This window comes from Mesoplodon mirus, assembly GCF_964341445.2.
Source record: "Mesoplodon mirus genome assembly, chromosome: 10".
Classification (NCBI taxonomy): domain Eukaryota; kingdom Metazoa; phylum Chordata; class Mammalia; order Artiodactyla; family Ziphiidae; genus Mesoplodon; species Mesoplodon mirus.
In genome coordinates, this window is record NC_138986.1 from 43,080,946 (window position 1) to 43,369,303 (window position 288,358).

At 39.2% G+C, this 288,358-nt stretch overlaps 2 protein-coding genes and 1 long non-coding RNA gene across 5 annotated transcripts; 2 read left to right on the forward strand and 1 right to left on the reverse strand.

The window, feature by feature from the left end:
- The first annotated feature begins 349 nt into the window (after window positions 1-349).
- On the forward strand, window positions 350-123,235 carry ROS1 (ROS proto-oncogene 1, receptor tyrosine kinase). Of its 2 annotated transcripts, none has more exons than XM_082633991.1 (44): window positions 350-550; window positions 9,747-9,791; window positions 11,880-11,939; window positions 14,017-14,043; window positions 18,771-18,831; window positions 25,660-25,808; window positions 26,475-26,613; window positions 29,298-29,499; window positions 30,470-30,546; window positions 32,239-32,361; window positions 32,527-32,711; window positions 33,458-33,555; window positions 36,674-37,170; window positions 38,545-38,757; window positions 39,504-39,614; window positions 40,759-40,937; window positions 43,109-43,300; window positions 53,596-53,696; window positions 58,665-58,882; window positions 59,209-59,369; window positions 59,751-59,895; window positions 62,385-62,647; window positions 64,823-64,886; window positions 65,200-65,402; window positions 67,187-67,392; window positions 68,266-68,552; window positions 72,409-72,585; window positions 73,971-74,173; window positions 75,665-75,809; window positions 76,966-77,198; window positions 77,286-77,462; window positions 81,336-81,504; window positions 82,236-82,353; window positions 85,255-85,445; window positions 89,023-89,106; window positions 92,079-92,214; window positions 93,454-93,616; window positions 95,664-95,728; window positions 96,662-96,791; window positions 102,827-102,924; window positions 103,141-103,344; window positions 104,386-104,520; window positions 112,918-113,081; window positions 120,690-123,235. In XM_082633991.1, exons 1-44 carry the CDS (start codon window positions 428-430, stop codon window positions 120,998-121,000), a joined length of 7,032 nt encoding a protein of 2,343 aa, XP_082490117.1. In that variant the 5' UTR covers window positions 350-427; the 3' UTR covers window positions 121,001-123,235. The 2 variants fall into 2 exon arrangements, with proteins under 2 accessions (XP_082490117.1, XP_082490118.1); XM_082633992.1 differs by having other exon boundaries at window positions 58,668-58,882.
- Window positions 123,236-138,314: 15,079 nt separating this feature from the next.
- On the reverse strand, window positions 138,315-145,866 carry VGLL2 (vestigial like family member 2). Of its 2 annotated transcripts, XM_082633994.1 has the most exons (4): window positions 145,773-145,866; window positions 143,240-143,552; window positions 140,650-141,171; window positions 138,315-139,379 (listed from the first exon to the last, which is right to left on the reverse strand). In XM_082633994.1, the coding sequence occupies exons 1-4, from the start codon at window positions 145,851-145,853 to the stop codon at window positions 139,339-139,341; spliced, it is 957 nt and encodes a 318-aa protein (XP_082490120.1). In that variant the 5' UTR covers window positions 145,854-145,866; the 3' UTR covers window positions 138,315-139,338. The 2 variants fall into 2 exon arrangements, with proteins under 2 accessions (XP_082490120.1, XP_082490119.1); XM_082633993.1 differs by lacking the exon at window positions 138,315-139,379 and having other exon boundaries at window positions 140,198-141,171.
- Window positions 145,867-146,225: 359 nt separating this feature from the next.
- Window positions 146,226-147,786, forward strand: LOC309811350. Its single transcript, XR_014295137.1, has 3 exons — window positions 146,226-146,296; window positions 147,064-147,263; window positions 147,504-147,786. It is a non-coding gene; the product is annotated as an uncharacterized lncRNA (long non-coding RNA).
- The last annotated feature ends 140,572 nt before the right edge of the window (window positions 147,787-288,358 follow it).

Sequence of the window (288,358 nt, forward strand, 5' to 3'; positions counted from 1 at the left end):
ACCCAATTTCCTGCGTAGCTGAACAAACCTCAAAGAAGTGAAGTGGTGGAGGATCCACCGAATCTGATCCCGTCTCAGGCTGCACGTGTCACATGCTTGCTGAAATGCAATTTGCGGTCTCTACTTTGTTTACTTTCCATGTGAAGCACTCTCCTAAGACCTAACCTTTACGCAGTGGGTGACTTTCTTTATGGGAGTAAAAGGAAGCTACGTTATGAAATAGCTATTATGGGAATGATACAAGCTATCTAGGATTAAAAGGTCTAAACACTATTTTAAAAGGCAAAGATATTCCAACACATCAAAACAAACCCAAAAAATCCACCGGCCACTCTTTCAACGGAAGTGATGAAACCCAAAGAATTCAGATAGCTAAATGGAGAAAATGAGAAGAAAGTTCATCTAAGAATCCGCCATTGGTGAAGTGATGAAGAACATTTACTGGCTTGTTCTGAAACTTGTCAATTTTATGACTCTTGGCTGCATATGGATTTCTGTGGTACAGTGTACAATTTTAAACAGCTGCCTAAAGTCATGTGTAACTAACCTGGTAAGTTTTCCTGGTCTAATATTTGTCTTTGTAGAAACTAGAACATGTAGAATTCAGCTTGTTACAAATGCTTGAATTATTTTATCTTTATGAGAAGTTTTCTCATGAGAAGTTGGTAGCAAGGCAAGAAAGATTCTTTTTTCCAGAATAAGTTAGGAACATTAGTCGTTACAGAAGGTAGGGCAGAGCTACTTTATTTCTTTAAGTTATCTGTTCATAGATCTTTTTTTTTTTTTTTTGCAGGGGGGGCATGGGTTTCGGGTAAATGAGGCTTAAATAAAATCAATTTTGCACACCTTAAAAAATATCAGTTAAACTCGTTTATTACAAAATCATTTATATTTGTCTTGAAGCATGAAATAGGTTCAGCCACAGGGCAATGCCTTCTAATTGCAGGCAGCAGTACTATTTATATTGTGGATGGATGACTGTATCGGGAGGTGGATGATGAGGGAAGCAGATGTAGGTGCCACAGAGAACATTTTATCTTACTATTAGTTATTATATATTTATATATTATTTTATGTATTATATATTTATATATAATAATTATTATTAAAAGACAGAATTGTTTGTAAATTCCTTTCTATCTGTGCATTTGTAATTCTTTTGGTGAGTTTTGTGGGACATTTATGATTTCCTTCTCATTTCTGGGTGTCATTCCTCCTATATATAGTTTCATGTCTTTTCAGTTATTTTGACTTAGTTGTGCTTAAAACAGTCACTGAATCAACTTTAAAAACCAAATACATTCTAGCCAGGGAAAGATACACTCTTCTTATCTAAAGACAAAGGAAATAGCATGATAGCTTACATGTGACAATACTTATAGTCATACTTTTAAAAATAATAAAAGTACTAAATACAATATTCACTATTATGCTGAGGTATTGGAGATAGAAGTCTATGGTAGAATAAAAAAGAAACATTTGTGTTACACTCTTGGCTTAATTTAAACTATAGTTTAAAACACTACTTAGGCTTACTATGGTTAATAGCACATTTTTTTAAAAGTTTGGTATTTTATATAAATCTTTGCTGAAGACTTCACTGCTACAAATGTAGAATTGTGTGCTTTAGGTTTTTACAGTTGTAATCTAATTTTAAACATGGAAAAATGGGACTATTAAATGTTTTCTTTATTAAAAAATTAAAAAATTTTCTCTGATTATAACAGAACATATTAATTGTAAAATATTTATAAGAGAAGAGCTAGAGAAGAATAAAAGAAAAAAATCCTATAATTCCACCACTATTAACCTATGATTGTATTTTCTTTCAGTGTTTTCCCTCAAATATGTATATAATTTTTCACACAGTTGTGTACCCAGCTTTTTCACTGAGCATTACATGGTGGGTTTTCTCCTATACCCTGAAGTTTTTATGGAAACAGGACCCTTAATATATTTAGAATATTCCATCATATGAATGTACCACTGTAATTTGTTTATTAATTTCCCTACTATCAAAACTGATGTTGGTTGTTTCTCTTATTCTATTTGTTTTATTTTTTAGCTAAGCTTAGTTCTGTCTTATTTTGTGTGTGGGCTCCTTGATTTCAGGGCTTGGCAGGAGGAGTAGACAGTCTGTCCTTTGCCGAGTTGCCTTCCGTTCACCACCTACAGAGAAAGGCACAGCTGATGCGGCAGTGGCAGAAGACCCAGTCTGCCAATCTGACAGTAATCATGTCCTCCATCTGGGCCCCCCACACGGGGCTGGGGGGACAAAACCTCGGTGCAAGAACAGTGAACGGAGCCATGGGTCAGAGGAAAGATATAGAAAAGTGCTTGAGTTTATTTCACTGTTTGAATTTTTTTCTGTGCTATCCTTTTTAGCCTGGATTTTCGCTATGAAGGTCATCTTCGATTTCACTGAGTGGTCCTTTTTTTTTTTTAATTAAAATTTTTTTGCTTTATCATGCTGGGTATACAACATACTTCCTATAACTGCTAATTCATGTATTTCAAAATTTCTAGAAAATTATTAGTCATCATTTCTCATAAGGTTGTCTCTACTATATCCTTTTCTTGCCTTCTGAGACTCTAATTGGATGTATATTATATTATTCTCACTGGGTGGTTCTTGATATTGAGGCATCTTTGTCTTTTAAAAAGAAACAAAAGAGTCTTGTACAAAGGAATGTTAGAATTGCTGCCCAAAATGCACAAATCAGCGTTCTATGCTTGAGCATGGGTTTTACATTAATGGAGGAATCTGTATGTATTAGTTGAGTGTATTAACTGACCTGATATTTTAAAATTACATATGCCATGTGCTGCAGAGAACAAAAAATAATGTTCTTCAGAACACTAGTATTGTGAGATCCTTTATAAAAAAGAAACAGGGCTTCCCTGGTGGCGCAGTGGTTGAGAGTCCGCCTGCCGATGCAGGGGACACGGGTTCGTGCCCCGGTCCAGGAAGATCCCACATGCCGCAGAGCGGCTGGGCCTGTGAGCCATGGCCGCTGAGCCTGCGCGTCCGGAGCCTGTGCTCCGCGACGGGAGAGGCCACAACAGTGAGAGGCCCGTGTACCACAAAAAAAAAAAAAAAAAAGAAACAAAAGAGATTCATGGTCAAATAATTTATGGAAAGGCTTTTTGCTATACCCTCTTTTTGTAGACCTACAGGACACAACCGCATATTAATGGTTTTGTTTAATCACAATTTTCTGATCTTCTTTGGCAACAAAACTCTTTTTTTGAGTAACAAATCTGAACAGCTGAGGGACTAGTGTTCAGAAGTGCTCTTTTACAAGTATCAACTCAATTCAAAAACAGACTATTAGAAACTATAGGATTCAGAAGGTTGTCCTGTTTAAAAAAATGTACTAACATCAATACCTTTCCTGTATATCAATATGTAACTGTATAACAAGAAAATGGAACAAAACCATAATCTAAAAATTCCATAAAATATCCAGAAATTAGCAAATTTGTACTGGTATAGGAATAGGCAAGCCAGTAAAACAGAATATACTCCAGAAACAATACCATGTACATAAGGGAGTGTGGAATATGATAAAGATGATCCTTCAAACCAAAGTGGGGCCATCCATTTAGAATGAAAAATAACTCCTTCCTTCAGCAGGCGAAAGAATAAGTAAACTGCGGCAATCCAGGAAATGGAATATTATTCTAAGCTAAAAAGAAACGAGCTATCAAGCCATGAAAGACATGGAGGAAACTTAAATGCATATTACTAAGTGAAAGAAGCCAATCTGAAAAGGCTGCATACTGTATGATTCCAACTGTATGACATTCTGGAAAAGGCAAAACTATGGAGATACTGGAAAGATCGGGGTTGAGAGGGATGGCGTTGGGCTAGGGGGAGATGAACAGGTAGAACACAGAGGATTATTAGAGCAGTGAAAATACTCTGTATGGTATTGATATCATAATGAGGGATATATCTCATTATACTTTTGTCCAAACACCAAGAGTGAAGGTAAGGTAAAATGTGGACTTCGGGTGATTATGGTTATGCAAATGTAGGTTCGTCCTTACTAAAAAATGTACTAGTCTGGTGAGTGGTGTTGATAATGGGGGAAGCTATGCATGTGTGGGGAAAGGGAGTTTATGGGAAATCTCTGTACCTTAATAATCTCAATTCTGCTGTAAACCTAAAGCTGCTTAAAAAACAAAAGTTTTAAAAAAGGATTAAAAAAATCCAACTCCTACATCACTACCAGATTCAAATAAATTCCAGGAGGCATTTAAAAAAAGATATGATTTAAATACAAACAGACAAATAGCAAAACCAAAACAAGACCTCATCCTATAAAAATATTAGAATAAATTAGGGATGAATATTTCTATAATCTTGGAATGGGAATGCCTTAAGAAGCCTGCTTCAAAAATCCAGGATCACTAAAAGAAATTATTAATAAATTCAACTGCTAGAAACTAACTATATGACAATAAACGGGAGACAATAAAAACAAAGCCAAAGAATGGAAAAAAGTATGATAAACACAATTTTACCAACTCATATATATATATATATATATATATATATATATAGGAGTATTTAAATTAAGTTTAGAACATGAAGACTTTAAAAAAGAAGAACTATGAATGGTTAAAAACATGTGAAAAATGTTCAACCTCACAGCAACCATAGAATTGCACAGAAAGAATGAATTATCAATTTTCTTCTACCAGATTGGCAGAGATAAAAAATTTTACAGTTGGCCAAGTTTGGATAAGCTGGGACTTTCATGTGCTGTTGGCTAGGATGTAAGTTGATAGATTTCTAGAAAACAGTGGGTTAATAAATGTCAAAATTAAAAGAGAAAATATACTTTTAACACTGAACATCAAGAAATTTATCTGAAGAGATTATTGCATAACTAACGATATGTCTGCAAAAGGCTGTTTATAGCAAATTTGCACATAATATTAATATTAGATTCCTAAGCACCTGGCACTGTACTATAATAATGAATATATGATTTAATTGAATCCTCACAGAACTTTATGTTTATTAATATTATCCTACTTATGTTTCAGATGAGAATACTAAGTTTAAACAGCATAGGTAACTTTCAAAATATGACATCAGGAGCAAATATCATATGTGGGATTAAAATACAGATCATTCTGCTCTGTTTCATTATTAGGGTAGGAAGTAAAGAATGAAATTAGTTCCGGCTGAGGCGGGCAAGATAGAAAAGCTTATGCCAAGAAGTAGGTGTTGGGTTGAGTTTTTAAGATCCGGGACTGGGATTGTGTCTTTCAAGCAGGTAATTGGAGCAGGTGGAACTAAGTTAAACGACGAGGATCCTAAGTCCAACGTGAGGAATTTGGTGCAGACTACAGGCAGCATCTGTGCTTTGGTTAAGAGCACAGGCTCTGGAGGCTCTGGAGCACAGGTACGGAGGCTCTGTGCCGTATTCAAATCCTAACTCTTGGACAATTTACAAAACTTCCCTGGTTATCAGCTGCACAATGGAATTAGCAATAGTACCTGTTGAATAGGGTTGTTGGGACGTTAAATAAGACAGTGTAAAACACCAAGAAGAGTGGCTGGAATGTGGGAATCACTCACTAATGTTAGCTGTGGTAATGAGGGGGAAGGGGATGGAGAGGGAGTGGAGATCAGGAAAGAGGGTTGACAAATCTGCTTCATCAGAACCCCCTAGACCCAACTCAGGAAGCTACCTTGCCCAAGACCATTTATGGGCACGCCATTCAACCTGTTAAATTTAATTTTGAGAGCTGCCAACAGAAGGACTTAATACTGTTACAGTGTGACTTTATGGTCATCAAGAAACATCTGTTGCTTTATTGTTTAAAAACTACCCAGCATCTACCTTTTTGGTTTTATGAGCTAACCCTGATTTTTTTTGAAGGGGTAGGAAAAAATTCAATTGCAAATTCACCATCTTACACTTGGTTGTATATGGTTGTGTTTCAGTCACACAAAGGGGAATCAAAGGCTTCATTTTGAACAAAATTATGAAAACAAAGAACTGTGAATATGTGCTTGCACAATTAATCTAAAAGATACAGTTTTTTGGGTTTTTTTTTGCGGTACGCGGGCCTCTCACTGTTGTGGCCTCTGCTGTTGCAGAGCACAGGCTCCGGAAGTGCAGGCTCAGAGGCCATGGCTCACGGGCCCAGCCGCTCCGTGGCATGTGGGATCTTCCCGGACCAGGGCACAAACCCGAGTCCCCTGCATCGGCAGGTGAACTCTCAACCACTGCGCCACCAGGGAAGCCCTAGAGGAATCTCTACTTACACATCAAATGAGAGGGAAAAATTCAACATTTGTCCTTTGGTTCCTGTGTCTGATTACTTCTCAAGTAAACCCCCATGACGCTAGGTCACTGGATGATGTTTCCAAGAGACATGACTTCTGGACCATTCCTGAGTAGTAGGCCATGTTGAATTCATGGATTTATTCCTTCAGCTTATAGTTATTTAACACTCATTATCCCTCTGGCACCGTTCTAGATGCTGGAGAGAGTGGAGAGCAAAATGGATGGTGCTTACGTGGAAGGGAGAGAGAGGGCTCCACAAACTCAGTAATGGACCCTTTTCTCTTCCCTCTGAAAAGCACAGACTGTTTGGAAGGCCACAACAGATGCTTAAGCCACCTCCCAAGCCCCTATAGATTTTCGATTGTCTCTTGGAACGTATCTTGCTTGTAGTGCTGGGTCAGCCCAGGACAGATAGCATGCTCCTTGCTGAATTAATCACCTCTCCAATTCAATGGTTCGAATTCAGCAACTTTTAAGGGGAGGTTCTGCTCAGTACCAATTAGAGTTACTAAAAATATTCACTTACTTTTCCTCTGCCTATAATTCTAAGTCAATGAGTGAGGCAGGTTGACAATTAGATCATATCCATGTAAGGCTATTCGGGTGCATATCTGATTATCATAGACTCAGCATTGCCATCCTTTGTAAGTCCTTCTGCTCATGAAGGTCTCCACTCAAAAATGACCAGGGACAGGATGGACAATTTATAGACTTTTCCCACCTTAGTTTCCATTTCTTTTATTTTCCTCCAGCACAAAAAAGTTCTTAAAATTTGTGAAAATGTGAGAAATAAACAGAGTAATCTGTTGTTTTACTATAAGAAAAATTCTGAATTTGTATTTTTCCTCTGTTCTTAATAAGACTGCTTTTAAAACAGAAAGATGCCATGTGCCATCAGGCAGGGCTAGAAGGCCTGATCCCCATTTTGACACATGGCAGCTGCTGTACTTGCTTGCACACATGTGTACATACACACTGCCTCTGTGTAAAGCCTAGAATGTGTCTGCAAATTGGGCTTTTAAAAATTAATATCAATCTCATATCTATCTATGAGAAAAATGGGACTTTAGTTTTGGTTTGTTTTAAGAAAAAAAAAACACCCTGACTTCAATGAACTATTGGCAAAAAAAGATGATGCCATGACTGTGTGAATGAAGAGAGGATGGTCTTCAACTGAAATGCTGTTAAACATTCACCACGCTTGACCTATTGGGCATTTGTGAACAATCTAGAAATTTCTGGGTTGTGACTGTACATTTAACTTGGTGATTCATGAGAAAGCCAGAGGGGAATCTAGTAACTCTTGATGACAATGGGTGGTTTTCTGTTTCATTTTACAGTAGCAGGCTCTAGTAGTCACCTACAAGTTGTTTCATTTGTGAGATCCAAGAGTAGAGCAGGAAGATGGATACGGATACTTAAAAGCACAACAGCTCTGTAACCATGAACAGATACGGTTACTTCCCTGCTTAGTGAAAATTGCACACCCAACCCCCTAACACCCCGCCCCTGCCCCAAAGGAAAAAACAACCTGTTTCAGCAGTGGCTTCCTTTAGGCATATGTAAATCCCTTCATGGAAAGTTACGAAACCCCCGTTAATCCCACCTGTGAATGATTGTAGTATTTAACCCAGAGGTTAGTTCCTATAATGCTCATTTCATGAAAAGCCCCCCACCCCCATTTTTAGTGGTTAGTTTGTATAAAGCAAGCTCCAGACTGTAAGCCTGAAAAACCACAGTATTCCCAAACAGGCAGGATTTCCAGCGAAATAGTGTGAAGGCGACAGGGTTAACAGTCTTAAAGTCATTATTCAGACAAACTGAAAGTCTCTAAGTATGATGGTATAGGCCACCATAACCTTGGAGTCCTTTGAATGAGTTTTTGCACATGACACATATAATTGTATACGTGATTAGCATAGTCATCAATCTGTTTCGGGTATGCATATCCTATATTTATGTTTTAAAGCCCCCAGTACCACCTTTGTCTCTGCATGAGACAATTTAAGTGAGTTGCTGGTATCAGGACATTGTGGCATTCTCCGGGTCATGTGGTTGGCAATTTACTCAAGAAAATTTGAACATAATGTTTTTTTCATTACCCTTATTGTTTTTTAAACCATAGTTTTATACAAAACTATTTCATCTGTCTTCTGGTGGTACAGTATTTACAACAGAATGGTTATATGTTAAATGGTCGACTTTTCAACCAACTCAAACACCTGGTTAGCATAAATCTTTTAATAGTAATGCCATTCCATTAACTCTTTTGTTACCAGAACTTCTGAAAATCCCTTTGCTAAAGAGTTGGAGACTGACTGGCTATATAAACCCCAAATACTGCATAGCCATGAGAATTAAGATGTACTATTCATATTAGTACATGAGACTTTATAAGGAACAAAATCAAGTTGCTTCTGGGCTTCAGGTTATTAATCTCATGATCAAATAGTCTGTTTAGCTTATGACTTCATTTTCCCACTTCTGAATTTCATATCCAAGCTCACTAATGATTTCTATATTGGGAGCAATTTCTTGGATGGAGGAAAATAGTTTTTCCATTATCAAAAAAAAATCCAAAATAATAAATACGGAAACACAAGAAAGAGATACACCTTGAAAACTCTTGCCTAGGGAAATGCCCACATTTTTACCTTGTGTGTAATGAATGCAAATGTATACAGAGTTAGGTTGGAATATGAATATTTTTTGTATAGTCTGTTATATAATGTTAATTAAATGCAGTCAATGGTTGTTTCAGTCTCTTAAAAAAATAAGAAAGAAAAATGCAAACATAATTCATCTCTAATCCAGCAGTCCTTGATTAATTGACTAATTCACAGACTTATTTAATACTATGTAGAACCTCTCCATTGTTCTTAACTACTCCTTTTGTCTACACCCCAACTCCCATCTTTATCATTTCTGCAGAGTCCTTAAGCATTACATCTTAGACAGGCATACTTCTTTTTACTGCAGTCTGCATATATTGCAGTTTTTTGCAAATTGAAGATTTGTGGTAACCTTGTGTTGTCTGATGATGGTTAGCATTTTTTAGGAATAAAGTATTTTAAATTAAGGTATGCACATTATGTTTTTTAAACATAGTGCTATTGCACACTTAATAGACTACTGTAGTGCAAATATAACTTTTATATGCACTGGGAAACCAAAAAATTTGTGTGATTCTATTTGTTTCGGTGGTCTGGAACTGAACTTGCGATATCTCCAAGGTATGCCTGTTAATTTGCACTGGCAATTTGTCTGGTTTTAAAAATGACTGATTTAACAACTTTGAAACAGTTGGCTCCTTACTTTACAGTTAGAAAACACTGAGGAGGCAACACTACTCCAGGAAGCTTTAAAAAAAAGGTGGGGTAGTTATACTGAACACAGGATTGATAGGGGTGTTCACTCCTTCCTTCTTCATTTCAGGGCAGACAGCTTGATGTCAGCACACCATACAATCTGAGTGAACCGGTGAGTAATCTCTTCCACCTCCTGGGACTTTATAGTGTTTGCATTGATAAAAAAGGGACAATGGTCAGTTTTGATCATCATAGAATAATTCCTAAATAAAAGCTCATTTATTTGTGCCTGATGGAGGAAGCTGGATGGAAAACAGAGAGAAGTCTGAATCACAGAGTATTCAAACATCAGTTCAGGAACAGTGTGTTGAAGTGTAAAGAGCACAGGACTAAGCCATGACCATGATTTTGATTCTACATTGCTATGTGACTTTGGGCAAATTCCTTAAAATTTCTGAGATGTAGTTAAAACTACTAAAGTATGTGTATTCTGAAAGGGTTGGATTAGATAATCTCCACTGGTTCTTCTAATAATTACATTTATGGTTTTATCACTATTCTGCACCTGTATCCATTTACTCAACAAGCATTTAGGGACTCCAAGTGTAAGACTAAACCAGACACTGTGCTGGGTAGTAGAGTAAAAATGAGTAAAATAGGGTCTCTGTTTTAAAGGACTCTCAACCTTGTGGGAGAGACAGACACACGGATAAAACCACAGCCAGACAGCCATGCGAGAGTCAGATCAGCAGTGTGTAGGAGGAGCAAAGAGAATACATAAGAGGAAAAGCACTTGCTTGCCTGCATGGCTAAAACTAGAAAGATGGACTAGAGGGGAGAGGTACACCGGTCAGAGGGAGCCTTCGTGCCAAGACACAACGGTTTCAGAGAGCTTGACTGGTGCAGGAGAAGAGGAGGATTTCAGCTTGCTTGGAGGACAGGGCGTGTGTGTAGAGATGGCAGGTAGAAGAGGTTGGCAAGCTAGGCAGGCCCACGTGGTGGAGAGCTGTGAGTACCATGTTGGTAATTTGGTTTCAGTGACACATAAGGTTTTAGGTAAGAGAAGGATATGATTAGGTTTTGTTTTAAAAAGATCACTCCAAGTGTGGAAACAAGAGAGGTCCCTCATGAGGCTGTTGGCAAGCGGTGGCAGGCACAGAAAAGCAAGGGTAGTGAGTGAGCGGGGAACCCAGATAGAATCCAGGTAACGAAGGAGTGAGTCAATAGGACTTGATGATGGATTGTCCATGGGGCAAGGGGATGGCAGAAAGAGAAGCCACCCCGGTTCCTGGCTCGGGCAGCTCAGAAGATTGAAGCATACTAATGGGAAACACAGGAGAGAGAGCAAATTAGAGGGTAGAAAGTGAGGAATCTGACGTTTCATTTGCTGAATTTGAGGTATTGTAGGGACTTAAATGGAGATATCTAATGAGCAATTGGAAATCTGTGTCTGGAGCTCCGGAAGGAGTCTCAGCTGAGGTTCACATGTGGGGGTTATTGACACCTTGCAAGGTTGAAGCTGAGGTGGGGGATGAGCTCACTTGGAGAACTTGAAGAGTGAGAAGAGAAAAAGTTGAGGATAGGACACAAACACAGAAGGAGTAAGGAGAGGAAAAAAGAGATGGCAAAGTAGAAGGAACTGAGAAAAAGGTGGGATCTAGGTGTCATCATGGCCTGTGGACGGAAAGGTCAACACAATCACAGGCACAGACAAACCAGGTAAGGGAAGGAGGAACTGGCTGAATCTGTTCAGTAGGAGGCCAGGGCAGCTCTGCAAGCAGGTTTTCAGAGCAGCTAAGGGATGAAAGCCAGCTAGTGGGCAGCTGACTTCCCAAACTGTCCACCTACTTAGATTTTGATGGGCTGCCTTCTGTTTGAGTCCCCAGCTTTGCTTTTTGCTTGTTGTGTGAGAACACCCCATTGACCTATATAATATGCTTGATGCCACGCTGTCCTGAACTTAACCTGCTGCCAAGCACCCAATGGACAGTGCGTTCCCTGAAGGTCTGGTGCTCTCTGGGATCCAGGCCTGCCTGCCCCAGGCTGGACTCCACTCAGCAATGCTGAGCCACACCAAGCCCTGTCTGCCTGTAAATATGACAGCTCTGCTTAGAATTCCAAAGGTCCTGATCCTTGTGAGGCCACAGATCCCTTGGTAGATTTCTATTTCAGAAAAACTTCATGTCACTATTTGCACTTTCGGGTGACAAGAAAAAATCATCCTTCTTCAGTAATCATTGTCTCTTATTGTCTCTTGTAGTGCATCCAAGGATGTCATTTTTGGACCTCTGCAGATCAGGAAAACTGTACTTTAAAGTGTGTAAGTATTAATTATGTTTCTGTTTTGATACTAATGTTTCCCTTAAGAGAAATGTTCTCCAAGAGGATTCCCATTTCAGCTTCCATTGGCTTTCGATTAGTTTGCTTGACTCTAAAGCAAAAGTATGAGTAATACATAGTAATAGAAAAAATGAGATCAACATTATTAATGCAACTGGAGATAGAGGGAAGTTAATGCAAACCATGGAACCCAGAGATGACCAGTTGCTCCAAATTATAAAGGCCTTTCAGTAGAATGTTAGGTATTTGTTAAATTTCCTAGCCCTGCACTTCTCAAATTTTAATATGCAAATATCAGGGATCTTGCTAAAATGCAGACTCTGATTCAGTAGGTTTTGGGCAGGACCTGAAATTTTGCCCTTGTACCAAGCTCCCAGGTGATGCAATGCTTGTTGTTTCCAGACCACACTTTGGATAACAGGGTCCTGGGTCATGTTCAGTTTCTCTTCAGGGAACATGGTAGCAATCTCATCCAGAGGGCACAAACACCTGGGTTTACTCCACTTTGTATAGGAAATACATCCCCAGTACTTTATTTTTCATTTTTCATTTATCCTGCCTTTGCCAATTAGTGTGTGACTTTGTTAAGGTACTTCACCCTTGGTACTTTGCTTTCCTTATCGATAAATGAGGATAATAATCGAATCTCCCTGCTAGGGATAGTGCCTGTTACACTATAATTACTCCAATCTCATGGCTAAGAATTTTGTAATTTAAAAATGGGTTGCGGGGCTTCCCTGGTGGCACAGTGGTTGATAGTCTGCCTGCTGATGCAGGGGACACGGGTTCATGCCCCGGTCCAGGAAGATCCCACGTGCCGCGGAGCAACTAAGCCCGTGTGCCAAAACTACTGAGCCTGTGCTCCAGAGCCCGCAAGCCACAACTACTGAGCCCACGTGCCACAACTACTGAAGCCTGTGTGCCTAGAGCCTGTGCTGTGCAACAAGAGAAGCCACTGCAATGAGAAGCCCGCGCACCACAACAAAGAGCAGCCCTCGCTCGCCGCAACTAGAGAAAAGCCCATGCCCAGCAACAAAGACCCAATGCAGCCAAAAATAAATAAATAAATAAATTTATATAAAAAAAAGAAAAAACGGGTTTCTTTGTTCAAGTTGTTCAAGTCAGAGATTAATTCAGTTAGGATCATGATAACTTTAGGTAATATCATTTTCTATTAATGACTCAAATTATAGCATTGAGATTTAAATCCATCATTAACATCTCCTATGTACAGTCCTTATAGCTTTTCTTATATAGTGTGTCTTCACAGATCTCTGCTATGGGAGTCACTTAAAGCCCACTCTCATGCTTGTGGCTGTGTGCTTCATAGAATGGAATTTACCAAAAGATGGAGCAGATGCTGTCTGCACTTGGGAATTATTACACACTCTAAAAACACTTTTCCTTCTCCTTGGTAGCACTTTGTCCAAATGTCAATTTAAATCATTATTTGTCTCGTTACATGTTTAGTATCTTTTGCCGACATGTAAGCCCATCAAGGCAGGATCCTCTCTGTCTTGTTCATACTGTGTCCCTTGCACTGAACACAGTGAGGGGCTCGTAGCAGGTGCTCAGATCGCACTTGCTGAGTGAGTGAATGGGAAGTACCATTTGTTGCCAGTAACAGTCCAGGAAGCAGAGTGGACGCTGGAGCAGCCAGTCTGGGCAGAGGAACCCGCCGGCCTTTCCTAGCCAGAGCTGTTGGTGGTTTTCATTTTAGGTTCTGTCTCCCCGGGTACCTGCCAACACCCCTTCATTCTCTAGCCTGGCCCATGACAGATTACCTCTTAACTGACTGGGATTTTTTAGTAGACATCATGCATCCCTGTTTCTCCAATGATGCAAACAACATAATTTTTATAGCTATTTGTACAGCAGCCTTCCTGGATGGAAGGCCCATCTATGGGCTCCCTTGCTTCTGATATTTTTTAATTGATTATTTTGTCAGTGGTGGAGCAAGAAATTAATTTGGAAGAAATGCCTAGCTAAGTGTCATTAAAATTATTTACAACTTTAGAGATTTTCAATAATTTTACTTTCCTTTTCTTTCTATGCAGAATGATACCTATGCTGCTGTTTGTGAGGTGAGTGTCAGTCACTTACAGAAAACATGTAATTAAACCCCATGTCCTTCTCTCTTGTCCTTAAAAAGCTGTTAAAATAAGAATGAAGAAAATGGAGTCACTCTTAATGCGCAGAAATGTTCTTCCTGGGAGTGTTCTACTCTGGCTATAGAAATGACTGTATGATTCCATGTTGACAGAAGTATTTGCTGTGCTTTATATATCTGTGTGCCTACCTAAAATGCATATATGAATATATATAGATGTGTGTATGCACACACACGCATTCACATATGTACATGTATATGACTCTAATCTGGTTTGAAAGGTTCTGATTACTGAAGCCTGGGTGGGAGAGGGTGGCAGGAAGAGAGGAAAAGGCACATGGAGAACTATCCTCATCTCCGCTGATTTCATTTCTTCCCCATAAAGCCTATGCGCTATCATTAATACAGTGCATTAGAAGAGATCCCTTTACACAGGGAGATCAGCTCAGTGCTTTGTGACAACCTAGAGGGGTTGGATAGGGAGAGTGGGAGGGAGATGCAAAAGGGAAGAGATATGGGGACATATGTATATGTATAGCTGATTCACTTTGTTATAAAGCAGAAACTAACACACCATTGTAAAGCAATTATACTCCAATAAGGATGTTAAAAAAAAAAGGAGAGATCCCTTTAGTTACAATTTTCGTCCTTATTCAGCGAACTCTTTCAACAGCAATTTGAAACACAGCTTTTTAAAATTTTAATTTTAACTAATTAATTTACTTCCTGCTATGACAATAAGGGACCTTGTGCAGACTCTGGTGCCCAGGTCTCTTCTTATCAACGCCTCCCCGCTATCCCTGCCCCCAGTCTCCCTCCCTCTAGGAGCTCCCTCTCCTGCGCTTGACTTTCTTCTTCCTTCAGAAAGACCTTGGGATTTTGATCTTTTCTTACTCAGTCTCCTTCAACTAAACTTCCCTGTCCTGGATTCCATACCCTTCAGAATTCATTTTAGTTTATTTGACAATAAGTATTTATGATGAAACTGCATTATTTCTCACGTTAACATCTATGCTGTATTCTATTTAAAATGTCCTTGAAACCAGAGAACAGAACTATCCTATCTTGCCTGAGGAAGAAACAGAGATTGTCATTCATTAGTAAAATAGAAAAATTTCATTTGAGTGGAAAATAAAGTAAAAACAAAAAAGTAAATTGGAATATTTTCTCAATAGTCTGCGGCAACCCAGTACCTGAGTGATTTTTCCTTGGGGGTGGATGGTGATTGAGTTGGGTAAGAAGAGATAAAACAGAGAAGAAAATTTGCCCCGTATGTAAATAGATAATTAACGTTCTTTCCTGATTGACATTAAAAAAAAAAAAAAAAAAAGACTGCCTGAGAACTCTCTTATGTGACCAAAATAAAAGCAGCCAAAAAAACAGTACCTGGAGGATTGTGTTTAGAAGCCAGAGAGAGTTAAAGTGTCTCAAACGTTGAAGCAGCCCAGGACTGGGTTTCCAGTGTGGTAGTTCCCTGTTCCTCAGTATGCTGCCCAGTTGTCTGTGCTTATGTAATGTACATCTTTTCTCTCTATTGTAACATATAATTATTCTATTCTTTTCTATTATATTTTGCTATTTTATACGTTAAGTAATGTAGAACTGAACAGTAATACATGCTCAATAGAGGTGGAGGTAGAGATAAACATAGAGATATTTAATTAATTAATTAATTAATTAATTAGGTTGCACCGGGTCTTAGTTGCAACATGTGGGATCTAGTTCTCTGACCAGGGATCGAACGTGGTCCCCCTGCATTGGGAGCACATAGTCTTAGCCACTGGACCACCAGGGAAGTCCCGAGGGAGATATTTTAAACTCAGCTGCTCACACCTTTAGGAAATCAACTCCTCAACCATCAATGCTTCAACCTAGGAAGCTTGGAATCTGCCCACATGTTTCTTGGAGGGAATAGTTTTACAAGTGGTAGCTTAGCAAAATAAAACTTGGAAAATGATGTTAGCAAGTAAGGTGGCTTATCCCTGAAGAACACAAATTAGATTATCCTAATCTAAAAGGTTCTAAAAACCTTTTTATGGCTTCTTATTGCCATTTGAGAAAAAATACAGACTGCCGGTGTTTGCTGACGCCCCTGCCTCATCTTGCCCCCTCTTCCTTGTGCTCTGTACTGGCCACACTGGCCTTTCCCTCTTCTCTGAGTATATGTGGCACATTCCTGCCTCAGGGTGTTTGCCCTTGCCCAGATTTTTGCAAGGCCAGCTCCTTCTAATCACTCAGGTCTTGCCTTGAGGGTCACCTCTGCATGGTTCTTCCTGAGTCCCCTCACTAAAGTTAGTCTCCTTCCTGTCTGGTCATGCCGTCTGCCTTTGACTTGTTTTATTTTCCTCATAGCACTTTTCTTATTTGAGCATATTTTATTTTTTAAGTGTGTTACTCCATTACTGGCTCTTCCCTTCTAAGAGAGTGTAAATTCCATGAAGTCAGGGAACTTGCCTGTCTTATTCATTGCCATATCCTTAAAACCTAAAACAGTGCTTGGCATATAAAAGGTATTATAAATATTTTTTGATGCGTGAATGAATGATTTTTTAGGAGATGAAGCCACAATTGGCGTGGAGACTCTGCAGTAGAGGCATCCCAGGAGGATGGTCCTCCTTGTGCTACAGGAATAAGAAAAGGCACCGACAGCAGGTGTGCCAGTCTGGGAAACACAAGCATGGAGCCAGAGGGATGATGATAAAAATGGTCTTACTGCTGTGAGAACAGAGACAGCAAACTGGTGCAGCCCCTGGGAAGTATGAACTTGGCTTCTGCAGTGGGAATGGCAGCTCAGTAGCCTGGAATATGCTGTATAAATGCCCCATCCAGGGGCTGTGAGCTCAGATTCTGTGAATTTCTTAAATCTGAATTCCTTTAGATTCTCTCCAGGCAACTTGAGCTTGAGAAACAGTGGATAATTTCATTTGAAGTCTAATGTTAGATTAGAGAGAGAGAGAGGAAGGCACAGAGAGAGAGAGAGAGAGAGAGAGAGAGAGAGAGAGAGAGAGAGAGAAGGAAATCCTAATCAATAGCTTTTGCCTCCACTTGAAAAAACATTTAAAGTCCTTGGAGTACAAACTTCTAGTTATAAGATTAACAGGTTCTAGGGATCTAATGTACAGCATGGTGATTACAGCTAATAACACTGTATTATGTACTTGAATGCTGCTAAAGAGCTGATCTTAAATGTTCTTATCACAAAAAAGAAATGGTAATTATATGATGGGATGAAGGTGTTAGCTAATGCTTTGGTGGTAATCATTTATCTCAAAAAAGCTGGAAAAAAATACAAGCTTCACCAAAGTAAACACAATGAAACATTTAAACTCTTAGGTCAGGACTAGCTACATTTCCAGATAAACATTATTCCATCTCCTTTCTTCTTCCTCAGTTTTCTTTCTTGAAAAGAAAATCCTATGTTAATGATAATTTTGTTCCCACTTGGTATATTTATTCTCTGCAGTTAATGAATGTGTTGAATGTATTTTACTGAAACCTGCAAAGAAGATGTGAAAAGTATACTAAACCCTTAAGTTAAATAATCCTGAGCCCAAACTGAAGTATTTAAATTAATCCTTAACTAAGCAAACCTAGGCTTATCAGGCTCCACTTCCTTTGAGTGCACAGATCAAAGGTGGGACAGCTAAGTATTTGCAAATTACGGCCCTTCTCTACCTGGATGTTCAGAGTAAATGCATTGTGTCATGGTTTCCACTATTATCATGAGAAACAATAGCATGTTGTCCTAGGTATTGTAAACTGAGTGAGAGCAGGAAGATTGATCATGATTGTGTTGTAGTTTTACAATGTGTAACTTTTCTCCAAGTTTCCCCCACCCCACCCCATTAACTATTGTTAATGCACCTGCTAAAATTTGCAGGAAATTTATCTCTCAGTCACCAAAATGTTTTCTGTTAATGAGATAAACATGTTAATCATCATTAGGTTTTGGTAGACCTTAAAATTTAACGTTGGCATTAAGACAACCATTGAAATGTTTAGTTACTATAAAGTTTATAGTCCATTTTTAATTTTTCAAGGAAGACATGGATATATAAAATAAATAGGCATAACTTTAGGCTAGAGCTTTAGGTTATTAACTCACTAAAACTTTGACTAAGATGGCAAACATATAATTGCATTGTTGAGTTCAGTATTTTGTCACATTGTGGGGTGTCACCCATTAGAGGGTCATGAAATCAATTTACTGAATAAAGAGTCACAATAAAATGACATAGAATAGAACATATAAGATTGCATCACAGGTCAGGATTCCTTTTTGGGATGAAAATATTCTAAAATTAGATTGTAGTGATGATTGTACAAATCTTTGAATATACTAAAAACCACTGAACTATGTGCTTTAAATGGGCGAATTTTATGGTTATGTAAAATATATTTCAACAAAACTGTTAAAACAGGGAAAAAAAATACCATTTCAAGAATCTTTTTTTCCCAACATGTATGTGTGTACTAAGTTGTTTTGTTAAATGTATTTTGGAATTTGGGACACAGTCAAGAAAGATTGAGAAGTGTTGTTCTAATCCCACTAGCAAATGGGAACTTAAGTATTACAGCTGAAATACTTGATATACATGTATGCTTATATATCAGGCATTCATATTTCAAAATTTACTTGAAGCTTATCAGCAAAAGCAATACAAAGGCTGTGCTGACTGGCATGCTACCTGTCTTCCATAGCGAGAATCCTGTGAGGTCGGCTGCAGCAGCGGGGAAGGTGCATATGAAGAGGAAGTGCTAGGTAAGCAGACGCAACCAACTGTTATTGAAAATAATTTACACTACTCCAGGGACCTGTGCTAATGTAGGGGTAATGAGCCACCTCTTAAAATATCTAGACTTCTATGTCTCAGTATGATCTATTTATATATATATATTATTGAATATATGTATTATTGAATATATATATATTTCGATAACTTCAAATGTGGAAGCCATTTTGACAGACTCAGCAAAACTCTTCTTTCAGAGCAAAATAGAGGAAACAGCACATGACATGTTTAGAACTTGAGATTTTGCCCGCAGTTCAGTGGATGCAATTACTTCTGTCTTAACGAGAAAGACCAATGTGAATCCTGAGCAACTTGATGTCAGGAAATGCCACTGTTTTAATGAACTGAAAGTGTAGAAGTATTTTATTTAATGCACATTTCATTACTCAGCTAACAGTTATTCAATCGAGTACCTACTATAGTTATGGCTCCCTACAAGACATTGGGAAATTTGCACAATGTATGGAAGTTATCCTTCTCAGTGTTAAATTTTGAGTAAGTAGGGAACTTGGGTTTCCAGCTCCCTCTGACTTATTTCAGAGCAGGTTGGGTGTCTCTAAGTGACTTTGCCCAAGTGTGTTGATTCTCTAGTGGTTTCTGAAGGACCAACGTTTTGATAAATTATAGCCTATATGTTAGCAGCTAACTTTTCCAGAATTCCCCAGTGTTTCCTCCCACTGGGAGATAGTTCCTTCTAGAACAAGAGATGATTGGTTCTTCCATAAGTTGTAGTCTTTGTTTCAGTGGCTTGCTCCTTGCTCTCAGTGGCTGATGGAAATTGGAAGGTGGATCTTGCCTTCCTATCCTGATTTGCTTCTGCCCTTTAATGTCCCACAAAAGACCCTCCTTGACATTTCTGTGGAGGGGTAGTGGTATTACAGTTTTTACCTTCTGTGTAGTGGGAGTTAGTTGTGGATAAAATTTATATTCTGTGGTTTCCAAACTGTGCACTGAGATTCCCCAGGGCATCACATCTACCTTACAAGGAGGTGTGGGGCATTTTAAACATTGAGGGAAACACAAGGGTAGTCGATGTCTGTTGGACATCACAGGAACTACTAGCCAGAGGTAATTGATGGTATAAACAATGGATTGCACTACATTCCTTTCTATGCTATCATATCTTTACAATCCTGCTTTTTTGGTGTTGCTGTGATAAAAAGCAAATACCATGAGGAATACAACGAGGAACAGGAAATAAGGATGGAGGTGTCCAGTCTGATTAGAATATTTGAGAAGTTGTGCAGTAACCAGTAGGCACACAGATCCAAGTAGTATGCAATTATTTTTATTTAGGGATGAAATAAATATATTATTTTGTCTTTCAATTTATGTGTTTTTTCCCCAAACATCTACTAAGTTGATAGGACACGCATACTCAAGTTATAATACTTAATAAATGGAACTGTTTAGGTGATTCTTTTGTTCTAGTGGGTCATGAAGAAATTACTAATATATATATATATATATATATATATTTTTTTTTTTTTTTTTTTTTTTTTTGCGGTACGTGGGCCTCTCACTGCTGTGGCCTCTCCCGTTGCGGAGCACAGGCTCCGGACGCGCAGGCTCAGTGGCCATGGCTCACAGGCCCAGCCGCTCCACGGCATGTGGGATCTTCCCGGACCGGGGCACGAACCTGTGTCCCCTGCATCGGCAGGCAGACTCTCAACCACTGTGCCACCAGGGAAGCCCAAAAATTACTAATATATTAAAGATGCCAGAACTGAGAGAGTTTGGGAAACTTTGATTTATATCCTTTTCTTATATTCTAAAATTATACTACCAACTTAATTATACAATTCTGTTAGAGTACAAGTGTAATCAGTGCTTTATTTTATATTTTTTATATATTTTATATTTATATATAAATATTTATATTTATATTTTATATTTTTCATTTGGCTATCAATGTCTATGTACCACTAACTGAGATGTACCAAGTTTACATATATGGCATTTGTGCTTACAGACCTTATCTTTAGTTTGTTCTGATGAATCTTTTCACCCATGTACTTAAGACCCTGTTTGTCTTTAACACATCTGGTACTGGTCCATTTACCTGTGGATCTGCTACATTATTCTATTTTAGGTACCCTCCATCCTCACCTTTTCCTCATGGTTGGAATGATAACAGCTAATAATATAGTGAAATAAAAATAGCTATTATTTATTAGGCATTTATGAGTCAGGCACAGTTCTAAGTAATTTATAGGTTTTAGCTCTTTTTGTCCTCAGAGGTATAAACACTATTATCCTCCTTATTTTACAGATGAGAAAAATAAGGCATGAGTGTAAATACTTACTTGAGGCTGCATAGCCAGAGAAGGATATAACTTGAATTTTAACCCAGTTATCTCATTCCAGAGCCTATTCTTAGCCACTCTGCTATATATTGAAAATAGTATATAGCTCAGTTTAGCTTCTCTTCCTTTTTTTTTAAATTTTATTTTTATAAATTTATTCATTTATTTATCTATTTTTGGCTGCGTTGGGTGTTTGTTGCTGCACGTGGGCTTTCTTTAGTTGTGGCCAGCAGGGGCTACTCTTCATTGTGGTGCACAGGTTTCTCATTGTGGTGGCTTCTCTTGTTGCAGAGTACGGACTCCAGGTGCACAGGCTTCAGTAGCTGTGGCACACGGGCTCAGTAGTTGTGGCTCGCGGGCTCTAGAGCACAGGTTCAGTAGTTGTGGTGCAAGGGCTTAGTTGCTCCGCATCATGTGGGATCTTCCTGGGCCAGGGCTCAAACCCATGTCCCCTGCATTGGCAGGTGGATTCTTAACCACCGTGCCACCAGGGAAGTCCCTAGCTTCCTCTTTCTCATTTGGTTCACTCTTGTCTTGATATTTTAGAATAAACCTACCTTATCTCTACTTTTCCATATGCATCACCATGGCTTTGAAACATATGTCTGTATTTAGCTATGAAATTTACATTTACTTGTACTTATATAACTCTGGCCCCTTCTGCCCAGTTCTTAACTTACGTCTTTTCTGATGTCTCCTGGTTCTTCTTCCTTGCTCTGCTGACCACTCCATCACTGGACTCCTCTTCAAGGTATCCCACAGCTATCCAATCCCTGCTGATAAGCATCTCACCCTATAAAAAGGGAAAAATGGAACTGTGCTTTGCCTGTATAGTTATAGTATCCAAAAATGAACCCTAAATGGAAGAATAAGCAGAGAAGGGCTGTGTTAAGCCACTCTGTGGGCTAAACTCTCAGATGACAGTGGCTTTATTTTTTCTGGGTCACAGAGTATTTTTGTAGTATGGACTTTAATTAATTCAGATTCAGTATCTATAGTGATTAGAATTGTGTCAACTTTTCCTTTAACTGGAAATAGGTCATGGGAGTTTGTATTTAATCATTTTAAGCTCCTTAAAAAATTTACCATCTTTTCTGAACCAGAGTAGTGGTTCTTTTTCTATAAAAGAAAACTTATCCTCTAAGTTTAGCTAAAGATGCCTGCTTTTGCCACTTCTATATAGTACTGGATATACTAGCCAGAGCAATCAGGCAAGAAAAAGGCATCCAAATTTGATGGATCCAATAAAAGCCATCCAAATTTGAAAGGAAGAAGTAAAAATTCTCTTTGTTTGCAGATATTATGATCTTATATGCAGAAAACCCTAAAGATACCACAAAATACCATGTTAGAACTAATAAACAAATTTGGCAAAATAGCAGGATACAAAATTAACACTTGAAAATCAATTGCATTTCTATACACTAATAATGAACCATCTGATAAGGAAATTAAGAAAACAATTTCATTTACAATAGCATCAAAAAGAATAAAAACACTTAGAAGTTAACTTAACCAAGGAGGTGAATGACTTGTAAAGTGAAAACTACAAAACATTTCTGAAACAAATTAAAGAAGACAAATAAATGGAAAGACATCCTTATTCATTGCTTGAAAGACCTGGTATATTGTCAAGATGTCAATATTACCAAAACAGTCTACAGGTTTAATACAATCCGTATCAAAATTCCAAAGATGTTTTTGCAGATCTTTTGCATGAGATGGAAAGACCCATCCTACAATTTATATGGAATCTCAAAGCACCCCAAATCCTGAAAAGAAGAACAAAGCTGGAGGATTCATACTTCCTGGTTTCAAAACTTACTACAAACCTACAGTAATCAAAATACTGTGGTACTGGCATAAAGACAGACATATAGATCAGTGGACTAGAATAGAGAGTTCAGAGATAAATACTTATATATATGGTTAAATGATTTTTGACAAGGGTGCCAAGACCATTCAATGGGGGAGAAGGCAGTCTTTTCAGCAAATAGTCCTGATAAAACTGAATATCAACATACAAAAGAATTAAGTTGGATCCTTATAAAACATCATATACAAAAATTAACTCAAAATGGGGACTTCTCTGGTGGCACTGTGGTTACGAATCTGCCTGCCGATGCAGGGGACACGGGTTCAAGCCCTGGTCCAGGAAGATCCCACATGCCACGGAGCAACTAAGCCCACACACCACAACTACTGAACCTGTGCTCTAGAGCCCATGAGCCACAACTACTGAGCCCACGTGCCACAACTACTGAAGCCTGTGCACCTAGAGCCTGTGCTCCGCAACAAGAGAAGCCACCGCAATGAGAAGCCCACGCACCACAACGAAGAGTAGCCCCTGCTCGCTGCAACTAAAGAAAGCCCATGTGCAGCAACAAAGACCCAATGCAGCCCCCCTAAAATAAATAAATAACTCAAAATGGATCAATGTTCTAAATGTAAGACCTGAAACTATAAAAATCTTAGAAGAAAACATAGGACAAAAGCTTTACAACATTGAATTTGGCAATGATTATTTGGATATGACACAAAAGGCATAGGTAACAAAAGAAAAAATAGACAAATTGAACTTCATGAAAATTAAAAAAATTTAAGCACACTATCAACAGAGTAAAAAAAAGCAAACAATAGAATAGGAGAAAATATTTGCAAATCACATAACTGATAAGGGATTAATATCAAAATATATAGTAAACTCCTAAAACTCAACAACAAAACCCCCAAACAATCCAATTAAAAAATGGGCATGGGGCCTCCCTGGTGGCGCAGTGGTTGAGAGTCCGCCTGCCGATGCAGGGGATACGGGTTCGTGCCCCGGTCTGGGAGGATCCCATATGCCGCGGAGCGGCTGGGCCCGTGAGCCATGGCCGCTAAGCCTGTGCGTCCGGACCCTGTGCTCCGCAACGGGAGAGGCCACAACAGTGAGAGGCCCGCGTACAGCAAAAAAAAAAAAAAAAAAAAAAAATGGGCAAAGGACTTAGACATTTCTACAAAGAAGGTATACAAATGGCCAAAGAGCATATGAAAAGATGCTCAACATGACTAATCACTAGAGAAATGCAAATCAAACCTACAATGAAATACCACTTCAAGAAAAAAAAAAAAAAGCAAAAAATCCCAGAAAAGTAAAAGAGTTGACGAGGCTGTGGAGAAATTGGAATGCTGTGTACTGTTGATGGGGATGTAAAATGGTATAACTCCTGTGGAAAAAAACCAAAAAATTAAAGACAGAATTACTGCATGATCTGGCAATTCCACTTTGGGGTATATACTCAAAAGAATTGAAAGCAGAGTCTCAAAAAGATATTTATACACCCCTATTATACTCAAATATTGAATTCACAATAGCTAAAACATGGAAGCAGCCCAAATGTCCACTGACAGATGAATGGATTAGCAAAATGCAATATACACATACAATGGGATATTATTCAGACTTAAAAAGGAAGGAAATTCTGACATATGCCACAGCATGAATAAATTTTGAGGACATTATGCTAAGTGAAATAAGCCAGTCACAATAAGACAAATACTGTTTGATTCCACTTATATGAGGTATTTAGAGTACTTAAAATTATACAGACAGTAGATTGGTGGTTGCCTAGGGAAGGGGGAGGGAGAGGGGGAATGAGGAGTTATTATTTAATGGTTAGTTTCAGTTTTGCAAGATGAAAAGAGTTCTGGAGATGGACGGTCGTGATGGTTGTACGAGAATATAAATGTACTCAATACCACAGAACTGTACACTTAAAAATGGTTAAGATAGTAAATTTTATGCCATGTGTATTTTACCACAATAAAAAATTCTGGCGAAAAAGCAAGCTAATGCATTAAATTAGTCACAATTTTGGAAAATAGAAAAAGTAAAGTAAAATAATTTCATCCCAGTGGTACATACCATTCAGAATTCTAACCCCTCACACAGGGCCTGGGAAGTAGCACGAATAACTGTGTGTACCAATTGTAATGTTGCTACTGTTTAAAAGTTATGAAATATTTCACAATAAAAAACAGCAGAATATAGAATCCTTTGGAGTACAGACAACTACTTGCACATATAAAAATAATGTGTTGACAAAATGGGCAACAACTGTAGATATACAGTGTAAAATTAAAGTATATCTTGAGATACATGTCCTGGGGTAGTGGATGGTTCTGTTGCCCCAGACACACCCTTGGTACCCACCCTTTTAGCCTATATAGAAGTGGTATCACAAGAGAAAACTGGACAGTCTCAGAACACTCCATGTTGCTTGCTTGTAAAAAAACTATCGTCAAAGATAAGTGCGTTCTATGGGGGAAAAAAGCTGCCAGACCGACTGGCTCACTTAAAAAAATAAATCACTTGAATATGTGCATTAGTTATTGTTCAGGTGAATAATTGTGGCAAGAGGGTGCTGAGGGCACTAGATGAAGCAGGGACACTCTCTCCTGCTTTGACACACAGGCAACATGGTGAATGAAATCTTGTTTTCTCCCCAGAAAATACAGACTTCCTCACTGCACCATTTGCTTCTTCCATTGGAAGCCACAGTGTGACATTACGATGGAAATCGGCCAACATCTCTGGAGTAAAATACATCATTCAGTGGAAATATGCACAACTGCCTGGAAGCTGGACTTACACTGAGGTATGAACTGCTGCCCATGTGCCTAAACGGAGACTTTTTCTTCAAATTATTAAAAGTGCCAAATTACTACATATAATTATAGGTGTAAAGACATTCTAGAGAAGATTCAAACGTAAAATGAGTGGTTGGATTAGATGAACTTTAATCTCTGCTACTCTTTATGCTAAACCTTTTATTTTTAAGGAAGATATATTATTGGATGTATATATTATTCCTTCAGTACAGCATCACATAACCAACTACTTATATCATTGGTCATTATCTGCCCACCCCACTGAAAATGATTCCAACTAGGGTGGAGGGCAGGGAGGTCATCCAGGATGGTCCCTTTTAGGAAATCAAAAGCATGTTCAGAGTAAAATAATCCCAAGACACCAAGTATATTAACATGGAAAAGTAAAGTAAAGCCTTGAGGTAAATTCCATATAATTGAATCCATAATTTTGCAGTTTTGAAGAAGGAAAGAATTTTGGTGTGAATTATGTTGACTGATGTTGGGATGGCTCAGCTCTGAGCTCCAGGCCTCCATTTCAACAGGTCTGGCAGGCCTTGGGTCACTCCATATCAAGAAGGCCATCCATCATCTACAAACGAATCTGTGCTCTTGAGTTACAATATACAGTGGCTACTCCATAAATGCTGATTTTTGATCTCTTATTGATTTAGGCCGTGTCCAAGCTCTCCTATGTGGTAGAGCCCTTGCATCCCTTCACTGAATATATTTTTCGAGTGGTTTGGATCTTCACAGCCCAGCTGCAACTGTATTCCCCTCCAAGTCCCAGTTATAGGACTCATCCTTATGGAGGTATGGCATGCACACGTTGCTTAAGAAATCAGGGATTATTCCAAAGCTTTGGTTAGTTCATTTTATTTTAAACAATGAAATACATTTATTCCTTCATTAATAGACCCATCGAACAATGGAGTACCTAGCTAGGTGCCAAATTATGTTCTAGGTGCTCACCATACTTCTGTGATCAAAACAAAAATACCCATTCTGGTGGAGAAGAAATACTCTAAGCAGTAAACCTAATAAATAAGAAAAGTATATTGTAAGCAGGAAGATATGGGGTGCTATGGTAAGAGGAACGTTTTGAGCAGGGTCTGTCCTTTAGAAATGGGGAGTGTATTAAAGAAGGTGGTCAGAATAAGCCTCATTTAGCAGTCAGAAATTATGGAAGGTTTTAAAGAAGAGGAGTAGTTGCTTTGAGTACTCCTTGAAAAGATAATTTTGGCCACTACACATGGAATGGATTGAAGGAATGAGAGAGACTGGCGAGTACAGAGGTAGTGAGACCAGCTGGGAGGTTATTATAATACTTTAACATTTGATTAGAGATGATTTTAAAAACAGTATGCATATTGGGACATTTTCTGATTTCTTCTTTCAAAGATGTGACTTCCATACCAGGAAAAGGATTCAAGCCTAGAGCTTTTAGGGAGGTGAATGCCTGGGGCAGACACTCAGGGAGAGTTGTCTGGTGCTCTCACCCTTAGAGTTAGCTGAAGGGACTTGGGAGGACTTATTCCAAGCCAGATGTTATATGTCCCTACCCCTCGTTCTGGAGATTCAGCTGTGTGCAGAGACCCTCACTGTGAACTAGGCCGTGGACAGTGCACAGCTAGACAGCTGATGAAGCTGGTTGGGGCATTTTCCCTCTTCTCTGATTAGTGCTCTCTCTTGCTTATCAGATTTTAGGGTATGTGTGGCACCTCTGCTGATTATTCCCTGACTACCCTTGGGACCTCAGGTCAGACACTGGCCTAGGGTCATATTCGAAATGTTCCAGATCCGAGTAGAATACGTGGATCCTTCTTCATTCAAAGCAATTCCTCATGTACTCCAATAGTGTTGGAACATTTTCCAGTGCTGGAGACATACCGTGGTCCAGGGCCCAAGGCTAGTCAAATCAAAATAATGAAGAAGGCAAATTTGCTTTCCATTTCTGGGCCTTTCTCTGGATATGCAAGCCCACATACTCTCCAGGTGTTCCAGTCCTTGCACTGGGGGTCTTTTCCATGGATAGCATCTCATGCCTCAATTCTATGTCACTTTTTTTAGCCACATCAAAACTTATAAGGTTATCTGTTTCATGTTCCATCATTTCATGATTCTTTTCTTTTTTAGCTATGGGAAATATATGGTTTTTAGATGGTATTACTGCCTTTTAATTGGGGCCCTTATGAAGATAATTTCTTAATCAGGTGGAATGTTTACCTTGCCTAACTTGACCAGCCTTTTCAGGGACAATTTTTGTGGGGGAGATTTGGACAATAATCACAGTTCACCATGTGACATCTACATGCTTGAAGTGGAGCAGGTCATGTCTGTCTGGGCACTGACCCTAGAGAGTTAGTTTTTCTGACATCCTGATTCTCATTCACTGGGAGATGATTCCTACTCCCCTGTTCACCAGGGTGACTGAGTGCATGGAGCAGAGGAATGATGTGATGGTACTTGTGTTTGCTAAAGCTCTGTCTGAGAGGTGGGGAGGAACTGTATCAGAGAAAGGCTGAGAGATCAATTAAAAAGCCTTTTTAAAATGCAGCCATTGTGAGGGCTGAACTGTCTCTTTTCTCCCCACTCTAAAGGGTCAGGGGCGATGCAGAGCACCTGCCAAAATCGTTCCGAGGCAGAGAGACTACTGAAGAGCAAAGTGACATCAGTCTGTCTTTCTATGGAAAGAGGAAATAAAAGGGTGTGGTTTCAGGGCGTGGGGGGTATGGAAAGCAGGTGGAGACATGGATGGAAGATAGGCTGTTAGATCATTCGTTTTCCTTTCTGTTCTTTGTCACTTGGGTAGCTCCTAAAGTCTGTGGGTGAGTGCTTAATTAGTGAATGCATGCTCCTTTCATCCTTCACAAGGGAAGGGATGTTGCTAAGGCACAGAACGCCTGCATTCCAGGGGACCTTGGGAGCTGGGGGAGGAAAGTACAGTCTAGGTCAGCAGAGCTGATGCCAGCAAAAGTGAAGCAGACTGTTCTAATTCAGGCTTATCTAAATCCATATCTTTAGCTGGAACTAGTCCGGCCACAGCAGTCTAGTGAGGGAATAGGCCCCAGGACTTACTTCTTTTAACTTGTGTTAATCATTGACTGCAGTTTATTACAGATTCTCTTCTTCCTAACCTGGTTCCATACCACGTTTCAACTTATTTAGGTCTCTGGAGATTTTTGACCACTTTTTTTCTAGAACATTTATCCTATTTGCATACTTCCACATTTAATTTTATTGCATAAATTAGAAGTGAGGAAAATAACATTTGAAAGAGTCCCTTAGGAAAGTAGCTAACTGGTATCATTTAGGGATCAAGAATTGCAGCTCATAGATATATTGCTATCTTCTCTCTATCACTTCTGTGAATATTAACAAAAATACTTCATTTATGCTGTTTTCAAAAAAACAACACTTTTTTTCCTATCCTATTTACATTTTTACATTTTTCACTGTATATTTTCTGCTCACGATGTCACCATTATCTCTTCCAGTTCCTGAAACTGCTCCTCTCATTAGAAATATTGAAAGCTCCAGTCCCGACACGGTGGAAATCAGTTGGGCTCCACCTCAATTCCCAGGTGGACCTATTTTGGGTTATAACTTAAGGCTGATTAGTAAAAATCAAAAGTTAGATTCAGGGACACAGAGAACCAGTTTCCAGTTTTACTCCACTCTACCAAATACCACCTACAGGTAAGAATTAAGTGGTGCAGGAAAGATGTAACCAGCATGCAAAAGGGAAAGGTGGGGGGGGGGAGGGGAGGGGGGAGGGAGGAATAAATTAGGAGTTTGGGATTAACATATACACACTACTATATGTAAAATAGATAACCAACAAGGATCTACCATACAGCACAGGGAACTCTACTCGATACTATGTACTAACCTATATGGGAAAAGAATCTGCAAAAGAATAGATATATGTATATGTATAACTAAGTTGCTTTGCTGTAGACCTGAATCTAACACAATATTATAAATCAACTATACTCCAATATAAAATTTAAAAATAGTAACCAGCATGGGTACAGGCATGATAATTATTTAAGAAATGGGGCTAAAAAATAGTTTAAATGTATTCTGAGAAGTCACATTGGCTTTGTGCTGCTGGTTTAAGTTACTGTGGTTTTCCTCAAGTTTTTATGCTTATTAGATTACACCATCCTGAGCAAAAACATTTGTGAGTATTTCTATTATATTCAGAGATAAATATAAATGTGGGCTAATAAATATGGGCTTATAAATATGGGCTAAAAAAGACATTATAAGCACCATAAATATCATTTCTTCATTTAATCCAACATGAAAAGTAAGGAGGTAAAATTCTGTTAATGGTATTTTTGTATTAACTGTTAAGGGGATTATTTTATTATTGTTAGCTTTTCCAGCATTTACTAAGACCTCTTTAAATTAGGGCATGAATGGGGGTCATGCAGATAGCAGAGTTCAGTTTTTGACCTCTGTGACCCTGAACTATTCTATGGGGAATGCAAACAAGGATGTGATTGATGGTCATTTTAGTGCTAAGCAGTGGCACCAAGTAACTAGATACATGCATTGCCACATCGTCCTTTAAATAGAAATGTTATTGCTCCTTCTATTTTTATCTCATGTTCACACCATGCCATGTAAAATACATCTCTCCAAATTGTTTTTGGAATAGGTTTTCTGTTGCAGCAGTAAATGAAGTTGGTGAGGGGCCGGAAGCAGAATCTAGTATTACCACTTCATCCCCAGCAGGTAGAGACTGGGGAGGCACCTCCTGTTACACGGAACTGAGGGGGTGGCAAGGGTGGGTTCAGATCTTAGAGGTCCTGGGTCATCTGGTGCTCCCCAAGACCCTACTGTTCTGCGCAAATGGACACTGTCTTCTGAATACTTGGTAAGTTTTCAATTTTAAATGAGTCCCAGTATTTGACAAATAGGAGTAAGCTGTTTGATCAAAAGTTTCCACGTTGGAATTTAAAAATTTAAAAAAAATTAGGGATTAAAAAACTGGCTTCAAGCAAACCCTTGGTTTCAGTTAAAGTCACTAGTGATTATGACTCTCATTTACACACTTAGGGGATACATATATTGTTTCTGCCCTAACCTCCACCTTGTATTATGTATTATTATTTAACACAGATCAGATATCTTTTTCTTCCAGTTTCCTTAAGGTTTTTAAATATATCTAAACTTAATAAGTTACATTTTACCATTCTGAATATTCAGTCTACCAAATTAGCTTCTGTTATTATTTTGCAAGTACCATTTTTTTTTTACTTCAGCATTTTAACAATTGCCTTGAGAGATTGAATACTTTCTGCATGATGCCCACGTGAGCAAAATAATAAAAGAAAATGCTCTCTAAGAAGCACTGGAAATATTTTTGGGAAGCGAGTTAAAAGACTTTGGGGGCTTCCCTGGTGGCACAGTGGTTGAGAGTCCGCCTGCCAATGCAGGGGACATGGGTTCGTGTCCCAGTCCGGGAAGATCCCACATGCCGCAGAGCAGCTGGGCCCGTGAGCCATGGCCGCTGAGCCTGCGCGTCCGGAGCCTGTGCTCCGCAATGGGAGAGGCCGCAACAGTGAGAGGCCCGCGTACCGCAAAAAAAAAAAAAAAAAAAAAAGACTTTGGAATAACACACAAAGATTCAGAATTCTAGGAGTCTGCTCTCTGTTTTCATGGGAGCCCCATTTGCTGACTTGACTGCCCCTTCCTCTAATCTGCAGAGGCTTATGCCAGTGGGTAGTGAATGTCATCTATCACCAGCCTTTAGTTTATTTTTGGGGGCTGTTACTACACTCTAGGAAAGGAGAGGTAATTTTGTTATGCAAGAAGCATCCAAAGGGCGAGTTAAATATAGAGAAGGCTTAAGGTTGTTGTTACCGTGATTATTGCATAACATTTATTAATTACACTAAAAGTGTTCCTCAGTGCACACTTCATCAGTCTCTGGTTGAACAGGATGTCAAACAGAGTTCTGTAGTCCTCACATTTCATTACTACAGAACTTTCTCCTGCCTCAAAGGGAGATAATTAAAGACAAAACAGAGACAACCAAAGTTTGTCCATATGTGTGTGTTATGCAACAACCCGCTCCAGTCTGGGCTGGACCACCTCCACCAAGCAGTCAGATTCCTATGGTGGAGGATAAGCCAAGCTCCTATTTGGGCAAGGCTGTTGAGAACAGTGATACCGCATGTGACGTTATTTTGAGGGCATTTAGGGGCACATACCCAGAAATCCTACTTGACTGATACTGTACTTCTCATCCCAATCACAGAATGTCATTTATACCACAGTTGAAATACCCCAGTGCCTTCAGAGAAAATCTGACCAGCCTCTTTCACGTGCTAGTCCCCTCGTTTTGAAGGGTGGATTTGATCTTTTTTGTGTCAATGTGCATATGATTGGTCTGTCTGTCTAGAAACTGTGTTGTTGTTTTAGTTCAAGAAGAGGAACAGTGGCTCTTTTTATCCAGGAAAACTTCTCTACGAAAGAGATCTTTAAAACATTTAGTAGATGAAGCACATTGCCTTCAGTCAGGTGCTACACACCGTAATATTACAGGTCAGTGTAATAGATAAAAATGTTTCCTTAGTGTGAAAAGAAAGATCCAGGTTGACTTCAGTTTTAATCCCTTTATTAAGGATTAAAGAAATAAATTCTCTTTCATGGAAGTGTTTTGTCTGGTTGTTACCTAATAACACACATGTATTTGCATGGCTCTTCCAGGAATATCAGTTAATGTCCACCAGCAAGTTGTTTATTTCTCTGAAGGAACTCTCATATGGGTGAAGGGAACTGCCAACATGTCTGATGTGTCTGACCTAAGAATTTTTTACAGTGGTTCAGGATTAATTTCTTCCATCTCCATAGACTGGCTTTATCAGAGAATGTACTTCATCATGGATCAACTGGTTAGTCTGAGAATTTAAAGTAAACAACTTGATATTGATACCCTAATGCATATCTTGGTATATTTACAAATAAACATAATTCTTTCATTCAGTAATTAGTTACTGAGTGTTTACTATGTTTTAGACACTGGGTTAGCAACAAACCATAGATCTAGCCTATAGGAGGGTCTAGACTTTACCTAGTACTAGTCCTGACCTACCATTAAATCATCTTTATTGTGATTTTTCAGAGCTACGAGTTTATACTAATGATAATTCATCTTCCATAAGACAGTGGTGGTACCTGAATTATCACTAGATAAAACTGCCAATCATGATCAAAATCAGCTGCAAGCATTGTAAATTGTATAATAACCATGGGTAACTTTAGTAGGTCTCTGAAAATATTGTATTACCAAATCTTTGAGAAGACACAGTTTGCTGTGTTTCAAGTTTCCTTCTTTTAAAGGGACAGGCTGGTCACAATCACTATGGCTGGAAGCCCCTAAGCTTGGAAACAGCTTAAATATTAATAAAAATAGTTGAGTGCTTCTGTAAGCCAGGAAAATACGTACTTGTATTTCACGGATACCAAGAGGATATAAACTCGTTAGGATATAGGATATAACACTGTCTTTTAAGAGCTTTTTTATGTTTTCTAAAAGTGCTCTGTGACTAGTGAAATTCTAAACACAGAACAGTTGCTCAAGAAATACTTGTTGGCCAAATTGAATAGACACTAATTTTACTGATGTACTCTTCTCTAGGTATGGGTCTGTGATTTAGAAAACTGCTCAAACATTGAGGAAGTTACTCCTCCCTCAATTATTGCACCTCAAAAAATTGTGGCTGATTCATACAATGGGTGAGTGTTAGCCTTGTAAATGTGAATTCTCTTCCTTTGGCAAGAATCTTGGGGAAACTTGCTTGCTAATAACATTCTAGTACCAGATGAGCCAATCTATGTATCTGATTTCACATTTAATTAAATCCAGGCAAAGTTTTTTCATTCTTATAGAGCCAAGAGGAAATTTCATTCAAACTTGATCCACAACTTCTCTAGGTAAGTAGTTTTTCCTTTCTCCTTCACAGTAAAATATGGGCTTATGGGAAAGACTTCTTGTCTGGGACTCTGGGGCCTGGGTTCTCGTCTTGGGTATGTCACTATTTTATGCATGACTCAGGGTCTTATTCCCCCTCAATGCTCCCCATGAGAAGCCCTTTCTGCCTCTCTTTCCTCTTTTCATTGCACCGTTTTCTCTTGCTGAGCAATTCAGTACCTGTTTATTTTTCTGGTCTGGTTCTCACATCTATCAGGAGGCTGGTTTAGAAAGAACACTGCTACCATCCACTTTAGGAAACAGAAATTGATAGCTAATAACAAGTTAAAATTTGCCATTACAAATCACTATGTTTCCCCCTGCCACAAATGAAATGGGCACATTTTAGCTCAGTTGTGATGCTAAATTGCAGTAGGACTTCAAGAAAGTAACTTCGTGTCTATGACCTTTGCTTTATCCTTCCATATGGGGAAGACAATACTACTCAGTTGGGGTATTTTGAGGATGAATTGAGTTATTCACTGTGAATGTATTACATGATCTCCATGTGCTCAAATGTGAAGGATGAAAACATAGGAAGTTATTTTGGGGTTATTATTTCTTAAATGTAATCAGATAATTACAGGTTAGTAACCAATAAGCAAGGCCAACGTTTGTAAGACTAAACATTTTTCTTTCTTGTAGGGATAAAGTTGTTTTCATTTTGAGTGAAAAAAAATATAGCCCATAGCACTTTTTATCTTTCACGAATTGACTTTCTTACTCATTATTGATTTAAAATCAAGATTTTCTATTCATATTCTTCCATAATTTACCAGATATTTATTTTAATGTTTTAAGCTTGAGTGAATTACTGAATTACAGGATTTTTTCTTTTTCTTTTTTTTAAAACCCTGTGATGTAGGACAAATCCTTTGGACTCTTTGGATCTTATTTTCCTCATTTGTAAAAGTCTAAGATCCTATGATATGAACTTTGTTGCTGGCAGTTACACAAAATGACTCATTCTGAGGATAATGAACTTCACTCACTAAATCAGTCACTCAAAATACATCTCAAAGAGGTCTTTGGTGGCTCTTTTTTCCATTAGGATAAAACTTATTTGTGCTTAGATTTTGAAATATGACTAGAAATTATAATAATTATTCAATAATAGTTATCAGGCACTTAATATGTGCCTCTAAGCGCATTACTTCCAATAATTCATTTAATTTTTGTTCAGCCGTATGGGGTAGTACTTTTATTATCCCAGTTTTAAAGACAGGAGAGCATAGCACAAGTTGATTTATCAACCGCCCAAGACCATCAGCTGTTTTGCACTGGAATCAGTATTTGACTTCTTGCTCCAGGGCCTGTCTTCTAATCATCTCCTTATACAATGACAGAGTTTCTGTAAAAATCAAAACTTTTAGCAACCCTTTGTATGTAGTATTCCTGAAGAATTTCAGACAGATGAATAGTTTATTCTTCTGATTAAAAAAGGTTACCATTATGCTGTTATCTTGCACCACTGAATTATTCACTCACTGAGTTTGTACTTATTATAAAACTCTTCCCTCTCCCCCCATCCCTGCTGCTTCTCTCTCTCACTTCCGTCCTCTCCCCCCACACCCAGCTCTCCTCACCTTTCTTCTCGTTTTCTTTCCCCTCCAAAGTGACAGTGAGGGTTAAAGACCTGCCCTCTCCCCTGCTTCAGTAAAAGAACTGTAATCTTCTGAAATCCCTTCAAAGTCCCTTAACAATTTTGAATTTGGGAAACAAAAGAAGAAGTTAAGAGCCAAGTTATTTCTGCTCTTTGCCTGCCACAATGTTCTCTTAAGAAAAAGAACATAGCATGAAGTTTACATCTCGGAATGTTATTCGGGCACAGGAGTCTTGAGCATGTTGGTAAAGATTTGGAATAGTCATCAAGGAGAATAAAAGCGGGATTGAAGAGGACAAGAAAAATGATTTGACAGTGGTGATGATAGGTTGGAATCCTGCCAACCCACGGCATGGGCTCTTGATAAGAAAGATTTACTAAGCAAACATATGCGTGTGTTAACGTCTTTCTCCATGATCACAAATTCTAGATTAGCTACATGCGAATTAATAGTTTTATGTTTTAAAACTGTATTTATGAATTTGACTTATCAATGAAATATTTTGGCAGTGTTTTCTCTTTCATTATTAAAAATCAGCCTGTATCATTACCATGACATTTGGCTCCAAATTAGGTGTTTTATCCAACTTCTCCCACTGGCTCCTTTCTCCTGATTGTGGGGTGGTCCTTCCCAGCTGTGTTACTCAATTGTGGGGTATTTCTTCATGATTCTGTAAAATGGTAGCCCTACTGTCTCACTCAATTGTGAATATTAAAAAAAAAAAAGCTTAGTCTACTACAAATGCAGAGTAGTACTGCTAGATAACCGTGTAAAATAATAACCGTCCAGTTTAAGAAAATTGCTTAAATGTTTTTGCTTTCTTCCATTTTGTAATTCACAATGCATGGCAATATTTATTGACAGAATTAGACTAAGAATTTGTGTATATTGGAGAAAAATGTTTCATAATAAATAATATGTTCGGTCATGTAATTTTTATATAATATGCTTTCCTTTAAGAGTAGATTTTATTAGAAAACCTTTAAAGACCCTTGCTGTTCTTAAATTCTGATTCCTTAAAAAGTCACATTTAATAATTAGGAGATTATGCATTGTAAGGGAGGCTGAAATTTTCCAGTGTTCCAACTTCTAACTTAAATGACTAGAGCATATCTTTAATAAATACCTTTACTAGTTTGCACCTTGGGAAACCCTGTACTTATCCACTCTGGAGATATCTGGTTCTAATTGCCCAACAGGATAAAACAATGGGCTGAGACATTGTTGCTCCTTCACCCTTGCACTGAATCACACCAGGCTTCTTTTGCTCCTGTGTCAGGTATGTCTTTTATCTTCTGAGAGACGGCATTTATAGAGTCGATCTCCCTGTGGCTTCTGGTCGGGACTCGGAAGTTGTGCGTATTGTGCAGAGTGGCACATTAAAGGACTTTGTAATCAAGCCACGGTCCAAGCGAATCATTTACTTCAATGACACCGCCCAAGTCTTCATGTCAACCTTTCTGGATGGCTCCGCGTCCCACCTTGTCCTACCTCATGTCCCGTTTACTGATGTGAAGAGCTTTGCTTGTGAAAACAACGACTTCCTGGTCACAGATGGCAAGGCTGTTTTCCAAAAGGATTCTCTGTCTTTTAATGAGTTCATCGTGGGATGTGACCTGAGTCACATAGAAGAATTTGGGTTTGGCAACTTGGTCATCTTTGGCTTGTATACCCAGCCACACCCGCTGCCGGGCTGCCCACGGCGGCTCTCAGTGCTGTTCGGCTCACACCAGGCCCTGGTTCAGTGGAAGCCCCCTGTGCTCGCCATTGGAGCCAGTGAGTGCCCTGTCCCCAGCCTGGAGACTAGCCTTGCTGGAAGGAGAGGAAAGTTTGAATGGCTTGAGATGGCGACTCAACTTTGAGACCCCATATGTGATTATTTAGTCATCAACCCAAAGCACTACTTAGTGCTCTCTCTCTCTCTCTTTCACACACACACACACACACACACGTGTTTATACATTTGTTCTACATTTATCAGTTTTGCATTAAGAGAATCTCTATATTTTATCATATATGTCCCAACAGAATGGTTGGAGCATTTATTGAGTGTCTCCTTGGAGTCAGGCACTGACATTCTAGTCTGAGGGAATGCATTAGCCAGGGGGATGGAGCACTTGGGTTGAGATTATGTATCCAGGGAGATCTTGCATGAATTTGAGCCTAAAACTCTCTGGACTTGAATTTTCATCTCTGGAGAGGCAGCATGTGTGGTGGGTATGCAGGTGGGCTCTGGAGCCAGCCTGCATGGATTCAAAGGCTGGTCTTGCCCTTTTTTAGCAGAATGACTTGAGCAAGTTACTTAACCACTTCATGCATGTTTCCACTACTGGAATAAAAATATTAATTATATATTTCTATGGGATTGTCATACAGACCAAATTAAGATTCATAGGTAGAACACTTAGAACAGTGTCTAGCACAGCTGTTGGCAATTTTTTTCTATAAAGGAAGGACCAGATAGTAAATATTTTCAGCTTTGTGGGTCATGTGGCTTCTGGCATAGCGACTCAACTCTGTCCTTGTGGTGTGTAAACAGCCATAGATAAAATGTAAATGTATAGCTGTGGCTGTGTTCCAGTACAACTTTATTTACAAAAACAGGCAGTAGGCCAGATTTGGCCTGTGGGCTGCCATTTGCCAACCCCTGGTCCCCTAGAGTACCTAGCAAACATTAGCTATTTTTTACTTTAAGACTAAGTTAATTATGCCTGTTTGCTGTATATGACAAAGATGGCTGAAAATGAATTAGCAAAAAAAAAAATTCTTTTGTATTGTTTGGGCTTCTAGAAGGGAGATGCTCTACCAACACTGGGAATTGTATTAGAGATTCATCATTAAGCATTTGTTTATTAGGAGCTTGTATAGAAAACCCCTCCGACAGTTCTATGCAGCCAATCATACAGCACTGACAGGGGAACAGTGGCCTCTGATTTGCTGGGCATGATGTCTCCTTTGATGGAACAAAATGAGTGGGTGGGATGACCACTGCCCTAGTCATGTCACCAAGTTAACCCTGGTGATTATGGGGTAACAGGCCCAATTATCCTTTCACTCAAGGTGAAGCTGTAGATAAATTTACTGACAGTCCTTTGTTTGCCCTTGCTGATGTCATCCTCGTCAGTAATATTGTTTAACTCTTCCAATTAGGTCCTTCCGCCTGGCAGAACTGGACTTATGACGTGAAAGTATCAACCCAAGACTTTCCTGAAACCACTCACGTGTTCTCTAATATAAGTGGGACCATCCTTAACGTACACGACCTTCAGAGTGCTACGAAATACAAGGTTTTTGTGAGAGCAAGTTCTCCCAAGGGGCCAGGCCCTTGGTCAGAGCCCTCAGTGGGAACTACCCTGGTACCAGGTGAGAAAATATTCTTGATTTAGGGAATGATTCTGACAAAAAGCCTTTCTCCCTATGTCCTTTAAAATTTCTCACCTTCAATGTGGTAAAAAAATTAGAATGAGTGTGCGTTGACACCTTGAGGATGTGTTTATTATCTGAGATTAGGAAAGCAAATAAAGCATTCTGTGATATTTATGTTTCTAACCTGCTATTTTAAACGGTCCAAGATATTTTTTAACAAACAATATAATTCTCTTCTTCTTCATGGTTTTCTCCTTTCTCATGGTTTATTAAGCAGTAGCACTCCTTGAACTCTGAAGCTCTTGGCGAGAGAAGCTGAGGGGCTGTGAATTATGTTGAATTCTATCCTCTTGGTTGAAAAAAAATGGAAAGATAACTGACCCATTTATACTATTGTTGTTATCGCAATCGCTTCTGGGTGCTCTGAATAGGATCATGGCCACCAATAGCTAAAGCACACACACACACAAAAAATCTGCCATGACCGTGACATTGCTATAGAGGCAACATCACTACACATTTCTCTTCACATTCAATTACAACTATTTACACAAAAATCAGAAAGTATGTTTAATATGATAGATAATTCTTTTAAGCAGATACAATTACTCATATTATTCCAGAGTATTTTTCAAAATGCTGATTGACTTTATGAAGGAAATCTAAGGTATAAATGTGTACCTAAAAAAAGTGCGTTTTCTGTGATATTTCTTTCAATTTTTTTTTTTTTTAAAACCAAACAGCTGCAGAGCCACCATTTATCATGGCTGTGAAAGAAGAAGGGCTTTGGAGTAAACCATTAAATAGCTTTGGCCCAGGAGAATTCCTATCCTCTGATATGGGAAATGTATCAGGTAAACACCAAGTTCCCTGTTCACTTGGATGGCAGGTTTCTACTTGTAAGACTTCCTGAGATATTCAACCAATCAAAAGGATTGAGTATTTTAGTATTAGGTCAATAATGAAAGGAAAAAATATTGACTGAACTATACTGCCAGTGACACTATTAAGAAAATGTCTGTTCTCAAGGAGGAGGGCCATTCACTACTCCACAAAATGTAGTTATTTAATGATTTATGCCCATTTCAGGAAGGCTTTGATATACTTCTCATGTATTTTAATTTCTCAATGTTGTCTCACAGTAACAGCCTAACTTGTTCCATGAAGACAGCTATAGTTAAGTAATTTATTATGAGTTTGCTATAAGACTGGAGCACAGAACAGCTATGTGAAGTTCTAAATCAAGTATAAGAAAGAATTTCATGACAAAGAAGATTAAGTAATGGTATCTTACTTAAATGACATCTTCTATAATTTATTATTATTTATTTATTATTTAATGGCATCTTCTATAATTATCTAATTATTAGATCTCTTTGTTTGGCTATTAAAAGTAACCACAGCATTTCTGACCAAAATGAGTTGGACTTAGGAGGCAGTGTGGTACTAATAGAAAGAATGATGCTTTGAAGTTGACTTGAATCTGGGCTCCTCCTCTTTTCATCTGTGAGACCTCGGGCAGAATAGATAATTTCACGGAGTCTTGGGTTCGCCATGTCAAAAATGGGGATGGGGAGTTCCCTGGTGGCCTAATGGTTAGGGGTCTGGGCTTTCATTGCCATGGCCCTGCTTTAATCCCTGGTTGAGGAACTGAGATCTCGCAATCCTCGCAGCACAGCCAAAAAAAAAAAAAAAAAAAAAAAAATGGGGATGATTTCTACTTCATAGCTTTGTTTCAAGAGTTGAATGAAATAGGTAAAAGTGCCCAAGACAATGTTAGGCAAAGAGGAGACACTCAATGACTATTAGTTCCTCTCTCTAGTCCCAGGGGTTAAGATTTTGGGATAACATTCTTGACAGATCCTTGAAGTTCTAGTGAGTACCTATGTTAGTATATGCTTTAATGTTATGTTGAGGTGCATGTATGATTTGTTGACTCGCCATGTTTACACCAGCATGTATGAAAAAATAACTGCTACCAATTCACTTTGTTTTGAGACATGGATTGGTATAACAATAGCCTCTACTACAGCGACATGAAAGGTGATGTCTATGTGTGGCTGCTGAATGGGACAGACATCTCAGAGAATTATCACATACCCAACATTGCAGGAGCAGGGGCGTTAGCTTTTGAGTGGCTGGGTCACTTTCTCTACTGGGCTGGAAAGACATACGTGGTAAGTAGAAGGCCTGGCATTCTGGATGCTCTCGAACAATGCCCACCCATTTTGGTGACTGGAATGTAATTTTCATGATTTTTTTCATACTTGTGTACCACCTATGCTAATATTTACTGAGTATTTGTCTCTAAGCCTAATCACTTTTAAATTAAAACATATTTAGGTATAAAGGGAATTTTATATCACTATGTGGTGTATAGTCACATATTTTCAATAATATCTTAAAATAAATATATTAAAATGTTCACCAGTGGGTTAGTGTCCTAGGGAAGATGGCACACTCCAAAGGCATGATTAAAAGAAACTAAGTGAGGGGACTATTTTCAAAGGTATCTACAGGGCTAAGGAAAATGAACAAAGGATGGTGAAGCATGCCCTGGGCTAGCAAGTGCGGGAGGATATTACTGCCACCAGGCAGAAAGGGCAAGGGAAAGAAGGGAAAGAATGGTGAGGGCTGTAGCTTTAGGAGAGCTGCTGACATGAAAACCAGCCACTGTCAAAATGTATGGTCTAGCAAGGAGTGATACGGGGGTACATATGTACCCCTATCCCTCTTTTCTTCTGGCATCTGATCTTCTGCCATTGCTTCCATTGGCTGAAACTCTCTGGAAGCCAGAGAACAACAGAGCTAGGTTGATGTAGTCCATTGATACCAGGCTCAGGGGGCACCAGAGGAGGGTGGAGAGTGGATTTGGGGGCAAGATGAAGACATCCCGCGCATTGTGCACACTGAAGAAAAAGATGGTTGCTGATGAGAACACTGGTCTAACAGATGAAGAAATATGGTATGGAAATTGTTTTCTAATCAGGAAGGCAGGTGTCCATTCATTTATTTACTCATTATCTTTTACCAATATGTTTAGATTCTTGAGAATAGGCATAGTAGAGAATATGAAGAAAATAGACGACATGCCTCTGCTCTGTTAAAAAAATATATCAGCTTTGTTGAGATATAATTCATGTAACATAAAACTCACCCTTTGATTGTATAAAATGCAGTGGTTTTTAGTATGTTCAGTATTGTGCAACCATCACTACTTGCCCCTGCTCTTTTCATGACATAAAAATACATTCATGGGGGCTTCCCTGGTGGCACAGTGGTTAAGAATCCACCTGCCAATGCAGGGGACACGGGTTCAAGCCCTGGGCTGGGAAGATCCCACATGCTGTGGAGCAACCAAGCCCGTGTGCCACAACTACTGAAGCCTGCATGCCTAGAGTCCATGCTCTGCAACAAGAGAAGCCACCGCAGTGAGAAGCCTGAGCACTGCAACAAAGAGTAGGCCCTGCTCGCCACAACTAGAGAAAACCCACACCAGCAACAAAGACCCAACTCCGCCAAAAATAAATAAATAAATAAATTGATTAAAAAAAATACATTCATGAATTAATAGAAGAAGCATACAAAACAATGTATTTAGAAGCAAAGCAATATGGTATAGTCTGAATTCATAAGTGCCAATGACTTGTAGGCAGAATGGAGCTGACTGGGGTTAATCAGAGAATGCTCCCCAAAATGGGTTAGTTTGGAAATAGTTTTGAAGGAGGAAGTGGAAGAGTGGGATAAAAGCTGGTTTCAAGTATTTGCTCTGTCTTTTATAAAACAGTTCAACTCCTTGAAAAATTACTTAACTTCTTTGAACCCAGTTTACTTGTGAAAAAGTAGGAAATAGAAATCCTTTACAGGCTTAATGTGAGGGCTAATATTTTAAGGATTGAAAAAAAAGAAGTACAGTGCCTGGCACATAATAGGTACTCAATAATAATAGTAATTAATATTATGGAGATATACTGACAGGAGCAAGGAGAGAGACATCACCATTTATCAGGAGGATACATCTTCTTTGGGACCCTAATCAAATACATTTTTATGTGTTGATTGGATGTATGATTAGGAAGGGCAAGTATTTTAACTCAAAATAAATGTATCTCCTTTCTCTTTAGAGGCATGAAAAGGAGTAAACTTCCTTATAACCTCTAACTTTCTTATAACTTCTAACTGTTATGTTTCCAAGGCTAGACACACTACGCAGCACAGAGTGCCAATAAATACTTGTGGTTGAACAAATGAATGTATGAATGCAGTAATTTACTAACAATTGCAATAAACAATTCAGAAATCATGATGCCATTTGAAAATCACTAACTGACATGATTATGTTTTATAGATACAAAGGCAGTCTCTGTTGACAGGACACACAGATATTGTGACTCACGTGAAGTTGTTGGTGAATGACATGGTGGTGGACTCAGTTGGCGGATATCTCTATTGGACCACACTGTATTCAGTTGAAAGTACCAGGCTAAATGGGGAAAGTTCCCTTATACTACAGGCACAGCCTTGGTTTTCTGGGAAAAAGGTGAAAATTAAAAATAAGATCTGATCATTTAATAGTACTAAATAATGCTGTTTTATAGTTATGATAGTACTGTTTTATAGTTATGATAATACTGTTTCTGCTTATTGTGAGTTGTTCAGGTAGAATCTGAAAAGAAATACTGTTATGGTTAGATCTTGGTATAACCAAACTTTCTCTAAGTCTTATTGATTGTCATAATTGATTAAATAAATTAGAATATAATATGGAGATTTTTATAGTTTGCTTTATCTTGAATGGACTCACACTTTAAGAGCATTTTAATTTCCATCTGTTTTCACAGTCTTTAGGAATTCTTTGGATATTTTAGAGCTTCTTCTTGGGTGATGATTAGGTGTTTTATTATTTTCAATCAATTTCTTGTACTGACTGCTCTAAAAACTGTGTACCTCCTAGGAAAGTTGACTTCTCTGTGTCTGTTTCATTATCTGAAAAATGGGAATATTAACAATTGTCCTACCTCTTAGGGTTGTTGTGAAGATTAAATGAGATAATTCATGGGAAGTAGTGAGAATAGTTCCAGGCACATGGTAACCACTCAATAGTTAAGCTTGTATTTTGTAACTCAATCTAAAAAATACCCTGATATAGAAATGGTTCTAAAACAAATGATATTTTTACTTCCTCAACTTCTAGAAGCAATACCTATTTTTCTTGATCCTGTTTAGCTACCCTCTAGCAACCCATCTAAATTTCTGAATTTTGTTTTTTCTGATCATCATAATAATATATGTCTACTGTAGAAAATTTAGAAATTACAGAAAAGCATGAAGAAGAAATATATCATTTATACTATTTCTATCTAGGATATTTCTTAAAATTTTCTTATTTTTTTAAAGCCTTTTTTGTTGTCAGTAGAGATAATACAGATGTATCAGATCATTTATAGACAAACAAACGAATTGTTGAGTCACTGATCCTCAATTCCATAGGATGTATCAGTTATAATTCCTAAGATTGACACCTACAGATTATAACACAGATATTTAAAAGAAATAGAAATTTACACACCATATCCAGAGATTAATTATTCCTGTCAAATAATGAAATAATCCCTTAATTCTATTTTAGAGCCACTTGAGTCTGAATACAAAGAAAGTATATTTTTTATGTCTCAATAAAAAATGTTAGGGGAAAAACTTTTTCTGTGTAAAAGCATATTAAAGGTAACAGTATATCAGGAGTAACTACCTATTAATCCCTGAGACTTTGTCAGTAATCTCCCTGCTGTCCTGATCTTGTTGTTTGAGATTTTTGTACTCAGGATAGCTCGGTAGTGGCCCTGGGGACTTTTCTGTAAATGAGTGAATCATTAAATTTCTCAGCATGTTTGGGGAAATACACTTTCCTTTAAAATTCACTCCAAATACTCTCACAGGCTGGCTAATGTTGTTGCTACTTGTGCAAATCTGTGTTCTGGTTCCGTGGCTTGTTTTATTCATCTGCCTCCATTAATGCTAGTAGGTGTTTTGAAGGTAATATGTTTTGCACTGAGCAAAGTGCTCCATCTCACTGTCATTCCTTTCTGTGTTACTCATAGATTTATCACGGAGTATAAGATACTTTGCAATCAACAGTGTAATAAAATAGTTAGCCAATCATTTATAGAAAGACTCATTTGTGTGATGAAAAGGGAGAATGAAATGAGATATTCATTTAAAGTGAAAAGAGGGACTTCCGGGTAAGATGGCGGAAGAGTAAGACGCGGAGATCACCTTCCTCCCCACGGATACACCAGAAATACAGCTACACGTGGAACAACTCCTACAGAACACCTACTGAACGCTGGCAGAAGACCCCAGACCTCCCAAAAGGCAAGAAACTCCCCACATACCTGGGTAGGGCAAAACGGAGAGATCCGCACACAGAGGATCGGTGCCGAGCGGCACTCACCAGCCCGAAAGGCTTGTCTGCTCGCCCGCCGGGGCGTGCAGCGCTGGAAGCTGAGGCTCGGGCTTCGGTCAGAGCGCAGGGAGAGGACTGGGGCTGGCGGCGAGAACTCAGCCTGAAGGGGGCTAATGTGCCACAGCTAGCCGGGAGGGAGTCCGGGAAAACTCTGGAGCTGCCGAAGAGGCAAGAGACTTTTTCTTCCCTCTTGGTTTCCTGGTGCGCTAGGAGAGGGGATTAAGAGCGCTGCTTAAAGGGGCTCCACGGACGGGCGCGAGTCGCGATTGAAAGCGCGGAGCCCAGTGACAGGCGTGGGACGCTGGGCCTGCTGCTGCCGCCGCCAAGAAGCCTGTGTGCGAGCGCAGGTCACTGCCCACACCGCCCTTCCGGGAGCCTGTGCAGCCCGCCACTGCCGGGGTCCCGGGATCCAGGGGCGGCTTCCCTGGGAGAACGCACGGCGCGCCTCGGGCTGGTGCAACGTCACGCCGACCTCTGCCGCTGCAGGCTTGCCCCGCACTCCGCGCCCCTCCCTCCCTCCCGGCCTGAGTGAGCCAGAGTCCCCGAAGAGGCTGCTCCTTTAACCCTGTCCTATCTGAGCGAAGAACAGACGCCCTCCGGCGACCTACACGCAGAGGCGGGGCCAAATCCAAAGCTGAGACCCAGGAGCTGTGAGAACAAAGAAGAGAAAGGGAAACCTCTCCCAGCAGCCTCAGAAGCAGCGGATTAAAGCTCCACAATCAACTTGATGTACCCTGCATCTGCGGAATACATGAATAGACAACACATCATCCCAAATTGAGGAGCCCGGAGTCAGTGCTGTGCCTCTGAGGTGGGAGAGCCAACTTCAGGACACTGGTCCACAAGAGACCTCCCAGCTCCACATAATATCAAACGGCGAAAATCTTCCAGAGATCTCCATCTCAACACCAGCACCCAGCTTCACTCAACGACCAGCAGGCTACAGTGCTGGACACCCTGAGCCAAACAACTAGCAAGACAGGAACACAACGCCACCCATTAGCAGAGAGGTGGCCTAAAATCATAAAAAGTCCACAGACACCCCAAAACACACCACCAGACGTGGACCTGCCCACCAGAAAGACAAGATCCAGCCTCATCCACCAGAACACAGGCACTAGTCCCCTCCACCAGGAAGCCTACACAACCCACTAAACCAACCTTAGCCACTGGGGACAGACACCAAAAACAACAGGAACTACGAACCTGCAGCCTGCAAAAAGGAGACCCCAAACACAGTAACATAAGCAAAATGAGAAGACAGAAAAACACACAGCAGGAGAAGGAGCAAGATAAAAACCCACCAGACCTAACAAATGAAGAGGTAATAGGCAGTCTACCTGAAAAAGAATTCAGAATAATGATGGTAAAGATGATCCAAGATTCTATTTCCCAGATCCAAAATCTTGGAAATAGAATAGACAAAATGCAAGAAACAGTTAACAAGGACCTAGAAGAACTAAAGATGAATCAAGCATCGATTAAAAACACAATACATGGGCCTCCCTGGTGGCGCAGTGGTTGAGAGTCCGCCTGCCGATGCAGGGGATACGGGTTCGTGCCCCGGTCTGGGAGGATCCCATATGCCGCGGAGCGGCTGGGCCCGTGAGCCATGGCCGCTGGGCCTGCGCATCCGGAGCCTGTGCTCCGCAACGGGGGAGGCCACAACAGTGAGAGGCCTGCATACCGCAAAAAAAAAGAAAAAAAAAAAAAAAAAAAAAAAACACAATACATGAAATAAAAAATACTCTAGATGGGATCAATAGCAGAATAACTGAGGCAGAAGAACGGATAAGTGAGGTGGAAGATAAAATAGTGGAAATAACTGCTGCAGAGCAAAATAAAGAAAAAAGAATGAAAAGAACAGAGGACAGTCTCAGAGACCTCTGGGACAACATTAAACGCACCAACATTCGAATTATAGGGGTTCCAGAAGAAGAAGAGAAAAAGAAAGGGACTGAGAAAATATTTGAAGAGATTATAGTTGAAAACTTCCCTAATATGGGAAAGGAAATAGTTAATCAAGTCCAGGAGGCACAGAGAGTCCCATACAGAATAAATCCAAGGAGAAATACGCCAAGACACATATTAATCAAACTGTCAAAAATTAAACACAAAGAAATCCTATTAAAAGCAGCAAGGCAAAAACAACAAATAACACACAAGGGAATCCCCATCAGGATAACAGCTGATCTCTCAGCAGAAACTCTACAAGCCAGAAGGGAGTGGCAGGACATACTTAAAGTGATGAAGGAGAAAAACCTGCAACCAAGATTACTCTACCCAGCAAGGATCTCATTCAGATTTGATGGAGAAATTAAAACGTTTACAGACAAGCAAAAGCTGAGAGAGTTCAGCACCACCAAACCAGCTTTACAACAAATGCTAAAGGAACTTCTCTAGGCAAGAAACACAACAGAAGGAAAAGACCTACAATAACGAACCCAAAACAATTAAGAAGATGGGAATAGGAACATACATATCGATAATTACCTTAAATGTAAATGGATTAAATGCTCCCACCAAAAGACACAGAGTGGCTGAATGGATACAAAAACAAGACCCATCTATATGCTGTCTACAAGAGACCCACTTCAGACCTAGAGACACATACAGACTGAAAGTAAGGGGATGGAAAAAGATATTCCATGCAAATGGAAACCAAAAGAAAGCTGGAGTAGCAATTCTCATATCAGACAAAATAGACTTTAAAATAAGGACTACTAGAAGAGACAAAGAAGGACACTACATAATGATCAAGGGATCGATCCAAGAAGAAGATATAACAATTGTAAATATTTATGCACCAAACATAGGAGCACCTCAATACATAAGGCAAATACTAACAGCCATAAAAGGAGAAATCGACAGTAACACAATCATAGTAGGGGACTTTAACACCCCACTTTCACCAATGGACAGATCATCCAAAATGAAAATAAATAAGGAAACACAAGCTTTAAATGATACATTAAACAAGATGGACTTAATTGATATGTATAGGACATTCCATCCAAAAACAACAGAATACACATTTTTCTCAAGTGCTCATGGAACATTCTCCAGGATAGATCATATCTTGGGTCACAAATCAAGCCTTGGTAAATTTAAGAAAATTGAAATTGTATCAAGTATCTTTTCCGACCACAATGCTATGAGACTAGATATCAATTACAGGAAAAGAGCTGTAAAAAATACAAACACATGGAGGCTAAACAATACACTACTTAATAACGAAGTGATCACTGAAGAAATCAAAGAGGAAATTAAAAAATACCTAGAAACAAATGACAATGGAGACACGACGACCCAAAACCTATGGGATGCAGCAAAAGCAGTTCTAAGAGGGAAGTTTATAGCAATACAATCCCACCTTAAGAAACAGGAAACATCTCGAATAAACAACCTAACCTTGCACCTAAAGCAATTAGAGAAAGAAGAACAAAAACATCCCAAAGTTAGCAGAAGGAAAGAAATCATAAAAATCAGATCAGAAATAAATGAAAAAGAAATGAAGGAAACGATAGCAAAGATCAATAAAACTAAAAGCTGGTTCTTTGAGAAGATAAACAAAATTGATAAACCATTAGCCAGACTCATCAAGAAAAAAAGGGAGAAGACTCAAATCAATAGAATTAGAAATGAAAAAGGAGAAGTAACAACTGACACTACAGAAATACAAAAGATCATGAGAGATTACTATAAGCAACTCTATGCCAATAAAATGGACAACCTGGAAGAAATGGACAAATTCTTAGAAATGCACAACCTGCCAAGACTGAATCAGGAAGAAATAGAAAATATGAACAGACCAATCACAAGCACTGAAATTGAAACTGTGATAAAAAGTCTTCCAACAAACAAAAGCCCAGGACCAGATGGCTTCACAGGCGAATTCTATCAAGCATTTAGAGAAGAGCTAACACCTATCCTTCTGAAACTCTTCCAAAATATAGCAGAGGGAGGAACACTCCCAAACTCATTCTACGAGGCCACCATCACCTTGATACCAAAACCAGGCAAGGATATCACAAAGAAAGAAAACTACAGGCCAATATCACTGATGAACATAGATGCAAAAATCTTCAACAAAATACTAGCAAACAGAATCCAACAGCACATTAAAAGGATCATACACCATGATCAAGTGGGGTTTATTCCAGGAATGCAAGGATTCTTCAATATACGCAAATCAATCAACGTGATACACCATATTAACAAATTGAAGGAGAAAAACCATATGATCATCTCAATAGATGCAGAGAAAGCTTTCGACAAAATTCAACACCCATTTATGATAAAAACCCTGCAGAAAGTAGGCATAGAGGGAACTTTCCTCAACATAATAAAGGCCATATATGACAAACCCACAGCCAGCATCGTCCTCAATGGTGAAAAACTGAAACCATTTCCACTAAGATCAGGAACTAGACAAGGTTGCCCACTTTCACCACTCTTATTCAACCTAGTTTTGGAAGTTTTAGCCACAGCAATCAGAGAAGAAAAGGAAATAAAAGGAATCCAAATTGGAAAAGAAGAAGTAAAGCTGTCACTGTTTGCAGATGACATGATACTATACATAGAGAATCCTAAAGATGCTACCAGAAAACTACTAGAGTTAATCAATGAATTTGGTAAAGTTGCAGGATACAAAATTAATGCACAGAAATCTCTGGCATTCCTATATACTGATGATGAAAAATCTGAAAGTGAAATCAAGGAAACACTCCCATTTACCATTGCAACAAAAAGAATAAAATATCTAGGAATAAACCTACCTAAGGAGACAAAAGACCTGTATGCAGAAAATTATAAGACACTGATGAAAGAAATTAAAGATGATACAAATAGATGGAGAGATGTACCATGTTCTTGGATTGGAAGAATCAACATTGTGAAAATGACTCTACTACCCAAAGCAATCTACAGGTTCAATGCAATCCCTATCAAACTACCACTGGCATTTTTCACAGAACTAGAACAAAAAATTTCACAATTTGTATGGAAACACAAAAGACCCCGAATAGCCAAAGCAATCTTGAGAACGAAAAATGGAGCTGGAGGAATCAGGCTCCCTGACTTCAGACTATACTACAAAGCTACAGTAATCAAGACAGTATGGTACTGGCACAAAAACAGAAAGATAGATCAATGGAACAGGATAGAAAGCCCAGAGTTAAACCCACGGACATATGGTCACCTTATCTTTGATAAAGGAGGCAGGAATGTACAGTGGAGAAAGGACAGTCTCTTCAATAAGTGGTGCTGGGAAAACTGGATAGGGACATGTAAAAGTATGAGATTAGATCACTCCCTAACACCATACACAAAAATAAGCTCAAAATGGATTAAAGACCTAAATGTAAGGCCAGACACTATCAAACTCTTAGAGGAAAACATAGGCAGAACACTCTATGACATAAATCACAGCAAGATCCTTTTTGACCCACCTCCTAGAGAAATGGAAATAAAGACAAAAATAAACACATGGGACCTAATGAAACTTAAAAGCTTTTGCACAGCAAAGGAAACCATAAACAAGACCAAAAGACAACCCTCAGAATGGGAGAAAATATTTGCAAATGAAGCAACTGACAAAGGATTAATCTCCAAAATTTATAAGCAGCTCATGCAGCTCAATAACAAAAAAACAAACAACCCAATCCAAAAATGGGCAGAAGACCTAAATAGACATTTCTCCACAGAAGATATACAGACTGCCAACAAACACATGAAAGGATGCTCAACATCTTTACTCATTAGAGAAATGCAAATCAAAACTACAATGAGATATCATCTCACACCAGTCAGAATGGCCATCATCAAAAAATCTAGAAACAATAAATGCTGGAGAGGGTGTGGAAAAAAGGGAACACTCTTGCACTGCTGGTGGGAATGTGAATTGGTACAGCCGCTATGGAGAACGGTATGGAGGTTCCTTAAAAAACTACAAATAGAACTACCATATGACCCAGCAATCCCACTACTGGGCATATACCCTGAGAAAACCATAATTCAAAAAGAGACATGTACCAAAATGTTCATAGCAGCCCTATTTACAATAGCCCGGAGATGGAAACAACCTAAGTGTCCATCATCGGATGAATGGATAAAGAAGATGTGGCACATATATACAATGGAATATTACTCAGCCATAAAAAGAAATGAAATTGAGCTATTTGTAATGAGGTGGATAGACCTAGAGTCTGTCATACAGAGTGAAGTAAGTCAGAAAGAGAAAGACAAATACTGTATGCTAACACATATATATGGAATTTAAGAAAAAAAAATGTCATGAAGAACATAGGGGTAAGACAGGAATAAAGACACAGACCTACTAGAGAATGGACTTGAGGATATGGGGAGGGGGAAGGGTAAGCTGTGACAAAGTGAAAGAGCGGCATGGACATATATACACTACCAAACGTGAGGTAGATAGCTAGTGGGAAGCAGCCGCATAGCACAGGGAGATCAGCTCGGTACTTTGTGACCGCCTGGAGGGGTGGGATAGGGAGGGTGGGAGGGAGACGCAAAAGGGAGGGGATATGGAAACATATGTATATGTATAACTGATTAAATTTGTTATAAAGCAAAAAAATTAAAAAAAAAAAAAAAAAATAAAGTGAAAAGATACTTTTTGCCACATCTGATGTGTCAGGCTCATAGTATATAGTACATTTTACCAGAGGATTAAACTTTAAGGTTTTTGTTTAGATCAAAGGGATTATTTCCTAGGTATGGGAGTTACTAGACATAACAATGGTTACCAAAGACTTATGGAACACCCTCTGACACTGCTTAAATATGGGCCCAAATGGCTGGTGTAAAGGAATGGGGTAATGATCCAACACCTGAATTTCACTTATAGCTTGAACAGTTTGTTGTATTCCAGCAAAGGGAGTTGTAGAATCTCTTTTTTAAGAGATAAAATAGAGTTAATCTGTAATTTAGAAAACTCTAGTACATCTCATTATAGATAACCAAACAATATTAACCTGGTTTCGCTTTAACTGGAAAAATTATCAATAAATCTCTTTTAGCCTGAAGAAAGGACATAATTCAACTCCCGAAAGGCTAGTAATTGCTAGAATAGTTTTCTACCTTTTGGGAAAGGAGTAGGTTGAGTTTTCTTGAAGATTGAAGGCTGTGATTTACATGACTACTGAAGGTTCTTGCAGCCATGGGTCTTGAGATTATTTCTTTGTAGCAAGCCTTGGGTAACCTGCCAGCAAGTATTTTTAGTTGTTGGATACTTTATTGTATTCTTTTTACATTTTTCACTGGCTCACCTTTTTGTTTATATGCTGTTGTATCTTGCTAAAGATACAGTCATCAACTTTGATCCTATCTGATACCTCTCAGCCTCTAGGTCTGCTATAGAAAGACTCTGATATTCTGAGGTCAGACTCCTAGCAATCTCAATTCATTTGAAAAATACCTATAAAGCCAAGGAAAGCGAAAAAGGTCCTTTGGATTGTAACTTCTATCTCATGCACCTTATTTCATAGGAGAAACAGTCTTCCCTCAGGCCTCACATAGTCAACTGGATGTAAAATTAAGACATAGATTGTAAAAAGAAGACAAAGAAAGAGTAGTAAGAAGTGGTTGTAAGATGTCAGCTGGAAATAGGACTTTATATATACATGACTCTATCCAATTATATCACATAAAAACCCTGTTTGTGTTATATTTTAGAAAAATACCAGGATGTTTTTGGTTGTAATTAACAGGAGATATAATTTTAAATGGTTTGAACCACTGGTTCTCAAACTTGGAGACACATTGGAATTACCTGGGGAATATGAAGACATACTGGAGACTGGGTACCATCTCCTGAGATCAAAATTTAACAGGATGCAGACTGGGAATTGAGATATTTAAAGAATTTCACAGGTAATTCTAATGTGTAGCAATTGAGAACAACTGATTTAAACAACGATCAAATTCACTGGCTTATGTGGCTGAAGAGTCCAAAGTTATGGCTAGCTTTAGACAAGGCTTTACACAGTGGCTCAAAGTCCCTCATTCAGTAGGACCTGGAGTGTGGTTGAAAATTTATATTTGTAACAAGTTCCCAGATGATGCTGATGTTGCTGGTCCAAGAATCAAACTTTGAGAACCACTAGAGATAAGTATATAGAAGTGAATACTTCTTGCCATTTGGGGATTTTTAGGAAACCAGTGCTTATATCAAAATCACATAGTAATAGACATACTCATATAATATTTATATTCAGTGAAAGGCAAAAATCACTGAGTTTATTATTCCAAAGAGGATGTTAAAGAGAAATCTGTAGCTTAGGTGTGACATAATTACAAAGGTATCCTTAAACATGTATTTGATTTGTTTTCTTTCCATATTTTCTATTTAGGTAATTGCTCTCACTTTAGACCTTAGTGATGGGCTCCTGTATTGGTTGGTTCAAGACAGTCAGTGTATTCACCTGTACACAGCTGTTCTTAGGGGTCAGAGGTAAGTAAGATTGAAGGCAATTGGTTGAGAATAGAGAACAACTTGCTCCTCAGTTATAAATGATAGTGCATGAGAATTCATTTATTCTTCCAATAAACATTTACTAATTTTCCACTGTGTTGCAGGCATTGTGCTTGTAAGGAAATGTAAGTTTGTAAATAACTAATTACTGTAGGATATGGTGAATACTGTGACAAGGTGTAAAGAGAGTCCTGTAGAGGCACTGAGGAGAATGCCCCTCAAGAGCCCAGGAAATGGGTGGATGGGTTTTTCTCCTTCTTAATATAGTCTCCAACTATGATTATAGATTTGCCTATAACTCTTTAGTTGATGTATCTGCATGCTTTGTATTTAGTATTGTTATCTATATACTTGATTATATTGTATTTCCTTTTATTACTATAAAATATCCTCATTCATCTATGGTAATACTCTTCATCTTAAGACTATTTTGTCTGATAGTATTAGGAAAGTCATAGCAGCTTTCTTATGCTTAGTGTTTGCATGGTACAGCTCTTTATATCTCTTTACTTTCAATTTTCGTCTTTACATTCATTTGTGGTTTTTTTTTTTTTTTTTTTTTTTTTTTTGTGGTACGCGGGCCTCTCACTGTTGTGGCCTCTCCCGTTGCGGAGCACAGGCTCCGGACGCACAGGCTCAGCGGCCATGGCTCACAGGCCCAGCCGCTCCGGGCATGTGGGATCTTCCCGGACCAGGGCACGAACCCACATCCCCTGCACTGGTAGGCGGATTCCCAACCACTGCGCCACCAGGGAAGCCCTTCGTCTTTACATTTAAAATGTGTCTCTTGTAAATAGCATATAAGGTTTTGCTTTTTTATGCAGTCTGACAATTTCTGCCTTTTAATTGGGGTGTTTGGTTCATTTACATTTAATATCATTATTGATATGTTGGGATTTAAGTCTACCATCTTGGTGTTTGACTTCCATTTGTCTCATCGGCTGTTCATTCCTCTGTTCTACTTCTCTGCATTTTTGAGGGTAAATAAAATACTTTTTTGGTATTCCATTTTATCTCCTCTCATGACATTTTAATTATGTGTATTTATAATTTTCTTTAGGTTGTTTTAGAGAGTAAAATATGCATTTTTAACCTTAAATATCTTCAACTTACCACAGTCATATTCAAAATATTCTTACTTCATAAATGATTTTAAAACTTTATGGTGATATGTTTCCAATTATTACCCTTCACTCTTTGGGTTCTTGTTGTCATATATTTTACTTTCATCTACACTCTAAAATCCATGTTCATTACTATTTTTAGTTTAAACAGCCAATAGTTTTTAACTTCAAGGAAACAGTTACATATCTCAAATTAAAATACAGGACATAAACTCATTAAAGAACAGCAGTTAAAGGGAGAATATAGAGGTCATATTATTACTTAGATGAAGAAGCTGAAACCACAGATGTGTATAAATTTGCCGATTGTCACATGGTAAATTAGAGAGATAGGAAAAGGTTAAAGTAAAACAAAAGGTCCTGCTCTAGGGCAGAGATTTCTAATATTGGGTTCTTGGACCCCCTAGGGAGTTCATGGAGGGCTTCAGGTTGTGTGTGAGTGCTTGGAAATTGAGCATCCATTCATTTCATCAAATTTTCAAAAGAGTCTAATGTTACAAAGACCAAGAATTCGTGCTCTATGAAGACAATGTCAAAATTACTTTTAGATTAAAAAATATATATTTTTTGGTTTATGGAAAAACTCTTAATCATAGAGACTATAAAAAAGGAGTATATGTTTATAAACCTATAATGCATACAAGCATAAACACAGCAAATCTGATTAATCATTTATTTCATATCAGCTATAACATACAGCTCTCGTTCGTTTCCCAACTGTGAACCATAGAAAACTGGTTGTTCCCTTCCCTAGAAATGTAAGGTACTGGCGATCTGATTGTCAAAAGAATCTGTCTGTGAGATATAGATAGTGTTGAAAGTGACAGTGTCCTGAAGGATTACGGCTCACTCTCCCTGTCTGTACATTCCAGAGGACAGGCTAGCTGGCGTTGAGAGCCCAGCTCCTCAAGTGTCCAGAAAAATCAGTATTATTGGACTTACCAGATAGAGGAAGGAAGTTTCTCCTTTAAAAATGCATTTCCTTATCTCAAGGTTAATAATTTTCCTTGTCTGCATGCCCAGTGGAGTGCAGCAGATCTTGACAAGGTTACACAAAGGACAGGCACTTTTGCCCTCCACATAAGACTTGCCTTTTTATCACACTGGGGGAAAAAAAAAGCTGTACATAAAGACAGGGATTCCAGAGCCATCTTACAAGCAGAAATTTTTTCCTAGTGTATAATCAAGCTTCCTTCTTCTGCATTTTAAGTTCCTCACCTCTAGTCTAGATCAGCACTGCCCAATACAACTAATGTGAGCCATATATATAATTGTAAATTTCCTTCTGCCTCATTTTAAAAAGTAAAAGCATATAGGTAAATTATTAATGAGTTATTTGTATTCCTTTTTCATATTAATTCTTGGATAGCTTGGGTGTATTTTACATGTACTGCACATCTCATTTTGCACACTAAGTTTCCATAGGAAATACTTGATCTGCAGTTACATTTTATAAAATTTACAATTGAAAAAGTTGATTTACATACCCAAGTTTTTCCAAAATATTTTAAAGTTTTCCAGTAAATCATACATGTGATTCATAATATATAAATCAAATATTAGCTTAAAATTTTAACCTAAATTAATTAAGATTAAATAACATAAAAATTCAGCTCCTCAATTGTAGTAGCCACATGTCAAGGGCTCAGTAGTCACCTGTGGCCTAGTGGTTACATTACTGGACAGTGTAGTTCTAGCACAGAGTAGAGATGAGATTAGCTGTCTGCTGTCGTTCAGCATATTCTGAACTTGACAACTGTAAGCCGCCTTTCAAACTGCTCTTCCCTTTCCTATGTACAGCCATTCCCTTTGGTTTATTAAAGAATGAATCTATTACCAACACATATATATAATCTATAACAACATATCTGTCTTGGAGGTTGAAAAGGGTGCATGCATCTGTCATAAAAGTTCAGGCATATTTAGTCATGTCAGGACTGAGTATATTGCTCCAAAGGAGCCTACACCCTGCTGTTCCCTCTGCCTAAAATGGTCCCCAAACCCAGTTCTCTTGGTTACTTTGTGTTCAGATTGCATGGCTCAGCTTAAACATCGTTCTCTAAGAGTGGCTTTCTCTGACCAGACCCCATTAGGTCTCCTTGTTTAGGAGCCCACTCTACCTTTCCTTTTACAGTGCCATTCAATGGTGTAGTTATTTGCTCATTACCTGCCTATTCTGCTAGGCTGTATATTTTATGAGGGCAGGGATTGTATTTGTCTTATTTACCACTGTATTCCTAGTGGCCAACACAGAACTAGGCACCCAACATTTGCTGAATGAATGAATAAATGAGTAAACCCTCAGTAGAGTAACCTCAGCTGACCTCTATACACAGCTCATGCTTCATGGAAGGGTTTACCTTTTAATGATTTTTTTGTTGTTGAGCTTTGATTTAAATCCAGCTCTACCCGTTGCTGAGGACTGAAGGGTTTGAGGTACTCATCTCCTGTAAGTGAGGAGGTTGTGCTGAAATTGCAATGAACACCAGATGGCAAGAGATTTCCGATCAGCCCAGGAGATATTTACAGGAGAGGAGTCTTCAGCTGGAAATGAGGGGCAATCCAAGCCAGTGACAACTAAGGATCTCCAGTCTCACCCTGCAGGGAAATCTCTGTCCTGGGGACTGTTTTGGGAATGCTGAACAAACGACCTGTGAGCAAGGCTAACATGAACACATTCACAGGATCTAGGCTGCAGCAGCTCTGTGTGTGGTCCAGAAGGGCCAGCCTTCTCAGGCCAAGTGCATCCTGCTTGGTGAGCTTCTTTCCATATGGGATTAGGTTTTATATACCTCACCAAGGTTACTGGAAAGTTCTAATGAGAAGTGGAAATGACAAAGTGTAAAATTAGACAAGTGGGTGAAAGGCCAAAAGGCAAACCAGGTGCTGGCTTCACATCTGAGTAGGTATGAATAAAGACTATTTTATGAGAAAAAGGACCATGGGAATAGTACTAGTGAATATACTTTTTCTTTATAAGGCTGACACCTCTCAGGTCCTTGGAGGTAGTTTCAGTGTTCTCAAGGAAGTATTATGAAACTCTCAAAACAAAACTTTTATTTATTTTGATTTTAGGTGCCATACTTTTCTAAAGAGGGGAATGTCAACACTTCAAAAAAATTTAGAGAAATCATTTTAAAAAAGTGAAATAACTACTCCAAGAGACTGAGAATCATTGAGATAGTTATTGTGAGAACTAGACAACTGGTGTAATTTTAGAAACAACCAAGCAGATTTTTAAAATAAAAATCATTGTAAAATTCCTTGTCACTGAGAAAAAGACTTTAAAAGCAGTTTAAAACAATAGACTGTTTCCTTGAATTCCCTGGTCTGAAATGGAGCATTTGGACTAAGCTGTGGAAGTTGATAAGTATCGTTGAAGCAACAGACAGTTGTGAATAGTATAAAGTGAAGGACTAAACAACCTAGAATAAAGAATGGCGAGTAAATAAGATGACTAACCAAGAATAGGAGGAAGGCATGATGCAATGAGGAGAAACAAATCATGGGCTGTGCCTTTGATGTAGGGTGAAAAATTTTTTTGATAAAAATCACAAGGATTTATTAAAATCTGTGTAACACTCTTGCTATTGCAATATCACATTCATAAGAAAAACCCTAGGAAATTTGCTTTAGGTATACTTCATAAAAAATGTAAAAGTCAACTTAATATGGAATTAAGAATAATGACAATTATTGTTGCAAAGTATTTTCTCTTTGTTTTCAAACACACACACTCACAAACACACATTCTCTCCAGTACTGGAATGCACCAGCCCTTACCCCACTCCAGATAGACATACTAATTGATGTCCTGTTTCAGCAGTGCTGGGGACACCACCATCACAGAGTTCGCAGCCTGGAGTACTTCTGACATTTCCCAGAACGCACTGATGTACTACAGTGGTCGGCTCTTCTGGATCAATGGCTTTAGGATTATTACAGCTCAGGAAATAGATCAGAGAACTAGCGTCTCTGTTTTGGAACCAGCCAAATTTAATCAGTTCACAATTATTCAGACATCCCTCAAGCCTCTGCCAGGTATGATATTTTATTCCTGCATACCCTCTCTTCTCCATACTTTCTGTTAAATAAATGTTAAGGTTGGGTTTTTTTTTCTTTAGAATTATGTTTTAAGAGGAAAAAAGGCTGTAGTAGTTTCTGTTAATTTGCTTGCAGTCATTTTACTCTTTACCCAAATTTATAGCCTGAAACAGTCAGAAAAAGATGATTTTCAGGATATATAAAAGGAAAGAAAAATTTTGTTTTGGTTCTAATTATTAGTAATTTCTATTAATCTTCCATGTATCTGTGATAATTGATAATCCTAAATTCTTTCTTTCTCTATTGTTTCTTTCATCCCATAGGGAACTTTTCCTTTACCCCTAAGGTTATCCCAGATGCCATTCCAGAGTCTTCATTTATGATTGAAGGAAATGTTTCGAGTTTTCAAATCCTCTGGAATGCTTCCCCAGCAGTGGATTGGGGTGTCATTTTCTACAGTGTGGAATTTAGTGCTCATTCTAAGGTATGGCATTGGTTCTAGTAACTTCCATTTTTCAAACAGAGTGTACCATCTGTGTCAGCCCTGCCCACACTGATTTGCCACTTTCTTTACTTAGCCAAGCTCATCTCCCTCACTGTTCCTGTAGCATTTGATTATTAAGATTATTCCTGAGAACTCTTTTTTATAGCCAGTCTCTGATTGCTTTGTGGTTAGTGTTAACCATTGGTGTGTTAGATACACTGGTCCTTGTGGAACAACATGGAATTTACCAACATTAGCGTTTCCAAAATTGCAAGGTTTAACTTTACACGTGAACCAAAGTTTGAAGATTTTAGTTAATTAGGAATAAAAGATGTTATGATTCTCTCCCTAAGAAAATCATGTTTTGTGCTTATATTTTAGTTCCTGGCTAGTGAGCAACACTCTTTACCTGTATTTACTGTGGAAGGGCTGGAGCCCTATGCCTTATTTAATCTTTCTGTCACTCCTTATACCTACTGGGGAAAGGGCCCCAAAACATCTCTATCACTCCGAGCACCTGAAACAGGTACAGGGGTTAAAATCTCTTTTAAAAAAGACAGAATCTCACCTTCATAATCTAGAATGGATAGTTAATAATTTTTAAAAGTAACTTTCAGTTTTGTAGATGTGTTTAGATCCATACTCTATCAATGACTTTTTGGAGATTAGAATAGCACCATTAAAATAAATCTGCATAATTTATTCCAAAGGAATATCTCAAAGATTTCTTAAAGACTGTTTCACTTGACCGTAATGATATACAGTATGTATATAATGCAGAAACATGGTTCAGGTAATTTGTGAGATGCTTCATAAAGACAAAGGGGGTTTAAGAACAGTAAAAATGTCCTGGAAGGCAGGTTTACCAGGAGGTGTTCTCATAGATGGTAACTCAGAATCTTCTGTAGGTGAATATTGATGTCTAAATTTTTTTTTTAATGTATTTAATTTATTTATTTTTGGCTGTGTTAGGTCTTCGTTGCTGCGCGCGGGCTTTCTCTAGCTGCTGCGAGCAGGGGCTACTCTTCGTTGGGGTGAGGGGGCTTCTCACTGCGGAGGCTTCTCTTGTTGCAGAGCACGGGCTCTAGGCACGTGGGCTTCAGTAGTTGTAGCGCACGGGCTTAGTTGCTCTGCGGCATGTGGGATCTTCCCGGACCAGGGCTCGAACCCACGTCCCCTGCATTGGCAGGCGGATTCTTAACCACTGCGCCACCAGGGAAGTCCCTCTAAATTTTTTAAAAATGTTTTTCTTTGGAATATATTTTAAAAAAAGGAAATTAGCTATATCTTTACATGTGTATATCACTTTAAAGTGTATAAAGCACATTTATATATATCACTCCTTTATTAAACATTTATTACATCCCTATCATGTGTCAGAAACATCATTGTATCATTTCAGTGACCCTCAACATCATTGTATCATCTCTATGGTAGGTAAGACAGGTATTATTATCTTGGTTATGCTAAGAGAAAATGGAAGCCTAGGAGTTGCCCAATATAAATTAGCTAGTGAGTGGCAGGGCTGGGGCTTAATCTGGACTTTTCACTCTAGTTTCTTCAAATCTCCATTCAGTCATTTTTGCAGACACTGGTGAGTGATCTTATCATGTTGATTTAATTTATATAAACTTCCTAGCACGGGACCTGGCAGGCAGTAAGAGCTCAATAAACAGACATACGTTCACTGTTGCAATTTTTTTTAAACTGTTAAGATTTTATCAACAATATTTATCCATGAGTCTCATAACAGGAACATAGTGGAGCCTGGGCAGGTTGTGGAGCAGTTAACATTTGGATCCAGGTATGCTCTCTTTGAGATTGTCTTGGGATGTCAGCTTTGGTTGGCTTCTTCTGTGGAAATGGACTTGACTATCAGGGGATGCACTGGGGGCTAGGGGCCATCAGCACTTTGAAATAAGGAAAAAGGATAAGATCTGGCCCCTGCCTTTGGGGAATTTACAATATAGTTGGAAATTATTCAAACTGACAAATATTTATTAAGCACTTACTGTGTGCCAGTCCTTTACTAGAGTTGGGGGGATTTAATAAGGAATAAGAAAAGGTGCTTTCTCTCTGACGGAGCTCATAAAACAGTAGAGAGATAAACACAGACGCTGCTAATGATAATAGAAATAAGACAGTGACAACTGAGTAGCAGTGGCATAGAGTGAATAAGCAGGCTATGAAACCTTCACCTCTATCAAGCTGCCTCTCACGCAGACTGGTATGGCTGTGGAAGGCCTTTGGGGAGTGGAAACTTTAGCTGGGCTCTAAGGCATGAAGCAAGAAGAGGTTTATCCCATGTAAATACAAAGCAAGAAGGTCTGGGGATTGGATAACGATGTGAGTGTTGAACATTACGGAGCAATATGATTGGAGCGGCAGAGTGGGAGGGGACCTATGGAGGAATCCTAAGAAAGAAGAGGGATGTCTTGGATGGAATGACTTGGAAATCAGGCAGAGGAATTTCTCTTGATTGACAGAGAGAGAGAGAGAGAGAAATTAATTAAAGGATTGGGAGAGGCTAAACTTCTTGATGTGCCTCCAGAATAGATGGCAACAACTAAGCCATACTCTCAGAGAGGGTTCACGGTGAGAGGGCCTGGATCCTGGATATGCTGTATTTTACACCCGGAACTGGCTAAAGGCTGGATAGAGATAGTGTCTTCCTTCCTGGTGACTGCCATTTCCACCTCCAGAGTGAGAGTAAATACTGTATTTTATAAGGTGAACTAGCCAGCTTCCATGTATATGGACCACAGATGAGAAAGGTGTGCCTTAGTGGTAGTAAGCAGGATTTGGGTTGGAGAAAAGGAAGATTTGCAGAAATATCAGGATAGGTTCCTGAAGAAATTTATGGAATATTCTCTCCTGAAGATCTTTAAGAAGAAGATAGATATACCTTAACTGTCAGGAATGAGAAATATTTATTACTAAGTTGCTCTGCATCCTCATCATGAGTGGTAGAAGTTGACCTTGTATTGTTTTCTGCCCTGTGTCTCTGCTTTTCAGTTCCATCAGCACCAGAGAATCCCAGAATATTTATATTACCAAGTGAAAAATACCACAATAAGAATGAAGTTGTGGTGGAATTTAGGTGGAATAAGCCTAAGCACGAAAATGGTGTGTTAACAAGATTCGAAATTTTCTATCAAATATCCAACCAAAGCGACACAAACAAAACATTCAAAGACTGGATTGCTGTCAATGTCACTTCCTCAGTGATGTCTTTTCAACTTGAGGGTATGAGTCTTGGGTACAGTGTTGCCTTCCAGGTATGAGAGTGAAAACAGGGATACAGGGGTCTGAATAGTGTAGACAAAAGGTGGATTAAAGGACCAGGTTAAGAATTCTGCCACTCTGTCAATAATTTCATGTACGCTGTGATCACAGAGGTCAAGTGGACAGCAAAGGTACAGAAGGGAGAGGGGACAGCTAGGGTAAAGGACATCTTGACAATTTTCTTGCTTCCAGATTCAGAACAAACATTATTTTTTGGTTCCACCACTATAGGCCGTGTACCACACTAGGTGCTTTTATATTCATTATCTCATTTGATCCTCACATTGTGAAGAAAAAGCCATGTCCCTGGGTGTATCAGTGAGGTACCAAAGCTGCGTGGTTGGGAAGTGGTGTGCTACAGTCTAGCTTCTAGAGTCCTTTCCACTATATTACATCAACTGCTGGGAGTCATCTGGACACCCCCAACTGCAGCTCCTAAAGGAAATAAAAGCTGAGGGTCTGGGTAGTTGACATCTCACATTTATCACCTGGCTGCGGAGAGAGGAGAAAGTCGGAGAGAGTAGGAGTCAAAAGGAAAAACGACTGCCACCTATTTTGGCATTTTAAATATAATATGACATAGCTTTCCCCTTATGGTAGATAGCCTGATGATTTTCACATCGTCATTATATACCAGGTTGGTGACGAGGTTGTATATATTTAGAGTTATTTTCCATTTCATTTTGGGGAACAGAATGTTTTGGGGAGTGTTTTAGAGATTTGTGGTTTCCAGAGGATCTATTTTCTTTCTGTAAAATTCTAATTCAGTAATTATTTTGATAATATACTAGGTCTACATATACTAATCAAAAAAGTTGTACATAAAAGTTAAAGATAACACACATTCCTATTTGTTAAGAATTATGGGGCTTCCCTGGTGGCGCAGTGGTTGAGAGTCCGCCTGCCAATGCAGGGTACGCGGGTTCGTGCCCCGGTCTGGGAGGATCCCACATGCCGCGGAGTGGCTGGGCCCGTGAGCCATGGCCGCTGGGCCTGCGCGTCCGGAGCCTGTGCTCCGTAACGGGAGAGGCCACGGCAGTGAGAGGCCCGCATACCGCAAAAAAAAAAAAAAAAAAAAAAAGAATTATGTGTGTTCCAGTTAAATAAATAGTCTGGTTAAGTGTATTTGCCTATATGTTTATATTGGTTCAAATCTCAGTCACCACAGAGCTTTGCAAAGTGACCTGCATGTATAGGCATGAGTTTTACTTAACATGGTCCAGTGCAAAAGTGAAGACTGATTGATATATATATGCACCATGATAAACACACACACATGCATGCACACCATACACAGATAGTAATAAACAGAATATATTAAAATAGATTTAATCCTAGAAGTATAATAAAAATAATCCAATGTTTTGTTGATTGAGAGGGCACTTGAGGTTCTATCTTTCAAGGCCATCATTATGGATGGCAATTTTCTTTTAGGCTATAGAACACAGGCAAGTTTTGGAAGTGGAAATAATTATTATATAATAAGAAACATGTAATAAAAATTGTTTAAAAAGACTTTGCTGTTAGAACGCAGCTTGGCACAGTGGGAAGAAAAGCATACAGACCTCAGAAGACTTAGTTTTATGCCAGTTTCTACGTGTGTCATTGTGGATAGGTTACCTCCCCTAATTACGATCTTTGTCCAGTTTCTACTCTTAGTAGTTGTGAGGATCAAAAGAGATAATATACGTAAAAGTGGTTTGAAATGCACAACTCATTTTCAAATAAAAGGGTTAATTACTATTTTCTTTTTATAAATCTTCTTTTAAAAAAGTACAGTACATTTAGTTATTTGAAGCTTCTTGTTGATTTCATGATAAAGTGGAAGTTTACCATAATCTGTATGGTTTTGTTTCTGTTAAATGTTCCATATAATTTAATTTTGGAAATAGCTAAAGACCTTTTATAGAAATTCAGATCTTTTGCAATAGAGGTTTGTGCCATTACTTTGTACTTTTCTGGACAAAACAATCCTACCAAAAATTGGGACAATATTTTTCCTCTTAGTAATTTTTTGTTATATACTTAGATGTGAATAACTGAACCTATTCATAATATATCTCATAATTGTGAAATGAAACATTCAATAATTTATCAGTCTCAGAACTTAACTGTTGTCACTGAGGACACTTCTGAATGCACATTTTTGTATCCTTTTCTTTCTTTAGGTTCGAGTCTTCACATCCAAAGGACCTGGACCATTTTCTGACATAGTAAAGTCCAAAACATCAGGTATTTATTATCTAAAACCTGTGCAAATAACAACTAGTGATTTAAAAACATTTTTGACCCTTAGTATTCTCAGGGATACCCAAGTGCTATCTCTGAGCTGAAATTAAAGTCAAATAAAATAATCAATTTTCATCATCACCAAACACGCTTAAATAAACCTAGGCTTAGAGCACCCAGGCAGAATCCATTGAGACGGGTGTAGTAAATGAGCCCAAAGGAGACTCACGGATTTCAAAACGGCCTGATGTTGAATCAAGGGATTTTGCTAAAGTTCTTTTTCTCATACATATTATCTACTTGTTTTTGTTTTTAGAGATCAATGAATTTCCATACCTCATAACTTTTTTTGACAACAAGATAGTTTTGTTAGATATGGATCGAAATCAAGTTGTATGGACACTTTTGGCAGAAGGCGACGTTGGTGCCATGGGCTACACAGCTGATGACGCAGTGGCGTACTATGCTCAGGGAGACTCACTCTTCCTCCTCAACATGCACAATCAGTCCAGCTCTGAGGTATTTCGCTATGTAATTCTTCTGAAAGGAAGTGGAGTATTTGCATATCACACAACGCTGTGATGAAAATGATGAGCCAGTGGTTGAGCCATTAAGATTAGAATGGTTGAAAAGGACAGATGTTGTATAATTATTTAGTCACAAATGAATTCAGGTTATGTTTTGTGCAGATGTGATTCAGGCTTAATTTAGCAAACAGTTCTTGGGCTTAAGGCACTGTGTTACCTGAGATAGAGGTAAAACAGAATGTCACAGTCCTTGAACAAATCCAGTCCAGTATTAGTCTAACAAGAGTAAGACAGTATGGCATGGTGATTAAGAGGGTAAGCTTTAAAATCTGACAAACTAGAATTTAATTCTGACTTTACTACATGCTAGAACTGTGACCGTCAGCAACTTATTTAACCACTATGGTTGCATAGTCCCTCATCTTAGGGTGAAGATTAATGAGCTAATCCATGTAAGGCATTTAGCACAATGCCTGGAATGTGGTAGGTATTCACTGAGTGTTAGCTAGTGGAGAAGACAGGCAGAAGACTGTAAGTGCTATGCTGAGGGCAGGATGCAGTGGAATCACAGAGAAAGGATGCTTCATCCAGGATGGAGTGGTGGTGGTGGTGGTAGAGTGGAAAGACATCTTGGGTACAAATAAGATGAACCAGGTGAATGTGGGGAAAAGCTGAGGGAGCAGCAAAGTCCGGGAAACCATAGAGCCATAGCCTGTTCGGGGAGCTGTAAGTAGAAGGAGCTTGGAATGGAGGTGGGGTTCAGGGCAGAGTAAGAGGCAGGTGGTAAAGCTGAAGAGGTGGGCAAGAGCCTAAATATAAGGGACCTTCTTTACTGTGCCAAGGAGATGAGTGTCAATTTTGAAGCCAACATCAAGCCATTCAAGAAATTTAGTGGGGGCTTCCCTGGTGGCGCAGTGGTTGAGAGTCCGCCTGCCGATGCAGGGGACACGGGTTCGTGCCCCGATCCCGGAGGATCCCACATGCCGCGGAGCGGCTGGGCCCGCGAGCCATGGCCGCGGGGCCTGTGTGTCCGGAGCCTGTGCTCCGCAACGGGAGAGGCCACAGCAGTGAGAGGCCCGCGTACAGCAAAAAAAAAAAAAAAAAAAAAAAAAAAGAAATTTAGTGGGTCATTAACATGATCAAGTAGTGTTTTAGGAAGACCTCTCTGTTAGCAAAGAAGAGAAGGTTAAGTCTGAGGCAATCAGGAACTATCACAGGAATCCAGACAGGAAATGTTAGGCAGGAAGTGAGAGACACTGAGGTAAGAGAGGAGAGGAGAAACTCAGGAGATATTTAAAATGGGACTAATTCGCTATGGGTAGTAATGGGAGGAAGAGGTCAAGGGGGAACCACAGTTGTCAAGACTGCTCTTCAGGTGAGTGTTGGAAATCCATAAAAATATAAAATGCAGGAGAAAAGGAGGTTTGGGGGTGGGGTGATGAATTTTGTTTTCTGAGATAATTCATTTGGAGATGTTCAGTAGGCAGTTTGATATTTGAAGCAGTAACTCAATGAGAGATCTTGCCTGAAGATGTGAATTTGTAGCTCCTGTCTATGGATTACAGTTGAAGCCATGGCAGTTGAAATTAACCAGGGAAAATATACAATGTGAGAAGAGGACCAGTGTTACAGTGGCACACAGTCCAGAGTTACCGAGATTTTGGATTACAGAAGAGAAGTGCAGTAAATAAGAAATTGAGTGATTACAAAAAAAGTCCTCAGAGTTGAAGAAAATGAGCATTATCTTCTTGGCTGTGTTTTCTACCTGTTGTTAAGATTTTCCGAGATGCACTGGTTTTTGATATCAAAATTATTACAATTGACTGGATTTCGAGGCACCTCTACTTTGTGCAGAAAGAATCACAAAATGGAATGCAACTATTTGATGTAGATCTTGAAAACAAGGTGAAATATCCCAGGAAGCTGAAAATTTGCAACAGAAATTCAACAATAATCTCTTTTTCTGTATATCCTTTCTTAAGGTATGTGAAGTGTGAGTGTCTGTTTCTATTGTGATGAAATAGACATAGACATATTTAATGTAATATCTTTGGTTTAATATTAGAGTCAATGATGGGACAGTAAGATGCTTAATGTTCTTGATGTTAACTTATAGTAATTCTACATATAAATGATGAGCCTACAACCACCAACATATACAATTAATCCATACTGACAATTCCACTAACCTAAAGTTAGGTTAATTACCAGCGGGAAACCAAAGGATATTTTTATACCAGTGAATTTAATAATATCCCCAGTTGGTAAGGACAAGAAGGGGACTGAGACGGCAGCAGGAAATGAGCAGGAGGTAGACAGGAAGCATGTTTTCCATAGTAAATGCTACTCTGGGCTCATCCATCTTTAATTAATGTCCTTATGAGATTAATTTTAAGGCCTTCATTCAGCAACTGAATAGCAGTTTCTCTGGCTGAAGAGTTAATTTTGTTTGTGCCATAAGCATGGTTATAGTCTATCTTGAAACTAGATTGGTAACTAGTATTAAGAAACAGAAACAAACTTGAGAGGAAGGGAATGGAGATGGTGTTGATGAAAAGTATGCAAATATATTTCATACTTAAGAGCCAGTAATGAGTCATTTAATACAATGCCTAAGGTCATTATAGTCTAAGGCTTTCGTTGCAAACACATTTATTGAGAAATCATTGGAAAATGCTACAAACTAGACTTCTTGTGATCTCTTCCATCAGAAGGTTATTGAACACTGGGACATGTTCTTTCCAAAGGTGGCATCTGTCCCCACAATCATTAGAAATGATCGATCTTCATTAGAAACTGATATTTGCAATGATATGTTTTCCTCATTAAGTTGGAGTGTCCTTTTGTTCCTGTAGTCGCCTGTATTGGACAGAAGTTTCTGATTTTGGATCTCAGATGTTCTACTACAGTATTATCAACCAGACCTTGCACCGAATTCTGCAACCCCCAGCCATAAACCATCCAAATGGAAGAAGCCAATGTTCTTGCAGTGTGACTGAATTCGAGTTAAGTGGAGCAATGACTATTGATACCTCTGACCTAAAGAAACCACGGATATACTTTGTCAAAGGGCAAGAGATCTGGGCAATGGATCTGGAAGGATGTCAGTGTTGGCAAGTTATCATCATGCCTGCTCTGCTTGGTAAGACACTCGTGTGTGTACGTAGATCTTCACTAATAATGGCAGCCCCTCCTGTCCCATTAAAAAGGGGTTACATTCAACCTATACTCAAAGGAATATGTGTGTGTGTGTGTGTGTGTGTATATATATATATATATATATATATAGTATTTGCTCCAGACCGTGCCAAATGTTTTTGTAGAATTCATGTTGTTTTCAGGCAAATTGTACATAGGCATTCACATAATTTTCTGGATCTGTGGGGGGCTCTTTTTGTTGTTATTTTATAATTAACAGTAGAACTACAACTTACTGAGCTCAACTATGTGTTCTAAGCAGGCTACTAAATGTATTATCTCATTTGATCTTCAAAACACCTCAGTGAAGTAGATACTAGTATCCACATTTTACAGATGAGGAAATTGAGGCTGAGAAAGGTAATTTGTCCAAAGGGCCATAGTTAATAGAGGAGCTGGTATCTGAAACTGGGCCTAACTACAGCATCCCTGATCTTCCTACCAGTACTCCACCCCCATGCTGATCATCTCATTGCCTCCATGTTCAGCATGACTTGGTCAACTTGACAGGTCTATCTGCTGAAATTCACAATCTTGTGGAGGAAATATGTGAAAGTCTAAAGTCACTTGGAAGTCTTCTAATTAGGAGTAATTGCAAAAGAAAAAAAAACACTCTAAATACCCCCATATATTCTTAAGGGTCTAGTCCTCACTATCTAATCACTAATCACGTGTGGTGATTTAAGTTTAAATTAATTAAAATTTTAAAAAATTCAAAATTTAATTCCTCAGCCACACTAGTCACATTTTAAATGCTCAAACCCCACAGCGGCTAATGGTTACTGTATTGGGCAGCACAGATGTAAAATATTTCCATCATCAAAAGTGCTACTGGGGGGCCTTCCCTGATGGCGCAGTGGTTAAGAATCCACCTGCTAGTGCAGGGGACATGGGTTCGATCCTGGTCTGGTAAGATCTCACATGCCATGAAGCAACAAAGCTTGTGTGCCACAACTACTGAGCCCACGTGCCACAACTACTGAAGCCCACGTGCCTAGAGCCCATGCTCCGCAACAAGAGAAGCCACCACGGTGAAAAGTCTGAGCACCGCAGCAAGGAGTGGCCCCCCGCTCACCGCAGCTAGAGAAAGCCCACGTGCAGCAACGAAGACCCAATGCAGCCAAAAATAAATAAATAAATAAATAAATAAATTTATTTTAAAAAAGTGATATTGGGTATTGCTGGTTTATATAGTAAAGTTTTGAAATTGCAAATGTGCGTGTGTCTGTGTGTTGTAACTGCATGTATGGTTTTGTTGACATATCAGCCAGAGCCTTTTTTTTAAAATTTATGTATTTATTTTTGGTTGCATTGGGTCTTCCTTGCTGCGTGCGGGCTTCCTCTAGTTGCGGCGAGTTGGGGGGTCACTCTTCCTTGTGGTGCGCAGGCTTCTCATTGCTGTTCTCTCATTGTGGAGCACAGGCTCTAGGCACGCGGGCTTCAGTAGTTGTGGAACGTGGGTTCAGTAGTTGTGACGCACGGGCTTAGTTGCTCTGCGGCATATAGGATCCTCCTGGACCAGGGCTCAAACCCGTGTCCCCTGCATTGGCAGGTGGATTCTTAACCGCTGAGCCAACGGGGAAGCCCCCAGAGCCTTTTAGAAGCAATTCCAATGTACTTTCAATGGGCTTAAGAGTGGAGATAATGTTCTGAACTTCTCTTATTAGGAGAATAACTTGATTCTGTTGAATATGTGACAAAGACTCTTTCCTTGATCAAACTTTAATTGCTCTTTTTTTTTTTTAATTTTGGGCCACACCGAGTAGCTTGCTAGATCCTAGTTCCCCAACCAGGGATTAAATCTGTGCCTCCTGCAGTGGAAGCACGGAGTCCAGAGTCCTAACTATTGGACCGCCAGGGAATTCCCTGGTCAAACTTTAGTTACGCTCCTGTGAGCCCTTTTCTCAACTAGGCCTCAAGCTTGGTCTTCCCTGTCCATCCTTGCTGAGTCCAGTTTTAGCAAGAGTCTTGCCAAATCAGGCAGAATCCTGAATCCCTCATCTTGGTATCTGATAAAGTTCTTCACCCCCACCCTTGATGTTCTTGGCCAAAAATCCTATGAGGCCAGTTTAGCAAGAATCCCCCTCCCATTGATGTCTCCTCTTAGTAATTTTCTTGACTGCTCTCTCCCTCTGCTTGTTGGCTATAACCCCCAGTTGTCTTTGTTGTATTTGGAGTTGTGCACGTCTCCCTCCCCTACTACAATATTGCAACAGCCTTGATTAAAGTCTTCCTTACCATTTAAACAAGTGTCAGAATAATTTTTCTTTAACATCTGATACACAAGAATTATCTAATGGGCCATTATTTTATAGCTATAGAACTAGTCAGTCTTTCATGAAGCCACAATTGAAATCCATAATCCAAAAATTAGAAAATTAAAATGACTTTAGAGATCATTTAGCTGACGTAATATTGGAAGAAATCCCCTCTACCAAAACAGCCTTCTTTGAGCACCTGTTTATAAAACAATTTACTACCTTATAAGGAAGTCTGTTTAATTTTTGCACAATTCTAAACGCTAGATATTTTTCTTATGTTTAGCCATTTTCTCCCGATTCCTCTCATTCATTGGCCTGAGTTCTGACTTTTAAATTTACAAAGAATAAATCAATCACTTTCCACATGATAGCGACTCAACTATGTGGAAACAGCTGCCATAGCCCATGCTGAGCACTTCCTTTAGAGGAAAAAATTCAAGTATCTGTAAGTACCCCTTAGGTGGTATGGCTTCTAGATCCTTCTTTGCCCTATTCACCCTCCTGAGGTTTCGCTCTAGCTGCCTAGTTCTCTTAAATGTTGTCCCGTAATGACTCACTGTACTTTCAGTATGTTCTGGTCAGCAAAGAGGGCCTCTGACTTCCTAGGTCTTCTTTTACTGCAGCTAAAAGTAACATCAGGTCTTTGGGCTGCCTGCCATTTGAAGAACCCATAGTCTTTTTCATGTTAACTATTATTAAGCCAGAATTTCTTTCATTCCTTATTTACAGATTTAATTTTAACCTTGAATTTAGGATGTTATATTTGTTGCTATTAAATTTCAATCCATTTCACGATTCTGTTGTGAAATTTTTGAATAAGTCAAAGACAATGTACTAGTGACAGTAAGAATCATGTATTATCTGCAAATTTGGTATATATGTTTATTATGCATTCATTCTAAATCATTGATAAATATACTGAGCAAGGCACTGAGCCCTATGCCTCAGCTAATACCTCCCTTCAGTTGGTGTTGTTTGGGGTGGAATCACACAGGTAAGGTTTTTTTTTTTCTTGCGGTACGCGGCCTCTCACCACCGCGGCCTCTCCCGCTGCGGAGCACAGGCTCCGGACGCGCAGGCTCAGCAGCCATGGCTCACGGGCCCAGCCGCTCCGCAGCATGTGGGATCCTCCCGGCCCGGGGCACGAACCCGTGTCCCCTGCATTGGCAGGTGGACTCTCAACCACTGCGTCACCAGGGAAGCCCCACACAGGTAAGTTTTTAAATCCTGGCTCTGCCCTTGGCTAACTTTGTGGCCTTGAGGGGATTATTTAACCCCTCGAAGCCTCAGTTTCCACTTATACAAAATGAGGCTAATAATAATAGTATTTGCTTTGTTGGCTTGATATGGAGCTAAAATGAGAAAATATCTGTGAAATCCTTAGGCTAATGTCATAAAAGTATTATTTTTTCATATTGAAATAATAGATTCAAAATTTATCAGTTATGCTATAGAAAAAGGATTTCACATATTGCTTAGAGTAGAAAATGTCAGATATGTATTTTGTTCTTTATGTTCTTTTCTGTTTTTCATCAACAGGAAAAATGCTTGTTAGCTTGACTGTGGATGGACAATTTCTATACTGGATCTCTACAGCAGAGGACAGCACACAAATTTATCAGGCAAAGAAAAGCAATGGGGCCATCCTCTCCCAGGTGGAGGCCCTAAGTAGTAAGCATATCTTGGTTTACAGTTCAGTTCTGCAGCCTTTTCCAGGTAAGAAAGTCACATACTTAATCAGCTTGTTCTCCCAGTTTAGGGTCAGGAAAATTTCATAATGTTTCCTCCTCCAGGTCTGTCCCTCCAACTCTTTGTTGTGCTCTCAGCATTGTTCCAAATGGTCAGGGTTTGGTGCACGTTGTGATTGCTGTTTGCCCTGGGTCACAATTTATCTCTGTCTGTATACATGGCTTGGGCTGTGGCAGGCTACTTTAGACATGGGAAACCCTTGTCCTGTCATTCTCTCTGTCTATCCTCTTTGTTTTCTCAGTCCCATAATTTCCCTTCTTTTTGTCTTTTTTCTCCCCTGATGATATTTTAGACCTCCCAGTGGTGTCAAAAAGCTTTGCATAAAATTTCAGGTCTTTTTCAAGGTAAAATGCCTATGTATTATAGGATTAGATATGTCAACCATTTAACATGTGTACATTTGTGCTACCATTTTTATTAAGTTTCTCTCTTGTTTGTTTAATGCGTCACTCATGAAGTTTTTTAGTGTTGTGCCCCTCACTCTATTTTTCCCACACATCCTCTGGATTTTGTATGATGCAATGACTTTTAGGAATGCATGTATCACATTATGGCAGAACTGACTATATATTTTTTGCTGAGAGTCATAATAAAATAAATGTTTGAAATATAAAAACCAACCAACCAAAAACAAAAACAGCATTACATAGCCTCATGGGTGACATGCAAACCTAAAGTGGTCTCTGAGTTTTTTCACAAAATCTCTCTGCCATTAAAGTCACAATGTCATTCTAAATTCAGTATAATTCCCTCTTAGAGAGGGAGAGAAATGAGTAAAACAAACCCTCTTTGCTTAAATGTATTCAGTTATAAAATATGTAGGTTATACAATATGAAAACATGGGAGAACTTATAAATAAGCTGAGTGCATATTTGGGTGAAATAATTCATTTAAGAGATTTAAAAAATCCATGCAATATCTGTTTGAGTTTGAACACACACGCATATCCCTAGAAATAAAAGTCCTAAAGATAACATCAGTTTTCATAATCGGAATTCATTGAAAAATATGATTGATATAATGCTCTCATTACTTTCTTCAAAATAAAAAAGGGTCAACTTATTTTGCTATTCACTGTCTAGGTACATAATTAAGGGTAGTTTAGCCCCATCTGCTGGAAATTGTAAGCAATTACCAGTTATTTTGCACTCTTCCCCAGGCGTTTAACATGTTCAAAACACATGAAAAAAACGTGTCTTCCTGTCCTGAATAACATTTCCAACACTCCAATGTACCATACCTTGTCAGTTAACTAAAAAGAAAATATGATATTATCCTTGATGTTAGATAAATCTGCTGTTTCTCTTGTACGTACATGTGTATATATTTAATCTTTTTATTATTATTTTAGATAGAGCATTTCTGTCTCTAGCTTCAGATATTGCAGAGCCAACTATACTTAACACCACTAACACCAGCCTCACAATCAGATTACCACCTGTCCAGACAAACCTCACGTGGGATGGCATCACCAGTCCCACTCCCACATACCTGCTTTATTACAAAGAAGTAAATGACAGGAAGAACAGCTCTGAACTGAAAGATAGAATGCTGGTAAGGTTGGAGCCCATTGTCTTTGTCTTTTCACAAGATGCCTTTTTTTGATATAAAATCCTCAGCCATAGTATTTTCTGTATTATGTTCTGAAACACACTGTGATGCAAACTTTTACAGATGACTCATCAAAACATACTGTGTTCTATCTAGTCTCTTGTCTACGAGTAAGTTAAGCTTCAAGGAAGTATATTAACCCTAATCAGTCGGTAGATTGCCTTATAGTGACTGTTTCCTGAGTGTCCTAAAAGAGCTGGGTTTGTTTCCCTCCCTAATTATCTAATTATCCCCAGAAAGTGATAGAGACTTGTTTTTGTGGCCATTCCTGCAGATTGAGGGGTAAGAAATGAACTGGACCGAAAGAACATTTCTGTATACCTTTCCTCCATAGCATGTAGCTAATATAAAAATTGTACATTATATTTTTGTTTATTTTCTATATGTTGTGAAATGTGTTGTTACGCAGGGACTACGTTTTTATTCATCATTGTATTCCTAGCACCTAGCATACTACTTGGCACTGTATAGGCATTACTAGATATTTCTTGAATGAATGGAGACAATTCATTCCATCATTGGCCTGGGTGTTCCAGTTGTTTTTGTGATGGAATTGTATGTATCCAGTATTTTTCTTTGTGCTTATTTTTTAATCAAGTCAAAAGGTGAAACTGACCACCATCTATTGGAGGTTAAGCACTATATACGTTCTTTCTGATTCTTGTAACTTCCTTTATTTTGTCTATTTTTAAAAAATATATTTATTTTAAAATTTTGTCTATTTTAACCTTTCTTTACACATTTCTAACAGGAGTTGTTTCAGAGACAGATTGGATCATTTGGCTGACCAAGATTGGGTTTCTGGCATTGGACATTTCTCTTATTAGAGCTTATCTCTTATTGTCTTCATAATGATTAATATGGGCCAAAGACAGTGAGTGGTTCTCAAACTTGACAGCACATTGAAGCTTTTAAAATTTCGGAGTCCATGCTTCACCTCAGACCAATGCAATCAGAATCTTTAGGGGTGGGACCCAGGTATCACTATTTTCTTAAAACTTCCCAGATGATTCCAAAGTGTAACCAAAGTTGAGAACCATTAGTGTAAGGAAAGCCTTTTTAGTTTCTTAAACTTTATTTCTGAGAATGATTAGATCATGTAGCTTAATCTTTTATTGTATTCATTGATGTGTCACATCCTTACAATACCTTCCTGCTGAATTTCTAATGCAACGCTAATGAGATAGTGTGCTCTGGGAATTCAGCTTCCTAAGTGAAGTGATTGTGTCACAACTGACTGAGGCTGCCAATCATTCGGCATTTATTATTGGAGACATTCTGGGCAGACTAGGACAGTGAAGATTGTCACTCATGATCCAAGATTTAAAGATGAATTAAAAATTTTTGAGTCTTTTAGTTTTTTTCTCTTTGATTAAATAATTTCTCCCCGTTTGTACAAAAAATAAGACAATGATTTTTTAAAATTAATTACAGGAATTTCAGCAGAGTATAGCCCTTATTGAAGGTTTACAACCATTTTCAACATATATGATATGGACAGCTGTAAGGAATTATTATTCAGATCCTTTGGAACAATTACCTCTGGGAAAAGAGATTTGGGGAAAAACTAAAAGTGGAGGTGAGTTACGGGTGTGGTGTGGGATTTTCTAGAGTGGAATTTTGTGATATATGTGTTTGTATGTGCCTATATTTGTTTTTTTTTTTAATAAATTTATTTATTTTATTTATTTATTTTTGGCTGCATTGGGTCTTTGTTGCTGCGCATGGGCAGGCTTTCTCTAGTTGCTTCGAGCGGGGGCTACTCTTCGTTGTGGTGCACAGGTTTCTCATTGTGGTGGCTTCTCTTATTTCAGAGCATGTGCTCAGGGTGCGTGGGCTTCATTAGTTGTAGCATGCAGTCTCAGTAGTTGTGGCCCACAGGCTTTAGAGCGCAGGCTCAGTAGTTGTGGTGCATGGGCTTAGCTGCTCTGCAGCATGTGGGATCTTCCCGGGCCAGGGCTCGAACCCATGTCCCCTGCATTGGCAGGCGGATTCTTAACCACTGAGCCACCAGGGAAGCCCTATACTTGGTTTTTATCTGGATGCTAAGTTATCTTTATTATGTGAGTTTTTTTAAGCTTAATAAGAAAAATGTATTTTTAGGAGAATATTCTACTGACATGATCCTTACGCTAACACCAGAAGATGATGGGAAATATCCCATCAAAATGAAAAGCAACTACATGGCAAAACATCATAATCAATTCTATGTGTCTGGAAACACATTCTTTGGTCTCACCTCACAGTGTCACTCTCTTCCCATGTATTTACAGGTCTCTGTACATGTGGTGAAACCTAGGAAAGCCAAGCCTCTTCTCTATGCGAATTTTACCAAGGCTACTGAGTTGTAAAGTAATATAACATCGTTGCCTTAAAGAAAGTGGATTTAGAATCTGAAAAGGTGTTGTAAGAGGTGGCGATTATTATGAGGGGAGGCCATTTCTTTCACACATCTCTGATGCCATTCACAAAACTCACCCGAATTGGATTATTCATCATTGGCCATATCTTTGAGCTGCAGTCAGAGAATGATTTAGTCATTAGGCAAAAATAAGCGAGAGCCTTTCAGGCAGCCTGTTAACTTACCATTATGGAGGAGGCTGGCTTTCCTTTGGAACATCTGTCATTCATTCTGCTCACATGATATGCCTATCCCACAACCAAGACCCCATTACTTCTTTCCATCTTTCAGTGCTGTTGCAACATGCCTTATTGTGCACTGCTATTTATTTCAGTACCAGAGGCGGTTTGGCTCATTAACACAACCGTGCAGTCAGACACCAGCCTCGTTATATCCTGGAGAGAAACTCACAAGCCAAATGGACCGAAAGAGGCAGTCCGCTATCAGGTGGCAATCTCTCATCTGGCTCCCATTCCTGAGACTCCACTAAGGCAAAGTGAATATCCAAATGGGAGGCTCTCTCTCCTTGTTACTAGACTGTCTGGTGGAAAACTCTATGAGTTAAAAGTACGGCGAGTATATTGGGTACTTTTATTACCATTCTCAAGTGCAAGGTTCTAGAAAAGGTAAGCAATTGTTCTTTTCTACAAAAAGGTTCTGGCCTGCCACGCCGAGGAAATGTGGTGCACGGAGAGTCAACCTGTCACCGTGGAAACGTTTGACACGCCAGAGAAACCTCATGCCTTGGTTCCAGAGAACACTAGTTTGCAATTAGATTGGAAGGCTCCATCTAATGTTCACCTTATCAGATTTTGGGTTGAACTCCAAAAGGTACATCTCACTGTACACTTTTTTAAAAATTTTTATTTATTTATTTTTTTGGCTGCTTTGGGTCTTCGTTGCTGCACGTGGGCTCTCTCTAGTTGCGGCGAGTCAGGGCTACTCTTCATTGCGGTGCGCAGGTTTCTTATTGCGGTGGCTTCTCTAGTTGCGGAGCACGGGCTCTAGGACACGTGGGCTTCCACAGTTGTGGTGCGAGGGCTCAGTAGTTGTGGCTCACAGGCTCTAGAGCACAGGCTCAGTAGCTGTGGCGCACGGGCTTAGTTGCTCCACGGCATGTGGGATCTTCCCAGACCAGGGCTCGAACCCGTGTCCCCTGCATTGGCAGGCAGATTCCTAACCACTGTGCCACCAGGGAAGCCCTCACTGTACACTTTTAATGCTAATCTTTGTTTTATGCTATAGAATAAATCAAAAGGCCTTTAAAAAGATATCTCTAGGGCATCCAGTTGTATAAATGAGCAATATATTTGACAAGATTCATTGATTCAGGTTTGCCAGATAGAAGTGGTAAACTATCTAGACTAATTTCTGATGGAAAAAATTCCCAGTGAGATTAATTTGCTCTTATAAGGCTTCACATAAAAGGGTATAAATTATGGTTTACTGGTTTCATAATGTTTTACTTACTTTAGATGTTACCAGCATGGCTCTTCAGTTTAAAGTCCATAGCAATTTGCTGTTTTCTACGAAAAAAAAAGGAAAGAAATGAACAAACATAAATCTAAAACCTTGTTTAGAAATGTTCTTTCAGCCATTTCAGGGCTGAATAGCAACAGGAGAGAAGTAAACTATAAAACTAGTTTATTCTAAACTAGTTGGATCTTGGCTTGTAAACTAGTTTAAATGGCTCCTCATCCAAAAACCTTCACGCTTTAACCAATGTAAAAATGCCCACTGAATTTAAGCTTCAATTAATCTAATTAATTCACTGCTAGGGAAAGTCTACATTAATTTTTATACTGATATACTTAATAGATGATTAAGTTTTTATAACTGTGATGTTTCACTTTTCATTATTATATATTTGTGTGTCCGCATTTGTAAAGATTGGTTAGGAGTGTTTTGTTTAGTGGGAACTTAAAAACAAATCAGTATAGTCATGACCTCACTTTTCTTTAAAAATGGAGTTGCTTCCCAGAGGTTTAAAATTTTTCTATGTAAAATATTTTTTATAATCTTGTACTTTTAGATAAAAAGTATGAAAAATATGAAACAGCAGTGAATATTAAGTTGGTAAGACCAAAGACCATAGTTCAATCAGATCTCTTCCATTGAGCATGTTTATGATGATTTGTTGCCTATTTAAAAAATGGTCATTTCATAAAAATTCAGTTTTAAATTCGAGAAATTGAAGGATCATCTCTTTGGGGACATCTATTTACGTGAGCTTAATGTGGTTCAGTTTGAGGTCAAGGGGAGGGATGTAAAGTTCATTTCCCAGATCAAAGACGTGAACTGAGGAAGGACCTTAGAGGTGATGACTCCAGCCTCTCATTTTACTGATGAGAAGCCAGAGACCCAGTAAGGCGCCCTGATGAGTCAGATATCACAACCGTGCAGGGGAGGACCCTCAGGGCTGACTCATCCTTACAGAGGTTCTCCTTGGTTCATACATGGAAGGAACATGAGTCATCGTCACCCACCCAGCTTCGCAAAGTTTGGGAGAGGGACAGTAGACAGGGGCCACCTGGCTCAGTCCTCATGACTTTCATGTGATGCTTTTTCTTTCAAAACTTCCGCTACACTTGCTCAGCACAGGTTCCAGATAGATCACTTAAGAAATCATGAAGCTGAACATGTAAGATAGTAATTTCTACATGTGTGACCACCTACAAGTACTAACTGATGAGCACAGTAGAAGGCTGTGTTACATCTAGTCAGAAAGTTCTATTTCTTTTGAGCAAGTTGAATCTAACTCATAATGATAGGACAGCTAGCAATGGTCCTGTAACTCCACACTGAAACTCTGAGGGGTGAGTGATGAGGGTGAGTAAATATTTTAATGAACTTTTTTTTTTTCAGAAAGGAAAGGAGAAAAGGATAAACTTCCAGTCTTCATCTTTTCCTTACATGGAAAAATGAGGGAATTAGAGCACAAGGCTAAATTTTTATCTTGGTCTTAAATTTCATAGATTCTTTCTCACAACAGTGTATAGCAGAAGAACATATTCAATTTAAGATTGAGGAGAAACAAATAATTTTGCTTTGGTAAATTTTTTTCATGGAAATTCATTACAATTGTCTTTTTCTCAGCTGTCCAGGGGAATCCCTACCAGAACCAAACATTTCTGGTTTCAATCTCTGAAACTGAGACACTGAGTTTGCACCATAGTCTGCACCATTTCCCTCACACCCTTGCCCAGGAATTTGGAAATCCTCTGTGGTAGCCTTCCCCCCCTGCACCTGTTGGCCTCTGATGAATGGAAAATCCCAACTCCCTTGTGATTTACTGGGGTAGCCCGTGGTACCTCTCCAAGCTGATGGTCTGCCCAGAACATTCATTGCTGTAGTGAGGTCAATACTCCACAGTTTTCCAGCAAAGCCCCTGGTCAAACATCTCCCTGACATTCCAAGGAGCTCTGATAATTTCTGGATGGTGTGGAATGTTGGGCCATCTAGACTATTCACTGAAGGCTTCTATGACAGAGCATTAAGGAAGCAGAACCAAAACGGGCTAACATTTTTGAGCCAGGGCTCAGCATTTCTCTCGCTCTGTCTCTCTCAGAAAGTCCAGACTAAATATTAAGGACCCAGTGCATCTGTTTCATTAGGCTATATGTCTCAGTGGGATTGAGACATTTATGAGTTTAACAGGCAATGTCTCTGACATCAGCATTTCTGGTTTTTGGGTTTTTTTCATTCCTTCTGTTCCTCTTTCTTTCTGGAACCAGGTGGTCTACTTCCAGAAGGTGCTACAGAGAATCATTTCTAACTGAACAGAAAACTAATATAAAGTGCCCATCCAATGAAATGGCATGACCTTGTGAGTGCTAAATGAAAAAGGAGATGTAAAGTCAGGTTTATTTATGGAAACTGACCTTCTTAGGAAACTCTACTGAGGAAAATGCAAGAAGAACCCTTGACAGGATGCCTCTGTCTTTTCCTATTTGTACATTGAAAAAAATCATCATTTTCAAACAAGATATTAAGGGTCCAAACATACAGATTTTTTTTAAGCAGTGGTTCAAAGAAAGAAGTTTAAGATAGCTATAATTAGAGACCCAGTGAAATGAAAGTAACATTTCCTATATTTAACTTGTAACCTTGTTACTTAGTGACTGAGTGATGGTGGGCAAAAATGTCCTTCTTTTAGGGAACTAGGCTTCCTGTGTATAAATATAAGGAATGTTGGTTAGATGTCTGAAGAGGGTTTGGGGAGGAAAAACTAAATGTTTTAATTTATAAGTTACTGTGGACTTCTTCAAAGAATCAAAATATGTAAAAATATTATTACTTTGAAATTAGCAAATCCGTGGAACTGAAAGTATCACTGTTTTGATCCATCATTTCCCCTCAGGTGTAAATTTGTGTTCTCAGTCATCCTGATTTAATAAAAATGCCTTTGATTAGGGATAACAAGAAGTCAAGCTTTGAATCCCCCCTGATGATATATAGTCAGGGGTGCACTTCCCACCTTGGACTTATCTTAAGGATCACCATTCAAGTCACTTATACCTTGTCATAAAAAATAAAATTGCTGTTGGTGGTAAGGATAATATTTGGGATCAAACACTCAAAAAGGGGCTCTTATTTTTTAATAGAAAGTAAACTTAAGTTTTAATTGCCACAAGCTTTTGAATTTCTATGTTTAAAATGTTTTTCTTAAAGAAACAAAATGTTAATTGAGACTTCTTTTTCTAGTGGAAGCACAATGAGTTTTACCATGTTAAAGCTTCGTGCAGCCAAGGTCCTGCTTATGTTTGTAACATCACAGATCTACAGCCTTATACTTCCTATAATGTCCGAGTAGTGGTGGTGTACAGGACAGGAGAAAATAGCACCTCACTTCCAGAAAGCTTTAAGACTAAAGGTGAGTACTAACATATTCCACACTTAGAAAACTTTAGACGTTTCTCATTTCTTTTCTCATCGCTTACTTCACTAATCCTAGAGGTTGAGATTTTTCTTAAAAGAGTAAATTACTATCTCTAGAGCCTGACTGAAGAAATTGAAAAGAGGTAGGAGTCCTTACTGGCAGTAATGAGGTAATACTCATCTGGTCTTGCAGGATTCTGAACTGGGCAAAATTATTTCAGTATTCTGATTTCCTGTCTAGCTATGATATTTCGCAGTAAGAACTAAATGAAAACAGTGTCACTGAGTGTTCAAATATTTACTACTGACTACTATAACCAGATGCCCAAAATAAAAAATATCTCACAAGTATATTAAATTAACTAGTGTTCTAAAAGGTATACCATAACTCCAAGTTGATCCCTATAAGACTCAAGGGAAAGTGCTCCAAAACTTACAATAATTCTTTTTATTTGCATCACTTATTTCGTGTCAGGCTAAGATCTGTTGTTGCTCCTATCACTAATCCATCTAATCTGTCACTAATAAGAACCTCAGTTACACATTTAAAAATATGCAATCATATGAGAATTTTGAATATTTCTTGAATAAAATTTTTGAATAATTTTCTGAATATTTCTTTAATGTATCTGGCTTTCCTCTGAGTAAATACAGTCTATAGAAAGATGTTTTGCAGATTATTTTATACTTCTAACATACAAATCAGATTTTCTTTTGTTTCCAAAGCTGGAGTCCCAAGTAAACCAGGCATTCCGAAATTATTAGAAGGGAGTAAAAATTCAATACAGTGGGAAAATGCTGATGATAATGGAAGCAGACTTATGTATTATATCCTTGAGATGAGGTATGTCCGTTTGCAAAAGTGCTTTGTAAACTACAAAGACCTAAGCAGTTAATTGTAAGGTATTATTAGATCAAAAGTAACAATATTTATGAACGTGTATTCACAAATAAACACACAGGATCTTTAGTTTAAGGGCCTTGCATGCATCATTAGGTTCTTTGCACAATTCCTAGTGGTCAGCCTTGGCACTCAATTACAAGGCAGATAGTCATTCTTCTCAGAAATCTGCAACTGCTTGTCGATGGGAACAATTCAATCTTTTGAGCATGTAACTAATATTTACTTAATACCTATTCTGAGCTGACGTTTGATGTTAGATGATGGTATGCATGTAAATTTCTGAGGTTAATTTGTTTTAGGAAGATGAATAAGGTCTAGTGAGAATTGACAATGAGTTAGGTATTTTTCAGAATGTAAAATCAGGTCAAGATCTGAAATGGCCTGCAGTGTATAGGCAACCCAGGATTCTCTCTCTATTGTCAAGATTACAGTTTGTAGTGTGTTCCCAGGGACTGAAAATGTGCCTTTGATGAAAACCTGATGAATATATGCAACCTCAGATCTGGCCAGTGTGGGGAGCTCTGTGAATCATAACTGGCTCAGATGAGCTGATTTTGTGCCAACTTGAGGGGAGAATTTCCAAATTCCATAGACACTCCCCTCACGGGACTCTGAAGCCATCTTTTAAGAAGCTCCAAGGACAAAAGTCACTTCCATAATTATAGTCCTGGCAACTTGAGCTTTAGATCTATTTTTACTTCATCTTGCTCTGGCATTCCCATAGCCTTAAAAAAATTTCCTGCTCATGCTAGAGAATTATGTTGGCCATATTTCTAACTGGAACTTTCTTGAAATTTCTGTCACTTTTTTTTTTCATGCAGAGTGAAATACATTCTGACCTGCAGAACCGTCCTGGTGGTCTGTGACTGCAATTATGTTCACCAACCAGGCCACACCATGGTCTTACTAGGACCCCTGTAGTGTAGTCTCCTCAGTAACACCTTAAGTGCATAGCTCCATAAATACTCTGCATTTCCTTGCCCCCAAGTCTCTACTCTCAGGAGAGGGACTATGGTATAATAGAATGTATTATCTGTCTCAGAGTACCTCACAGTATCTCAGAATATCTTCTTCAGTCAGGATACTCGTGTGTACTTGCTGATGGTGCAGTGGTGGTCGTAGTGCAAGGTGCATGCACTTGGGAGCTGAGCCGACTGTATGAGTTTTCCAGGGAAGATGGAACAAAGTACGACCAACTGGGTGGCTTAAAACAACAGATATTTATTCTCTAGCAGTTCTGGAGACTAGAAGTCTGAAATCAAGGTGCTGGCAGGACTGCATTCTAGGGAAGCATCCTTCCTTGCCTTTTAGCTTCTGGTGATGACTGGCAATCCTTGGCATTCCTTGGTCTGTAGATGCAGCACTCCAGTCTCTGGCTCTGTCATCACATGATGTTCTCCTTGTATGTGTCTGTGTCCAAATTTCTCTTTCTTAAGACGGCACTGGTCATTGGATTTAGGGCCCACCCTCATCCAGTATGATCTCATCTTGACTTAATTACATCTGAAAAGACCCTATTTCCAAACAAGGTCACATTCACAAGGTCTGGGTGGCATGAATTTTGGGGGGAATTATTCAACCCAGTACACAGACCATGTTTAAATCCTTGCTTTATTGCTTTCTTGAACTTAAGTTTTCTCATCTGTAAAATGGGATGATGATATCTACCTCTTTAGGTTGTTGAGAAGATTCAATGAAATGCAACAACATATGAAAAGCCCCAGTACGGTGTGTTGTAAATAGAAGGTGCTCAACCAAGGAAGCATTCTTCCTTCTCTTCCTCAGTGGCCAATATCTGTGAAGAGGCACTTTATACATTTTTTAAGGGTCTCTTTCTCTTGGATCAGCGTTGTTTGGGTTGAACAATGAAATTGCCAATGCTCAACATGAGACTTCACACAATGTACAAAATCACTGTGTCCTACAGCTTTACTTAGGATGGTCCTGAGGTCACTTAGCTCCTGGTCACAGTTGTGACCATCCTTGCTGCCCTTGCTCATTCCCTGTCCCTCAGAGGCTCAGCCCTTGCTGTCCTTGGTGCTCTTTCAGGACAACCACTCAGTTAGTGGGAGCAGAACTGGCTTCCATTACTTATCCTCAAGGTTACTGTGGGTTGGTACTAAGTCCTAAAATGGCTGTGGTCTGAGAAGTTTCAGATTTGAAAAGTTCGTTGTCAGAAAAGACATAATTGGAAGGCCTTGAACTTGCCTTCAGTCTGTGGTTCTGTTAAAAGTAATTTCAGTTATGTCTTTTGAACCCAGCTCTTGTTCTCTTCCCATGTTTCGTTATGAAGAATAATGAGGATTATTACATGGAGGTAGTGTACGCCAATATAAATGCAAGCAATGAACCTTGGAATCTCAGATACAATGATAACTTTGGTAGCTGAAATATTTTATTTTCCTTTTCAATTTTATGTTCTGTATTTTATCCAGATATGGTATCAGTAAATGACAGATAGCATGAGACACCAAAAATTAAGAAAAGTAAAAAATTCCCAGTTAAAAATTATGAAATAATTGTCTTATGTGTTTGGAATTCTGAAGAAAGTTTGCACACCCTAGTAGTAAGAGGAGGATCTTCAGCTTTCTCTTGGCCATTGATTATTCGTAATTTTCCAGATGGGCTGAGTTGGTTGGCTCCAGGCACTGTTGGAATGACTTTATAAGACTCTGCTATGTTCTGTAGCCAAACCATGTGAGAGCAATGAAATCAAGGGCAAAGTGTGCAACAGGAGATGCTTTGGAGTTCTGTCATTAAATGATATATGAGCACCTAGAAATAACACATATATTGTCTTGTATATTTCCTATATTTATAACTTTGCTCTTTCTTTTGCAGTAAGGGCACTTCAGAGAATTCACAGAACCAGAATTTAATGTGGAAGATGGCATTTAATGGCTCATGCATTAGCATTTGCACATGGAAGTCCAAAAATCTGAAAGGAACATTTCAGTTCAGAGTAGTAGCTGTAAATAATCTGGGTTTTGGTGAATATAGTGGAATCAGTGAGGATATTATATTCGTTGGAGGTATGTTATCATGTCTGTCTATATATTAACTTGTTACACAAAGGTTCAGAGGTAAAGAGAAGTGAATTCTTAGCATTAGCAGTAAATTGGGTGACTGTCTAACTTCACCAGTCTATCATTGAAACTACTGGACTATTCATTTCATCCGATGTGATCTTCCTAAAACGTCAAGATCAGCATGTCCTTTTTCTCCTCAGTAACAATCAGCTAATTGTTAATGCCTACCACATCAAGTCCATGTTCCTAGATGGATTTCCAAGGTTGTCCCCAGTCTGGTTTTTATCCAGCCTTATTATTCTGTTCCTGGTACTCTCATCTGCTACACAACAGGCCTGAAACTCTACTTCCCGATATCTATATTTTCCACTGGGTAGCCTATTTTTGTTCATAACACATTACCTTTCTAATCACATAGGCTAGAAATCTCAGTACCATGTAGGATTTTTCCCTCTATTCGGCCACCAAGTTCTGTTGATTTTATTATCTTGATTTCTGTCTAATGAGTTCACTTCTTCCTATTTCTACTTTGACTTTCCTAATTTAAGCTACCATTTCTAGCCTGTGCTCTTGGCTTAATCCTACTGCTGACAGTTAATCTAGCTCAAGGACAATCTGGATCACTTCACCACTCTCTGAAATGCTTGAAATGGCTCTCCATTCACTGCCTTCAGAATCAAGTACAAACCTTTCTGTGGCATTTAAGGCCTTTCGTGATTTGCCCTCCAATTGTGGTTCATCTTTCCTGATATTTATCCTTATGCTGTAGCCATGTCAGACTGGTAAAAAACTTTCATGACACTGGGTCCTCAGCCTTTGTTTCCCTCAGCCTAGAATGCAGGCTTGTACCACCTACCACTCGTCCTTAGCTGGGATTTCCTTTCTCTCACTTTCTGTCAACTGAAATTCTTCTCATCCTTCAAGGCCTAACTTTATTTTATTATTTTTTTAAAATTTTTTTAAATTGACATCTTTATTGGAGTATAATTGCTTTACAATGGTGTGTTAATTTCTGCTTTATAACAAAGTGAATCAGTTATACATATACATATGTCCCCATATCTCTTCCCTCTTGCATCTCCCTCCCTCCCACCCTCCCTATCCCACCCCTCTAGGTGGTCACAAAGCACCAAACTGATCTCCCTGTGCTATGTGGCTGCTTCCCATTAGCTATCTGTTTTACATTTGGTAGTGTATATATGTCCATGCCACTCTCTCACCTTGTCCCAGCTTACCCTTCCCCCTCCCCGTATCTTCAAGTCCATTCTCTAGTATGTGTGCATCTTTATTCCCATCTTGCCCCTAGGTTCTTCTGATCTTTTTTTTTCTTTTTTAGATTCCATATATATGTGTTAGCATATGGTATTTGTTTTCCTCTTTCTGACTTACTTCACTCTGTATGACAGTCTCTAGGTCCATCTACCTCACTACAAATAACTCAGTTTTGTTCCTTTTTATGGCTGAGTAATATTCCATTGTATATATGTGCCACATCTTCTTTATCCATTCATCTGTTGATGGACACTTAGGTTGCTTCCATGTCCTGGCTATTGTAAATAGAGCTGCAGTGAACATTCTGGTACATGACTCTTTTTGAATTATGGTTTTCTCAGGGTATATGCCCAGTAGTGGGATTGCTGGGTCGTATGGTAGTTCTATTTGTAGTTTTTTAAGGAACCTCCACACTGTTCTCCACAGTGGCTGTATCAATTTACATTCCCACCAACAGTGCAAGAGGGTTCCCTTTTCTCCACACCCTCTCCAGCATTTCTTGTTTGTAGATTCTTTGCTGATGGCCATTCTGACCTGTGTGAGATGATATCTCATTGTAGTTTTGATTTGCATTTCTCTGATGATTAATGATGGGTTGTTTGTTTTTTTTGATATTGAGCTGCATGAGTTGCTGGTATGTTTTGGAGATTAATCCTTTGTCAGTTGCTTCATTTGCAAATATTTTCTCCCATTCTGAGGGTTGTCTTTTCGTCTTGTTTATGGTTTCCTTTGCTGTGCAAAAGCTTTTAAGTTTCATTAGGTCCCATTTGTTTATTTTTGTTTTTATTTCCATTCCTCTAGGAGGTGGGTCAAAAAGGATCTTGCTGTGATTTATGTCATAGAGTGTTCTGCCTATGTTTTCCTCTAAGAGTTTGATGGTGCCTGGCCTTAGGTCTTTAATCCATTTTGAGTTTATTTTTGTGTATGGTGTTAGGGAGTGTTCTAATTTCATTCTTTTACATGTAGCTGCCCAGTTTTGCCAGCACCAGTTATTGAAGAGGCTTGTCTTTTCTCCACTGTATATTCTTGCCTCCTTTATCAAAGATAAGGTGACCATATGTGCATGGGTTTATCTCTGGGCTTTCTATCCTGTTCCATTGATCTATATTTCTGTTTTTGTTCCAGTACCATACTGTCTTGATTACTGTAGCTTTGTAGTATAGTCTGAAGTTAGGGGGCCTGAAGGCCTAACTTTAAATGAACCCATTGTGATGCTTAACTGCTGCTCCTTAGGCAAAATGAGCTACTGCATTTTATACACACACAGCCCATTATTCTATACAAAACTGACATCATTCTTATTTGCATTATAGTTAGTTATCTGGAGAAGAGCTCAGCAAACCTTTTCTGCAAAGAACCAAACAGTAAATATTTTAGGCTTTCCAGGCTACATTCAATGATCTCTGTAGCATCTTTTTTTTCCAAATTATATATATATATTTTTTTAATTAATTAATTTATTTTTGGCTGTGTTGGGTCTTTGTTGCTGCGTGCGGTCTTTCTCTAGTTGTGGTGAGTGGGGGGCTACTCTTTGTTGTGGTGCTCTGGCTTCTCATTGTGGTGGCTTCTCTTGTTGTGGAGCACGGGCTCGAGGTGCACGGGCTTCAGTAGTTGTGGCTCGCGGGCTTAGTGGCTCTGTGGCATGTGGGATCTTCCTGACCCAGGGCTCGAACCCATGTCCCCTGCATCAGCAGGCAGATTCTTAACCACTGTGCCACCAGGGAACTCCTTCAAATAATATTTTTAAAATGTAAAAATTATTCTTAGTTCATGAATAGTACAAAATCAGGCTGCTGTGGCCAGATGTGGCCTGCATGCCATAGTTTGCCAGCTCTGGTCCACATGTTTGTCTCCTCTGCTCAATGAAACCATCTGAGAGCAGGTACCATGTTATCATGTTTATATTCCTCAGTTCAGTACTCATGGAATTAAATGTACATGAACATGTTATAGAAGAAATAATATTCCCAACCATATGGTGCGTGAAGACTGAGACTTCTTTGTCCCAAATTCACTAAAAAGATTATACATGTTTCCTCAGCCATTTTAAAGTAGAAGATGGGGTGGGTATATCCCAATGATGTATTGGTAAACCAGATCATTGGAAAAGAAAAGAAAAAGAAGAAAACCTTGATTTTGGTTTCTCATGGTGTAAATACTCTCACCATGATTGATTTCAAGCTACCGATGGTTTAACAAGTGGCTTGCAAAAATCCAATAGGAGCTAACTCTGGCATATCTGGCATATCACTGAGACAATCTAGTTTTACTCTTTGAATTAATTTCTTTTTCTCATTTATTTTATTAGATGGTTTTTGGATACCAGAAACAAGCTTTATGCTTACTACTATAATTGGAATATTTCTGGTTGTTACAATCCTATTGACCTTTGGTAAGTATAGTAGATTTAAAAATATAGGTAATAAACTGTTAATTTGATCATATTACTTAATTTAATCTCTGAGTTGATTTAATTTTCCACATGAAATAAATTTATAAAATTCACAATGTTACCTTTGGCTATACGTCAATAACCACTAACTCCTGTGAATTTTTTTTTCTAATCTGGGGTAACTTTATGAAAAATAAATCTGTATTTATACTTCACAGTATACTTTAGATAAAACTACTTGCAAAGGCACCAACTTTAGCCTTCTGTAAAACAGTATTACAGATTGGCTATTTAACAAGTGTTTTGTGACTTATAGTTCGAAATAAATAAAAAAAAAATGACTCTGGGTATAAAAAAGTTTTGGATTAAAGGGAAACCAGTGACAATCCTTGGTCGGGATAGTTTAGGTCTCCAGGCAGACAGCCTGGTCTAGAATGAGCAGGGCCTCTTGCAGAAGATCCATTTCTGCCTTATAGCATTCAATACTCTCTCTTTCAGATGTCTGGCCTGCTTGTTTCAAATCGCTGCTCATTTGTAAATGACCAGGAAAGCAGAAGAATTAGGTTAGATAGACAGAAAGCTAGCTACTTCCCACCACTCATTTTATACTAATGTATTGGTCTTAAAAGTCTTTTTGTTTTCTTAAGATTTAATGATGAGAAAATACAGTGACAACTCCCAAAAAGATGATTAAATATGGGACCTATGGGGTTACCATAGTGGATCATACATCCTGCTTCATTCCTATTGTTTCAGCATAATCATTAATAGTACTTCCTTTCAGTCCCCAAAATGTTCTGATTCGGATTATAACATATATGGTCACCCTGTCATTATTAACGTATGAGTCCCTGACATGCTGAAATATTACAAAAAAAGACATGATATTTACCGGAAGAGAACACTCAAGCGCATATTCAGGAAACAGTAGCTTCTTCTTTTTTTTTTTCATAAATAGGGGAAAGTTTAAGGAAAAGTTACAAACATAAAGTTGAACTCTCAGGATAAAGAAAGCCAATATTTTACTAAGTGTTCTAAATCTATATTCTTCCCAAAACTGATTGGAGTCATAAGCTATTAGAGAGCACATTGAAACTTGAATTGAGATTTCTTTTCAAAGATTCCACACCAGATAATATATGGAATATATTATTTCTTCAGCTAACTTGGAAAGCTAAAAATTTCAGCTGACCCTGCCAGGATTTTAACCTGTGGTTCCAGGGAGTCTAAGTATTGCACAGCTGATGTTTGTGCCACTAAGCCAGCCCCTCCAGAATTATGCATATGACTGCAGTATATTTGGCAGTTGGCATATAGGCTTGACTGCTTGTCTGCTTTCCTACTGGGAAGGAGTATTACATGAAGAGTCCTTCATCTGACCTTTGCCTGCCTACTTGTACATCATCATTGTTAAACCCATAACTCTAGTGGATGAACATGAGATAATTTCAGACAATCTATTCTGCTTTCAAGACATCCTATGGATATCTGACTTTCGCAGGACTTAAAGGTCTTTATTGTACTTGGAACTCACAGATTTTTGAGTATAGGTAAGCTAATTTGGTTCTTTTGCTTTTAGTAGCAGTGCATGTGGTTTTACTGGTAGGATTATGCGAGTGCATGAGAAAAGATTGAATTATTCAAATAATGAAAATAGCAATTGTTTAAAAATTTGTATTGTGCAGAGGGCTCTCATCAATCATACTTATAAATACAAAATTGAAGCAAGGGTTTTAAAATAAGCATCGACAGCTTTCACTTTGGTGAGTGGTTATATATACTGTGCAACGTGAGCCTGACGCTGGGAGCAAAGGAAAATAAACTGTAAAATACAATTGCTGATCTCAGGAGCTTGCCATTTAATGGGGGAGGTAAGACATACCTGTACGAAAAGATAAATAGCAGGATATATGTTAAACAGCAATAAAAGGAAATAGGAAATGTAGAAGACAGTGACATAGCCATGCTGACTGAGAGCCACAGTTGGTCTTAGAAGTTCAGAGATGAGAGATCAACAGAGGTTGCAGAGGTCTCAGAAGGCATCCTTGAGGATCTGGGGCCTCATTCTGGGCCTTTAAAAATGAAGAGGGATGGTAAGAGCATTTCAGGTTTGAAGAATTACATTAGCAAAGGTACTTAAGAGCCCTCCCTGTGTGGTCCCTCAGACGGAATTTCACTTGCATAAAACTCTCACCTGTTGGGTACTGAAGCTTCTATGGAATAAAGTTCAAATTTTAATCATCATCTCACAAAGCATCCTTGCTGTTTTCAACTTCTGAGCCAGTATTCTAGTATTGATGGGCGATCTTAATGATATAATTGTATTTTAATCTTCAAAAATATTACTTATGTTTCATGATTATAAAAATAATATTTGCCCATTGTATAAAGAAGACAATACAAATCACCCATGATCCCACAGCTAGGGAGGACCACTACTAACACTTGGTAGATTTCATTCTAATAATTTTTCTATGTATTTGAGTATGTGTATTATGAAAAACAATGAATATACACTCCTATACTCTGCATTATAAAATAAAGCATGCCATTATATTGAAAGCATTCCTCAGGTCTGCTGAGGAGTATAACCTGGACATATCTGGATTCAGAAATGAATTTGTTCACTAATAATTATTATGCAAGTTTGTTTTGGTTTATTTTGAGTCTAGTTTATGGGTGATTTTGAGAAATAAGTTCTGATATTAAGTTGCTTCAACTTGTTTATAACAGCAATTAGAAATATATTAAAATTTACTCTGAGAAGTGAGATAAAATGTGGTATAAGTTATGTGTTTTTATATGGCTTTGTACCTGGATTTATTCTATTATGGGCATATTTTTTCAATCAAATTCTGTTATTCTATCAATAGTGTTCTTCAGTATAAACTTTAAAAATGTATTGTTAGCATTTCCTAGAGAAAAAGAAAGCAATGTTTTATTTTGTAAATTATGATCTTTTGTCTTTATAGTCTGTTACAGAAGATTAAAGAATCAAAAAACTCCCAAGGAAGGGCTGACGGGTCTCATAAATGAAGACAAAGAGTTGGCTGACCTTCGAGGTCTGGCCGCTGGAGTAGGACTGGCGAATGCCTGCTATGCGATACAGTATGTAACCTGGGTCGGCATTACAGGGCACCTAGATGAAGAGTGGGCAACTCTAAAGAGAGTGCCCATGCATGCCACGTTACCCAGGATTGTCCTGCTTTATGCCCATATTATTCTGGCATATTCAAAAGTAACATCCCCTTTCACTCTCAAATGTGACCTGGGATGGATGGCAAATTATGTTGTTATCCTATCCTAAGAAAAATAAACAAAAATTAGTTGTTTTCTAGCATCTTATCACATAGTTTGAAAGTCAATAAAACAAGGAGATAACTACTACGTGGAAGGGAGTAGATGGTAACATGATTGATTCAACTGGAAGAGAAGAATTCCAAGGTCTCTTGTGTGTGCTATTAAGTCAATTTTATTCTGTTTTCAGAAATTCTATGGTGATTGCCTACAAAACTTCTCTAAAATAGATGAGGTTTGAACTTCCATTGTCATCATCATTAAAGAAAATATTTAAATGTCTCATTGTACAAGACACTATGTTATGTTCCACGCAAAAAGGATTATATAGCCATCGGCCTTGCTTCTAGAAATTTATTTAAAGACATAAGAACACAGGATTTGAAGTAGACACAGAAGTGACCTAAATCAGCTTTTCAGAGGTGACTTTTCCTGGAGAAAATACGCAGCATATCTGATATTCAAGATTCTCTTTTAAAATCTCAAAGCGTTTTTAATGCAGATGGATTTCCTCCCCTCATGATATTCCAAGTGAGAAGCTTGACTTTCTAAAAGTTAACCTGATGGACATGGAGTAATTTTGTGGTCATAGTAAATTTTTTACATGTTTTACATGAGAGATCAGGTGTATGAAGTAAAGCAAAAGCTTTTGAGATCATAAGCCCAGCTGTATTTATTACTAATTTGCAATAACTTTTTACACAAATTGGTGACCTGAAGAAATTAATAACTGATAACTTTAACGAAACAAACTACAGTAAAAAGTCTTGAGGCAGTGCACACACAGGCATGCTATCAAAATGAAGGTGCCTAGAAGTGAAGTAACATGTTCTGGGTTTTGGAAGAGAGAAGGAATATTCTGGATGGTGGAATAGGAAAGGAATAGGAACACAGACACATCACTATGTCACGTTGAATGCACTGCAGTGTTACAAAACCATAAGATTTCTCTTCCTCTTTCTCATACTTTTTCTCTCTCAAACACTAACACCAACACCCACTCGTAAACCATACGCATTTTGGGAGACCAAAAATATCGTTATTTTCCAGTACGCTTCCAACCCAAGAGGAGATTGAAAGTCTTCCTGCCTTCCCTCGGGAAAAACTGACTCTGCGTCTCTTGTTGGGAAGTGGGGCCTTTGGAGAAGTGTATGAAGGGACAGCGGTAGACATCTTAGGAGTTGGAAGTGCAGAAACCAAAGTAGCAGTGAAGGTAATGCTGATCTTTTAACTCCTTGACTTGTTATGTCAACATATTTACAGGGACTTACATGGATACAACTATGATAAAAGAGGAGGGTTCTTGATGGAAAAGATAACTGGGAGAAGGTAGAAACCTGTCCATGGCTACAGAAATCACATTCCACCCCCCCCATTTCCTACATAAATTCCGTTATTAACAGTTACCTCTGAGGTTGCTAATTAGCTAAGACCTGGCAGACAGTCTTTCCCTTCAAATATACCATAAGAGAACTGGGGTGCTAGGTGCTAGGGCAGATAGTAAATATTTTAGGCTTGCTGGCTAGACGGTGTCAGTTGCAACTACGCAACTCTGCCATTGTAGTGTAAAATCAGCCACAGTCAATATGTGAATGAATGGGTGTGGTTGTGTTCCAGTAAAACTTTATCTATGAAAACGGAAATTTAAATTTTATATAATTTTCATGTGTTATGAAATACGCTTCTTTTTTATAACTTTTTTCAAACATTTAAAAATGTAACAAGTTAATTATACCTCAATAAAGCTGGAAAAAGCAATCCCACTACTGGGCACATACCCTGAGAAAACCATAATTCAAAAAGAGTCATGTACCAAAATGTTCATTGCAGCTCTATTTACAATAGCCAGGACATGGAAGCAACCTAAGTGTCCATCAACAGATGAATGGATAAAGAAGATGTGGCACATATATACAATGGAATATTACTCAGCCATATAAAGAAATGAATTGAGTTATTTGTAGTGAGGTGGATGGACCTAGAGTCTGTCATACAGAGTGAAGTAAGTCAGAAGGAGCAAAACAAATACCGTATGCTAACACATATATATGGAATCTAAGAAAAAAAATGTCATGAAGAACCTAGGGGTAAGACAGGAATAAAGACACAGACATACTAGAGAATGGACTTGAGGATACGGGGAGGGGGAAGGGTAAGCTGTGACAAAGTGAGAGAGTGGCATGGACATATATACACTACCAAACGTAAAATAGATAGCTAGTGGGAAGCAGCCGCATAGCACAGGGAGATTAGCTAGGTGGTTTGTGACCACCTAGAGGCGTGGGATAGGGAGGGTGGGAGGGAGGGAGACTCAAGAGGGAAGAGATATGGGAACATATGTATATGTATAACTGATTCACTTTGTTATAAAGCAGAAACTAACACACCATTGTAAAGCAATTATACTCTAATAAAGATGTTAAAAAAATAAAGCTGGAAAAAATAAAATAACAACCAATAAAAATGTAACAATTATTTTCAGATCATAAGCTGTACAAAAATAGGTAACAGGCTGGAGTTGGTCCACAGGCTGTAGTTTGCTGACCCCTGGACTACACAATTATTCATCATGGTGTATTTGATGATGTAGTTTTAAGGAAGCCCTGGATATACTCTCATATTTTTATAAAACTTTCTTTTGATCAAAGGATGATGAATCTTTTATGTAATTGAGTAATATCCTGATCACTGCTTGTTAGGAACTTATTGCTTTGAGAGTGGGCTATACAACCAGAAAAGTTGGCAAAATTTTCTCCACTTCCAATTGATAGCATTTAACAGTCTTTCACATACTCTAACCTCAACTGGTTTAAACAAGTGTTTCTTTTCCTTACATAACAATTTGACTTCTGGCTTTGGTGTAGTACTGTGTGAGGCCAGAGCCAGTATATCTGAAATTCTCTCAACTTTGTACGTGTATGGTGCCTCATGGTCCCAAGATGGTTGCCAAAGGATCAAGCATCACATCTTCATTCAGGACATTGAGAGGGGGAAGGATAGTGTTAGATGTATATGTTCAGGAAAGTAAAAGTTCTGCACAAGCCTCTCTCACCCTCAGCAGTTTCCCCCTTACATCTTTTTGACGAGGACTGAGTCATATGACCACCCCTGTTTGCAAGGGAGGCTGGAGAATTGGAGAACACAGTTTTTTATGATAAGGGTGGATATTACAAAACAAAACAAAGATTGTCTCCATTAACCCAATGAGCTCACGGAAATGTCTGCTATACTGATTCCTGGCTTGTTTTTACATTGCACAGACTTTGAAGAAGGGCTCCACAGACCAGGAGAAGATTGAATTCCTGAAGGAGGCACACCTGATGAGGTATCAGGGCAGCTCTAAAATAATTTTCCCTTGGTATGGGTAGGAAGCTTTTACATATGATTGGTGGATTTTTAACATTCAAAATGACCTGACATAACAGATCATGCCCAGAATAAACATGGCTGAAGTTTAAAAGGAAATATGTCTGGAGTGACAAGTATTCTATAGAACCCAGTCTTCTGAGCCTGGTCACAAGCAGTCCTCAGGCAGTCCTTTCTTTTACCTTCAATAAGAAGCATGTTTTGCAAGGGATTTCTGAAGCTGTTCAGCTTTAAATATGCTTATGTGCTTCTAAATGTGTGATAATGGGTCAAGTAGACCAAGTAAGGGAGAGTTCTCTTAAGTACAGTGATGTCAATGAGAATATCCTGGTCTTGGTAAACTTGTCTTCAAGGTTAGAGTTAGTTGATGGTCATGGAAACTACTCAAATACATCTTAATACACCTTGAGGCAGTGGTTGATCGGGTCCCAGGTTGTGGGTTCTGATTGTTAGATTGGGGCTTACTTGCTTTGACCTCTTGAGAAAACATTTGTAGCCAAACCTGAGTGTCTGAATCATTTCTCTGAAAGGGAGAGAATATTTCATACTTGTCATGACCAAAAACATAATGTTCTAAAATATTTTTCGAAGAAGGACATTAGTTAAAATTACTTTCTTTTCCAGAACATAAAATGATTAATATAAATATCACTTCTTCTAAAACTCCCTCTGTTCTATCCATGTGCCTTGGCCACTAGGGGTTGCAATATTACCTCTGTAAGGCAGGCATGCAGCTGGGTTCTTGGAAAAGGAGGCTTTCATTTATTAAGAGGAAAAAAAAAATCAGGGTTTTGAAGGAAACCAGAAATAAAGAATTATTCTATTCCATAAAGATCCTCACTAGATTTTTGTCGTTGTCATGTTATCCTGCCTGTCTCTTTTTGCCTTTTAGTAAGTTTAACCATCCCAACATTCTGAAGCAGCTTGGAGTTTGTCTGCTGAATGAGCCCCAGTACATCATCCTGGAACTGATGGAAGGAGGAGACCTTCTTACCTATTTGCGTAAAGCCCGGATGACATCGGTAGGAAATGGGGACCACAGTATTGGTTATGTAATGCAGATGGCCTATAAGTTCGTCTTATTTTCCTTTAAATTCAATAGGCTGCAGTTTTGGCTGATGGTTGAAACTTAGAAGACTTCTGTCAAAAAAAAATTCTTATATTTCCTTCATGTTGGATTAGTCAAACTAGAACCCTGGGCTAATGTCTGGCGTTTTCTGGCTATTTGAGCCTGCTCTTAGTATCTAATGGAAAAATAGGTCCCTCCCTGCCAGAATCATGGTTTCTGAAGAACAGAGAATGTGTGGAGTTTCTCTGTACTTAATCTATCTGCCTTTCTGTCCCAAATTGAAATTTCCAGCCCTTAGTCTTACATCTCTCCCAGCTGACTTTTCTCTGTGTGGATTTTCACAGGCGTCTCAAACTTTGGCCAAAACAGAACTCTTGATTTCATGCATCCTCCTTCATGCCATCCATCTGGTTCCTTACTTTTCTTTTCCTACAACCATGCTAATAGGTCCCATCCACTCTAGGGTCCTGCTAACAAAATGCAGCTCCGATCCATCCTCTCCATGTCTGCAGTGCCTAGAGCAGCATCCAGCACAGTGGACAGTGTAAATACTGTGGCACGTGTGAGGAATAAGGGCTGGGGGTCTCAGCACCTGTGGGAACCTGCTTTTAGGTCTCAGGTGAGAAACACCTGAGACAAAACAAGTAACTAAAATTTAAATGTGTAGTTTTAAAAATTACGGTTTTTATTTCTATCGAAGTATACATTATATAGCTAAAAAACTGAAACATATGACAAGGTTTATGGTGAAAAACAGGAGTCCTGTGCTCTATCTCATCCCCACATCCCAGGCCTCTGCTCATTCCTTCTGGTGTTTACCTCCACTTTCCTAAACGCTCTGCTTATACTGCTGCACAGTGAGTTTTCAACCTTGGGGGAAATCTATTGACTGCCTACTGCAAGAGGCAAGGATTTAAGCACTTAGTCATGTACCAGCCTGACCCCACCAGCTCTACACACAGAAAAACTTTGCTTTCCCCATCCTCTGACAGTTACCCCAATTTGCAGATAAATCAATATTGTAAGTTTATGTTACTATGTCTATTTAATTATTATTTGCTAAGTTACTCAAATACTATGATTGTGGCTCTTCTCTTGAGTAGTTTAATAAACGCCCCCCCCATTTGCTTAGGTTTCTATATTCCTAAACTCTCTGACAGAATTGTAACCCTTCTCACAATATGGATAAATATGAGATAATCCAGTTCCTCACCATATTTTTCCTGGACACTTCCCTCCTGGAGTTGATATAGGCGCTTGTCCTCTGGTCGCTACAGAGCTGTTACCCTAGGGGTTTCCTTCACATGTACCTTGGTAATTTCCATGTTGGACCTTTATTTCCTCAATTCCATGGCTTCTTTGTTCTGTTTTAGAAAAGAGAAAGCATGCAAGGCAAAAGTCTTTTTTTTTTTCATTTTGAGGAACTGTTCTTCCCTCCTGCCCCATGCTTGATTAATAATTTGGCTGGATTCTAGGTTGAAAATCTCTTTTCCTCAAAAATAAAACTCCTGCATCTTTGTTTTCTAGCTTCTACAGTTGCCTTTAAAATGTTTTATGCCATTCTGATTCCTGGACATATGATCAGTGACTTGCTTTTTGTCCTCTCTTTGGAAAATTTTAGGAACTTCTTTTTTTTCCCCTTATAAATTTATTTATTTAGTTTTAGCTGCGTTGGGTCTTCGTTGCTGCTCGCAGGCTTTCTCTAGTTGCTGCGAACTGGGGCTACTCTTCATTGCAGTGCGCAGGCTTCTCATTGCAGTGGCTTCTCTTTGCTGCGGAGCACGGGCTCTAGGCGTGTGGGCTTCAGTAGTTGTGGCATGGGCTCAGTAATTGTGGCTTGCAGGCTCTAGAGTGCAGGCTCAGTAGTTGTGGCACATGGGCTTAGTTGCTCTGTGCATGTGGGATCTTCCTGGACCAGGGCTCAAACCCGTGTCCTCTGCATTGGCAGGCAGATTCTTAACCACTGCACCACCAGGGAAGTCCCAGGAACTGCTTCTTATCTGTGGTACTTTTTACTCATCTGGACACTCAGCCTGGAAAATTATCCCTTTCAGTTCTGGGATTTTTTAATATTATTTCTTTGGTAATAAAGAAAACTCTTTGTTCCCTTTATTTCCTTGTTCTAGAAATCCTAGTAGTTGGATAATGGTCACCTTTGTTGTATCCTTTTCTTTTATTAGCTGTTTTCTCCTATTTTCTACACTTTGTATTTTTGCTCTCAATTCTGGTATATTTCCTTAATTTTTTAATAGAATTTAAAAATTTAATTTTCCACAGACTCATTCTTATATTTTGACTGCCTCTTAAAATAGTATTCTGATTTTTCCATACGTGCAAAATCTTCTTTTATCTTGCTTAGGATACTAATCATAGTTTTTTTAAAGTGTTAATTTGCTTCCTGCATTGTCTTGACTTCCTTTTTGCCTCATTGTTCTGGGATCTGTTTGTAATATGAGAAGCTTTTCTCAAATGTTTGGTAATTTGTGGCTGGTCTTCATATTTAATAGTGAGACCTAAGAAGCTGATTGGAGCCTACGTCTGTGGCAGCTTCCTTTTGGTTGTCAGGTGGGACCCTGATGTTCCGCTGGGGTCGCCTAATGACAGCATCTGGATGTCTTCCCTGGCATACGCCAGTTTCCCCAGAGAGGAATCTGCTGGTCTCCTGCCTGGGCAATAAACGCCTGAGCCTCAGTCAGGGAGTCGAGTTGGGGAAGAGGGCTGGAGGTCTCAAGGCTCAGGATGAGGATTTTCATTTAATTCCCTTCTCCATTTTTAGCACAGTGCCTTAGTATGACTGGTATCTTTGAACTTGGAGTTGCTCTGGTTCTGTGTGTGTGTATGTGTGTGTATGTGTGTATGTGTGTGTGTGTGTGTGTGTGTGTGTGTGCATGTGTGTGGGGGTTTAGCAGAGGAAAGCCTCCTGCTGCTGTGTGGGGGGGATCTAGGGTCTACTTAGCTCTTAAAACAAACTTTTAAATATTCACCTTGCTTTCAGTCCTGCCCCTCAACCCTGCATTCAGAGATACTTGCTACCTCGAATTCCAGAGTGTTTATGGGGTTCTACAGTGAAACACATCACTTAATTCTCATCTTCTCCCTCCGCAGGCAGCCAGCTCTCATCTCTCCTGGCTCTGCTAAGTGACCACACCCCCACCTGCTTTCCTTCCTCCAAAATGTTTCCTTGCGCTCTATCTATTCTCCTGATCTGTTTATCCTCTTGAAATCACAACATTTCCTCTATAATGTCATTTTAGTAAGGTTTGGGGAGAGAATAAAACTAAAATGCATAAATTCAATTCCTCATCGTTAACAAGAAAGTGCCTCTGTAGATTTTTATTTTAGTTTTTTGTGGGGGAGAGAAGAGACAATGAAGATGGACTAAAAGAACTCACAGAGCTGCTTTTCCCAAACTACTCTTATTCAGCCAGTGTCCTAGTGGTTCTGACGACTGGTTCTCAAGTGCACTTCAGTTCTTCCGCTGCCTTTCCTGCTGGCTACCAAGGCAGCGTCCATGATTGTCTCCCTCGCCCTGACCTTATCGGATAGGGTGCCCTTAGGTGCTGAGTGCCAGAATCAAGGTGCGGGGTCCACAGTGGAGGGCCGTGGGCTCTACGCCCCCATCAGGCTAAGTTCACACGGGGCCAGCCGCCTCTCCACAGAGAGTGCTCAGAGGCACCTTTCCAGAATTACCACGAGCACCCTTCTCCCCATCCCCACTCTGAGACTGTTTTGTTGGGTTGAATGCATAAGGATTGACTGCAACTGGGTTTATAAACCTTAGTCTGGTCCTTCATCTTTAGGACTCAGTTTCTGCATCGTAAAATGGAACACTGAATCCAAAACTTTCTCGGCTTCTTTTAGCTTTGATATTCTAAGATTGTAGTAAGATAGAAAAAGTGAACAAAAAACCCTATCTATCAAAATAATACAACTACATAGCCGGATACAATTCAATTCATGAAATTTTTGCCGGGTATTTATTTTACGACAGTGGAGGATGTGGCTCTTGCTTTCAAGGGCCCTGCCACGTGGTAGGGTGGGTAAGTCACATATGAATGACTCATTTAAGGTAGAAAGAGGGAAGGCCCATTAGAATGGAGTAGAGAATACACTGCTGATGCACAGAGGAGAGAGAGAGATGATTTCCAACTGGGGAGATGTGAGGAGGCTTCACGGAGGAGGTCTTCTGTTTGGGACACAACCGAGGTGTGAGATAGAACAGTTTCTGAAACTACACTCATATGAGTTATATAAAAGGCTTTGACTAGGGATGGACAGAGATGGAGGTTCAATGTGTCTGGAGGGTTTGGCAAGAGAAGACAGGTGGTAGCCGAGGGCAGCATCTGGGGTTAAGGAGGCCCGACATGGGGTAATGAAATGTTCCAATAGGTTGTCACAGGGGCTATTAGGAGCAAGTTATAATTAGAGATTTAAGCAGGCAGGCAGCATTTGAATATCTCTCAGCAGGGAACAGGGCACTAGCCACCAGACTGAAGTGCAGGAGTAGGATTCTCTGCGAAGAATGTCTTCAAGAGTAGAGTAGGTTTTTCTAAGGGCAGAGCAGGATTCCATTCACAGAGGAACCAATGGACCAGTCGAGACACAAGGCAGGGACTCAGACACAAGGCTGTGAGACGCGCGTCTAGTGGACCTGAACAGGGCTGCAAGGGATTGATTCTTGGGAGTAAGACTGAGTTTAGTTTTAAGACCTAGGTGTGGTTGAGTGGGACCATGGCAATGTTGAGTCCCAGAATTCAGGATTCTTCCTACTTTTGGGCCAAGACATGAGCTTGTCAGGGGAATCCGAGGGAACAGCATTTAAGAGCACCCATCTATGAGGAATCAAGGGATTTCAAGGTTGTGAATCCTTTGAGATGCTCATTGAAGGATGTGGATGGAAATCAAGAACACGGAGGGCATTCCAGGAATGACAGAAGGACTAATGAAGAGAGGTTGAGAAATGCAGAGCAGGTACAAGGAACTGCAAATGGCCCAGTGTGACCAAAGCACAGACTGTGAGAGGAGAATCTATGGAAAATAAATGGATGTAAAGAGAGGCTGGTGCAGCCTGGGGCTGCCATGGAGGCTGTGCTCAGGAATCTGTAATAGACTCTACAGGCAGTGGGTCACAACAAAGTGAGCTAATTAAAGCACAGGAGGCTGGAGACATGGGAAGTTTGGGAAGCGTCAGATAGGGATGATAAAGTCTTGAAACAGGGTAATTGCAGGGAAATGGTAAGGGACAGACAGTATATGAATATAGCCTCCAGGAAGGAACTTTGAATTTTTTCCATATGGTACTAATAAAAACTTCAACTGGCTTTGTTCATGTAGAAATCATCGCAGCCAGCACAGGCTCAACTGTATATTTGTGCTGGCTCTCTTAGATGAGAGGAGTAATCTGTGACCTTGAAGTAGAGTATTGCTAACAATTTTTATGGGGCTCATATGGAGAACAAGCCCATTGTCATGACTGACATTACAGCGTGACATTGGGCCAATAATTAAACTGATTAAACTATCATCATTACTGCTAATGAGAGCAGCTACTGTTTATTAAGTGCCTGTTATGTCCCAGCTAGATTACGTATCTTATCTCAAATCGGACACAGTTAGTATTATTGTTCCCATTTTACATATGAGAAAATTGCTTAGTGAATTAAGCAATGTGAGCAAGTTCACACAGCTTGTAAGTAGCAGAACTAGGTTTTAAACTAGTCTGTTTGATCTAACACCCTGAGATCTTTCCAATAAAGATTCTATATTGCTTCTGCTTACTAAAGATAGTCTTGTTTATGTATATTTTAGTAGAAAGCATGTAAATGTAGTTCTTTTCCTCTTTGTTTGAATTCTTTTACCATAACTAAAAATTCCTTTAAAACATCATATATATGTGTGTGTACATGCATATATATGTGGCCATATATATACATATATATTTTGTGCAAACTGGAAAAGTGCCTGTAATTTTTCTTTTATTTCTTACAGTTTCATGGTCCTTTACTCACCTTGGTTGACCTTGTAGACCTTTGTGTAGATATTTCAAAAGGCTGTGTCTACTTGGAGCAGATGCACTTCATTCACAGGTACAGTGACATTCTGGATAAAGGGTTCTTATGAAGATTGACACAATAATCACCTGTAGTTTGAGTAGAATATACAAGATAATTAACATTTTCATTCCTTCAAAATAGCAATAGTTTCTGTTAAAATCTCTCTTCTCTACAGACCTCCTAGTGTTACTTGTCTGATCTCTGGAACTTTATTATTATTATTATTATTAAGTATAGCTTCTGCCATAGGGATCTGGCAGCTCGGAATTGCCTTGTCTCTGTAAAAGACTATACTAGTCCATCACGGATAGTGAAGATTGGGGACTTTGGACTCGCGAGGGACATCTATAAAAATGACTACTATAGAAAGAGAGGAGAAGGCCTGCTTCCTGTTCGGTGGATGGCTCCAGAAAGTTTGATGGATGGAATCTTCACTACTCAGTCTGATGTATGGTGAGCTTAACAGGACACAGAGAAACGTGGGCAGAATCATCCAATGCCAGAGCCAGAAGGGATCTTAAAAGGTCAACTAGTCTTGTTTTTTACGTGAGAAAACATAAGACCAGAGAGGTTAAGTGATATGCCTCAAGCTAAAGTGAAAGCTGGTGGGCAAGGAAGGGCTATTCCTGGGTCTCAACAGTTTATACCTCTCCCTCCAATTAGTTTTGATCCGTTACCTTACTGGTATACATGGAATAGATCCATTTATTTCAGATAGCTTATTACTCTCCAAAAGTGTAGAGGCTATGACTAATAGGAATTGGTGCCTATGAATTAATGTCCAAGTATGTGTTCAAATGCCTACTATTTTGGGATGTTTGGTCATTAATTTATACACAGAATTTAAATCATGGGTCTCAAAATGATTAGTACATGAGGGAGGTTTGGACAGCTCTTTATTATTTGAATAGAACCCCTCATTTTTGCTTGTTGACCCCAAACTTTTGATTAGAGCTGCTCAAAATGTAAAGATTCATCCAATAACTTTTAAGCTGGACTGGACCTCTGCAAAACTGGGGATGAAATAAAGTCTGTCTTCAGTGTCGTCTGTTTATATTCATGCCTTCCCTCTCCACATTTACTAGCACTCAAACTCAGGAAGAAAGGTGAAATGCTTTCTTGCTCACCCCTAGTGTGTTTGCATAATGAAGCTACAAAAGCCATAGATAATGGAGGTCCACAGTGCAGATTCAGCCAGGGAAGAGGAACATAGTGTGTGTGTGTGTGTGTGTGTGTGTGTGTGTGTGTGTGTGTGTGTGTTTGTGCCCCCACTAAGCCTTCCTATCACCTTTGAAGTGTTGCTAGTATGCAGTTGCTTGTTCTCTTTTTCTTGAGGTCAACTTGCTTTTAAGTCTCCCATTTGCCTTTTATGGGGCCAAAATGCGAATCACAAAGTAGACTCTGATAGCCCCAGGAATAATTATGTTGGAAAAACTACTGTAAACATGTTGTTTCTAATATGTATAATTAAAGCAAACTCTTTAATATCTTTAGGTCTTTTGGAATTTTGATTTGGGAAATTTTAACTCTTGGTCATCAGCCTTATCCAGCTCATTCTAACCTTGATGTTTTAAACTATGTGCAAACAGGAGGGAGACTGGAGCCACCAAGAAATTGTCCCGATGATCTGTAAGTTAATCATGTTCCATAAGTACCCAAGAACAAAAACATGTGCACATGCAATCATGTGCCTCATTGGTATGGTATTTTTTTTTTTTTTTTTTGCTGTACGCGGGCCTCTCACTGTTGTGGCCTCTCCCGTTGCGGAGCACAGGCTCCGGACACACAGGCTCCGCGGCCATGGCTCGCGGGCCCAGCCGCTCCGCGGCATGTGGGATCTTCCGGGATCGGGGCACGAACCCGTGTCCCCTGCATCGGCAGGCGGACTCTCAACCACTGCGCCACCAGGGAAGCCCCTGGTATGGTATTTTTAAATAAAAACTGAATCTATATATTTGTATATCTTATGTAAAATGTAAATTGATTGTGGCACTTAATTTACTAAATACATGATGGTTTCTTTTTATTTATATATATACATGATATTTCATTTCAGAAGCAAAATCTAGAACAGCAAAATATGTTTATATTCTAGGTTAAGAGAATTCTAATAAATAAAAGCTCTTTGTGTATAAGTGCGTGTGTGTGTGTGTGTGTGTGTGTATTCACATATATACTCATTTCATTTTGGAAGATCTAATTTGACTAACATCTTAACCTGCATATTAAAAGGTTCTATTAACTAGGAATATATTGTTTAAAAGTTGGATTGCTTTTGTTGATAAAGCTGATATTAGGATATAGTACTGCTAAAAATTATATAGGTTGTTATCTATTTATGAACTTCACACGAAGTGGCTACATAAGTATTAGTGACTTTATCAAATTGATCCTGGCACTGAATTCTAATAGATTTGTGATCCTTGGAACAGTAAGTGATTTTGATCTAATTATAAAGGAAAAACAAGCCAAGTAATTTTGCTGAGTACTAATCTACCTTCTTGTGAACAACCTTAGCAGAAATATCAAGTCTTGACACTTTTTCTAAGAGGTGTTTTACCCAAGAAATTTCTAAAAGAATATATAATCAACAAGTATAAACTCCTCTGTTGTGTGCACTACACCATGCTAAGGACTGTATGGAATACAGAGGTGTTTAAACCAGAGCCACGCTTCTTCAGCATCTCTGAATGTATTTTGAAAGAAAAGACACACACATGGAGCGGTTGGATAACAAGCCAACACGTAATAAAGTGCTAAACTGCGTGGTACAGACAAGTGCAAAAGGAATTAGCAGTATGCGGATACACACCATGGTTGCACTGCCTTGCCTATGCTGTGTTATTTAGAGGATTATTCAGACTAGAGCCAAAGATGATTAAGATCTGGGCACCTTGGCTGGATGTTCTATGGGTGAATGTTTTTGTATTATTTAAATCTTCCAGCTAGAAGAAGATTGGAATCACTGTCTGTTTCTCTTTAGCTCTTATAGCCTCTGGGATATTTACAGAAGGATCAGTTATACACATACCTGAACAAGTTTGGTGGCAGTGTCTAAAAGTATGACTCATGATCCTTTTGGGGCAGATGGAAAAACTTCTATAAGTTAGGAGTAAGAAAGTTATACAAAATTTGAAAAACTTTAGTCTAGGGCTTGAGGAAAAAAACCCAGCATACCTAAGTATAAAATACATTTTAATTAAATAGTTAGCAAACTAATCACTGTTTTGTATCTCTTACACATCTACTGAACACTCATAAAATTTCTCCCAAATTTCAGTTGCACAAAATTTTCCTTGTGCTGTTAGAATTCTATTTGGCATATCTTCCCCTCTAGAGGGTAATGTACCTCATCATAATTAGGCTTTTTTTTTTTGGATAGGCACTCTAGGAATCAGTCACTGAATTATACATCTTGACTGATGTGTTCACTTATTTTGTTTGGGGAAGAGGGAGGTGGATAATTAATTGCCCTATTGTGGAGAAGAAAAATGCAGGTATGTTGAACTTTGCTCTATCCAAAGGTATCCAAAAATTCAACTAGAAGGAGGAACAAGAAGGAGTACTAGAAATGTTCTAGAAAAATATTCCTGATTATAAGTGGAAAAAGATAATATTCTATATAATTTTATCTTGAATAATTATTCAGTTGGATACATTATTGCTCTAATTTTATAAAAATATAGTTTCCTTGAAGCTAAAATTTCCATTGCTGATTTTGAAGTTCATTTGAACATCAATAATTAAAAAGTGAACAATGCTCCAAGCCCTCTAAGGGCTACATGCTCCAGATCCCTAGGAAGGGTTAACGAGCCATGGCCAACCAGGAAGACAAGCTGTGCTAAGGAAATGGAGCTCTCAGCGATGCCATTCAATCTGTCCACGGCCTTAAGTTGTCATGATAAAGATTAACTACTCTCCTTAGAGTACAGAGGGAACTGATTTTTATTTGAAGCAGTTCTCTGAGATCATAGGCCCAGCTTAGAGGGTTGAAAGTCTGTGCTGAGCCAGGCTGCACCTTCTATTCACTGCTTAAATACTCAGCACCTGGATGCACTCTGGGTCAGGTGAGTCCATAGATGGCTACGCTGTGCTTAGCTATTAATGGAATGTGAGAGTTCAGAGCATTCCTGCCCTTCTTTCCATAGCCTGGGATGTACGGTGCAAAGCCCAGCCCTCAGCATTCTCTGCAGCTTTTAGTTTGCACAACAACCATAGCACTCTCAAGAATAAACGGGATCAAAGGGCAATCTACATCAAGTGAGAGCTCTTTCACAGGTATCACAGGGGCAACTGAAATTACCGGAGAGTCTCTCAAATGACGGAGGCGACAATGGGAGAACATGGAGGCTCACCACCTTATTTGTACCCCTTAAGAATATGTATACCTAGATGCTAATTGATGCTAATTGGGTCTTTCCGGGATTGGGTATTTTAAAATCTGTGTTTTATGTGCTTTGCTTAAATACTTATAGAAACTCATCCCCTTAATACTGAAAGATGCCATGGAGTTTGCAACTGTTGAATTTCAATTGCCTTATGAATCCAAGGGTTTTACTCATAGAGACTATTAATGAACATGGTTAATGAGGTTGTGCTATTGTGGAAAAAACTGAAGCAAAGAGGAGTAAAGGGGTTGGCATAGTGAATGGAAGAATTTGAACCGGAACACTTAGCTAAGTGAGATATTTCAAGTATAATGTGTGAGTATCTGTTTAGAGGTAGAACAACCAGCCCAGGTAAATTTTAATAAAAGTGAAGGAGCTGTCAGTTTATTTAGACTAATATGCTTGAATATTTGTAACTATAACTTGGTACAAGTATTTAATGCATGATACTGAATTGTGACAAGTATGTATTTGTAAGGAAAGACCCCTATGCCAAAGATACAGTTGTTGTTAATTTACCTGAAAGATGTAAGAAATGCATTTTTCAGGATTGATAAAATTTTAAAAGCCTAGTCACTTATTCCATTGTCAGCTTAATGCTGTTTAAGAGCACAAGTTTTACTCTTTACTTTTAAATGACTACTGCTTTATAGAGCTCCTCTTTTCTTAATCTAGGGCAATCCAGTGCTCATTTGGCCCTGGATAGTAGGAGAGAAAGGTTTCAAATACCATCAGGTCAATTGTTTTTGCCATCAGAGAGTTAAGAGTAATGATGGACTCAATGTAAATTAAAGCCTCCATAGATGAAAATTAGGAATATCTGATTAAATAACTTGCACAGATTAAACTTTTGGAGGGGAGTGTGAGTGGGTGAAGTACAGAATGGCAAAGGGGCCACTGTATGGATGGCTTCTCTCTCCTCTCCCTCCGTCCTCCTCTCGCTCCTTCCTTCTCACTAAATCATCTCCATTAAGTGTCTTGAATACTTTGTAGAATGAGGTGGGATATAAATAAATTAACTAGAAACTTCATAACTGAAATATGACAAGTCTTGAGAGATTCAGTGTATCCTCTGGCAGTATCTCAGAATCGCAACTTTCTTTTTAGAAGGGATAGGCTCCCTGTGGCAAGTTACACTTCACTTTCTCCTCTCACCTCTTAGGACAACCCTAAGATTCCCATCAAGATTCTACTTTAACTACTGGTTTAAACTCCATGATCGAATATCAGTTAATACGATGTTATTTCAGAGTCGAATTGTCTTTCACTGAGTTCTCTGTGTCATCCCTGTTTCTAAATGCCACAGATTATAAAGAAATATGTAAAAGATTAGGTTCTTAGCAATGATTCTAATCTTTAAAAAATAAAGCCAAGTTTGGCACTCCATATCCAGAATGTAAATTCCTTGTAATATATATGAAAGGTCATTAGATCAATACTGAAAACCAGACCAATATTAGGTTTCTCCATGATACTCTGATATTGAGTATTAACTCTGACCTGAGGTGCTTGCAAGAATGAAAGAGATGGAAGTGGAGTCTGCATGCCATATACAGATACAGCTATTTTAAATACAATACCTATGATGAGTTATGCGTCATTGTCACCTAGCAATTGAATATTTTCTTACTCCTGCTCCACTGTCATTGTCTTAGTCCAACACCATTATCTCTCACCTAGTCTTCTTCAATAACTTCCTTTGCTTCGTCCCAGCTTACTGGACATATATTCACTACCAAATGTGAAATAGATAGCTAGTGGGAAGCAGCCACATAGCACAGGGAGATCAGCTCAGTGCTTTGTGATCACCTAGAGGGGTGGGATAGGGAGGGTGGAAGGGAGACGCAAGAGGGAGGAGATGGGGGGATATATGTAGCTGTATAGCTGATTCACTTTGTTATACAGTAGCAACTAACACACCATTGTAAAGCAATTATACCCCAATAAAGATGTTAAAAAAAAAACAACTTCCTTGCTTCCAACTTGCCCCTCTACAATCAATTCTCCATATATATCAACTAGAGTCATCCTTTAAAGATGTAAAGATCATGCCCACTTAAAAACCTTGGACAGCTTCCACTGCAGTGCCATAAAATCCAGCACCTAGCCTGGCCCTTGATCTGTGTGATCCTCACTTCTCTGACCTCATCTTTTATACTCTCCCCCTCAATGACTGCTCTACAGCCACACTGGCTTTCCTTCACATTATAAAATGTGCCAAGCTCTTTCCAAATTTAGGAATTTATACATGCTTTTGCCTCTTCTAGTGTGTTCCCTGACTTCCATCCCCACCCAGTCCCCATGACTAGCATCTTATTTTTCTAGAGTTCATTGGCTTAAACATCACCTTTGCAGAGGGTCCTTCTATAAGCAATTTGCCAAAAATGTTCCATCTCTAATTAGAGCTCACATTTGTTTTCTTTAGTATTTTTTTTAGAACTTATAATTTGTAATTGTATATTTATCTGTTGATATGGTAGTACTAATATTTTTAAATACTTCCCAGTTTATGTTTCTTTATCAGGCTTTCTCTCTCTGCCCCCAATCTGCCTTCTAGATCCAGAAAGTAAAAAAGAGAACAGGTACTTGACCTTTTTAGTGAGTCAGCAGACTTGGAAATGAAGCTTGGAGGAGAGAGAGGGTTATCTGTTGGGCTGGCTAAAAAGTGCCTTTGATTTTTAAGTAAAAATAAAAGACACATTTTTCATTTTCACCAATAACTTTATTGAACACTGTATTCACCCTCTTATTCCACTACCTTCTGCCATTTTTCAGGCAACTTAATAATTCCATCTTCCCAAAACTTATCTTTTTGAGCAAAGTACTGTTCCAGGTATCTTTCACAGTCTTCCAGGGAATTGAAATATTTTCCATTAAGAGAATTTTGTAAAGACCAAAATAAATGGAAATCTGAAGGCACAATGTCTGTTGAATACAGCAGATGAATCAGAACTTCCCATCCAAGCTGTAACAGTTTTTGCCTGGTCATCAAAGAAACATGCACTCTTTCGTTAACCTGATGGAAGATTATGCATTTTCTGTTGACTAATTCTGGACTCTTTTTCTCGAGTGCTGCTTTCAGCTGGTCTAACTGGGAGCAGTACTTGTTGGAATTAATCGTTTGGTTTTCCGGAAGGAGCTCTTAATACAGGATTCTCTTCCAATCCCACCATATATACATCACCTTCTTTGAAGACCGGCCTTTGGTGTGGAAGGTAGTGGTTTATTTCACTTGCCCCACGATCTTTTCCATTCCACGTTATTGTATAGTACCCACTTTTCATCACCCATCACAATTTGTTTTAAAAACGGAATGTTTTCATTACGTTTAAAGAGAGAATTGCATGAGGAAACACAGTCAAGAAGGTTTTTCTCGCTTAACTTATGTGGAACCCAAACATAAAAGCGATTAACATAACCAAGCTGGTGCAAATGATTTTCAACACTTGATTTGGACATTTTGAGTATGTCAGCTATCTCCTGTGTGGTATAACGTCAACTATTCTCAATTAATGTCTCGATTCGATCACTATCAACTTCACCTGGTCTACCCGACCCTGGAGCATCCTCCAGCGAGAAATCTCCAGCATGAAACTTCACAAACCACTTTTGACACATTCGATCAGTCATAGCACCTTCTTCATACATTGCACAAGTCTTTTTTTGCGTTTCAGTTGCATTTTTACCTTTCTTGAAATAATAAAGCATAATATGCTGAAAATGTTGCTTTTTTCCCTTCCACCTTCAGTATTAAAATGGCTACACCAATTTTGATAAGTTTTTTTTATAATGCACGCTGATGTGACAGCTCTCACATACAATCTAACAAAATTGTTTTGAATGAAGTTAAAGACAACTAAGTGCTACTAGAGCCACCTTACGGAAAAAAACGAACGAATCTTTTAGCCCACCCAACAGACTCCTTTAACTCCTTGTTAGCTTGCTAAATGCCAGGTATGAGCAACTAAATCTATAGTTCTATATAAGGATAGTCTAATAAAAAAAGAGGAATTGAAGAGAAACTCAACTCCTTCTAAGCCCCGGGCAAGTGTAGGAAGAAGAGACCTTAACAGATAGAGGTAGGAGGATGAAGATGTTGGATATTTAGGTCTTGAAACCTCTGTAGGCCTCCGTTAGATTAGGTGTGGGTGACACCAAGCACAGGGAGCAACTGCCCACTCCTCCCAATTTGGCAGGATGGCAAGGAGATCACTGAGCAGGGGATCCCCCACATTGACATGGATACCCAGCATCATGAATAGGGTAGGATGGCATGTCCAGACAGAGAACATGTAGCTTGCACTTCTAAGCCTCCTTTGTTTCCTGTGTAGAGTGACATTTTGTTGAAGGCTGGAGATTCAGCCAAGGAGCATCCTGTGGGCATGCAACAGAAACAGGAAGGGATTTCCTGGGCCTTGTCAGCAGATATGGGACATGATGCCGTCTCAGAGGCCTGCAGCTAGAGAGAGAAAAGCGGGGACCAGTTCAGGGAGAAGGGCCAAAAGAACAGGTTAAAGGGATCATAGACTGCAGAGAGCAGCCGATGCCTGCAGGATGGACCAGACCAGTCACTCCTTATGGAATTCCTCATCATTCCATTCTGAGACTAGAGAAGGAGGGCACAGTGGGGTCCAAAGGATCCTTCACTGTGCCAGTACAACTCACAAAAGACTTTCACCCAACATAAATCCTGATACCACCTTGGAGAGGAAGACAGAGGGAGTAGGAATAGCCTAAAGATAAGAGAGACTGAGTTATTATCCATAAAAGACTGAGGATGACCTAAAAAGGGCGGTTTAAAATATTGGAATGGGCTAGGTTATAAATGGCATTGTACTAATTTTCTTCTACTAGGTGGGGCTTTGAGAATTAGTTACAGAACTATAAAAGAGCTACATTTTCCCCCTGCTCCTATGAGTTGTAGTGGATAAATTTTGTCTCCCTCTTACGTTTGCTATATATATCGTATGAGGACAGGAGTCACACTGCCACATCTCTTGCTCTTGATATACTGCTCATATATAGTAAGTGTCCAACAAATCTTTGCTGAGTGAATGAATGAACATTAGTCAAGAGTTCTGCACAGACATTTCTTAGACAACCGTTAAGGAAAAGAGAATGTTCAACCAGCTATTTATGTCTAGGAGAACTGAGTCTCTTAATTAACCTGGCAGTGTAATGAAGAGTAAAAGCTTTAGAATTGGGTCTGATTTCTACCTCTGGTTCTGCCACTAAATATCTGTGTGGCTTGGAGTAAATCTTAGATTTTGTTTCAGATATCAGTGTATGAATGTAAAATTTAATCTCAGCTTCTTCAGTAATTTTTATAGCTGTTAGTTTCCTAATGGGTTCAGTAAACATTTTTCAACCATCTATTTACTATCTATTTATTTAGATTAATAACTGTTGAATGTCAGCTTTTCAGAAGGAAGATGTTTTCTAATAAACGTAGTTATATTGCCAGCCACTATTATATAAGAAACAAAAGCTTTTGTTCTGGTTCAGTTATATTAATTATGGAAAACTGGCAATAACTCAAATTCTTTTCCTTCTGAAATGACCTTACCTGGGTTATCAGTAATGGCTACCTAGTGATATCCGATCACTATTTACTTTGTGTCCTTACCCACATATCCAGGTGGAATTTAATGACCCAGTGCTGGGCTCAAGAACCTGACCAAAGACCTACTTTCCATAAGATTCAAGAACAGCTTCAGTTATTCAGAAATTTTTCCTTAAATAGTATTTCTCAATGCAGAGGAGAAACAAACCCCAGTGGAGTCATAAATGAAGCCTTTGAAGGTAAGTTTGATTCTTCTTCAGAATTTTTGGGTTTTCTCTACAGTGTGAACTGAATAAGGTTAAAATGGGATGTATGTGGAAGACATCTTACAGTGCGTAAGAAGAATAATATACTGGCACCATCCTCATAATCAAGTATTTATTGTACTTCTCTTTGAAAATAATTTTGATTTGTTCATTAAATTAAAAAAAAGAATAATGGTATGGCCCCTGGATTTATAATTTAAGATAGTAAGGATGAGAATTAACATTTTAGACTATATTTTCATGAGGCCTGTTCTCTCTGCCCTCCACCCCTCATGCCAGTTTGTACCTCAGTGGCAGAGTTGAGTTAATTATAGTTGATGGTACATTATTGTCATTGGTCTATGCAAGACTTATCTTTCATTTGTTTGTTTAGTCCCTTTATCTCCATATTCCTCTCCTGTTCTATTTCCTCCCTCCACCTGCCAGGCAGCCATACTAATGTCTTTAATGTGTATCTTTTAATTTGTTGTATATTGTATGCATGGATACTATCATGTTATGTAATGTTTCTTTTCTTTCTTTTTCATTAAGTACTGTGTTTTTAAGAGTCATCCATTTTGCTATGTATATGTCTAATCTGGTACTTTTAACTGCTATTTAGTTTGCTATGATTATTGTAGTGGGTCACACCTTGCTAAGGTCTACTGTGATTCCACTACAGTATTTTGGTAGTAAAACACAGTAGTCACTTAACTCATTTCCAAAATCAGATTTACAATACATTTGCCTAATTGGCTGCAGAAAAATAAATTTAAAAATGATCCTTTCCAGCTGCTCTTAAACTTCATCCCATTATTAAAAGTTCATAGGACCCTTTGTTTTTTTTCAAATGCAAACATTATTGCTTAGATATAGACCTGGCAAGATGGACCATGACTCAGAATCCCTCAGAAATTAAGACTCTCTGTCTCTGCACTGATTGATTACACAATGGCTGATGGTTGCCCTGGAGTCATCTCTCTACAGTGAGACCTTCACCTTGAGTGATGCACTTGACGAATAATAGCAGGGAAAAATATGAAGCCCAAGGACAAATATCTGCTTGTCTTGTTTGCTGTGTTTCTTACTATACATTTTGAGTAACTTTGGATCCATGACATGAATGGAGATAAGACTCTGATCATGAGACTTCTTTAACACAAACAGCTAAGTGACAGATTGGAAAGGGCTGTACTTGCTTTGAGCATGCATCCTGATCCTCATCAGAATAAGCCTTGTTAATAATCTCACATTGGCTCTACCTGCCTTCTCATCATGGAACCGAGCTGATTCTAGGAGTGCCAATGGTTGAGCCCTTAGGAGTTATAACTGCAAGGCAACCCCATTTTTCTGGAGGGTTCTATACATGTACTTGACTGTGTGAAGATCACTCAGGTTAAGAAAAAACATACCTATAAGCCATTCTACATACAATAAAATCCTTCTCATTTTCTAAACGTTTGCTTGATGTATTCCTTTGAATGAATTTTTGAGAAAATTTAAAAAATTATTTCAACAGATACCTGTTGACTTTTGTGCAAGACCTAGAATAGTGGTAAGCGCCTGAATTTAGAGAAGAGAGAAGAATGGGATGCTTTAAAGAAAGAGGCAAGAATATTTCTTTCCCTTGAGAAACTAGAGTCAGTTTCTTTAATCTTGTATGTAATGTTTAGTAGTGAGCTGTTCTTCTACTGGTGATTTTGAAAGTTGTCCTTGTCATAGGACTGTGTCTCTATCCACAGGAAAGGTGAGTGTCACCAGTCCACTACTGAATAATACTGTTTTGCTCAAGCCATTTGAATCTGCCCCTGCTTGGCCTGGTTCTTTATGGTTGTAACTTCACATATGGAAACCTTAGAGGAACAACAATCTGGGGTGGTTTGCCAATATGTAAAATGAAATCTTTTGTTCCTGAGGTAGATGAATGGCAGTAAGTGGGTTGAGTTGATTGCACAGATGTCTGAAAGGCAAGCAGAACATGGTTTTGCTTACTGGGCCCTGAAAGCATGATTTCCTTACTAAATCACTTCTCTGATCTCTAGAAAGCAAAGCTTAACTACTAAGCCTCTGATTCAGATTTTCTTGTGAATATCATTTTTGTGGGCTTTATAAAATGAAACACAATCATCATCTTTTTAAAGGTTTAAAAAAGAATTTTTATGTTATTTTACAATCAAAAAAGTGATTCCTGATCCTTTCCGAATTTTCTTCTAACTTTCCTAGTAATTAATCTCTGTAATAGTTCTTGCTATATTATTTTTATAACTGTATTTAAAGATCTTTATTAGAAAAGTAATTTATGTTTATTGTTTAAAAAACATATAAAAGTATCTAAGCAGTGTAAAAAGTTAGTCTCTTCCTTCTTCCCTGTCCTTACTCCCCGTGCTAGCCATTGTTTGTGATTTGATTATATACTTCCAGATATTTTATATGCATATACAACCATTTACAGATATGTTCATTTGTGTATGTTTGTATACATACACACTGGCTGGTAGTCTAGAGGAATGAGTGAGATGTAGATTCTCTGGTCAGTTCTCCATCATTTTTCTTTTTTTTTTTTTTAACAAATGAGCTTATTTTTGAAGATTTGGTGAGCAGATGATTTTAAACTACATCTTCTGCCAGAAGCCAGGAGGCATTCACTTGCCATTGAGAGGGAATTCATGTTCTGTGGGAGTCCTGAGGCAGCATGCCAAACCTACACTGTATGGCAGAGGGAGAGTCAATAAAAGCCACTGAGAGGTTAATCCTAAACTGAGTCCTGCAGGGGGGTGAGAGTAAGGTATCTCAGGAGAGAAGGAGCAGTATGTAGGAAGTCAGGGAATAATAGAGAATGGGGGTTCACAGAACTGCAGGTAGTTTATCACACTTGACGGTGGGAAATGGCAAGTGATGAAACTGGAGGAACAGTGGTCACACTAATCACATAAGAAATGAAAATTAATGAAAGCTGAAATAATGAATGGTGACAGGTATAGAAAGAAGGATATGGGAACCAGACTTACCACAGGGGTAGATGCTAGAGGATTTGGCATCTAATTGGGTGAAGAAGAGAGAGGAGACGATGGTGAATCCCAGTGATTTGAGAAACTAGGTGCAAAGCCATGCTCTTCCCAAAGGCGGGGGCACAGGTGGAGGAACAGCTTTATGCATGTTTGGTTTGAGGTGAATGTGGGAGAAATGAAGAAGCCCAGTATTCAGTTGGAAATACAGGTAGTTGAAGTCAAGGGTGTCATTGAGGTTATTCAATTAAAGTGTATAGAATTAGAAGAGAAGTAAACAGTGGATGGGACCCAGAAAACAGCCAATATATGAGGGACTGACAAAGAAAGATGATGGGCAGGCACTGAGAAGAAGTCAGAAAGGGAAGAGGAAGGCTGTCATGGAAATCCAAAGGAGAGAGGCTCACAGACTTGAGAGTGGTCAAATGCTGCAGAGATAAAGAGTTCCACAGGGTTGCGAGGAATTTACAGTTGACTTGTGTTGTATTTTAAAATTCAACTCCTTGCTCACGGAAGCCTTTCCTTCTAATGTGTACAGACATTCTATATAAAAATTATGGAGGCTGTCATAATGGGTGTTAGAGGGCCTGAGAGCTTAGTTTTACCTTAGGGTCTACCAGAAGTCTCCATGAACCCTTAAGAAAATCTTTTCACAATGTAGCATTACCTAGTTCATCTATGAGACCGAGGTAACAGTACATATAGAGAACAAAACTCTTTTTGTTAATGGCTTTTAATTGCAGTATTAGTTAACTTTATTTTAGCACTTTTTTATATATCACTTGTGCTATGTGGGTTAACTCATTAAATCCTCACAATAGCCCTATGAAGTGGGCATTATAATATTACCATTTTACAGCTGAAAAGATTGAGGTTAGTAAATTGCCCATGGTCATCCTGCTGAATGGGGCTGGAGTAGGACTCTATTCTAGAGCCTTTGCTCTCATCCTTCACAGAGACATGGCTATGGTTAGAAAACTGCTCCCACACTCTCCCCACTTTGTTTTCTTTGGTATGCTGATTTATTTAGGTGCTAAGTTGTTGAAAGACTGAATTAAAATTCTAAATAACATTAAAAAAATAGAGAAGCAGACATAATGAGGCAGAATAAGGATGCAGGAAGAGGTTAGGAAGAGGTTAACAGGGAATATAATCAAACTCTGATAATTTAGATAGAAACAAGTAATTCTGTGCCATGACAGATATAGAATTTTGGTACAAGAGAAATTCACATTCTGAGATTTACAATGAATGTAAATCCTGATGATAAGGAATGGAAAGAGATATGGGGATCACCAAAAATTTTGATAATTCGATGTGACTGAACAAAAGTGGTAGAGAAGAGAGAAGAAATAGAATGAAAAGCAGAGTTTGCATATTTGCAAAGGATAGAAATTATGGAACAGTCTCTTCAAGGCAAGCCTAAACTTAAATACCTTTTAAGTAAAAGAGAATGTATTTAATAATAGTTTGCTGCTTTGCAGACTGGTGGGGATACTTAACAAAACTGTAAGAAGTCTTCTTTGTTATTGTCGGAGGTATGTAAGAAGAGAGGAAAGCCACTGGGAGGACTTTTTTGAAAAAAAAAAAGGCATTAGGATTTCAGGGAGCAATAATACCATGCCTATGCTATGGTCCTACTGACCTAATGGGGTGGAGAGGGGATAGAGAGAGAAGATTAGTAACATATCTGGGGATCTAGTAAAAATATCCCAGTGACTTCATCCAAACATTTGTGTAAACATCACCTCATCAGTCCCAGAGAGTTCTACAGGAAACAAATCTAAATGCTCTTCTGCTGTTCTAAACATAGCCAGTCAGCCAGCATATGTCTTGTCTGTAAATATCCTGTCTTACTTGGAAGTCTTTATTTTAATATTTCCCTCTTAAACCAAGGGTTGCCAAGTGCATGCCATCTTTGCTCAGGATCTCTCTCTGCTTTAAGGACCTGCAGGTTTTCTATACAGTAGTTTTTAAACCAAAATAAACAACCCCCCCCATCTCTCATAATTACGCAATAAGAAAATGTACTAATTGCTGAAAGCTTGCCAGGGTCAAGTTACTAAATATTGCCCTAAGTACTATGAACCAATGAAATAGTTAGCTAATGATTTTTCTTTGACATATTGCACCAGAATTTGTAAAAAGAATTTATTTGCCTTATGTAAAAGATTTTTTTCCAAATAACTCAATATAGGCAAAAAATTAAATCATGTTTCAGTAGAAAGTTTCCCAATATGCTATTTAATGGACTAAATGTATGGCAGTGTAGCAGCTGATAACATGAGTAGCTAGACCTATATTGTAGGTGTACATTTTTGTTGAGATTCTAGACTCCTTTAGCCTAATTTCTTTAAGCCCTTCAGGAATATCATCCTAATTTCCTCAGTAATCTGGGCTGCTGGGCAATTTAAAGTTAAATACCCTATTTCCTGCTATCATTTTTCAATATTTCTATTGCTATTATCTTGCATAACAAGTTATTCTTATGAGTTTCTCAATGGCTGTAAGTACATATTGACAATAATCATAACAGTTGGATCCTTCCATAGATATTCAGCATTTAGGCACTAACCAAACCTGACATCTGATAAACTTATTTCTGTGGGGGAGATATTTTACAACACTATCTGACTATTTGTGTGGTTTGAAATATACTAGAATGATGTTTGAACAATGAAGAGGAACATGGGGTGATGCCCAAGAACCTGTGAGCCTGTAGCTCGGCCTTCTTGCTCTTCAGCAGTGGGGGAGGGCCTGAAAATGAAATAAACACCTAATAAGACAGAGCAAGGACAGTGATTCACATGCTTCTTTCTTTGTAGTTCAGGTTTGGAACTTGGTAATAGGTAGATCCGTTAAATTCCATCAGGGAATAATAGATGCAATGGTGCTTCCCTTAGTTCTTTGAAATTATTTAAAATTTCCCCATATTTCAATTTAAATAAATCCAGCCTGGGTGTAGGTCAGGGCTAAGCACAGAAGCTTGGCAGCCTGGCAGGCCTCACCCACACATTTGGGTGCTCTTGTGCTGGAAGTAGGATGAGGAGAAAGGGAAGGACCTGCGTCTACTGACTAGAATGTTTCTGATTTGTAAAACGTGATGCTGTATGAAAGGACAGTAATATTTCCGACTGTAAATTTTTCATCCAGGTAGTAACACCCAGAGATTGGAAAACATTGATAAAAAGCAAATAATTCCCACAATATACATTTGCATATTTATCTTGTTGATTCCCTAGAATTTTGCGGAATGTTTCAGAAACCCTGCAATTAGGTTTCAACAAGAATTCTTACACTTTTCTAAGTAAGAAGGTTAGCCTCTAAGTAGAGAAAGACAAAATAATATGAGCACAATTGTGAAGAAGGTCAAACTACCCTCTGGCTGCCCATCTTTCTACTGCCACGCCCACCTCACACACATGTGTGTCTGGAGTCAGTGCCTCTCAAGGACTCCTGCAGGGCACACTGCCCACCACCTTCTTGTCACACAGCACGGCAGCTCCACTCTCCCCTCAGGGAGGTGAACATGAGGACACAGACTACAGCCAGACAGTTTAGGTTCAAATTCTAGTTGTGTGACCTTGGGAAAATTGCTAAACTCCTCTGTCCTCAATTTCCTCATCTGTTAAATGGAGATAGTGCCAGTACTGACTTAATAGGAGAAGAATGAGTTAATATATGCATATCACTTGGAACAGTGCCTGGTACGTACTCTGTAAGTATTAATAACAACAATTATTATATTTCATATCAGTGCTTATCACCACCTGACATAAATTTAGTTTTGCACTAGTTTATCGTCTGTCTCTCCCCATTAGAATGTAAACCCCAAATAGCAACAAATGTGTTTTGTTCACTGCTGTATCATCAATACCTAGGACACAGCCTGGTGTGCAGTAGGCATGCAATAAATATTAGCTTAATAAATTATTAAATTACTTTATCTAAAGAAATACATCTTTAAAGGTAGGTATTTTAGCTGATGTGGCAAGATGAAAGGGTAAGCACTTCACACAAAAAGGGCTGCCCTAGGGCCACTTAATTCCTGTCACAAAGACCATGACCTGGGCCTCCCTGGTGGCGCAGTGGTTGGGAGTCCACCTGCCGATGCAGGGGATGCGGGTTCGTGCCCCGGTCTGGGGGGATCCCATGTGCCGCGGAGCGGCTGGGCCCGTGAGCCATGGCCGCTGGGCCTGCGCGTCCGGAGCCTGTGCTCCGCAACGGGAGAGGCCACAACAGTGAGAGGCCCGCATACCGCAAAAAGAAAAAAAAAAAAAAAAAAAAAAAAAGACCATGACCTGTTTCACCTGTTATGGCAGAGTTAATCACCTCTGTGCTCTCATCACTTTATGTATTCCTTTCTTATATACGCACACATGACCTTCCATGGTACTATTTCCGCTTTCCTACTAGACTGCAGTAGCGTCAAGGACAGGGAAAATGTCTTGGACTTTTGTGTTCCCTTAGTGGTCATCATAAATATTTGCTGAACCAATGGTAAGGCTGGTGTTGTTCTAATTCTCATACAGCCTGGATATTACAGATAAAGGAAACCAAACAGACGCTAGAATAACTTTTGTATTTTTTTTCACAGATGAAGATGGTCATATGATTTGTTTGAATTCAGATGACATTATGTCAACTGCTTTACTGGAAACCAAGAACCAAGAAGGGTTAAACTATGTGGTACTGGCTACAGAATGCAGACAAGGTGAAGCAAATTCTGAGGGTCCTCTAAGCTTCAAGGCATTTGAATCTTGTGGTCTGAGGAAAGAAGAGAAGGAATCACATGCAGACAAAGACATCTGCCAAGAAAAACAAGTGGCTTACTGCCCTCCTGGCAAGGCTGAAGGCCTGAACTATGCCTGTCTCACTCACAGTGGATATGGAGATGGGTCTGATTAATAGCTCTGTTTGGGAAATGCAGAGTTGAGAGAAACACTCCTCCCATTAAGTAGTCACTGAAAGAAAGCCTAGTAGAATGATAGATGTTGTGGGTGGTGGTCTATGACTCTGAATTAACACAGGGAAGTTCCTGAGTTCTCATCTTGGCCCCAAGAGCCATTTGGTTTTAGTTGTGACAATCCCCATACCAACTGTCTAACCTTCAGCAGAATTCTGAGGTGAACCTTTGAGCATCTGGGAAAACTTAGAAAGACTCATGAGTCTGGAAATGAAACTGTGATCCCTCACCCTGAGGTCCCTTAGGCCACTGCCCACCCTTCAGTCTGGGCTGTAAGAGAAACATCTTAGTTAGGTGGTTAAAGACTAAACACTTATGTTTAGGGACCTGAAGGAGGAGGATAAGAAGTGTGCTCAAGGGGCCAAATGAACAACAGATTATCCCAAAAGGGACAAAGGAAGTGACTAAATAACTCTACACATACAGAAGGAACTAGCACCTATGACACGAGAAGTCATTTGGAAAGCTATTACTACAATAAAATATTGTCCTTAATGACTACTCTAAAATACTTTGTATTTTGGAGACTTGGAACAGCAGCTTCGGTCATAATGACAATAGGACCATGAAGGTCTCTACGTCCTAAAGTTTAGCATTCCACGATCTTTGGGTCATATAAAAATTACTCTGTGACTTGTGTGCTGTGACAGAAATTAGCTAATATAAAGATGGTTTTTGTTTGCCATATCTTTTATACATAACATACTTAGGATTACATTTACTATCCAAGTGTCCTTAAAATTAAACATAAATGATTATATAATGTTAATTCAAGCTGTGTGATTTCTAGCAACCATACAAAATAATAAACACCTAAATGAGAACTATTAAAAATTAAATGAGAGCACCTAAATGAGAGAAATTTAAAAATTGCTGCCGAGAAACACTCTGATTTAAAGCCAGTCATTTTTTTGCAGTTACCCATTTAAATCTGAAAGCCTCAAATGCTCTAATAGCAACACCAGTGAAAGTATTGTGTGTTACTTCGTTGCAGTATTACAGGAGGTTCACGAGCTATAAGGAACACTGTGATCATAACATTTGCTAAAAACTACTGTGGAAGAGGAACACACATGTTTTCACCGTGGATCATTTAGTTCATTTTAAAATTTGCCTACTGCCTGAGAACCTGCACAGATGATAGACTGTATGATGAGGAACACAGGGAGGTCAATGTGTCAATTCTGTGGTGAACAGCCCCCAAGTAAAGGTCCAGGATTTATGGCCACTCTGCCACATCTGTCATCTCATTGAACAAGGCAGAATATTTTCCCTCTGATCTTTTGACTTTCTAATGGGCACTGATCATTCTTTTTGTTAGCCCAGCATATGATGCCCCTTCCTGTGTTGGGGAATTCCTCTACCATTATATTCTGAGTGGGAGCTATGCTCCATTTGCTTCCCCAAGATCTCTCACAGTAAGAAGGCAGGCAAGGGACCCTAGCCCCTACCACTCAGACACAGCCACCACAGGCTTCTAATTGAGAGCGAAGGAAGCAAAGAAATAGGAACCACAGTGAGTCGTCCCTGCTGATGGTGGCAACTGCAGTTGGTCTAGCTCCCAGAATGCAGTGTCCAGGGCCAGGAGAGTCGGCAGAGCAAGTCTGGAGCCTGGTGCCTCTGGCAGCTTGGGAGGCCAGAGTGGCCTGGTTCTGCTGTCTGCTTCTGGCCGGGCTCCCTGTTCCATAGCCTCTGAGTTGGGTTCTCAAGCCCTCCCAGGGATTCTGTGACTTATCTCCATAGCCTTTCCCCCACCCTGTATTTACATTTATTGATTCAATCCTTTAATAATTTATTCAACACATAGTTACTACATGCCACGTTCTGTTCCAAGCACTAGAAATACAGCAATGAACAAAACAAAATCCTTGCCTATATGGAGTGTAGTTCACCTACTATAACTACTAGTGTAGTTCACAGTACTGAGCACTTGGCCAGGTAGCAGTTTCAAAAATAAAGAAAATGGGTAACATGGAGTGTGGTCATCTACAAACACTGGCATTAACAGTTCATCCTGTCCTGGGAGAAGCAAAAGAAATGAGAGATAGGGAAGAGCAGACAGTAGAGGGTCTTAGTGCTAAACCACAGAAATTGAATTTCATTCTGTAGTAGATGAGTCATCAAAGCTTTTTTAAAATTATACTCCATAGCCTGTTAATAAATGTTTTTCTTTTAAATCAGCCAGAGTCAGTTTCTGTTTCTTGCAACCATGACTTTTGCGCTGCCAGTGCCACAGACCTTTATTTTGGAATACACAAAGGGATTAGAAGCATATAGAAGAATTCGATTTTCAGTACAATACATTTGCATTACAACCTGGACAATAGAGAAATTTACAGAATAGCTGAGGGGAACAGCCCGTAAAATATCATGTTTCAGCTAGGATACAGGTGCAAATTAGTAGTCTTTTTTTTATAATTCATAATGAATAATATTGGTAGAAATATTTAATGCAACATAAAATAGACAGTGGCTGAAATCTCACAGGTAAACTTATTATAGATGAAAGTAATTGATAAAAATACAAATGGCTGGTAATACTGAAAACCATGTAAGTTAATTCTGGAAAAATTAGATTTTGTAATCAAGAGGGAAAAAATTGGCAATGGCTAAAATTGGCACTTGTTAAAATATGTTCTTCACTAAAAATTAACAGAAGAATAAACCTTATTGATAAATTTTTTATCTGCAAAATACGACCTGGGAATGTTAGACTTGAGAGAAATAATGGCTCCCAGAGGCAGAGTTATAATTGGTATGAATGAAACAAAACAATACAAAAGCCGATCAATAAATCTAACCTTCATTTTAAATTGTTCAAGGAAAAGAAATAATCCATAAAATTATTATGGTTTAACATTGCCAGTTGAACAAAATTTACCTGGATAAAATTAATGTGTTGCTATAATTTTGTTGAAAATGCTTTATTCAAAATGTCCTGGAGAAAAGAGCCTGTCCCTGGTCTCAGATACCCTCTGTGTTGCTTACCCATCCTGGTTTTCCCTGGCCTATTGGAATGTTCTCACCTATTCTTCTCTGCTTATCTAAATTCCAGTCTTCCTTTAGGATCAGCTCATATTCCAACTTTTTGGAAAGGCTTGTCCCTAACTCCCTCCTCTCTCACTTCTCAGAATTACTGTTGCCCTTGTCTTTATATCTCATTTGCTGGCAACCATATGTATTTCTATTCTATTTCTATGTATTTTATCTACTCGAATAAATTGGAAGCTTTCCGAAGACAGGGTGATGTCTTTTAAGACTTTACACCTTTAATCTAAAGTAAGTATTCATACTTAATAGATGAATTGGCTTTCTCATCATCCTTTTCCAACACACTTCACAAGTCTTCACTTTTAGCTCATGGAAGGGATGCCAGATGATTGGTCTACTGTCAAGAGGGACTCAAGAGGATTCTTTAGATCCTGAGTTATCTCTTGAGACCTAGACATATTATAGAAGTTGGTGGACTGCTTTGAGGTTCAGATCAAACTTAGGTGAGGCCTGAAATTCTGAAAGCCCTTGAAATGATGGTAAAGGATGTTAAAGGAGGCAAAAAGTTATTTTATCATTAGCATTTCTCCCATCTTAAACCCAACTTTTATCCTCAGATAGCCTTATGGATGTGGAATAAATGTCATAAATTTTAAGTTATCCTTGACTTCTCTTTGACCTTCTCTCTTTGGTAAAGAGGAGCCCATCCAATTTTGCTTTTTGCAGTGGTCAAGGCTATGGGGTGCCCAAACCAGAAGACCTATCCCAATCCGTCTAGAACTTTTCACAATTAGAAGAATCAAGGGGACAAAATATACAACCCAAACTCCATTGTATATATTTTAGAATATTTCCTTCCAGGTTTTTTTTTTTCTTCCCCATGTGAGCTTATTTTCATGGCTGGAGTAGTTGTATTTCTCTTGTTTTTTTTTTTTTTTTTTTTTCACTTACTTTATTGCATAAGCTTTCCCCCTTATCATTAAAAATTCTTTGTGAATGTTTCTAATGACTGCATACATCCCTTAGGATGAATATACTGCTGTTTAGTGTTCCCATGTAGATTCATTCACTCATTCATAAATATTTATTGAATGCTTACTACACAGGAAGCATTATTATAGATGCTAGGAATAGAGCAATAAACAAAGCTAAGTCTTTGCCTTGATGGAGGCCACATTCTAACATTCTATCAATAGATGGGGAAGAAGACATGGTAAATAAAAAACAAAAATATATTTGACAATACATTATAAGAATCATACCCCATGATCAAGTGGGATTTATTCCAGGTTGCAAAGATGGTTCAAACATCCACAAATGAGTCAGTGTGATACACTGCATTAACAAAATGAAGGATAAACATCATATGATCTCAGTAGATCATCTCAGTAGATGCAGGAAAAGCATTTGACAAAATTCAGCATCCATTTATGATAATAACTCTCAACAAAGTGGGTATAGAGGGAAGGTATCTCAATATAATAGACTGTACATGAGGAGCTCACAGCTAACATCATACTCAACGTGAAAAGCTAAAAGCTTTTCCTCTGAGATCAGGAACAAGACAAGGATGTCCACTCTCACAACTTCTATTCAATATACTATTTGAAGTCCTAGCAAGAGTAATTAGGCAAGAAAAAGAAATAAAAAGCATCCAAATTGAGAAAGAAGGGGGCTTCCCTGGTGGCACAATGGTTGAGAGTCCGCCTGCCAATGCAGGGGACACAGGTTTGTGCCCTGGTTGGGGAAGATCCCACATGCTGCGGAGAGGCTGGGTCCGTGAGCCATGGCTGCTGCGCCTGCGCGTCTGGAGCCTGTGCTCCGCAACGGGAGAGGCCACAACAGTGAGAGGCCCATGTACCACAAAAAAAAAAATTGAGAAAGAAGAAGTAAAACTGTCACTATTTGCAAATAATATGACATTATATACAGAAAACTCTAAAGACTCCATCAAAAAACTATTAGAACTAATAAACAAATTCAGTAAAGCTGCAGGATACAAATCAATATACAAAAGTCTGTTGCCTTACTTTACATTAATAATGAGCTATCAGAAAGAGAAATTAAGAACACAACCCCATTTACAATTGCAACAAAAAGAATAAAATACCTTGGAATAAATCTAACCAAGGAGGTGAAAGAACTATATTTTGAAAGCGATAAGATAGTAATGAATAAAACTGAAGAAGACACAAAGACCCTGAATAGCCAAAGCAATCTTGAGAAAGGAGAATGAAGCTGGAGACATCATGCTTCCTGATTTCAAACTATATTACAAAACTATAGAATTAAAACAGTAGTAGTATTGATATAAAACAGACACATAGATTAATGGAAGAGAATAGAGAACCCAGAAATAAACCCATGCATGTATCATCAATTAACTCATGACAAAATATGGAGGCAAAATGTACAATGGGGAAAGGATAGTCCCTTCAATAAATGGCATTGGGAAAATTGGACAGCCACATACAAAAGAATAAAACTGGATTGCTATCTTATACATAACTCCCTTTAGTTAACAAAAGTTAACTTAAAATGGATTAAAGGCTTGAATATAAGACCTGAAACCTTAAAACTTCTAGAAGAAAACACAGGTGGTAAGCTCCCTGACGTATGTCTTGGCAATGATGTTTTGAATCTGACACCAAAAACAAAAGCAACAAAAGCAAAAATAAACAAGTGGACCTGCATGTAACTAAAAAGCTTTTGCAGAGCAAAAACAAAAAAAAATCGACAAAATTAAAAGGCAATCTACTGGATGTGAGAAAATAATTGCAAATCATAAATCTGATAAGGGGCTAGTAGCCCAAATATACAAAGAATTCATATAGCTCAATAGCAATTAAAAAAAAAGGGAGGGAAGGAGGGGAGAGTGGTAGTGGGGGTTAGACCATACAGGCCATGGTAGGGACTTTTTACCTGATAGGAAGACACTAGGGAATTTTGAACATACGAGAGACATGATTTGACTTTGGTTTTAAAAGGATCATTCCAGAGCCCATGTGAAGAAGGGACTGAGAGTAGGGTGGGGCAGAAAGGTAGAAACAGGAAAATCAATTAGAAAGTTATGATAATTAACCACAAGATGATGACTGCTTGGCAGGGAAGGTGATGAAATAGCAGTGAAAGTGATGAAAGTGGTTGATTCTGTGTTTCTTTTGAAGGTTTTGCTGATGGATTAGATATGGAGTACAAGGGAAGAAAAGATTAAGATTTTTAATCTGAGCAGTGGGAAGAATGGAAGTTACCACTTATCAGATGGGAAAGACTGAAGGAGAGATGATTTATTTTGAGAGGCAAGATGGCCATTAGAGGTTCGGTTTAGGATATGTTAGTTTTGAGATGATTTTTAGAGATCTAAGTGAGAGGCTGACTATGCAGTGGGAGAGGGGATTAAGGAGAGGGTTCAGGCTGGAGAGTTGTCTGTATATAGATAAGGCTGAGACTAGCCATGAGACTGGTCCAGCTCAACCAGGGGTGTGTATAAGAAAGAAGGTCCAAGGACTGAGGCCAAAATCATTCCATGTTTAGACATTAGGGAGCTGAGGAGAGACTACCAAAGAAGAGTGAGAAGGAGGGGTCAGAAAAGTAGCATGAAAATCAAGAGTGCATGGAATCCTGGAAGCCGAATGAACAAAGTGTTTGAAGAAGGATGGAATTATGAACTGTGTCAAATATTATTGACAGGTAGGTAACCATATGTCTTAATTTGCCTGGGATAGTTCCAGTTTATGCCTTTGTCCTGGATTATTACCAGTGTCCCTTTCACACTTATAAGTGATCTTGTTCAGACCATAAATTATATGGTCCCCTGCGGTGGACACGGAGGTGTGCTATTTAGATCATCTTTCAAGAGAACCTGCTTTGGGGAGCACGGCTAATTGACACCTCCAGCTGCTGTACCTTCAGATCTACTGTGATATTCATGCCAGGTCATGCTTCCCTTGGGCCATTTCCAGCCACTGACTAAACACAGGGGAGTACCAGGAATGGACCATTCCTGCCTGATCTGGACATTATTTGGCCACCAACAGGCCATTTTGACTTGGGGACTGACTCTCTATCAGTCTGGCTGAGACTTTCCCAGAACTGCACTGTAATCTCAGGCTTTCCCTATCCAATCCTCCCTTCTCTCTCTTCTTAACAGGTGTCAGGCCTGCATTGCAATCTGAAGGCTTTTTTCACCTACGCTTTGTCTCTCCCCCTTTATCCTTCCCAGGCCTTTCTCCCAACAAATCATTTGCACATCTATTCCTCTTGGCATCTGTTTCTTTGAGGCCCTTAACTAATACAGATAGTACCAGGAATGGCCCAAGAAAACAGGTAGTGAGATGGGATTTGGGGTCTGGCTTACTCATCACCCAAGTGGCTAAGAGGACCTCAGCATGAGTGATAGATACGTGGGGCACAGACAGTCCTGGGCACAACGTGGCAGCCTAAATGCTACGGATTTCACCAGTGGTGAACAAGAAAAATATCCCATGGAGGGGAACACCTTTGCCAATGTGATGATTCAGGCCTTTGAAAGATACAGAGGTGATGATGCCTATGAGAACAGTGGAACTCGCTGGCTGTTTCCCTCAGAACAGTTGTACTGATTCCCTGCAGAAGGATCATGAGAAATTAAGGGTATGTAGCAAATAAAGGCTAATTGTGAGAGCTAGAAGGTGTCTCTGATAGGTTAAAAAGAGGCACTTATAAACTGTAGAGTAAGAGTAGACACAACTGAGGGGCAAGCCCCGCACGTGATAGTCAAAGTAGGTCTGTTGAGAAAACCTGTGACCCTGAAACCCTGGATGGGGGCAACTGGATGGATGCCCCCAAGGAATTTGGCTCAGCTGACCCCTCTCATCCCTCACTGCTTGTCGAGATGGTTCATACCTCTAACGTAAGAGCTAGCACTTTCTCTGTACAGGGAGATACTCCTGTGGCCTCTCCCCAGCAAGGCAACAGGAGCCCCCTTGGGAGCTGCATCTACCTCTGCTGGAGACTGCCAGGTTGATAACCAGGGTTAAATCCCAGCCTAACCTGACTTGGGATATGCTGGGTCTGATAAAGAAGGAAAGAGGGGCTTCCCTGGTGGCGCAGTGGTTGAGAATCTGCCTGCCGATGCAGGGGATACAGGTTCGAGCCCTGGTCCAGGAAGATCCCACATGCCGTGGAGCAGCTGGGCCCATGAGCCATGGCCGCTGAGCCTGCGCGTCTGGAGCCTGTGCTCCGCAACAAGAGAGGCCATCATAGTGAGAGGCCTGCGCACCGCGATGAAGAGTGGCCCCCGCTTGCCACAACTAGAGAAAGCCCTCGCACAGAAACGAAGACACAACACAGCAAAAATAAATAAATTAATTAAAACTCCTACCCCCAACATCTTCTTAAAAAAAAAAAAAAAAAAAGAAGGAAAGAGATTACATCTCAAAGGAGCTCTAAGAATTAGCTAACATCTAATGGTGGGAGCCAGGGGAGTAGTGCTGGGATTACATTCGGAGGGTACATGAGTAAGGGGGTGAGAAGGTAAGACTGGATACGCAGGAATTCATTCACTCAGTGGGATTTCCTGGAACATGAAATTTTAACATCTTGGAAAAGACCCAAGGCAAACTTTCAGCTAGGGTAGCCTTGGAAGCTTGGAGAAAACAAAGGCCCATGCTGAGATGCCCTGTCAGATGGGAGAGGAAGGAATAAAAAGACTGAGGGAAATGGGCATGCTGGCATGGACATATTATGTGAGGCCAGAAGACCCATCAAAGGACACACTAAGGGCATTAGGAACAGGCTGATGAGAGGGGTGCCTCACTGAGCATCACTAAGCAGCTCAGTAATGGCCTCCTCTGCAGGCCATCCACATCTGGGCTCGTTAAAATCTATGGACATGACACAGCCCTGAAATAATAGATACCAGATGGCTGCACTTGACTAGTAGAAGCCAGGGGACCCCCATCACCATGATGATGGAGAAGCTTGAGCATAGGGAGTTGTGGAGATGGTTAATAAAGCATGTTGTGCCCAGGGCAAAACAGAAGGGCAGCAGTGCTTACCATTTACAATCAGAGGAAGGCAAAAATGGAGGAGTTAGGAGGCTGATGTGGTCACATGAATAAAAATCACCATTGTACAGACCTGTAACCCATTGACTGAAGAAGTGGACAGGTCCTAGGACAGAACCTGTAACACCATCACGGTATATACTATGATGATTCCACCACAGGGCACTGTGGCCATTTATTCCAGTACTGTGCACTGGGAATCCCCAGACATTTCAGACTATTAGACACAGGATCTGAGTTGACATTGGTATCTAGAGACCTGAAGCATCATCATAGCCCCTTTGTTAAGGTGGGGTTTATGGAGCCAGGTATTAAATTGAGCCCTGGCTAAAGGCCAACCTACAGTGTGTCCACCGGGTCCATGACCCCACTGGTGGTGGTGGGGTCACACATTTATACACTCTATAAATGTGTAATAGGGGTTGACATACTTGGTGGTTGAATCACTGGATCCTTGGCCTGTGGGGTAAAATATATCATGGTGTGGAAGGCCAGGCGGAAACCTCTGGAACTGCTGCCCTCCTCTCTTCCCTCCCCTAGCCAAGATAGTAAGTCAAAAATAAAATAGGATCCTGGGGAATTACAATGATTAGTGCCAGCATTTATGTTCGAAAGGTCACAGGGTTCATGGTTTCTGTCACACCTCCTTTTTTTTTTTTTTTTTTTTTTTGTGGTACGTGGGCCTCTCACTGCTGTGGCCTCTCCCGTTGTGGAGCACAGGCTCCAGACGTGCAGGCTCAGTGGCCATGGCTCATGGGCCCAGCCGCTCCGTGGCACGTGGGATCCTCCCGGACCGGGGCACGAACCCGTGTCCCCCGCACCGGCAGGCGGACTCTCAACCACTGCGCCACCAGGGAAGCCTGTCACACCTCCTTTTAATTCACCAGAGCTTCTGCAGAAACCACATGGATCCTGGAGAATGGCTGTAGTGTAGCATGAGTTAAATCAAATAGTAGCCCAACTGCAGCTGCTATGCCAGGTGTAGTATCTTTGTTAGAACATATTAATAAGGCCTCAAGTGCATGGTATATGTCTTGACCTCTGCTTATCGGAGGATCTTCACTGATATATCACCCTATTGATGAGACAAGTAAAAGGTTACTGAGAGCTGATCTTCAGGTTTATACAGAGCTAACTGATGACCTTGACAAGTGTGTATGTAGTGGAAGCTAAGCTAGAGTGGGTACAAGAGAAAATGGAAAAGTAAGTGGAGAGAGCAAGAGGATGACTCATTTAAGGCTTGCTGCCATTTAAAGGGAGCAGAGAAATGAGTTAGTAACTAAAAGGAGACAGGGTCAAAGAAGGTTGCTTTTTTTTTTTTTAAGGCAGGAAATATTGCAGCCTGTTTTATATTAATGGGAATGATCCAGTAGAGAGGGAGAAATGATGATGCAGGAAAAGAGAGGACAATTGTTGAAGGGATGTCCTTGAGCAGAAGACAGAGATTGAGGATCAGGATACAAGTACAGAAAAAGGATATTTGACACTGCCTCCTAAAAGTGAAGAACCTCTCCCCACTCCTTTTAATAAGAGGATTTTCTTTACTGAAACAGCTTCCAGACTATTTTTATTTTCTTTTTTTTTAACTTGTACATTAAACCTCAGATGAACCTGTATTTTAAAATTGGTTTGCACATAAAATAAAAAGTTTAATGCAATAATTTGTGTATTTTTTTCACAATAGTTGGTAGTACCTGCTCAATGTACTTAAATATCCAGCTGAGGGGGTAAAGAATAAGTCAAGGGAGAACGAGATAATCTTTAGGGTTACTGCAACCTTTTAAATTCTGAACTTGTGTCCCAAGATGTTAAATAATAAATGGCAAAAAAATGGCATAGACATTAGTTGATAAGAGTTCTGATATGGGTGAGACCACATACTGTGTCTGGTGTGGAGATAAGGCTTCCAGGAAGAGGCAGAAACTTACGTGAGACGTTGAAGAACAGATAGCATTTGGATGAGAAGGTAGTTAGGGTGAAGGTTTTCTAACAGAATGGGAGGAAGGAATTTACCAGGAACTTTCTGTGGAATATGAGAAAAACACTGCCGAGTGCACTAACCCAGAGGAGCAGTCAACTAGAATTGTAATAAGTACTCTGGTCACTTCTAGATGATGTACCCTTGAGCTGAAATAGTCTCGTAGTGAGCTTGATGTCCTCCTGAGAACTGTGACAAGATAGCTCTAACTTCATTCTGAGCATCCATATGGACATATAGGACAAGCACAAGAACCAGCTTAGGAAACGAGCAGACAACACACAAAGCATTTTCTATAATATCACTTTTAGAACTTTTCGGTTTATAGTAAGTAAGGAGAAGGAGAATAAAGCATGGGTAATTTGAGTTCAAATTAGAAGTTCCTCTAATAAAGGAAGTGACAAGAATTAAATTTGCACTCTAAAATAGCAGTAAAAATGTAGTCAGAAGCTTTTATGATCTGAAAGAATATACATTATTAAGTGGTATAATTTTGTCTTGTTTTAACTTAATGCCTTGCCCTTGTTCTGTGACACAGGGAGATTCAGTGGTACCTATACTTTCTACCTCAGTCTCCTAAGACCCAAAGCCTATATTAACCTGCAGCCTGGTACATTTTATGGCAGTGAAGCGTTGTTTTCCTTTTTTAGTTTCAATACATTTTATTTAAAATTTTTGAAACCTTTTTAATTTTATTGGGGTATAGTTGATTTAAAATAGTTTCAATATATTTTATATCGCAAACAAAAAAGGGAGATGGCAGTATCTCACCGGCAGGTTTAAAAATTTTTCAGTCCTTAAACATCAAATAACCAGGTGTCCCAAACTTCAACGCAAGATGGTGGTGCCTGTATTATCATTTTTAAAATTTACTAGCTAGTTTGAAACAGTTAAGTATAAAACTGTGAATAAAATTTCCCTTCTCACCAATCCCAACTGAATACAACTTCTTCATGGTTTTCCCTCGGGATACAAGTCTGACACGTCGCTAGGCTCTTATCTTACTCCTTTCAAAAAGTACAAGCAAAGAATGTGTTTTTAGAAGAAGCCTTTGAACAAGGAAGAACAAATATCATAAGCTCTGTTCTTTGTGTTTCTTACCAAATCTGTCTGTCAGTGCCCTCTGTCAGTTTCTGAGTGTGGAGGAGAAACTGCCCGAGGTAAAAACAGGATTTCACACTCCACAAAGCAAGATGGAAGAATATTAATAATACAGAACCTTTAGATATATTGAGATAACCTCCCAGATATGTCAAGAAATTCCATAAAAAAGCAGGTACAATGAAAAAAAGTAATATGATACTAGAGGAAAAAGCATCCTATTGTTTTCTGAGATGGATTACACATTGGGTAAAATGCACTAGAAGAAGAAAGAAAGGATTGTACCTAGTAAAAATAAACAGCAATAAAAAAATTTGTTTTAACTTTTGTTTGTTTTCCATCCCATTTCTTGATAATACCATTACTGGCACAGGGCTGATAATGTAGTTGCCAAAAATAAGGGCAAGGCTGTAGTAATGAGAATTAGCAGGAAAAAAAATAAGCTCTGACATTCCCATCAATTATAATCCATGTTTTAAGCAATTGTGTGTTTAGAATTTTAAGATACTTGATTTGCTCTTCCTGAGCGAAAACTATTTTTACCTGAAGTATTCTAAAGAAGCTTCCAAATTATGAGGTAAGCAGAGTATTTTACCAGTTGTAAATACATATATAGACTAAAGTATATTCTCCTTAAATAAATGTTGGTAAAAATCTCTAAGTGGTAACTAGATCGTTAGAGTCATGCAAATATTGATTAGGAATCAAAAAATTTTAATTCTTTAGTTTTGTTTTCCAAATTTTAGTCTACCTTTAAACTAAATTTCTTATATATAATGAAAATTGTATATTTATTAATTTATGCAGTTTTGATAGGAAATGGAAATAATAATGACAGAGGAGGATGGTTTGAGCAAAATCACTTTAGTGACTTTGAAATTTTGGGAGATAAGCAGAACTAGAGCTTACTAGGAGATTCGAAGAACAAAACAAAGGAACAGAAAATATGCTGCTGTTGCTTTTCTAGATGAAAGAAATGAATTCCGTACGACAAAGGAAATTTGGACTCCTTAATTCTGTTTTAGAGGTGCTTCGTTTCATAAGAGTACACTGGTAAACCCATGGAAACACTGTAAATTGAGGTAGACATGACCCTGTGCTGTGGAGAACTTTAGATTTTTCTCTTATTGAGTTAAACTTGTGTTTTAAAGTGGAAAAATTCCAAGTAAAGAGTAACATTTTACCAAAGTATTAATTATTCCAGTAAATTCACTATATATTTCTCTAAACAACATGTGTTTCTCTAAACATTAATTTTTCAGTCAAGTATTTTACTCTTTTCCCCCAAAGACAATTTGTCTATTTTCAAGTGAGCTTGGATTAGCAGAATCACCTCTGCCGGCTCTGCCAGTGGCCACTCTGCCTGGACACAGTGTTTCCGCTGGGGTGGAGGTCAAGGCTGGAGACAACTGGGCGCTCCTCCTGAAGGCTGCCTTGCCTTTTTAGGTTATGAGGGTCTCTCTGTGTTTAGGATAACATGATTGACAGCTCTGCGCCAGCTCCAATTAGCACCCTATAATTTATTAGCTTCTGCTTTCAGATTGTGCGTTAACTTCACAAATATTTCAACCACGGAAACAGCAGCTATCAGGTGTCTCTCTCCTGATCCAGCCCTCTGTGGCTGGAATGAAATACAAGGAAAGAGCGGTACACTTGGTCTGTCAAGTGAGAATAATCATTTGTGTCTGTGTCTGTCTGAGGGCATGGGGTCTCTGATTTCTCTTTAGGCATGCATCAGTGGTGTGTGTGTGTGTCTGAGTGTGTGTGGTATCTGTAGATAAATAGATTCTATTGTATGGATCCTGTATTTGTATTGAGAGTTTCATTTATTCATGGGAGATGAGGGAGAGCTGGTATTGAGGAAATATGAAATTTACATTTGCTTAATCCTGTTGTTTGTGTAAATGTCAAAACTTCAGTTATGTGCAAACAGCAACTATAACAATGATATTGCCTTTAGGACATTTTTTCCTTTACTCCAGAATTTAGAAATATGCAACAAATAAAGAAGAACAACAAATCTTAAAAATCTTGCAAGGAGGAAGGGACCATAGAGAGCAAAGACCTTCACAAGTACAATCAAAATGTGAATTATTTGCATGCAAATTATCCATAGACTGTTGAAGCAATTTTATAAAGGAATCTTATGTTTTTTGGTTTCGTTTATTTTTAAAGTCTTTTCAAATATCTTTCAACTTTTTTTGCATGCTTTGACTCCTAGTGAATTATGTTTAAAAATGCAATTTATGGAAATGGCATTTACATGGAAAGCAGTTTAAGTTTTATTTTTAAAAATCCCCAATTCTGAAGTAACCAATCACTAAGTGTTTAAGAAAAGGTTTCTTGTTTATTTTGAGAGGTGTACAGGTGCCTGCACATAAACACAGGATTTACGATTCTAAGCAAATGGGAGGTTAAAATTACCTTACAAGTTGTTTCCCCCTATTCGAAAGGGCACAGAAAATGCAGTACTTACCCAGAAAGAGCGGCAAGAGAAGCTTCCAATCAGGGAGTCTACGTCCCAACACTCACCACCTCTGCCCTCCCTCCCATCCAGGCCTGAATCAATCTTAAGTCATTGCTAGAATTTGCCACGCATCGAAATAGAACTTCAAAGGGGAAATGAGACAGGATGGCAACTCTTATTAAACTAAGGGAGTAGAATAGATAGAGTTCCCTGCAGTTGGGTGACTGAATTCTCAGCCAGAGGGCAATCGGCAACAGGATTATTTGGTGGCGGAGAGCTGTCTCTCCCCTTTTCCTCACCTCTCCCTCAGTAGAGGCCAAGTGCAAAGGGAAAACCGTGGATGAGGAGGACACCAGTGCCAACCGGGATGATTAGAGGAGAATCTAATCTTTCTCTCAGACCCCCAACCAGGTATAATATATGCAAAAACATGTTTACCTTTTCTCATGTCATCCCTCCTTTCTTTGAATGTCCTTTTTTCAACTACTAGGGCCTTCTCTAATCTGCATGGTTTCACGAATATTAGCAAGACAAGCATGAGAATTCATCCTTTACGTGACTTGCTGGGCCTAAAAGAATGTCAAAAAAATGTCAGTTAGAGCTATGAGTTCACCAAAGTTCCCTTTGAAAGTCTTAATACACAGAACCGAGTGATGATCGTTCCAGGGCCTCTTGCATTTCTACTTTGGGAACGTGTAACATGGAGGGAAATGGTCTGCTCCTCGGCTCCGTGTGTCCCATGTGCTAGGTCACTGGAGCCCTGTTCGGCAGTCTGGACGGTCTGTTCAGGACTGCCCCAAAGGCCAGTTCCAGTGAATGAGTCTCCTCCCCAGCAACCTGATATTCAGGTCGGATGCAGCTCAGGAGGCTTCAGTAATCAGAACCTCGTGGCTGGGAAAAGGCCCCCTGTGGGTTCTGATCAGAGATCATGTGAGTGCTAACGTAGGTTGAGCACAAGGAAAGCTTCTTGGGGAGGGGGGCTACTTGGAAAAGATGTCCAGCAGAAAATGCACTTGCTGTGTTTTCTTCTTCGTCTGTACACTCAGTGGCAAAGTTTTAAAAGTGCGCTGGAACCAAATGCATTTTATTTATGCTTGTATACACCAGTGATCCATGCCAATGGAACATGGATTTAAAAAAATCACAGAGAATCCAAAGTTAATTTTAGTTATTGCTTCAATGTCCAAACCTCAGACTAACACGCTTAACACGACTTGGTTAGGTTGGGTGTGAAGAGCTTCAGAGCAGAGAAGGCTATAAATACTGAAATGAATTAATAAGAGAAGCAATAATAATTCCTTCCTAGAGATGAATGGAAAAATGCATCTGGCTGAGTGGTCTACAGGTAGTGCCATTTGACGAAGGAGTCTGGACAACGTCCTTTGATACTTCCTTTGATACCTAGGATTCTATAAGTTCTACAGCATGTCAGTCTTTGCTGGCCTGTCTCTTTTCCCTTCTTTATTCATCTATTGTGGAGGAGAAAGTAAGCCCAAAGTTGAGCATTTCAAGACAGATCAGAAGTGGGCCAGTAGTTACTGCAGTGGATAATAGTGCAGTCTCTGTCCCGGGCTGCCTGGGTTGGCATCCTGGCTCTGCCCAGTTATGTGACTGGGCAGATTACTTCTCCTCTGTGAGCCTCTGTGGTAATAAGTACCACACAGAATTGTTGTGAGGTTTAAATAAGTTAACCTATATATAAAGCCCTCAGACCAGTGCCTGGGGCATGATAATTAACATTAGTTATTGCTATATGCAATACAATTAGTTATTACTAATTACTATCACATCTGGGACAATATAATCATATAGTACCTTCCATCTGAGCAAAAACAGTAATACGTTCTTGTAATGATCATAGTCTACTTAACAGGTACCAAAATGATAGAAAGAGGGGATGGGTAACTCTGCTAAGCCATGTTCTGAGTAAGGTCCCTTAACTGCACCCAACTCTTGAGACAATTACCCAATATACACTGTATTTGCCTCTTGTGTTATAATGAAGATCAAGATTTGAATTAATATTTTATGCTTTAACAACTTTCAAGGGCAGTTTGGGCATAACACTAAATCTCTCTCTTTAGCGAAAGAACACGAGTTACTTTGGCATCAAGGGAAAATGAAACCATTAATTTAATAATTTCTCTTTTTTGGCCTAGCTGTAGGTTTGGTTTCCTAGCCTAGCTGATTAAAATATAAAATAACCAGTATTTCCAAAACATTTTTAAACTGAGGACTCTACTATCTGAAGAGTCTAGAATTTAAGAAGTAACAATAATTCTCTTTTGGAGAAAAATGTGTGTATCTGACTCAATGGTATACAAGTAGTGTTTTCTATACATCTCTGCTTTTACTTGATGAAGGCCATCAGATAACCTGGCCTTCCGTGGGCTACCATTTTCTTATCTGTAAAAAGGAGGGGGGGATACCCAACTTCTCATGTCCAGGGTTGACATGAGGTGGAAAGGGGTTCACAGGTTTCACAGCATGACGATCACTTTGGAAGACCAAATATATATATACGAAGTAATTTTACTTCCTGACATCAGATCATACTACTATAAATTATTTTATGCTATTAGAGAAAAACTAAGGTATTTGCTTTCCTTTTAAGAAATAACACAGCGACATAGTGGTAAACAAACATCTTTAATGTCCGTTTCTTCTTCCTCATCCCCTTCAGTTTTGCCCACATGTGTACCCCTTCCCCCGTCCCAACACTAAAGTGACCAAACCATGACCACAGAGACTGAGAAGAATATTCGAGGTACCAGAGACTCCATGGGCATCTCTTCCCCTTCTGGTGACTCCTAGTTCTTCTTCTTGGAGACAATTGGGGCCTCTTGATGCTTACTTTTTTTCTTCCAAAGGAGGATAGAGGGAGGGACAGAATTTGTGGGAGAGAAGGCAGAGTTTCTTCTTTCTTCATAAAATGTTCTTTGTAAAAAATATGATATATACACACACACACACATATAAAACATATCCAGTGCAACTGCAATTGCTGTGCCAAACACTGGGAAGTGCCCCCTTTGGTCGATGTATTTCTGGAGTTTTAAACAGTTGTCCTACAACAGCTGCATTTCAGTAAGACTCGGGCAGGTGGCTCCAGATAAGCCACTTGCCGCTCACATTCAGGCTGAGGCTTCCACGTTCACAGTCCAAAGGAAAAAGTGTGTCTTTGTGTCTGGAGTGGGTGTTGTAGGGAGGGAGCGGGCAGGAAAGGAGCTGGAGGCTACAGGTGAGGAAGAAGGAATTGGCTTCTTTTGACTTCTCTACCACAGTCCTTGATGCAAATACAAATACATTTCAGTCTGAGGATACTGACATCGGCAGTGCTAAGATCACACTACTTAATGAAATAATTCACATCAGCATAAAAAATATTCACACCAAAACATCTCTTTTTCTTTCCCTCTTTCCAAGAAAACTATGATATCATGTCACCTAAGTGATCACCATGGATATTTCCAGTGATTTGCCCAAAAGTCATTAAGCATCATTCAGAGTCTTTTGGCAGAAGAAATTATTTTTAGATGAACATTCTGTCGATGTGTGTTCTGGTTTTCCCAATACACGGAGAAGTTTGAAGTCTCTGCATTCCCCCATGTCCTCATCCATGAAGTGAGAGGCACAGATGCCAGCCTCCATGGCTGGTCAGAAGGGAAAGGGAAGGGGAAACCCTGGGTCAGCAGATCAGCTCAGGAGGGATGCACCACAGAGGGAATAACGACGAGCTGCAAACCAAGATCAGAAGCTGTTACAAACCCACTTGATTTCAGCTCTGAGTGTCACCAATTGCGCTATGCAGAGACCTACAGGGAAGAAGGTGGGTTGTCTAAAACCAGTACAGATCCTTGCTTTTGTCCTGAGGCTGTAAATCTGAAAACAGAGAGAAAATAAAAGGGAGAGAGAGAGGGAGAAGAGAAAGAGAGAGGGAGAGAGAAGGGGGTGGGGGAGGGAAGGCACAAGATATTTAAAGAAAGAGAAAGACAAACACCACTGTTTCATTGTGAAAGTCACAGAATTCATCTAAAGGGCATGAATGAAAGTAAAAGCAAAGCAAACAAGTGTCAAATTTGCACCTGAGGGAAGGGAGAGCGGGCAAGACTATGAGCCAATGATTGCATTTATTATATAACTATTTTTTTCATTTGCCCTAAAAATAAAGCAAACAAAAAAGTAAACCCTTATTTAACTGTACCTTTCAAATTCAACTCTTCAAGCTAGGGACTTAATATTATCACTAAAATCAAATTCTTGTTAAGTTTTATGTTTTCCAGAGACCTATTTGACAATTAAGTTGATATCAGAGTCATGAGTCATATTTGTATGACTTGTAACTACCACAAGAGGTGACAAGACCCCCCCACCCCCCACCCCGGGCAACCATTTAAACTACGCTCTTAGCAGGCACTCTAGATCAGCGCTGTCCAACAGAAACACAATGGGAGCCATGGGCATAATTCTAAATTTTCCAGCAGCCACATTGAAAACAAGTAAAAAACAAACAGGTGAGACTTAATCTTAGTAATATATTTTATTTAACCCAATATATTCAGTATGCAATGTGTTGAAAATATTTCAACATGCAATCAATGTAAAACATCAGTGAGATGAATTTTACATTCTTTTTGGGACAAAATCCTGAAATCCAGTGTATATTATACACTTACAGCACATCCCAATTCGGCCTGGCCACGTTTCACGTGCTCAACCGACACATGTGGCCGGTGGCTACAGTACTGAACAGCACAGAGCTAGAACCTTTCCAACAAATTTTATTTTTAAAAAATCCTCTGTAATATTAACCAGTTACTTTCTCATTCTGCGCACACCGATAACACAGGGTCATCTGTCTGCTGAAACACAAGCCCGCCATGCAGACCTTCGGGCCTCAGGGTCACTGGGGTCTCCAAGGAGAACTAAGTAGGGTCCCGGCCTCAGCCCAGGTTTGGGCACAGGGCAGGAGGGGCCCGGGGATGCCACGTTCCCTCTCCCGCTTACCTGAGTCCACGCTGAGGCCCAGACCCCCGGCCACGTCCCCCGTGGGGCTCGCGAAGGGTCCCCCGGGCGCGGCCCACGTGGCGCCGGCCGGCTCGCCCTTGGCCGAGAGCTCGCAGGGAGGGCTGCCGGGCGCGGGGGCCGGCGCGGGAGCGAGGCGGGCCGGGCGCCCCGAGGCGGCTGGCATCAGCAGCGGCCCGTAGCGCGGGTCGAAGTGCGGCGCGTAGACCTCGTGCACGGCGGCGGGCCGCGGGTAGGCGGCGGCCTGGGCGCCGAGGGCGCCGCCCAGCGCGTAGGGGTGGTGCGGATGCGCGTGGTGGGGATGCGCGTGGTGCCAGGGCTCTGCCGCGCCCTGGTGCAGGTGGCCGTGCAGCGCGGCCGGTGAGTAGGGGTCGGCGGCGGCGAAGGGCAGCTCCGAGTGAGCGGCAGCCAGCGGGCTGCCCAGCGGCGCGGGCACCGGCGTCTGGTAAGCGCTGTTCCAGAAGGAGGCGGGGAAGCTGCGCTGGCTCATCGGGAAGGAGCCGTCTTTGGGCCGGCGAGGCGGAGGGGAGGAGAGGGAGAGAGGAACGAATCACCGCCGGAAGCACGGTTGCCGACGCCGCTCGGCCTCCTCAGAACTGAACGGCCGGGGCGGGCAAAGGGCGGGAAAGGCGCCGTGCTGGGCGCACGCGCGGCGCCTCTCTCGCGGGGCTGCGGCCCGGGAACGCGAGGTTCGGGCGCCGCAAGGGGGAACCGTTCGGGGAGGAGCGCCGCTTCCTCAGATGTTGCAGGCGCGTCCCAGGCTGCGGGAACCTGGGGACTGGCGGGGAGAGGAAGAGCGGAGAGACTTCTTTCTCCAGCCCCAGTTTCAGGGCGCAGGGAGCTTCCTTCGGACTCCGGGCTGGACGGCCTCGGACCAGAAGCGGCCTCGCCTTCCCGGCCCGCAGCCTCTCCTCAAGCTAAAGGTACCTCTTCCCGCTCTTGGTCGGCCGCCTAGCGATCTCACTACCCGCTCTCGCGTTTCAGCCTCCCTTGCTCCAGAAAATGTGCCCCTCCAAGGCCTCCAATAGACTGGAAGTCCATCGACATATTTCGGAGTCTTGCTATTATTAGTCTCCTTTCTAGAAACTTTATTTCAAAAAAATTTTTTGGCAAAGAGTAAACTTGACCTATTAAAAGGGCAGCTGTATTATTTGCAGAGGGGGACACGAAGGGACAGGTCTTTTCAGTTTTAATTAAAAAATTTTCTGCGTCAAAATGTGGACGCCAGGAATAATAATAATAACAACAATAATAATTATTGTTTGTATCATTGTTGACCCCTAGTGTCTGGAAGCGTTTTAAAAGAACAGCATTTAGATCAAATTTGTTGCCTTTAGTTGGGAGGAAAGGAAAGAAAGACTTTTAATTAAAAGAACCCTGGAGAAGGCATCTGCATTTCATAGTAGATAATTTAAAATGCTTTGAAAATGCATTCTAAGTAGGGAACAGCCTTCCTGTTAAAAGTATTTAGGCAACTGGAGAATAAAAAGAATGTTTTGTATTTAAAACTAATGTTTTTGGATCTTGTCTAGGCAAGGTTTGTACAAACTGTCACACACTTAAGAAAAAAAAGGAAGGGCGACAGTTGTCATTTCCCCCAAAATGAAATATTTGTTTTCCTTTGTTACAACAAAGTCCTCATTTCTCAGCTTGGTACACATCAAAAGCTAAGATTAGTGAGAAAGTTACCAAAGTTACCAAATAGTTACTTCCACCCTTGTTTTGGTAATAAAGGGAGGTCAAGGTTTCAGAATAGAAGGGAGAGTTCGTTGACTCATCCAAGAAATCATTGTCCCAGGCTAGGTAAAGCAGTGCTTGGTGAGAAGGGTAAACCAATAAAGAAGGGATGTGTTTGGGGAAATCCCTTAGAGACGTTTTGGCTACCCTTAAATTCTTATTTCTTTATTATTTTACTCGCTTATTGAAAGACATTCTCTGCTTCAAGATTTCCCAAGTAATCAAAATCTGGCAAAAGGCATAAGTAGGTTTTAGGAGACATTCTTCAGCAGGTTTTGCTTGCATTGCATTCTAGGACTTTTTTCTCTGGAAGGATTTTCAGAAATGGGGTAAGGGCCCTGTAAGCTGTTGTTCGTGAAGATCCCCCTCCCCCCTCCCCCACCCACCTGCCTTGGGAGGCTGTTGGAAACCTCACATTTCCAGAGCACATTTACATACATTTTCTGTTTCCCTTACAGCCACCTCCAGGGATAGTTAAGTGGGCAAGTATTATTCTAATTTTAGAGACCAGTAAATAGAGTGACCTCCAAAAGGTTAAGAGACTTGCCCAAGGTCATATTGCTAGGACGTGGTGGAGCCAACACACAAACATAGGCCTCCCAATTCCAAGGCTATTGGTTTTTTCTAGGTCACTTCTCTGCCCTGCCTCTTCAAGGAGAGATCTTAGGCCTGTGCCTACTCCTCCTTCGATTTCCTTATCCTCCCCCAATGGCCCTCCTCACCTCTTCTCTAACACCTAGCATTCTTTCAGCTGCATCTCTTTGAACCCCTGTAGGTGGACCCCAGGCTATGAGGGCTCTCTATCCTCCCTTGCCAGTTGGGGCCCCATACTTACCCCGCCAGGGCCCGGAGCTCCGCGGGGCTTTGCTGCTTGTACAGCTTGGGGAATAGCTGCTAGGCTGGCTCAGGGCCCGGCTGAAGTGCTCGTCCACCACAGAGCTGATGTCTCCCTGGAAATAGGTGAAAAGGACGCAGCGGGAGTTGATGTACTCCGCCTCTGGTGGGCGCTCTTTCTCCGGGCTGCCTTCTTCTTCTTTTATACTAGCCGGAGTTTGGCTGGAGAAGGAGGAGCTGCCACTGCCGCTGCTGTTGCTGGGGCTGGCGTTGCACTCCTGGGCCTCCTGCATTTTGGAGTAACAGGCTAGTTTCTGCTCAAAGGAGAAAGAATAGAGAAGTCAATTTCAAAAGAGCTAGCAAATTGTGTTCAGACTGCACTCCCTCATCCGGATCCCAAAGGTATCCAGGAGCAACTGACATCGGTGCCCATGCCCAGTGCTCAGTAACGTGGGCTGCAGTCAACAGGCCTCCCAACCTGCAGCTCAAAAAAGGTGGGGTTCCTGAGAGGCCGACTGCCCTTCTTGGAGTCTCTGTCTCCCTGGAATTGCTGCCAGGCCACAGGGAGAAGTCTCTGAAGGTGTCAGGGTGAAGGTCCAGGAAGATGCCTACGCAGTTTGACCACAGAGCCAGGCTCAAGGCAGATATAGTTTTAAAATCAGGCTCCAAGGGTAAAGGGCACCCAAGTCCAGTTAGGGCCTGACTGTTCCCTGCCTGAGAATTCAGGGCAGACGTGCAAGATGCAGGATTAAAGCATCCTCATGATAGAACACGAAAATAACAAAATCCACTCTACACAACAAGGATGTAAAGGAAGAACTGCTGCAGGATAAAAACATGGAATAACATCGTGACATGGATCATTTTAATAAATGCAAGTTGATATTTGGTCATTCATAAACTGGCCATTAGAAAGTCTCAGCTTTTAAAGAGATCTTCTTTTGAGTAAGGAAAAACCAGTGGGCTATGAGAATGTCTACCCTCACCATCTGTGTATATTGAGGAAAAAAAAGTAGTAAAAAGGAGCAGAGGGTGATCTTGGCTGTAAGGTTGGGTAAATCATGACTGTCTGCTAGTGATTTACAAAACCAAGTGTGGCCGCTGTAAACTTTCTTAGAAACGAGCAATGGACTGAATACAGTGTTAAAGCAGTATGCAGGCAGGGATGCCCTTCAAGGGAGACCCTGATCATACAAAAATGAACAGAGATCTTGGGGCAATAGATTGGTCCAGGGTCAGGGAGGAGAAAGGACCAAACAGACAGAAAACCAACCCTCCTTTCCTCTTTGTAATACTCCCAGCCTGGGAAGGAGCTCATCTTGGACACCGAAGCCAAAAGACTGGAGTTATTTAGCAATATCACCATTTCTACCACATTCCCACTTGGCTTACAATGAGAGACTCTGGTGATTCCTAAAATTAACATTGAGACTAAACAAACTTCTGGTTGGAAAGTTTTAAAAAGGAGAGGAGGAGGGAGAAAAGCAAAAACAAAAGGCAAAATCTACCCATTTCATCATTAATTCATCCGGAAATTTTCAAATAGACATTCTGCAAGCAAAATTGGCAAAAGCATGGACTTGGACACTGGGGTGTATTTCAATTTTCCCGAAGCAGGAGTCCAGGCCCTCACTTTCCAACCTCGTCCGGACTCCTAGGGGATCCCCCCCCTCCGCCCACTGGAGTGCGATCTTATTCATTTCCTGGACTACTGTCCTCAGTTTCGACTACAGCAGCTGAGGAATGAAAAGAAAAACTTCGACCAGATATAGCCCGGAGAATAGAAATATTGTAAAAATTAAACGAAACTTGAAGAGTTTGCAGAACCGGGGCTAGTGGTCTTCTCAAAAGTGGGTTTGTTGATGGCAGGGCAGCCGGACTCAGCTAGCGAAAGGCGAAGTATCTATGAAGCTTGCCTCTGCCGGGTCAATAATATTTCCCAGAACTTTGCAAAGCAAAGATTATAAAGCCAATGAGTTTCGTGCGGTTCTCTTTGTAACGAATTCGCTGGTTCTGGAATTAATTGGCCTGATCGCCTGAGAATTGAAACGGAAAAAAAAAAGCGTTTGATAAAATAAGCTTGCAGAGATGAGAACGCGAGTCTTTGATTCTCAGACATAGAGACAGGCCTTTGCTTTTGTTTTGTTGTCACTCTCACCTTTGGGACCAAAGTTTGGTTTTCCCTGAGTGAGCTTTGCTTGCATCTTCCCGGGCTTGGAAGAAATCTGGAGTCCGACCTACCCTAAGAAATCAATGCAGCTCGCGCGATCCTCGTCTAACTATTCCCGGGAAGTCCGGGGCACGCACTAGCAGGACTTAGCTGCCTTCCCGAGAGAGCAAACGGGCAAGCTAAAGGGGTTAGCTCAACCTACTGGGAGGCAGCGCGGGCAATCCCCGCATCCGGGAGGCGCCCGCCACTGTTCAGACGCACAGTATCCGCGCGGAGGCACCGGGAACCTCGGAGTACTGGCAGTGCTCGGAGAAGCCGGGGCGCGCCACCTGTCTACGAGGCCCGGCCGAGAGGAGACACGTACCTGGTGGTAAGGGGTGTAGGCGGCTGCGAAGTAAGGCTGGGGAGGACCATAGACTTGGTACATAACATCCAGACAGCTCATGGCTTCCCGCAGCGGAGACGGTTAAGTGTTTTATCATCAACTCTCGGGCGGCGGAGGGCAGGGATGCTGCATGGGCGGCACTTGGACCCGAGCTCCCAAGTCATCCGCGGCGGAGCGAGGGGCAGCGTGCTCCGCGGCTCGGGATCCCGCTCGCACGCTCCCTTCCCACCCCTGCAATTCCAGCCGCCACCGCGCTCCGAGATGGAAGCGCCCGGCCTCCAGCTAGTGGGCATTTAAACCCCACGCGGGGCCGGCGTGCTGACGCCACTCCCGGGCCGCGGAGGAGGAGGGGTTGGGGGCGGGGCCGGGAGGCCAATGGGGTGCGTGGGACGAGGGACCGAGGGGCTGCCGGTGCGTTTCCCTGGGCTACCCGGCGGTGAACCTGTGGCCGAAGGGTGCGGTGAACTGCGCAGCCCGGAACTTGAGCCCTGAGACTTCGTACCGTGAGGAGCAAGGATTTTCCAGGCTAAAGCAGGAGGGGGCGGGAAGACGAAGAGGAGAGGGCAGAAATGGGGGCTTTTACATTTAGAGAGAGAAAGAAAGTTGTTGAGTAGTGGGGAAAGGTCTTGTGGGGAGTCCCGACCTCACACTGGAGAGTTGAGTGTGTGCGTCCGGGGTGGCGAGGTGGGGAAGATTCTTTGCTCTCGTCTCCTCGGCGGGAGGAACGGCGCTATCCCTAGGAATCCCCCAGGAAATCCGGATCTTCGCAGACAGGATATAAGAGTCCGGGAACTCCTCTCTGCGCGGAGGAGCTCCCTCTGCGGGGAAACGGCACCGGCTGAAGCCTGTAACCGCTGCCCTGCGGCACCTCCTTTGCGCCCCCTCGGAGCCAATCCACACGCCTTCAGCTACCACACCTTTTAATTCTGCTCACTGGGGCGGGTCCCTATTGCCCCTCTAGATTATGATCCCGCCCTTTCTCTTTGACGCCCTCCGTCTGAACCCTCTAGGTCCGTGTTATTCGCTCCCCGCCTCCAGCTCGTCCGGGTACCAGCTGCTTTCGAGGAGTCCAGGCGGCTTTACCCAGACCCCGGCCGCCCCGAGTCTCCTCGGCCGGCATCCTTTAAAGTTTCAGTAACTTTTTGGAACGAGGACTCATTGGCTGCAAGAGGAATTATCCTAGGCACTGCAGGGAGGTCAGAGAGGACTTTTGCTGACTCTTCAGTCAGTAATACAGCAGCTGCGATTTTGTTTGCTTGTTTCATTTCAGAGGTGAAAGAGAATACACTCCAGTTGTGAAACACGCATTTCGCATCGCCGTTCTGTTTCCTTCCCTGAGAGCTCTACTGGCTCGGACCTGCTTCCTGCAACGCTTTCCGCCTTCCCAGGCACCCCTCCCCCAGCCCTGTAGTTCTCTGTCCTTAAAGTTTAGGAACGAATTGAGACAAGGCTTTCTGTACGTCGGGACAGGTGGGAGAAAGAGCGTTACAAGAATACCTGTAGGGCATACTTGGGGGTAGGGAGGGTAGAGGTTGGGAGCATTGGAGCCCAAGCCCAAGAAAGAGGCAGCGTGGATTACTGATAGAAATGAACTCTAGTGAATAACTAGAGTTTATAAATAGAGTATAAATACAACAAAAAGTCCGACATCGATTCACAGGCTATAAAACTGCGAACAAATGCACGCTTAAAAGATATATTTGTCTTTAGGGGCTTCCCTGATGGCACAGTGGTTAAGAATCTGCCTGCCAATGCAGGGGACAGGGGTTCAAGCCCTGGTCGAGGAAGATCCCACAGCCGCAGGGCAGCTAAGCTGGTGCACCACAACTACTGTGCCTGCCGTCTAGAGCCCCCGCTCGCAGCCAGCGCACTGCAACGAAGAGTAGCCCCTGCTTACCACAACTAGAGAAAAGCCCACGTACAGCAACGAAGACCCAACGCAGCCAAAAATGAATTAAATTAAAATTTTAAAAAAGATCTATTTGTCTTTAAAACGTGAATATTTTAAGCCAAATGGTTTCAGTGTTGAATTTTGGTTTTGTCCAATTTATAAGTGGGTAGTGGCTGCATGTCTCCAGTTCGGTTTATAAATGGTGAGAAGTCGTGAGTGGCTGAAGTGTTTTTTAAATTAACTACAGTGCAATCTATTTTAAAACAAATTTTAAAAAAAAGACACCCCTGTGGTACAGTTTTACGCAAGTCTCTTTTTAGGGGCCAGGCTGCCTTGTGGCTGAGCTGAGTGGCTTCTGGAGCCTACCATGATCCAGGCGCACAGGCGAAGCAGAACATCCCTCCCACCACTACTCCAACCCTCCCTCCCCAGGAGTTTTGGAGGAGGGCAACAATCGCTTTACCCGTATCTCCTCTGGGGGCAAAAAAGCGAACGGTCATAGGAAGAGCCACCCTCGCTGCTGGGGACCACTTCGTCTCGCACCAAGCCAGGCCCGAGCATCCGTCGCCTGAGTGCACTTCCTCCCGAGCAGCCCAGGCTCTGCAGCGTGGCCAGAGGCTGGCAGTACTGCGCGGGAAAAGCGGTAGGAGGCAAGCGCCGAATCGCATGTCTAGCCAATGCGCTCGGCAGCTGGAAACCTGTCCTCGCTCACCTCCCAGTAGACATCGCCTATCCTCTGTACCCAGTCACGCTGACATTTTAATTTTACTTTGGCCCTGAACTTTACTTTTCCTACAAATGCAGGAGAAAATAACGACAATCTTTCTGAACCAACAAGGCCCAACAACTTGTTATATTTGAAAAGGATTACAGGAGCAGCGATTTCCCACATTCTGAACGAAGAAAATGAAGAGAATATGATGCCAGTTGCCCAAGGCTTCTTTCTGTTCACATTTCTCAATCCTCTCTTATTTGAAACAGTTTTTAAAAACATCATTGAACCTAACTAAGGGTACCGACTGCACAGGAGCTTAAAGGAACACAGGCAGTTGGGCCAGTGAGCATCAATTCTGAATTTAGGCAAGAAAGTAGTCTCCTCCTCCCAAATCCAAAGTAAAGAGAAGAAAACAAACAGTACGCAGTTTTAAAATCCATCCAAAGATTGAAGCATGTTCAGTCGTTTCTGTATATCTGAAGAGCTGTCATTTACACGTGGGTGGTATTTATCAATCTGATGAGGTTGCCTCTTGTTTCTAAGTTGAGGCAGAAAGTAAAGCACAACTAAATTTAACCCTTCTACTCTCCCAGCCATTCAAACTGCCAGGACATTAGTAGGGTCCAAGGAGTCAAGTTTTGATTTAGAACCTTGGGATGGGGTACAGGTTGAAGGAGAAAACTGGGAGGAAAGTCTCTCTCCTCTCCCCTCTTTCTGTCTTCCTCTTTCACAGTTATTTTAGAAGAGATTGCAAAGCAAACAGTTAAATGTCCCAGAACTTGGGTCCCGAGGAAAAATGTACTAACATCCCCAGAAAAATCATCTATTGTGAATTGCATCTAATCTAATTGCCTTTTAACTTCCTAATCGGGCTGAGGGAATACAAAACTTCTTTTAGAAAGGAATTCCACTTTATGATAGCTTCATGGCAATTTACCGAGCTGCCAAGGTGGGGAAGGGATTGCCATATGAAAATAAAATCAATTACACCAAAATTCCCTTTCAGTACCCTAGTTCTAGTGTGCAATTCTAACAATATCTATTACTGTGAAAATAAAAAGTGCCTTTACTCTCAAAGTTAATGAATGAAGCCAAATTACTCTTGAATGGTACATGTTTCAAGATAGCATCACAATGAAATTATTTTCTTTTCAGAAGAACTGCCTCTCGTTTTTTAATAAACTGACTTCATTACCTTCTGAATTTTTTCTGTCCACCTGTGTCATCTTATTCTGAAAACTGCAAAGAAGCTGCTTTATAGGAAGGATGTAAGGAGTGGAACTAATTTGGAGTGCTGACCTGAGCCAGTCCAGCCCCTCCCTCAGCCATGGTTTATTTGAATCATTGAGTCTTGGCATTTTATGCTGCCTTGTTTTGCCAGCCAGAGGATGAACATGATGGTAATCTTGCAGACTTTTTTTTTTTTTTTTTAAACCCCTAAACCCATCATTGCCTGTTTTACAGAGCAGAGATGTGTTTGGAATTTGGAGAGTAGCTGACAAGATTTTGTGGATTCAGCCTATTAATAGTACTAGTTGAAAACATGTCTGCAGAAGCCAGCTTTTTCAGTGTTAGTTAGTAATGATACTCTAGTGATTAATGGAGGGTCTGAATGGTGATTTTATTTTAAAGAAATAAAGGAAAAAGGAGAAATTCCTGTTCTCCAAAAGCTCACTGAAATGCTAAGTGGAGGAATTCCAGTTTACTTCGTGAAAAACCTAGAGAAAGAGGGTTCAATTATTTTCATGCAAATTAGAGTAGTTTTTAACAGTGTTTTCAAGTAAAAATCCTCCATGGTCTATCCTGATGAATAGATGAGACTACTTTGTCATTATTAACATATATTTGGTTATTATAAGAATGTTAAGCTTTTCCTCCTTTATATTTTAATGACTATTTTCATGTTAGGTATAAGACAACTTCCTGAATTTAATTTTCTCTTGAATTCATGTTGACAGTAATGTCCAGTTCTAGGATTGAGAAATATATTTAATACCAGATTCATCTTTCAGAAATGAGTTCTTTTTAATGAGTCTCTATGAGATGCTTAGTATAAAAATATTATTATACAAATACAATTCACAAGAGCCAAACCTTAAAAATGATAACAAATGACAAAAAGGGAGATTTGGAATAGATGTGTGGAAAATATTTTGGCTTGTTAGATTTTTACAAGAGTGGAAATGTTAGAAGAAAATTTACATCCTCTGATTATTTACTTGGACACAAAGAGTTAATTCAGAGAACATGTATAAATTATTTCTTAATGGGAAGAAGTTGTTTTTCATCTTTACTTGGCTGGAAAAGTCACTCTACTTGCCTTAGATTTCTGACCATAGTGGATTTTTTTTCTTTAAAGACATACAGTCTGGAGATAACAGCCTAGAAACAAACATATGCTAGAAACTAACATACGTGTGAAACTCCTTTTGTAAGATGCAGGGACATAGAGGATTTTGCAGATTCAGAAGGTAGAAGTAGACTGAAGGATTTAAACTGTTGACTTAGATATTTGACAGTATTGGTGTTGATTCATTCCCAAATTTCTGTTTATAAACTTCATTTCAGCAGGATGCTAAAGGGATTAAAAGGAGACCACAGTAATAACAGACAGAAGGTGGATACATCCATCTGAGTGTGATGTCCTGTCACATGCTTCAAGAAACAGCTTCTTAGAAACTCACTTGTAGGAAGTTTCTTTTGGCACGTGTGGAAGAATTTTTAGCACCGACTCCTAGACTGGCATTGTTTGTCTTTAATGTATTTGGTTATAATGACTGATTTTGAAGTCTATTTCATGGTGACATAAGTAAATTAGGTTTAACTATGCCTTAAGTATAACATGTAGAAAGAAGTTTGATGTTGCATCAAGACACTTAGCTTAGCAGACCCCAAAGCAGACTACACCTTTTAGTTTTGATCTTAACTTTATACTATAAATACTGTGCATCATATTTTAAGGTAAAAGTCCAGTTGTTGACTATGAAATTTAAGCTTCACCAGCTGCTATTGTTTTTCATCTTTCTTTAAGAGAGGAATGAATCAATCAATTTGTAAAGTAATCCAACCCGTGACATTACAGGGGTAATTAAAAAATAAAAGTTTAAAAAATTTGAAATGTAAAATTTAAGAACAGTATATCATTTTATATGCCTCATGCAAGATATTGCTGCACAGTGAATCAAAGTGGAAATTTGTCAGTTGTCCAGCTAATCTGGAATGAAAACCAGCTAAATAAGACTATGTAAGAAATCAAACTGAAAAATTCAGGTCTCAAAGTGGGCTTTCACCAAGGAAGCTTCTTTACATATTAGTAGATTAATGCTTATACTCCTGAGCATAGCTAATTCTTTCTCCAAACAAATCATGTACTCAGAATGTGGCCATGACCTTAGTAGTGTCTGTTGGTGTTTGTAAATATTTTAAGAAGCCAGTGATTCTGAAATGGTTCAAAATGAACACATATTTTTACCCCTTAGCGTTCTTTTTCTCTGTGGGAATTCAGTGGAAAAATAAATTTGAAACCCTAATCTGCATCAGTGTATATGGCTTTGTTCCTGGGTATATGAGGAAGTAGCTAATTCCAGGGCACTACCCTTTATTATTTTTGGTAATGGATGCAGTAAAACAGCCTTTCAGTAATGCAGTAGGATAACTCTATTAGTGAACAACTATTGCTGTTAGAAAAATAGGCCATGTCTGTGCATTTCAAATAAAGTGCTAAATTAAAGCAACCCTCCCAACAAGTTAAACAGAAACAAAGGTCCTTTTTTTTTTTCTTTTTACCTTGGGTAGTAGACCTGAAAACTACAGAGAATTATTTCAGTAGAAAGAAAATTCCAATAGTAGATGTCAAAAGGAAGACATTTCAGAGCATTTGTTGTCAAATAGTTAGGTGAGCAAGTAGGCAAGTAGTTAAAGAACCAGAGAGAACCCCTAGCTCTTAAAAGGGGCAGGGAAAGGTGGAAGGGTGTGTTGCTGATTGCCACCTTGGAAGCACTGGAGGTGGCCGACTTAAGCCCTGGCTGCCTGTAACTGTAGAGTTCACATACTTTGGGATCTCAGCCCAGTGGCTGAATTTCATGGGACATTGTCCTGTCTTTTCTCTAAAAGTAATACACCCTCAACCTAATGACATTATCTTAGTTACTTTCTTAAGAATGGAAGGGGCTGATGAGTAACATGGAAGGAGTGATGGACTGGATATCAAGACACTGTATACTGACCTGTGGTGTGAAAAGGTGTCTCCTTAAGCCCTCAGCTTGCTCATGTATACAAAGAAGAAACTGGACTAGGTTATCTCTGTCTCAGGATGTTTATGATTCCAAACTCTGAAATTGGAATAAACTCACATTTGATTTGAAAATAGCGTAATGTTTCTAAAGATTTCCGCTATGCGTGTTATTTCCAACCAAAGATCCTTCTTGAAGAATTGTACATGATCACCTTTACTTGAAAATGTCCTGTGTTCCCCAAATCTCATCAAGCAGGGGCCTATTCTTAAGTGTTGGACAGAATTAGTTAGCCAGAGATCCTTTAGAATTCCAGGGAGATGTAATACAAAAGGGAGCTGTGTCTTCCAGGCATCGGGAGAGTGAAGCTGAGATCTCTGGTATGCAGTATCAGAAGCAAAGCTGCCCATTATGTTTGCTTTCTGTGGGCCTGAGTACATGTATGTACATACAGTGTCTGCTCCTTGGGAAATAAAAGTACAGCCTTTCTGAACTTTTATGAGACTAGGAACAGAAGATAACCATTCTTTTATCTGGTAAAGTTGGGGCTTTGAAACGAGAACTTTTTTATTTTTATCACAGTATGTAATTACTGTATATTTCAATGTACAGTAATATATAGCATACTTAATGGAGGAAATAAATTACTAGAATTATTAGCCATAATATCCTGCTTAGTGATTAGTACCTACAAATCCCCCTGCCCAGGACAGGTGAATAATTAAATAGATTTCTGGAAGAAGACAGGCAACAACACACACTATGTTAAGAGTCTTACTTTAGATAGACATTTTGTTATTTATTTTTTCCTAAAGAATATGTGAAAACTGCTTTCTGTAGAGATGAGAGTGAATTAACCATTAGATTCACTCCTTTTGCTCAAACACATATAAATAATAAAGAAAATATAAAAAGAGATAACCAGAAAACACAACTGGATCCCAAAACAAACATTCTAAGGCAAAAAATAAAAAAGAAACTCAAAGCTATGAGCAGGGCTAATGCCCTGGGCGCATCCTCATCCTCAACCTGGGCTTAAGTGTATTTTTCAGAGCTTCTGCTCCTTTGTGATAACAAAGACAATGCAGATCTAGGCACTGAGTCAAAAGCCATCTAGCCCAGTTCTTGGTCATGAGGCTGTATTTTCCCCCTACCTAGCCAGGATGTTTTGTTTGTTTGGTTTGGTTTTCAGATTCCACATGTAAATGAGATAATGTAGTATTTGTCTTTCTCTGTTTGTTTCGCTTATTTCATTTAGAATAATACTTTTTTTTTTTTTTTTTGCGGTACGCGGGCCTCTCACTGTTGTGGCCTCTCCCGTTGCGGACCACAGGCTCTGGACACGCAGGCTCAGCGGCCATGGCTCACGGGCCCAGCCGCTCCGCGGCATGTGGGATCCTCCCAGACCGGGGCACAAACCCGTGTCCCCTGCATTGGCAGGCGGACTCTGAACTACCGTGCCACCAGGGAAGACCCTAGAATAATACTTTTTGATTCCATCCATGTTGTCACAAAATGCAAGATTGTTTTTTTTATGGCTCAGTGATGTTCCATTGTGTGTGTTTATATATATATATATTATATATATATATAATATATATATATATATTATATATATATATGAATGAATTAGTGTTTTTGTTTTCTTCGGGTAAATACCCAAAAGTGGAATTGCTCGATCGTATGTCAGTTCTATTTTTAATTTTTTGAGGAAACTTTGTACTATTTATCATAGTGGCACACCAATTCTCAATCCCACCAACAGTGTATGAGGGTTCCCTTTTCTCCACATCCTTTCCAAAACTTGGTGTTTGTTGTTTTTTGATAATAGCCATTCTAACAGATGTGAGAATGTGAGATCACTAATAATTAGTGATATTGAGCATCTTTTCATGTGTCTTTTGGCCATTTGTACGTCTTCTTAAGAAAAATGTCTGTTCAGGTCATCTGGCTATTTTTTAATCAGGTTGTTTGTTTTTTTGATGTTAAGTTGTATGAGTTCTTTGCATATTTTGTATATTAACTCCTTATCAGGTATCAGGTATATAGTTTGCAAATATCTTCTCCCATTTGATAGGCTGCCGTTTCATTTTGTTGGAAGTTTCCTTTGCTGTGCAAAGGCATCTTAGTTTGATGTAGTCCCATTTGTTTATTTTTGCTTTTGTTTCCCTTGCCTGAGGTGACATATCCAAAAAAATATTGTTAAGACTGATGTCAAAGTGCATACTGCCTATGTTTTCTTCTAGGAGTTTTATGGTTTCAGGTCTTACATTAAGTGTTTAATCCATTTTGAGTTGTGTATGGTATGAGAAAGTAGCTCTACTTGATTCGTTTGCATGCAGCCATCCAGTTTCCCCTGCACCATTTTTTGAAGAGACTGTCTTTTCTCCATTGTATATTCTTGCTTCCCTTGTTGGAGATTAATTGACCATATAAGTGTGAATTAATTTCTTTTTTTTAACATCTTTATTAGAGTATAATTGCTTTACAATGGTGTGTTAGTTTCTGCTTTAAAACAAAGTGAATCAGTTATACATATACGTATAACCCCATATCTCTTCCCTCTTGCGTCTCCCTCCCTCCCACCCTCCTTATCCCACCCCTCTCCGTGGTCACAGAGCACCGAGCTGATCTCCCTGTGCTATGCGGCTGCTTCCCACTAGCTATCTATTTTACATTTGGTAGTGTATATATGTCCATGCCACGCTCTCACTTTGTCCCAGCTTACGCTTCCCCCTCCCCATATCCTCAAGTCCATTCTCTGGTAAGTCTGTGTCTTTATTCCCATCTTGCCCCTAGGTTCTTCATGACCATTCATACGGTATTTGTTTTTCTCTTTCTGACTTCACTCAGTATGACAGACTCTAGGTCTATCCACCTCACTACAAATAACTCAATTTCGTTTCTTTTTATGGCTGAGTAATATTCCATTGTATATATGTGCCACATCTTCTTTATCCATTCATCTGTCGATGGACACTTAGGTTGCTTCCGTGTCCTGGCTATTGTAAATAGAGCTGCAATGAACATTGTGGTACATGTATCTTTTTGAATTATGGTTTTCTCAGGGCATATGCCCAGTAGTGGGATTGCTGGGTCCTATGGTAGTTCTATTTTAGGTTTTTTAAGGAACCTCCATACTGTTCTCCATAGTGGCTGTATCAATCTACATTCCCACCAACAGTGCAAGAGGGTTCCCTTTTCTCCACACCCTCTCCAGCATTTCTTGTTTGTAGATTTTTTGATGATGGCCATTCTGACTGGTGTGAGATGATATCTCATTGTAGTTTTGACTTGCATTTCTCTAATGATTTATGATGTTGAGCATTCTTTCATGTGTTTGTTGGCAATCTATATATCTTCTTTGGAGAAATGTCTATTTAGGTCTCTGCCCATTTTTGGATTGGGTTGTTTGTTTTTCTGATATTGAGCTGCAGGAGCTGCTTGTAAATTTTGGAGATTAATCCTTTGTCAGTTGCTTCATTTGCAAATATTTTTTCCCATTCTGAGGGCTGTCTTTTCGTCTTATTTATGGCTTCCTTTGCTGTGCAAAAGCTTTTAAGTTTCATTAGGTACCACTTGTTTATTTTTGTTTTTATTTCCATTCCTCTAGGATGTAGATCGAAAAGGATCTTGCTGTGATTTATGTCATGGAGTGTTCTGCCTATGTTTTCCTCTAAGAGTTTAATAGTGTCTGGCCTTACATTTAGGTCTTTAATCCATTTGGAGTTTATTTTTGTATGGTGTTAGGGAGTGTTCTAATTTCATTCTTTGACATGTAGCTGTCCAGTTTTCCCAGCACCACTTATTGAAGAGGCTGTCTTTTCTCCACTGTGTATTCTTGCCTCCTTTATCAAAGATAAGGTGACCATATGTGTGGGTTTATCTCTGGGCTTCCTATCCAGTTCCATTAATCTATATTTCTGTTTTTCTGCCAGTACCATACTCTCTTGATTACCGTAGCTTTGTAGTATAGTCTGAAGTCAGGGAGCCTGATTCCTCCAGCTCCATTTTTCTTTCTCAAGATTGCTTTGGCTATCCGGAGTCTTTTGTGTTTCCATACAAATTGTGAAATTTTTTGTTCTAGTTCTGTGAAAAATGCCAGTGGTAGTTTGATAGGGATTGCATTGAATGTGTAGATTGCTTTGGGTAGTGGAGTCGTTTTCACAATGTTGATCCTTCCAATCCAAGAACATGGTATATCTCTCCATCTGTTTGTATCATCTTTAATTTCCTTCATCAGTGTCTTATAATTTTCTGCACACACGTCTTTTGTCTCCTTAGGTAGGTTTGTTCCTAGATATTTTATTCTTTTTGTTGCAGTGGTAAATGGGAGTGTTTTCTTAATTTCACTTTCATATTTTTCATCATTAGTGTATAGGAATGCAAAAGATTTCTGTGCATTAATTTTGTATCTTGCTACTTTACCAAATCCATTGATTAGCTCTAGTAGTTTTATGGTAGCATCTTTAGGATTCTGTATGTATAGCATCATGTCATCTGCAAACAGTGACAGCTTTACTTCTCCTTTTCCGATTTGGATTCCATTTATTTCTTTTTCTTCTCTGATTGCTGTGGCTAAAACTTCCAAAACTATGTTGAACAAGAGTGGTGAGAGTGGGCAACCTTGTCTTGTTCCTGATCTTAGTGGAAATGGTTTCAGTTTTTCACCATTGAGGATGATGTTGTCTGTGGGTTTGTCATATATGGCCTTTATTGTGTTGAGGTAAGTTCCCTCTATGCCTACTTTCTGGAGGGTTTTTATCATAAATGGGTGTTGAATTTTGTTGAAAGTTTTCTCTGCATCTATTGAGATGATCATATGGTTTTTCTCTTTCAATTTGTTAATATAGTGTATCACATTGATTGAATTGCATATATTGAAGAATCCTTGCATTGCTGGGATAAACCCCACTTGATCATAGTGTATGATCATTTTAATGTGCTGTTGGATTCTGTTTGCTAGTATTTTGTTGAGGATTTTTGCATCTACATTCATCAGTGATGTTGGCCTGTAGTTTTCTTTCTTTGTGACATCTTTGTCTGGTTTTGGTATCAGGGTGATGGTGGCCTCGTAGAATGAGTTTGGGAGTCTTCCTCCCTCTGCTATATTTTGGAAGAGTTTGAGAAGGACAGGTGTTAGCTCTTCTCTAAATGTTTGACAGAATTTGCCTGTGAAGCCATCTGGTCCTGGGCTTTTGTTTGTTGGAAGATTTTTAATCACAGTTTCAATTTCAGTGCTTGTGATTGGTCAACTTTAAAAGATTCAAGTTTGGGAAAATGATAGCAGTAGAGAAATTATATCCAGTTGGGTCTAGTACTGTTTATCTTTTCATTGCTTCTGTTATCTAGATTCTTCTTTATGGTGAAAGGAATTCACATCTGTTCTATGGGGTAATTCATATTTGTATATGAAGTCTAATAAAAGTTAGATACAGGAAAAAAAAGGAGATACTAATTCACCATCTCCTAACTGGTCAGTAGTCTTGGAAAGTATCCAGCAATTTGAGTGAAAAAATGTCTGATTGTTAAAATTTGGGATTTCCTTGCAGGGGAGGGTAGACTGGCATGCTCTTTGGGAAGTGGCCTGGGGAGATCACAATTGCACCTCACGTCTTATGATTGTCAGCTGCTAGAAAAGGAAGAAAATCTACTTTAGCTTAGGTAATCAAATACACTTTCCTCTGAAAGTCAGAGTATAATTATCTTCAAGAACAAGTATTCTTTGTTTGACTGTTGCATGGTTGAAGCCCATGTTTGTTAAGTTGCGTCACCATACCAATTTATTCCAAAGGATTATCATGGCAACCAATTCCAGAAAATTTTCCCCTAAACCTTTATTGTAAAAGTTCAGCTCCTTTACAACTGCCAGAAGATTAGGTTACTGCTTATAGTAACTGCTCATTTATGTTCTTCAGTCTCATAAGGATTTTCAAAACATTTTACTTAACACATTCCATTTCTACATAAAAAGATAGGCTTCAAGTGAGATGCCTTTTTAGCCTGGGTTAAATTTGAGACATAAGTATACATCAGAATTTAAATGGAGTGGAATAAATAAGTGAACTGTGCATTTGCATTTCCAGTCTAATTGCTGAGGTCTGTCAAGACAGTTTGAAGATTCATCAATTACTTGTACTTACTCTTCACTTCCAACTTGCAGTTATGATCTAAGTTTCACAGGTAGTGGGTGGGGTGTCAAAAACTGAAGATGCAAGAATTTAGAGAAGAATCACCAACCAAGTTATAGCATTGTAACATTTCAACATTTCCTTATATTTTTTCTTTCTCTTTTTCTTTGGGTATGTTGAAGTGATTTTTAAAAATTAAGGTAAATTTGCATACAGAAAAGTTCACCCTTGGCAATGCATAGTCATATGAGTTTTGACAAATGCAAACAAGAATATAACCCCATCAAAATTAAGATACAGAAGTTTTATCATTAAAAAAATAATTCCCTCAAGTGTCTTTGTAGTCAACTCCTGACCCCTCTCACTCCTAGACTCTGGCAGCCACTGGTATCTTTTCTGTGCCTGTAGCTTTGCTGTATCCAGACTAGAATGCCATATAAATGGAATCATGCAGTATGTAGCCTTTCTTGGTGTGGCTCTTTTCACTTAGCAATATGCATCTGAGATTCATCCAAGTTGTTATGTGAATTAATAGTTTGTTCCTTTTTATTGCTGAGTAGTATTCCATTGTATTGGTGTATCACAATTTGCTTACCCATTCACCTATTGAAGAACATTTGAGTTGTTTCTACTTTTTGAATATTCCCTTTTTACTTTCTTTTTTTTTTAAGATCAAGAAGTAAGCCATGATTTATACAAAGAATAAAGCCATCAGACTGGTTATTTCCTAGTCACAGAGTGGGTCTCTTTCCCACTCTGAGCTGCCTGACTCTGAGGCAGCTGAGATGTGAGCGACCTTCACTTCTGAGCCTTATTCTCTTTCGTGCTTTCCTTTAGTTTGCCTACTACGTTCCAGAATTGCTGTATTACGCTGCACTTAAGACTACCTTTTCGAACCTTTCCATACATTCTCAAAGTCACTAATCCTCTTTCAATAGAAGCATGATTTTATCTCAGAAGTTAGGTTGAAATAAAATATTCAGTGACATGAATATTTGATCGATTTCTATGCTTCCCACTTGCTTTTAAACCCCATGAGAGGGGGATAATGTCTCCCTTTGCTTGCCATTATTACCACAGGAGCTAGCATAATACAGAACCCACAGTGACTTAAATTAGGCAAAAATACAGCACAATTGGATTTAATTATTATTGCACATATTTAGGTATTCTTTTGACGGGTTGGGGATGTTTGGATGAGTAACAACATAGCAAAATATGACAAAACATGCATTTTCTTGCCTTCATTTTGGCAAAATTGCTAATTATGTTATTATCATGAAGAGTTTAACAATATTTGTTTTCTATTAGCAATAATGTCAAACCAAATAACTTTCTTTGAGTCACTGTAGTTCTTTGATAGGTTTTATCAATTTCACTTTGGAGAAACATTGCTCTACTGAGACAGTACCAACTGGAATTCTCAGTAGGTTCTTAAAGAAATAATTACATTTGGAAATGAACCATGAATTTTACAAATCAGGTTCAAACATTGCTATGGTTTAGCATATGAGAAATTACCATTTTTACAGAAAATATTACAAGATATTTTAATTTCATCTTCTATATTGCTCTGATTTATATAATGATATTCACCATCTCTAAAAGTAGTATCTAAATCAAATACTGTGTATGTTTCCTTTCAAAAAATTTAATATCAATATATTCCAAAAAAATAGCAGTATATCGATCAACTATAACTTGATCAATAATGGTCAGAAAATAGTATAAATGGAAATTCATTTATTATTTATATGTGAATTAAAGTCACAGGTGAACTTCCCCTCATGTTTTAATTTCCTTATAATTTATTGGAATGTTACATTTATAGCATTTTATATATCTTTAAATTTACTGTCTTTAACTTTTTTTAAAGTTAAAAAACCTTTACAAAGTGAAATTGCTAAAGTTATATATATTTTGGTAAGTTTTGCTAACATTAATAGCAAGCAACTGTTTATACCAATAACTGTGGCTACTACAAGTTTAAAATTAATTTCATATCATGCCAATGTCCATGATTCACTCCTGGAGGATATTCTGTGATTTGGCCTAAGACTCTGTGCATCTCATATCTCAACTAAATTAAATTTAATTGTCTTAACAATGTAGTCAGGTATTCTGTTATGTGGCCAAAAATACTTTTCAAAGTCACAGTTGATATGTTTCATCAAGATGTTCTATTTTTGAGCAGATCTAGAATATATTATAAATAATTGTTAAATTGTTCCCCCAAAGTCACTACTATCTGCACAGTTGAGGCCATGTCTTTTAGTGACAAACTCAAAATATACATTGTACTTGGCACAAAGAACACTTCCTGGTTTTCAGCTAAAACTCTGGCTTGTACACCCTTTTCTTCAACAACAATGTTAATGTCATTTTCTTAGTCTCCCTCTCTAGACTTTTAAAATTAATGTCTAAAATTTAAAGTTGTTGTTTCTTTCTTCACAGAGTTAAAACCTTTAGTTTTTTATTAGGTGTAAAACCAAGGAAATACTAATTACTTGTGATGTCTTGTTTTTTTCTCTGGTAGGTCAACGATACATAAACTCAACGTTAATCTTTCAACATGACTTTTATCTCTGGTACAGTTTAGCTGAACTGAGTAAAACTTGTTTTCTCAAATTTTATCTATGATAATTTCTTTCATTTTATTACTCATTAAATTAATAATCTCACTTTGAATTCTCTACACTAGACAGTAATCCTTTGCTTTATTATTAGTATTTTTCATCTACCTTAAATGTTTGGTTATTCTAGCATCAAATTTTGAAATCCTTTCTATTAAATCAAGAAAATTTTCAGTTGTCTGTATATATCATACCGACGATGCTGACTTTGGCTAAATACTGTTCACATGATACTATTCTTTCAATATTATTACACTAATATTGTATACTGACATTTAATTTCTCTGTTGAATCCATTGTTTGGCAGTTTATTCAATTCCTTTTTCAGTTCTAGAACTTGCATGAGTGCTTTTTAGTGTATGCAGGTGAAGTTTTAAGAACATAGGAGTTTCCTGTCAAAAATAACTTCATTGGCCAAAGCTGATCTTGAAGATGGGCTGTGAAAATAGGTAACAGCAATGGCAAAACACTTTGTCTTTGAACTTTGTTACTCCCCTGCCTAGAATGCTCCAGCAGTCTTTCTCGATCTCATCTTGTTTCCTTGCTGAATTCAAGCCTCCACACAAATGGCCCCTCAAAGAGTCTCTTCCCCAATATCAGGTTTCATAGGACCCCACCTCTGTCATTTTTCTATCCCCTCATTCATTTCTCTTTCTAGCACTCAATGATGACTTGCTTATCATGCATCTTCCCAAGAGAACATAAGTCCAATGAGGACAGGGACCCTGCCTGTTTTGGTCACCACTGTATCTCCAGTATCTAGAACAGTTACTGACCTATAGTGAGCACTTATATAGTTGTTGAATGAATGTAGTTTCCATTCTGAAATTTCTTTCTTTATTTCATCAATGAATTTACTCAGCCCAAAGCCAAAGGCCCTTTATTATTTCCTATTAAGTTAATTCCTCTATAGCAGTGATTCTCAAAGAGCGGTTCCCAGACGAGCAGCATCAGCATCACCTGGAAACATATTGCAAATGCAAATTCTCAGACCCCACCCCAGACCTACGGAATCAGACGCTCTGGGGGGGCAAGACCAGCAATCTGTTTTCATAAATTCTGTAGGTGGTTTTGATGCGTGATAAAATTTGAGAATCACTGCTCTATATATTATAGGAGTTGGCATTGTGAATTACTTTTTAAATATTAAAGTCCCACTGTGATTTGTATTAAAGGCACATTGAATGCTAGAATTCTTTTTCTTTTTTTAGTGTGGACAATCTGGATGATATTGATCATACATTATTCTAGAACTCCCACTTAAGCTTATTCAGGAATCGATTATGAAGACAATCTTTCATTATACTTTAAGAAATACCTTAATAAGAGAGTAAATGATGCAATTGATTCAATACCCTTTATAGTTTATTTGTGCTGGCAGGAGGTGACTACTTCTTGAGGGCTATGGGTTTTAACTTTTTCCTACTTTTTTTCCTACTCTTTCCTCTTTTTTTTGTGTTAGTTCCTAAAACTTGAGAGGAAAATGGATTTTAGGGTGGAAGACAAGTCTGTCTTGGGATCAAGTTTGGGAAAAATGGAAGCTTTCATTGTTCTTTTAGTAGAGAGAATAATTAAGATCTTAGTGGTATTTCCATTTTTATATATTCATAATGGTCTTATCCCATATCCCTAATCTTTCTGACGGTTATCTAAAAAAGGTCAAGGATTGTTATTCTTCTTTCTTAACTGATGTGCTTTGTGGATGTTTTTTGTTGGGTGTCATGCACTCTAGGGTTTATGAATTAAAGTTTGCTAAGTGTTACTGTGAAAGACTCTCCAAGCTTCATTGCCTAATCCACATCTCTTAATTGGTGTGGAAAGTCAAATCAGCAAAAAGATTGTCCTCAAAATAATGAGATACTTGTTGGTCATGCTGTTTTATTTTATTTGGTTTAAGCTAGTGGTAGAATCCTTTCTTATGTATTTTTTGAGAGGATAAGGAAAAATATTTTTTTGTCGTATGCTCATTTTTATGAAAAGAGGAAATGGACAAAGAAAGGGACATTTAAAAACATTGATCCCGAGGAAGGGAAAAATGAAACATGTCATTTATTGGAAGTTGACGATAGTTTAAGGACAGCTAACTTTCTGCACAGTGTCTGCACTTCCATATCTAAATGTTTTCCTGCATGAATTCTCCTCTTAAATGTTAAGAATTGTTTTCTATAGGCTAAAAACGTGAATCACACTGCTTTTTAAAACACCCACACACATATGCACACACGAACAGAACTCTACCTTTCAGATCTCAGCATAAATCAACTGACTGACTTTGTCATTACTTTGTCCCTTTTTCAGTTCCCAAGGATTTGAGAAAATGGCACCAAATCCCAAATGAGAGGGAATAAAGGAGTTCATAAAAAACTGAGATTCCCTCAACGACTCCATTTCAGCAGTCATTGATCTGGTGAGTGGAAAGATTACACTTTTATTACACATACACACACATATACACTGGTGGTGTGGATGTAACTTCCTTCAGGGCCATGACATCATGGCAGAAACATACTCCATTGCCCCCTACCTCTGGATCATAGCTGACTGGTGTTACTTGAGTTGTGGACAGTGCTGATGTCATGTGAGCCATGAGTGTGGAAAGAAACCTGGACTTAGAAACGTAACATCTGAGGTCAAGTTCCACCTTGGCTCTTCTCAGGTCTTCTACCTGGGGCTGCTCATACCTTTTTTGACCTTTCTGGCTCTTGTCTCTAAACGGGCACAATACCACATATCTTTCTTTCCTAGGGTTTCAGATGAAGTCATGAATATGAACAATCTTTGTAAATGCTGTGCATGGTTCAAGAGATATTATTAGTGTTATTATCATTATTAACAACTATAAAGCTTTTGAGAAATAGAACATGAAAATAGTGATGAAGGACAACCATGAAAGACATACACATCCTGAGTACAGAGAGAATTGGGTCAAACTGAGAACATTTGAAGGATCACTGAAAGATTGCTTGTCTCATCATTTCTTTCTCACTTTCCCTAAATGACATTCATGGCTCCTGGGAACCCACGGCTCCTCGTGGAGCTTCCTGAGCTAATCTCAGAACAATGAGAAAACTGTGAGTCTCTTTTTGGGTTGCCACATTGCTTTCTCTTTCTCAAGACATTCCTATCCCTCTCTTAAAGACTGAATTATGCAGGGATGTTGAAACCTTGAACTCCCCCCAGTGAAGGGATGGGGAAAGTGGCTGCACACTGAAAAATGCAAGGCATCTGGAAAGAGTGCCCAGAGGCTGTAATGTGCCCTGGTGACCAACTGGCTGCCTGTATCCTGTTCTCTCATTCTTTTATTCCCTCCAGACATCCTTGGTTTCTTTTCCAGCCCTGAGTAGTAATGACTTCTTCATCTGGCACAGCCACTGGAGAGGGAGAGTGAAGGCCTTCCCAGGCCACGGGGACCATGCCCTGCTTCTATTGGCCGGAAGAGATGATGGACGAGCAGCAGATGCTGCTGTCAGCCCAGCCCAATTGCTTAGCCTCTGGAGATTATTGATACACAGTAGAGGCCGGTCTGCTGTTCAATGGAAGAGTCCCAGGGTCAATATGGGTCCCAAATCCAGGAATATCGGAGTGCTTAGAAAGCAATTGCTTCTCAGCCCTATGCATAGAATGCTAGTATCCAGAGAGCACCACCTCAGAACCTGAAACTAAGTATACCCCCCAAATATGTACTCTCAGAAAAACAGCCAAATAAAATTCATCCAGGGTCCCTGAGAGGTCCTAGCACCCATTGGATGTTGCCTCTTTCTTGTCCCTCCTTATCACCTTACTTTATTTCCAGATTTAGTGACGGTGGCATTCCAAAGACACACCTGGCAGTGCTGCAAACCCCATGCTGTGAAACACTCTCCACCAATTAGCGCTGACCCAGCATTAGGCTCCAGAATGCCTGTTCAAACCCTTTTCCTTTTGCCTAGTGTTCTCTCAGGAACTAGGGTTGGCCTGTTAATTGGCAGTTTGCACACAAATCCCTGATATGCCTGCAGCACTAGTCCCTGGTTCATGCCCTGTGTTTGTAAAGGGAAAAGGCGATGGGGCTGGACACTTTTTTTCTATGAACTAGACCTCCTAGGTTCAGTTCGCATGTAAGCACTCAGCATGCCGCCCTCTTTGTGGGCTCCTTAATGAACAGCTGAGTGGTCTCTGATGCATTTCAGTCAGTGATCTCTGTAGGGTGGAGGTGGAGCCTAGCACTGAGCAAGGCAGCAGCTGCTGCCTTCCATCACTCTCTCTGGCCAATAGAAAGAGTGAAGGACCTGCCCGTAGGCAGGATAGGCTGACTGCTGACTGACAAATGATCATTACTCAGGCTTGTGAGAGAAACCTGGCAATGTCATGATGGGAAGTATGACTCTGACAGTGGACCTTTGATAGGTCAAATACTTTCCAGATTCAGAAATATTATGTCTGTTTACAATGTCTCATTGATAGTAATTCCTTATTATCAGATTGTATGGTTTAGGGTCAGGATGTTATTTTGGGAAAAATGACATAGCTCCTAGGGCTACCTAAATATATCCTTAATGTTGAAGACTTGAGTTAGGAAACATAAGTTATTACAAAGTAAGCCTGACTGGCAAAGTAATACAGAATTAACTTACACTTCAATGGATTACAAATAGGTTAAAGCAAATATTTTTTAAAACGGCACAGAAATAAAACATTTAATTTTTTATTTCTAGCAGTGACCTCTCTGGTATTCATCTTTCCTGGAATAAACTCAGATTCTGGGTATGAGTTTGCTTTTCCTGCTCATGGGACCTCAGCTAGCCCCGCTATCCATGACGACAGCACCCTCTCCCTGGGATAGCGCAAAGTCAGTGACTTGTCAGTGAGATGTATAGTGCCTCATGCCTTTGTTGAGTAAGGTCTTTTTGTGAATGCATCACAGTTTAACTTCTCTCTCTGCCCTATCCTGCTTCCTTCCTTTCCCTTCCCTTCTCTTTCCATCAACAGGTATTGATCTAGTGAACACTCCTCAATAAATTCCTCATACAAATCTCCATATCAGAATCTGCTTCTTCTTCTTGAGGAACCCAATAAATGACAAGGAAAGAGTTTTTAGAAGTTAAAATATGAAATTCCTGAAGTGGAAAGAATTAAATAGAAAGGCTGATAGATAATGCCCAGAAAATTTCCCAGAACTTAGAACAGCTAGATGAGATGTGAGAAAAAAAAATCTGATGTTCCTCCAGAAGGAGCTTTGAAAAAGGGAACAGAGAAAAAAAAGAGAAGTAATAAAAAAAAAAGAAACTAGAAAAAAATTCCCAGACTTAAAGGGCACAAGTCTTCAGATTGAAAGCATTCCACTGAGTATTCAGCTAGATGGATGGAATAAAGATTCACCTTTAGACATATCATCATTCAGTTTTAAAACATTGAAAATAAAGAGAAGTAAAAACAAGGAAGGTTTAACTACCACTTTTAGGGAGTAAGTCTGGGGAGTAGGTAGGGGAGGAGGGTATAGAAGTCTTATTTTTCCTTTAGTATCACTCATATACTACTTGCAGGAATTACTTTATGACAAACATACAAACTAGTAAATAAAATCTTCTTAGTCTTTGATTATGTGTAATTTAATTTTCTAAGAAGTTATAGCTGACTTTGAGTTCAGGCTCCAGAGTAAAACTGTCTGCATTTGAACCCTGACTCCCCTGTTTTCTTCTAGTGTGAGCTTGGACAGTTTCCTTAACCTCTCTACGTCATCCATCCCCTGTAAAATGGGGATACCAGTAGAACCTACCTTATAGACTTTTGTGAAAATTAAATGAATATGCATAAAGCTATATGCATAAGGCATTTAGCTCAGGGTCAGGCACATAGTAAGAAAGCAATGAACATTAGCTGTTATTATTTTATGAAAATAAACAAATATACAGATAAATTTATATACAAAATGTTTATTACAGTATATTTTGACAATAAAAACCTGAAACAACTCAAATGTCTAACAATAGGCAAATGTTTAAATGTTATGTTGTATTTATAACATGACAATCAGTTGTTAAGAAAAGTCTTGTTTCCTGAGAATATTTATTTATTTTTATTTTTATTTTTTTGCGGTACACGGGCCTCTCACTGTTGTGGCCTCTCCCGTTGCGGAGCACAGGCTCCAGACGCGCAGGCTCAGCAGCCATGGCTCATGGGCCCAGCCGTTCCGCGGCATGTGGGATCTTCCCAGACCAGGGCACGAACCCGTATCCCCTGCATCGGCAGGCGGACCCTCAGCCACTGCGCCACCAGGGAAGCCCCTAAGAATATTTATTGACATGAAAAAACACTGATTATATAATCTTAAGTGAAAGACAGGCATGAAACTACCTATATCTATATCTGCATACAATACACACACACACACACACACACACACACACACACACACACACACACACACACACACACACACACACACAGATATTCCAATTTTGTAAAAGAAAAATTCTAGGTGTATAGTAAAAGCCTGGAAGAAAATAACTAAAATGTTAATGGTGGTTGTCTCTTTAGGTGATGGGATTACAGGTAATGTTTACTGTCTTCTTCATGGAGCTCCCACCTTGGTGGGAGGGGAGGTCATTTGACTTGTTTGAGAAGAGTACCTCCCTAAGGTGGAGGCTCACCCACGCAGCCTGTGGTCACCTCTCGAACGCTGCCAGAGCCCTGCTGCTGTCAACCGTGTCTGTGTCTCAGGCAAGCACCTGAGAGCTGAGGAGAAGAGAGGCAGGAGGAGGATGGGCAGAGTGGGAAGGATGGAGACTGACTCCCTTCAGGGCCCTGACAGATCAGCAGGCATAATTATGACCCCCTGAGCTTTGGGATCCAGTATGTAAGGAAATGATCTCTAGAGATTCCACAGGTTTGGTGAACAATGAGTTAGGAGAAGGGAGTAGAGGGTATGCACCTAGATGAGTGGCTTCAGGGTCCGATTATCTCCCACAACCTCCCGTCCTCCTTTCAAAAGATCAACCAGGTGTCCTTTGGCTCGGCTTTGTCCTTCAGATCCTTGTGCGGCCCAGCCCTCCTCCCTGCACAGGACGCACACACGTCTTTCAGGGCTGCCCTCTCCTTCCAGCCCACGCTTGCCAGTCCTCCTTTAATCTCCCACCTTCCAGCACCCTGCACACCCAGCGCTCCACACATTCCATCGGGTCAGGACTCAGCTCCCAGGGCTCTTTCATCATTGGAAGACCTGACGGTTGTTGCTACGCAGAGTATACAGGGCACAACTGTAGCAACTGTTTAACTCAAGCTAATTCACGGTATTTCTCAGTTTGCCTGGATTATCACTGGGGAAGCAATGACTTCCCAGTTTACTACAAAAGCTGATGTACCTTGATGACCTGTTATGAAAATGATATTTATGTTCTATGACTTGAACTTTACTCAAACCCCAGGAAGCAAACATTTGTTACGTTTATATTACTTGCAGCATAGTGATGAGTTCTGCAGGAAAATAAGAAGTCACAAAAGAAATAGATGACATTGAACCTGGGTTAGATAGCAAGACCACATTTTTGGATCGGGACAGACTGGCACTTATGTGCTTGCTTTTTGTTCCACTTAGTCAAGTGACTTGGAGTAAATTGTGTATGCCTGCACAAGGTCTGAACTCTAACCCATGGAGGTCACTTGAAATTAAAGAGAACTAACATCAGATTCTGGCTCCACCTTGTGCTAGTGCTGTGATAGGTGGCCAGTTGCTTCACTTTTCTGAGTCTCAATTTCCTCATCTGTAAAATGGAGGTAATAGCAGTCACTGTGAAAGTAAATGAGGACATGTATGTAAAGGGGCTTCTAGGTGTGTGCCTATGAGGTCATCGCTCAGCAAATATGGATGCCCCTCCCCCCACCAATAAATGGCTGTGCTATGGACTTGAGTGTAAAGTCGAACTATGTTTTAACACTGAAAAATGGCTAAGATAGTCAATATTCATTTCTTAAGGAATAATGAATACTACGAGGATTGTTACAACGGGAAATGGAATGATCATTTGGAACTTTCTGTTCTAAAATAATTTCTGGCTTAAACTGAATGTCATTGGTTGTGAAGAGCTGGCCCAAGACCTGATGAAATAACTCAATGGGCCTCATTCTCCTGGTTTTTACATATATGATGAAATATAATGTAGCCCAACATTATCAAATTCCGAGATCTTATTGGTTAAATGGATGGGAACTATCAAGCCTGGTGTCTTTGTCATAGTCGAAGACGAACATTTTTGTTGAACGACAAAGACATAGTGATTTTCAGACTGGAGGCTGTGACTGATTCCATGTGTGCAGCCCAGGGATGTTCACTGTGGGAAGGCTCTCACCTGCTCTGTGGTAGGTAATAGAAGAGCGCTTTAAACATCCTTCTCTCGTGGCTGACGGGCTGTTGACATTTATTGTATGCTGCCTGGGTGCTCATCACCTCACTCATTTACATGCTTATCTCTTTCATTTCTCCCAACCGTGCCTTCCCACGGACTACGTCTGAACCAAATGAGGGCAATGTCTCCACAGCATGGAAAATTCACACACTTCCCATGGCCCTTTGGGCAAATTTACAATCTGTGACACAAGGGGGAAAGTTAGGTGGGGTACCAGCTTAGGGGAAAAAAACAGGAAAATCTAAACCAAACTAAATCAAACTTGAGCACAGTGAGACCATGACTAGAGAAGTAGTAAGGAAAGAAAAGGAATACTTATAGAATACCAACTATGTGTTTGGCATTATGCACACATGACCTTGAAAGAATCTACTACAGTGTCTTCCCTTTTAGACCTCAGTCCTCTTTATGGCATAGGATCTTTTGAAATACACCTGAAATAAACATGGACAAGCTGGAGAACTTTGGAGGGTGTAGGATAGGGAAGGGAAAATGTTAAGGGAAACTTTAACTATTTCCTCTCCCTGAAGTTTTGCGTAGATCTGTCACCATATTCTGGGGTGTCCTCCTTGAGCTTAGAAGAAGTGATGCCTGATGGGGAGAGCATGAGCTCAGGGCTTAATGGTGGCTCTGCTTCACTTGCTGTATGACTTTGGGAAACTAGACTCTGAGGGTTTCAGCAGCCTCAGGTGCAAAATGGGGATAACATGTACCTCAGAGGGTTATTTGAGTATTAGAAATAATGTTTGTAAACTGCATAGCACATATTTAGTACTCAGAATACTATGGCTATGCCTTGCATCTGTTCTTGTTCTTGTTCTTGTTCTTGTTCTTGCATCTGTTCCCTAAATCCAGTGCCCCAAAATCACTTGCTTAGATTATATAAATGTTTTAGTTGACCTACTAGTATTGTTACCGGATCCGACACCAGAGTGATCTTTTTAAGGTACAAATTTAATGTCCCTTTCGTACTTCAAAATCTTGAGTGCCTAAATCTTTAGTGCTCTTTCTTAAGGCATTTTTAAAATATAAATTTATTTATTTTATTTATATTTATTTTTGGCTGCGTTGGGTCTTCGTTGCTGCGTGCGGGCTTTCTCTAGTTGTGGCGAGTGGGGGCTACTCTTCGTTGCAGTTCGCGGGCTTCTCATTGCGGTGGCTTCTCTTGTTGTGGGGCACGGGCTCTAGGCGCGCGGGCTTCAGTAGTTGTGGCACGCAGGCTCAGTAGTTGTGGCTCGTGGGGTCTAGAGCACAGGCTCAGTAGTTGTGGCACACGGGCTTAGTTGCTCCACAGCATGTGGGATGTCCCCAGACATGGGCTCAAACCCATGTCCCCTGCATTGGCAGGCGGATTCTTAACCACTGCGCCACCAGGGAAGCCCTTTCTTAAGGCATTTAAAGAGCTTTAAAACTTGTCCCCATACTATTTTTTTTTTTGCGCTACGCGGGCCTCTCACTGTTGCGGCCTCTCCCGTTGCAGAGCACAGGCTCCGGACGCGCAGGCTCAGCGGCCATGGCTCACGGGCCCAGCTGCTCCGCGGCATGTGGGATCTTCCCGGACGGGGGCACGAACCCGTGTCCCCTGAATCGGCAGGTGGACCCTCAACCACTGCACCACAAGGGAAGCCCGTCCCCATACTATTTGAGAAGATTCTCTATCCTTCTTCACATTCTCTATCCCCAAGGCACGCTTCTCAGGCAAGCGGTTTATGCAGTCACACAGGGCCTTGCTTTCAAAAGGACCTCCATCCTAAGGCTCCATCCTAAGGCTCTGGTATGGATTTCTTGAAATTCTTGATGATTTTGATCTTTGAACTTGTGTTTTGTGAGCTACCACACAAGTAACAATAGAACATGGGCATAAGCAGCGCTGACATATTAGACTGTAGCTTACACGAGCATGAGCTCAGCTCTGCTGCAGCTAATGTCTGAGCCACTGGCCTGGCCCCCTGGCATGTACCTGGGACAGTCTGGGGTTCCATGGGTCCCCAAGGGGGCATCCAGGGTTAGAACCTGGACCCAAATGTGCAGTGGTCATGGCAGCAGTAGAAGCCAAAGCTGCAGCAGTGGCGGCAATGATGGCCCTGGGAGAGAGGTGTTGTATGGGGTCAATACCTGCACGGTGGTGGGAGATGTGCTTCTTGTCCATCCCTGGAGCCCATCCCTGTGCATTTGCACAAATATGAACTCTCCAGACTGAGGGCAGGGTCAGGAACTCTGGCGATGGGACAATAAACTTTGTTAGTAAATTATTGCAAAGTCAAAACGTACACACAGATATTGCAATAAAGCGAATCAGGGAGTTATTAGAATTTTTCAAGGAGTTTTGAATTTCTGGTTTTGAAAACTGCTGCAACATTACAAAGCAAATATCCATAGGCTTAGAAATGGAAATTAAATTTAAGGATGATCACATTTGACAGAAAAGAATGCTGTTTTCATAGGACACTTCACATGAACCATTAAAAGGAGACAATTACAAAATTAAGTTTTCCTTGTAATTGAAGACACAGAGATGGAATGCATAAACAGGTATTTTGAATTATATGCAAATCACGAAGCTACTTTTAGCTTCTTATATAACCTCCACAAGTTTTAGGAAATGTCATAGGAAACATTAAAATGTCGTTGTATAAATTTACATTTAAAATTAAATTCAGATCTACATGAAAGTGATTTGTAGAAAAAGTCAAATCTTTTTAAAAACTTGTTCTGAAAGAGTTATCAGCTCTAGATGTACTATAATTTATATTATAAAATAATTTATGAGAAATGTATCTCAGTGTTGTCACTGCCTAGAGAACAATTCCAGTAAATTTGCATCAGCAGAAAGACCACTAGAAATTATCAAAAAGTATTTGTGATCTTGTGTTAGCAACTGTCATTGCTTTTAATTATATTGTTTGGAAATTTAGTTCCTAAGAGTACAAATTCTTTTTTCGTTGTAAGCGAATTTGTAGAAAAATGAGCCAGAAACTAAGATATCACATTAGTAAATACTGTTATTCATTATAGTACATAAAATTATGACACCAAAAATATTTAATCTTCTTTGCAATTTTCAAGTATGCATTAGTCATATATCACTATTATGATTCTATTACTTTCTTTTTTAAAGGTAAAAGCTTCTTTTAGTACCCTTCACTGCACTTTTCCCCCTGCTTTTTGAACTAAAAGCCTCACATTTTCATTGTGTAGGGCTCCACACAATATATAGCTGGCCCTGCCCATCCCCCCACCATTGCTCACCTCCTATTAGGCACCGAACACACTTCTGTCTAATAGTTGAACCCACAATGTCCTTCCATGTTGGCATTCCTTTGGTTATGTTGTTTCTTCTGCTTAGAATGACCTTCCTGCCCTCTTACCTGTATAAATCCTACTCATCCTTGCATAGACATATTCTTGTAGCACTTTGCACATACATTGGTTATAGCCTTACTATTTTGTGCTATCATTAGCTGTTTGTATGTTTCTTGCTTTTGCTAGATTCTGATCTCCTTGAGAGCAAAGACTCTACTTCTTTAATGGATACCATTTCTCAGTATCTAATAACTGTGCTTTTCATGTTTTAGGAGTTTAATGAATATGATTAAACAGAGTATTGAGCAGAACAGCAGTCAAAAATTAATAATAAGGAGATGCTGATCATTTGGCTGAAGCATTGATGAGGGTTTGTCCAGCTGATCAGCAAGCATCCTTGCCCGATCAGTGCAATATTTCTGGAGAAGTTACATAAAATCTAAGATCTGAGGGATCAGTAGATGTTAGGCAGACAAAAGGGAACAGGGCAGAAGAGGGCAGCATCAAAGCAGAAGGGATGCCAGGTGCAAAGGCCCAGAGGACATGGTGAGTCCCAGGAACTGAAGATGTCTTCCTCCTCAAGAAGCATCCTTGTTCTGAGAGGGATAGCTTTCATGAAGAGCGAAGGAATGTTTTTTGACCAAAAATTATAGAAATATCGTATCGTTCTCCATCCCCAGGACCCCCAAATAAACTTTCAGGATTCATCTCTAGGTCAATAATAATGACAGTCAAAATATTTAAGAAAATATTTAATGTCATGGGTAGAACTTTCCTTATCACTAAAGTTTAAATCATTAGATATGTCCCTGGATCCTCTCCACCTACCAGCTCATTAGCTAATCAGTGATGTTATTGGTCCAATTGGATGGTTTCCTGAATTAATTAGCCGGTGTTACAGAGGTTCACTTCTGGGTATGGGATAGATGGGGATGACTTAGGTCTGTAGTTAGATATGATGTCCCTACCTTCGGTGTCTAGGTCACAATGGGAAACAGGTAAGAAGGAAGGATCATGGCAACCCCATTTCTATCTGCACAAGTAAAAAACTTCTTAAAGCCTGTGACCTTTGCATACAAAGGGGAGCCCAAATCTGGTTTTCTAAATCCAATGTGAATGTCATCTATCTCCCTGAGTGGGACACAGTTAACATGCCTTAGGAGTTTCCCTATGGTAAAATGTTTTTCTTTCTTTTTTTTTTGTTCAGAAATTCAATTATATCTTAAAATATACTTGGTTGTAATGTATGTTGATCCCTTGATTTTAGCAACTATACGTAGCTAACAACTACAAAAAAAAATCTTCTGAAAAAGGCCTAAGGATTTTACACTGAGTGAGGTCACAGGCCTTCTCTGTCTTTTATGATCCTTGAGACTGTTTTGTTTTTATGTGTTATTTCTTAAGTTGTCTAGGGAATCAGTCCTAGAAAAAAATTTACAAACATGCTATTTTTACCTTTGCTCTATAGTGTCTTAACATATGGCAAAGTTTCTGTGAAAGGGGTATGAAAGCCCCAGAAAATAAAGGAGACATGAGTATACAACTAAATTTTGATATTTATAAAGTACAGTTATGTTTATAAGCTTATAAATAATTTTTGGGGGTAAATATGCTTCAACTACTAATAATAATCAGGAGAAGGAAAGAGAAGAGTGAGTATGAGAGTTCATATTTCACCTGCAAAAAAGAAAAGAAAGTCCAGATGAAAGGGAGTGAGTGAAAGAGGAAGAATAAGGAGTTTATTTCCTATAGTAAAAAATGTACTACTATGTGTTATAAGCTGAGGATGTCTTAGGACTTTAAAGATGTACCCTGTGAAATTTAGGAAGTTATTGATGAAATAGTATATGAAGGTGAACTATATTAAAATACTTTTCCAACCATTCCAGACGTCGTGGTCCAAGTTGGCATGTCAAGCCTGGTAGGTCACCCACTTCTGACTGTAGCTTAGATTGCTGAGAGACACATCTTCCTCATTAGATTCAGGTGACAGCTCAGCTCACTGTACAGGAGAGATCTACTTGAAGAGAAAGAGAGAAGAGGGAGAGGAAAATTTAGCACTGCATTTTCACAGGACAAGAAATTCCACCCCATCTCCAATGTTGGCCCATTGCCTGGGATCTCCTTAAACACATGACCATCACTCTTCTCCCTATTTCTGGCCTGGATTTGGAGATTGGTGGCTAAGCAAACCCTAGTTAGAGCTAAAATTAGGCAGCCAAATTGTGATAAAACATACTTGTCTTCAACAAAGGAGAGATGTGTTTAAAGAAAATTGGATCTATGGGTTAATGCCAGTTGCATGCATCTTAGCAGTCTGTTTCTATTAGGCAAAATCTGAACTAAAATAGACCAACTAACTAAACTGCATTCTGGCTTCCAACCCTCTAGTACTGCCACAGCAGCCCAGTTCTGTTGTAAACGGACTGGTCTAGCTGGAGGAGAGTTTAAGGAGTTCAGCAATGTAACAAACTATTGACACAGATGGGGTAAAGCAACGGGAATAAATATAACCATATCCTTTGTATTAATGTAATTTTATGATTTCAAAGATGTCAAAATTTGGAAGTCTTTTGCATCATGGGAGGAATGTATTTAAAGTCTGAGAGTTACAGCATTCTCTTTAACTTGACAAGTATCTGATAGAAGAGGGATTGTCATCAAAACTAAAGCAAAGTGTAGTAACAATAACGGCTTATTTAAAAAATGTTTTTACACATACTTTTCCAAACATCTCTGTCAATATCTTTTGACCATCCACCTTATGGCTGTGGTATTGAAGGGGATTCAGAGATGAATCAGAGATTTTACTCTCCCTTCAAGGAGTGTAGGATCTATTTAGAGGCAAGAAAAAAATGCAGGGAAAATGAAACAACAAGAAAGAATTCAATAGTAGTTTGAGGTAATATAGAAGAGATAGTTGTTTTTACATAGGAGGTACATAGCTGCACACTTATTTGAGAGATGAAGCAAGCCATCGTAAGTCCAGAGGAAGTCTGAAGACACAGAGCTCTTTAGCACCTGTGCAGGGACACAAGCTCAGGGAACCAGACAATTAGGCAATTAGGTTGCTACTCTTTACATTACACAATACTTAATACCAGGGCCAAAACACAAACAAACAAAAAAATGAACCAAACCAAATCAACTAAATAACATATGTCCTCCCCTCCAACTATAACCACTTTAGGGTTAAGGAACCCATTCTCCCTGGTAATGCTAGGTTGTTCTTTTGTCTCAGTAATTCCTGTGATCCATCCCACTTCTCTCTTTTAAAAAAAAAAAAATATATATATATATATATATACACACACACACACACACACACACACATTTATTTATTTATTTATCTATTTTTGGCTGCGTTGGGTCTTTATTGCTGTGTGCGGGCTTTCTCTAGTTGCGGTGAGCGGGGGCTACTCTTCCTTGCGGTGCACATGCTTCTCATTGTGGTGGCTTCTCTTGATTCGGAGCACGGGCTCTAGGCACGCAGGCTTCAGTAGTTGTGGCTCCCAGGCCCTAGAGCGCAGGCTCAGTAGTTTGGCGCACGGGCTTAGTTGCTCCACGGCATGTGGGATCTTCCTGGACAAGGGCTTGAATCCGTGTCCTCTGCATTGGCAGGCGGATTCTTAACCACTGTGCTACCAGGGAAGTCCCATCCCATTTCTCTTGAGACAGCTGTTGTGTACCTCAATATGACCATGCTCCCATCTCTGTTTTTCTTGCAGAGTATCTTAGCTCTGTGAATTGTATTAACATCCATCCAGTCACCTAAGCCCTTGTATCAGGATGGAGCTTTTGTCTTGTTGGCTCCTTGTCACTTCTAGTCCTTATATCTATTGGGGAAGAGGGATTTAGCAGAATAACACCAAAGTTCTACTCTAGGGGATCAAATTAGGAAAGGAGATGTGTGCTTATATAGTAGGTGCTGTACTCTGAGAAATACCAGAATCCCATACTGCTCTCCCAGGATGGAGGCAGAACTGGGTTTTGCCAGACTCAGACAAAAAGGGTTGGAATCCTTCTGGACTCACAAGGAGCATGCAGCAGTTGCAGGGTGGAGCCTGGATTGTCAGGGTAGTAAGATAAAGGAAAGAGGTTCTGGGAATCCTTCTGAGGCCAACTTTGTTTGAATTGAAATAGCAAAACATTGTTTTGCACCCTGCCTAGAACTCTAATCAGATAGCTAACTCAGTAGAGCTAGTTTCTTTTTGGTAATGGATGAAGCCAGCTTCCCTTCCCAAGCACCCTGGAGCCTGTAAGAGCAAGGTTACACCGGAAATCTCTGGGTCACCATTGATCCATTGCGCTGCCTCAAAGAAGTTCACTTTGTACTTCTTCCTCATTTCAGACATCTAGTTGACTTCTAAAATCTATAAATTCTTTCTCGAAGACGATTTTTGGATTAGTCCAACTCTTTGCAGTACTATTAACAATCTCTTAATCTAGGGAAGCCTCGACTCCCACGTGGATTCCCGTCACAGCGTCTTAAGCAGCTTCACTACCTTTCGCTTTGACCTTCTCAAACCCATCCTCCATACAGCAGCCACCACTTCGGGTCAGGCCATTCCCCTGCTTAACCTTTTTCTGTGGCTTCCACTGCTCTCTGGATCAAGTACATTTTGAACTCCTTCTGGGTTGTTGAAAGTGCTCTGCCTCTCCTCAGACACTTTCAACATTTCCTCTTTGTAGCCTAGAAGACAGTTCTCTTTGCTTTTACGTCACTAACACTAACTCCACTGCCAGGTGTATTCCTGTAACTACCTCTGAGAGTCTTTCCTAATGCCTCCCACTTCTGCCCCGTGTTAGGTTCTATGTTCTTGTTTCTATAGCAACTCGTACTTGCCCCTCCTCCACAATGTAGCGCCCATGATTTTTTTTATACTTTTTTTTTTTCTTCGGTACGCGGGCCTCCCACCGCCGTGGCCTCTCCCGTTGCAGAGCACAGGCTCCGGACGCGCAGGCTCAGCGGCCATGGCTCACGGGCCCAGCCGCTCCGCGGCATGTGGGATCTTCCCGGACCGGGGCACGAACCCGTGTGTCCCCTGCATTGGCAGGCGGACTCTCAACCAGTGTGCCACCAGGGAAGCCCCCTATACTTGGTTAATTTTTTAAGTAGTCTTCCCCACTAGCCTATAAGGGCTGTGAAGTCAGGGACCATGATATCTTGTTCACTGCAGTAGGACCTGACTCATAGTTAATCAATGGAAACTTGCTCTATTAAATCCAAGGGAGACCCCTCTAATTACACTGTCAACAAAACGCAAGCATTTTGGGTGAGTTTGAGATAACCTTATAATGACTTCTATGCAGTATTTTAAGCAACTGCACCATAATTAAAGTAATCAACTCAAAGCACCCAAGGAAGGTATAAATTTCTACTGATCTGCCTATTTCATGTCACGCTGAACAACTGTGTTCATTTAATTCAGATTCTCTAATGAGCACCTACATATGCCAGGTTTTGTTCTAGGTATTGGGGAACAGAAGTGAACTCAGCAAGATTTTTCAGATGGCTATTATCTGTGCTTTCATGGGCCTTCCATTCTAGTGGAAGTAGACAGAGAATAAAATAATAAATATCAATGAGATCATTTTATTACATAAGTGCTAAAATAGAGCAGGGAATGGAAGGCTGTTACCCAAGGAGGTGGTATTGGAGTTGAGACTTGGATGGATACCAAATATATGTATTTCTTATTATAAATCAAAATATCACAGAACCCCAAAGAACTTTTGTTTATATAGTCATATCTATTGATATTTATTATATTAGAAAGTAAAACTGAGAAATTAAGTAATATTCACTTCTTAATTTACTAAAAAAATCAATTACATGTTAACATAACATATTTTTATAAAATATAGCCATACTTTCCAAAACAAAATAATTTTAGTGAGAAGAGTGACATTGTTCTATATTTTTTCAAGTCTCTTTAATATGTGGCTTAACAAAAGACAGTTGGATTCTCATATCTGCTTCTGTATTTAATCTGTTGCAATATCATATGTCCTATACCCTCTGGAAAACTCCACTGTTTATTCATACAAGAGCAAGAGGGAAAAAGACAAGTAATATCTTAGTAATATTATGAAAATAGTTTTAATTTCATAGACTTCCCCTGAAATGGTTTGATAGCCCTAGGGTTCCCAGAAGCACATCTTGAAAACCATTTCCTTATACTTTCCTTATTTTTCTCAGAGTGCTAGCCCCAAAGTAGGTGTTCAATATATATTTATTTACACATAAAAATTGAAATGTAGTTTAACTTTTTTCTGCTTGCAATTTTGTTTAATTATTCTTGCACATGAAAAGATACAGCAATCCACCAGTTTTCAGCCAATGCAGGATTATAATGGTTTATTTGGTGAAGTGCTGCAGTGGATGCATATGGAGGAGTGGGGAGAATATGGAACACACACACTGCCCTGTGTCACCTGAGAATGGCAGTGCACACGTGGGCAGGAGAAAGCTGGGATTGCAGGAGTTTCAGGAGAAAGGGCAGGGAGGGATGGATATGGAGCCAGCACTTGGTGCTGTAATACAAGAGGTGCTTAGTCAGCGTGATTTTAGTGCTCAAGAGCATGGAGTGAGGGTTGGTGAGACCTCATGGATCATGAGAGATCTACTTGCCGGGCTAGGATGAAACCTTGTAGATAGTAATTCTCTCTAACCATTCATAAGTCTCAGATGACTGGACTTGTTATTAAAGTACTTTCAGACTTTATATGGCACCAACTGTAGTATCTAATAAGGTTTAGTAAAAGACATACAAGGATACCAGGAAATGGGCACCCCTCAACCTCCATGAGAGGGCATCACATAACCAGAGGGTAATGACAGTTTTGATGGTCTGAGCTGTGTCCTGGAGGAGGCCCCTCAGCATGGACATTTAACAAGCCAGATGAGAGATTGCTAACTGGATAGGTTGTTTTGAGGGCCCTTTCTCTAAATTCCTATAAATAGGAATGAAAAACTCCATAATATTTTATGGAGTATGTGATAGCTCTAAGTCATGGAGGGTTTTAGTTACACTGTTTGTACTGAAGACATGTGAACGTAAACACCCTTCTTAATCTTTCAAAAAAATGTATGGGGGCTTCCCTGGTGGCGCAGTGGTTGAGAGTCCGCCTGCCGATGCAGGGGACACGGGTTCGTGCCCTGGTCTGGGAGGATCCCACATGCCACCGAGCGGCTGGGCCCGTGAGCCATGGCCGCTGAGCCTGCGCGTCCGGAGCCTGTGCTCCGCAACGGGAGAGGCCACAACAGTGAGAGGCCTGCGTATCGAAAAAAAAAAAAAAGTATGAAATTACCAATTTACTCCCCAGAACCCCAGGACTGTTACCTTAGAAAAACATCAGAGAAGAATAGAGGGAAAACTAAGGCACCAACAATATTTCTAGTGAAATTGGTGGCCAGCCCTCATACAGGGTCACAGGAGTGACGATAATTCTTTGGTTAAAATTCAGACATCAATAGTGGGAGGGAGAGGAGTGTTAGACACTGAAGGAATCTTAAGGATTTATGTATCAAGGATTTTTCTAGTAAGGATACATGTTTGGTGTTTTATAAGGGAACTATTATAGAATGCAGGTGAGCTTCCCCCCTGAGGCACACTCTTGTGTTGCTCAATTCAGGCATGACCTTGACACTTGAGAAGCCAAACCATTCTGCTTCTTTTCTGAAGCCATCTGTTAACACCAGAAGTGTCCTGACTAAGGGGAAATGAGATTTACGGTGGGCCAAGAAGATGGAGGAAGAGGGAAAAGGTTTTATGAACATCTTATGACTTAATTTTACATTGCTTTCCCTGGACTGGAAGTTCAATTGGAAAATAAAAGATGTTTAATGGGACTCCAAGGCATAGTTGGAAAGTGCAAAATTTATGGATCATACAATCATTCTAATGTGACTGACGTTTTCATATTGACCTTTTACCCCATTTCATTGCATTAACCTAATTATGTGTGTTAGCTGGAGGTAACCTTAGGATATTAAGTATCCCAGCTCATTTTTTACAGAATTTCTTAAAAGAATTTAAATTTGGTACTCCACAGCAGGATGAAGACCAATATTTTATTGGCATTGTACAGAATAGAAATTTCACTGTTGTTCTTTAAAGAGATAACAGACAAGACTCTTTTCTGGTTTGGGGTCTCAAGGAATTTCTGCAATGTGTTCCTTCAGTCATTAACAAATTGAAAATATAGAAAATGTCTGTAGAAAACGAAACAACATTCCCCCCCTCCCCCAAACCAATGAAGGACAGCTGCTGACAGGGAGATTGGATTAACAAAGGAGCAAGTGTATGAAATGCAGCAGTATTTGCCCAGACACTGAGTTTCTTTCAGCCTTTCGGGCTGGCAGTGGTGACAGAGCCATCTGTCCTATCATCTTGCCCTCTGTAGTCAGCCATCAATTTTCCACAAGGGCTCTCAGTGACAGCTCCCTCATAGTGACCATACTTGGACACGGCGTGTGTGACACGCTTTACGAGAGTAGCTTCAAGGATTTAGGACTTAAGATGCTGAGTCTGTGGAGTAGGAGAAACAGAAAAAGTTAATAGACAGGCCAAAGGTAGATGAAAAGTTAGAGAGACATTTACTTATCTGAGGAAATGGCTATACTTATTCTTGTTATGTTTGATCTTGAAATCCCACGCTGTATGGGTTTGACTCCTAATTCACACGTAGTGGGGCTTGTAAACAATGCTGTTATCTGAGTGAATTTCAGGCTGTTCCTGAAAGTCAGGGAAAAGACAAAACACAAACTTTCCTGCGTCTCATTTTGTGATGATTTTCCTTTTTTATAATGAGGTCCACAAAATTCTCTTCTGTCTACTTCCCAGTCCCCCCTCTCTCTCTTGCAGCTGTTCTACCCTCACTAGAAATAATATGCATAAAAAGAGTATTCTACAAATATGCATCGAAATTGCCATGCTACTTTCCCCCTGCTTGCACTGATGCTAGAGAGTATTCAAGCTTGGTTTTTAGAGGTCTAGGTTTCATGAAGAATGATTTCAAGGATACATTTAAAATAATCTCCTTAAAATGTTATTTTGATAAAAGAGCATGAGGTCATTGTGAATATTCCTGAAAAACCAACATTCCATTTCAGGGAGAATTCAGTAACCTGCTTGGAATTGCTTTTGGTTGTTCTGAAATTTTATCATCTCCAACACTGCTCATAATAAGTGAGCTGTTTTTCTGGGCAAAGAAGCCTTTTTGTGATTTTGGGGGGGATGCAAAATGTAGAAATTTGGGCTAGGAATTTTAATTCTGTTTTTCTCTGTGTGTCTCCTATAGAAGGTAAAACTTTGTATGCCTAAGATCATTTGCAGAATGTCTTCTTAAGACTCAGGCTAAAAATTAGGCTAAACTCCAATCTAGAGAAGAAGTTTACTAATCAATATGCTTGATTCTAGCTGGTGAGAAAACAATTTTCAGAGTGAAGAGTTTCAGATGACTGGTTAATATAATATCAGCAAACTTCAGAGGTCGTAGAGGAGAAGATTGAAAGACACATGGAAATTAAGAAGTTATAAAAACAAAAAGCAGATTAGGGGAAAATACAATGAAACAAAATTAAGAAAAATTCTCTGAATATAAGGAGCTCCTACAAAAACGTAAGATGACGTAAACACAAAAATGAGCAAAGAATATGGTCAGGCAATTCCCAAAAGAATAGTAAAGGGCAAATAAGTAGATGAAAATATGTTTGATCTGATTAGTAATTGGAGGAATTCTAATAGAAAACGAAAAGGTAATTTTGCCCATTGCTCAGAAAGTATTAAACATATATCCAGTGTTGGAGAGGATGTAGAAAAATTACAAAATGTATTATGAGGACCTTTGATCTAACTTTACAAAGACACCAACTGTAAAAAAAAAAATCTTTGAAACGTTGAGGAAATTTAAAATATGGGTTGGGGGCTTCCCTGGTGGCGCAGTGGTTGAGAGTCCGCCTGCTGATGCAGGGGACACGGGTTCGTGCCCTGGTCCGGGAAGATCCCCCATGCCGCGGAGTGGCTGGCCCTGTGAGCGATGGCCACTGAGCCTGCACATCCGGAGCCTGTGCTCCGCAACGGGAGAGGCCACAACAGTGAGAGGCCCGTGTACCACAACAAAAAAAAATATGGGTTGGGCATTAGAAGGCAAGAGGGGATCGCAGTTAATTTTGTTAGGTGTGATATAGCTTATAAATACGTAAAAAGAAGTTCTTATTAGTTAGAGATGCAAAGTAAAATACCTATAGGTGAAATTGCATGATGGCCTAAGATTTACTTTAGAAACACTCTAGAATAAAAAATATGTGGGTGTGGGATAGATGAAACCAGACTGACAACATGTTGCTAATTGTTAGAGGTGGGTGTATTAGTTTACTAGGGCTGCCATAACAAATACCACAGACAGAGTGGTTTAAATAACAGAAATCTGTTTTCTCACAGTTCTGGAGCCTACAAGTGCAAGAGTAAGGTGTCAACAGGTATGGTTTCTTCTGAAGCCTCTCTCCTTAGCTTGTAGATGGCCACCGTGCTGCCATGTCCTCATGTGGTCTTTCCTCTAATGTACACATCCCTGGTGTCTCTTCTGTGTGTCTAAGTTTCCTCTTCTTATAAGGACACTAGTCAGATTGCATTAGGGTTTACCCTAATAACCTCATTTTAACATAATCACCTCTTTAAAAGCACTATCTCTAAATACAACCATATTGTGAGGTATTGGGGGTTAGGGCTTCAACATATGAATTTGGGGGGGCACAATTCAGCCCATAACAACAATAGAAAATGGGTATATATGGGTTTATTATGCTATTCTCTCTACTTCTGGTAGATAATGGGTGAACATTTCCATAACACATATTTTTAAAAAGCACATTTGATGGTGCTATTTAGAAAAAAAGAGAAAAGGAGAAAGATGGAGAAAAACATATTTATCTATCAATCTATCTATCTTCATCTATCTATCTATCTTCTACTCTATGTAAAAAAATGAATGGAAGTATTCAGACCAAACTGTTAACAGCTGTTACTTTTGCAGAGGGTAGTGGAATAAGGAGAGGTAAAGGGATCTTTTTAGATTTACTTTATATTCATCTATATGTTTACCATATGTTTTTTGTTCTTTGCTCTCTCTCCCTCTCTCCCTCTCTGTTGGATTGATGGTTTTCTTTGTTTCTTTTTTAAACACAAAAAGAAAAATTTAATCTTTTATTAGAATTTAGTGATTTGAAGGTGATTTTTTAATAATACATGCCTATTTTAGCTAAATATATTGAAGTCTTCCAAACAATAACAGATATTATTTTTATTATTTCATTTACTACTATATAATTTTTAAAATATACTTTACTTTTTATTGTAGTTTTAGATCCATAGCAAAATTGAGCAGAAGGCAGAGAGATTTCCCATATACTACCAGCCCCTACATGCACACAGCCTACCCCATTATCAAAATCCTGCACCAAAGTGGTACATTTGTTACAACTGACAAACTTACATTGACTCATCATTATCACTCAAGGTCCTTAGTTTACATTAGAGTTTCCATACTGTGGACTGTGACAAATGTATAATGACATGTATCCAACACTAGGGTATCACACAGAGTAGTTTCACTGTCCAAAAAAATCCTCTGTGTTCTGCCTATTTATCCCTTCTTCCCCACCAACCTCTGACAACTACTGATCCTTTTACTGTCTGCATTATATCATCTTTTCCAGAATGTCTTATAGTTGGAATCATACAGTATATAGCCTTTTCATTTTGTAATATGCATTTAAAGTCCCTCTCTGCCTTTCCTTAGCTTGATAGCTCATTTCTTTTTAGTGCTAATATTCCATTGTCTCAAAGTACCACAGTTTATTTATCTATTCACCTACTGAAAGACACTTTGGCTGCCTCTAAGTTTTGTTAATTATAAATAATGCTGCTATAAACATTCACCTGCAGGTTTTTGTGTAGACATAGGTTTTTATCTCCTTCGCATAAATACCAAGGAGTGCAATTGCTGGATCTTATGGTAAGAGTATGCTTAGTTTTGTAAGAAACTGCCCACTGTCTTCCAAACTGTCTGTACCATTTTGCATTCCCGTCGTGACTGAGAATTCCTGGTCCTCCACATTCTTGTCAGCATTTGGTGTTGCAGTGTTCTGGATTTTGGCCATTCTATTAAGTATGTAGTGGTGTCTAACTGTTGTTTTGTTTTGTATTTCCCTGACGAGGTATGACATGGTGCATCTTTCCATATGTTTATTTGCCATCTGTATATCTTCTTTAGTGTGCTGTCTGTTCAGGTCTTTAGTTCATATTTTATTTGTTGCTCAGGTTGTTCATTTTCATATTGTTGAGTTTTATCTTTGCTTCTTTTTTTCTCTAGTGCTTTGGATCTTATTATCCCTGATTTTAGATATTTTTTTTGTTCTTCTGATGATTTCCTTTAAAATTTTAATGTGTTTTAAAAATTGATGTCTAATAATATGTATCTACATTTTCTCAATGAACAAAAAAAATATTTTAGCATAGTTTTACTTGTCTATATGCATCACCATTTTTGTCTCACATTTTGCAGGCATTAGGATTTTAGATTCAGCTCGTTAATGATTTTTTTAAACATTGTTAATCAACCTTGATTATATGGTTGATTTATGTCTTTGTTCACTACGGTTTTTAAATCCCATATCATTCCTTTCTTTGGATTTTTTTCTTCAGGAAAAGGTTTGTGATGAATAAATATTCTCAATTCTTGCATATCTAAAATGATTTTTGCCCTTGAACTTAATGCTAGTTTTGCTGGGTATAGAATTGTAGGTTAAAGATATTTTCCCTTAGGGCTTCAAAATATTGCTGTATTGTCTTCTAGATTCCATTTTTGCTTGTTTAGAAGTCTCACGCCAGTTGGAATCTTTTTCCTTTTTAAATAACTGTCCCCTTCTTTCTGGAAACTTTTAGAATTTTCTATTTATCTTTGGTATTTTGAAATTTCACAATGATATGTTCATCTGTAAATTTTTAAATTTATTATGACTGGAATTGATGGAGACTTTCAAACTGAAGGCTAATACTTTTCTACATTTCTAGGAGATTTTCTTTGATTCACTCTGTATTTTTCTTCTTTTCTTTATAAAACTGCTATAAAAATGTATTCAGAGAATGGAACTTCTGGATCTATTCTTTTATCTCTTAATTTTATTCCACAACATCTTTGTGGTTTTTTTTTTTTGCATAATATTCTGGAATAATTACCTGACTTGATGGGCCAGCTTACTGATTTGCTTTACTTTTTGTTTGCTTTGCTAGTTAATTCATGTACTAAGTGTTTTAAAAGGCAACATATTTGAAATTTCCAAGCTCTTTAGTAGTTTCTTTTTCAGGGAGGCTCTACCATTTCAAATCTCTCTGAGGATGTCAATAATACTTATTTTAAATTATTGTTGTTTGTCCTATTTTTTTTAAAGTATGTTTATTATAATATCTTTTCCCTAGATTATTAGTCATTTCTGTTTTCTTCAAACACTTGGTACTTCCTGGTTGTACACTCAAGTTTGTATTTGATAATTCTCATTCATGTGTTCATAGAGCCTAGTTCTGTGTAAAAAAACAATTTGTGGATTTAGCTAGATGTGGTATCAGATGTTCATATCTTCCTTGAGTGAGGGCTCCCTGTTCCTCTAGATGTCACTGCTAGTTGGAGCTTTACCTCTTTGGACTAAGTTCCCATACTTACTTTTATTTGATAATGGATCTATATTACTTTGTGACTTGAAAAAAATAAAAATAAATTTTAAAGCATTAAAGTATTAAAAAAATATAATATCAATGTTTTACTGGAATAAATGATTTCTCACTGCCTGAATCTGGCCAAATGTACCTTTAAGTTTATATTTCAAAAAAAATGGTTAGGGTGTGATTACCTCTCAAGAAACAGTGTGGCAATTGAGAATGTTCATTTTCTGATAAAATCTTTTAGTGAGAAATATATTACATATAATATTAAATATATACTTATGTTTATTATATTATGTTAGATATGTATTTATATAGCTATACATTTATTTATTTATATAATATATTATATATATATAAAAGTGAACATTTGCATATGCCAGAAAAAAGAAGGTAGATTTGTAAGTATGTGTTAGTATTGTTACTGTTCTTCGATGTTGCCCTAGGGAAAATTCTTACTAACTCAAGTTTTATTCATCAAGGCAGGAACTAAATCTATTATACTATTTGAACAGGCACCACTCTGAAAAGTTAACCACGCAAGGTTATTAAAAGTAAGCCACTCAGAATATTTTGTAAGCATGATTTTGGGAGGAAGTTGAAGAGACTAAGATAGGCACTGTAATTATTTTCCTTACCAAAAATCAGTAATAGATATATAATCATTTCTATATCATTTCTGTAATGGCAGTTTTAAATGATGACAGGAAAAAATATAAACTGTTGCAAAATAGGTTGTCCTTAATACCATTTCTTCCCGTTAATTTGAAGATTATCTGAAATATGTCACTATTGATATGCTTAACTGATTACTACAGCAGAGATGATCAAATTCATTTTTATAGCTAGAGGACTTGAGGCTCAGACTGAAATATCCTTCTTATTAAAAACACATGCAATCAATTAGAAATGTCTGAAAAGTAACTTGGATTCTAGATAAGTAGTTTTTGTTATTCTCTGCACTAGATTGATTGATTGATTGATTCTTTTATTCATTTAACCAAACTCCACTCAACTGACTACCTGATATTTAACAGTAAATACTCACTAAGCAATGTAGTTCTACATTTTTGTGTGATGGCTGTCACAATGCAAGTCATTTATAATGTTTTGAATAAATTTTAAAAATCTACTAGAATTGAAAGCTTTGATTCACCATGTCCTAAAATGAGTTTTCTACTAGAATTGAAAGCTTTGATTCACCGTGTCCTAAAATGAGTTATGTCAAACAGTACTTTCACAGAAGTTTCCTTTTAAAGAGTAATGTTAAATGAAAAGGGTTAAATAGATTTTTTAATAAAGGACTTTTCAGAGCCTTTACTAAGCTAATGGTCACTGTTAATATCCTCTGGGGATAGTATGCCAAATTTCTCAAACTTATTTCACCAAGAAGTACTTTTTTTCTCTCCCACAAAACATCTTGTACATTGATGTTCTGTGGAACACACTTGGCATTGCTCGTTTGAGAGTTACTTTCTTGTTTTCTGTCTTGTGTAACACACTTTGTTTTTTCTTCTTGGTTACTCCAATAATAAATTGTGAGGAGAATCAAGAACTTTCCCTTTAGTTTTTTTCTGTAAATATGCCATTCTATGACCTAGCAAATAAATGTAGAATGATACTGATATATGGGAATCCCAGTGTAGACACGTTGTGAAGGTTATTTATCTCTAATCACAAACAATACTTGCCTTTTTCTTTGGTGGCCACATGAGGGAGCTAAAAAGAGTCAAAGATTTCCTTTTTTTTTTTCTTTAATAGGGAATTTTATCCACTTTAAAATACCTATCAATGTGAGTGACTAAATGTCAGATTTTACTTTTTTCAAGTTCATTTTTTGAAAGTCTGTTAATAATATTATCTCAGGGAAAAGAAAAGCATCAACGGAGGATGAACTCTACATTGCCATAAAAATTCAGGGGAGTATGTGTATGTGTATGTGTGATTCTCTCTCAGTGCACCAGAGGCTAAGGGGGTATAAACTTTCAGAAAGAAGACTGTACATTTATTTAGCTGAGAATTGTTAAGATTGTATTTTAATATGTTAGGAGAAACAGAGGTAATATATATAATATATATATATATAATATATATATATGAATGTAACATACATATATTAGTAGCCAGGCTGGTAATAAAATTAGCTTTTTTGATTCAAATTCCTAATGTATGGAAAACATTTCCAGGACCCCTGAAAGTACAAGTGTGCCTTTTCCAAATGCCTTCTCCCTGCCTCCTCTCCTTAAACCAGAGGTAAACACCATCATGGATTGTGTGTTTATCATGCTTTGCATGATATTTAGCACATATGTATACGTTCCTAAAAATACATTTTTAAAACCTTTTTCTTGAGCTTTAAATTGCTTACAGTTAGTCTTCTGAGCCTTTTTCCCACCATACAACATCATATATAAAATTCATTCAAGTTGTGCATGGGGGTGTATTTCACTTATTTTCACTGCTATATAACCTTCCATTTTTTTGTCCCTGCCACAAATTATTCACCAGTTCTATTTATGTGTACTTGGATTTTATTTTTATTTTTGTCCTTATGGAGACTGTATACATTTTCATAGTATGTCTCATGGTGCAAATTTAAAGGAGTTTTTCTAGGATAGTCCAAATCCCTTGGAATAGAGTTATGCACATGTTTGTATTAAAAAAGTAATCACGGTTTTATTTCAAAGTTTGTACCAGAAATGAATAAGAATTCCTATTGCTCTATAACTTTGCCAACACTTGTTTTTTTCATAATTAAGAAATATTACCAATTGAGTATGTTTAAAATGTTATATTATTATTGAGGTCTTATGAACATTTGTTTAATTTTTATTGAGGTTTTTTTGACAGGCTCATTGGGCATTTATGTTTCCTCATTTTTTTTGGCCGTGCTGCGTGGCTTGCTGGATCTCAGTTCCCTGACCAGGGACTAAGTGGGCCATGGCAGTGAAAGTGCCGAGTCCTAACCACTGGACCTCCAGGGAGTTCCCTGTGTTTCCTCTTTTGTGAAATGCTGATTTATGACTTTTGTCCATTTTCCTTTTGGAGTGTTTGTGTTCTCGTTGAATTTTTTTTTTTTTTTTTTTTTGGCGGTACACGGGCCTCTCACTGTTGTGGCCTCTCCCATTGCGGAGCACAGGCTCCAGACGCGCAGGCTCAGCGGCCACGGCTCATGGGCCTAGCCACTCCATGGCATGTGGGATCTTCCCGGACTGAGGCACGAACCCGTGTCCCCTGCATCAGCAGGCGGACTCTCAACCACTGTGCCACCAGGGAAGCCCTCTTTTTCTTTTTTTACCTGGTATTTTAACTACTAGTAATTTTGATTTTTTCCCCTCTTGCTCAAACTTGCCAGAGATTTGTCAATTTTATTAGTCTTTTTAAACACCCAAAATTTGGCTTTATTTGTCCTCTCGTATTTTTATTTCCTTCCTTTAAAAATAAAATTTTGCTTTATCAAAATTTTCTGAGCACACAGAAACATTTGAACATAAAGATGTTCAAAAAATAGTAGGCCCCTGCCTACTCTCTCTCATTTCTTCCTTCTTGGACACATCACTTTCATTTCTTTTCTTTTCTTTCATTATTTTTTTAACATCTTTATTGGAGTATAACTGCTTTACAATGGTGTGTTAGTTTCTGCTTTATAACAAAGTGTATCAGCTTTTCTTTTAGCTGATTATTTTGATATTTATTAAGATTCTAAATGACAGGTTTTTACTGCTACTTCCTAATTTTTCAGTTTTAGGCATTTTCCAATGAACTCCATATTAGGTTAAAACTCTTCTTTCCTACCACAATATATTTTATTTCATAGCACAAATCACAATCACAGTTTTACATTTCTTTGCATAATTATTTTATTAATATTTGTTTTCCCTTTTAGAAGGTTTGTATGGTCAAGGACCTTACATGCTTTTGGCTTCCATTGATTCTCCAATGTCTAGAACAGGGTGGACATTCAACTATTTGTTGAGTGAGTGAATGAATGAATGAATTGCATAACTGTGAAAAGGAGAACTGTCAGGAATTGAAAGAGATGGGGCTTCTTTGAGGGACAACTTGAACAGGATGAGTGAGGCAAGGCATTGTCAGTTATACCAGGTCATCTGTAGCCAGATTGCAGTACCTAAGAATGTGAATTCCTGTTTTGCACAAGGCAGTATTGGCGCCTTTTTCGGTGTTTCTTTTATTTTCTTTTGTTTCCCTTAGGTTCATAATAAAGAGCATTAAAAAATGTTCTGTTTCTACAGAGCTAAAGGTAAAGAAATATGGAGATGAGTTTCATTCCATAGGCTTAGATGGTGAGGGTGGGAGTGGATTTGTCCTGGAAGGCTGGGTTACTGTTTAAGTGCCAGGGGAGCAAGTAAGTAGAGAAGCATAGTGCATGGGTAATAGTGGTCCTTTCTGATTTCTGTTTTTTTTTTTTTTTTTAATGTACTCATTTAAATTTTTAAAACTACATAAATTTTCTAGCAGGCACACAATAGTAGACAGAAAGTGAATCCTTTCTCTGTATCAACATTTTTATTTTTCCAATCTTATTTTATTTATCCCCACTGTATTAGGGTTTTCCAGAGAAGCAGAACAAACAGTATATATATACACACACATATATAATAAATCATATGTACATATGATTTATTGTAAAGAACTGGCTTACACGATTATGGAGGCTTAGAAGTCCCAAGATCTGCATTCTGCAAGTTGGAGACCCAGAAAAGTTGGTTTAGTTCCAATCAGAGTCTGAAGGCCTAAGAACCAGGAGAGCCAATGGTGTCTTGGCAGGTCCAAGACCCAAGAAGGGCTGATGTTTCAGTTGGAGTCTGAAGGCAAGGAAAAACTGATGTTACAGCTCAAGTAGTCAGGCAGGAGGAGTTCCCTCTAACTCAGCCTTTTTGTTCTGTGCAGCTCTTCAATTGATTGGAGGCCCAACCATGCATTAGGGAGAGCAAACTGCTTTACTCAGATAAAGCTGCTGATTCAGATGTTAATCTCATCCAGAAACACCCTCAGAGACACACCCAGAATAATGTTTGACCAAATGTATGGGTACCCTGTGGCCCAGTCAAGTTGACAAAATTTAACCATCACATTCACCCATATTATGTTTTAAGCAAATTCAAAATATCATCATATTTTAAATGAAAATGCTTCAGTATTTCCTGCTACATCATAAGAATTTTCTAAAAAGTAAACTTTATTTTTTAAATTGGTTTTAGATTCACAGCAAAATTGAAAAATAGTACATAGAGTTCCTATATACCTCATACCCAGTATCTCTTATTATTAACATCTTACACTAGTATGGTATACATTTGTTATAATTAATGAACCAGTATTGATACATTATTGTTAACCAAGGTCCATCATTATTTACATTCTCTTAGTTTTTGCCTAATGTCCTTTTCCTATTGCAGAATCCCATCCAGGATATTATATTACATTAGTAGTTATGCTCCTACAGCTTCTCTTGGCTGTGTTAGTTTCTCAGACTTCCCTTGTTTTTGATGATCTTGACAATTTTGAGGACTACGGGTCAGGTGATGTCAGAATGCTCCTAATATTGAAATTCGTTTGACGTTTTTCTCATGATTACACTGACATGATAGGTTTTGGGGTTGAAGACTACAGAGGTAAAGTATCATTCTCATCACATCATAACAACACATACTACCAAAAGGACTTATCACTGTTGATGTTGACCTTGATCACCTGGCTGAGATAGTTTGTCAGGTTTCTCCACTGTAAAGTTACTCTTTTTCCCTCCTTTCCATACTGTACTTTTGGGAAGAAACACACTATGAGGAACTCACACTTAAGGGCTAGGGAGTTATGCTCTCTTCCTTGAGTGCAAAGTGTCTACATATATTATTTGGAATTCTTCTTCATGGGGGATTTATCTTTCCTCATTTAAAAAAATTTATTTATTTATTTATTTACTCATGGATATTTATTTTATAGTTTGGGTTATAATCCAATACTCTTTATTTTCTTGCTCAGATTTTTTCATCTTTGATCATTTGGAGCTTGACTACTTGGAGTTCTTTTAGTTGTCTTTTGTGTCCCTTTAACATACTCCCATCTATATAGGTTTACAATTTTCTAATTAAGTTTAAAAATTTTTGAGCACTTTCCTCCTGGAGTTATAGGATGCACCATGCTTATCTTGTATATTTTATGCCCCAGTCTTAGGATCAGCCTTTTCTTAAAGAGATCTGTTTCCTTTCATTGGAAAATGGTGTTAGACACCAAGATCTGGACACTAGGTGTGCTCATTACTACCTAGTTGTCATTACTTCTAGGCATTTTCAGCTGACAGAGCAAGGGAATATATGTGTGTGCAAACTTACATATATATACAGATCTACAAGTATTTCTATATGTAATCATCTGTATATATATTAAATTAAAAATGAGTTCAGACGGATGTCTCCAATTCTAATCCATTACAAAATGGATCATTCTAGCCTCGCACCCTTGCTTATTTGTAAATTACCAGTCCAAGAGTAAGAAATATGGCTCTCACCTTTCACTGTTTATTTATTTAATTGTTTAATTCTAATATATATGTATATATGATACTGATAACAATATATATATAGTATCAGAATTGTTAATTTGTACCTTCTTGGGAAATCACTTTATTAACTAGAGTATACTGCTTATGTTCTGTTTCTTTTGCCTTTAGTTTCACAGACTCCACTCATTTCTAACGCTACTGAGGGCAGCACACCCCCATCCCAACAACATCCAGAGTTGTTTCATACATTTGTAACAGATTGTTTTGTCACATTCTGCATTCCATTCTGTGATTCCCCTCAACTTTCTAAATAATTTCTAAAAATTTGTGTCCATTAAGATTCATTCTTTGTGCCGTAAAGTTCTATGGGTTTGACAAATGCATACTGTTATGTATCTATAAATACAGTATCATATAGAATAGTTTCAGTGCTCAAAAACTCACCTGTGCTTCTCATAGTCAACTCCTCCCTACCCTGAATCCTCTGGCAACCACTAATGTTTTTACTTTTGCCTTTTTCAGAATGTCATAGAGTTGGAATCATACAGTACGTAGTCTTTCAGATGCTTCTTTTAACTTAGCATCATGCATTTAAGGTTCATGTATGCTTTTTGTGGGTTGATAGCTAATTTCTTTTTAATACCACATGATGTTCCATTGTGTGAATGTGACATCGTTTTTTTTAATCCTTTTACCCATTGAAGGACTTCTTGGTTGCCTCCAGTTTTTGGAGATAATGAGTAAAGCTATTACAAATGTTTGTGTGCAGGATTTTGTGAAAACATAAATTTTCAGATTAACTGGGGAAATATCCAGAAGTGCAATTGCTGGATCGTATGGTAAAGCTATGTTTAGTTTTTAAGAAACTACCAAACTGTCTTACAAAATGGCTATATCATTTTGCATTCCCAACAGCACTGAATGAAAATTCCTGTTGCTCTACACCCTTGCTGTCATTTGGCATTGTCAGTTTTTTGTATGTTAGTCATTCTAATAGGTGTGTGGTGGTATCTCATTATTGTCCTAAGATAGTTTTTAATTGGAGAACTAAATCAAATAGCCATTTATATTAGTTAATTAGTGATTTGGATTAGCTGATATATCTGATTATTTTGATTGTTTTTGAAATAACTTGACTGAATTTTTAAAAAATGCTACTTATTTCATTTTGAAGATCTGCACATATACCTCATATATTTAATGAAATGTAAACACTCATGATAACTATAGTAGAGAAAAGAACATGAATCTTCTATGTAAATGTATTTAGATCATTTGCCTCCTGTAAAATGCAAGATTAATGCAAAGATTGATTTTTTTTAATTTTCTTGTATGGCATGTTAAAAGTTCAGTTTATTTAAGAACGATTTGAATTATTATTATTTTTCATTTTTATATTAACAAGTTTAATGTTTTAAAAAGACCAAACTTATGGGGGAAGAGGCCAAGGTATTTACATATCCCCCCAAAGGAAAATCTTATAGAAGTGAAATTGCACAATAACAAGGGAACAGAAGAAAGCAGAAGAATGGAAGAGCCTGTGACCACATTATTTATTCAATGTGTGCTGAATTATGAATGAATTCATTCATTCAGTTCAACAAATTTTTTTTCAGTTGTTCCTATGTAGTAAACAGCTGAAGGCACAGCAGTGAATAAAAACAGACAAGATCCCCACTCTTATGCAACTTCTATGCTAGTAAATGAATTTGGATGATGAGTGAATGAGTAAATACTACGACATTCTTTTATGGTCATGTCATAAACTCTTGCGGTCTTAAATTATTTGAATGAAATATTTGAAATTTCATCTCACCAGATGCTACTTGTGCTATGACTCCTTATTTTTTGTCCATTTTTAGGTTGATTTTGCCCTAGAAATCCCCATGCTTGGTCATGTACATGACTGCTGTCTGCAAGGTAACACCCAGAGAGCTTATTACATCCATACGCTGGGGGAATGGGGAACATGTTTCTGGGATGGGTGAATGATTTTTCATTCTGTCAGAGAGATCAAATTATCAGCAGGGCTGCTAATCTGCCTATCTTCAAAAATAGCCAGGAATATGCACAAATGTAAACATAAAAGGAGACGCTCATAATTTGCATAGCTCTCGTGTTTGTCCATCAGTCAGTGTAAATGCTTGTAAGCTGTTAGGCTGGACACACATATGCTGTAGCTTGAGGAGTTGTCATTTTATCTTCCAATGAGATGCTTTATTATCACCATTAATTGATTAAACATTTTCAACACTCTCTGAGTAAACCAGTCACGCAATCTATTTCTACCTTGGGCTTCTGTTTATGGTTGGAGTGTGCCAAACATCCAGACTAAATGAAAATATACCCTCCAGGAACCACGCGTGGCATCTCTCATAAAAAGCTGCAGCACCTCTCTGAAGCACGGCTGCTATGTTGTGGGGAATCCCGGGAATCTTTAGCTTAGCTCACTGTGCTAGGAGGGCTGGAAAGTGAGTGGTGAGGGAGGCTTCATGTGTGCGGATGATTGGCATACATACGTCTCTCCTTTTGAGGGCAAAGGAGCAGTGTCAAGGAACAGATTAGGTATCCCTGGAGTAACTGGGGTTTGTGGCAATCCCAGTTGACAATGTGAGTTCCAGCCAGATCTCTGAGGCTGCCCCAGTGCTGAGCTTCTGTGGTTTTGTGGATCAGGGGAGGGTGCTGATTCCCTGTTGCTTGTGCCTTGCCCATTTAAAATTCTCTATCAAATCCAAATAAAAAGAAATGATCCCTGCTTGCCGCTCCATTTCGAAGATGACTCTAAAGGCTGGGAAGGCCAGTGGGGGGGTGGGGAAGGGGAAGAGCTTGGCTAAAAGGAAAGTGTTGAGATGATTCAAAGGGCTCATGCTGACAGAGCAGGGTTGGCTTGACCTTCTGTGGGGGCCATGTACGCAGTCTCCTACTGGTGGTTATTTTGGGTGCTGGAAAGCCTGCCTGCCCTGAAATATCTCTCCGTGCCATCTTGCCAGGTTCTGAAATTCCCACAAGAGCCATCCTCCACTTAAAGGCATTGTGCCTACAGAAGGCGTGGTTCGAGCACAGCCACCCATAGACAATAGCACATATTTAACCCGTAATCGCCCATAAGCCTGGAACCTGGCTGCACAGAACAGCTAGCAGCTGTTGGTAACCCAACACTGTCTTGCTAAGAGAAGCTTTTCGACAGCCTCTTCACATAAGTGGGGGAAATGGGTGCCGCAAAGCTCTGGATCAGGAGTGTAATGGCTTCTATGGGAGCAGCCAAATTGCTGCAGTGATGGTGTCTCCATTCCATCCTCCCAGGGTATGGGAAGGCTAGACTTTGGATACTGAGAGGAATGTGGAAATGCAAATACCATCAAGGCAGTGCAGATAAGTTCATGGATGATGGATCCAACATGGAATCAGGGAGCACTTGGGTCACACCTTAACTAAGGGAAGAGGACAACTTTATTTGATGCTCCCCCGCTCCCCCAATATCCTGCTTCTGGTCAGTAAAGGTGTCTGATGGTTTCACCGTAATTATTCCTTTGGGCATAAGAGGCACCTGTTAAAAGGTAAACATGTTCTCAGAGAGGGATAACCAGGCATTTTTCAGAATTGAGAGCATTCATGAGAATTAAATCATCTCATAGTATAGCCTGAAAGAAAGCTTGGAAGCTTGGTATGCTGCAGCTGTGTGAGAAAAACATTCTTCACAAAGTGTTGGAACCCGACAGCCTGCTCTGGGGAGTTAGCCCACTTCCTAGTAAGTGTGGTTAGAGGGTCACATGCTCTCTTCATAAAACTAAATTCTTAGGATGGTATTTAGGGCTGCTTTTCTCTTCTGGCTTTGCTCCTCTTCTTTCTTTGCCTTGGTTTCTCTCTCTGAATTCCCTGCAGGGTGTGGAAAGCTGCATCCCTATAACCACCTCTATTTTCCTCACTTCTTCTGGGCACACATTGCACGGCTCAGAACCTGGCTAGACAGATGGACGCCACCGCAGGTACAGGCAGCCCTCCCTTCCTTTGAACATGCTTCTGGGAGCTGGTCATATACCTGTGCTTCCCAGGCAGCCTACTAACAGTGTGGCAATTTAAGAGCAGACTCCCTGAAGCTGTTCTGCTGGTGAATCTGCCCTAAAAGCAACAACTATAGGTCACCAACAGAGAAAGGGTAGAGAGCACGCTCCCCCAGCGGACAAACAGGAGCCTGCAAAAGAGCAAAGAAACAGAATAGGGGCTTTGAACTCGGGGAGTATTAGGAAGTGCCAAAGAGAGAGCGAGTAGAATTGGATGTGAAAAAAGTCAGATGGACTGGGGTTTAAAACTCAGTAGCTGTGCCACCTGGAAGTTACTTAATGTCTTTGAGCCATAATTTTCTTTTACAAGTGATAGATTAATAGTAATATCTGCTTCATGAGGTGTAATGAAAAGCACATGGTTGATCAGCACTATGATTCTGGCTCATAATAGGCATTTAAAAATATTCATTATCATGATTATTATTAAGAGCATTTTCGGTAGAGTGGTGGACTGAGTTTGAACAGGCAGTTAGGAAGTGAAGTCCAGTTAGGAAGGGAGATAGAGTTACACAGTTTTAACTTTTGGCTCAGGTGGGGTTGAAGTAACGATTTTTTTTTAGGATGAAGGAAACTTGAGCATGGGTGTAGATTCCAAGAGAAAAGAGGGATAATTTATAAATCAAGTTGCTGAATAACTTAATAAGAAGTAGACATGATCTTAAGAGCAATGATTATCATCCAAAAAGAGCAGGGACACATTTTACTTTGAAAGAAAGGGAAGCTTTGTAAGGATGGATAAATATTTCATGAGCTTGGAAGTGGTAGAAACAGAGGGAATTTGAGAGATTCATGCCTAGTGGATTCTGATCTATGGAAAGCATTAGTAGTGACCACAGGATCATGGCCTTTGGAAGAATAATAAAGCGTGGAAAAGCCACAAATCTACAAGCCGATGCTCTTCACAATCCAGGGGCCAGTATTGGTCTTCAGTCTGAGACATCATAAGGAGATTATACCAGAATGTAAATCAGTTGTTCCACTAAGGGCACTAGTTAATTCAGCCTTTTTTTTTTTTTTTTTTTCCTTAGCAGGACTTTCTCAATGATGGAAAGAGTGTGTTCTTTTACATTCTGGTGCAAGCTCCTTGTCTTGTCACAGAATGGCAACATATAGTTATGACATAGCCGTGTAGACTGGCTACTTAGAGTTACATTGCTCTAAACCACTGAATTTTGGGGGGTTGTTTGTTGTGGCAGTTGAGACTGACCCAGCCAACCGGATGTTTGCATCGTCCCAAAATTCATACTTTGAAATCTCAACCCCCAAAGATGATGGTATTAGGAGGCAAGGTCTTTGGGAGGTGCTTAAGTCATGAGAGTGGAGCCCTCAATGAATGTGATTAGTGCCTTATAAAAGAGGGTCCAGAGAGAGATCACTAGCCGCTTCAACCATGTGAGAACACAGTGAGAAGGTACCTGTATGAACCAGAACACCACCATGCTGGTGTCTTGATCATGGACTTCCCAGCCTCCAGAACTGTGAGCAAAAGCCACCCAGTCTGTGGTATTTTGTTATAACAGCCCTAACAGACTAAGACGACAATACAGCAGGTTTGGGGAAACAGAAAAAAATGCAAGGATAGCAAATTGTAGTCAGAGAAGGAACATTCAGGATTCCAAATGTCAGGGGATTGTGGAATGCTCTTTGTGCTGTAGGTTTGGGAGGCAGAAAGATAGGTGCTAGAGAGAAAGCCCAGAAGTGGAGAGTAACGGCTTTGGAATTCCAGCTGGAAATTTGGTGTAGCATTCTGTCATCATTTAAAAACATTCTCTTTCCAGGTGTGGTGAGGATAGTTGTCTATGTCTATGGGAGGTTTTGGAGTTAAAATTGCCATGACTTTTATCTCAGCACCATCACTGTCTGGTTGTTGCCCTTGAGCAAGACACTTTGCTGAACTTCAGTTTCCTCATCTGTAGACATGTGGACAACACTGTTTACTCTACAGTACTGAGTACAGTTCATGATAACCCAAGATAAGACATGTAAAGCAAACAGGACAGGACTGAACACTTATTGCACACCCAATGCAAATTGCCTTCTCTTGTTTCTGTCATAGGCAGAGTGGAGGCCCACCTGATTTTGCTCTATGACCACCCTCCAATACAACTTGTTGCAGTTATAGGAATGTTCTATAATCTACACCTTCCAATGTGGTAGCTACTTCCTCTATGTATCCGAATACTTGAAATGTTGACCAGTGCAACTAAGGACTGATAGTTTAATTTTATGTCATCTTAATTAATTCAAAATTTAATTTAAATAGCTACATATGGCTAGTGGCTATCATATTGGATGGAATGGCCCACAGGCATTATTGTTCTAACTGTTCCAATCTATCTTTTTCTAGTCCATCTTCTGTATTGCTGTCTGAGTTAGCTTACTGAAGTACCACTCTTGTCATATGATTCTTTCATCTCAAACATCTTTAATAGTTCTGTGTTTTCTATCAAACAAAATGAGGTGGGGTCTGAGCAAGGAAGGAAGAGGTCAAGAGAGGAAAAGTGTTTGTCAGGCTTCTCCAGAGAAACAGAACTAACAGAAGATAGATAGATAGATAGATAGATAGATAGGGATTTATTTTAGGGAATTGGCTCATGTGATTGTGGAGGCCGGCAAGTACAAAATCTGCTGGGTAGACTAGCAGGCTGGAGACCTAGGGGGAGTAGATTTTGTGGTGCAAAGGCTGCCTCCTGGCAGAATTCCCTCTTCTTCTGGGAAAGATCAGTCTTTTTCTAGAAGGTCTTTAACTGATTGGATAAGGCCCACCCACATTACAAAGAGTAAACTTTTACTCAACATCTACCAATTTAAATGTCAATGTCATTGAAAAAACAAACCTTCAAAGTAACATCTAAAATAATGTTTGACCAAATATCTGAGTACCATGGCCTACCCAAGTGGACACATAAAATTAACCATCACATCTGATAATACCTCTGTCTAGACATTCATCACCAATTCTTAGTATCAAAGAAGAAACAAAGTCAGGCTTTCTATGTGGGGATAGCCATTCTTTCTGCCATGCCATAGAGTAGGCATATAAAAACTTTCTTTTTCCTTCAAAACCTCTATCCCCTGGCCCTTTGACTATCTCTATTGACCAAACCAGTTCTTTGGCCCTTTTCTTGTTTATGAAAACCCAACACTTGTCTATGCTGTCTCCATGTAGATTCTAATCAGGCTGATTCTGAAAAGGACCCTGGCACTGGGTGTGCAGGGTCTTGGTCAGCAGCATGTGCAGCTTTGGTCTCTTCTGTGCTGGGCTTGGCCTGATTAAAACTAAGGACTTGGGGACTTCCCTGGGTACAGTGGTTAAGAATCCACCTGCCAGTGCAGGGGACACAGGTTTGAGCCCTGGTCCGGGAAGATCCCACATGCTGTGGAGCAACTAAGCCTGTGCACCACAACTACTGAGCCTGTGCTCTACAGCCCGCGAGCCACAACTACTGAGGCCCCATGCCATAACTACTGAAGCCTGTGCACCTAGAGCCTGTGCTCCACAACAAAGAGAAGCCACCACAATGAGAAGCCTGTGCACAGTGACAAAGTGTAGCCCCCACTCACTGCAACTAGAGAAAGCCCGTGCACAGCAACAAAGACCCAATGCAGCCAAAAAAAGAAAATAAATAAATAAAATAAAATTTATTTAAAAAACCCCCAAAAACAGGGACTTGGAGGGGAAAAGCTTTATATCTTGTTATCAGTTCATTGAGTCATTTAGCCTCTGCCTGACTCTGTAAATGTGACAGTGTTACTAACAGCTTGAGCCCAATTTGATTTATTGGTGAAATTAAATTCTATACTTCTACAATGATGTCAGTACTTCCTGGGTCTTAAAAAAAAAAAAAAAAAAAAACCAAGGCAGAGCAGCAACTGCAAGCTTAACTGGTTAATCCATAAGTTGTCCAGGCCAGTTGCTCTCTAGATGTCAGGAGAGCAGTGCACTTCCCATTCTGCTCTGGTGAGCACAAAAAGAAACCACTCCTTAAAATTTCCAGTGTAGTCAAGCCATTAAAATAAAACATTAAACACTCTCTCAAAATATTTTGGGGAAAGATTGTGATTTGCATTTCTGAGAGTCTTTTAACGACAAGATTATGATGAAAGCAGGTTTTCTTCTTCACAGAATGTAACAAGATTTTTAAAGAAGGAGATAAGTATGTGAAGCACAATTTAGTATTATTATTGGTATTAAGCCGGCAAATTTGGTCTGCTTGACAATATGAAGATGACAATATGTTACAACTATGGAGATCAGTAAATTTATGGGAACATTTCTATACTCTGTAAAATCATTGCTGTCATTCTCACACTCTGAATTAGGAAAACCCAGCTGCGGAAAAAGCCATTATGCAGTTAAGTAAAACACAGTTGATACAATTGAAACATTCATCTAAAACATGCTGACATTGGGGGAAGAATTTGGGTAGTCCATTTTAATAGGTGACACAGCCCACCTGCCTGGTAAGTGTAACTAATGGAGAAAGACAGGATGGTGAAATCTGAGCCTCCAGCGTCTCCAGAAAATAGGTTTTTACTCATGAAAGTAAAATGGGACTTATAAAAAGTAAACCTTCATGTAAATCTATTATTTCTTTGTGGACATGTAGAGTGTGACTCTATTAGTCAGCCTCCTGTTTGTTTAGATTGAAATTGAGCAGGCTGTTTGGACCAAGGGGCTTTTGGGGGTCCTGGAATATTGGGGTAAATTGACTTCAACCTAGTATAGGCACCACTGTTAAAAAGATGTAACGTCAATATTACAAAATGACTTTGTGTAAAGTGTCTAGTTGCAATTTGGAAAAGACTTCATGGACCATGAGAACATAATAAGAATGAACAAATCCAATTAACATTGTATTGATATATACATGACTTTGCTTCTGAGTGAGGAGCTGAATATCACCCAGGGTTCCTTGACTGCCAGTTATCCAGATCTCTAGAGAGAGGCATCTGAGACACAGGAAGACATTTCAGTCCATTGGTGGTTGACCTGAGATGCTGTCAGGCCTCCATGACAAGCATGTTCTTTAACCCCAGGAAACTATAACTATGACCGAGTGATTTAAATCACCAGTGCTCTACGATACAAAGGAAATCCATTCTTAAGAAATCTGATGGGAATGGTGTAAATGTGAGAGTGCAGATAGTGAGGCAGAAGTTGAAGCCATAACAAATGGGATAAAAATGTTGGATTGTATTCAGATGTGCATTTGTTTGAGGAAATCTGTCCTGTCTGGGTGGTCTGGGCCTTTTGTCTTTCTCTTAGCCTTTGCTATTGTAGAACAATCATTCTTTTAGGTCAGTTTTTTATTTTGCTTTCATGATGTATACATGATTGTACATACCTTGAAAGAAAACTATTTCCATGGTTGTTATGCTACTTCCCTAATATGGAAAAGGAAATAGTCAGTCAAGTCCAGGAAGCACAGAGAGTCCCATAAAGGATAAATCCAAGGAGAAACACGCCAAGACACGTATTAATCAAACTATCAAAAATTAAATACAAAGTAAAAATGTTAAAAGCAGCCAGGGTGGGCTTCCCTGGTGGTGCAGTGGTTGAGAGTCCACCTGCCGATGCAGGGGACGCGGGTTCATGCCCCGGTCCGGGAAGATCCCACATGCCGCGGAGCGGCTGGGCCCGTGGGCCATGGCTGCTGAGCCTGCACGTCCGGAGCCTGTGCTCCACAACGGGAGAGGCCACAACAGTGAGAGGCCCGCGTACCGCAAAAAAAAAAAAAAAAAGCAGCCAGGAGAAAAAACCAACAAATAATATAAAAAGGAATCCCCATAAGGTTAATAGCTGATCTTTCAGCAGAAATTCTGCAAGCCAGAAGGGAGTGACATGACATATTTAAAGTGATGAAAGGGAAAAACCTACAACCAAGATTACTCTACCCATCAAGAATCTCATTCAGATTCGAAAGAGAAATTAAAACCTTTACAGACAAGCAAAAGCTAAGAGAATTCAGCACCACCAAACCAGCTTTACAACAAATGATAAAGGAACTTCTCTAGGCAAGAAACACAACAGAAGGAAAAGACCTATAATAACAAACCCAAAACAGTTAAGAAAATTGTAATAAGAACATACATGTCGATAACTACCTTAAATGTAAATGGATTAAATGCTCCAACCAAAAGACATAGACATAGACATAGGCTGAATGGATACAAAATAAGATCTGTATATATGCTGTCTACAAGAGACCCACTTCAGACCTAGGGACACATACAGACTGAAAGTGAGGGGATGGAAAAAGATATTCCATGCAAATGGAAATCAAAAGAAAGCTGGAGTAGCAATTCTCCTAACAGACAAAGTAAACTTTAAAATAAAGACTATTACAAGAGACAAAGAAGGACACTACATAATGCTCAAGGGATCAATCCAAGAAGAAGATATAACAATTGTAAATATTTATGCACCCAACATAGGAGCACCTCAATACATAAGGCAAATACTAACAGCCATAAAAGGGGAAATTGACAGTAACACAATCATAGTAGGGTACCCACTTTCACCAATGGACAGATCATCCAAAATGAAAATAAATAAGGAAACACAAGCTTTAAATGATACATTAAACAAGATGGATTTAATTGATATTTATAGGACATTCCATCCAAAAACAACAGAATACACTTTCTTCTCAAGTGCTCATGGAACATTCTCCAGGATAGATCATATTTTGGGTCAAAAATCAAGCCTTAGTAAATTTAAGAAAATTGAAATTCATATCAGGTATCTTTTCCAACCACAACACTATGAGACTAGATATCAATTACAGGCAAATATCTGTAAAAATACAAACACATGGAGGCTAAACAATACACTACTAAATAACCAAGAGATCACTGAAGAAATCAAAGAGGAAATCAAAAAATACCTAGAAACAAGTGACAATGAAAACACGACCACAGAAAACCTATGGGAAGCAGCAAAAGCAGTTCTAAGAGGGAACTTTATAGCAATACAATCCTACCTCAAGAAATAAGAAACATCTCAAATAAACAACCTAAGCTTACACCTAAAGAAATTAGAGAAAGAAGAACAACCCCCCCCCCAAAGTTAGCAGAAGGAAAGAAATCATAAAGAACAGATCAGAAATAAATGAAAAAGAAATGAAAGAAACAATAGCAAAGATCAATAAAACTAAAAGCTGGTTCTTTGAGAAGATAAACAAAATTGATAAACCATTAGCCAGACTCATCAAGAAAAAAAGGGAGAAGACTCAAATCAATAGAATTAGAAGTGAAAAAGGAGAAGTAACAACTGACACTGCAGAAATACAAAGGATCATGAGAGATTATTGCAAGCAACTATATGCCAGTAAAATGGACAATCTGGAAGAAATGGACAAATTCTTAGAATAAGCACAACCTTCTGAGACTGAACCAGGAAGAAATAGAAAATATGAACAGACCGATCTCAAGCACTGAAATTGAAACTGTGATTTAAAATCTTCCAACAACAAAAGCCCAGGACCAGATGGCTTCACAGGCTAATTCTATCAAACATTTAGAGAAGAGCTAACACCTGTCCTTCTCAAACTCTTCCAAAATATAGCAGAGGGAGGAACACTCCCAAACTCATTCTACGAGGCCACCATCACCCTGATACCAAAACCAGAGATGTCACAAAGAAAGAAAACTACAGGCCAATATCACTGATGAACATAGATGCAAAAATCCTCAACAAAATACTAGCAAACAGAATCCAACAGCACATTAAAAGGATCATACACCATGATCAAGTGGGGTTTATCCCAGCAATGCAAGGATTCTTCAATATACGCAAATCAATCAATGTGATACACCATTTTAACAAATTGAAGGAGAAAAACCATATGATCATTTCAATAGCTGCAAAAAAGCTTTTGACAAAATTCAACACCCATTTATGATAAAAACCCTCCAGAAAGTAGGCATAGAGGGAACTTACCTTAACCTAATAAAGGCCATATATGACAAACCCACAGACAACATCAGTCTCAATGGTGAAAAACTGAAACCATTTCCTCTAAGATCAGGAAGAAGATAAGGTTGTCCACTCTCACCACTATTAGTCAACATAGTTTTGGAAGTTTTAGCCACAACAGTCAGAGAAGAAGAAGAAATAAAAGGAATCCAAATCGGAAAAGAAGAAGTAAAGCTGTCACTGTTTTCAGATGACATAATACTATACATAGAGAATCCTAAAGATGCTACCAGAAAACTACTAGAGCTAATCAATGAATTTAGTAAGGTAGCAGGATACAAAATTAATGCACAGAAATCTCTTGCATTCCTATACACTAATGATGAAAAATATGAAAGAGAAATTAAGGAAACACCCCCACTTACCACTGCAACCAAAAGAGTAAAATACCTAGGAATAAACCTGCCTAAGGAGACAAAAGAGCTGTATGCAGAAAACTGTAAGACACTGATGAAAGAAATTAAAGATGATACAAACAGATGGAGAGATATACCATGTTCTTGGATTGGAAGGATCAACATTGTGAAAATGACTATACTATCCAAAGCAATCTACAGATTCAATGCAATCCCTATCAAACTACCAATGGCATTTTTCACAGAACTAGAACAAAAAATTTTGCAATTCGTGTGGAAATACAGAAGACCCTGAATAGCCAAAGCAATTTTGAGAAAGAAAAACGGAGCTAGAGGAATCGGGCTCCCTGAATTCAGACTATACTACAAAGCTGCAGTAATCAAGTTGTATGGTACTGGCACAAAAACAGAAATATAGGTCAGTGGAACAGGATAGAAAGCCCAGAGATAAACTCACACACATATGGTCACCTTATCTTTGATAAAGGAGGCAAGAATATACAATGGAGGAAAGACAGCCTCTTCAATCAGTGGTGCTGGGAAAACTGGACAGCTACATGTCAAAGAATGAAATAGAACACTCCCTAACACCATACAGAAAAATAAACTAAAATGGATTAAAGACCTAAATTTAAGGCCAGACACTATAAAACTCTTAGAGGAAAACATAGGCAGAACACTCATGACATAAATCACAGCAAGATCCTTTTTGACCCACCTTGTAGAGAAATAGAAATAAAAACAAAAATAAACAAATAGGATCTAATGAAACTTAAAAGCTTTTGCACAGCAAAGGAAACCATAAACAAGACAAAAAGACAACCCTCAGAATGGGAGAAAATATTTGCAAATGAAGCAACTGACAAAGGATTAACCTCCAAAACATACCAGCAAGTCATGCAGCTCAATATCAAAAAAACAACCCAATCCAGAAATGTGCAGAAGACCTAAATAGACATTTCTCCAAAGAAGATATACGGATTGCCAACAAACACATGAAAGGATGCTCAACATCACTAATCAGAGAAATGCAAATCAAAACTACAATGAGGTATCACCTCACACTGGTCAGAATGGCCATCATCAAAAAATCTACAAACGATAAATGCTGGAGAGGGTGTGGAGAAAAGGGAACCCTCTTGCACTGTTGGTGGGAATGTAAATTGATACAGCCACTATGGAGAACAGTATGGAGGTTCCTTAAAAAACTAAAAATAGAATTAGCATACTACCCAGCAATCCCACTACTGGGCATATAGCCTGAGAAAACCATAATTCAAAAAGAGTCATGTACTACAATATTCATTGCAGCTCTATTTACAATAGCCAGGACATGGAAGCAATGTAAGTGTGCATTGACAGATGAATGGATAAAGAAGATGTGGCACATATATACAATGGAATATTACTCAGCCATAAAAAGAAATGAAATTAAGTTATTTGTAGTGAGGTGGATGGACCTAGAGTCTGTCATACAGAGTGAAGTATGTCAGAAAGAGAAGAACAAATACTGTACACTAACACATATATATGGAATCAAAAAAAAAAGTTCTGAGGAACCTAGGGGCAGAGCAGGAATAAAGACAGAGACGTAGAGAATGGACTTGAGGACACAGGGAGGGGGATGGGTAAGCTGGGACAAAGTGAGAGAGTGGCATGGACATATATACACTACCAAATGTAAAATAGATAGCTAGTTGGAAGCGGCCACATAGCACAGGGAGACCAGCTGTGTGCTTTGTGACCACCTAGAGGGTTTGGATAGGGAAGGTGGGAGGGAGTTGCAAGAGGGAGGAGATGTGGGGATATTTGTATATGTAGAGCTGATTCACTTTGTTATATAGCAGAAACTAATGCACCATTGTAAAGCAATTATATTCCAATAAAGATGTTAAAAATGTTTTTAACTAGAAGCTTAGCATTTTACAAAATAAGGAGAATATAGCATACACATGTCTGCAAAACTACAGATGGTGAAGCCATGCATTATACATGAGCAGTATGCATATGTGTGTATATCACTGAGTACCTGTTTATATTCTGTGAAGTAGCTATACTGGAATCTAGGTCCAGGTACATAGATTTTCTCATGTCACATCTGTTGGGCTACTTCAAACATAGGCATAAATGAAAGGAACTTAAGATAGATTTTTCTTTATTCTATTTTCTTGCATACATTTTTTCCTGATGTTTTCTTTCTAGATGGTAGAAGCTTCATGTTATGTCAGTTTGGACCATGTTTGGATACTAGTAACATAACACCTAATAGAGATTTTTTTTTGCTGTGGTATGAAGGATTCTTGAAGTTAATGGTGCAGGTATACAATCAGCTTCTCAGTGATGTTATTAAAGAACCAGACTTTTTCCTCTCTTTCCATTCTGCTATCCTCAGCACATTGCCCTTTGTCTTCCTTCTTGATTCCTCATGGAATGAAAATGGCTGCTGCAGCACCAGACATCCTGTCACATTAAAGGCAGGAAGAAGGGAGGGAGGATATCAACTTTAAGAGAGTCTGCCCCCAGATATTAGAAAAGCAAAAGATTTCCCTGAAATCTCTTGTAGACTTAAAGTCTGTGTCATGTGAGACTACTCCTGACTTTATGGAATATGAAGCAAGTGAATATTAAACTGAGAAAATTGCCTCAGTAGCAGAGTTGGAGCTGTGTTAGCAAAGAAGAAAGCAGAAAAGCACATGGGGTAGGCAACAGCATCTGCCACGCTAATCACAATAAAATGTCATTACTTGGCCGATCTTAATAACCTTCATTGATAGATCCAACTCATCTTTGTAATGATCACTGGTTCTCCCAGGGTTACACAACAACCAATAGCATGTCATTAGACTCTAGAGCTTCTAATATTTTTCCATTTATTTAGGAATATCTAATATGATCTTGAGAGAAATAATGTTATAAAGAAGATATCCTATGTGATGGTAAGAGAAAAGGAGAAAAGGAGGGATAATATCATTGGCAAGATAATGTAAGTGGAGTTTTTTATGTACCAGATTTTATTTATGTTAGCTTTTCAACTGTGTGGCTTTAGGGTTAATAGTCCAAGACATCACTTTTCAAAGCGTGTTCCTTAGAACAATAAATTCTAAGAGATTCTATGGACAGAAAAGTTGGCAAACTAAGTTAAACGGATCAAATATGGTTAATCAGGTTCCTTTACTGCAAGACCTTTCAGAACCTTTGAAATATAATATGAATTGAGAACATCCAAAGGCAGGAAATTCCATACCATTATTCCATAGTTCTTCTACTTGTATAACCATTCATTACACCATTTATTTAATAACAACTTTGGGGGAGGGGGAAAAACCATACCTTAAATATTGACTTGATAATAACATATGTTTATCCACACAATTACATTCTTATTTTCTTCTCCTTTATGCTAACATATTATTTTTAAATGTTGCTTGATGTTTACTTTTCCTTTTTGGAAATGCCTTTTTCTTTAAAAAAAAAACAAAAACAAAAAAAAACCTTGTAGCCCTTCCACCACTAAAAATAGACAAATATTAAGCATTATTGGTTCCAGAGAGGGAATCCCTGAAGGCAGCAAAGAGCCAAATTTTTGGCTTTTGAGCGATTAAGTAAATTTTTCTAAATTTGTACCAGAGCCAATATGCTTGAAAGATACAGCTTTCAAGTGGAGGAGTCAGTTGGCCCCTAGGTAAGGTTATTTTGGAATTCATTTAAAAATATTCCTTGAGTACTTACTATGTGCTGGGTGCTGTAAATATTAATAAACAATATACCCTACTCTCATAGCACTTGTATTCTAGCCCAAAGTAGAAGACAAGAAATACAATAGTATATAAGCAAACTATTAGGAGGCATTGTGGATACTGTAATGTTCCACTGGAAAACTTCTTCTGGAATGAAGCATTTACTTCTCTTGGCTGCTGATAGAAGTTGACCTTCAGCTGTCTGTCCTCTCTTGGGAGTGCCTTTAAAGAAAACTCCTCACCCAAGGTTAGGTCTCTTTCCAGGGGGCAGCCCACATCCAGGTACAAAGGCCCAACCCTTTCATCTCAACTCAGAATACCCCAGCTCCAGAACTCCCAGAAGGTCAGCTGAGGCCTTCATTGGGGCAGCATTACAGTTCAGCCTTTACCCTCTCTGCCCAGCCCTGCTTCCTTGGCCTTACTTTCACGGGTGCCTGGTCCCAACTACTCCCTAATGAACATCCTGCCCTCTTATCAACATCTGGGAATCTGCAGCCCAAGGAAACGACCTGAGACAGCAGGTGATAAACATGATGTTAAGAGGGAAAAAGAAGAGGATGGGCAATTCATTTGGCGGGGCAGCGGCGGGGGCAAGGTTGTAGCATTAATTGAAGTATTCAAAGTAGGCCGCATGGAGAAAGTGGGATTTGAGCAGAGATGGGAAGGTGTTGAGGGAGTTATTGAGGAGATCTTTGGGAGCAGAACATTCCAGGAAGAGAGAACAGTTAAAGCAAAGGCCATAAGGCATAACGTGCATGCCTGGCGTGTTCAGGGAGCATCAGGAAGGCCAGTGGGGCTGGAATTAGGAAGGGCAGAATTAATGGGGTTGAGGTCATGTGAGGCCTTGGAGGCCATGGTAAGGCCTTCAGCTTTTATTGAGTGAAATAAAGAGCAACTGCTAGGTTAGAACAGTGTGTCAGAACCTGACTTATGTTTTAGGCAGATTACTCCAGCTTCTTTGTGTAGAACAGACTATGAGAAAATAAGAGTAGAAGCAATGAGTTCAGATAGGAAACAGTCCATTTGAGCTGCTGTAACAGAATACTGTCAATTGGATAGCTTAAAAACAGCAGAAATTTATTTCTCACAGTTTTGGAGCCTGGAAGTCCAAGATGAAGGCACCAGAGGACTCAGTGCCTGCTGAGGACCTGCTTCCTGGTTCATAGACAACATCTTTGTGCTGTGTTCTCACATGATGGAAGGTGGGAGAGAGGAGGGAGTTCTTTGGGTCTGTTTTATAAAGGCAACTAATCCCATGGATGAGGGCTCCACCTTCATCATTTAATCACCCCAAAGGTCCCACATCCTAATACCATCACGTTGGACATGAGGTTTCAACACATGAATTTTGGGTGGACACAAATAGTCTATGACAGAGACTATTGCAGTAGTCTTGGTGAGAGGTGATAATGGCTTGGAGTAGAGTGGCAGTAGAAGAGACAAATGAAGTTGTTGGATTCTGAATACATTGTGAAAGACCTCAGAGCCAGTAGGATTTCCTGATGACTTGGATATAAGGGCTGGATTAGAATTTTAAGTAATTTGGCTTGAAAGATCAATGCCAAAAGCTGAATGAAGAAGCCATGGAGTTTATCTCTAAATAATACACTATGAGAAGAATATACCATGAACCCCAAAAGAAATGAAAACCAACTCATGGCAAGGAGGAGATTTGGAGAGGATGTAACCAATTTGCAGTCTGTCTTTGAGAAATGCCCAGCATCCTCACCCTTCCAGCTCTGAAACCCTAGGGGTTGACTGGACAATGAACACCCTGGATAGGTTGAGGGGAATCCTTACACAGATAGGACCATTGCAAAGCTTCCAAGGTATGGCCTGGAAGATAGAAAGACTAAGGGAGATGATCCTCATCCAACACAGCATTTGAGCAGTGGATTATCAGTAAGTGAGGCAGGCTTCCAGGTAGATGGGCCTGAGAGGATCCTTAGTGTCCTCAACATCAGAGTGGTGTGGTGGAGCTTCTAAATAGAGAGGGCCATGGACAGGGTTGCTATAGTAGAGATGTGCATGAATGAAGGAGACCCAGTGCCTGGGACCCCTGTGAGTAGAAGTTGGTGAGATGAGGAACATCAGTGATGGACACCAGTATGTGACAAGAGGGACCAGATAAGCTGAGGTAAGCTGTCCCGTAGAGGTTAGTGTAGATGGAGGAGAGCAGTGGAGTCGTAGACCCTACCTGGGTGCCCAGATAATACACAAGAGGCAGAGTTTTATACTGGAAGAGAATGGCTTACCTTGCATTGTCCACTTTGAGTCTTCTACCTTCAGTGGACATGAGAGCTCAAGAGCTAAATTGATTCCAGTTAATAAAAAAGAAGGAAAATTGAATTTTGATACACTGAACTTTTGTAACTTGAAAATTCATACTTAGTAGATATTTATTCATTGTCCAGAATTTCAGTTTGAACCTAGATCTTTGGCATTTTAAGTGTCTAAAGATATTTCTGACTTAATTCTGGTGCTAGCACTCATACATGTATAGCATCCTGAAGACATGCTGTTTCTCATAACCTACACTGGTTATCCTGATCTATTTAGCATCTTTTGACTTAACACTATAAATTAGAAGTATATTGAAGAATGCTGGTGTCTTTGTCTCCATTTCTTGATTAGTTAAATCTATAGTTATGACCCTGCATTTAATTAAATTACCTACAGCTAAAATTAAACTCATTCATTTGAAAAGCAGCCCAAATTATTTTTTTTAATTGGGGTATAATTTACAACTAATGAAGTATACACATTACAGTGAACGTTTAAGGTGTTTTGACAGCATGTACACCTGTGAAACTGTCACCACAGTCTAGATGGTGAGCATTTCCAGCACCTCCAAAACATTCCTCACGATTCTTCGCTATCTCTCCCTCAGCCACTAGACCCAGGCAAGCATTGATCTGATTTCCGTCACTATGTATGTTTGCATTTTCTAGAATTTTACATAAATAGAATCATATAGTATAGACTTTGTTGGGTCCAGCCTTTTTCACTTGGCATCATAATTTTGAGATTCCTCCATGTTGTTTGCTAGGTAGGAATTTCATCATATGGATATAGCACTTGTTATTCATTCACCTGTTGTTGGACATCCCCCCCACCCAGCGTAGTGGGTTAAATTGTGTTCACTAAATATATATATATATATATATATATATATATATATATATATATATATATGTATATATATATATATATATATATATATCCTCATCCTACTATCCTATGGTTTGCCTTTTTATTTATTTATTTTTAAATAAATTTATTTATTTAATTTATTTATTTTTGGCTGCATTGGATCTTCGTTGCTGTGCGCAGGCTTTCTCTAGTTGCGGCGAGCGGGGGCTACTCTTCTTTGCGGTGCCCCGGCTTCTCATTGCGGTGGCTTCTCTTCTTGTGGTTGTGGAGCATGGGCTGTAGGCACACGGACTCAGTAGCCGTGGCTCTCGGGCTCTAGAGCGCAGGCTCAGTAGTTGTGGTGCACGGGCTTAGCTGCTCTGCGGCATGTGGTATCTTCCCGAACCAGGGCTCGATCCCATGTCCCCTGCATTGGCAGGCGGATTCTTAACCACTGTGCCACCAGGGAAGCCCTGCCTTTTTATTTTTTAATGGTGCCTTTTGAAAAGAAAAAGTTCTAAATTTTGGTGAAGTCCAATATCAATGCTTCTTTTGTATTTTCTATCTTTTGAGCCTTTCTAAGAAAACATGAAGTTCAGTTGCATCCCCAGTGACAAATGCTTGCTGTGTTTTCCACAGATTTATGTTCCATAACCCTACTTCTGTGCTTTGGCATGCACATTGCTTTTGTTTCAGTGTTATATCACATCATAATATTAAGATAGTTTAAGCACAATTAAAGACCCATATTTGAGTTAAATTCAAATAACCAAAGTGGCAATTGAATGAACTGACTCATTTGGCAAATCCATCACTGTGTTCACATGCACCTTGCATCCTCCTACTGGTGGGTGGTACCCTGGAGGTACTGCCATTCATCCACTCATCCACATCCCTTCACTGCTGATGTGTATGGACATTGACATTGCAGCCCTAGCCTCTGCCTGTGGAAGAAGAGAGGAAGGCACAGGCAAGGAAGGTGGGTGAGTAGCCGCAGAGAGTAGTGTAGGACTTTTTGCCCAAACCACAGCCATGGTGAAAGCCAGCTGCAAGTTTACTATAACTTTGTCTGCTGTGGTCAGGGCAAAGCACTTTCCCTTTAAAGAAACTTCTTTTGACTGCAACAGTTGCTAACTCGGGATAAGGAAAACATTTAAGAAAACTGAGTTGTGTGGTGGTGTGAGGATGAAGCGAGGGTTTAATTTCAAACTATGAGAGGGAAAACATATAACGTTAGAAAGCTAAAGATGTTTCCTAAAAGGAGTTTCCATCTGACTTATGTTGATGTGCAGTTAGACTCTAATTAAAACACCCTAATTCTGTAATGTAGCAAGCCTATAGGAATGATCAAAATCTAAAGTGACCATAAAACTAAATTAAGGACATATGATATAACCATCCATAATCGATTATTTAAGTTTATATCACAAACATAACATTTTCATTAATTGTTTTACAGTTTCATTTCAATATGATGCAGCTCATTTCTCTTTCCTTTTTCACACTCCTTGGCACCCCTTGAGTTGGACTGAAGGACTGAGTGACAGAATGGGAAGAGGTGTTAAAGAGTTTACATTTTGCAGCCATAAAAGACAGCAAATGTGATAGAGCTGGGAGTTAGGGAAATTGCTGCCTCATGGAATTCCAGAAGGATTTAGTCAATTTGATTTTGTGTTTGACTCCCAGTAATGGGAGACATTCCAAACCCACTGCTTTTTGCGGGTCAAATGTATTGTTTTTTGGCCACCCAGCTGGGTGATGGGACTTAGCAAGAGTAAGAAACCATCTCCTGCAGAGTTGTGAGCGCCTGGAGGAGGGATGAGTGCTCCCACTGGTATCTGAGCTATAAAGGCGTTGCAGAGAAGCGTTAGAGGAGAGCAGAGACACCTGCTCTGCATTCTCTGCAGGAGTGTCATGCTCTGAGTGAGAGGATGCCTTATGTGACTGAGGATTTAAAATGTTCTAAAGCAACTGAAATGGGAATCACATTGGGAACAAGGAATCAACTTGTGCTTCAGCGACGCCATAACTCACAGTCTACAAATGCAGCAGCAGCCACCAAGGAAAAGCTTATAGATACTTGATTGCTCATCTTTCATGGTACCCATGCTCCTCTCAGATTTCTTCCCATTCATTCAACCAGTATTCACTGAGAACACACTATGCAGCCAGGCGCTGTTGCAGGCACCAAGGGTACAGCTGGGAACCAAACAAAACCTCCCCTCTAGGAGCTAACATTCTAGGTGGGGGAGACGGACCATAAACAAATAAATATTCTACGCCAAATAGTTAGAAATACTGTGGGGAAGAAATACCAGGTTAAATACAGAAGCAGTTTTAGGGTAGTACATTTCAGAAGGTAAACAAGCTTTCCTCTTCATTAAATTTATACTGCTCACAGTGTGTGAAGGCGAAGTAAGATGACTAAGACACACTCCTTGGACACCATGTTTATATAACAATATCTATGATTATTATGTTTTCACATATATTTCCGTTATGGCTATCACGACCACCTGGCATGGGAAGCAGGACAGGTGTGCTCCTACTGGGATACTGAGACTTGGAGAGGTTAATGATCTGCTCATTGATAGGCAATTGACTAGAAGCAGACTTTAGATTTAAGTAATGTCATATACCATGCTTATATCACACTTAATTTTTCGTTCACTCAGCAAATATTTATTTAGTGCCTGGAATGTGCTGGGTCTGGATATGACTTTGGTGTCAATGGCAAAAAAACAGACACTGACCCGGACTCAGGGAGTTCAGAGTATTGTAGAGGAGACAGATATTAAGCAAATGATTAGGTGTGACATAAATGTTAGGAAGATGTGTTTCAAGCTGGGGAATTTAGACGAGGGGACCTGACCTTGTCTGGCCTAAGAAATACGAAAGAATGAGTCATTTGAACAATCTAGATATAGTTGGGCAAATGTAATTAAATGTTATTGCATTAAAAATTCCTAAAGATAGCATATTTAAAGTTAACTGGTTGATCAAATTTGTAATTTATGTGTGCACCACTTAAAAAATTGAACTTCTGTGCTCATATACTTATGTATGTATGCAGTTCTCCCTTAGCCATGACTGAATGGTTCTAGGATCACAGCACCTTGGAGACAACATCCAGGTCTTTTCTTAGTGTATCATGAAGAAAGGACCACTGCTTATTTATCAACTTTTTAGGCATGATAATTAACCTTTGTATATGTTTCTAAAATGGTAAAGATCTACTCATAATATTTTATCATTATTCTGATTTATGCAAAATTTTTAAGACTTGAAATTTATCTATTTAAGAGCAAGAACAAGCTAGACAGGACAATTGCCTACAGGGTGGTACAGAAAGAGGATTGTGAATCATACAACCTGAGAGGTGCCTTCCTAGTGTGGCCCAAGGGAGAAACAAAGGGTTCTAACTGGGAAGACAACATTGTGGTGAAATGTGAAAGGAGGTGATGGTGATAAAAATGGAAAACAAGTAGTGAAGTTGGAATCAGGAGTTCCAAGAGGAGATCAAATAAGCAACCCATGAGAGAGTTCACCAATGGCGAACAAACATGTTTCTATATTGCCAAGCATGGCAAATTATGGTAGCTTAAAACAGTCACTCTTTTAAGATAAAACAGTTAAAAATTTAGACAATTTGATAATTTTGTTCCATATTCCAAGTGGGCCCATTAGCCGTTACTCTGGGCAGTTTTGATGCTCATAAATGTTGATTGATCTGAATTATGGAACTACTTTTGGAATTTATAAGCCACTCTAACTTTCTTCAGTTTCTTCAGTCAAGTGGAATTTTGCTTCCCAACTTCTCAGTATTGCCCTCAGAAAGTAAATTAAATTATGGATCTTTAAATTTTGGAAATTGATTCTTTCCAAAGTAATCCTTTCTTCAGCATCAAGAGAAGTTTTGCTCTTTCAATCATTTCTCAGATGACCTAGTTCTCAAGTCTCATTGTCCCTGTTGTCTTTTTCTAGACAGTATCTAGTTTCTTAAGTGCCTCTTAATATGTGCTCACAATTGCCTGTGGTCTGATGGAGGATGAAGCCAATCTTTCAAACCGAGCTTACAGTCACACAAAAAAATCTTTCTGCATTGAAAGATTACTCAAAAGTAATAGAAAGCCCTGTGTGGGCCTTTAAACATCTAAATATAAACAAGTATTTATTGAGCACTTATTATGTGCTAGGTCCTGTTGTAGGTGCTGGAGATAGAAGAATGAACACAATTTCCAGATTTCTTGTTCTCACTGAGATGACATCATAGCAGAGTGTTAAAAGATAAACTATGACATACTAAAAATTTTAAGTTTTTTTTGTTTGTTTGTTTTGTTTTTAGCAAAAATCTATTTGAATTAGGCAGTGCCAAACTGAAAGTGGTTAGGAAACTCCACCAACAGGAGTTCCAGGAGAGACTTTTATAGAGAAAAGGCAGAAGCAAAGCAAGGGAATGATTGATTGGCTACAGCTTAAAGCCTAGTTGGCTGTTTGTGATTGGTTGTCCTTAGGTTTCCATTTTGTAATCTTGAGGCATTTACAGGCTTAGAGTTTGGTTTGCTTACCTAGGCTGCCATGGCATTAGAGCCACCTTAGTCTGATGGCCTCCTTGTTTAAGGGATTTAAAAGAGGGTCAGGGCCAGGGTATGAGGGATTGATGGGTTGGGAGTTTGGGATTAGCAGATGCAAACTAGTATATGTAGGATGGATAAACAACAAGGTCCTACTGTATATAGCACAGGGAACTATATTCAGTATCCTGTAATAAACCATAATGGAAATAAAATAAAGAGGGGCTGGGCAATAGACAAATAAACCAATAATTCTCATGCAATTCTGACAGTAGCCAGTATTTTAAAGAAAACAAAATGGGGCAATGTGATGGGAGCAGGACAGCGTTGCCTAGGGGATGGGATGTCAGGAAGTTCTGCCAGGGGTGATAAATGGATGGACACATGATTGGAAGGAATTAGCCATGGCAAGATCTGGACCAAGTGCAAATCAGCTTGCTCCTCCTCAGTGACCCACCCCATTACCCCTTTTCCATAGGCATACTGAAATAGATTTACCCTTCCTTCTCTCAGATGAGTCATTTGAGATTCTCCTCTTTTTACTTCCCTATTTTGTTCTTTAAGCTTAAATGAAGATAAAGTTTCATGAAGATAAATTTGTGTGACTTTTGTTGTTGTTTGCTTGAGAATTAGTATTAAAAGGAGAATAGAAACATTTTTACTAACCCACTTTCCTCTTTCTTTTCAAAGAAATAATAATGATTAGCTTCTATGGAGCCCTTTACCATGTCCTAGTTGCTGAACTAGGCAGTATTCATGCAGTATCTGTGAGGTAGTTTCTATTATTAGCCTTGATTTACTTATGGTTAAATGGAGGCACTGAGGCGTTAGTAAAGGTCCTCAAGGTCACACAGCTGGTAAGTGGTGGAGCCAAAATTTGCACATTTAACTCTTACGCTGTTATGAATGAGTAAGAGCAAAGCTGTAAGTGTAAGTGAAGTTTGACAGTAGCCCCAACTGCTTATGTAGAAGCAGGTCCCAACTAATCTGTGCTCACTGTGGGACTGAAACATATATTGAGCTTGCGTGGGCATATCTGGAGGACATTCACTGAGAGATCGAGCTGGCAATGGAGGAAGAAGTCACCCAAAGGGAAGCAAGCTTCAGGGAACAGCAGTTTGGTTCAGGGACAGCAGTCAGCCCTGGAAGGGAGACATAACCCCAGCCAGCCCCACGGCTGTCATCTGAGTGTTCTCTGACCCTCTGGTCTTCCCCTGTGCCTTCATGCATGAATTCTGGGGGAGGGGGAAGGGTCAGGAAGGTGGGACACAGAGTAAGAGTGTAAGAACTCTAGAATCTTTGTAGGTAGCATAGGTTGAAACAAGAGCATCAGCATCCGTGGTATTAGGGATGGAGAATGACATTTTGGTGCCAGGAAAAACATTCAAACACTGATCATGGTAATGTATTGAAGAGACTTTTCTACACTTACCCAGCCCTGATCCTCGGCTCATCTCCAGTCCCATCCAAGGACGCTCAGAGATAGGATCAGAAGCTCTCTTTCTTTTGTATCATAAACTTTTAAGGATGTGTTTGTTATATGTGTACAGCAGAGTGCACTAATTATGAATGGACAGTGTAGTCGGTTTTCACAAAGTGAACACCATATGGAGACCAAGAGGCAAAACTTAAATGCATCCCAGAAGCCCCCTTACTCTCCACCTCACTATCTTGACTTCTAACAGCATATGTTAGTGGAAGATATTGCATTTTTAATATTTTTTAAAAAATTGGTTCAAAGACCAATGAAAGTCTCCAGTTGCAAGACTTTTAATCTGTTTTTTATAGCTGATGAAAGAATTTTCAGCAACCAAATTACTCAGTGATGGAAACATTTCCAAAATGTTCTTTTAGAAGCATGAATTTCTTTCAAAAAGCAACTACTTTCTCCCTCATCTCCCTCATAAGAAACTCATTTCTGAGTTTCTGACTAAGGAAATCTGGGGTGGGGCCCTAGAATTGGTATTTCTAACAAAGTCCCAGGTGAATTTGATGCTGCTGGTCTGCCTTGAGAGCCTTGAGCACTACTGTTTGAAGCTAAGAGCTAATAGGGAAAAGATGAATAGGTTTGTAGGACTCCAGGCTGGAAGCCAGAATTTATTTTAGCTGATGGGTACGGAGTCACTTCGCCCTTTCTGGGTAAGGAATATGGAGGCCTGCCTTTGCCAAAGAGTGCCACATTTGGCAGGCTCTTTCAGATGCTTTAAGTGTCTATGAGCAGTGCCACCATCACACTTCCCTTTGAGACTGACAGATATGTCACATCTGCACTTCTTGGGAAATTGTTTAGTGGGTCTCTTTTATTCACCGTCTCCTAGGTGCAGATGATAATATTTTATACTGAATTGTTATATTGTTCTTACTTTATATCTGAAATATATATGATTTATATATATTAAAAATGTCCTATTTTTTCCTATTTCTTCTTATTCCTAAAGTTGCTTCCTATTTATGTTGTAAATCTCATTAGGAGACATGCCCATTATGCTTGAATTTTAAAAACAATACTGCCATAACTACCCACAGTATTCTAGAGCTCTTACTGTTTAATTTTTCTAAGCACTCACTTTCATCAGGGTTTTGATTGTTTGAATACTGCAGGGTCTCATTTGCTTAGGATACATCCACACTGAGGATACAAGTTGTAGATCTGTAATTAGAGGGAGCAGACATCTGAAGTGAAACATCAGTATTGATAAAAGAGAGTTATGTGATGCTGATAAGATTGTCTATACACACCACATTTAATATTTGGGCCCACTCGGAACTAGGGTCAGCCTCATTTATCCTAACTTTATCAGCTCAGTGACTTGCCATTTAGAAGATGCTATCTCTCAAATGTCACCCAAAGCTGACTCAACAAGCAATTAGAACTCAATCTTGAAAACAAAAGTTTTTTCTAAATAATAGGATTGTATGGGGAAAAAAAACTGTGTAGAACACCATAATCTCTACTGTAAATGTTCTGTCGGTCATGACAAGAGGTGTTACTCTGGCCATGAAATCCTACACGTTGTCTACAGCCATTCCTCCTGTTCTCACCTGGTGTTACAAAATGGCCACTGGGAACAAAAGGCTTACTATTTTGATGTCCTAGGAAGGTTAAATGCTGCTGTCTCGACATCTGCTGGGATCTAATCATGCTCTACTGTACTACTGGCCCCAATTCCTTACTCCTCCTGGTACTTACACCCTTTGCCATGTAACTTTCAGTGGCCTCTAACTATGGAGGAGAGTCTCTCTCTGCACCTTGACTTTGGGTTTAGCATGTGCCTGTTTAGGCTAATGGAATGGACAGAAGTGGTGGTGTGCCAGTTCTGAACCTAGGCCTCAAGAAGTCTGACGTGTTTCTGTCTGTCCTCTTTCACCTCCCATCACCACGAGAACATATCTGGGTTAGGCCGTGGATCTTAGCATTAGAATAACAGACACATGGACAAGAATTGCCCTTGCCAAGATGTACCAGCCAAACCCAGCTTAAAGCAGGGCCGCCATTCAATCCTCAGATACGTGAGCAAGCTAAGCCTAGATCAGCTGATCCCTCTCTGACTGTAGATGTATGAGCAAGCCTCACAGCAATCATCAGAGTCATCCAGCTGAGCCACACCTAGATCAGCCAATCTCTGGCCAACCCACAGATCGCATAAGCTATAATAGATGATTGTTGTTCTAAGCCATTGAGTCTTGAGGTGCTTTGTTATACAGCTATAGCTGACTGATATATTTTCTGATGCCAAAGAGATCACCAAAATGTGACAAAAAAGGAAATGAAAATTGATGCGTTGGGGCTTCCCTGGTGGCGCAGTGGTTGAGAGTCCGCCTGCCGATGCAGGGGACACGGGTTCGTGCCCCGATCCCGGAAGATCCCACATGCCGCGGAGCGGCTGGGCCCGCGAGCCACGGCCGCGGAGCCTGTGTGTCCGGAGCCTGTGCTCCGCAACGGGAGAGGCCACAGCAGTGAGAGGCCCGCGTACAGAAAAAAAAAAAAAAAAATTGATGCGTGGAGAACTGAAAGCAACATGTCATACATTTCTGTGTAAAAGACACTTCAGTAGTAAAAGGAATGGGATTTCACAAAAGGAAGAAAAAAATGAACAAAATATTTAGAGAGGCATTTTCAAATACACAAGGATGAGCCAAAGGTAAGATAAGATTAAACATATCATTGAATGAATACTTATAAAATAAATGCACAGTGGATGGTTAAAAAAAAAGTGCTGTCTGAGGATTCTGGAAAATCCTTAGGCTTCCCATTTAAATGACCAAGCTAATTTCTGGGGGCAAAAAAGATCTAACTGAGGAGCCAGAAGGCAAAAATGTTGAAAAACTTACCTAAATAGTAACTCATTTATTCAATCAAATGACTGCTAATTTCTAGGCATGAAGTGTTCATAAAATGGTTATGATTTTATTCAGATAAAATAAAACTTAATCTTAAATCCATGGCATTTAAACTGATTTGTATGAGATTCTGGTAAAATCTTTTTAGACAACATAAATACTTAGAAATGTGTGACTTTTGTTTGTTTTTGCTCAATATGGATAACATGAAGGAAAACATGAGCTAATTAAATCAGTATTAAAAAATAACTTATATTTTTATAGTCAATTCTTAATTTGCAGTGTACTTTAATGTATACTATTTACAGCAAAGCTGTTGAGGTCATTATTATCCTTATTTTACAACTAAAGTAACTGAGGCTCAGAGAACTTAAGTATTTTGGTGTTACTTCTGGCTCTGATTTCAGGTACTGATGTGCCCATCAGCATAGCTCTTTTTAAACATAAACATAAATGTTGGCAGCAAAGCTTGAGACAATTCTTCAATCTGAATTATAGGAGTTCAGATGGAAGTATCACCATTCTGACATAATGTGAGAATATTCTTTAATCCCTGAAATAAGATACATTAGAAATGGTTAGGACTCCTGGGAAAATATTTAATATATACTGTTCTAAGAGAGCTAAAAGTTTGTCATATATTTAGAATGCTAGAGTGAATAAATACTCAGCATTTAAATTGTTTGGTTTTGGTACTTGGTCACACACTGCCTTTTTCAATGTACTTTATGGATGTGTCTTATCTACCCATGTGATTATTCCACTCATATATTTCCCAAATTTCTTAGATGGAGCCAGAAATTCTCTTGGGGTCTTTCACTAATGTTAGTTTTCTTTTCTTTTTCTTTTTTTTCCCCAGAACTTATTTTCAAGGGTGCCTGGCCCATAGCAGTTAGGAAATAAATATTTGTTCAATCAATAGGCCCCATGCTATAGGCCACTTGCTGCCGGCAATAATTGTGAATCCATGTGATAAAAATAGACTGCCCTGTGCTAGGTGCCTCACATATGTTATTTCCATTCATCCTTATAACAATCCTACCCAGTACGCATTCTTTTCCCTATTTGCAGATGAGAAAATGAGGCTCAGAGAGATTAAGTAATTTGCCCAAATTCACACAGCTGGTAAGTGGCCAAGGCTAGATTCACACCCAGGTTTGTAAGACCAGAAACCTAAAGCTGTTCGTCTCTAGCTCCTTTCCTCAACAAATCAAGAAATCTGAGCAGGTTCCTTATTATCCCTGTAAAAGTGAAAAAAATAACGAGCTGTAAAATGCAGTTTTTAATGTGTTCCATTATGCTTAACCTGAAGCAGATCTTGCAGGTGGGCCCCAGAGATCTTAGGTCTCGGTCCAAGCTCAGGGCTTTCCACACCCATCTGCTACTCTTTCTTCATGCCCATGAGCTGACATTTCTTGATGATTGCTCACAAACTTGCATTCTGCTGAAACTCAGAGCTTTCTAAAATGCTTGCTTGCCAGTGGCTCTTTAGAGGTTTTCCAACAGCTGAGTGCTCTGGACAAACCTCCCTCCCTCACTTCCCCCTTAGCACGTCATGCTTCCAGACTCCGCCCAGTCTGTGGGATGTTGTACCTGGGTGGGAAAGGAGAGCAACAATGGAGGAATCTAATTTCTGAGGACCTTCCAACAAAGATCGAGATGGTGGGCATGGTTGCTGAGCTGAGGTTGGACATAAAATATTTGATGATCTCCAACTATTTTAGTGACCTCTTCCTTGAGCTTGTGACCCCTTTGTCTTGCCCTGAGAATATCTCCTGTGATGTAGCTGAAGGGGCAAGCTGTAAGTGACTGGGACCTTGGTGATGTGAAACCCAAACTAATATATAGATTGATGATTGCTTGGATTCTTGAAAGAAGAAAGAGGCCAGCCTACAGATAACCCTAGCCTTCCACCAAGACTCTATTTCCCACTTGTTAGAAATAGGACCTAAATTGGTATGAAACCACCAAACAAAAATCAACAAAAGAATGCAGTGTCCACATTTTCATACTGGCATTGCAAACACCCAACAAGCCCATAATAATAATTTCCCAAACTTGCCTTTGGCCAGGTCTAGCCCTTTTGCCTTAAGCATGTTTCCCTCTTGATGTCATGCTGTCTCCTCTTTGGCATTTTACTAGATCTTGTGGGTCTCTGTCAAGGGCACCAGACAAGCTTTCTGTCAGGAGTTTTTCCAGGCTAGGAGCCAAAAAAGTGGCTTGGGCTTGTCCAGAACCTCCTTAACTGTTCTTTTCAGCCTCATCGGTTATAAAAGAGGTGGGAGGGTGCAGGACACAATGGCTTATGTCATCTAGTGGTTTGCTGACTCTTTATTAATAAACATATAGAAATCTATAATAAGCATGTGAGTTGTCATTACCAGCATGCAGTTTATACCTAGAAGGAAGACATTAAGGGTTGGAAGTGGGAAATATCTTCCAACTTGATCTGTCTTCACTAAAGGAAGGAAAATCTTCTAGTTTTGCCAGTGTGAAAGCTCCATCTGCAACCAGTAATCAGCCTGATATTTGAGTCTCTATGTTCATTGTGGTTTTTGCATGGTGTGAAGTCAGCTGGACTTGCACTGTAACACAGACATCACGCTGGGGCCCTCAGACACAAGATGGAAAGTTGAGCTGCCTATCAGTAAGCAATATTTTTAAAATCTTGGAGCCTTTTCATCATGACATCATTTGGTTTCACAGCTCAGATTGCTTCCTAGCTGATATTCTTTCCATCCAGAGTTACAACGTGCACCTTGTGGCGCTTTGGAAATGCCTCGAGACTTTCACTCTATTTTTACTTATAAATAGATTTCCACTACCATATAAATCAATTTAAGATTAAATCACCTTGTATTAGTATCCAAAATATTGCCATAAATTGGAATGTGAAATAAGCTGTGATGAGACCAAACTCAGTTAGATGACACAAAAATATTGAGCAGCTAACATACCAATTCACATTTTATTCAATTAAAAAATATTAGTTGGCTGGGTAAATATATTTTTTTGAAATTCCTTTCCATTTAACTTGAGTTAATTTGTTTAGGTTTCCATTTTGTATCATTTCTTTTAGGGAGATTAGAAAATCATCATCCATTGAATCCTGGGATTATTTAGTTTGAATTTTGAATGCCTGTTTATCTATTGGATACCTGAAATTGGTAGTTTAGATTGCAAAACACAGTTCAAAAACATACAAGCAGCCTCAGAATAAACACTACAACTAAGTTTTTCATAGATTGCTTAAATCCTCTTATATTCAACTGCGTAGAGACAAACAGAGAGTGCCTTTAGCAAGATGAGCCATTGCTTTATTTTTAAAGCTCGCTTATGTCAACGCTTTCTATCCATGGCTAGGTTAGCCACCATTATTCAGGGGTGAGATCAGAGTCCTTTTCTTTCCTATTGCTGCTTGCCATTTTCTCAACACCTGCCTTGCAAATGACAGCTCTGTGGGTGTCCTCATAAATTACAAATCATGTGCCTTGGTCCTGATGCCTTGGGACAGGCACAAAGTTAGAAACTGTCCTGTAACTTTAGAACTGTAGCTGCAGGATGGGACAGCTGAGTAGAGAACAGAGATGCACATCAGCAGGGGTTCTGTTAAGACACTATCAGGCCCCCTGCCTGATGCTGGTGGACAGTTTGTCCATTTTGTACTGAAAACTGAGTAGAAGTTGTAAAATGGAAAGCAACGGTCAGCAGGCAGAGGGAATGGGAGGATGCATCTGAAATGGAGGGTTTTTTTCCCCCTTTTTTGGGTAATAATCAGGACTATGATCATGTGGTAAAAATATATTCCCATTGAGCATCCTCACTTTGTTGAGATACTTATTGGATTTGCTAAGACTAATGATGACTTTCTGATATCTGAATGGAATAAGTGTTTTAATTTCCTCCTTTAAACTTTCTCCTCCCATAGATTCTGTAATAAATGCTTGAAGTAAACATAAAAATAGCCAAAAGTGTAAATATATATAATGAGTAGCTTTCTTTCTACATAATCTGTCCTAGGTATATCACATAACTGGTATGCTTATGAGGAAACATGATATATCAGTTAGCTCTAGCTGTGTACCACATCACCCCCAAAGCTTAGTGACTTAACAGAACCATTTATTATTTCTCATGGGTCCACAGTTCTGCTGGTCAGTTTTCCTAGTCTGAGCTGCAATCAGCTAAACTCACTCAAGAATCTATGATCAGTAGCAGGTCCACTAGGCAGCATTGTTAATCTTGGCCAAATTCTCTCATATATCTAGGGCTTCCGTTAGAACAATTGGGCAGATCTGACTCTATTCCATATATTTCAAACTTCCCTGAGCATATAATCATTGTGAATGCTTAGGAACAGAAAGACAATAGAAAATGTGCAAAAGCTTTATAAAGCCTCTGCTTATGTCAAGTTTGCTACTGCTCGACTGGCTGAAGCAAATCACACAGTAAATCCCAGAGTCAGTGTGGGAGGAGACTACAGTGTGGATACATGAATACATAAAAAATCAGAGCTACGGGCCTCCCTGGTGGCGCAGTGGTTGAGAGTCCGCCTGCCGATGCAGGGGATACGGGTTCATGCCCCAGTCTGGGAGGATCCCATATGCCGCGGAGCGGCTGGGCCCGTGAGCCATGGCCGCTGAGCCTGCGCGTCCGGAGCCTGTGCTCCGCAACGGGAGAGGCCACAACAGTGAGAGGCCCGCGTACCGCAAAAAAAAAAAAAAAAAAATCAGAGCTATACATGCAATTGGTCTTCCACATATGGCAAGCAGCATAAATTTTCCATCTGAATTATTGGTGTAATAGAATGTTATGATTAGGGTTATACTGACCAAGAACTATGGAGGTAGTCTGACAGACCCCTCCGCCACCACCTGCTCCCCCCCCACCCCTGCCAACCTGTCAGGTGCTATTCCTCCACCTAGAATAAATTATTTATAATATTAAGAATAAGACAGAAAGGTCATGTCTTTGAAATTCCTTGGTTGTATTACAACAGCAGATCTCGCTATTTCTGCCTTTTTAAATGAGGGAAAAGGTTAGAAGGAGGGTTAGGGGACTCTCTTTTTCCCCCCTGCACCTGAAATATGTGTTTTCCAGGGATGGAACCTGCAGTTGACCTGCACTGATATATATTTTTTTGAATTTATTTATTTTTATTATTTATTTTATTTTTGGCTGCATTGGGTCTTCGTTGCTGTGCGCGGGCTTTCTCTAGCTGCGGCGAGTGGGGGCTGCTCTTCGTTGCGGTGCGCGGGCTTCTCATTTTGGTGGCTTCTCTTGTTGTGGAGCACGGGCTCTAGGCGTGGGCTTCAGTAGTTGTGACTCACGGGCTTCAGTAGTTGTGGCTCACGGGCTCAGTTGTTGTGGCTCGCGGGTTCTAGAGCGCAGGCTCAGTAGTTGTGGCACACAGGCTTAGTGGCTCTGCGGCATGTGGGATCTTCCCGGACCAGGGCACAAACCCATGTCCCCTGCATTGGCAGGTGGATTCTTAACCAGTGCACCACCAGGGAAGCCCTGCACTGATATTTAATAGTGCATTCCTAGGATAAATCAGGCGATTTGCTGATGCTATGCCTAGCAAGGAAAAAATTAATCAAGTTTCCTGACATATGAGTTTTACCAGGTGTCTAGTTTGGTCTTGATGATATAGGATTTCCTCTTTTGCCCCCTGCTAGAGTGGAACTAAGGCTCAGGGCCACACAGGCAGGCATGCAGTATGTTCTGATTTAGAAGCAAACCTCATCTTCTTCAAGACAGAGCAGAATTGTTCATGGACTTGATGAGCTCCACCTGCCCTGTACTTCTAGTGTGGTAGAGGCAATTCTAGAAAATTTACTGTCTACCCGGTGTGTGTGTGTGTGTGTGTGTGTGTGTGTGTGTGTGTGTGTTTGAACTAGTAATTGTATAGCGGTCAGTGCTTCTCTTTCTGGTACCACACTCTGTCCTGGGAGTCTGAAAGTTGGGTGCCAGTTTAGTGCTCTCAATATGGGAGCCAGCAGCATCAGAATCATCTGGGAAACTTGTTACAAGTGCAAATTCTGGAACCTTCACCCACTGAATCTGAAACTCTGGGTCAGGGAAGGGGTCCACCAATCTGTGTTTTAACAAGCCTTCCAGGGGATTCTGATTCATGCTAAAGTTGGAGATCACTCATTTGGAGCTTCAGTAGCTGTTCTGTCCAGTATGGTAGCCTCTACCCACCTGTGGCTATTTATATTGACATTACTTAAAACAAAACTATTTAAGAACAGCTCCTTCTTATTGTGGTAAAATATACACAATGTTATTTGCCACTTCAGTCATTTTCAAGTGTACATTCACATTGTTGTGCTACCAGTACAACCATCTCCAGAACTAAAACAGCTCCTTTTTTTAAAAAAATTAATTTATTTTATTTATTTATTTATTTTTGGCTGCGTTGAGTCTTCATTGCTGCACGTGGGCTTTTCTCTAGTTGCGGAGAGCAGGAGCCACTCTTCGTTGCGGTGCGCAGGCTTCTCATTGCAGTGGCTTCTCTTGTTGCGGAGCATGGGCTCTAGGCACACGAGCTTCGGTAGTTGTGGCTCGCTGGCTCAGCAGTTGTGGTTCATGGGCTCTAGAGCGCAGGCTCAGGAGTTGTGGCACACGGGCTTAGTTGCTCCGTGGCATGTGGGATCTTCCTGGACCAGGGCTCGTACCCATGTCCCCTGCATTGGCAGGCGGATTCCCAGCCCCTGTGCCACCAGGGAAGCCCCAACAGCTCTTTTTGAAATGTCTGAAGATAGTTTTATGTGCTTACTATCTACTAAAAAATTAAGTGTTGGCCAAGCTAATAAAAATTAATATAAATATTAAGAGAATGTTAATAAAATAACTCATGAGTATCTTGAAAAAAATAAAATAAAATTCAGTTTCTCAGCCACACTATGTTTCAAGTGCTCAATAACCACATACGGCTAGAGGCGACTATATAAGATGGTACAAATATGGAGAATTTCATCCATCATTGTGGTTCTGTTGCATAGCTGTGTTCTGTAGCTTTTCAACTCTCCAGCTAACTTTCTGGGACTCTAGGTCCTTCAAGCTCTGCTTCCCTATACAATGGGCAGGGTCTTGACTTTTGTAAACTCAGGGGTCTTTTATTATCTGGGGTATCTTGGACATAACGAGGGCTTCCTTTCATCCTTGTGTATCTCTTATTTGTCATCTGTCCCTTGAGGCGAGAGGTGGAAATCATGCAGCCCAGTGGGCACATCCCACTCACAGATGTTTTCATTGGCACACATTGTTTAACAATGGAATGAATCCCCATCATTAAAAATTGGGATTATTTTACATAAAAATGTAAGATTTTTCATTTCTCTCCAAAAAATTGGTATATCTGGCCACCAAGACTCCTAGCTGCCTGTAATCTGCTGGGCTGGGAAACAGGCTCCCCTTTACTTGGGTTTGCACACTCCAGTTTGCCACAGGCCTCCTCCAGCCAGTTTCCCTCGTTTACGTTCCCTACCTCACACCCGACTTGAAGTTGGATTGCTCCCCCCGCTACATGCTTCCCGTCTTCTCTTCCCTAGCTCCTCATTCCAGGGGCCATCGGGATTCTCACAATATCTATAAAAGAGTCTCTGACAAGTTCTCTGATGACTGGATGGCTTGTCATTCCTCAGTGCAATCGATTTTTTAAGAAAACTTTTAACAGGCCACCTAAAATAACTGAAAGAAGCAGATCAGTAAACCAAGAGCGATACATTCACAGACGCCATCTCACTTCTGAGGCAGGATCCAAGACCCCTAACTTCCACTTGACTCAAAGCAAGGCTCCCCAGGTTGCAGTGTGGAGTCGGTAAGACTTTTCCAGCAGGGCCCGCCTCAGGAAGGAAGAGCACTTTTCAAAAACACCAGAGAAATCTTCTTAGGTCCCTGTAGAGAGCAGAGAAATCTGACAGAAATGTGTATAATGCAAATGCACATATTGAATTACAAGAGAGAAGCTGGGGTTATAGTTTTAAAAATTAAAGTATAGTTGATATACAATATTATGTTAGTTCCAAGTGTACAGCATAGTGATCTGGCAATCAAATACATTAGGAAATGCCGAGTCCAGTAACCATCTGTCACCAAACTAAATTAGTACAATATTTTTGACTATATTTCTTACGCTGTATATTACATTCCTGTGAATTGTTTATTTTATAACTGGAAGTTTGTACTTCTTAATTGCCTTCTCCTATTTTGTTCATCCCCCACTACCCCTCTCCCCTATGGCAATTACCAATTTGCTCTCTGTATCTGTAAGTCTGTTTGATTCTGTTTTATTTGTTTATTTGTTTTGTTTTTTAGATTCTACCTATAAGTGAGATCACACACTATTTATCTTTGTCTGTCTGACTTATTCACTTAGCATAAAACCCTCTAGATCCATCCATGTTGTCACAAAAAACAAGATTTTATTCTTTTTTATGGCCAATATTCCATTGTATATATATACCACATCTTCTTTATCTTTTCATCTGTCAGTGAACATTTAGGTTGCTTCCATAACTGGCTACCGTAAATAATACTGCAATAAACTTAGGGGTTCATATACCTTTTCAAATTAGTATTTCTGTTTTCTTCTGGATAGTACCCAGAAGTGGAATTGCTGGATCATATGGTAGTTCTATTTTTAATTTTTTGATGAAGCTCCATATTGTTTTCCTTAGTGGCTGCACCAATTTACATTCCCACTAACAGTGTGTGAGGGTTTTCTTTTCTCCACATTCTCACCAACACTTGTTATTTGTTGTCTTTTTGATGGTAGTAATTCTGACAGGTGTGAGGTGATATCTCACTGTGGTTTTAATTTCCATTTCCCTTATGATTAGTGATGCTGGGCACATTTTCATATGCCTGTTGGCCATTTAAGTATCTTCTTTGGAAAAAATGTCTGTTTAGGGCTTTGCCCATTTTTAAATTGAAATATTTGGGGGTTTTTTTGATACTGAATTGTGTACATTCTTTATATAATTTGGATATTAACCCCTTATCAGATATATCATTGCAAATACTTTCTCCCATTCAATAGATTGCCCTTTCATTTTGTTGATTTCCTTCATAGTGCAAATGCATTTTAGTTTGATGTAGTCCAGTTGTTTATTTTTGCTTTTGTTGCCCTTGCCTGAGGAAACAGATCCAAAAAAATACTGCCAAGACTAATGTCAAACTGTACTGCCTATGTTTTCTTCTAGGAGTTTTATGGTTTCAGATCTTATATTTAAGTCCTTAATCCATTTAGTTTTGTACATGGTGTGAGAAAATGGTCCAGTTTTATTTTTTTTGCATATAGCTGTCCAGTTTTCCCAACATCATTTATTAAAAAGGCTGTCTTTCCCCCCTTGTATATTCTTGCCTCCTCTGTGGAGATTGACCACAAAAGCATGGGTTTATTTCTGGATTTTCTATTCTGTACCATTGATCTATGTGTATGTCTTCGAGGGAGTACCATACTGTTTTGATTACTATATTTTTGTAGTATAGTTTGAAACCAGGGAGTGTGATGTCTCCAGCTTTGTTCTTCTTTCTCAAGATTGCTTTGGGTATCCAGGATCTTTTGTGGCTCCTTACAAATTTAAGAATTATTTGTTTTACTTCTGTGAAAAAAATACCATTGGTATTTTGATAGGGATTGCATTGAATCTGTAGATTTCTCTGGCCAAGGTCAGAGTCAGTGTGGGAAGGCACTACCAAAGGTTGTGGATACATGGGTGTAAAAAATTAAGGTGGTCAATCCATTATAGTGCTTAAGAAATACATAAAAATAATTATATTTTATACATTGAAATATAGTAAAGAGGAGATGGAGCTTTTCTCCAAAGGCATATTATAAACTCAATCCAGTTTAGTGAATCCTATTTGATCACTATTTTCCCTCAGCTGTAAAAATGGGATAAAATTACCTACTGCTTAGGGTTTTTGTGAGAACTATGTGAAATAATTAATATGCAGTCTTTTCACCATACTTGGCACGAAGTCATCTTCAGCATTCATTTGTTTCTTTTTTCTACCTTCCTACTGTCTCTAGACTCCTATGTAAGCACCTTTAATTTTTCACTATTTAGCTCTGTTATATGAAGCTACTAAGAGATATTTCAGGGGTAGAATAGATGTATTTCAGAGATGAATCAACTGACTTAGACATACAGAGGCAGTATCACCTTGAAATGCCTTAAAAAGAAAATTCTCATATTGTATAACATCAGTGAAAAGCACAAGTCACCATTATTACATATCACAGTCTTTGCCAGGAGTTTTGGGCCCATTCTGATCTCACATACTTTGTTTTATGTGAAGATGTTGCTTAGTAACCTTGTATTAAGGGAGAATGGGCAAGAAAGCTATCTCAGGCATTTCTAACTCAGATCAACACCATTATATCCTTGGTTTGAAATTGGGAAATTCTACTCAAGGTCAATGGACTCAATAACATTCTTCCTTGGTTCCAGCCTTTTTCTCTGTGACACATGATTTAAACTTGAAATAGTTACTACTAAGCAAGTCTAAATCATCATTAAATTCAGGGTGAGTATCTTACTGTTCTTTGGGATCTTACACTTTCCTTGAGACATAATAAATGCTCAAAGAATGTAGAGTGTTCAAAGTTTAGCAACTATTAATATTATAAAAAGTCCAGTTGAGAAAAAGATTTAATGTAAAAGTCAAAGGGGATGACATTGCCTCTATATTTTTTTTATAAAAGATATTAGTAATCCATTCAGCATTTATTCAAGTTTATTAATAAATGACACTATTAATAAAAGTTTCATACATTCAATTCAGTTAATATTTACTGAGTGCCTTTTGAGTGTCAGTTATTGTGCCGGCACTAGGTATGCTGAAACTCACAGAAAGGCCCTCATTGTACAGGTCACTTAAAAGCATTGATGACAAAGCAGTGCTGCAATGGTGAATTGGAAAACCGTTAATTCACAATTACTGTGTTGGGTGTCATGATTGCTTTGCATTCTCTGTTCAGGTATTCAGTCTCCACCACAGGCCTGGAGTCAGCTAGGAATTATTTCTCAATAGGAGAATGGTTGGTTGATAAAAAATGTATGTGACTTTATTTCAAATACTCCTGAATGACTGTGATTATCTATTGACTGGCCAAGATCAGGTTTCATTTCTATTCTTTTGCTGTTTTGTATTGGTAGGATCTGGTTGAGATAGGACACAGGACCCTCTTTTGTTTGGAACAGCAAATACCTGGATTCACTATTCCACCATGATGACACAAAAAGGGGACGGGTAATTTCTCAAATTAAAAAATAGGAGTGGGAGATGTGGAAATGGATGCTGACTGGATAAAATAGAACATGTTTAGTTTCCAACCATAGGGCAACTAGCAACCTCAATGGATTTGTGATATCTGTAACTCTCAGAATATCGTTCTCTCTTCCAACATTAGAGATACAAAAATCTACTCCACCTTTTAGACCTCCTCAAATTTCACTTATTTCCTTGATGACCCTACAGCTTTTATGAAACAAAATAAGGAATCAGTCATACACTACCTTAGGACACTCTCTGACAGACGCTTAGCTCATAGAGACTGTATCTCACACATCTTCAAAGTTCCAACAGCAGGAAGACACCTTTCCCACACTCTAGTCATCTCAAAGGCCTCTGGCCTTGGCTTTTAGGCAATTTGCTATTTTCTTTGCTCCTGTCAATCAGAAGGGACTCAGCCTACCCTGAAGTGGTCCCAGAAAATCTTCCCAGTACAGGGGCATATATTTCCTACCTCCCCTTTAAAAGGATTTTTCCTTCCTATTTTCATGCTCCTTCACATTTCCTAATGGATTTGCAGAGTTGTAGACTTGTTCATCTCTTCTCACTAGCTTGTTAACCTCATGAATTCAGACAAACTTTAAATGTACAAGAGTCACTATAAGTTGCAAATTAGAAATCAACAAAAGATATTTTCCTTCAGAAGGTGGAGTATGGTATCTTAGGTGGATTCTCATAAAAACAGACCCTGAGACAAAGATGTGAGTGCAAGTAGCTTATCTGGGAGTCGATATCAGGAACGCCAGTTGGGGGGTGGGGAAGAGAGACAAGGAAGGGAAAGAAGACAATAAAGGGTACATTACCGAGCAGTAACTGGGCCACTGGGGCTCAATACTCCTGGGGCACTTTGGGAGACTGGACTGAACTTCTTTTTGTTATTCCTCCTGAAGAGCAAGGAAGTTGGAGAGTTTATTTTCCAATTCTTTTCATTGGCTGAGGGCTGCTACCAGGAGTATCACTTCTGGCACTTCCGGCTGCTATGTGCACTGGCTGAGAGCAAGCCCACGCACAGCCAGTTTCAGTAGGATACCGTGAGCATGAACTGGGACCATGAGAGCTGGTGGGAGATGGACTGGGCACCCATAAGATCTCCTACAAATGTAGAATCTATTGGTGCATTTAAGTCCAATGAGATGGTTTGATCTGTTGAGTGCTTTTATTTGTAGAGAATAAACACATTCTTTTTTTCAAGGATTACAGATTAAACAAATGTTTTCCTGTTAGATGAAGTTTGTGTTTGTGCACATGTCTACGATGTGTAGACACATGTGTGTTTCTGTGTGTCCTAAAGATTAAAGGTGGATTTTTAGTGCATCAGAAGAAATTTTAGAAAGAGTTAAGGCTATGTGGTTTTAAGGGGTTTTGTTGATTCCTTGAAAACTGAATGAAGTTATTAAGTTAAAAAAGCCCTTGCATCACTAACATCCAGTCTTCTCCACACTAACGTAACTAAACAAAATTCAGACAGCTTTCTCTTCGGTCAGCAATTCCATCACCTACAGGAATTAGTACTCAAAGGCTAATCTTCAAATGTTTTTGCTTAGGTATCCCTTAAAAGCTTTTGAAAAAATATGAGCCCCAAGATATTTATTACATTAATTATAAGTTTAAATATTTGCAATGAATTTAAAATTTTGTGTATTGAAAATATCAACCTTTATCCACAAAACTGTTACAGTCATAATTGAAAGTTTTTTATTTTCATCCCCCCTTTTTGGAGAAAAGTATATAAATTGAAAAATATTTGAAAAATTATTCCTTAAAGATATAAATAGTAATATTCCTCTTTATGCCTTTTATGGTATTTTGTTATAACTTCATATTTTTAATAGCTTTTTTCATTTCCCTTGGGATATTAATTAGTATTCTTGAAGCTCTCCCTAATGCTTTTCTTTTTCAGTAAGGTAGATACTTCTTGTTTGAAGTCTCTATAAAATAAAATCCCTTCTCCTGCCGAAGTGAAGGAGAGATACTTGGATGTTTGATTGGCAGACAAAGGGACTGAGTCAAAATGCTACTGATACAAACATTCAACCGAATTCTCCAGTTTTCAGCCCCACCTTCACGTGTAGTGTCTTCCCCAGTCCTTAGTGCTCCAAGCCCTGAACCTTTCTTGGGCTTGCATTCCATCTGCATTTCACCCTTAGCACTTCAGTTAGGCTTCCTCAGCTGTGCTAAGGCAATGCCCACTTGTCCACTCATTTTCTATCTTTCAGATGTTGTTGGCATCTCTTAAACATTGTCTCTGTTCCTATTTGTGAACTAATCTATAAATCCTTTTTATTTTTCTATAGTGGGGTTTAAGGAGGGCACAGAGATAGAATATATATAGCTAGCTGTAGACATGGATACAAATATATAAAGAGACAGAGAACAGCTTTGCTGTGGTGCTAAGCCAGGGACTTCTCATATTGTCTAAAATATACGTCTAAGAGATACTGGACCTCTTTAATTGCTATGATCTAGTGGACACAAATATTTGGATGACTCTATGCTCTCTTAATATCATATAGTCATCCAAATATTTGTGTCCACTAGGTCATGGGTTAAGTAGTCTCCTACTTTCTTACTAGGTAGAATAGTCAACAATTTTATTCAAATTGAAAGAGAGGACTATTTTTTAAAAAGTTTTCTTGGAGTATAGTTGCTCCACAATGCTGTGCCCGTTTCTATGGTACAGCAAAGTGAATCAGCTATACATATACATATATCCCCTCTTTTTTGGATTTTCTTCCCTTTTAGGTCACCACAGAGCATTGAGTATAGTTCCCTGTGCTATACAGTAGGTTCTCATTAGTTATCTATTTTATACATAGTATCCATGGTTATAATGTCAATCCCAATCTCCCAATTCATCCCACTCTCCCTCTTTCCCCCTTGTCATCCACATGTCCATTCTCTACGTATGTGTCTCTATCTCTGCCCTGTAAATAACATCATCTATACCATTTTTTTCAGATTCCACATATATATGTTAATATACAATATTTATTTTTCTCTTTCTGACCCACTCCACTCTGTATGACAGTTGAAAGAGGGGACTATTGATTCTCCATTCCCTCTGCTTGAAAGATAGGCAAATAGCAAACCATGGTTTTAGCAATATTTGGGAAAGGAGAGGGATGTGCACACACATACGCACACATTCACGCATATACACTAATTTTTTCTGAGAACTTAGGAATCTTTGTAGGCTCTGCTTTGCACAGGAAAGTTTGGCCTGTAAAAATAGAAATTATTGAATTTTTCAGAAAGTAGCTATTTCTGGCTGTAGTAGTGACGTAAAGGAATAGGGGCATAATGAAAAATTCACCTAGAAGAAAAGCAGAGGCCTTGAGCCAGCGTACGTATCTTTTCACTGACCCAGCTGCTCAGGAAACATCAGACTGAGATATGTCCAGATACATCAGTTTGGTCTCTAATTCTGGGCTTAAATTTACCAAGCATTAGTGAGTGTCACTACAGTTCCCAGAGACTAAAGAGGCATCAACCTCTCTGTGCAGCCTGTAAGCCTCCCTGTAAGGAAACCATTATTCTGCTACTCAATTAACTGCTATGGAGACCAAGAACTATGTGCCCAGGAGAGAAAACCTTCCTTTGTGGGCTAATCAAAATCCAATGGCTTCTGAAAAGGGCTTGAAAAGATCATTAATTAGGAAGGATGCCTAAATTTGGCATTCAAGGAAATAGTGTACAAGTCTAACAATAAAGGCATAAAGAATAAATTCTATAGACCATAAGGATGTCTGGACTCTTCCTTACTTACCCACTAAGGCTTCTGAGCTCCATTTGTATCTCTAATTACTGGTTAACCATTTGGATTTGGTGGTGGGGTTCTTAGGATATTTTTGTATATTTAGCTCTCTGATAGTTTTTTAACTCCTCCAAAGAACAGTGCACCGAACCAAGAATGGGAAATAGGGGGGCAATTTATGTATTAAATTGTTATTTGTAAAAAATTTGTTATTTGTAAAAAAACATGGGATGTTTTGCTCTCTTAACAACCATTTGGAGATTACCTTTTGACTTTAGCCCCTGGGATATAGTAGATGATCATTGATGTTATTTCTGCAAATGATCAAAATATTACTTATTTCCTGTATCAAAATCATTCTAATTATCTATGGATGAGACAGACTCCTTAATCTTATGTGCAAAGATGGAAAGAATGCAAAAGTTGAATGTGAAGACATTGAGGCTGATGGGATCACGTAGTTTTAAGCAGATTCCCCTTGGATTTCTGTTCTGCCTATATTCACAAAGTACCTGGAAGGGCCTCTGTTAAAACAAGGTGTGAATCTGATCTGTAAAAGCCTCTTTACAAAATGCAACTAAGTGAAAAATCCTCTTTTGCATTTTGAAGTGGTGGGGTTCAGGGTAACATTTAATTACAGTTTTGGTCTTTGTGCTTTTTTTCATTCCATAAGCTATTTCCTGAAGACAAAAACCCACCACTTCACCTACTTGACATAGAAAAATAATGAATTGGATGGAAAAGTTTTTCTGTGATTAATGAGTACTATTTTGATCAATTTTTAAGTGTTAGTTTATATATTTTATTGGTAGTTCAAATTGTGAAGCTATCCTAGAATAAAACTTGATTGCTTTAATAAAGCAACTAACACTATTCTAGTGATGTAAAGTTGGTAGTTTATTTACCTTTCATGTGACGATTCAGGGAAGGTGACCCAAGTTGGTGAATCTTTCTGCTCCATGGTCATTCAGCGACCAAGGTCCTTTTCCTGTTATTTTTCTGCCATCCCTTAGGACATCGTTTGCATGGGTCAAAACTAAGTTATTGTCATATTAAGGTGCAGCTGGCAAAAGGACAGCTCCTCATTGTCCCAAGAAGCCAGCCCTAAGTGGCACATTACTTCTTTCACTGGCAAGGCTTTAGTCCCATGGCCAGGCTTAACTACAAAGGAGGCTGGGAAACCATGACCTAGAATGGTAGTCAAACTTTTTCTAAGGGTCAGATAATAAATATTTTAGATTTTATAGGCAAGGCTAGTTCTGCTGTTGTAGCTCAAAAGCAGTCATAGGCAATAATAAAAGAATGGACGTTGTTGTGTTTTAATAAAACTGTATTTACAAAATAGGACATCAGCCTGCAATCCCTTACATGCCCACCAAGCCTGTTACAGTGGAGGAAGTGGCAGAGACCTTTGTGCAAAGCCAGCAGCAACCAATTTTAAAAATCAGCTTTATGTTTCTCATGTAAATAGAATTTTTGTCATTTCTACATACAGAACCATACCAGGCTTATATTTGTTTGTAAATCACCTTGTAGGTTAGATAAAGAAAATGGAAACAAGCAACTAGACCGGAGTTATGGTATTTAATGGGATTCAAAATCTTCATTTACTCTTTTCTCAAACTGCACTGAGTTTGGAAGTTGGAGAGTATTTTTATTCTCATGAGTTTTTCCAGATGTCTTTATGATGAATAAGGACTGACTGATTTCTTTAAAGAATTTTAAATTTTGTCTTGTTTGATGATTTGAATATCTTTCATAAAGACACCTAAAAAGGCCTTCTCTTCAATAAAGCTCTTGCAAATCTACCCATCAATGGATGGTTTTAAAGTCTGTATGGTATTAGCAGACACTTGGAGTAGATGCTTTATACATCAAAAGAGGTTGTGATTAGGTTGACCACAAAATCTTTGATGGTCCTCCAATCAAAAAGTGAGGTAAACATTCTCTTCCCATCAAGTCTGGGCTGGGTGTGTGACTGTTGAACAATAATATACAGTGGAAGAAATACTGTGCCAGTTTCCAGTCCTGGGCCTTAAAAGATCAGTGGCTTCCATTTCCCGTCTCCTACAACACAATCTGGAAGCCCTGAGTCACCTTCTAAAAAGTCTGATGACACTGAGACCACCATCTTTGAGAGGCTAGTGTAAGATGCATCCGTTGACAGTCCTGGCTGAGCCCTGCCCTCCAGCTAACCCACCTGGACCCAGTCCAGAGGGAAGCTGCCCTGGAGCCTCCAGCTCAGCCAATCAGCCCACTGAATCCCTCCCAGTAACTTCAGTCAAAGCCACGTGGAGCAGAAAAATGGGCTAGCTAAGCAAGCCCTACTCAAATTCCTAACCCACAAAAATAATGAGATATAATAAAACTGATGTTTTATACAGCTAAGTTTTAGAGTAATTTGTTCTGCAGGAATAGATACCCAGAAAAGGAGAATAAAGGGGAAGATCTCACCATTTGTTCATTTGTTGCTGTATAATTTTTTTGTTAAATTTTTCGCTAATGCTAGCTGTAATTAATAGCAATTTAAAATTAGATCACAAGGTATTTTCATAGTGACAATATGATCTAAAATTTTCCATAAGGAAAGAAAATTGTCTCCCCAGAGATAAAAGTGCCTTAGAATAAAATTTTAAAATGTGAGACTCACCAAAAAGGACCCTGACTGAAGATTTATATAATTCAAAATGAAAATATATGAACAAGGCTAAAATAGCAGAGTGAAAATACAAAATGTCCTGCAAAACATTTTCAAGCTGGGAGGTGACATGTTTTGTGGAAGGGCCCGGTGCTTTGCGGTTAGACCCAAGGTCATAATCCATCCAGTGGTTGGGTGACCCAGGGCAAGTTACTGATCCCCCCTGAGCTTGAGTTTCCTGAGCTATAAAATGGGGATAAAACTGCCTTCCTCATAGGGTTACTGTGAGGATTAAGAGAGATAATGTATACAAAGCACTCAGCAAAACACCTGCCATGTGGTAGGTGCTTAATGAATGGCCATTCCCTTCTCTTTTTCAGCAAGAAAGTGAAAAAACTGAATACACTGGTAACGCATAGGGTAGTTCTGCATGGAAAATCTCTTCCACTTCTGATTCTGGAAATTATGGTGAGATCCGATTTCCTAATATGTGACTATCCTGGATATAGGCAAATAAAAAGGAGAGAAGGATTTGAGAAGCAAAGGCATTGTTTTTTAATGTAGAAAAAGCAGTACTTTAAACAAAAAAGTTTTGGAAACCATAGATTTTGGAAAATCTACGCTTTTGAAATGCTATGTTCATCCAAACTTATGTAACTTTTGTTTTTGATTTTAGAAAGATTAATGTCAAGTATTAGCTTGGATTTGACAAAATGGCAGAACATTAATATGTGGTGAAAATATTGGAATACTGGCTCCCCAGCATTAGTTTCTATGGAGTAAAGTGTCCAGAACAAAAATAACACGGTTTTTCAAAGCTCACTCGTTGTCTCAGACAGGTTGTTGAAAATTACTCTCTTCAGATCATTGTTCTCATGATTACCTCCTTATTTAAAGTTCTATTATATATGGTAGAAACTTGGAATTATAGCCATGAGAGGTTAACTTTTAACCATAAGGTTAACTTTTAACTTTAAATTTTCAGTTTTGCTTATATTAGAATAATAATAAAATGGTATCAAGAATGTGAGGTGCTTGAGTTTAACAGTTTCTCAGCAGCTGGACTTAAACCAGGAATTATATCTCTTCAATTTTCCCAGACAAGTATGATTTAATTGAATATAGTTATTTTCAGTTAACATGATTCATTACTTATATATGCTTTTAAATATATTTTTTATTTTTTATTCATCTCTATTCCACCTTGTTACAAAAAGGATTTAAAGGTTACATGAAATTGAAGATTATGTAAAATTAAGATCAATGGGAAAGAAAAGGACAAACAAGTATAAGGATGTAAAATGCAGCTAGGATTGTGACTACCACACAATGTATACAGTAGATTTTATATACTTGCTACTATTTGACCCAGTGTTGATGCTAAACTCGTTAGCAGCCAATGAGAAATTTAAGTCAGTGCCCAGTTGTTCTGGGGAAACACAACCATTCCTAATACTAAGATCAGGAAGAAACTTCTTCCAAGGGTCCTCATAATGCAGATAGTGTGTAGCGTGTTCTTGTTTAATTATATCCTTATAGATTTTCATAAAAAGAATCTCACAAATCTGAAAAAATATAACAGTCACATTATCTGTCCTGATTTGGGGGTCAGAAAATATTAGCAACATATACATAAATGGAGTGATTTTCCCAGACTCCACAGTACCATGGAGGAAGGCAGCAGGTGAGGAAAAAATTAGCTCAGCTGGCTGGGTTAAAGGCCAACAGTGAATGCATTACCACTGTCATGCTCCAGTCACAAGGGAAAATGGTGGGCTTGCCCCTCTGTTCTTCCACACACACCTCTCAGGTCTCCATGATGTCTTTCATCTACTAGAACCCCATTTACACAAGCTTAGTTTGAATTCCTCATCTCCAGAAGTTTTCTCTAATCCCCTCTGCTTTCTCTCCCCTTTGCAGGTAGAATTTAACCTGCTGTTCCCATTGGTCCTGCAATACTTTGTTTATAGAGCCAGCACAGCCCAATAGTATTTTAGAGCTGTACAATGTATCTCTAGTCTCTCCCCACCCACGATTGTGAGCTCTTTGCAGGCAAGGACTGTGCCTTTCTTATTTCTTATTCTATTCCCCCTTTCGCACTGCAACCCACTGTCTAGACTCTAGAATATTACTTAACCATAGCTGGCATATAATAAAGGTTGATCGAATCATTTTCCTTTTCAGAGTCGTCCTTGTTATACTGTTCAACTTGGTCAGTTACACCAATAGAAGTTTTGAGATGAGGAAAGCAGAGGGGAGTGATTTGTTCTGGCTGCTGTGGTCTTAGGGAGAGCCCCATTCCTTGGGTATTTATTGTAGAATTCTGTTTTAAGATTCTAGCTTGGCTCATGCTCACAGGAGAGTATGGATCAATCCCTGCTCTTTGTGCAAGGAAGCCCCATGACTCTCGTTCCATGTCTGCCAAGTCTGGTTGATTTCAGTGAGCATCATGGACTTTACATTGTTGTTATTTTTTTTAACTTTATGACTTGCTTATTAGCACGCTGTGCAAAGCTGTTAATAAAAATTAAAAGCCCATGGAAGTTTTGCTAATCTACTCCTCTCTTAACCGGCAGGTGTAGGGAAGCTGCTTGTATGTGGCAAAGCTTCAGAAGCTGCAATGTTTCCTTCCAATGGGTGGAGAATGTTGGGTTTTAGTCTTGTCTGTTGAAAGAAGATGAAAAGAAGCCTAAAAATGCTTATGGAAAGGGAATGGACCCAGAGAAAAGCTGAGAAGTCACAAAGGGAAAATGTCAGCCAGTAGCACCCCTATTTGCTAAGCAGTTTCTAAGCAACTTTTAATGGAAGGTCAGACATAAGCAAGATAAAGGGAGGAGAAAAAAACATTATGTGACACAATAAAGTGACTGTGAATGCTGCCAGTTAGAGGGGAAAATAGACTGATCAGTCTCGGCACTTACTCATGTGTGTGGGTTTTTTGTGAATACAAATGAAAATCTTTCATAAAAGAGCCTATCCAATTTGAACAACTGTAATAATCCTGGCAACATGTATATATTATGATTAAGAAAGGTTTTCTGTAAAACACACTAGGATTTGCCAACAAGCGTTGACACCCTCATTTCCCCTCATGCCAGTCCACAGGCATTTCATTCATTCACTTATTACATAAATATTTAATGTGCTCCTTCTTTGGATTGGACACTGTGCTAGATCAAAAGAGAGAAATAAGCCCCAGGCTTTGGCTCCGGGGCACTCAGAGTCCAGCCCAGTCTGGTCAGTCAGTGGGTACAGGGCAAGCGTGTGAAATGGTGCAAGGTACCTGGAGAACAGGCACCTTCGTGTCCCTGGGGCTATCAGGAAGGACTTCCTAGAGAAGGTAGATCAAAGCCAATTTTTAATCAGTTTTCTTAGCTCTGGCTTAGTTTCCTTCACTCAGGTAACTTTGGAATGTTATTTTTCTCTTTCATGGGAAGAATAGAAAACGACCTTTCTTTTTTCTTCAATGTGTCTGTGCAGAAGAGAATGTTAAGTGAGTACTCATGAATATCATCACTGAAATTTATATAAAGTCATTAATGATGTCCTAACTACTACATTTAATGGCCTTTTGGAAGTCGTCTTATTTGACATGGACTGTCTGAATTCTTTGACAGGTGCCCTCTTCTCTAGGCTGCAATGGCCCCGGATTTTCCTAGTTATGCTCCTACCTCTCCAGTTGATCTGTTTCTGTTTCCAAGTCCTCTTCTCTCCTCCTCTTCCCAGACTATGCTCTTTCCCTCAGCAATTTAATAGTTCCTCATGCCTTGAACTCATGCTTTTATGCTTACACTTCTCAGAACTTTAGCTCTGTCTTCTCACATAGGCTCCAGTCCCATATTTATAGATGTCCAGGGTATTTCCACTTTGATATTTCATCATCACTTGTAATAGCCTTTCCAAAGCGGCAGCAGCAGTCCAAGATCCATAAAACATGCATAATCCCCAGCTGGTTTGAGGAATCCTATTGTCCATCCAGGAAAAAGGGATGGGTGGTAGTGGGCACTGATCCAGTTGAAGGGCAGGTAGTGCAGATGGATCACAAGGTGTGTGTGAGTCCTGTTGTTTTCCTAAACCATGCTCTGAGGAGTAGAGAGGAGAAGTTTAATCTAATCATTACTCACTTTTGCTACATGGAATGGCAATGGAGAGAACAAAGGAATGTGACTCTGGTGACTTTGGGCTCCTGTGTAGGAAACTGAAGGATATGTAGACACAGATAATACTTTCATTTCTTCTTCCATGCATGACCTCAGTGAATTCTTAGATTTATTCCAGAAAAGATTTGAGTCAAAAAAATACGGATTTGTTCCTTGTTTATTCTAGGGGATGATCTCCTACAGAAGGATGAAATGCCTTTCATGAAGATCCTGACAAATTTATCAGCCTAATCCAGAGTATGAAAACCAAAATTTGAGGTTTTAGGAGAATATCCAGGTACAGTCAGATACTATGAAGGATAAAATATATGACAAAGAGAGATAAATAACAATGCATAGTATTCTGCCAGAGAAAATAAAAAGAAGAAAGGCAGCTATCATAATTATGTCCCTAACTGGAGTACAGATGTGAAGTAAACTCAAAAAGTTCTTTTGACCAGGGTTTCCCAAGATGATTCATGAATGAAAGATTAATATTATGGTAACATTTTCACAACCTTTTAAAATGAAAATCCCTAGAAAAACCCCAATGGACATGAGACCCTCTGACATCATCAAGCAATAATTTGTCCTTTTCATGGGAAGCAAGCTCCGTGCAAGAAACTCCTTTCTTAAAGAATAGGCTCTATATTACAACAAAGGAGGAAAATGTTGTGTTTGCAATTTTCATGATAAAAACAGCTCTTTGTTTAGAAATTATGCTGGCTTTCCATGCATTATAATAGAATAAAATTTTTTTCTATGTCTTGAATGCTAAATTAGACTAATACCAGGGCACATAATGTTTGCCTTGAGAGGGCAAAAATAAAAGGAATTAGACTACCTCCCCTCTTTGGGGCAATTGTCAGGTTTCCCTTACAGAGCTTGGCTGTGGGTTGCATCGATTTCCTTTGGGTTTTCCCATCATCAGCACAGCCATGTTTGTGGGAGGCCTGGAGGTGATCAGAAATTGAAGAATTTCACCTTAGAAGGGGACTGGAAACAGTAAGGGAATATTTGAATGTTGCTTATGATTATATTTTATAGGAAATAAAGGGATTATGAAATCCTTTTACTGGCTTCTGCCTCTTGATGATCTGAAATTTCCATTTCATTGCAATGAACAGAACCAAATTAATGCCTAGCCTAATTCTAAGGTTTAAGATAGTCTTTAAAGAATAATATATAGGGCTTCCCTGGTGGCGCAGTGGTTGAGAGTCCGCCTGCCAATGCAGGGGACACGGGTTCGTTCCCTGGTCCGGGAAAATCCCACATGCTGCGGAGCGGCTGGGCCCGTGAGCCATGGCCGCTGAGCCTGCGCGTCCGGAGCCTGTGCTCCGCAATGGGAGAGGCCACAACAGTGAGAGGCCCACATACCACAAAAAAAAAAAAAAAAGAATAATATATAATCTATATTTAATGAGGTATGACCTAGCTTCTTGATATTCATTTCAAAATACTTAATTTGAGGAATGAAATAGGGATTTTTGGATTTGGGAGAATAATTTCCAGGTGGGGAATAGCAATGAAGTCCACAATAAGCGGGTGAACTCCTGACAGAGAACTTAGATCAGTTTTTCTCAAAGTGTGGCCCCTAGAAAAGCAGAATCTGCATCCTTTGGGAACTTGTTAGAAATGGAAATTCTCTGGTCCCACCTCAGATTTACTGAATCAGAAATGTATGTGTGTGTGTGTGAGCACATGTGCACATTCAGGTCAGAGCAATCTTTGTTTTTGTTAGCACTGCAGGTGATTCTGATGCCCTATAAGGTTTGAGAACTCTACATACAATCTAAATACCCAAAGGTAAAGAGTTTATTAGGTAAATTGTTGGTGTCAATGCAATGGACTACCATGTTTTCATTAAAAATAACAATCTGTAGATAAATAAAATAATAACTTTAAAACATAGAACTCAGAATTACATGCAAACTATAATACTGAGGTAATTAAAGTGTGTATAACAGGATATTGGAATACCAAGTTTGTAAAATTGGAGATTTAGAGGATTGCCTTGGCTGTATACATGTGCTCATTTTCTGTTCCTGTTGTTTAGTAGTTTATCTTTTATTGTTAAGGTAAATATACATTGAAAATTTAAAAAATGCCTACCACTAGAAATAACTTATTTGTTTAAAATGTGTAATAAAAATATAATTATTTATTGAATACATGTAAAATACATATTAATTAATAAATAAACAATATTAAAACTTCTCAAATTGAAAGGCCAGTTGCTTTGGGGTATCTCTCTTGTTTTTAAGTGAAAAACACACAGCTGGGAGAAGCAGTGACCTTCTTGCCAATACATCTGCTTTCTTTACACTGTTCATAAAATACTTCACACTCTCCAGTTGGAGAACAGCTTTCCCCAGGGTGCCACAACTGAAACTTTCCAGTTAAAATACTTCATAACACTCAGAGGTTGGAATCCCCCCACCCTCTTTTTTTCTTTTTCTCAACCTCTGACTTGCCAAAGGGGAAAAATCCATATATTCTGATTTCATGGACATAAATGCAGGAAAAGAAGTGAATGTATACCATTTGATTCATTAGTATCTGTAGATTATGGATGATTCAATCTTTAAAAGTTCATGATGTCTGAGGATTGGGTTATTTGAGAGCTTTCACTTAAACAAGGGCCTTTCACCTCAAAATCATCATTTAGAATCTGGACATGGACAATGACAAAGTGCTATAAACTCCTGACCCCTAAGATTTGTTCCAGTTCTAAGTGCTTGTTGATTCTATGATTCAACTCCTGTTTCATGGCTATGAATATTGTGCAGCTTCAATGTATTTTGTGGAACAGAATATGCATTATGTCATTTAGGAAGATATTACAATAGTCTAAGAGTGAGGCCATATTCTTGTGACTGGAGAAGTGACAAGTCTGAATAGGTACAACTAAGTATTGAAAGAGATGATGTAAAGATTCATCTCATAATCTGTCCACATAGACACCTTAGATTCCCATGGAAGAATGTTCAGAGAAATAAATTTTTATAAGCAAAAATAGATGGACAGAAGGCCCTCGCCTTCAAAATATGATCTCATCAGATTCAAACTGATCAATGTTCTAGTAAGTCATAGAGTGTTTGGAGCATATCTGTTTTCTTTTATGGTTTAATCTAATGGTATCCAGTGTATCCGGGTGTGTTTAAGACAATCCATTGAGGTGTGGAGAGAATATATTATATTTATGTTAAAATTTTACCTAGAAATAAGAAAGAAATATGCTTTACTAGCATTTAACATACAAACTGGCACATGTACCTTCACTCAGTCCATATGTTACATTAGGTATGCAAGGTATCCCGAGGGAAAGGTGAAAGTTCCACCAATAGAGAGGCTGACAGTAGAACTTCCCTTATTAAATTATTCACTTATAGGTCATTTTTATATAGTTCAGTTAAGTGGATGTAGGGACTGTATTATTGAATTATCACTAAATAATGTGCACAAAGATTTTAAAAGATCCCTCCCCACAGAACAAAACCCAAAATACGGAGTGAAGATGATACTGATGATGCAAGTATAAGTGAAAAGTGGCAGAACTGATGTGACAATTAAATTCAGTTCTGAGAAATTCTGGCAATCATGAAAACCAGAGTATCAAATGAAATGTATTGAATATAGAGGAGACCTTTGAATTGTTGAATCACAAAGTGTTAAACCAAAATTTTTCAAAAGTAATGAAATATTTTCAATCAGCTTATTCTTATTAGGAAAGCAAAACTTTTTTTTCGAACCATTAAATAAAATTATTTTAAATATTGTGAATTTCATTTTGAGTTCACCTTTCGACATCAGTTTTGTAAGGTGTAACATAAAAAAGTAAAATTTACTCCATTTCAATGTAGCTTGATGAATTTAAACGTGTATATAGTCATTCATAACGCTAACATCTGTGTCATCTTGGTGTTGCCATCTGCTGATCTTGTTTTTTCATTCTGTTTGATATGTTTCTAACTCTTGGTAACATGATTTTTTAAGTTAAAACCTGGACATTTTTGTATTATGTTATGAGACTCCAGATCTTCTGTTTTAGCTGGCTTTCTGTGACACTGTTTTGTAACTGCCTGGTTACTGCCATTGGAGGTAGAATTCCAGGTTTCCCAGTTGGCCTCCAAGGGTAAGTCTTCCCACTCCTGTTTTGTGGGGGTGGGAGTTCTGCCTCTTCATGTGGTCTTGACTGAGCTCATGTTGGGGGTAGCCTCATCACTGGATGATGGTGAAGTCCTGATTCTCCACCAACCCTTCTCTGACAACTTAACAACCTGATGGCGATGAACGTCTGGGCTCTTGGCCTTTGGTAGCATGGGAGGAGATGAGACCCAGGTTTTTTTCTGGGTATTTGGCTGGAATAGACCATTTGTTGTCTAACATCTTTCTATCTTGCTAGGCTGCCCCTATCCTAGTTGTTTGGCTAAAGAAAACAGGCTTTTATTAGTGGGAATGCTTTTGAGAGTCATTTTTGGTGTATGCATCAATAGATTTGCTGAGTAGTATTCCATTGTGTGAATGTACTACAATTTGTTTATCCGCTCACTGATTGAGGGACAACTGGGTTGTTTGTAGTTTGGAATAATTATGAATAAAGCTGCTACAGTCACATACAGGTCTTTGTGTGGATATTATGTTTTCATTTCTCTTGGGCAATACCTAGGAGTGAGATTTCTGGGTTGTATGTTTAGTTTTTTAAGACCATATCAAGCTGTTTTCCAAACTAGTTGTACCATTTTGCATTCCCTTTAACAATTTACAAAAGTTCCACTTATTCTGCATCAACATTTGGCATTATCTCCTCATCATTTGGTATTATCAGTCTTTCTATTTTTAACCATTTTGTTAGGTGTATAGTGGTATCTAATTGTGTTTTTAATTGCATTTTACTAAGAATTAATACAGCTAAACATCTTTTCATGGGCTTTTTTGTCATCTATATCTGTTCTTTAATGAAGTATTTTTTATTCACTTTTTGAACTGGATTGTTTATATTATTATTATTATTATTATTATTATTATTATTATTATCTTGCTTTATAACAAATTTAATCAGTTATACATATACATATGTTCCCATATCCCCTCCCTTTTGCGTCTCCCTCCCACCCTCCCTATCCCACCTCTCCAGGCGGTCACAAAGCACCGAGCTGATGATCCTGTGCTATGCGGCTGCTTCCCACTAGCTATCTACCCTACGTTTGGTAGTGTATATATGTCCATGCCGCTCTTTCACTTTGTCACAGCTTACCCTTCCCCCTCCCCATATCCTCAAGTCCATTCTCTAGTAGGTCTGTGTCTTTATTCCTGTCTTACCCCTATGTTCTTCATGACATTTTTTTTTCTTAAATTCCATATATATGTGTCAGCATACAGTATTTGTCTTTCTCTTTCTGACTTACTTCACTCTGTATGACAGACTCTAGGTCTATCCACCTCATTACAAATAGCTCAATTTCATTTCTTTTTATGGCTGAGTAATATTCCATTGTATATATATGTGCCACATCTTCTTTACCCATTCATCCGATGATGGACACTTAGGTTGTTTCCATCTCCGGGCTATTGTAAATAGGGCTGCTATGAACATTTTGGTACATGTCTCTTTTTGAATTATGGTTTTCTCAGGGTATATGCCCAGTAGTGGAATTGCTGGGTCATATGGTAGTTCTATTTGTAGTTTTTTAAGGAACCTCCATACCGTTCTCCATAGTGGCTGTACCAATTCACATTCCCACCAGCAGTGCAAGAGGGTTCCCTTTTTTCCACACCCTCTCCAGCATTTATTGTTTCTAGATTTTTTGATGATGGCCATTCTGACTGGTGTGAGATGATATCTCATTGTAGTTTTGATTTGCATTTCTCTAATGAGTAAAGATGTTGAGCATCCTTTCATGTGTTTGTTGGCAGTCTGTATATCTTCTGTGGAGAAATGTCTATTTAGGTCTTCTGCCCATTTTTGGATTGGGTTGTTTGTTTTTTTGTTATTGAGCTGCATGAGCTGCTTATAAATTTTGGAGATTAATCCTTTGTCAGTTGCTTCATTGGCAAATATTTTCTCCCATTCTGAGTGTTGTCTTTTGGTCTTGTTTATGGTTTCCTTTGCTGTGCAAAAGCTTTTAAGTTTCATTAGGTCCCATGTGTTTATTTTTGTCTTTATTTCCATTTCTCTAGGAGGTGGGTCAAAAAGGATCTTGCTGTGATTTATGTCATAGAGTGTTCTGCCTATGTTTTCCTCTAAGAGTTTGATAGTGTCTGGCCTTACATTTAGGTCTTTAATCCATTTTGAGCTTATTTTTGTGTATGGTGTTAGGGAGTGATCTAAGCTCATACTTTTACATGTCCCTATCCAGTTTTCCCAGCACCACTTATTGAAGAGACTGTCCTTTCTCCACTGTACATTCCTGCCACCTTTATCAAAGATAAGGTGACCATATGTCCGTGGGTTTATCTCTGGGCTTTCTATCCTGTTCCATTGATCTATCTTTCTGTTTTTGTGCCAGTACCATACTGTCTTGATTACTGTAGCTTTGTAGTATAGTCTGAAGTCCGGGAGCCTGATTTTTCCAGCTCCATTTTTCGTTCTCAAGATTGCTTTGGCTATTCGGGGTCTTTTGTGTTTCCATACAAATTGTGAAATTTTTTGCTCTAGTTCTGTGAAAAATGCCAGTGGTAGTTTGATAGGGATTGCATTGAATATGTAGATTGCTTTGGGTAGTAGAGTCATTTTCACAATGTTGATTCTTCCAATCCAAGAACATGGTACATCTCTCCATCTATTTGTATCATCTTTAATTTCTTTCATCAGTGTCTTATAATTTTCTGCATACAGGTCTTTTGTCTCCTTAGGTAGGTTTATTCCTAGATATTTTATTCTTTTTGTTGCAATGGTAAATGGGAGTGTTTCCTTGATTTCACTTTCAGATTTTTCATCATTAGTATATAGGAATGCCAGAGATTTCTGTGCATTAATTTTGTATCCTGCAACTTTACCAAATTCATTGATTAGCTCTAGTAGTTTTCTGGTAGCATCTTTAGGATTCTCTATGTATAGTATCATGTCATCTGCAAACAGTGACAGCTTTACTTCTTCTTTTCCGATTTGGATTCCTTTTATTTCCTTTTCTTCTCTGATTGCTGTGGCTAAAACTTCCAAAACTATGTTGAATAAGAGTGGTGAGAGTGGGCAACCTTATCTTGTTCCTGATCTTAGTGGAAATGGTTTCAGTTTTTCACCATTGAGGACGATGCTGGCTGTGGGTTTGTCATATATGGCCTTTATTATGTTGAGGAAAGTTCCCTCTATGCCTACTTTCTGCAGGGTTTTTATCATAAATGGGTGTTGAATTTTGTCGAAAGCTTTCTCTGCATCTATTGAGATGATCATATGGTTTCTCTCCTTCAATTTGTTAATATGGTGTATCACATTGATTGATTTGCGTATATTGAAGAATCCTTGCATTCCTGGAATAAACCCCACTTGATCATGGTGTATGATCCTTTTAATGAGCTGTTGGATTCTGTTTGCTAGTATTTTGTTGAGGATTTTTGCATCTATGTTCATCAGTGATATTGGCCTGTAGTTTTCTTTCTTTGTGACATCCTTGTCTGGTTTTGGTATCAAGGTGATGGTGGCCTCGTAGAATGAGTTTGGGAGTGTTCCTCCCTCTGCTGTATTTTGGAAGAGTTTGAGAAGGATAGGTGTTAGCTCTTCTCTAAATGCTTGATAGAATTCGCCTGTGAAGCCATCTGGTCCTGGGCTTTTGTTTGTTGAAAGATTTTTTATCACAGTTTCAATTTCAGTGCTTGTGATTGGTCTGTTCATATTTTCTATTTCTTCCTGATTCAGTCTTGGCAGGTTGTGCATTTCTAAGAATTTGTCCATTTCTTCCAGGTTGTCCATTTTATTGGCATAGAGTTGCTTGTAGTAATCTCTCATGATCTTTTGTATTTCTGCAGTGTCAGTTGTTACTTCTCCTTTTTCATTTCTAATTCTATTGATTTGAGTCTTCTCCCTTTTTTTCTTGATGAGTCTGGCTAATGGTTTATCAATTTTGTTTATCTTCTCAAAGAACCAGCTTTTAGTTTTATTGATCTTTGCTATCATTTCCTTCTTTTCTTTTTCATTTATTTCTGATCTGATCTTTATGATTTCTTTCCTTCTGCTAACTTTGGGATGTTTTTGTTCTTCTTTCTCTAATTGCTTTAGGTGCAAGGTTAGGTTGTTTATTCGAGATGTTTCCTGTTTCTTAAGGTGGGATTGTATTGCTATAAACTTCCCTCTTAGAACTGCTTTTGCTGCATCCCATAGGCTTTGGGTCGTCGTGTCTCCATTGTCATTTGTTTCTAGGTATTTTTTAATTTCCTCTTTGATTTCTTCAGTGATCACTTCGTTATTAAGTAGTGTATTGTTTAGCCTCCATGTGTTTGTATTTTTTACAGCTCTTTCCCTGTAATTGATATCTAGTCTCATAGCATTGTGGTCGGAAAAGATACTTGATACAATTTCAATTTTCTTAAATTTACCAAGGCTTGATTTGTGACCCAAGATATGATCTATCCTGGAGAATGTTCCATGAGTACTTGAGAAAAATGTGTATTCTGTTGTTTTTGGATGGAATGTCCTATAAATATCAATTAAGTCCATCTTGTTTAATGTATCACTTAAAGCTTGTGTTTCCTTATTTATTTTCATTTTGGATGATCTGTCCATTGGTGAAAGTGGGGTGTTAAAGTCCCCTACTATGATTGTGTTACTGTCGATTTCTCCTTTTATGGCTGTTAGTATTTGCCTTATGTATTGAGGTGCTCCTATGTTTGGTGCATAAATATTTACAATTGTTATATCTTCTTCTTGGATCGATCCCTTGATCATTATGTAGTGTCCTTCTTTGTCTCTTCTAGTAGTCTTTATTTTAAAGTCTATTTTGTCTGATATGAGAATTGCTACTCCAGCTTTCTTTTGGTTTCTATTTGCATAGAATATCTTTTTCCATCCCCTTACTTTCAGTCTGTATGTGTCTCTAGGTCTGAAGTGGGTCTCTTGTAGATAGCATATATATGGATCTTGCTTTTGTATCCATTCAGCCAATCTTTGTCTTTTGGTGGGAGCATTTAGTCCATTTACATTTAAGGTAATTATTGATATGTATGTTCCTATTCCCATTTTCTTAATTGTTTTGGGTTCATTATTGTAGGTCTTTTCCTTCTGTTGTGTTTCTTGCCTAGAGAAGTTCCTTTAGCATTTGTTGTAAAGCTGGTTTGGTGGTGCTGAACTCTCTCAGCTTTTGCTTGTCTGTAAACGTTTTAATTTCTCCATCAAATCTGAATGAGATCCTTGCTGGGTAGAGTAATCTTGGTTGCAGGTTTTTCTCCTTCATCACTTTAATTATGTCCTGTCACTCCCTTCTGGCTTGTAGAGTTTCTGCTGAGAGATCAGCTGTTATCCTGATGGGGATTCCCTTGTGTGTTATTTGTTGGTTTTGCCTTGCTGCTTTTAATATGATTTCTTTGTGTTTAATTTTTGACAGTTTGATTAATATGTGTCTTGGCGTTTTTCTCCTTGGATTTATTCTGTATGGGACTCTCTGTGCCTCTTGGACTTGATTAACTAGTTCCTTTCCCATATTAGGGAAGTTTTCAACTATAATCTCTTCAAGTATTTTCTCAGTCCCTTTCTTTTTCTCTTCTTCTCTGGAACCCCTATAATTCGAATGTTGGTGCGTTTAATGTTGTCCCAGAGGTCTCTGAGACTGTCCTCTGTTCTTTTCATTCTTTTTTCTTTATTTTGCTCTGCAGCAGTTATTTCCACTATTTTATCTTCCACCTCACTTATCCGTTCTTCTGCCTCAGTTATTCTGCTATTGATCCCATCTAGAGTATTTTTTATTTCATTTATTGTGTTTTTAATCGATGCTTGATTCATCTTTAGTTCTTCTAGGTCCTTGTTAACTGTTTCTTGCATTTTGTCTATTCTATTTCCAAGATTTTGGATCTGGGAAATAGAATCTTGGATCATCTTTACCATCATTATTCTGAATTCTTTTTCAGGTAGACTGCCTATTACCTCTTCATTTGTTAGGTCTGGTGGGTTTTTATCTTGCTCCTTCTCCTGCTGTGTGTTTTTCTGTCTTCTCATTTTGCTTATGTTACTGTGTTTGGGGTCTCCTTTTTGCAGCCTGCAGGTTCGTAGTTCCCATTGTTTTTGGTGTCTGTCCCCAGTGGCTAAGGTTGGTTTAGTGGGTTGTGTAGGCTTCCTGGTGGAGGGGACTAGTGCCTGTGTTCTGGTGGATGAGGCTGGATCTTGTCTTTCTGGTGGGCAGGTCCACGTCTGGTGGTGTGTTTTGGGGTGTCTGCGGACTTTTTATGATTTTAGGCCACCTCTCTGCTAATGGGTGGCGTTGTGTTCCTGTCTTGCTAGTTGTTTGGCATAGGGTGTCCAGCACTGTAGCTTGCTGGTCGTTGAGTGAAGCTGGGTGCTGGTGTTGAGATGGAGATCTCTGGAAGATTTTCGCCGTTTGATATTATGTGGAGCTGGGAGGTCTCTTGTGGACCAGTGTCCTGAAGTTGGCTCTCCCACCTCAGAGGCCCAGCACTGACTCCTGGCTCCTCAATTTGGGATGATTTGTTGTCTATTCATGTATTCCACAGATGCAGGGTACATCAAGTTGATTGTGGAGCTTTAATCCGCTGCTTCTGAGGCTGCTGGGAGAGGTTTCCCTTCCTCTTCTTTGTTCTCACAGCTCCTGGGTCTCAGCTTTGGATTTGGCCCCGCCTCTGCGTGTAGGTCGCCGGAGGGCGCCTGTTCTTCGCTCAGACAGGACAGGGTTAAAGGAGCAGCCTCTTCGGGGACTCTGGCTCACTCAGGCCGGGCGGGAGGGAGGGGCACGGAGTGCGGGGCGAGCCTGCAGCGGCAGAGGTCGGCGTGACGTTGCACCAGCCCGAGGCGCGCCATGCGTTCTCCCAGGGAAGCCGCCCCTGGATCCCGGGACCCCGGCAGTGGCGGGCTGCACGGGCTCCCGGAAGGGCGGTGTGGACAGTGACCTGCGCTCGCACACAGGCTTCTTGGCGGCGGCAGCAGCAGCCCCAGCGTCCCACGCCCGTCACTGGGCTCCGCGCATTCAGTCGTGACTCGCGCCCGTCTGTGGAGCCCCTTTAAGCAGCGCTCTTAATCCCCTCTCCTCGCGCACCAGGAAACCAAGAGGGAAGAAAAAGTCTCTTGCCTCTTCGGCAGCTCTAGAGTTTTCCTGGACTCCCTGCCGGCTGGCTGTGGCACATTAGCCCCCTTCAGGCTGAGTTCTCGCCGCCAGCCCCAGTCCTCTCCCTGTGCTCTGACCGAAGCCCGAGCCTCAGCTTCCAGCGCCGCCTGCACCGGCGGGCGAGCAGACAAGCCTCTCGGGCTGGTGAGTGCCGCTCGGCACCAATCCTCTGTGCGGGAATCTCTCCGCTTTGCCCTACCCAGGTATGTGGGGAGTTTCTTGCCTTTTGGGAGGTCTGGGGTCTTCTGCCAGCGTTCAGTAGGTGTTCTGTAGGAGTTGTTCCACGTGTAGCTGTATTTCTGGTGTATCCGTGGGGAGGAAGGTGATCTCCGCGTCTTACTCTTCCGCCATCTTACCCGGAAGTCCACTATATTATTATTTTGTTTTGAAAGTTCTTTATATGTTTTGGATTCAAATTCTCTATCTGATACACATATTGCAAATAATTTTTCTTGTCTATTATTTCATTTTTTATTTTATTCATGTTATATAAATACATAATATATTTTAATAATATTATTTGAAATGATACATTATATGATACACTATGTTCACCCTGTCTCCTCTTCACTCATACCCGAGCCCATTCTCCTTGTCTTTTTTTTCCTCTAGTAGTTGCAGTTGGTTCCCGCCAGCCTTTATCACCACTTCCCACTCTAGGCTTCTTATTTCCCTTTGTGGTAGGTGGATTAGGTACCCCAAAAGTAATGAGGGTGTATATGAAGGTTGGGGTAGAATTAGCCTTATTATACCATATATGTAACATATGTAAGTTATATTGATTATTTCAGAGAAAATACAAACCGTTTATTTTTTTTATTTTTTAATTGAGGTATATAATATTGATGTACAATATTATATAAGTTTCAGGTGTATAACATAGTGATTCATAATTTTTGAAGTGATTCATAATTTTTGAATAACTATATTTCATTTATAGTTATTATAAAACATTGGCTATATTTGCTGTGCTGTACCATATATCCTTGAGCTTATTTATTTTATATACAGTACTTTGTGTCTCTTAATCCCCTACCCCTATCTTGATCTTGCCCCTCGCCCCTTCTCTCTCCCCACTAATAACCATCAATTTGTGAGTCTGGGTTTTTTGTTTGTTTGTTTGTTTATTATATTCACTAGTTTGTTTTATTTTTTAGATTCCAAATATAAGTGATAGCATACAGTATTTGTCTTTCTCTGTCTGACTTATTTCACTTAACATAATACCCTCCAAATCCATCCATGTTGTTGCAAATGGCAAAATTTCATTCTCTTTTTTACGGCTGAGTAGTATTCCATTGTATATATATATACACCACATCTTTTTTTTTTATCCATTTATCTGTTGATGGACACTTAAGTTGCTTCCATATCTTGGCAATTTTAAATAATGCTGCTATGAACCTTGGGGTGCATGTATCTTTTTGAATTAGTGTTTTCTTTTTTTGGGGATTTTTACTCAGGAGTAGAACTGCTGGGTCATATGGTAGTTCTATTTTTAGTACAAACACTTTTAATGTATTTAAATCATTGAGCATTAAATGATTCTAGACAGCTAAAGGCAGGCAAGTGCTCTGAATGGAGAATAAGGATCTTTCTCTCCTTCTTCATTTATTCTCAGACTAAACTCCTCCTATTTCCTGAGACCTGATCCTTCTCATCTCATCTCAGTAAGTAGTACCAGAGCAAAGTGGTCACTGCAGCCCAAAACCTGGGAGTTAGTCTAGGGTGGCCTTTTCTTGCACACAATTAGTCATTACATCTGCCTTCCTAAATGTTTCTGGATCTTTTCTCTCTCCTCTAGCCCTTCTCCCAGTGTCCTCTTAAGGGTAACCTTGATTGCCCAATCCAGTGGTTCTCAAATTTTGGTGTGATCAGAATCACCTCAAAGGTTTGTTAGAACACAAATTCTTGGGTCCCACCCTCAGAGTTCCTGTTTCTGTAGGCCTGGAGTAGGGCCAGCGAATTTACATTTCTATCAGATTCTCAGCTTTTATTCTAATGCCTCATTCAAACTTTCCCAGATGGCTGAGCCTCATCAAACTTCACTGACCTGGGTTCAAAAAAAACACTGCTCTTCACTAAACAATGATGGTGGTAAAAACTCTAGTGGGTGGCTCTGGCCATGAATGCAGAAATTGTCTTCAGCCCCTGAAAGAATATTTGGGGATGCCATCTGATAGTGGGTTTTCTGGAGAAATTCTCAACTTTGTTGAAAACCAGGGATCCTTGTGATACTTAAATTTTTCTGTTGAAAACTGGACAGTATGTCTGCCACCACCTAGCAGTGAAATCATAAAATTACCACACATTAAGCTGGGAGGAATTGTAAATGTCAGTAATTTATCATTCCCAGTCACTGTCCATGACCGGATTCTATATGGGACTGGTGAGGTAAAAGACCTGCTATCAAATAAGCTCATCCTCAGGTATCATCTTTCTAACCTTGAGGTATCTATAATTTGTTTTGAACTCATAAAGTCACAAAACATGAGAATGTCACTGAAACACATGATATGCTTCCTGCAAAAATTATCTTTAGACCTTTATGAGAACAGCCCCACAATACCTGTCAAAACCCAGAGACAAAGCTGATATAAGGCTGTCCACAGGGTTAGATCTTCATGTTTCCTTGCCTTTTGCCCTTTAGAAGTCTTGTTTTTATAAAAGAAATAGTGAAATATTACTGCTCGTTGTGTGTGGAATGTGTGTGTGTCTGTGTGAGAGAGTGAGACAGAGAAAGAGACAGAGATACAAAAAGAGACAGAGATACAGAGAGAGACAGAGGGGAAGGGGATGTGTATGTTTATGTGAATATTAAAACCTGATTCTGTGATTTAACATTTGAAAACTTCACATTCCTCTTTTGGCTTGAGGGAGTAAAAAGAGCCTATTATCATTTTCAGGCCAGATGTTTTACTTAACTGAGCCAGTCTGATCCCTGCACCTGTCTGGGACCAGCAGTTGCAGGATTAGTGTAAGAGGCTGAATTTTAAAATCTGGACAACTGTTAGTGAGCAAGCGAATGGTGTGAAAACGAACAGGCTTTCAGCATAAAGGATTTACTGTTTATGACATAAGGCCGGGGGACGTGAGCAAGCCCTGTTACCTCTCTGTCCGCGATCACCCGGATACATTACCAATTGACGATTACGGGGACTGTGAGTAAAGGCACAAAACAGAAGTAAGGGCCTGGGGGTAGAGTTGGAAGAAACAGAGACATACTATACCATCCATCTGTGAGACAGCCGTAGAGCTACATGGAATTATATATTATTTCTGGTGGATTATGACAATTATAAAAAAGAAGAAAACAGCCCCCACCCCCATAAAGATGTTTTTTAACCGCAAGGAAGCAATGGCTTGTTACCCAAAAGTAATTCCTTCCTAAAGAATAATTTGCATTCTACATAATATAGGAAGTAAATATACTAGGTTTTACAAAAGCAAAATAAAAATAAACATCATTTTCATGGGAGTAATACTAGATGTGACTGGGAAATTCTGACTGATCTTAACAACTAAGTGGTCTTTTTCTCTCATTTTAAGGCAATACATACACACACACACACACACACACACACGAGTGCATATTTGCTTTACCCGCCTGGCTAAAATATAAAATATAACACTGTCCTTTAGAGTAAATGAATTTCAGTGTGTTCCCTGTTTTTCAGCTTTCTGTCATATCGGATTTAATACACACACACACACACACAACACACATATACAGATTTCAATAATATTAACTAATGCTAAAGAAGAATTAATATGGACTCACGTGCTCTTTATCATCAGAAGGATTGCACTAAATTTGGAGACAGGGACTGGAATTTGCTCTTGACGTCACCTCACCATGTGCGTGTGACCCTGGGCAAGGCACTTAGGCTCCTTGAGCCCTGCGTCCTCAGCTCCAGGATTTTTGTAAGGATTAAGGAAGCTAGTGTACATGAAAAGCACTTTGTAATTCATAAAGTGGCTTACACATGTTAGTTCTTACTTTCAATTAAATTTATGGAAGAAAATATGAAATGAATCTGTGTAAAATTAACTCAAGAATGGTGATAAGGATAAACAACAAGGTCCTACTGAATAGCACAGGGAACTGTAATCGATATCCTGTGATAAGCCACAATGGAAAAGAATATGAAAAAGAATGTATATGTTTATATAACTGAATCACTTTGCCGTACAGCAGAAATTAACACAACATTGTAAATCAGCTATACTTCAATAAAATTTTAAAAAATTGGTGATGAAACAAAATTCATGTATGGTAAAAACAGTTTATACTTCAAACCATCCAATGTACACCGTTTCTCTCAAATAGGTTAAAAAAGAGAGAGTTTTCTTTCAAGAACTTTAGTCACATCAGTCACACTGATGTGACTAAAGTAATACTGATGTATTACTTCAACCAGTAATACAATGGGGCACCTGCCATGTGGCAACCCTAGGGACAGAGTGAAGAGCAAGACACAGTTCTTTCCTTCATGGAACTTCAGGCATCTTGAGGAAGGAGATGGCAAGCAGGTAATTATGGAAGCAAATATTTGATGAATTGTCATCGAGATGTGCTATGGAAGGGAATGTGTCAGTGCCATGAGAGGGTTTAACAGGTGCACCTGACCCAGTGGAGGTGCCACCAAGGCTTCCCTGAAGAAGTGGTGTTTAAAATATTATAGTCTTTTGTATAATAGAAGTCACTCATGCTTATCTTTGGTTTCGGACGTGGTTTGTATTTTTGATCTGTTGTTTATATTGTTTTTTCAGGTACGTGATTGTGAGAAAATGCAGGGTTTGTATTTTTTAAGTTACGATAAATTTGTAAGCGGTACTTTTCCCAGGCTTCTTTCGGTTGCAGACTTCTCTTGGTTGCTCCCTTTGGGTCTGGAAGTCGAATTAAGCAAAAAAGGAAAATGTATTGCCTTATATAACTGAACAGTACTAGGACTCTGCTTTCAGGTGTGGTTGGATATTGGGGCAAATGATATAATCAGGATTAGGACCCTCTCAATCTCTTATTCTCTTCTTTCCTGTGATAACTTTATTCTATGATGGGCTTTCTCCTTGAAAGATCTTCTCTTTCCCAATAATTACAAAGGAAACTCCAGAACAGAATCCTTCTGGCCAGACTTGGGTCATGTGCCTATTTATGGAGGTGAAGTGTGGAATCAATTCCAAACTAGTCATGATGAGAGAAGCGGAGGAGCGGATCTTGGTGGATGGAAGACTGAGGCTATCCTTTGCTCACTGCTCTCAGCCCCCAGAATCAGCCCTTGTTTCTTCTTCTTTTTTTTTTTTTTTTTGGCGATAAACGGGCCTCTCACTGTTGTGGCCTCTCCCGTTGCGGAGCACAGGCTCTGGACGCACAGGCTCAGCGGCCATGGCTCACGGGCCCAGCCGCTCCGCGGCATGTGGGATCCTCCCGGACCAGGGTACGAACCCGTGTCCCCTGCATCGGCAGGCGGACTCTCAACCACTGCGCCACCAGGGAAGCCCTCATTTTTTTTTTTTTAAATATCATTATTGGAGTATAATTGCTTTACGATGGTGTGTTAGTTTCTGCTGTATAACAAAGTGAATCAGCTATACATATACATGTATCCCCATATCTCCTCCCTCTTGCGTCTCCCTCCCTCCCACCCTCCCTATCCCACCCCTCTAGGTGGTCACAAAGCACCGAGCTGATCTCCCTGTGCTATGCAGCTGCTTCCCACTAGCTAGCTATTTTACGTTTGGTAGTGTATATATGTACATGCCACTCTCTCACTTCATCCCAGCTTACCCTTCCCCCTCCCCATATCCTCAGGTCCATTCCTTACACTTCCCCCTCCCCATATCCTCAGGTTCATTCCCTATGTCTGCGTCTTTATTCCTGTCCTGCCCCTAGGTTCTTCAGAACCTTTTTGTTTTTAGATTCCATATATGTGTTAGCATACGGTATTTGTTTTTCTCTTTCTGACTTCACTCTGTATGACAGACTCTAGGTCCATCCACCTCACTACAAATAACTCAATTTTGTTTCTTTTTATGGCTGAGTAATATTCCATTGTATATATGTGCCACCTCTTCTTTACCTATTCATCTGTCGATGGACACTTAGATTGCTTCCATGTCCTGGCTATTGTAAATAGAGCTGCAATGAACATTGTGATACATGACTCTTTTTGAATTATGGTTTTCTCAGGGTACATGCCCAGTAGTGGGATTGCTCGCTCATATGGTAGATCTATTTTTAGTTTTTTAAGGAACCTGCATACTGTTCTCCATAGTGGCTGTATCAATTTGCATTCCCACCAACGGTGCAAGAGGGTTCCCTTTTCTCCACACCCTCTCCAACATTTATTGTTTGTAGATTTTTTTTTTTTTTTTGCGGTATGCAGGCCTCTCACTGTTGTGGCCTCTCCCATTGCGGAGAACAGGCTCCGGACACGCAGGCCCAGCAGCCATGGCTCACGGGCCCAGCCGCTCCACGGCATGTGGGATCTTCCCGGACCGGGGCACGAACCTGTGTCCCCTGCATCGACAGTTGGACTCTCAACCACTGCGCCACCAGAGAAGCCCAACTGTTTGTAGATTTTTTGATGATGGCTATTCTGACCAGTGTGAGGTGATACCTCATTGTAGTATTGATTCACATTTCTCTAATGATTAGTGATGTTAAGCATCCTTTCAGGTATTTGTTGACAATCTGTATATCTTCTTTGGAGAAATGTCTATTTATATCTTCTGCCCATTTTTGGATTGGGTTGTTTGGTTTTTTGATATTGAGTTGCATGAGCTGCTTGTAAATTTTGAGGTTAATCCTTTGTCAGTTGCTTCATTTGCAAATATTTTCTCCTATTCTGAGGGTTGTCTTTTCATCTGGTTTATGGTTTCCTTTGCTGTGAAAAAGATTTTAAGTTTCATTAGGTCGCATTTGTTTATTTTTATTTTTATTTCCATTTCTCTAGGGAGTGGGTCAAGAAGGATCTCACTGTGATTTATGTCATAGAGTGTTCTGCCTGTGTTTTCCTCTAAGAGTTTTATAGTGTCTGGCCTTACATTTAGGTCTTTAATCCATTTGGAGTTTATTTTTGTGTATGGTGTTAGGGAATGTTCTAATTTCACTCTGTTACATGTAGCTGTCCAGTTTTCCCAGCACCACTTATTGAAGAGGCTGTCTTTTCTCCATTGTATATTCTTGCCTCCTTTATCAAGAATAAGGTGACCATATGTGCATGGGTTTATCTCTGGGCTTTCTATCCCATTCCATTGATCAATATTTCTGTTTTTGTGCTAGTACCATACTGTCTTGGTTACTGTAGCTTTGTAGTATAGTCTGAAGTCAGGATGCCTGATTCCTCCAGCTCCGTTTTTCTTTCTCAAGATTGCTTTGGTTATTTGGGGTCTTTTGTGTTTCCATACAAATTGTGAAATTTTTTATTCTAGTTCTGTGAAAAATGCCAGTGGTAGTTTGATAGGGATTGCATTGAATCTGGAGATTGCTTTGAGTAGTATAGTCATTTTCACGATGTGGATTCTTCCAATCCAAGAACATGGTATATCTCTCCATCTGTTTGTATCATCTTTAATTTCTTTCATCAGTGTCTTATAATTTTCTGCATACAGGTCTTTTGTCTCCTTAGGTAGGTTTATTCCTAGATATTTTATTCTTTTTGTTGCAGTGATAAATGGGAGTGTTTCCTTAATTTCTCTTTCATGTTTTTCATCATTAATGTATAGGAATGCCAGAGATTTCTGTGCATTAATTTTGTATCCTGCTACTTTACCAAATTCATTGATTAGCTCTAGTAGTTTTCTGGTAGCATCTTTAGGATTCTCTATGTATAGTATCATGTCATCTGCAAACAGTGACAGGTTTACTTCTCCTTTTCCAATTTGGATTCCATTTATTTCTTTTTCTTCTCTGATTGCTGTGGCTAAAACTTCCAAAACTATGTTGAATAAGAGTGGTGAGAGTGGGCAACCTTGTCTTGTTCCTGATCTTAGTGGAAATGGTTTCAGTTTTTCACCATTGAGGACGATGTTGGCTGAGGGTTTGTCATATATGGCCTTTATTATGTTGAGGAAAGTTCCCTCTATGCCTACTTTCTGGAGGGCTTTTATCATAAATGGGTGTTGAATTTTGTTGAAAGCTTTTTTGCATCTATTGAGATGATCATATGGCTTTTCTCCTTCAGTTTGTTAATATGATTTATCACATTGATTAATTTGTGTACATTGAAGAATCCTTGCATTCCTGGAATAAACCCCACTTGATCATGGTGTATGATCCTTTTAATGAGCTGTTGGATTCTGTTTGCTAGTATTTTGTTGAGGATTTTTGCATCTACGTTCATCAGTGATATTGGCCTGTAGTTTTCTTTCTTTGTGGCATCTTTGTCTGGTTTAGGTATCAGAGTGATGGTGGCCTCATAGAATGAGTTTGGGAGTGTTCCTCTGCTATATTTTGGAAGAATTTGAGAAGGATAGGTGTTAGCTCTTCTCTAAATGTTTGCTAGAATTCAACTGTGAAGCCATCTGGTCCTGGACTTTTGTTTGTTGGAATATTTTTAATCACAGTCTCAATTATAGTTCTTGTGATTGGTCTGTTTATATTTTCTATTTCTTCCTGGTTCAGTCTTCAACCCTTGTTTCTTGACACACCAGGGGGCTCCCTCTAGCGACAGAAACCTTCTTATGCTTCAGATCTCCGACTTTCTTTTCTATGACCTCTAGGCATATATTTAAAAGATATATATATTCCATGTATATGTATATTTATTTATTTACTTGTTGTAAGGAATTGGCTTACTAACTGTGGCTGCTGGCTAAGCAAGTCTGAAATCCATGGGACTGACAGCAGACAGGAAGTGAAGATCATAATCAGGATGGAATACTGTGGACACACGTCAAACCACAGCATTTGGAAAACACACAAACCGATAATTCTCATTCTCACTCCCCAGAGAAAGCTATCATTTACACTACAGTATATTTCTTTCCTTCCGATTTAAAATATTTCCCGTTCATTTACTTGTTTGTTGAATATTTATTGACTGTCTACCTGGGGCTAGGCACTGTTTTGAGTACTGGAGAGACATCAGAAAATAAAAAGACAAAAATCCCTGCTTTCATGAAGATTAGAGTCTGATGAGGAAAACAGACAATGGAAAAGATAAATTAATAAAATATGTAGTATGGTAGATACTGATTATTGTGAGTAGATACGAGAAAACAAGAAAATATATGTGGTGAGAGTTGCAATTTTAAACAGGGTCACTAGGGAAGAAGCGACTCTTCACCAGGAAAGGGTCACTGAGAAAGTCACACACACACACACACACACACACACACACACACACTGTTTCTCTCTCTCTCTGATGACTAATTAGCAAAATTCATTTGATACTATATATATTAGTCTCCTAAAGAAACTACCACAGTGTGAGTGGCTTGAACAAAAGAAATTTAATATCTCGCAGTTCTGGAGGATAGAAGTTTAAAATCAAGGTGTCAGCGGGCTTGGTTCCTTCTGAGGGCTGCGAGGGAGTATCTGTTCCTTGTGTCACCCCTAATTTCTAGAGTTTTGCTGGCAATTTTTGGCATTCCTTGGCTTGTAGAAACATCATCCCCATATCTGCCTTAATCCTCATGTGGCATTCTCCCTGTGTGCATGTCTGTTCCCACATTTTCTCTTTTTTATAAGGACATCGGTCAAATTGGATTAGGGACCCATCCTTCCCCAGTAAGACCTCATCTTGTTTACATCTACAGTAACACTATTTTCAGATAAGGTCACATTTGGAGGTATTGAGGTTTAGGACTGGGGGTTATACATTTGAGGGGGACACAATTCAACTCCTAACACTATAGATGCAATTTTTAGGCTTCTGATGTTTTTGTATCATGAAAGTTTGCCAACATCATTAAATATTTCTTGAAACAATGACTTTAATGTTGGCATAACTTTTCATACTACAAAAGTGTGATAATGACTGAATCATTCATTCCCTATCATTTGACATGAGGTTGATTCAGATTTTTCTCTCAAAATTTCTCATAACTCTTTATCCCACATTTTTCTCAGAGAACTGAACAATGTCAAGAGTGGTTATCCATGAATTGTGGACTTGAAGGGTGAAATTTTATTTTTTTCTTTTTTGTTTGTTCATACTTTAAGTTTTTACAATGAACACATAACATTTTGTAATAAGTAAAAAAAATCCACCAAATTTATTTTTTAAAACAACTTTCATTGTTATCTCTATTTCCTTTAGTACTCATTTACATTTAATTTCATATGAAAAGCAGATTTCCCATGTTTTATCCTTTTTTGTAATCTGACTATAGAGCATATTAACGTTAAGTTGTTATAATTATGTAATATATATCACACCATGCTGATCACCTTTAGCATTTTTTTCTTTTGATGCTATTCTCTTGTTTTTTGTTTGTTTGTTTCCAATTCTGGGTTGAGGATTTAAAGAAAATTCAAACTAATTTTGATAGTTCTATTCATTTTTTAATAAGTGAATTCTGTGTTTAGAAAAGAATGCAATCCCTTTCAACCGAGTTTCTTCTTTGAGTCAGTTGCACCCAAATGTTGGTGTCAGGAGAAAACCTTGGCAGACAAAACACAGAATTACCTGGTTAGCTTTGTCTCATAACTCAGCCCTGCTTTACCTAAAGATCCTCAAGGAAAAGACTTTGTTTTTGTTACTGTGGCCTAATTCAAGCCAACAAGAAGAAAGACTTTGAGAAGCAGCAGAGAAAGGATTAAGTTGCCAGGTTAGGTAACGTATTCCTAAGATTCTTGGGCATTCAGTACAAAAGAAAGGAACCGCACCATATCTTAGAGTCATTCCATTCCTCAATGACTCGTGTTCTATGCACAGCATTTATTTTTTAATTAAGATATATTCCTCCCCCTTCCCTGACAAATACTCTAGGTCATGCACACAAAGCACATCTCTGCAAAACAAATTTCTGCTATCAATAATTGTTTAGAAATGGTTAAAACATATAAAGAAAATTCTGCTGTTACTCCTAAATAAGTCTTAACATGTATTTTCTTTCTCCTTGATCTAATTTTATTAATAAAATATGTAATTCAAAAAATTTTAATTAAGCACAATCTTCTGTCATCTTTATATGTTATTCTGTAGATAAGAAATATGCTAGTATCTTTTAGTTACTTAGAATAGGGGGTGAGTAGACTCTTTTGTAAAAGGCCAGATGGGAAATATTTTAGGCTTTGTGGGCGATACCCACCTCTGTGGAGACTACTTGATTCTGCTCTTGTAATGAGAAGAGAGCCATAGATAACACCTAGATGAATGGGCACAGATGTGTTCCAATAAAACTTTATTTACAAAAAATAGGTTTCAAGACAGATTTTCTTACTTAGAATAATAAAAGTCTGGCATTCAAGGGCGCTCTACCCCATGTCCAGCTTGCTCTTTCGGATTCACCTTTTACAGTTCTCCTGTGTAAATCTTTTGCTTCAAAAATAGTAACCTGCTTATAGTCCCCTGAACCACCTATTCAAACTTCTGTGTCACTGTCCCTCCTAGAAGGTCATTTGTTTCCTCTATGCCTGTGTAAATTCGCCATCCTCCATGAAGCCTTCCCTGACCACCCCTCCTATGAGGAACCCATAATACTAATTCCATGTATCTCTCATTTGTCATCCAAACATCAGTTCTCTTTTGGAGGCTGTCATAAGTTTATTGTAGTCTTCAGATATTGGCTCAATTTCTGCCCCTGTAGCTAAACATACCTACAAAATTCTGCATTAAAAAGCTGGAAAAGTATTGGAAACAAAGTGATTTACTCCCAAGTGTGGAAAGTCTCTTACTCCTGAAGGAGGAGAAGACAGACAAGCGAGGGGGAGGTGCTACAGCCAGGGAAAGTGAAGGTATCCAGGTACAAATACTAATGTGTGGTCTTAAGAATTCCTGAACACAAACAAAAACAAAACCGGGAGAAACCCACAGAGGATTTCAGGGGGACACCAATACAATAACCAGGAGACATGAAAAGAAGAGTGGAGAATGGAAACAAGGATGGGACTGCCTGCTGGAAAGACCTCAGGGCACAAGGCAAGGAGTGGGAAAAACACTAGCATGGGAATCGATATAAACTGGTAGGGCAAGAGGCTGAGACTGAGCATATTTTAAAAGAACCTTACACAGATGTATGTGGAGAAGAGAAGGAGAAGGAAGAGCGAAAGACACCAGGGCATGCTTGGTAGGAGCACAGGTTTTGGAGTCAGAGAGATCTGGATTCACATCCTAATACTCTTATTTATTTGTTTGTTTGTTTGTTTATGTATTTACTGTTTCTTTCTTGCTATCTCCTTATTAGTAAAAATGGGAATAATAATACCTACCTCATAGATCTGTACTGAGAAATCAAAGAGATAACCCATGAGCAGCTCCTGACACACAGTAACTAGTAGGTCATTACCTACTAGTAATGACCACTATAATGCCAAAGCCATGTCCAGGCTGTTGTCCCTGACACAGACAAAAGTGGTTAAGGAAAAGAAAAAGAAAAATTTATTCCATCAATAGGTCATTAGTGTGTCTGGAACCTTATGCTTTTTGAACATTTTTTTCTACTACTATTTACCTATTATTACCATTAATAATTTTAAACTCTTCTTACAAATACATTTCATTTCCATGGCTACAATATTTGGGATTCCTGGCACATTCTCTCAACGGTTCACGGTGTCATCATGTTACAGTGAAAGGAACTTGGCCAGTGAGGAGAGTGAGTTCCCATCCTGGTTCTGACCACCGCCAGCTGTGTGAGCAGGAAGTCATCACTTACCTCTCTTGGGCTCATTTTCCTCATTATTGAAACAAAAGTCTTCTCTTCAGCTGTACTTTCTCTTTTTAATACCACGTTTTTAATCTCTGTTAATACTAAGACCACACTTTAATATTGACCTGCAGGAAACCTCATGGTCCCTGCCATTAAGAGCTGCTCCCTCTAACATTGTTCCTGCAATTGCAGGGCTGGTGCTTGAGGACCTGAGGGAGAGCGTCACCTTCAGCTCTGCACTCTGCACCCCTCTCACTTGCTTCAGTCTAGTTCCACTTTGACTGCCTCCTCACCTGTCTACCATCTCCTCCCTTAGAGGCAAGGGACTTTCCTTACATGGGAGCAAGAGTGATTTCCCCTTGGTTCCAATACCTCTCCAGTATATTTCAGCATTTGGTGGGCATCTTTGGCTGTAGGAGTAGAATGAGACAATGTCTCTAGACTGTGTTACAAAGCTCTGGATTTCTTTTCTGAGTCAGGGACTCTCATTTTGTTAGTATGATTCATTTTTTAAGTTAGCTACTTAGGAATTTACTTGGCTCTTTACTGCCACCTAACACATCCATGTTAGAGTCCTTGTGGTTTATTCCATTGACCAGAATAGTCCATTCAATATTTGGAGAGAAAATATTAATAAGAGCTAACAGTAACCGAGCACTTTTTGTGTGCTGGAAAAAGTACTAAGCACTTTTCTTGGATTGTTTTATTTAATATTTGCAGCAATGCTCTGATGTAGGTAACTAGTTATCCCACTTTACATATAAAAGAGTAAATTTGAGAGAAATTAGTTAACTTTCCCAGGATCACAAAGAAATAATTGGTTATTTTGGGATTCAAACCTAGGTCATAGACCCAAGTTCCTGAGTTATTAAACAAAAGTTTTATTGGTGAACCTAGAAGTTTATCTAGTTCAGTAATTTTCATTTTTTTAGGGATTCTTTTCCCCCTCAAATGAAAGCTTGGGCAAAACCCCAATATGTAAACCAAATAAACTTAGAGGTGCTTTATTTTGAAATGCGTGGGGCTGGGGGCAGATAGGAGGTACAGTTTAGAGTCAGATCTAATTAAATTCTCTTCTTCACCAATTCCCCCCCCCCCAGTTATGAGTTGAATTGTGTCCTTCTCTCCCTCCCCTTCCCCATCCACTGGAAAAGATATCTTAAAGTCCTAACCCCTAGTCCCTCAGAATGTGACTGAATTTAGAAGTAGGTTCATTCTGCTATGACGTGGGCAGAAACACAATCAACAGCCATCATGTGGTGCTGGGACGTCAGTAAGTATATGGGTCTGGAAAGCAAGAGATGGAAGTAGGAATGGCCCAGTGATGACCATTTCCCAGTGATTACCTTTGGGAACTGGTGTTTCCTGTCTGTACAACTCTGGGCTCTGTAGGTTTAAGATCCTGGTTCACAAAGAGGGAACGCTTCCAACAGAGGACTCAGCAAAAATCCCACTGAACTTTAAGCTGTGACCGATGCCCAGGCATTTCAGGTCCCTCATGCCAGGGATTTGCAGACCAGAAGAGGAGTCACCCTCCTGGCAGGCATCCTTTACCCTGATATCAGGAGGAGGCACAGTGGTGGCAGCAGGAATGTATTTGGCAACCTAGTGATCCACTTGCATGTCTTTGAGTGCTCTCTTACCTAATTTTGATAATAAATGGACAAATGCAGCTACCTCAGCCTAAGTACAACATGGGGACCATGTATTCAGACACCTAAAATCTGAAATTCTGGTTCATTCCTCCAGGTAAGCCATCAAGACCCAGAGGTACTACTGATGATGAGGAGAATCTAGAATGGATATTAGAGGAAGGAAATGAGGAGTATCATTTGTGGCCCTGAGAACAACTGCAGTCGAAAGGGCCATACAGCTGGCCCACTAGCCTGCCCCTTACAAGTTGAAGGCCTCCAGAATTCTGGAGGAACTGCTCTCAGAACTTATGGGAAGAAATGGGTCTATGTGTTACAGGTTCCCACTTAGAAGTACTGCCAACTGATGACCTTCAGCCCCTTTCTGCACAGCTGACTGGGACCTTTGTCCCAACTCTTCCCTCTGCCCAGTCCTGCTTCTTTCTCTCCTCTCACAGGCATTGATCCTAAGAGCACCCTCTAATAAACTTCCTGCATGCTAATCTCCATGCCATAGTCTGCTTCTCGAGGAATCTGACCTATAACAATGTTAGTTTTTCATATTATGCTTAAATATACACGATGGCTTCATTCATTCATTCAAAAATATTTATTGAGTGCCTAATATATGCCCGTTCTGTTCTAGTGCCATGCTGGTGAATGAATCAGATAACATTTCTGCTCCGTGAAGTTTACATTCAGAGGCAGGAGATAAGTACCAAGCAAATAAACTAACAATGAACAAAAGGTCTATCAGATAGTGATTAATGCTATGCAGAGAACTTAAATGGTGTGTTCTGATAGAAAGTGATTGAATGGCTACTTTTAAAGCTCACTAGGAAGGTGCCTCCAAAGCTGAGACCTGAATGTCTAGGAACCAGCCATCTAGACATCACAGGAAAGAGCCTTCCAAGTAGAGAGAATGGCTCATGAAAAGCCTTGAGGTTGAAATGGGGTTGGTGTTTAAAAAACAGAAAGAAGGCCAGTGTGGCTAGGTCTTAATGGTAACCGTAAAGTGTGAAGCATAAGATTCTTAGAGGTAAACAGGGCATAGGGGAGGGAATGTAGGAGATTTGAAAAGGAAGGTTAGTTATAATAGGAAATAATCTTTTTGAAGAGTGCAAAATTTTAAAATTCTAGTCAAATGTGGTAGACTTCATAGGGAGTGTCAAAGGCTCATTTGAGATAGGGGTCCTGGATTTAAAACAAATGAGAAGAGTTGTGTATTTTTTTCAGCAGTGTTCAGCCACTGTTGCAGGCAAGAAATGGGCAGATAGCATTACATGTGTTTAGCCCTTTGGCAAGTTAGATTGATGGAAAGAGAGCATGGGAGGGAATTAAGATTGTTGTCCTGGGAGAGAAAATGTAAGCTGGGTAAGAGGGAACTAGGAACAGAGTGCTAACACCTATTGAAAGAAGGGCAGATTTAATGAACTGAGGATCCAGATGAGAGCAAACACTCGCTTGAGTAGGAATCCTAAATCAGGTGGCTAGAAGGACAGGCTGGAGGGCAGCTAGAATTGGATATTGAAACAGCCCTTTTGCAGATTGTGCTGTCGGTGATGGCAAGTCTAGAATGGACGGCTGAGGTGGAGTGAGGGAATAAATGTCTTTGCAGGTCAGAAGGCTGAGGGAAATCAGTACCTTGCAGGGATTATCCACATGGAGGTAGAAGTCACTGACAATGGAAGTCACCGAGTCAGATACTACAGTCAAATTGAATAAGGGAGAGTGAGTGTGACAACAATCCAGGGTAGTCTACATCAAAGTCTGATGGCATATGTTTCAGGTTATATGTTTTTACTTTTTTTTTTTTTTGGTCTAGGTTTTTTTATTTGACTATTTTTAATAAAATTTATTTTTAAGAAAAGTTTTAGATTTACAGAAAAATTGAGAAAATAATTCAGAGTTCCCATCTACTCACACCCAGTTTTCCCTATTATTAACATCTTACACTAGTATGGTACATTTGTTACAATTAATGAACCAATAATGACACATTATTATTAACCAAAGTCTATACTTTATTTAGATTGCCTTAGTTTTTACCTAATGTCTTTTTTCTGTTCCAGAATCCTATCCCATTTAGTAACCATGTCTCCTTAGGCTCTTCCTGGCTGTGACAGTTTCTCAAACTTTTCTTCTTTTTGATGATCTTGACAGTTTTGAGGAGCACTGGCCAGGTATTGTGTAGGAAACCCTTCTATTGGAATTTTTATGATCTCTCTCTAGATTACACTGGGGCTATAGATTTATGGGAGGAAGATCACATAGGTTAAAATGCCATTATCATTACATCACGTCAAGGGTACATACTATCATCATGAATAATCCCTTATGATGTTGGTCTTGATGACCTGGCTAAGATATAGTGTTTGTCACATTTCTCCACTGTAAAGTTATTCTTTTTTTCCCCCTTTCTATACAGTGCTCTTTGGAAGGAAGTCACTAGGTGAAACTCATACTTAAGGAGTAGAGAGTTAGGCACCCCCTTAGTGAGGGTAGAATATCTAGTTTAATTATTTGGAATTCTTTTCCATAGCAGATTTGTCTCTTTTTTCTCAAGTATTATTTATTCAATCACTTCTTTATATCACATGTATATCAGTATATATATATATTTATGTACATATATATTTATGTATATATTTAGTATATATATTTATGTACATCATAGGTAGATCAGCACCTTTTCCATCCACCCCCTTTGGCAAGGTAATCTCACACATTTATAATACAGGTAGATTCTCTTGTCATAGTCTGCATTCCTTCCTGGGGTCCCCTGACCTACTAAATGGTTTTTCAAAATTTGCACACATTAAGGTTCACTCTTTGTGCTGTAAAATTCTATGGGTTTTGACAAATATATAATGTCATGTCTCCGTAATTACAGTATCATACAGAATAGTTTCACTTCCCTAAAGATCCTGATCCTTTGCTTATTCAACACTTCTCCTATTCCCCAAAACCCAGCAACTACTGATCTTTTTACTGACTCTATAATTCCGCCTTTTCCAGAATGTCATATAATTGGAATTATAAGCCCTTTCAGATCAGCTTCTTTCACTTAGCAATATGCATTTAAGTTTCCTCTATGTCTTTTTGTGACTTGATAACTCATTTCTTTTTATCACTGAATAATAGATACACCACAGTTTGTTTATCCATTCATCATTGAAGGACACCTTGATGGCTTCCAGTGTTTGGAGATTATGAATAAGGCCGCTATAAACATTCATATGCAGGCATTTGTGTGGATATAACTTTTTAAATCGATTGGGTAAATGCCTAAGAGTATGATTGTTGAATCACATGGTAAAATTATGTTTAGCTTTGTAAGGAACCACCAGACTTTTCTGAAGTGACTTTATCATTTTGCATTTCCACCAGCAATGAATTAGAGTTTTGTTGCTTCACATCCTCATTAGCATTTGGTATTGCTAATTTCTTGGATTAGAACCATTCTAAAAGCTGTGTGTTGGTGTTTTATTCTTGTTTTAAATTTTAATTCCCTAATGACAAATGAGGGAATAAACCACAATTAAGACTAGTTTATCATAAACTGCTCAAGTAAACTGTTAGAATTACATCCAGATGCTAATTTGGTGTATGATCCTTCTCTTCAAGTCCTTGATTTAATAACAGGCCCTCTAGGGTATTCATGGGTCTAACTCGACTGAAAAGACTGAAAATAAGTGGGAAAGTGAAACATACATGAAAACTCCTTAAGACGAGGAGATCACAGTGTTTTCACCTCGTGTCATAATTTGATGTCAAAGTTCAATTCAGTAAACAAACTACTCTAGATGTTTTAAACAAAAACAAAATCATTAGAGCAGTGGGAATTACAGGCTTTGGCCTTAGGTAAATAATAGAAGCACCATAGCTGTGATCCAGACATCAGGAAATGGCTATTGCTGCCACTACACTGTTGCTGCTGCCTTAGGTGCCCTCCACCCACAAAACTGGTGACAGATAATGGAATCTAACGTTCAACTGCTGCTAAGAGTCACATCTGTTGGAGCAAAGTCATATACTTACTTAGATTATGTACACCTTCTTAAATTATGTACAACTAATTAGTAGAATCACGGATTTTGCAAAACGTAGTTCTTAGCTTTCCAAACTCTCTGGGTTAAATACCTTCTCCACACTGTTGTCTGTCCTGGGACTCCGACCTGCATTAATAAGCTCCCTTGTCCAGTGACTTACAAATAGGTTTGAACAAAGAGAAGTGACAGGGAGAGGATAGTGAAGTCGGGGTGTTTATTCCCCTGATTCCCTCCCTTGAGGCTGTCATGAGTTGGCAGCATCATTTTTACAAAAGGCTGAAGCTTCTATCCAACGGCTCTTTCCAAATAGCTCTGTCTCTGTGTTCTGGTAACTTCTCCATCTCCTCACACTTTCAGGCTTATGAATGGTACTAGTACCCAGTTCTTACTAATTCCGTGGTACTGTCGTTTTCCTTCACCTTGAGCACACCTTTGTCAATAATCCCTTTATTAAACTCTCCTCATACTACTCAGTTTGAATGTACTGTGCATTTCCTGCCTGGCCCTTGATTGGTTTATTCGCTAAATTCAAGTACAGTAAAACAACATGTGAGAGAACCAATGTAAGTATTCTTCACACTTGATGACACCACAAGGTCAAACTGGAAGTTTTGTTTTTGCTCCTTTAGCCATACAGCTGGAAAAGACAGATTTTTTTTTTTTCATCAGGGACATGCAAAGTTGTTGGGTCTCATTCTGTGCCTTGAAATGAGACTAGCTTTGTTATTGTCTCTCTTTAAGCTGTCCAGAGTAGTTTAGAAGCAGGTCTGCCTACCTGCAGACCTTTAATTCCTTGTGCCCTTTATACTGACATGTGGCAGCTTCAAGGCAAGCCCCAGACCATCACCCTTAGTGGGCAGGCTTTTCCCGAGATATTCTGGGCCTCAGTACCTGGCAAATGTGGTAGAAAATTACCCTTGATCTAAAATTTATGCTAGAGGTTACACTCTTTCTAAGACTGTAACTTGAAAAAGACATGGCAAAATTATAATCATATAAATAGACAAACAGATGTGGAAACAATCTTAGAATACAAGCATTATTTATATGACAGGGAAAATTGTGCAACTTCTGTGAAATCTACTAGGAAATTCTTTTTCTTTCTGGCTAAGATTTCTTTCTGGAAGTTATAAATAAACCACAACAGAAAACAAAAAAGAGCAGGAATTTTTTTTAAAAAAAGTAATTAATTCATTAAACTCATGATATTCTTACTTTATATAAAATACATATGAGGTGGGACATAAAGAGACATATTTTTCAGAAAAATATGCAAATATCGAATATAAAGCAGTCAATGCTAAGAGTAACATGAGTAACTCAGACAGTAGGTTTCTACTGGAGAAGTTTTTAGAAATTATATTACACCTCCTTGACTAGCTTTACATATTATACCTATAGTGCATCACTGTAATGCATCAACAATGTTTTTAAATCCCCATACAGCTAAAAAGGGAGATGATAATGTTAAACAACATGCCTTAAACAATAAGAAAAGAAAACTAGACAAATTTTCAGTAAGGTCTTGCTAAAATGAAATGTAATCTTTGCCCAATATGAGCTTCAGGTCAGTGTTCTTTTCTCTCTGGTAAACGCTGCTTTGGGAGGAAAATCAAGGAGCAGTACCCACTGTGCTTGTTTTGAACAATGCTTCCATTAGAAGAACTCTAACCGTATTTAAGTGGTTTCCTTCCCCTTGCGTATTGCCACTACGTTTAATAGCCTTAGGTCTTCCAGAACATGAAAACAACAACTTTCAAAAGCAAAGCCTGCCTTGAACGTTGAATTTTATCAAATGGAAACTCTTATGTGTATTTCTGAACCCCCTTGGCTTCTACTTCTTGAAGGAAAAAGAGGATGAAGACACTGGTCTGCTAACTACGTGTTTTTATTTTTTGTTTGTTTGTCTTAACCCCATAAGTTACATAGTTCTCATGATAAGCTTCTGGGTCTTAGCTAAGCAGTTCTCAAAGGGGCCATCACTGAATTTTGGATTTGCTTTCATTCCCTCACGTTTATGATCTACTATTTGCTTATCTCAGCTCCTAAACGAACCAAGAGAGCCTCTTCTGAGGTCACTGGGCTGCTTCTGATGAGGTATGGAGAGGTTTCTCATCACTCCCTCTAACCTTGGGTCACCTCTCTATGGGTTCTTCCCCTGTCGGTATTTAAGGATGTTCAATTACCCCCAAGTTAAAAAACAAAAACTCCCCCTCAACTATATACATGGTTACTCCCTGTGAAGAATGGTATCCTGTCTCTTCCTCAGTTTCTCAACTCTCCCTTACTCTTCCACCCCTGATAACTGCCCCTTTTCTCCCCTATACTTAAAAACCAAGTCAATGATGACGTTCTTACTGCCAAGTCAAATGAACCCTTTACAGTCGCATCTTTCTAACGTTATCGAAATACTTTTTCTCTTAGCTTGAACTATAAATATTTTTATAGTTCACATAAAAATATTTTTTTTTGCAAAGATCCAGAATGCCTGGTTTTAAACTCTCCTCCACTGAGTAGCTATGTATCCTAGGCATGTTATGTAATTCTTTAGCTCCCCGCCCCGCCCATTTCATCTCAGTGGGGAATAAAAAGAAATTAAATCTAAAAGCACTTAGAACAGTGCTCACCAGACTTGTTATAAAGTATGCAATAAATGTTAGCTATTATTATGTTTAATTGTTTGATTTCTTCCCTTAAAACGTGTTCCCTCTGCAGCCAATGAGATTGGGTACTTGACACTTTTACTTTGAAAGACAGATTTGGTATCTAGACCACTGAGTTTACATAGTGGAGGCCCTGGCAGGAAGAGGAAGTGAAGGAATCCCAATTCTGTCAAAAAAGAAGATTGACACAGAGTCAGAAGTAGGAGAACAAACTAATTAGAGATGTGTTCAGATTTCAGAATTGAAGGAGTGCTAAGTAATTTAAATGGTGAGTTATTTTGATAGGGCATGAACCCCACTTTCTGGCCACTCTGGGTTCTTGGGTGGTGGGATGGGTTCTAAAGCTCCCTGCAGCTACAGCCCACCCACTGCTCCAGGACAACTAAAAAGGAGTTAAGTTGGGAAACATTGGGCTGGTCATGGTGAGGTCTAATGAGCCCTGCACAGAGGCTGGGGTGGACCACTAAACCTGGGATGCCTGAGGAGGACCTGGAAGAGACTCAGGGATTTGTAATGCCACCAAGAGCCCTGGGGAGGGCTGTCAGTCCAGGTGTATTACCAGCTCTGACCAAGCTGAGAGTGATCAGATACTGGGTTACACTAGCTGCTGAATTTAGCATTGGAGCCAGTGGAATGCCAGCAATGGGAGGCCAAAGGGCAGAGTGGGGACATTGCTTGGATCCTAGGACCTTTCCCTTCTGAGGTCAAAAGGTCCCTTGAGACCTGATGATTTTCTCTCCTACATACTTCTTGAATCTCTCTTCTTAATGCCTGGAATAGGAAACTTCTCTTCTTGCCTGGATTCCTGTAATAGTAATTAGTTCATCTCTCTCCAGCCTTGCTGCTGTCAACCCGTTTGTAACACTGTAGCCAGACTGAGCTTTCTTTTCTCTCAGACTGATCTTTTTAAACCACAAATCTGATTGTGGGACTTTCCCACTGAAAGCACTTCAGCGGCATCCTCAGAAAGCCAGATTCCTTGATACCATTTAGAGGACTCTTCAGAACTTGCGGCTCCTCTAGCCTCACCACCTTGCCTTTCTCCACTCCTCTCTACACTCCCACCCTCCTGAACTCCCTTCTGAACTACTGTTGACTCCACCACATGGCCATGCTGCCCCCAGTGCCTCTGTGTATCCTGTTTCTTATTCCCGGAAAACTGTGTTTCCATGTTTGCTTGTGCCTTTACCTGGATAAATATATTATAGTTCATAATTTTTGCTACAAGCCTTTCTGACTCTTGGATTCTTGGTTAAGATCACCCTCCTGTGTGTTCTTACAGCACAATATACTTCACAATGAACAACACTTTCCACTTGTGCCTACTCTTTGGGGAAATTGTTGAAGTTTTTATCAGAACCAGTAATTAACATCTCTCCATCCTTTCTTGGCTTGGAGCCACAGAGAACAGAGCACAGAGGAGACAAATTTCTCTGTCCTCAACTTTTTAACCTTTAAAACTATATTGGAGTGCATGGCTTACGTGAGGTCGAATGGTTTTCTAAATCTCCCTTGAACTGAACACATCCTTCAAAATGTCGTTTGTTCTCCCCCATGAGGCCAAGAGCAGATGGTAATAGTCATCAGTTGACTCCCCAAGGACAGAGAAGGAGGAGTCAACCTGTACTTTCTTAGGTCCTTCTCAGCAACTCACCAATCAGGGAAGTCACTCCTACTCCCCTGGGAAAAGACAGTGAGGGAATGGGACCACAGGCCGGGAGAGTTATGCAAGTGAAGATCCAACCTTTCCACTTGGAACCGTGGAGCTGTGGGAGAGGACAGCCTTAGCCCCCAACCTCCTCAAAAGAGGGAGGATTGCATCCAGTTCAATGTCTCATCTCTATCACCTAGCATAATGACTAGCATAAGTTAACACAGTAAATGCTCATAGAAAGAACATCTTCAATAGTTTTGATTTAGATCTACTTTCATAGAAGATCTGGGCCAAATGTCTGCTTGAGATTTCCTTTCATTGTCAAGGGTTAACTTCTGAGTGGTTGCCTTTTTTCAGAATGTGTTACTGTATGAGAATCACAATGTAGTCTACTGTAGTTCTAATCTAGTCAGCGTGCGTTGTCTATTTGACCTCTCCAATGATTTGATTTGATTTTTGATTTTTTAACATCTTTATTGGAGTATAATTGCTTTACAATGGTGTGTTAGTTTCTGCTTTATAACAAAGTGTATCAGCTATACATATACATATATCCCCATATCCCCTCCCTCTTGTGTCTCCCTCCCACCCTCCCTATCCCATCCCTCTAGGTGGTCAGAAAGCACCGAGCTGATCTCCCTGTGGTATGCAGCTGCTTCCCACTAGCTATCAATTTTACATTTGGTAGCGTATATATGTCCATGCCACTCTCTCACTTCGTCCCAGCTTACCCTTCCCCCTCCCCATGTCCTCAAGTCCATTGTCTAATATGTCTGTGTCTTTATTCCCATCCTGTCCCTAGGTTCTTCAAGACCACTTTTTTTTTTTTTTAGATTCCATATATGTGTGTTAGCATACGATATTTATTTTTCTCTTTCTGACTCTTGAAAAGTCCGAAGATATGAAGAAATAGGCTTGAATTCCCCAAAATTACACACAGGCTGTTTGAGATAGGAGCAGCTGTTGCCGCTTGGATGGGGGGGTGGTACCCGTACATGTGCGCCTTCGTGTCCCATCTCCACCCCTTGACCCCACCTTATTGCCCGGTACTTATCCTCATTCTATTTGGTTATGTTTCCTGCCTGGCCCTATAACCATTGGAATTTATGATTCTTGTACAACGTTTCAGACAAATTGCAAATTTAGGTTTTCCTAGCATAGTCAAAGTGAAATTTTTTCCTCTTAAATATGTAGTACATATTTTATCCTCTCTTTTGAAAACCCAATGGCCATAATCAAACTTCACTGCTATGGAATAAGTCTTTGGGATGCATTAAGTTTGATTTGATTTGGAAACAAATCTTCGTTTATTAGAATCTCTTCGTTTCTCTTCATTTGTGATAATCCTTAAGGAAACTCATCTATTGCATAAAGCAAAGTATATTTGATAGTAGAAAAATTATGTGATTTGCAGAACTTAGCCTTCTTGCTGTGTTTGTGGCTTGTCCCTAGGTGTGATTTAAGACTTTCCTTTGCCCAGCAATTTATCTGAAATGTGGTATTGTTATTCTTATAAAACGAGGGCAGTGATTCATATTGGCTGGGGTAAATGGTGTGTTTGCAAAACACTTCGAGTTTCTCTTATCAAAGGGACTATACAAATTCTTTGAAAGGAGCAAGGAGATAATTGTGATCCTATGATCATAGAAATTCATATCACACATGAGGAAGCAGGATGAGTATTTATAACAAAAGCATTCACAGGGATTCATGTAATTCAGAACCAAGGTAAAAGGGTCTCATGTCAGAAATAGTTCTATTAGCAGCCAGATCATTATAGAGGTTGTTTAATTAATTCTTTACTGTGAGGAGAAATGCCATTGACACTTCATTATTTTGATAGTGAAACTACAACAGGGGGGCTTTCAAAATGTGTATGTGAAACCGCAAATAGATCCCTTCAGTTCTTTGTGAAAAGAGCTCCTATTTCTCTATTCAAAAGCACTATCTACTAGGTATGTCCTTGTAATTCTTTCCTAATATATTTTCACACTTTGTCCCTGGAGTCTATGTTTGGGTGAATTGTTAATTGCAGTTTTCATAATTTAAGAAATCATGTCCAAGGAATAGTATGGAAAGTGTTCTGAAAAACTGATTGCTAATAATTTATTAAAATCATTTCATTCAAACCCAAGTGACACTCATTACCAGAAAAAAAATTCTTAAAATAAACTGTTATTTTATAGAAAGCAGAGTAAGTCCAAATCCAAGGCTTTTGTTATTTTATACTTTCTACTTACTTATTACTTTAAATATTTTATATGATTCATACTTTAGATGGTGATTTTCCTATAAATCTTTCATTTAAAAGATGGATACTTAAGAGCAAGAAAATGATTTTTAAATTATAAATTTATTTTAAGGTCTTTTTTTGTTTTTTTTTCACTTGTTTTTAAAAAGTAAATTATTCACTAGTTTCATTTCCATGAAATAGCTTTTTGGATGTATTTTTGGTTCCATAATTTAGGAAGGCATTAGGATATAAAGTATTCTTTCTTTGCATTTATTATTTTTTCTCATTTTCTTTAGATCCAATATTGCTCTTAAGTAAATCTTTAATTGTTGCATGACTGGTACAGATAATCTGTATAAAGTATCGCCTTAATAAAGATATGGGAAACTATTAATAAACGATAGTAAAAAAATAAAGATTTTTGGCACATATGAACAATCATTCAACCATGAAATATTTTTAAATTTTACATTCTGTGTTCAGTATCTGAAAACTGGAAAGTGTTATAAATAGCAGAGAAGGGCTGGCAAGAACCAAACTAAGAAGTGAATCGAGTTATTGAGTGACTTTTGTAAAGTGATCCATATCCGGTAAGTATAGTTCAGCGTAGCATAAGATGAAAATAACCTTGTATGAAACAATGCTAAATGAACTGAAGGAAATATATATAATTTCATGTGCTACATTCTATAATAATGTGCTATATTGAATTTATCTGGATGTCCTAAAAAGTAACTGTACCGTTGTTGATAAAATTAAACAAATTAACAATCCACTTAACATTATTCAGAAAATCCTAAATTGTTAACTAAATTACAAACTGTGCTAGATCAGAGGTAGTGACCTATGTTCCTTTTCCCCCCAACAACTATCTGTATTCTATATATGGCATAGCCTTGGGAACTTCATTAAATCTAATTTAACAAAAGCCCAATTCATCCTTCCAGATACAAATCGTAACTCAATTCAGTACCATTAAAATTGAGCACTTCCTATGTATACAGCCATGTGCTCTATATTAGGATACAAGATAAGACAAAATACCACCCTCAAGGTGATTCAGGATGTGGGACAAAGCAAGCCAGAGAATAAAACAGAATGATGTATTATGGTAGCAGCCTAACTGTCTTTGAGAGACAATGAAGTCTTCCACGGAAGAAACTCCTAAGTGACTCACAAAGGTTATGAGGAGTTAAAGAAAAGGCACAGTGAATAGCAGTAACAATAGTCAGATGTGGGAGAGAGCTTGTCAACTGTCAGGTCCAGGAAATGCAGGTATTTCAGAGGGGTTGGGGGTGATGAGGCTCCAGTTTGACCAGGTCATGAAAAGCCTCATCCTCCTGTGTCCTCTGAATCAGGAGACAGTGCAAATCTCACACAGCTACCAAGTCTGAAACTCTGAGGTCATCTTTGGCTCCCCGCTTGCTGGCACCTCCCACGTGTAATGGATTGAACCATGGTCTCCGTTCTACCCCCTTCCGTTTTTGCACAAATTTGATTCTTTTGTCTCTCACATGATCTACTGGAATGACATTCCTACTGGCCTACCTGCCTCCAGTGTTATTTTCTACCAATTCATTCTGTACACTGCTGCCAGTGTACAGTTTTAAAGTAAACTTTAAAAAATCAAATTATAACATATATACAAGTGCACGAATGATAACTGTACAACTCAGTGAACTTTAATAAAGTAAATACATTCACATAAACACTATCTAGATCAGGAAATAAGTGATTACCAGCATTTTAGAAGGTCACTGTGTATAGTAATCTACAAATATTACTCAGGTCATGTCATGTTAGTTAATACTGTTGTTCAGATTATCTATGACCCTACTAATTTTTTGTCTAGTTACTCATCAACTGACAATAAAAATATTAAAATCTCCAACTATGATTGTGGAATTACTTATTTCTCCCTTTAATTCTGTCATTTTTGCTCCATATCTTTGAATTTTAAATGTTATCGAGCACATATATTTATTATTATTGCTGTTATTGTTGTTGTTATTATTATTATGTCTTCTTGATGAGCTGATCTTTCAATCACCATGAAATGTTCCTTTTTATTGTGGGTAATACTCCTTGTCTTGAAGTCTATTTTATCTGAATTTAATATAGTCACTCCAGGTGTCTGATGTCTTCTGTTTGCAAGGTGTATCTTTTTCTATCTATTAACTTTCAACCTATCTGTGTCAGTATGCTTAAAGTATGTCTCATGTAGACAGCACACAACTTTTTTTTTTAGTCTACACCAGTCTCTCCTAGTCTTTTGAGATTCCAATTATTCATATGTTAGATTTTTTGAAATTGTCCCATCACTTCCTTGAAATACTGTTCATTTTTCCAATCTTTTTTTTCTCTGATCTTCAGGTTGGACAATTTTCCATTGATCTAGCTTCAGATTCCCTCTTTGTTTCCTCTGTTATCTTCACTCTTCTGTTAAGCACATCTAGTGCTTCTTTTTTTTTTTTTTTTTTAAACCTTTGGCTATTGTACTTTTGAGTTTTATAATTTTCACTTGGCTCTTTTTTGGTTAATAATTTTTATTTCTCTATAGATATTTCCTATGTTTTTATTGATTATGAGCATATTTTCCTTTATGTCCTTGAGCACAGTTTCAACTGTTGCTTTAAAATACTTACCTTCTAATTCTAACATTTTGAATCATGTAAGTGTTAATCTCCATTGATCGTCTCCATTGATTAAATAAGACCAGGTCATATTTTCCTGGTTCTTTATATTTTGAGATATTTTATTGTATCTAGGGCAATGTGAATATTATCTTATGGAGACCCTGGATTATGTTTTATTTAATCTTCATAGGTGTTTCCTCAAAAATTAACTTGATTGGACTTAAACATCATATTCTGTATTTTGAATGATAGCTCAAATCTCAGATCAGTTCCTTTATTTTTATCTGCAATCTGTCCCATGCATGTGTGGTTAGGGGTCAGATAGAGACTTGGGCAGAGTTTACAGATGGAATTTGGGGCTCCTCCTCTCTAAATCACTCCTTTATGAGATTTTTCTCTCATTTTTCAGTGGGCTCTTGTTGTCCTGAACAAAGATTGTCCTTTGGTTCTTTGGACTAGAAAAACTGGACTTTCTCTCAGAGTTTCTTTGCCCACAGAACATCAAATTTGGCCTATTCTTCCTCTATCAGGGACTTTACTAATCTGCAAAGTCCTTGAGGGAAGGACTATCTTCATCTTTATATCCCCAGTACCTTAGTATATTGCATGGTTTATAGTGGAAAGGCAATAAATATTCATTGAATAAATAACCAAATTTGCATTGATACTTCTATTCCGACTTACTAAGTATTTTCTACTGCTTTTTATAGTTCTATGATAGTCATCTGATGATTTGTAGACTCAGATTGCTCCTTAACTAGATTTGCTAATTCTATTCAGTATAGCTAATTTAAATAATCCATCAAAATTCAAACATATCTTGCTTCTGAAAAAACTGCAAGTCTGGATCCTTAAATCTAGCATCCTATATGAGAAATGGGTTGACTTTATACACAATGCTTTTGCTCTTGATAACTGTTATGGCCTATTTCACCTAATTAGTAAGGTTATTTAAGCAATTTAAATTTTTGCAGAATTTGTTCATTTGTTGTGAAACACTACTTCCTTAGAGAGGAACCATATATAAGTTGAGTTGAATGGATCTCATTATGTTAGTGATCCTTCAAGTTCTTTTTTTCTAATATCTTTGTGAGAAATCAGTACAAATATACTTTTGAGGAACAACTTCTGATCCTAGAATCTGAAAATCCAAGCCAGATATATTCAATTCCTCCAGTGCCCTTAGATCTCTGTTTTATTCACTACAAAATTCCCAGAACTGTTCACAGAGTTTAGCACATAGTAAATTCACATACACTGTTGTTGAATTAATGAATAAATCAAGGATAAAGTATTGTGTACAAGTCCTCTAGTCATTAACACAGAGTCTTCCTCTAAGCCGTCAACATTAAAAGATTATCAAGAGCCCTGAAGAGCCAACTGAACATGAGGGATAATTACTTTCAGAAATAAGATTATAGTATAAAAGAATATCAAATCATTGTTTTAAGCATATAACATTTAGGATTTGGGGCAATTCCAAACAACTTTATTTAACATGCTATTTCACGTTTTAATCATATTCCTGTTAAAAAATTAAGCTCTTTGCAGATACCTTACCAAAATTTTTATAGTGGTGTTAGCTGATTAGTTACTCCAGCCATCAAAGTTTTCCAGGCCAAGGTCAAGTGTTCTATGCTTTCTGGTACATAACTATGGAATTTCAATAGAATACTTACTAAAACATTTGAAGAGCTCCCTAAAGAAATATTCCTTAGAATTATTTTATCTATTCTGTAACTGCTTCTGTAACAAAGATATAAATCAAACTACTTTATCTTCTTACAAAATTTCAACGTTTCCTCTTATTCATCAGGAATATAACAGCTATAGATATCTGTTCAATGAATATCAGAACACCTTTCTTGTAAGCGCTTAACCATCTCACTATCGAGGGCATGGTAGACGCTATTGATGAATGTTAGGGGGGTTCAGAAGCTGGGCATCATAGTCACCTGTACAGCATGACATCAACAGATTCTCAGGCCTCATCTGTTGAGACTCTGATAAGGATTCCCCAATTTTTATGTATTTAAAGCACTCATCTAAATCAGAAATTTGAAAAGTAATAAAATCATGCTGCCGAAGAGGACTTCACTGAACTCTACTTCATCTCAGATTTCAAATAGAACAAAAATTAAGCCATCACAGAGAGGTGACGCTCTTTCCCTTATATAAATCCTTATAGAAACCCATTAATCAATTTCTCTTTACAGTATATCTTTGCTCACTTTCAACACTAGCACCTTATATTTGTATACTATACATTACATGTTTTCAAAGGAGGACAGAATATTTGAAATTAGAAGATCAAAAATCTTTTTTCCAGATACATTCAGTTTAGTCCATGTCTGTGGAAATGGTAAGTTCTGATCATTTTAGAAGGTCTATACAAGAATATCCTCACATCTGTATCAGCTGATAAAGTACAGATTTGCAAAGAGCTTCTTCTCTTTGTTACCAGTAGTTGTTATTGTCCAGTGCAAACCTGTGAAAGCATTTGCACTTTACCTTGTTTACTGTGAATTCTCAATGCCTACAAATGCAAACAGACAGATTAGGAAAGTAGGCAGCCATTCCTTTTAGCAAGGCTTGGAAGTACCACACAAATTGCACCTCAAATGCCTTCAGGTGTGGAAAGAACTGCATCTTCTTTTGTGTAATCATGAGGCCAATAATCAGCTTCAAGCTAAAGAGGGACTAGCAAGACTTCCTCTCCGATCAGACAGAGAGATAAGAGTGAAACACTACCTAACAAAGTTTGTCCATGGTCCTCAGATAAAATGACAATTTTAATGGACTACGGTGAGCTCATTTACCTTAGAAGTGAAGGAAAACCCTTAACAATTGAACATTCCCAAGAACCAGGAAATTTAAAGCAAGTATCAAACACATATTTATTGCCGTTACTGAATGACAGGAAAATTGGTAGATAGGGGCAATGAGCCAGCACTGATACATAACTAAAAGGAATGCTTTTTTTTCTCTGCTTTGGGACATGGAGGGAGGGGAAACCCAGGGTCTGGAGTTATGGTTTTTAAGAGGGTACGCTGGAAAAGGAGTGCGAAGGATATACACAAATTGCAACTGCTGACTTCCTTCATTGGAGCGTGTCTACAGGCAACATTTGAAACTCACTTTTGGGGAGAGGCTGTCTTGAAGCTGATGTCAGACACCAAAAAAAGAGGCTCAAGTGGCCATCATCCCGGCTTGTACTAGTGATGCCTTGTTGAAATGCCATGTTGCTAAAGAGTAGTTTCACATGAATAGCTTTCTTGGTCTCACACTCAAAAACCTACAGTGGAAATAGAATACCTCTGCTCTTTTACTGTGCACATGAAAGGAACAGAAAAGAGGTAGGAGCATTCTGATCCTTTAAAACAAGCTTCCAAGCACTTTACTCTCTTTTGAAAACTCCGTGAATTTTCTTCCTGACACACAGTTCTGGGTCGCATTGTGTGCAGTGCATTAACTCAGCGCATGTTCTGCACTTTCCCTGCCACCTGGTTGAAATGTCCACCTTCCTTCGTGAGCCCTTTGTCCTAGGAGCCCCATCCTCCAGCCTGGCAACAGCATGTCCTTTGGGCAGGGGCAATTGAAGCCGCACTTAGGGTGCATTGACAATAGATTGGTAGTCAGGGGTTTTGGTTTTCTTTCCTGCCTTTCCATAAATAGTTTTTTTGTCCCAAGCAAGCCACTTTGCCTTCCTGTACCTCTGCTCCTATATCTATAAATCAAGGGTGTTGGACTGGTTGACTTTAAGGTACATTTCTTCTCCATAATTTTAGATTTCTACATAGAAATCTAAATCTAATATCGGTAGGCAGTGATTCTATTTCAGTATCAGTAGGCAATAATTATATTTGAAATCTTCCCTTTCTCCTTTTGGCAGCCTTTTTACATCCCTTCATGGAAGAAGATAACTTTCCATGTGTTATTTTTTTTTAAAGAGTCAACAGATTCTGTTCATGTGTAATTTAACATTTTAATTGTGTACAACTTGGCTTTCATGTATTCTCAAGAACTTAAGTGACTTAGCAGAGCCTCATCCAGCTCAAACTAGCTTTGATTTGATTTCCAGAATTATTTACACTGCCCAGAATACTTGGATCAAAAATGTAAATGATGGTCTTGAATAGAGATTTAAAGTGTGTTTGTGTCACCCCCACCATGAGAGACTGTGGCTCAGCTATTGGGGGGAAATAAATGCTTCTTGTGTCCTTGCAAGGTGTTCTCCACTGTTCAGTCTGCTCTAGTAAGATTTACCAGGGAGGGGAGAGCAGAATTTAGGTTAAATCATGGAGGGATAGAGTTTGTTGAATAAGGGATTCAGTGGGGGTGACCATAATCTTTTTATCTGAGCCGGTTCTCTGGATGGATTATTTACATTTTCATTTTCTTTAAAATTTTATTTTCATCAAAGTTATTTATATGACTAGTTTAAAAGAGCAAATTGCTCTAGAGGGCTCATTACAATAAATTATACAGCAGTTCTTGGTGCCCCCTTTCCCTACCTTTGATTCCAGCTCCCAGGCCAATTGCCTTCTACTCTTCATTTATTCTCCTGTCATGTAAGCTTTTATAACTTGATTATTCACCTTTAGACACTGGTAAAGATTGGCTGGTGCCCAAATCATACTAGTTCTTCTCTTCTTCCTGAGTACATGAGAAGACTCCCAGGTCCCTTGAGGTTACATTAGGACCAAGAAAGATCTATTCATATGAGCAAGAAATGACAGAGCAAATAAATCTACTCTTTTAAAAAAATCTTTTCTGCCCCCGTTCAGGCAGGTTCCTCCTGCTTACCAACCTCTAGCTCCAGGCAGTACTGGCTGCTGTTCTTTAGGCTTGTTGCCTTCATCCTAGGGCTTCCTGCATCATCATCCTAGGAATTTCCTTCACCTCTTTCCTGTGCTGGATGCCCTGATTTAAGAACCCAATATTGTCCTCTTGAATCATTCTCTCATTTTACTAGTGAACATGCTCCAGTAGCTTCCTGAGAAAGGGGACCCATTGTTTGGCCCTTGTAGATTTAAATACATTTTATTCTTTTGTTCTCAGCTTAGGCAGGTTTCATAAGGAAATAGACAATATGTTTATTTGAACTGTTTTGCTCAAACAGTAAGAAGAAGACCAGTGATTTCTTTGCAATATTAAATTCAACTTTGGATAAATGTCACTTCAGTGTGGAGTGAACAAGGCATACTTAACCCTTTGGGGATATGGCCATGCTGATTGCCTCATAAACTAAGGTTCAATTTAGTTCAAAAGTATTTAGCAAAATTAATGTTTTTCTTCATTTTCTAACTCAACACCAAAATTATACTCAGCGTTCTCTGCCCTCAAACCTATTCCTGCTTTCTTATTCCAATTGAGGCAGATAGCAGTCATGCATACAATCAACCAGACATCTTTGGCTCCTTCTCTCCAACCTTCCATGTTCAGAAATGCAGATTTCTCTCCATCCTACCTTTTTGCATTCGGTCCCACCTTTCTATTCTCATTGCCACCCCTAAGCTTTACTCAACCTCTTCTTGCAGCTCAGCCAGATTTCTGGGCCCTTATGTAAAAGGTAAGATGATTTTGGCATGAATGATGGCCTGAAAGTAGCATTATCTTAATTAAATTTTTATCTTCCTAATCAAGAAAGAAGTCCAGAGGTAGGCAGTTGCTGGGGTGACGAGTAGCTCAACAATGTCATCAAGGACCCACAGACTCTTGCTATATTTCTGCTCTGCCATTCTCACTGTGTAGTAAATATCTCCCTAGTAGTCACATAATGGCTGCTGCAGTACTAAACATGAATCCTTCCTAGTCTTCTGGTCCCCATTTGACTTATCTCTCCTCTGTGTTCAGAGAACTAACCATATTCTTACTTCTGTTATACTTAATAATGGATACATTTACTATTTAGGATCATGAGTTTCTTAGCGGCAGCAACTTATCCCTGTAGGTATCCCCACAGTGTCTTGGTCATAGGAGGTGTTCAGTAAATTTGCTTCAAGTTAAATTAATTTAAATTAAATTGTTGCGCTCAAGGTACTTGAAAAGAACTCT

Bases quoted from the DNA above. Each gene is read 5' to 3' on its own strand.
- ROS1 (XM_082633991.1), top strand. From the start codon at position 428: ATGAAGAACATTTACTGGCTTGTTCTGAAACTTGTCAATTTTATGACT. The intron at 32,712-33,457 runs GTTAGTCTGAGA...ACTCTTCTCTAG, and splicing joins ACTTCATCATGGATCAACTG to GTATGGGTCTGTGATTTAGA. The intron at 68,553-72,408 runs GTAAGACACTCG...TTTCATCAACAG, and splicing joins CATCATGCCTGCTCTGCTTG to GAAAAATGCTTGTTAGCTTG.
- VGLL2 (XM_082633993.1), bottom strand. From the start codon at position 145,853: ATGAGCTGTCTGGATGTTATGTACCAAGTCTATGGTCCTCCCCAGCCT. The intron at 143,553-145,772 runs GTACGTGTCTCC...TCCTTTGAGCAG, and splicing joins CCTACACCCCTTACCACCAG to AAACTAGCCTGTTACTCCAA. The intron at 141,172-143,239 runs GTAAGTATGGGG...GCCGGCCCAAAG, and splicing joins GAGCTCCGGGCCCTGGCGGG to ACGGCTCCTTCCCGATGAGC.